Source organism: Equus asinus, unplaced genomic scaffold (assembly GCF_041296235.1).
Source record: "Equus asinus isolate D_3611 breed Donkey unplaced genomic scaffold, EquAss-T2T_v2 contig_617, whole genome shotgun sequence".
In the NCBI taxonomy this organism is placed as follows: domain Eukaryota; kingdom Metazoa; phylum Chordata; class Mammalia; order Perissodactyla; family Equidae; genus Equus; species Equus asinus.
The window spans coordinates 5141-293498 of record NW_027225313.1 but is presented as its reverse complement, the minus strand read 5'-3'; the positions used below and the strand labels follow the sequence as shown (position 1 = coordinate 293498).

General features: G+C 41.7%; 1 protein-coding gene, 4 long non-coding RNA genes and 1 pseudogene across 10 annotated transcripts; 3 read left to right on the top strand and 3 right to left on the bottom strand.

Moving 5' to 3' along the window:
• Positions 1–67043: 67043 nt before the first annotated feature.
• On the bottom strand, positions 67044–70491 carry LOC139044130 (uncharacterized). Of its 2 annotated transcripts, none has more exons than XR_011501174.1 (3): positions 70291–70491; positions 69548–69776; positions 67044–69252 (listed from the first exon to the last, which is right to left on the bottom strand). It is a non-coding gene; the product is annotated as an uncharacterized lncRNA (long non-coding RNA). The 2 variants fall into 2 exon arrangements; XR_011501175.1 differs by having other exon boundaries at positions 67044–69248.
• Positions 70492–120219: 49728 nt separating this feature from the next.
• Positions 120220–204698, top strand: LOC139044131 (centromere-associated protein E-like; annotated as a pseudogene).
• LOC139044132 (uncharacterized) lies at positions 156653–211387 on the bottom strand. The gene is made up of 4 exons (XR_011501177.1): positions 211132–211387; positions 158635–158790; positions 157829–158002; positions 156653–156790 (listed from the first exon to the last, which is right to left on the bottom strand). It is a non-coding gene; the product is annotated as an uncharacterized lncRNA (long non-coding RNA).
• A 96-nt stretch (positions 211388–211483) lies between these two features.
• On the top strand, positions 211484–219540 carry LOC139044133 (uncharacterized). 2 transcript variants are annotated; one of them, XR_011501178.1, is made up of 5 exons: positions 211484–211634; positions 214164–214255; positions 215118–215196; positions 216992–217089; positions 217206–219540. It is a non-coding gene; the product is annotated as an uncharacterized lncRNA (long non-coding RNA). The 2 variants fall into 2 exon arrangements; XR_011501179.1 differs by lacking the exons at positions 216992–217089; positions 217206–219540 and having other exon boundaries at positions 211539–211634; positions 215118–215241.
• Positions 219541–245572: 26032 nt separating this feature from the next.
• LOC139039787 (protein piccolo-like) lies at positions 245573–287799 on the top strand. Of its 4 annotated transcripts, XM_070503688.1 has the most exons (4): positions 246148–248465; positions 261801–261976; positions 285293–285453; positions 285712–287799. In XM_070503688.1, the coding sequence occupies exons 1-2, from the start codon at positions 248118–248120 to the stop codon at positions 261882–261884; spliced, it is 432 nt and encodes a 143-aa protein (XP_070359789.1). In that variant the 5' UTR covers positions 246148–248117; the 3' UTR covers positions 261885–261976; positions 285293–285453; positions 285712–287799. The 4 variants fall into 4 exon arrangements, with proteins under 4 accessions (XP_070359791.1, XP_070359789.1, XP_070359790.1 ...); XM_070503690.1 differs by lacking the exons at positions 285293–285453; positions 285712–287799 and adding an exon at positions 269444–277602 and having other exon boundaries at positions 245573–248465; positions 261807–261976; XM_070503689.1 differs by lacking the exons at positions 285293–285453; positions 285712–287799 and adding an exon at positions 267302–267517.
• On the bottom strand, positions 276610–285286 carry LOC123283914 (uncharacterized). Its single transcript, XR_011501176.1, has 2 exons — positions 280632–285286; positions 276610–278957 (listed from the first exon to the last, which is right to left on the bottom strand). It is a non-coding gene; the product is annotated as an uncharacterized lncRNA (long non-coding RNA).
• Positions 287800–288358: the final 559 nt, after the last annotated feature.

The following is a 288358-nucleotide window of genomic DNA, read 5'->3' as shown; positions in this document are numbered from 1 at the left end:
GTACTTTTGCGTCTATGTTCATCACTGATATTGGCCTGTAATTTTCCTTTTTTGTGTCATCCTTGTCTGGTTTTCATATCAGGATAATGTTTGCCTCAGAAAATGAATGCAGAAGTGTCCCATCCTCCCAATTTTTCAGACTAGTTTGAGAAGCATAGGAATTAAATCTTCTTTGAATGTTTGTTAGAATTCACCAGAGAAGCTGTATGGTCCTGGACTTTTTCTTTGGGAGGCTTTTGATAACAGTTTCAATCTCTGCTTGTGATTGGTGTATTCAGATTCTTTATTTCTTCATGATTCAGTTTTCAGAGGTCATATGGTTCTAAGAATTTATCCATTTCTTCCAGGCTATTCAGTCTGTTGACATATAGTGTTTCATAGTATTCTTCTGTAATCCAATGTGTTTCTGCAGTGTCCATTGTAGTTACTGCTCTGTAATTTCTGATTGTATTTATTCGAGTCTTCTCTCTTTTTTTCTGAATCTGGCTGAGATATTGTCAATTTTGTTTATCTTCTCAGAGAACCACTTCTTAGTTTCATTGATCCTTTCTATTGTTTTTCTACTTCCTGTTTCATTTATTTCTGCTCTGATTTCATTATTTCCTTCCTTTTCCTGATGTTGGGCTTTGTTTATTCTTTTTCTAGGTCTTCCAGGTATAGTGAGGCTGGTCTATTTGAGACCCCCCTGGCTTTCTGTTGGCTCCCATAGGCTTGGATGCTGCTGCCCCATCATGACCGGTGATGCTTGTCCTGGGTTGTCTGAAGGTGCTCACTGCACTGCTGCCAGGGGTGCTGGGTTCACAGGTGTCACTATCCCTGCCAGGGACCTGGAGAACTATATGTATCTCCTGCTGCTGCTGAGCTGGTGTTGGGGGGTGCCACCAGTGGGGGCTAGGTCACCAGATCTGCTGTGTTTCCTGAAGCCTCTGGTCACAGGTTCCACCTGCCACTGCTGGGGCAAAGGGGCTATTTCTTCTGCCCCCACCCCGTTTGCTCACAGTTGTGTGGGCCAGGCCACCTCCACTGTGCCAGCAGTCACACAGGCCAGGCTGGGCTGTCCTCACCACTTGTGCAAGCCACTGTGTGAGGATCCACAACCTGGATTGCTGCCACTCAGGGAGGGTGGTGGGGGCTTCTCCCCTAGTTCCACTGCTTACTGGGGGTTAAGTCCACCCACCTTCAGATGTATAGACGCATGGATCTCTTAGGCATCCTCTAGTGCTGTATAGGAAATCCTCTCTTGGTCAGTGCATGTCCATTTGGCTGTAACTTAGAGGGGAGTGACAAGGGGGAAAATTCCACCATGAGGCTGATGTCACTCATGTTGTCTCACCTTTTTTGAACTTTCCAAAAAACCAGTTTAAAAAAAATTATTGTGGTCTAACTAGTTTATAACATTGTGAAATTTCAGTTGTACATCAGTATTTATCAAACACCATATCGATATGCCACCTCACCCCTTGTACCCACTCTCCTGCTGCCACAGTAACCACTAAATTGTTCTCTTTGTCCATAAGTTTGTTTATATTCCACATATGAGTGAAATCATATGTTCTTTTCTCTCTCTGTGTGGCTTATTTCTCTCAACATAATGCCCTCAAGTTCCACCAATGTGGTTGTGAATGGGACGATTATGTGCTTTTTATGGTGGAGTAGTATTCCATTGTATATATATACCACATCATCTTTATCCAATCATCAGTCGTTGGGCACTTGGGTTGCTTCCACATCTTGGCTATTGTGAATAATGCTGCAATGAACTTAGAGGTGCATACATCTCTTATTGTTGATTTCAAGATCTTTGGATAAATACCCAGTAGTGGGATAGCCTGGTCATATGGTAATTCTATTTTTAACCTTTTGAGAAATCTCCATACTGTTTTCCAAAGTGGCTGCACAAGTTTGCGTTCCCACCACCAGTAGATGAGGGTTCCCTTTTCTGCACAACCTTTCCAACATTTGTTATTTTTTTGTCTTGGTGATTGTAACTGTTCTAACAGGCATAAGATGATATCTAACTGTAGCATTGATTTGTATCTCCCTCATGATTAGTGATGTTTAGCACCTTTTCATCTGCCTATTGACCATCTGTATATCTTCTTTGGAAAAATGTCTCTTCATATCCTCTGCCCACTTATTGATTGGGTCATTTATTCTTTCATAGTTCAGTTGCGTGAGCTCTTTATATATTGCAGAGATTAATCCCTTATCATATATATGATTTGCAAATATTTTCTCTCAGTTCCTGAGTTGTTTTCTCATTTAGATCTTGGTTTCTTCTGCCTTCCAGAAGCTCTTTAGTCTGAGGAAGTCCCGCTTGTTTATTGTTTCTTTTGTTTCCCTTGTCTGAGTGGACACTATGTTTGTAAAGATCCTTTTAAGGCTGATGACAAAGAGTGTACTGCCTATATTTTCTTCCAGAAGTTTTATAGTTTCTGGTCTTACATTCAAGTCTTTGATCCATTTTGGGTCTATTTTTGTCTATGGAGAAGGATAATGGTCTACTTTCATTATTTTAGATTTGGCTCTTTAGTTTTCTCAGCACCACTTATTGAAGTGGCTTTCCTTACTCCATTCTATGTTCTTGGTTCCTTTATTATTTATTTATTTATTTGTTTTTGAGGAAAATTAGCCCTGAGCTAATGTCTGCTGCCAATTCTCCTCTTTTTGCTGAGGAAGGCTGGCCCTGAGCTAACGTCTGTGCCCATCCTGCTCTACTTTATATGTGGGATGCCTACCACAGCATGGCTTGCCAAGTGGTGCCATGTGCACACCCAGGATCCAAACTGGCCAACCCTGGGCCACCAAAGAGGAATGTGCAAACTTAGCCACAGCACCACCAGGCCAGCCCCTCTTGCTTCCTTTATTGAGGATTAGCTGTCCATGTATGTGTGGTTTTATTTCAGGGCTTTCAGTTCTGTTTCACTGACCTGTGTGCCTGTTTTTGTACTGGTACCATGCTGTTCTGATTACTACAGTTCTGTAATATGTTTTGAAATCCGGGATTTCGATGCCATCAGTTTTCTTGTTTCTCAGGACTGCTTTGGCTATTCTGGGTTTTTTGTTGCCCCATACGAATTTTAAGATTCTTTGTTCTATTTCTGTGAAGATTGTCATTGGGATTCTGATTGTGATTGCATTGAATCTGTGGATTGCTTTAGGTAGTATGGCCATTTTAACTATGTTTATTTTTCCAATCCGTGTACATGGACTATCTTTCCATTTCTTTATGTCATTATCGATTTCTTTCAGTAATGTCCTATAGTTTTCCTTGTATAGGTTTTACACATCTTTGGTTAAATTTATTCCTAGATATTTTAATCTTTTTGTTGAAATTGTAAATTGGGTTGTATTCTTGAGTTCTTGCTCTATTAGTTCATTATTAGAGTAGAGAAATGCCACTGATTTTTGTACGTTGACTTTGTATGCTACAACTTTGCTGTAGTTGTTGATTATTTCTAAGAGTTTTCCAATGGATTCTTTAGAGTTTTCTATACATTTTATGTATAGAAATCATGTCGTCTGCAAAGAGTGAAAGTTTCACTTCTTCAGTGCCTATTTGGATTCTTTTTATTTCTTTTTCCTGCCTAATTGCTCTGGCCAAAACCTCTGGTACTATGTTGAATAAGAGTGGAGAGAGTGGGCATCCTTGTCTTGTTCCTGTTATCAGTGGGATGGCTTTCAGTTTCCCCCACTGAGTATGATGTTGGCTGTGGGTTTGTCATATATGACCTTTATTGTGTGGGGATATTTTCCTTCTATACCCATTTGATTGAGAATTTTTATCATGAATGGATGCTGGATCTTGTCAAATGCTTTCTCTGCTTCTACAGAGATGATCATGTGGTTTTTCTTCCTCCTTTTGTGTTTATATGTTATATCACATTTACTGATTTGTGGATGTTGAAACATCCCTGTGTCCCTGGTATGAATACTACTTAATCATGGTGTATGATCTTTTTAATGTATTACTGTATTCAGTTTGCCAATATTTTGTTGAGGATTTTTGCATCTATGTTCATCAGCGATATTGACCTGTAATTTTCCTTCTTTGTATTGTTCTTGTCTGGTGGTGGGATCAGGGTGATGTTAGCCTCATAGAATGTGTTAGGGGAATTTCCATCTTCCTCAACTTTTTGGAATAGTTTGAGAAGAATAGGTAATAAACTGTCTTTGAATGTTTGGCAGGATTCTCCTGAGAAGCCGTCTGGTCCTGGACTTTTATTTTTGGAGAGGTTTTTGATTACTGTTTCAATCTCTTTACTTGTGATTGGTCTATTCAGATTCTCTGTTTATTCTTGATTCGGTTTTGGGAGGTTGTAAGAGTCTAAGAATTTATCCATTTCTTCTAGGTTGTCCAGTGTGTTAGCATATAGTTTTTCATAGTATTCTCATAATCTTTTGTATTTCTGTGCTATCCATTGAAATTTCTGCTCTTTCATTTCTAATTTTATTTATTTGAGCCTTCTTTCTTTTTTTCTTAGTCTCACTAAGGGTTTGTCAATTTTGTTCATCCTCTCAAAGAACCAGCTCCTTGTTTCATTGATCCTTTCACAGTCTTTTTTGTTTCTATTTCATTTATTTCTGCACTTAATTTTTATTATTTCCCTGCTTCTCCTGAGCTTGGGCTTTGTTTCTTCTTCTTTTTCTAATTGTGTTAGGTGTAGATTAAGATAGTTTATTTGAGCTTTTTCTTGTTTGTTAACGTGGTGCTGTGTTGCTATAAACTTCCCTCTTAGGACTGCTTTTACTGCATCTCATAAGAGTCAACATGGTGTTTCCATTTTTGTTTGCCTCTGAATATCTTTTGATCTCTTCCTTTATTTTTTTGATGACCCTTTGGTTGTTCAGTAGCATGTTGTCTAGTCTCCACATTTTTGGTTCCTCTCCCAGCTTTTTTCTTGTAGTTGATTTCTAGTTTCACGGCATTATGGTCAGAAACGATAGTAGATATCATTTCAATCTACCTAAATTTATTAAGGTTTGCCTTGTTTCCCAATATTTGCTCTATCCCTGAGAATGTTCTATGCGTTCTTGAGAAGAATGTGTATTCTGCTGTTTTGGGATGGAGGACTCTATATATGTCTACTATGTTCATCTCATCTAGTTTTTCATTTAAGTCCAGTATCTGTTTGTTGGCTTTTTGTCTAGATGATCCATCCACTGATGTAAGTGGAGTATTGTGGTCCCCTACTATTATTGTGTTGTTGGTAATATCTCCTTTTAGCTTTGCTAATAGTTGCTTTATGTACTTTGGTGCTCCTGTTGGGTGCAGACATGTTTATAAGTGTTATGTCTTCTTGGTGGTGAGTCCCCTTTATTATTATACACTGCCCCTTTCTGTCTCTCTTTATCAGTTTTATCTTGAAGTCTACTTTGTCTGATATAAGTATGGCATCACCTGCTTTCTTTGGTTTGCCATCAACTTGAAGTATTGTCTTCTATCTCTTCACTCTGAGCCTATGTTTGTCTCTAGAGCTGAGATATGTTTCCTGGAGGCAGCATATTGTTGGCATTTGTTCTTTAATCCATCTTGCCACTCTGTATCTTTTGATTGGAGAATTCAATCCATTTACATTTAGAGAGACTATTGATATATAGGGCTTAACACTCCCATCTTCTCACACATTTCCTGGTTCTTCTGCATTTCCTTTGTTTCCTTCCTATGTATTTTGGACTACCAATTTGATTAGGTAGTTTTCTCTGTTGTTTTTCTTCTTTTCCTCCTCGTTTATTGTAAAGATGTCTGTTCTGATTATTTGTTATTGGTTACCCTTAAGTTCATATAAACAATCTCATAGTTGAGATAGTCCATTTTCTGACAGCCTCCTACTTCCTTAGACTATACTGATTCCATCCCTTTACTATTTCCCTTCTAAGTTATTTTGTCATATCTTTTTCCAACCTGTGTTGTGCATCTATGGATAAAAAGATGAGGTCATTTTTGTTTTGGTATTTTCTGTTTATATTATCCTTGACGTTAGAATTGTTTACTAACCTTATCTGATAGAGATCTGCCACTTCTTGATTATTGCCTGCCTATCATCTCCTTGCTCAGGGCTTTGTAGCGCCTTTCCTATTTCTTTTTTCAGATATGAGGGCCTGCTTGAGGATTTCTTGTAGGGGGGCACTTGTGGCAATGAACTCCCTTAGCTTTTGTTTATCTGGGAAAGTTTTTCTCTGTCATATCTGAAGGAGATTTTCATTGGATAGAGTATTCTTGGCTGGAAGTTTTGTCATTCAGGATTTTGAATAGATCATTCCACTCTCTCCTAGACTGTCAGGTTTCTGCTGAGAAATCCACTGAAAGCCTGATGGGGTTCCTTTGCAAGTTATTTTCTTCTGCCTTGCTGCCTTAGTATATTTTCTTTTCTTTTTTTTTTTTTTTGAGGAAGACTAGCCCTGAGCTAACTACTGCCAATCCTCCTCTTTTTGCTAAGGAAGACTTGCCCTGAGCTAACATCGGTGACCATCTTCCTCTACTTTATATGTGGGACACCTGCCACAGCATGGCTTGCCACGTGGTGCCAGATCCACACCTTGAATCCGAACCAGTGAAACCTGGGCCGCCAAAATGGAACATGCAAACTTAACCACTGCACCACCGGGCCAGCCCTGGTTGTCTTTTCATTTTGATCCTTGTTCCCTTTTCCTTGCAGAAGCTCTTTAGTCTGATGAAGTCCCAGTTATTTCTTTTTTTCCCTTGCCTGAAGAGACATGGTATTCAAAAAGATCTTTGTAAGACCCATGTCAAAGAGTCTACTGCCTATATTTTGTTCTAACAGTTTTATAGTTTCATGTCTTACCTTCAAGTAGTTGATCCATTTTGAGTTAATTTTTGTTTATGGTGAAAGATAATGGTCTACTTTCATTCTTTTGCATATGGTTGTCCAGTTTTCCCAATGTCATTTATTGAAGAGTCTTTCCTTTCTACATTGTATGTTCTTAGCCCCCTTGTCAAAGATTAGCTGTCTGTAGATGTGTGGTTTTATTTCTGGGCTTTCTCTTCTGTTCCACTGATCTGTGTGCCTGTTTTCTTACCAGTACCATGCTGTTTTGATTACTATATTTTTGTAGTATATTTTGAAGTCAGGGATTGTGATGCCTCCAGCTTTGTTTTTTTTTTTTTTTCCTCAGAATTGCTTTAGCTACTTGGGTTCTTTTGTTCCCCCATATGAATTTTAGGATTCTTTGTTCTATTTCCGTGAAGAATGTCATTGGGATTCTGATTGGGATTGCATTGAATCTGTAGCTCACTTTAGGTAGTATGGACATTCTAACTATGTTTATCCTTCCAATCCAAGTTCATGGAATATCTTTCCATTTCTTTATGTCATCATCAATTTCTTCCAGTAATGTCTTATAGTTTTCATTGTATAGGTCTTTTACCTCCTTGATTAAATTTACTGCTAGATATTTTATTCTTTTTGTTGCAATTGTAAATGGGATGGTATTCTTGAATTCTCTTAGTTCATTATTAGAGTATAGAAATGCAACTGATCTTTGTAAGTTGGTTTTGTACCCTGTATCTTTGCTGTAATTTTTTATTATTTCTAATAGACTTCCATCTCTGCTCTATTCTTGATCATTTCCTTCCTTCTGCTTGCTTTTGGTTTTGTTTGCTCCTCTTTTCTACCTTCAATTAGAACAATTAGGTATTTATTTAAAATAATTTTTTCTAATATAGGTGTTAAAGCTATAAATTTTCCTCTGCATCCTCGTTTACTTCTAATCTGTTGTGAGATGTTGTTTTTGTTTCATTCATTCAAATTATTTTTAGTTTCCATTGTGATTTCTTCTTTGACATATGGGCGGTTTAGAAGCATGTAGTTTAATTTCCAAACTTTGAGATTTTTCCCACATTTCTTTCTGTTGCTTTTTAATTCAATTATGTTGTGATAGGAGAACTTTACATTATTTCAGTTCTTTTAAATATATTGAGTCATTTTATAGCCTAGCATATGGTCTCTGCCTCTATTCTACACATGTGATGTCAATCAAATTGGCAGATAAGATTGTTCATATTCATTTTTTAATCTAGTTTTTCTCTCCATTATTGGGAATGCTGTGTGACAGTTAAAAAATTATTGACTCAGCTATAGTTTCATTCATTCTGGCTGCTCTGTAAATACATCTGTGCTCTTTAATCACACACTCATCCTTGGGTTATTTTATGGCAGAGTATCCCCTTGGCTCCTGTGTCACTCAGAGCATCTCCAGTGCCTGGTGCCAGCAGCTCACAGTAATCAGCAGTTTCCATGTGTGTCCTCCATTGCACAGGTTCGCACTTAAGTATCTCTGGTGAGATGCCCCACGGACAGCTTTACACAGCACACTAGGAGGTGGGCTTCTTGAAGATCCATTACCATGGCTTACTCGCAGAGTCCTTTCAGTAAGTAAAGGCCTTGCCCTCTCCCACAAGGTCTGGATCTCAGTCCTGTCAAGTGGATCTCCCATGGGCTCTCAATCTCACCCCTGTTTAGTGTTCCTTATATCTGTAGTCTTATACTCTGTAGCGTACTGTTTACTTACTTGCTAATCTCTCATTATTCTAATCCCCTTATGTAAGTATTAATTAATAGTTAGTCATTTATATTAACAGTTTCCTGTTCAAATTACTGTGAGGTTTCTCTTCCTTCATTGGACCCAGACTGAGAATGGCATATTAAAGACCCCAGCTATTGTTGACAATTTGTTTATATCTTCTTTAATTCTGCCAGACTTGCTTCATATATTTTGTTGCTCAGCTGTCAAATATGTTTATGTCTATAATTGTTAAATATTTATGTAAGTTTCCCTTTTCCTCCTTATAAAATATTCCTTTTTGTCTCTAGTGACATTTTTTGCATCAAACAGTATTTTGCCTGATATTGATATAGCCACTCCAGCTATTTTGTTACTATTTGCATGGTGTACTTTACTATGATTTACTTTGAACCTATTTGTCTATTTGAATTTAAAGTTTGTCTCTTGTAAACAGCATACAGTTGTATATTGTTTTGTTTTGAGACTGACAATCTTTGCTTTTTTTTTTTACCCCGAGGACGATTGGCCCTGAGCTAACATCTGTTGCCAATCTTCCTCTTTTTGCTTGAAGAAGATTGTTGCTGAGCTAACATCTGTGCCAATCTTGCTCTGCTTTAGTGGGAATGCTGCTGCAGTGTGGCCTGATGAGAGCTGATAGCTCCCACCTGAGATCAGAACCTGCAAACCTTGGGTGACCGAAGCAGAGCACATGAACTTAACCACTGTGCCACAGAGCTGGCCCCAACCATCTCAGCTTTCAATTGGAGTACTTCATACATTTCAAATTTAATTCAATTATTGATATTGTTAACTTTTTATCTCCCATTTTGCTGTTTCCTATGTCTTATGTGTTTTTGTGCCTTTTTTACTGCTTTTTCATATCAAATATATTTTTTTCTAGAGAAACATTTTACTGGTTGTCTTAATAGCCTGAATTATTTTCTTAGTAGTTACTCAAGGGAAGACAATATACATCTTAACATAATACTCTTCAGATTAATATTTACTTCCAGTAAGGTTTAGAAACTGTTTCGATATAGCTCCATTCTTCCCTGTCTTTGTGCAATTTTCATATATTACATATTTATATAGGTCCAATATTACAGTTTTTTCATCGTTTTGTGCAATCATCTTTACAATCAGTTGAAAGAAAGAGAAAAATGCATTTTCAATGTCATCTGGCCTGCATTGTTTCTGAAGAGAAGTCAGCTGTCAGTTGCTTGTGGTTCCCTTGTACATAATGAGTCCTCTTTCTCTTGCTTCTTGCAAGATTTTCTACTTGTCTTTGGCATTCAGTAGCTTGACTATGATGTGTTTATATGTGAATTTCCTTTTGTTTATCCTACTTGAAGTTTGTTGACCTTCTTGGATTTGTAGATTGGTTTTTCCTCATTTGGGGAAATGTGGGGCCATTATTTCTTCAAAGAACTCTTCTGTCCTTTTCTCTACTCTCCTTCAAAGTAACTATTATACTCCTGGAACTTCTGTCGTGTATGCTTGCTATGCTTGATTGTTTTCCCAGCAGGTTGTGACATTCTGTTAATTTTTATTCCTTTTATCTTTGTTTCTTCAGACTGGATAATCTCCATTGACCTATCAGCAGGTTCACAAAATCTTCCTTCTGACAACTCAATTTGCTGTTGAGCTTCTCTTTGGAACTTTTCATTTGAGATATTCAACACTTTATATCTTGAATTTCTATTATGTTTTTAAAAAGTAATCTCTCTTTATTGATTCTCTATTTGATGAGCCATTGTACACATTTAGTTCATCAAATATGGTTTCATTTCGATCTTTGAATATATTTGTAGTAGCTCCTTTTAAGTATTTTTTTCCTGAGTCCACTATCTTCACCTCCCCCAGAAACAGTTTCTGTTGACTTTTCCCCATGTATGGTTCACACTTTCCCATTTCTTTGCAGTTCCCATTTTTTATTGTTGACAACTGGACATGTTAGATAATATATTGCACCAACTCTGGATTTAGATCTACTACTCCTCCAGGAACTGATATTGTTTTTTGTGTACTGACTTGGCTAATTCTGTAATCTGTCTCCTTTGCAACGTGGAGATGCTGATGTCTCCAACCACTTTATTGTTATTTTTTAAATTCTTTTTTTCCTTTAAGCCTGGCTTCACAGCGTCACTTCTGGGTCAGCATAGCTTAGTGGTCAGCCAATGAATGCTCAGATGTTGTCCATAAGCCCCTTGATTAGGTGAGCCTTCTACCCCTTGGCAATGGCTCTGAGTGTTGGTTGGGAAACACATTAAAATCCCTGGCTTTTACCAGACAGAAAAAGACAAACACCATATGATTTCACTCATAAGTGGAAGATAAACTAACACACAAAGAGAACAGTTTAGTGTTACCAGAGGCGAAGGGTGTTGGGGGGTAGGGACAAGGGATGAAGGGGCACATTTATATAGTGACTGACAAACAATAATGTACAACTGACATTTCACAATGATATAAATTATTATGACCTCAATAAAATAAAACAAACAAATCCTTGGCTTTTTACTTTCTGCAGGGCCTTCTCCTGTCACCTCTTTGCATACTCAAGGCCTCATATTCAGCCAGAGATGAACAGATGGCTAGGGTTCTCACAACTTTATGCATAAACCAACCTTCCGGACCACCACGAATATGTCAAATCTTATTAAGAACTTCTCTGGCTTTCTCATTTCCAGAATTGTCTTAACCTCTGGTTAGTCTCATGATATTGCACCCTCAGACCGTCTGTGTTGGCTATCCATCCCCAGTTGTTTGCACTGAGGTTCACATTCCTTTTGCACAACACCTCCAGGCATGGGGTTTTTCCAGACTCCATTCCAACTCATGTCAGTCTCCAAGAGCTCAATGCTGCTGGTTTTCAGAGCTTGTTCAACTCTGGTAAAACAAAGCCAGAGGCAGATGGGAGCATCCCTAGGCTAAAACTCTGGACACTCCCATTGTCCCTTCCTGGAGTTCAGTAGTTTTGCTTGAATAAATGCTTCTTGATTCATTTATGTGTTTGCTCAATTTCCACAGAGTGAAAGTAATTGTTTTAATAACGTTATTCAGTTTCATCGTTGCTTTGTGGGGAAAATTGCCAAGCTCCTCATTACACCATTCTGAGGGTCCCACTCAGTTATCTTTTTACTAATTTAAAAAATAAGAAAGAAATATACTTACACACATTTTTATCATGTCTTGTGTAGATCTAAGTTTTCATCTGATTTTATTTTCTATCTGTCTGGGGGACTTTAACATTTTTATAGTGCAGGTATGCTGTTAAATCAATTCTTTCATTTCTTATGTCTGTGAGAAAATTGGACATACACTAATTTTTACTTTTTTACGAAAATATTTTACTTTACATAGAATTCAAGGAAATATTTTTCTTTTCAGCACTGCAGAAGGAGTTTGCTCAATTGCCTTCTACCTTCTTGTTTCCAAATAGAAATCTGATTTTATTCTTGTTTTTGTTCTTTATATAATGAGTCTCCTTTCTCTGCTGACTTCCTCTTTACTTCATCACTGTTTCAAAATCATGGGTTATGATCAGCCTTGGTTTATATTTCTACATTCCTATGATTACAGTTCACTGAGTTTTAATTTTAGATCTATAATTTTCATCAATTTTGGAAAATTGTTTACCATATTCTTCAAATAATTTTTCAGTCCCCTCCTCTTTCTTCATTCTTTGGGAGCTTTAATGACAATATTAGTTCACTTAAAGTTGTCTCACAGCTCACTGATAAGTTTACAGTCTTTTCATTCTGTTTCTTTTTGATTAGTATACCTTCAACCTCAATAATCTTTCCTCTGCAGTACCTAATCAGTTGTTAATTTCCCCAATGTAGTTTACATTTCAGGCATTGTAGTTTTCATTTCCATATGTTTAATTTGGGTTTTTAAAAATCTCCCATGACTCTCTTAACATGCTCATATTTTGCTCTACCTTTGTCACCATATGAAACATAGGTATAACTATTTTAATAACCTGTCTACTAATTCTATATCTGAGTCAGTTTTGAATATTGATTTTTCTCCTGATTGTGTATCACATTTTCCTGCTTCTTTGCAGGTGGTATAACTTGGAAAGTGTTTGATCCTTTCAAGGTGCATTTTGAAGCTTTGTTAGGCAAGACCAGAATAGCTTTTAAAAAGTTAAGGGCTTTTTTATGTCATAGGTCTAATTTTTCCTCTCTATTAAGCCAGTCTCCTTTTGCGTACTTTACCCAATATTCCATATATTATGGAGTTTTTCCACTGTGGCTATTGGTTCATTACGTTTGGAGAAATAATAGGGTTCACCTTGACTGTTTATGCAGTCAGGGATCTTAGTCTTGAGCAGTTGACTAATGTCTGAACACTGTCATTTCACACATATTTTTATATTTTTAAGTTGTTTGAGGTGAAAGAGTGCCTGCTATCCTTGTTACTCTATCATAGGGGAGGAAGGGTCTGAAACTATAACTTAACCCATCTCAATCACGTATTTGTAAGAAGGAAATAAAGGAAAGATATTTAGGGGCCTCCATCGCAAGGTCACCAACACCTAGGCCCTGACTGAGAAATATTTGGTTGATAAGCTAGATCCAAAACATTCACTTTTTGTGATTACACTTTGTGTGTGTGTGTCAGGCAAAAACATGGAAACTGCAGGAATTATCTAAAATCGTCCAGTTATCATAATCACAGGGGAAATACGGTAAGAAATGAGAATATGAGTAAGTATAAACATAAAAATGGTAATAACAAAATGTAAGTCAACATTTTTCCAACTTACTATTTTTAAACAATATTTTTGCATATTGTTTCTACTAGACAAGAATTAAGATGCTTTCAAATATCTGACAAAGATTTATGATTTTAACCATATGCTTTACAGTACTCAATTAATTTTGCAAATGATTAAATGTGTGGCAGTATTTAATTAGTTAAATCCATAAAATTCTCTTTATTTATGTAAAATGTAGGTATTCAGAATATTCCTATGTGATAGAAAGTTTTATGATGATAGAAAACTTCTTTATCTGTAAAGTCCGATACACATGGCTAGTGAACACTTTGTTATGGCTAGTACCCGTGAAGGATTCAATTTTTAATTTTATTTAATTTTAATCAATTAAATTTAAATAGCCACAAGTAGCTAGTGGCTATTGTATCTGACAGTGCAAATCTAGAGGGATGTTGATAGTTTAATGAAATGACAATTATTTGACAAATTATAACTTTAGGCATGATACATTAAACAAATAAAACCATTAGTGGATATTTCTCACCCTGCTTTAAAACCTTCACACATTAAAGAATCTGCACTATTGTTAAGTTTGCTGGTAAGTATCGAAACACGGCTAAGTAGCCACATGGCATTTTATACTCTCGTAGACTGGCCCTGAGCTCCAGCATACTATTGGCCAAGAACACATGATACCTGATTTTCACTGAGGGGCTCATTTAGAGATGCTCCTTTTATGTGGGACCCAGCGGTACTACCAGGATGAGAAGTGCTCAAAGGAATTGGGCTGGGGCAGGTACCCAGGTAATCTGTTGGCTTCAAACAAAGTAGAAATGGAAACACTAGTCTGTCAGATGAATTTGGGAAAGTGGTTAACACTCTAATATTAAAATCGCAAGAAAGGAAATGAAATGAAAAAACAGAGCCATATGGGTTTGCAATCAAGTTGAACGTTGATTTTTTTTTTATTTTTTGGTGAGGAAGATTGGCCCTGAGCTATCATCTGTTGCCAATCTTCCTCTTTCTGCTTGAGGAAGTTTGTTGCTGAGTGAATACCTGTGCCAATCTTCCTCTATTTTGTATGTGGGATGCTCACCACAGCATGCTGTGATGAGCAGTGTATAGGTCCATACCCAGGATCTGAACCTGTGAATTCTGGGCCACAAAAGTGGAGCATGCAAGCTTAACCACCAGGCCTGCACCTCTAACTTTTAATGGACATGTAATGGCGATAACAAAAATTTAAGACTATTAAATTCTTAATTTTGAGTATTAATGTATGAAATCAATATTAATACCAATTTTGAATATTTGTACAAAACTTATGAATAAAATATTCACAAGAAAAACTGAGCAGTTTTTCAAGAGAATAATATGCCATGGCCAAGCATGTTATACTCTGCCTCAAGTGTTATATGCGGTTTTATTCATTGTTATATGCGGTTTTATTGCACGGTCCTCCTCAGCTGTCTGGCTATTCGGTGTCTGGTTATTAAGGAATTCTTAATCCCCTAAATATGCCAGCTACCTTGTCACTAACGTATATTTAGGAAGACCAAAGCTGCTCTCTACTTTGTGTCCACTTGGTGAGTGAAAGCCAAGGGGGAGGGAAGAAGCCCAAGGCAGAGAGCCTCGAGCACCACCGCAGTGCATCCCCCTGAGTGACATTCATTCAGGAATTCCTCTACTGCCGTTAACTGAGGATCAGCAGTTTTTTTCATAAAGGGCCAGATAATAAATATTTTTGTAGTTACTCAGCTCTGCTGTTGTAGCTGGAAAGCAGCCATCGACAATATATAAACGAATGGGTGTGGCTGTATTCCAATCAAATTCTCTTACCCCTTGGTTTAAATTAATAGATAAAAAGCTCTCAGAGATCTCCTGAGTTTGTGTCTGCCAGGTGTAAGAATTTTGGAGGGGAAGTGGTGGAAGAATGAATTTTTAAAATTTCTTTAAAAAAGGACTAAATGCATAAAGCAAAAATAATAATGATGCATTGTATGATGTACATTATAGGCAGAAGTGAGCTTATGATGAAAATAATCCAAAGGATAGGCAGGCGAAAGGTAAATATACTGTTGACTTAGTGTGATCAGTTCTCAATATATACAAATATTGAATCAATATGTTGTACACCTGAAACTAATATAATGTGATGTTGCTGACGAAATGAAGAAAGTTGGGGCCCCAAAAAAGAGACGGACACCGGTGTCGACAGTGGAAGAAAAAAAGCCCCGTCTGGCACGGGCTGTTTATATTTATATCCCCCTAGACAAAGCCGGCAACTAGCCAAAGGCGGTGACTCATCATACATGCTTCTATGCAAGCACGCTCACGTGCTTACAATGCTGTGTTTGTTTCCCATCCCTAGGCTGAATTCCAGGATCTGAGAACACTCCTGTTTGCAGGCAATGTTCTCCCCGGAAGGGCCATAAGAGGAATGGGCAGAACATCCTGTTTGCAAGCCAGCTCAGCCGCAACTCAGCTCCATGAAATGTCCTGTATGCAAGCACATTCATGTTCTTAGGCCAGATCTCCTTCAATGTTATATGTCTATTATATCAAAATTTTAAATAAACGAATCCAAGTGTATACTTTAAATATGTGCTGTGTTCTATATCAATACAGATGTTATTAAAAACATGGTATTATAGTTTTATATAAAGATAGATGTAATATATATGACAGCTGCAATATAGAAGATGGGGCTATAAATTGCAAGGTTCTTACACTTGACGAGTAAGAGCAGAGTTCAATATTAACTCTAAGTAGATTCTGAATAGTTAAGAATATATATTATAATACAGACCGTGACCACTAAAAATGATCACAAAGTATAGCAAAGAAGCAAATTAACATGGAATTTTAAATAAATACTTAATTAACCCAAGAAGACAAAATAGAGCAATATGGGAACAAAAGCCAGATGGAAAAGACAGAAAATAATAAAATGGGTGACCTTAATCTAACTGTATCAATGATTACATTAAATGTAAATGGGCTAAACACTCCAAATGAAAGAAAGACATTGTCACAAGGGACAGAAAAATAAGAGGGTTTGATAAACTAAGGGATGTCTTCAATCCTCAAGTTCTTTATGTTAAATCCTATGCCACATAGTTTTCTTATTTTAACAAATATTTTGAATGGCTGCATAGCACTCAAACTTACAGTTATAACAGATGTAATCATCTCCAGATGACTAGGTTTCTATACACTAGGTTGGACAACATATCTAAGGTCTTTTCTGTTCTTCATCTCTGATAACTTAAACAGCTTATGTTTTTATTCTCTTTTATGGCCATTAACAATCCTTCACTGAACATTTTTGCGGTTCCTGATTTAGAGAATACTCGATGTATGATGATGCAGAATTATACCAAGGTCATTCAATTTCAGCACATCCTAGTCAATAATAAAATATTCATTGTACTCATCATTCAGAAATTCCTTACCAAGAACCATGATCCATATATTACAATCACTAATTCATATTGCTATTCAATTCCAAAAACCTCACAGAGCATTGGATCTCAGCCTCCAGAGACCGTTCATTGCTGGGCTTTATCACATGTATCTAGAAAACTCATGTCTGTGAGAATGTCAGTCTTTCCCTGCTTGGCCAAATGGGATCTCCATCTCTCATGCAACTACAGTCCTGACATGGGAAGCTCAAGTCATTTCTTTATAGGACTTAATTTCTTCCTTCCTCCATTATAGCTCTTAATATTACTAAGTTGAGCACATAGGAGAGAATAATCTGGTCAGTGAATACGTAAACACTGGCTAGAAGAGACTGGGCTAGAAGAGATACGAGTATCTTCAATACGCAGTTTTTGACAACCAAAACCAGAAACACAAAAATCTAACAGGGAACAGGTTAATTAATTTGGTCCTGCTATGTGATGGCATGTACAGGATTATTAATCACGATGATACTGGTCCCAGTGTAAAGTACGCACTCATAACTGGGGAAAGGTATCCAGTTGAAACTTAAGACATAGATTCTGTTCTCAGATTTTCTAAATGTAACTGCTCTTGGAGTTCATGACATTTTAGTGTCTTGGGTTTTTCATCAGTAGAGGCAGGAGTATGAAGATCACTTCTTAAGCATGAATATCTTAGAGAAATATAATCTACATAAAAACTTAATAATATGTTGTAATCCTGTATAAATATGTTAGCTATTTTTATTGAAGAACATTGCATGTCCCCTAACTGGGTATTATAAAAGAAACAATTTGCCTTTTTAGGATAAAATTGTGCTTATCAGCCCTGCTCTGATAATGCTCACAAAAAAAAGGGGGGGGAATCAGGACTTTTACTTGAGAATGCATTTTTAATTTATAAATCAAGAGTTTCTAGAAAAGAAGAAATTTCCCTCCCACCGAAATGGAGCAGAAACAAAGAGACATTTGTGAATCATAACCTGCTCAAAAAATCCGATGTGATCAAGCGTCTCATAAAGTGAGAACATTAGTAAGACTGACAGTGCCCTTAAGCAGCAACAAAAGGCATGTGGGTAAATAAAATGATTCCTTATTTTCTTCTATTTCATTTAGTATTTGGACATGTTTTTGGGAAGACAACTAAAAATCAGATATTATTGCTAAGTTTTGTTAAATTTTTCTTATATCAATAATTTAAAATCAATGATTTTATGAAAGAAAATCAACCATCCTCAATGTTGACTTTTGTGTGTAAAACAATTCTTTCCCCTCCCCAAGGTTCTTCTTTGGGGTATGGCAGGACTGAGGAGGAAGTCACGAGGCACCAGGCTTTTCTTGGGGCACAGAATAACTCCCTTACACGACACTCTCCAGGTCCACACCCGCCCTGCTCATACACATAAACAGATGGAAAAGACGACAGAGCCTGGACTACGGGTATAGGTTTACAGCACGTTCCTGGGGTCCGAGCTCTGGGAACCCCGAGGCTCTGAGACAGTAGCTGCCCCTCAGAGCTCCCAAGTAGAGAACTCCCCAGGCTTTCCCAAACTAACCTCGGTGCCCCCTGGCTGGAAATCTTCCTTTAGGGCTCAATGTCCTACTTCCCTCTTGCAGCCAAGCAGCTGTGAGGAGAAAAGAGGAGGAAGCGCCAGGGAACCCAGAGCCACCAGACAGTGACGCCACAGAGCCACAGCCATCACACCTGCACAGGTAAAGGACATGCAACCGAATCCCCGTCACCCCAGCACAGCCACGCACCTGTCACAGCCTCGCAGCCACACCCACGGCACGGAGGCGCATCCCACCGCTCACTCGCGTCTCTCACACACACCCCGCCACACGCTGCCCGTCTGTCCCCACAGACACACACCGTCCTCTGCCGTTCAGGCCCGAGAGTCCCGTGAGGACTGGTGTCCCTACTACGGGCCGCCACACTGTGAGCGCTTCCGCCGTCACCCCTCCTGGTTCACGTCGGGCTCTGAAGTGACTCGCTTCACAGGATTCTCGCATCCTGTGCTAATACATCCACAAATGAGCTCCACTCACCCTGCAAAGAGGGAGAAGCGCGCGAAAACGGAATGGAAGCCGAAGATCTGGCGTGACCGCTGCCCTCTGGGAAGTGTCGCTCCAACCTGAACATCCCTGGGCGCGGCGGCTTGTCAGAAAGGCCGCCGAAGCGCGGAAGTCCCGCGAGAACGGCAGCGCGAGAACCGCCCGGAGCCCGGCCCGAGCGCAGGTCTCTCCGCCAGGAGCGCGACGCGAGGGCGCGTGCGCGGGCACGGAGCCTGCGAGGAGGCCGCTGGTGCGCGTGCTCGGTCCAGAGGTGCCGCTGCGCCCAGGAGGACGAGCAGGGCAGCCCGGCGCCGCTCCGAGCGTCCGGCCTGTGCGCGCAGAGCCGCGGGGGAGGATCGGCGGGGCGGCCCCGGGGCGAGAGCGCACGGCGGGTGTGAGCTCTGAGGGCGGGGCCCCGGGCGAGTCCCCTCAGGCGGCTGCAGCCTGGGGACAGCATACGGGGCAAGCAACTCTTGATCCGTTTAAATGGTGTGTAGGAGTGAAGTAATACACATTTACTTAATTCTCTAGGCTAAGCTATAATAGTCAAAATGGAATGAATAATTAAATGTAAAAGCGATCTGGAGATACACCTGCATATGTTTTTGTAATATTAAGTTAGGGACAGATTTTCCAACCATAACTGAAGAGAGAAATGCTAAATAAATACTGAGATTTGACTTGATAATTATGTGTGAACATCCGAATCATCTAAATGACAATCAATCAATGAAATAAAAATTGATGCAAGACAAAAATTCAATAACTTGACTCATATAATGAACAGACAGATAATCTCAAGGCACTGTGTTTTTGTCGCTCAAAATAATGGTCACTAGTCTAAGAGGAGAGTAGCAATAACTATAGAAATATAAATTATATATGCAAATTATCAGCATTACATGATGATAGTTGAAAATACAAATTACCATTAGTAATAAACATTATCATCAAATACATCAGAATCAGAATTACTTGACCTTTTAGGAATTGATCCTGCTCTCCATAATGAGTAACTAAGAAAATATGGGTCATTTTTTTCCCTTAACTCTGTTTATGCTCCTGAATCTCCTGATGCATTTTATTGCTCCATCTTTTTCATAATTATTTTTTGTAGCTTCTTTCTCTTCAGCTGAGACATCTCCTACATTCTCTTTACACTATTCCATAAATGATCCCAATTTCTTCCTAGGCATCGTTGGTGAATTCCATGCTTTTGATGACAATGTAATGATAAATTATCGATGTGTTTTTTCTTCCAGTTTTGTCTATTCCTCAAGTGACTCTCCTGGATGTAGCAATAGGCCAGTAGCGATGCATGACATTTTGGTCAGGTCAGGCAGTGAGAAGGAAAGAAAATCTAAACTCTCTCTTTGAGATTTTCAATGCAAGATCTGAGTGGAAGCCGACAAATAATTTGGAAGTACCCAGATTAGTCAGTATGAGGATTTTATGCTCCCTCAAGAGTAATTGAGGTGGGGGGTCGGGATGGGGGGTGAAAGGGATGAAGAGGGTTGAATAACAAACTTCCAGCTATAAATAAATGTCTTGGGGATGTAACGCACTTGTTGACTCTATTTATATTTATATTAACTATAGTTAATAACGCTATATTGTATATTTGAAAGTGGCTGAGTAGATCTTAAAATTTCTCATCAGAAGAAAACAATATGTAATTATGTATAGTGGTGGATGTTAACTAGACTTATTGTGGTGACCATTTCACAATATACACAGATATTGAATCGCTATGTTGTACACCTGAAACTAATATAATGTGTCAATTATATCTTAATTATTGTTTTTAAAAAGAGTACTCGAGGTTGTTTTATCAGATGGACAAAAGAAGCTATTTCAAAGGGAAACAAGAAGACCTAATATTTAGAGTCTAATATTTAGACTCCGTGGGGTCCTTGAGAAATGACTCTGTGTCCTGGCCACACTACTGGACAGTGCACTTGAAATACCAAGTAAAGTAAAAGAAATAACTGATATCAGTGCCCCACAAACATTTTCACGTAGGATGATGTAGGAATCCCGGGTTCCCTCCTACCCTGTCCCCCACACACAAATCTTGACCAGGGACAGAATTACAGAAAAGAAAAGGCTGAGTAAATTTACACCACAGTCATCACCACACACCCACCAGAAGCCTCAAATTAAAATCTGGACAGTATTAAGTGTCAGCAAGAATGTGAAGATATGGGAATTACAGTGTGGGACTATCAATTGGTTTGTTGACTTTGAAGGAAAAAAAGACAATATCCCCAGTAAAACTGAAGATATGGTTACCCTATGATCCCTGCTTAATACCATAAGTAAATCCATGCGAATGGTAACCAGATATATATATATGTGTATATATATATATATACACACACACACACAGAAGAATCATCTCAGAAGCATCATTTGTAACTGCCAAAAGTGAACACAATCCAGACCTCCATCAACAATCGAAGGAATAAACAAAATGGTATATTAATAGGATTAACTTGCAACACTGAGTATGAATCTTAAATACTTAATATTGAATGAAAGAAATCAGATGCAACAGTATATATATATGTTACCCTAATTACACAAGGGAAAAAAAACAGGCAAAAATCAGACTATGATTTTGGCATAGAAATAGACATGATAAGAGTATAAAGAAAGACAAGGGAGGGTTATTATGCTAATTTGGATATTCGATATCCTGGGGGCAAGTGGAGTCTAGCAACAGTAGGGGGCATGCAGGAGACCTACTGGTGGTAGTAGTACTCTATTTCTTGACCTGGGTTGATGTCACACAGTTGTTTATTTAATAACCATCTATATGTATCCATTTTTTTTGTTAAGATTATGATAGTTTACAACCTTGTGAGATTTCAGTTGTACATTATTGTTGGTCATGTTGTGGGTACACCACTTCACCCTTTGTGGCCCTCTCCCCACCCCCCCTTTCCCCTGGTAACCAACGATCAGTTCTCCTTGTCTACTATGTATCCATTTTTGTGTTTGTATATTTCACCATGAAAATGAAATAGAAGAAAGGAAGGTGAAAAGAAAGAAATTTCTCTATTCATGAAGTTCTTAAAGTTATAATTTTGGTCAATCAGGTTCTTCTCCAAATTCAGATTCTAAAAAAGTGAAAGCACAAACACTGTTTTCAGGACAAGTGTAACTGTTCTTTGTAAATGTATTTCACCTCAATGACCAGCTCACACTGACCTCTGAGTCCGTAGGTTACAATCTGATTGCCTCAGTACTTAAAATAAGCTTAACTGGACATTTTCAAAGATTATTTTCACAGAGCTACAATTCACTCAGGCTCTTTTTTCTGTGGATCTCAAAACAGGAATCCTGCCTCAGCAAATCTAGTATTTATTTGTCAGTATGCTTTGGAGAAGAAAGAAGAAAATTCTTAATTTTGTCAACTTAATAATGGAAATTGAATGTGACTGTTGGGGGAGGCGAGCCTCCTTTCACAATTATGAAAGAACACAGGTTTATTAACCGTGGAGGATCCCAAAGTGAAACCTCTGGGTCTCTTCCTAGGTCTGAGTTGACTTGTGGTGTCTTCTTTTTGTCCTTTTCTTCATATTCTGATGATTCAGACCACTTAACCCTCCTTCATGCTGACAGATCACCATTGGAGCTGTGAGGTTCCTGTTACCCCAACCTGGTGGCATAGTCTCTCCAGTTCCCGCTTTCCTCATTGCCACTGGAACAATCCCCTAGGTTTCCTCAGTTTGAAGTTCTGCTTATTTCAAAATAGTTTCATTATCCCCGCTACTGCCAACATCTCGCCCTCTTGTTTCCAAGAACAATGTTTAATGAAAAGACCTCTTCTCAAACTAAAGATGAAATCCCATCATTCTACTTATTGTATGTAGGAAATCCACATCTACAGGACCCTTCAGAGAGGGACCCCTCTTGCCCTGGAGTAATCCTATTAAGCACCTTCATCTCACTGTTTCTAATTATAATAAGAAAGACAGAAGAAACTCAGTTTCTCCTATAATGAATTCATACAAGAATTTCTGCAAGTGACAAAACATTGGAGAGAATGACTTCAACATTCAACAGACTTATTTTGAAAGAAAGAATAGATCTGATTATTTCCTACAATGTGAACAGCCTTTGTGTGTCTCCTATGGTTTGACTGACTCCCAAAGTTGTCCTTTCTTTCCCTCCAATACCAGAAGTTGGAAGGAAACCTCTCCCAGCTACTGTAACGTATAAGCATGCAACTCATTGGCTAAACACTGTAATCGTGGAGGATATTAAAACTTGGCAAAGTGGAGAAGATTGTTCTGTGCCATGCATCATGAGGTCATGATCATCAACGAAGACTGTCAGAGCCCTCAGTGGCCAGATGGCCCGCGTGCATCAACTGGCGTGGTGTCACTGAGTTGGAGATCTCTCCTTGTGTTCCAGGAGTAAACACATGGAAGATGTCATAGACATACAGAAGGGAATGCTGTGTGAGGTCGTAGCGAGGACTCTCCTCTTCAGACCAGGGCAGGGAACCCAGCACACCAGAGGGATATGGCACCTGCATAACTGCTTCAGTGTTTTTGTTATTATTGTTGTTTTTTATCAAAATAAAGCATTGTTTGCTTTGATTCTCATTCAGAATTTTCTTGAAGATACATTCCATCCTTTGAATTATAGAAAATTCCTGTATTTCAATGAGGCAAGGACATATTCACAGGAAAATGGAGTTCCCTTATACGTATGAACCTTCTTGTGTCCATTAAGGAGACATGGCAAGACAAAGTTTTCCTCAGCACACTCCACAGACATCCACTGTTAACTCTTCCCTCTTCCAATGTCCTATTTCAACATGTCAGTTCTGACACTCCAAAAGTAAGTAATAGTTCTTCTAAGTGATCTAGGGTTAACAGAACAATTTCTCTGCTCAGGACGTTATCCCAATAGTGGAAGCCTAGGCTGAGAGACCCTGAAATCCAGCTTAATAAAGTTTCTCTCTGTTGTCATTCATTCTGCTGCAGTAGAGATTTTTAAAAAGTTCTGGAACCTACCCAATATCCCCTTTTGGTCTTGGGTCATTTTTTCCAAATCCAGCAGTCCCTGTGGCACTGGAGTCTCAGGGAAGGAGTAATTAAATCAGCTAGCTCAACATGATATTCGTGATCAAGTTGTTTAACACAGCCTGATCATATGTACCCCTCCCAGAAAAGAGAGACAAAGGATGCAGCGATCTGTGAACATCTTTGGGGAGGCCAATGGCTCCATCACTTGATGTTGGATCTTTCTTTTGTAAAAGGGGTAAAAAAGAAAATAAAATTCATATAAAATAAAAGAAGATCCAGGGACCAGCTCCATGGCCGAATGGTTAAGTTCGTGCACTCCGCTGTGGCGGCCCAGGGTTCGGATCCTGGGCGCGGACATGACACTGCTCGTCAGGCCACATTGAGGCGGTGTCCCACATCCCACAACTAGAAGGACGTGCAACTAAGATATACAACTATACAGGGGGGGTTTGGGGAGATAAAAGCAGAAAAAAAAAAGATTGGCAACAGTTGTTAGCCCAGGTGCCAATCCTTGGGAAAAATAAAAAAATAAAGAAAAGAAGATCGGGCTTCTCTTTGGCTTTAGGCAGAGTTCTTAAAATCTGTATAGGAAGGAAACTCAGAATTCCTGTCCTACAATGCCTACCTTTGTGATTGCATTCCAAGGCTCCCTTTCCAAAATTATTGTTTAAAGAAATACTAATCCCTTATGGTAACGCTGTTGAGGTAAGAAACTTTATGTAGTGCTGGTGGAAATATAAATTAGGAGCAATTAAAATTTTTCTCAGTTCATGCTCTCTTATACGTCTAGCGTAAGAAAATAAAAAATATACAGAATGTTTTAGTATGATTAATACCAGCATCATTTATAATCGCATATTATGGAAAACAACTAAATTTCCCAAAGATTGAGATGGTTAAGTAAGTAATGAAACACGCTCAATATAATTTTGTAGCTGTTAAAATGTTTAAGTGTTTATTTTTTTGTATGGGGAAATTATTTTGTTATGATACTGATAGCTGAAACTGGGTTATAATTGTATATTAAGTTTAATACTTTAAAATGCACACACACATGCAAAATTCTATAGCACACAAACAAATTTTCACATTTCTTTTTATTGTACAAGCATCTTATGGCCATTTGTCTCTCCTTTCCTGGCTTGTGTGATTTCCACATTTCCTCAGATAATATTATTAATTCTTATAATAGAATTATTAAAGAACAGCTATTTCATGTCACTTCCTTCTCTGTTCCTCTTTGAGGTTCCTGGACCCAGGACCCTGGACCAGCTGGCTGTCCTACAATGCAACTCAATTCACCCAAATTCTGACACTGTTTACCTGGAGACAGCATCAGATTCCACAGGTTGAGGGTTCAGTCCTACCAGACTGTTCCCCCCCAACCTCAGATTCCAATCCCAAGCCCCGGTTGTCACTTACACTTCTGACCGACAGGCTATAGATCAGACGTTCCCACAACCTCCTCCTTGGGTTCAATTTAATTTGCTACAGCAGCTCAAAGAACTCAGAGATATGTTTTACTTTTAAGATTACCAGTTTATCATAGAAGAATATAACTCTGAAACAACGAAATGGAAGAGATGCCTAGGGCAAGGCATGGGGAACCGGCACAGATCCATGCACTCTCCAGGCATGCTACTCTCCCAGCACCTCCACGTGTTCACCCAGAAACTCCCCAGACGCTGTACTGTTGGGGTTTTCTGGAGGCTTTCTCTCGTGGGCATGATCAATTATTAACTCCGTTTCTAGCCCCTCTCCCTCTCTGGAGGATGAAGGATGGGGCTCAAAATTCCAAACTTCTAGTCAAGACTTGGTCTTTCTGGTAACCCGCTCCCATCCTGGAGTCATCCGGGGGCCCACCAGAGTCACCTGTTGGGACAAAAGATGCTCCTACTGCTCTCACCACTTAGGTTTTTACAAGGGTTTGAGGAGCTCTGTGTCAGGAACCAGGGGAAGACATCAATATATATATTTCTTATTATTTCACAGTTCCCAACTCATGTTTACTCCTATTCCATGAGCTTTCAGTGTCCACAAAATGTAACTTTTTTTAAACAGTTAAACTCTTTATAGAGGTACTGGATCATGTTCTCAGCCTAGTTTTTATCCATTGTCAGAGATTGAAATACCCTAAGTGATCTTAGAAATATGTGTGTGAATGAGATTTTATTTTGCTGAACCTACAAAAAGAATAATATTGCAGTCTTCTCCTGTTTGTAGTACAGATGTGGCTAAAGTGACAAGTGTGGAATCCTCGCTGAGCCTTGACACAGAGGGAAAATGTCTCTTTGAATGATATTTGAGGTGAGGAGAAAGTAGAGCATTAGCGCAAGAAGAATGGAGAATCAGAGTAGGAACTGTGGGCTGGGGAAACAGACACTCACATTGCTGTGAAAACGCAAAATGGTACAGTCACCGTGAGAAATTTTTCAAGTGAAAAGACACTCAAGTGAAAATTCATCACAAGTGAAAATGCACACAGAAAATACACTTTTGAAAATTTAACTTACGTGTAAGCCTACATAGATGCAAACTGTAGTTTATGCAGGTTTAATAATTGGAGCGCTGCTTGTAAGAATACAGGGAAATCCTTAACGCGTGTTACTAGAAGACGGGTTATTTAGCCTAGGGTGCAGCCACACATACTGTGACCTAACTTGAAGCTGTGGGAAATGACGACACGTCTAATGTACTGATTTGGAACCACATGTGTGTGAAGAAATAGATAAATACTTAGAAATGCATATATGTATTTGAGATTGCATATTAACATAGTATAGACCTATATATTTATATACGCATATAGGTAGGTGTGTGTATTTTCAGCATCTGCCTATTTGTATATGAAAGTAACTTCTCTGCAAGGATACACACCAAAATTAAAGCTCTGTTCTCTCTGAAGTGAACTACTGTGTGTCTGAGCACTTGGAAGGAAAGTTTGCCTTTTGAACGGTTGTGCTATGTATGCAATACATACTTAAATATATAATAATGCTGATAACTAAAATGTGGGCCTCCTTTGAGGAGAACTTTACATTTCCCATTTGCTCCAGTTCCTCATGAATCTAACTACTGTAGTGGAGCAGAATTTGCTACCCCAAAATGTGTCTCTTTGGCTTGATCAATTTTAAGAGCCAAAGACTTTGACCTTCCCCATAACTGCCTAAAAGAATTCTAGATGGAAGGCCTGTTCCAGGAGGGAACTCTTACCATGGAAACTACAGTGTGATATGAACGAGGTGTGACAGACAGCGAGGAACCTAGAAAGGCCCGGTGGATCACAGTCCTCTCTGTATCCAAAGTCTCTGCCAGGTACGGCAAACAATTATTTACCAAACATTTGCTTTTCCATCTCCACATGAATTGCCCCTGGAAGTCCCAAACCCCCACCGCCAACATCCCCTATGTCTTCAGCTTGAGTTGGTAATTAAGGTGGTGGCTTCAGCCATTTTGGTGAGTTACTCAGTTTTCCTAGGTTTCTCCCATGCATACATGTTATTAAACTTTGTTTTCTTTTTCTCCTTTTTTCTGTCTTATGTCAATTTAACTCTTAGAACAGCCAGAAGAACCAAGAAGATTAGAGGGAAAATTCTTCCCCCCCATCCTATGTAGGGATTCAGCTTCTAATAGCCCCTTCTTTCCAGATTTTGAGCCTCTGGCTGCAGTTTATCCATGTCTGCATATGCCTGAGGGGCATAGCATTTGTAGTCAGATACTCATGAACAGGCATTACAGATTACGGACGCTTCCCCGTCTGCGGCCTCTGGGAGCAGTCAAGCCCACCCAGGCTTAATACAGCAGAGAAGGGTGCAAACATGTGCTGTATCGACAGTCAGTATCTGGAGACAGTAATGTGAAATGGAAAAAACGTTGTGAGCTAATAGGAAATATAGATAGGTCTCTGCCCACAGTTCCTGACAGCGCTCCTGGAACACTGGTAAATTCCTAAGTGCCAAGAGCAATAGAAGCTTCTTTTGTTCTAACTAGGCAACTCTGGGTGGGCTCCTGTGTGGCTTTTGGATGCAGGCTGGACACCAGAAAGACCAGGCTGTGATTAGAAGCTTGGGATTTCCATCCCCCCTTTCTCCTCCAACTTCTCCAGAGAGAGAGGAGGGGCTGGAAGTGGAGTTAATAATCGGTCATGCTTATGTGAGGGAGCCTCCATGAAATCCCAATACTATGGGCTTTGGGGTGCCTCCAGGTTGGTGAACGCATCTGCCTACAGTGGGGGTGATCCATCCCGACTCCACAGGGACAAATGCTCTCATGTTCGGGACCCTCCCCAACCTCACCCTGTGTGTCTCTTCATTAGGCTGTTCATCTGTATCGTTCATCATATCCTTCAATAAACTGGTAAACATATATAAATGTTTCCCTGAGTTCTGTGAACTGCTCTAGAAAATTAATCGAACCTGAGGAGGAAGTTGTGGTAACCTATGATTTGTAGCTAGATTGGACAGAAAATGTGGGTAACCTGGGGACCTACCACTTGCCATTGGCATCTGAAGTGGGGGCAGTGTCATGGGACTGAGCCCTCAACCAGTGGGATCTGACGCTATCTCCAGCTACAGAGTGTCAGAATTAGGTTAAACTGTAGAACGCCCAGCTGGTGTCCACGGAATTGCTTGGTGTGGGGAAAACCCACACAGATTTGGTGAAGTGAGGTGTTCCGTGTGAAAATTAAGATGAGACACTGCGTAAAGGAGAACTGTAAGGTTTTCTCCTAACACGAAGGCATTGCTTTTTGTTTTCTCTTCAAAGAACTCCTGCAATCAATGATCTTGAGAAAGCACTTGCATTTACTCTTCTCTTTTCTACAAGAAGTCATTAGAGGTTAAAAGGTCAGCTCTGAAGGAAGCTTGTCTGACCTGGTAACATGGCTTCAGCACTTAGTAAACGTGATAACTTCGTAGATGTTATGTAGTCTCTTCTGACCTCAGAATCTTCAGCACTAAAATAGAAATATAATAGTAAGCACCTCCAGTGTTGCAAGTGAACTGAACATTAGAGAGGGGATACTGCGCATGCTACATACACAAATATAAAAATGATTAGATTATGAACCCAATGTAGCCAAGAATACGGAAACTTCTCAGGAATGAAGTGTCCTCCAAGAGATAAAACAGATGTAGCTCCTCTCAGGGCTCTCTCTGGTGGCAAATGCAAAATGAAAATGCGTAATGGGAGAGGCATTGGCTGCCACTGACACTGCCGGGAGAGGCAATCCAGCGCCTGTGGTCTGTGGACCCTCACTGGGCCACTTAGGAAGGAGTCTTGGGTGGGGAACACTTCCTCACCAAGAGGTAAGGAGTCTGCACAGCCTGTGCTGGACTTGTCACCTCTTGTGGGACTATCTTTTCCCATTCCAGACTCAATGTGTTCTCCTTCGTTCTGCTTAAGCTTGGGCGTCACATGGCAGCTGGCCAACTCCACTGCTATACTTGTCCCTTGCAGAGGGGGTCAGGTTCTTTCTTCTACGGCATGAGAGGGGTGTGTGCAGGCCAGCTGCCCTGCCTCAGCTGCCAGGAGGAACCCGCTGGCCATGGGGGACCAATGCCTACCACTGAAGCTGATCTTGCTCTGTCTCCTCTATGTGAGTAAAGCATTGTTCCACCCAGTGCTTGGCTGCGTTGTGTTTTCCTTGGAGACTCCAATACTAAGACGCAGTGGCAGAAGTGTTTGGGTTTCTGCCTCTGGTGATAGGCAACACATGCCGCTTGCATGGCAGACACCATCCACTCAAGATAGACTCTCATCATCTCTGACACCGTCATCACCTGCTGTACAGCAACCTGTTTATACATAGGGCTTACGGCATCTTTCAGTGAAAACATATATAAAAACTCAAGCCTCAATAAGATATATGTGTGCACAACCAGATACTATGGAGTTTTCACTCAAAACTCAATGTTAGGTAGACCACAATTTATCGGACAGAGGGCATAGTCAGTGCCTAGTCAGCCCTGAAGATCATCTCTGCCTCCACCTTCCTGTCATCCCAGCCATCTCTTTTCCTGCAGTCCATTCTGTTTCTGCCCTTTCATACACAGATGGCAAATGAGCACACAGAAAGATGCTCAACATCCTTGCCATCAGGGAAATGCAAATTAGAAATAACAATCAGATGCAAGTACAGGCCTATTAGAACGGCCAAAACCCAGAACACTAACAACTGCAAATGCTGAGGTGGACATGGAGCAACAGGAAACTTCATCCATCGCTGTTGGGAATGCAAGACAGTGCGGCCACTTTGGAGGAGAGTTTGGAAGTGTCTTACAAAGCTAGACATTCTTGCCCTAAGATCCAGCAATTTCACTCCTTGGTACATACTTGAATGAATTGAAAACATATATCCACACAAAACCTACAGTTGAATGTTTATGTCAGCTTTATTCATTATTGGAAAAGATGGCAAATAAACAAGATGCCCTCCAAGAGGTAAATGGATAAACAAACTGTTGTCTATTCAAACAATGGAATATTATTCAGCAATAGAAAAGAAATGAATTATCAAGCCAAGAAAAAAACATGGAGGAATCTTAAATGCACATTTCTTAGTAAAAGAAGCCAATTGGAAAAGGCTGCACACTGTATGATTCCAATTATGTGCCATTTTGGAGAAGGCAAAACCAAGGAGATGGTAAAAACTTCAGTCGTTACTGGGACTTGGGCAGAGGGAGGGAGGAATGAATAGGAGGAGCACAGAGGAATTTTAGAGCAGAGAAATTATGGTGTATGATACTGTAACAGTGGATAGATGTCCTTATACATTCTTCAAAGCCCATTAAAGATAAAACACACAGAGTGAACCCTAATATAAGTTGTTTACTTTATATTGTATCAGTCACCAAATATAACCAATGTATCTCACAAATGCAAGATATTGATGACAAGGGAAAGTGTGTGTGAACTGGGGTATGAGGGAGAATATTGGAACTTGTGCTGTCTGCTGTATATATATATATATTTTGCTGGGGAAGATTGGCCCTGGGCTAACATGTATTGCTAATCTTCCTCTTTTTGCTTGAGGAAGACTGCTGCTGAGCTAACATCTGTGCCAATCTTCCTATATTTTGTATGTGGCACACCAGCACAGCATGGCTTCATCAGTGGTACATAGGTCTGCACCCGGGATCAACCCTGGGACACCCGGGCCACCAAACTGGAACATACAAACTTAACCACTATGCCACTGAGCCAGCCCCATGCTGAATTTTTCTGTAAACTTAAAATTATTCTAAAAAGTAAAGTCTATTAATAAGAAAATTAAATCCTAGAACAGGGAGTTATTTGTGTACTGATGGCTTTCTCCTTGCTAGAACCTAAGTTTGGTTTGGGTGTTTCCCATCTCATGGACTCAGGAAACATGACCTTTTCTTCTTACCTGAGAACAGTGGGGAAGGAATTGAATGCAATCCTGTCACTGCTCAAAGTGTCGCTTAGTGATGGGCTGGATTGCAACACTGACCCAGAAAGTTCCCTTGGGGCTTCTGGAAGGAAAGCCCTGTCTAGTGAAAAGGGGTATGACAGGGCATATTTTCTCTCACTGTCTTTGGACATTTGGGGCCAAGAATAGAATAGTCTTGTGACAATGGACAGAACACTCTCACTATGAGAGAAAATGAAAATCTACCACTCCTGGAGTAGTCATGAGGTTGTTGATAGAGCCCTTTCATCCTTGAGCCACAGGGGCTCTTGACATTCTGTTGTGGGAGCTAATGAACTCTGTATTGTTTTCTTAAATTAAGGTAAAATTCACGTCACGTAAAATTCACTGTGAAAAGGTGAATGACCCACAATTCAGTGGGGTTTAGGACATTCCCAGTGCTGTGCAATCATCACTGCTATCTGGACCACAAGATTTCATCATCCTAAAGGAAACCCCATACAAATTAAGCAGTCGCTCCCCATTCCACCCTACGCCCAGCCTCTGGCAACCAGGAAGGGACATTCTATCTATTGATCTGCCTTTTCTGGGCTTTTCGTATCTATAGAAACATAAAGATTTCTCCTTTTGTGTCTGCCTTCTTTCACTAGCATAATGTTTTTAAAGATTATACACACATCAGCAGTTCACTTCTTTCCATGGCTGATTCATATCCCATTGCATGGATGTCCCCATTTTTGTTTCTCCCTTCATCAGTTGATGGACCTTGCACCTTGGACTATTACGCACAGGGCTGATGTGAATATTCCTAGACAAATTGTTGGTTGTATACCTGTGTTCGATTTTAGGGGGTAAATATCTAGGAGTGGAAGGGTCAGGTCATATGGTTATTCTATGTTTAAATATTTTAAACAAACTTCAAATTCAGGTTGAAATTTGCTCCACAAAATTGAGTTTCAGCACCAAAAGTAACAGCCATATTTTCTGTACTATTGGTAGAAAAACCCAAAAACAATTGCTTTGGTAGGTTTTCCAGGTTTTGCTTGTAAAGCAAGATGAGACAGTAGATATAGTCATGGAGAAAGACAGAAGAGAATAGACAAATCAGGTGCTGGTATCCATGACCTCTGACTCTGTCTTACCCTGAAACAGAGCTGTTCAGCATCCCCGCGACAAGCTTATGAAGACATAGGCTCAGCACAGGAATGTGAATAGCAACAAGCAGACAAGATTTTCTGCAGTAACCCCTCAGTGCTTCCTCAAGGGCCCCTTCTAATCATGAAGTTTTCCTCTGTATGAGCCATCCTTCTTTGTCCCTTTGTATGCCCTGCAACTTCTTGCAGGAGACTGAGTATTTGGAATAGGATGATGTGACAATTGAGGATGTCAGGTTCTCCCCATCCCCAGCGTTTCTTGTTTCTGCTTATTACAATAGTCCTTGTTCATTTCTTTAGTGAATTTTCTGATCCACTCCTGCGAGTTCTGTATTCTTTGTCATGTGTGGTCCCTGAAGTCTTTGTCCCATTAGCCCAAGGGTCAGCTAGGGTTTCTGAGTCTACCGGGTCTTCAGATGTCCTCCTTGGGAAAGAGGGTGAGTGAATTCTCTATGTGAGAGGGAAAGCAATCATATCCTTTGGTGAAAAGAAAGAGAGTGTGGTGCCAGCATCCACTTTTGCTTTCACTCTCGCACACAGAAGACTATGTTTCCTAGACCTCTTGGTTTTGGAAAGGATGTGTGGCACCTTCCAACCAATGGCATCACTTTTAAGCCAGAGAATAAAAGAGGAGGTGTAAGACACTAGGTGTTCTTTCTGTCCTTTGGTGGCAACTGAAGAAGGCATCAGTTTCAGATGGTGTACCAACAAGATCGTGGGGCCTCCATCAGCCTTGCCCCACGTGACTTAGGAACCAGGGGTCCCTTCACCTCAACTATCAATGTATGATGTAAATCTGAGGAGAAATACATCTTTAGTCATGAATTTCTCAATTGTTGCATTTATTACCAGAGCATTACCTAAGTTATCCTGGAGATTACAATGACCTACCCTCTCAGATTGTCTAAGAGATCATTCTTCCAGAACAGTATTTGCCGAATCTCATGCAGCTGTGTTCAGCATTAATGTCTCCCGATTGCTGCCTGACACAGATGGGGCCCTGGAAAGAGACTGTGAGGGGGAGGATTCCATGTGGAAGGTTTAGGGAAGCGTTCTGGGGAGATATCCCTATGGGAAGTTAGCAAGGCGGGGATAGTTGAAGGAGAAGCTGAAGGCCAAGACAGTTGCCACTGAGTCTCTGCCAACTCTCAAGGATCTCTGGAGCTGGGACAGCCCTTTGGTGTTGTCCCAAATTGAGACCAGGCTTCTTATTCCCTTATCAGTCAGACATGGGCCTCTGGCTGTCCCTCGAGAGGGCTGTGTCCTAAGGTTAGGTGGTTCCCTATGCTGTGGGCATGTCCTGTGAGGGAAAGAGCTGTGAGCTGTCCTCAGCCAATGTTCCCAGGAGCAGTGTGGTGGATGCATTGGCCTTGAGCATGACCCTGGGCTGAGTCTCAATGTTTCCATGGCACTTCTCCTTCGCCATTATATTCCTTCCCAACCCAGTTAATAATCTGACAAACTGAGAAGTCCTTGGGATGACATACGTAGAGCTTCTGCCTTTCCCTATGATTGGATGAGAGAACTGATTGGTGAAGACCGGAATCTCTCTCTCCAGGATCCAGACCCCTTACCCAGGGGCTTTGGTAGATCTCCAGAAGTGTTCCAACCTTAGCTGCAAATGCTGAAGTTATTCCTAAAACAGTGGCCCCAGTTTTGCTCTAGTCTGGTGGTTGTAGTTAGAGAGAGTTCAATTCCCTAAGGAGACTCAGAGTGGTCTCCAAGGTCTTGTGGTCACTGGGACAGGCAGTGTACACATCAAAACCTAAGGGCAGGTTGAGGAGTCAAGAAGGGTTCTCATTGGTCTCCTCAATGGTGAAGGAAAGGCCAGTACATCTTGGTACCTCTTCCAGAGCCACCAAAACCGAGGGGGCAGCAGTCGGGTGAATGGGCCAATCATGTCATTCAAGGGAAAGGCAGTGTTTGAGAGTCAGATTTCCCATTCAGAGACCCTCCTGTCTTGGCAATTGGAGGTGGTATGAATATGGTTCCCAGGGTTCTGGAATACTCTGGCATGAATCCCTCACTGTGATGAGACAGATCACCAAGAGAGGCTTGCGGGGCACTGTGAGTGGGGTGAGGTGGAACTTAGCTGGATGGTATGGCTGTCAATGGGGCAGATTTTTTGTTAGCTCCTGTAAATGGAAGATGCTTCAATGAATGGACCACGTGGCAAGATACTCTTGAGGGACGTGAGTGAGGAGTACACCCATGTCTTACACCACTTTGGAAAGACTGAGTTCACTCCTAATGTGATCTTGTTTTCACTTACACTGGAAGACGAGATGCAAGCACCCATCCCCACCTTACACCAGCAACAGTTTAAACAGAACCCAGCTTTCCAGTTCCTCAAATATTCTGACAATTTCTCTCTGACACTATATGCACCTGAGGGATTTCAAGAGATTCACATTGTTATTTTCTCTTCCCTTTACTTAGCTCTGAGGAAGCCAGTTTTGGTAACTCATACTTTCCTTCAAAAATAAACCTGTCATCCAGATTTTCTAACTGCTTTACTCATGGACTTCAGCAAACAATCTCCAATTTGGAAACCCAAAGATGGGATAAATTGTCCCTTCTCTGTCACAGCTGTACCTACGTGACTTACTGAATGTTGCTACCTGCCGGGTAGGCTCTCAGGAGCATCCCAGTCCTGGAGGAGACACTCGTGGGACACCCGTGCCTTCATCCTGGCCCTGGACTAGCCCTGGGACCTGCCACGACTCTTTCTCCCTGGAGGGACAGCACAGCCTTCCCCACCTTCCTCTGGCAAGTCTCTTTCCTGGGTGGCTGTGCTGCATCAGCAAGGGCCTGTGCTGCCGGGAACCAGGATTTATCCTCAGCTTCTGGCTGTCTGGAGACGGCCTCCCTGGCAAAGTCCGGCCTGCAGAGTGTCTGAGTGACACTTGCAGTGATCAGGAAGGAGGGGATAACTCAGAAGTGACAAGCGATTCATCTAGTCCTTGTTTACATGGTGTTTCCTGGGGATGAGGCTCAAAAGGCCGGGTGGTCACCCTTTAGCTGTTGGTTCTCAGGCGGGTTCTCCGGTTGAGCCAGACCAGTATCTGTTGGACACCCACACGGGGAGCATTTCCACATTATACTTGGTGAGGCTGTGTCCATGCACATCCACAGAACATTAGTTTGGTGGCATTGCCCGCAGGACCCCTAACTCACACCCTTCTTAGGCCTCATCTTTCCAACTTCCCAACAGGAAAGTTTCACACCTTGATGACAGAACCACCGCACAAGACTGTGGAAAAGACCCCAGTCACCCCAGGGGCTATGTGCTTCATGGGCTTGGGCCCAGCTACCACTTTAGGAAAAGCCAGTCAAATTACACCAGAGTGTGTAAACTGGTGATTGTCCAAGACCATGGACCTGAGAACCACACAGGCCCAGAGGTCACCCTGGGCAGCAAGGAACACTGTGGGGTCATTCCTGGTCAGGATGATGGTCTGTTATCCTGGAAAACCAGAGCTCCCCTGGGATCCATCAGGTCCAGCCTGGAAGGAGTGGCCACGATGGACCTGACAGAAAGGCTAGGGGCATCTAGGGAATTTCTGCCCTAAGAAAGAATTGCATGCGGAAGTGCAGGGATGCTGAAAATCCTAGTTCACAGGGAGCACCAGGTTCGTGGAGGGAGACCCGGCAGTGGCGCTAAAAGCTGCCTCCCCAATCTTTCCCCTTGGAGAGAAAAGAAGCAGGAAGTGGGAATCAGAGTCAAGGACCCGAATCCCAGGAGGACCAAGCCCAGGTCAAAGGTGAACAGGGAGACCCTAGAGGGGCCCAGAGAGGGAAAGTCCTGCCTACCCTTAGTCCCTTTGCACAGGACCTTCCTCCAGCCTCACCCTCTCCACGTGCACATTTTGAGGTTTTACAGGATTTTCCCCACTTACAGTGGATGCAATTCCAGGGGCTGAATCAGAAAACAAGTTCCTCATTTGGGCAAGAGGAACTGGGAAAATGTTCCCTCGTCCTCCAAGTGCAGCAAGGCAGCCACGGTCCTGGGCAGGAATTGTGCTAGGCACAGGCCAGGGCAGCTTTTTGGCTGTTGAGGAAGGTTAGGTCTGAGCTAACATCTGCAGCCAATCCTCCTATTTTTGCTGAGGAAGACTGACCCTGAGCTAACATCCGTGCCCATCTTCCTCTACTTTATATGCAGGATACCTGCCACAGCGTGGCTGGACAAGGGATGCTTAGGTCTGCACTGGGGATCTGTACCAGCGTACCTCAAGCGGCCAAAGGGGACCATGGGAACTGAACCGCTGCGCCACTGGGCTGGCCCCAAGCAAGTGCTACTTTTAAGGACACCCCTGTTTCCGTGACTGTTGTTCTGCCAGAGAAAATCCCTCCAACGTCTCAGTCCCGGGAGATCGGAGAGGCCGCTTCTGCTCCAGGACCAGGTGAACCACACTGCAATGATCCTGTCCTCTGAGTGAGGGGAACACGGGACTGTCCTTCAGCAGCCAGGGACGACACTGGCACTTCTCTCTTCACCACATGCCCTGAGCTGAGGACTCTGCGAGGTTTCTGAATTCAAGGAGGAATGTGAGATTCTGGATATCATTTTCATGACCACAGAGAGCGAAAGAACCACATGTCCACTCCCAGGCTGAGAAAAAAACAGAAATTTAATAGAATACCCAAACTTAGCATTTATCATTGACAACAAAAACATGGCCCCTCCAAAGAGGGAAATAGGCGCTGGGGAAAATGTGTGAGGGAGATGGGGGTATCATCCACTCCCTTGTTGCCTTCAGGGACCCCAGGAAATGGATCACAAAGTTTTCATGCACATCAGCATCTGAGAGGTGGCCCCATGCACCTGAGTGTCCCCGCTGTGTCCCTGCTGTAGTTCAGCTGGTCTCAGGAGCGTCATCTGCCACCACGACTGGGCTCTTTTTTGGGGGCCTGGTGTCTGGATAGAGAGAGGAATTTCCTAGGGGGCCTCCCCCAGAAACGCAGCATACTCTCCCCCCTCCCCGCACCCACTGTACCCTGTGCCCCAGCCCCAGTGCTGAGTGCTCAGTCAGCCAACGCACCCCATCTGTCCCCGACACAGGGGCTGATATTTAGTGTCACCCACTTCACAGAGGAACAAACCAGTCCCAGAAATGCGAGGGGAATCGCCCGTGACAGGACTGCTCAGCGGTGGAGCTGGGGCCCCAGCACCACAGCTGTCCGACTCCCCTGGCCCAGACTTGGCCTGAATCTGTACTGAGCCCCTGGATTCAGCCACTGCCAGTCCAGACACTCACTCAGCCCTGGGCGGGAAGATGAGTGGCTCTTCTTGTCTTTGAAGAAGAGTCGAATCTTTCTGGTCCACTGGTATTGTGGCTCCAGCTGACAGGACAGGCTGTAGCTACAGGACAGAGTGGAGTTGTTGGCTCCCAGGAGCCACACCTGAGCTGTGCCTCCCAGAGCCTCTCAGCAGCTGGAGTCCCAGGGCCCCAGAGGTCACCATGCAGCCAGATCTGAGGCTGACCATGGAGCCACGGCCATGGACACTGGAGCTGGTCTGCAGAGAGAGTCTGCCCTGCCCTCACCCAACTCCTGCCCCGCCTCACCTCGCCTCCTCACTCAGGGGCTCCACGGCCTGGAACCAGGCCCCAAAGTGCTCATCGGGCTGCACAGTGTACAGATTTGCAGCCTTCTGGACCAGCTCGATGTCCTTGATGAATTTGAATTCCTGGGACAGAGGAAGGACAGGATGGAGACATGGCCTGGGTGGGGGACCCTGCAGGGGTCTTGGAGGGGGTGAGGAGGGGGACAAGGAGCCAGTGTGGGGCCTTTGCCAACTTGGGAACTCTCCTTCCCTGCAAATCCAGTCAGGACGTGCCTGTTCTCACAGTTGGCCTGAAATAGATCCTGTACCAGGAAGGGGTCATTGATGCCAGCCCTTCCCCTACCTGCCAACGCCATAGGACCCCAGCTCTGTATATCAAACTCTGCAAATAAATGTCCGACCCCAGGGATTGAGCTAGAGGGCTTGTTATGAAAGGGGGGCTCTCTGATTCCCACACACCCACACTCACCACAGTGAGGCCACAGCTCCTTACCTCATTCCGACAGCTGAGCACCTTCCCCTGGAAGACAGACAGCCGAAGTCCATCAGAAACAGCCCCCTTAGCCCAGAACTAGCCCCCATCCCACCCCTTCCAGTGTTGCACTGCTGCCTGTGGGCAGGCCCTTCCAGAGACCGGACTTGGACCTGGGCCAGGCTCTGGGCTCCAGACCTTGGGGCAGAGGAGCTGAGACCTTGTAATCTAACGCTCTCTGATGACACATGGGGAGACTGAGGCCTCAGGCAGGAAGGAACAGCTCAGCCACTGATGTGCTTCCTGACTGGGAGGGGCCCGACTTCTCTTCCCTCATGGGCAGGGCCAGAGGGAGACGCTGAGTCCAGCTCAGACACCACCTCCTGTGGCCACACAGCCAGGCAGCTCTGAGCCTCAGCAGCCCAGGGAGCCTGGATGGCGGCCTAGGCAGAGCCTCCCATCACTCATTGCTGAGATGGGCCTGATGCCCTGGCTTCCACAGGAGGCTGGGAGGCTCTGCAGAGGACCTTTCCAAGTGTGAGAGCTCAGGTCTCAAGCAGGACTCTCTCCTCCCAAACCCTCAGGAGCCTGATCCCAGGGCCCCACCTCCAGGCTCACTCACCTCCACATAATAATCCGTCTCATCATGCAGCAGCTCCAGGTAACTGAAGATCATCTCCAGGGAGGGGATGACACCCTGCTCCATCAAGGTGGGGATGGTGATGAGTTCCAGCACTCAGGTGCCCCCATGAACCCTCCCCTGAAACCCCTTACCCCAGCCACCTGCCCACCCCTGGCTCCCACATACAGTAGCCTAGGACCCTCAGGAGCACCCACCACACACAATGCCCTCCTCCCCTCCCCTCCAGGAACACCAAACTCCCCCAGTCACGTCCCAGGGCTGGCTGTGGGCCAATCCCAGGGGGTGTGGCCCCTTCCCCTCCCCACCCCAAAACCATCCTGCTCCCAGCCCTTCCAGGCCTCCTCCTGCTCACTGCCAGTGCAGGCACTTCAGGCTCGGCAGCCCCAGCAGATGCGCTGGAGGAGGAAGGCCCCTCTCCTGGGGCAGGCCTCTAGCTGGGAGGGGGAGCACCCTCGCCTCTGACTCCTGGGCACCTCCCCCCCAGGCACCCTCACCTGCTGCCGCCGCCTCTCCCGGGCTCTATGACGGCCCCTCTGTGCAGTGGCCAACACGGAGGTCGCCTCCTGTCAGTGCCAAGGACAGGGTCAGAGAGGCCCTGCTCCCTTCCACATGTCCCCCAAGGCCCCTGACCTCAGACCCTGGCCATCTGGCTCCAGTCCCCTGCTGCCCATGCTGTTCCCACCTCCAGGGTGCTCTGATTCTAGACCAGTCCTGGCTCCAGGACTCACTCTTGTGTGACCTTGGGCCTGCCCAGGCCTCCCTGAGACTCTTTCCTCATCAGGAAACAGTGGGGAGAACTCCACCTGCCTCCAGGGCTCTCCTGAGGACTCCCTGTCATCTGACTGTCATCACTGCTCTCCCCTCAGCTCTCGTGGAGGAGCCAGCACAAATCTCCTCCCATTCCTGTCCGCCCTTGGACGGTATCACCCCACCGTGAGGCCTGCACCACGTCATCTCCCTCCATTTCCCAGAGGAGGAGACCGAGGCCCACAGAGGGGCAGAGACTTGCTCAAGGACCCACTGAAGAGAGTCCACTCTCTGTCCCAGCCAGAGTCCCTGTCCCCGCTGCCTTCACCCCTCGCCCTGCCCCTCCACTGACCATGGTCCTGACCTCTGCACTCCCACAGTGTGTCCCAACAATAGCCAAACTGAGACATGGAGGGAGAGGGCAGAGGGTGTTGGTGGTGGCCGTGTGGCATCTCCTTCCTGCCCCACCGACAGGGGTCTCTGAACCCCAGGATGGCCTTACCATAGCCTCACTTCCTAGGATGCCCTCAGGATGTTCCCGGCCCCCTCGCCCACCCCTCCTCCCAGATCTCCAGCCCCAGGTTACCTTCAGGAACAGTCTCTTGCTCACGTGCTGCTGTCCCCTGCACCACTTCTTAAAGGTGTAGGATCTCTCCCTGGGGGAGTGGGGAAAGAAAGAAAGAAAGAAAGATTATGGGGTGGTTGAAGGGCAAATCCCATTTGTTTGAGATCCCAGAAGACCCAAACAGCCTGGGGCCTGGATGAGGGATTTCACTGGGTTGCTCTGAGCCCCAAGGTCCCCATGGGACTGGGGAGGGCCTCTCCTGTTGTCACCTGGGGCCTCCATTCCCATATCTACCACACAGATCTGTTTGGAACACTCTTGGTTTCAGTTGGATGGAGATTTCTGTTGCTGCAAAGGAAACACTTGAGAATCTCCAACTGGGCTCAAGTCAGGATCTGATATTGAAGGAAATGAGTTCCTGGGCAGAATCGCTGGCCTAAGGGCCCTGAGAGGCTCAGAGACCCAGGAACCAGATCAGTCCGTGTCCCAGGCATTCACTGTCTCCCAGGTGGTCTCAGCTGACTGCAGGGGCCATGGCCACCCAATGCCGGGTGCAGGGTCCACCCACCCTCGTGGTGCTTGGATGGAGAGCAGCCTACCCACCTGGACACTTGTCCCCAGGTGTCTTTGAGACGCTTAATGGCAGGGCTCTGCAGAGCAGAAAGGATCGTGTGGAAGGATGCGAAATTTCTGAGGCCTAGGCACCCCTAGGGAAGGGAAGAGATTGAGCTGTGAGTGGGGGCTGGAGCTCTCCAGCTCTGGATTCTGTCCCCTCATGGACTTCTCCTGTCCTGATGAGACAGATGCCCAGGAAACCCAGGGAAGGCACACCTGGGACCTGAGGAGTAACACTGCCAGGCACAAGGATTTTTAGCTGAACATAAGGAAGGAGCACAGGAAGGAAGTGAGCTTGCCACCACCAGGACCTCAAGTCAAGGTCAGTGTGGCCCTGGCAGGAGTGTCTAGGGCCAGTGCAGGGACTCAGACCACAGACTTCAATATCGACAGCTGAGAAACAAGAGGCAATTCCCATGACTCCAGACAGGGCCTCCATGGGACTCCCATGACTTACCTCGGCCACATGAATCCACAGCTCCACCATCCTGGCCCTGTCCTGCGCTGTCATGCCCAGGGCCCCGAGGCACGTAGCGATGACACTGTTGGCCAAGGTGTTCGTGTGTGCCACAGTGTCACGGATGGTGGGTGCCAGGTACTTGTGGTCCCTGCGGTCTCGCTGGGACCAGATGGAGCCCAGGCAGTGGGCAGGCACTAATTTCTTGAACAGCTCCTGAAGAAGATTCAGAGTGTAGCCAGCACTGCCTCACCCCAGGTCGGCTTCCATGGTCCTCCACAGTCCCAGGCGGGTTGAGGACAGAGCGGGAGCTCAGGAATCAGAGGATGTGATCTCTGAGGTGTGTGGGATTCCCTGGGTTTTATCTGTATCCACTGAAGGTGTCAGCACAAGATGACCTGGGACACAGTGCTGTGCAGAAGGGAGGGCATTTGCTCCCAGCCCCATCTCACTTCCTCCAGTCTCCGGAAAACAGCCCTCACCGGCCCACCCCAAGGGACATCTTCCACCCATCACAGTCCCCCTCGGGTCCCACTCCCCATTCCCATGCACATTCCCCCGAGGCAGGGAGAAGCACTGGCTTTGTGTGATTGTCTCCGCTGGAGTCAGTACACATCACATGCCTGATGTGTGCTGAGGATTTGAAGGCCCCCTGGGCACACGCGTGATCGGCCCAAGGACCTGGCAGCACTTCAGTGACCTCCCTCCTGCACCAAAGGCCCAACTTCCTCTCTGTTCCACCTCATTCATCGGCACAGCCACCCCGTGCAGCAGGTGCCCTTAGTGTCCGGCTCTGCTGTGCACATGGGGACAGCGAGCGCTTGGGGTTAAGAAAGTGCCCAAGTCGCAGTGTTGGTAACGGGGGAGCAGGAATGTGGACCCAGATCATCAGATTTTGGATCAGGGAATGGCAGGTGTGGGGCAGCTCATGGCACAGGAAGGCAGGGCCCCCCTGCCCTGCAAGCCCCGCTGCTCACCGCCTCCATCCTTGTCAGCTGCTCTGCCACCAGCCGGGGAGGGAAGTCCAAGATGTTCGGCTTCTCCTCCCCCAGCTGGTTTTCGGTGGTCACAGCCCAGGGTCTAGTGGGCTCTAGTTCAGGAGCTGGCACTGGGGCTGAAGTTAATGGTGCCCCTTCCTCCAGCCCTGTAGGGTCCGATGCAGGTAACGTTGGCTCCAGCTCTGCCACGGGTGGTGGGGCTGGAGCTGGAGCTGGCTCTAGCCCAGGGGCTGGTTCTGGCTCTGGCTCTGGATGTGGCAGGAGCTTTGGAGCTGGCTCTGCAGCAGGATAAGGAGAAAGTTTCACCCACACACCTGACAGTTTCTGTGCCTTTCTAAAGACAGGAAGGACTCCACTGCCTTTAAGGGAACTCTAGCCCATGAACCTCAATACAGACAGTCTTCTCAGACTCCAGTCCCCTCACCTTTCCGTTTGGCCTCAATGGCCTTGAGGTGCTCCAGGTGGCCTGGCAGAAGGTAGGCATGGCCCTCCACATGTGAGCCACCAAAGCTGACGTGCAGAGTGGCCAGCTGCAGGGTCCAGCATGGAAACTGTAGGGGCTCCCTGCAATCCTGCCCTTGGCCCAGCCAGGTTCCCAGCAGGAAATAGATAGCACTGCGGGGAGGCAGATGGGCCAGAGAGTCAGTGGCCCGGCCTTTCCTTAAACACTGCCCGCCCAAGGCACTCTTGTTAGCATCTGGGCCCCTGTGCCATCCCCTCCCCCTCCAGAGGAGGGGCCCATCCCAGCCCTGAGCCCCAGCTGACTGTCCTGGCAGTCGCAGGCCTGCTCATCCAGCAGGCTGAACACAGAGTCTGTGAGAGTCTCTTGTTCCCACCGACACTCTCCTCCCCAAGGGTCTGGACACAGCCCACCCCAGCCCTCCATGCAAATGGGCCACTGGAATGAAGACACCAGCACATCTGTGAGCAGCTTGCTCACACACCTCCTACCTGGTGGTGCCGCTCACAAGAGGTGGATGTGGAGAAAGGGAGGCAGAAGGAGCTGGGACTCTGCTGGGATTGGGTCTCTAGGAGGCAACTCAGCCCAGCCTCCCTTCCTGTTCTCAGGGGGCCTGGGCCCCATGCATAGCTCTCTTTGAGTCCAGCCCTGCTGGAATGGAAGCCACCAGAACTCAGCCCTCCCATGGGAATCACAAGATGGGTGAGATGCAGGGTTCTCCCAGGCCTGACCCGGCCACAGCCTCCGTCCTCTCCCCGCACTCTGTTTGCTAGAGACAGGAGGCCCTCGGTCTGCACCCAAAGACCACTCACTTTGGGAGGTGGTGCTGTCCTCCAGCATCCTGCACACAATGGGCCAAGCTGCCTCCATGTGTCCCAAAGGGGATGAGGGCATCGGCCGGGATGGAGGGTAGATGGGACCTGTGAATGATGTCAAGTGTGACTGACTGACTCTCAGATTAGAGGAGAGGCCCAGGGAGGCTGTCTGCTTCATTCACTGAGTGACACTTAGTGTGTCCAGATGCCCTGTGCACAGTACGCCCTTCATAGACATTGTTAAATGAACTCCAACCTGAACCACCCCAGGTGTCTGAGATCCCTAAATGGCTACACCAAAGACAAGCACCAGGACCAGCTGGATGGCATCTCAAACTCCTTGACAGGATGCTCTCCAGGTGTTTTTCCAAACTCAAAAAGCCACAAGCCAGTGAAGGGAGAGGAAGACTACTTTCCGTGGGGGACAGAGAAATAATCAACACCAGCAACCACAGCATGACCCACCACCCTCTCTGCAGAGCCAGGCACCAGGGCAGCACCTGGAGGTCTGATCCCATTCATCCCTGGGAGAAGCCTAGCAAGTTCATCCTCTGCCACCCCACATTTCAGAGGAGCCAACTCAGGCTCAGAGAGATGTGGTGACATTCCCAATACAAGACACAGCTGGCAGTGGGCAGAGTCACCACTGTGCTGAGAGGAGGTGGGCAGTCACCTGGGAAACAGCTGGTCCAGCACCTGGTGGGCTGTGCTGGAGCCTGAGTAGCTGCAGAGGGAGGTGATGACACTGCAGAGGACTCTGCTGGGGAAGGCTGGCAGCACAGACTCTGAGAGCCTCTGCATCGTGCCTGCCTGGAGGGCACGCATCCTGCACGCCTCAGTGACAGACAGAGTGGACTCATCTTCACTCTGGGTGGGACGAGGAGGGACACAGAGTCAGGGTCACCACTGCGAACCACCAGCATTATCGAGGTCTGCAGCTGACCCAGGAACTCCTAGCCCCTCCCAGACGTGTGCGACAGGAGACACAGGAGCTCCCACACTCAGCAAGGTTCTGGGCTCTCAAAGTACAATCTGACTTTGGTCCTGCGAAGGACTCCACATTGATCTCCCTCGAGGCCATTTGCTCGCTGAGGGACAACACACCTCCCTCTGTGCAGAGCACCAGCCCAGTGAATCCTCAACAGACATGCCCTCTCTAGAGAGGAGAACAGAGGCTTAGACATGCCAGGTGGCTTCTCTAGGTCCTGTGGGTCAGAACTGAGAACCGCCCAAACTGGCGGCTGAGGGCCAGCCCCTCTAACTGCCTGAGGCTTCATCGGACCCTGACCCGGAGGGAAATGTTATGTGGCCACCTCACCCCTCCCAGGTATGGAAACAGTGTACAGGGCAGTGACACACTCTGAGAATCCCTTTGACTTCCAAAACACGCTGATGGTTATCTCTCTTACATTAAAGGGAGTTTGGAGACCCTCATTATCAAGGTTCCATTTTCCAAAAAAGGCAAAATTCAAAGATACTCAGGGCCTATTGGGAAGTGACAACGACAGCAACGTTTTCTCTAATCTTCCTAGGGAAATGCAAAGAGTGCCCTCCTACCCTCCTATGCAGCTGGTGGGGAGAAGCGGAAGTCCAGATTCCTTTGGGAATGGGACTGTGGGACACTCATGGGGGACAGCCCTGTTCGGGTCCCAGGAGAACGGCAGTTTGAGGTTGGATTCTGGGCCGGCCCTGGTTATCTCAGGGTTCTGGGTGGGAAGACCCCTCTGTGCCCACTCTCACCTCAGAGCAGCCCTGGTTATTGATGATGGTGCGGTGCAGCTGGTCCCTGTCCAGGGAGATGGAGTACCCGAAGCCATCCGCCAGCTCTTCGACCACCTCCTGCGTGCAGCTCTGCAAAGACAGTGCCCGAGATCCCAGCCGGGAGGTCTCAGGGGCCTGCCTCGACTTGGCCACAGGAGGAAACCCCAGCACAGATCAGGTACCAAGCAGCATTTGCATAGACCTCCAGCCAGGGAGGGAATGAGATGACAACCGGATGGCTCGGGACTAACCTATGGGTAGAGGAGCTTGGTCCCCAGCACCCACTCTCCCATCCTGCTAGCCACCAACTAGGCTGGGAACATGACACACTGCCAGGCTTCCAACACTGAGCAAACGGCTCCTACCCAGGGTGGGTCCCCGCTCTGCCCCGCCGTCCCTCACTCACTCCCCTCAGACACACAAGTAGGCTCAAAGGGGTGTGCGGGTGGCATTCAGTTTTGGCCTAACCCGGATGGCCTGCCCTGTGTTACCTGAGTGCTCCTCCTGCCAATTGGACAGAGGCGGTGCAGGTGAGGGCCAAGCCAGTGTCTATAGTGAATGAAAAGGCTCTTTTTCTTGGCTTTCCTGAAGCCAGAGCCTCCACAACTCGGGAGACAGCAGGAGAACATCCTCTTGTCTTCAGTGTCGCCACTCAAGTGGGCTCGATAGGATGCTATGTCTAGAATGTGGGCGCCTGGAGACCAGTGTGCTAAGTTCTGTTGGGGTCTGTCTCCAAGGAAGTGAGGTCACTTCCTCAAGGTTCCCTTACCTGGGCCCCTTCCTTCAATCACACCCACCGAAAACCTCTCTGGGATCTTGGCTGCTCACCCTCCTTGCCCATGTCACCTCCAGAACTGTACACAAATAGCCAGCACAGATCCCAAAACAGGACCTTGAGATGGAACCAGGGTGCCAGCTTGAGGACATGCAGCTGAGTTCCGACCTCTTTTTTCCTACAAGCTCTGTGTCCTGGAAATGCCAATGGGCCTCCCAGGGCCTCCTCAATCACCCAACCTGCACAATGGGGACGAGGCCAGAAATATCTCCCTCCGGACGTCCTCAGGTGTAGAAGAGACAATAGCGACAACACCTGTGGTCTGGTTTGCATGTGTCTGATGCACACACTTAGAGATGAAAGAATGACAAGAGGGGGTGGGATGTAGTGTGGAGTACCCCTCAAAACAGGCCTGGGTTCCAGCTGTGTGACCTTGAGAAAGTCACTGCCCCTCTAGGCCTCGTTTCAAGGTCTGCACCTTTAAGAGGTGGAAATTAGCGGAAATTCAGATATTTCCATTCACTGGCATGAACCTTGCACGGTCTCCTGTTTGACTTAGAATCAGACCCAAGTGCCTCATGTCGGCCTATGTGGTGGGCAGCCTCCTCCATGGCTTCCAGTGCTCACTGCCTTCTGCTGTGCATGTCCTTGTGGAACCACAAGTGGTCAGGAACTGCCTTCTGAATAGAATGCAGCCAAGGTCATGGGATGGTCTGCAACCCAGGGTTAAGAACAAAAAGCCTGGCCCTTCCTTCTTACTCATTGGCTTTAGTCCCCTCCCTCTTTCCCCCCTTCTGTTTCCATCTCTCTCTCTCTCTGTCTGCATCATATATCTCTGGAACTGGGGGAGCAAGTGTGCATGTTTTCAGTTGCCCTATGTAGAGGCTCCATAGGAGAGAACGGAGGGAATGATCGGCCAACAGACAGGCAGGAACTCAGACTTTCAGTCCAAACAAACCCCGTCAGCATGCATGTGAGTGAACTTGGGAGCAAACCCTCCCCGTGTCGAGCCGCAATAGAGCCGCAGCCCCTGCTTCACAGAGACCTTGAGGCAGAGGCACCCAGCTAAGCTGTGCCCCATTCCTGGCACACACACTTTGTGAGATGTTAAGGATTTGTATTTTCTAGGTGCAATGTCTTAGAGCAGTGTCATCAGAGAGTGACGGGAAAAGCACAGTCTGCCAGTTCCTGCCTTCTGGCCCTGCCTGTCCCCATCTGCCCTCCTCTCTCTTCTCAGGCTCCTTCCAGCTACACCGCCATCTTTCTGACCTTGTCTGGTCAGACCCACTTCTTCCTGTGAGCCTCTGTGCCAGCGGTGCCTTCTCCCTGACACTCAAACTGTTCCCAGACACAGGCAGGCGTGCCTCTCATCTGGCACCCTGCTCACAGCAAATGTCACCCCTATGATGCCTTTCAGAGCCTCCCAGGCACAGGCTCCACTGTCACAGGTCTCCCACCTGCAAGGGCATCTCATGATGTCCTCCTTCTTGGTCTCATCTGGATAAAGTGAGTCCATGAAGGAGGGCTTTCTGCTTGGCGGACGAGGAGGCAGCTTCTTCCGGTTTCCTCAGGATCATGACTGTCTCTTCTGGGCTGAATGTTTCCCCTCCCAAGTCCATTGTGAAAGGAAATTCTCATTCCCTTGCTTTCAAGGGTCTGGTTTCCCCAAGAACACAGGGAGACTCCCCTCTCCCTGGAATGCAGCACCAGCCCCTACACCCAAAGCCTGAAAATTAGCACCCAGCTTGAAACACAACCAGATCCTGAAGTCACTTCCTGCTGAGGCCCCCCATCCATTTTGTAACCCCATTGTAACTCCTTTGCTCACCTTTCCCCTGAGACACAGCTCCCAGCCTGCCCTTGGCTTCTTACAGGAACAGTGGGATTTCCCAGAAGCACTCCCAGCCTGGGCAAGAAATGTTTTGAAATGTTCTCTATGTATTTTCCAGGACATGGGATATGGGGAGAAGTCATTTTGGTTGTGTATGTGCAACAGTTTTGATGCGAATAGCATCTTTTTCAGACAGAGATCAAAGAGTGCAGCTACCGGGTGTAACAAGAAAATGGATACACCGAGCTATCGTCTTCATGGTGTGAAGTCTTAGAGAGCAAAGAACATGCTTAAGAGCAGAGAATATGGAGCCAACATCTTATGTTCAAATTCCACCTCAATCACTTCCTAGATATTGGTAGAGGGCAAAGTACTTACCTCATTGGTGCCTCAGTTTCTTCATCTGTTGTTGGCAAGAAGGATAAGCGTACCTAATTTGTGAGGATATGGAGACTGCTAAAGGAGTTAATGTTTCAAAACACTTGCAACATCCAGCACATTGCATGCCCTGTACGCATACATTACAAATGAAATGCAAATGTTCTTCTGACGCTGTCTGTTTGCTCCAGAGGGGAGACTAGGGGCTGGAAGGATGTAGACAGCACTCCCTGAGACAGGATGAATCGATGAATGAACAACACTGTTGAAGGCATTACCAATGGCACATCCGCCTCCCTATGGACATTCCCAAGGACAATCACACCCAAGCATCCCTCCTCCGTCCTGCATCGTCTTCTGGGCTTCTATCCAGGAATCACGGGGGCTTCTTGAACCCTGGGACCCACACCCACCTCAGGTTCTCTTCTCTCTGACAGCAAACCCCAGGCCTTGTCCTAATGGCTGCAGCCCACAGGCTCTGAACTGACATCCTTTTCTTCACTTGAGGGAGACATGTCATTCCCAGAGCTGGGCACACAGAGTGTCAGCCTTGGAGGAAATGCCTCCCTGGCCAGTGGCAGGTGGAAGAGCGCCGTGATGGAGTAGGATTTGGGGAGAGTCCTCCAGGTGTGGTCAGAAGGGGCCCAGCCAGGGCATTTGTCAGCAAGGTCTGGTTGGTGGACCTTGGTGGCAAAAGAGTGGCGGGGGCAGCATGTTTTAGAGGTCCTGGCATGAGACAATCCACAGGATGGTCATGAAGTCAGAATCAGCCTAGTGAGGTCCAGCTCAATCCACTGTCATCTGTTCCCTGACTGGCTCACTAATCCAGGAGTGATTTACAAGGGCGATATTCGTCTTCTACCATCTTTTCGTTGATTGGCAGGAGCTAGTATTCTTTACAAAACTTGTGTATTTTTACATAGGAAACGATAGGTGAGTTCTGTAACAACCCTTCTTGCAAAGTTCTCACTAACGTATTGAGTCTCTAACAGAATCCACCGCTGGGAACTTCACCAAAGATCCTGACCTTTACTCTCTTCCTGATCTCTTTAGATCTTCCTGATTGGTAAATTTTCTTGACTCCTGGCTCCTTTCCTGAGGTTCGTCCACTTAGAACAATGTAGGACTGCAACCTCTTGCCACTTGAGAAGTAGTGGTTCAACTCTATGATGATGTTGGTCTTACTTTCTAAGTGTGTGTGTGTGTGTGTGTGTGTGTGTATGAGACTGTTGTCTGCATCTTGCCACGTGGGTCAGATTGACTCCTTTCCTTGGAAAAGTTGTCCCTAACCACTTTCTCTGGGCTTCATTTTCACGTCTTGAACAGTGCTGTCCAACAGTAGAATTTCACACTCTATCTAATGAAATTTAAACTTTTTTTAAATACTGACATTTAAAAAAGTAAAAATAAACAAGTGAAACTAATTTTTAATTATATTTAATTATATTTGTAAACCCATTATAACCAAGATATTACCATTTGTCCAGGCAATCTATATAAAAATTAATAGTGAGATAGTTCACATTTTTTTTTTATTGGGATCAACAAATCCATTTACATAGTCTCCATTTGTAAGTTGAAAGTTTTTACATACGCAGAACCTGGGCTGACGTGTTAGAGAGGAAATAAAGCAGAACAGGCATAAGTAACGATCACTATCAATCCAGCTCAGCACGAACACTCACCACTGACAAAAAGGCTGTCCCTGAGCAGGGAGTAGAGGCCCCTCGGGGTGACAGGGTGGATCAGCTGGTTCAGCACCCAGGAATGCTGCTCTCTGTCACATGGGGTCTCTGTCACACTCTCCATCATGAGCCATGGGGTCAGGGTGGTAGGTGCAGACAGCTTCCACGCTGGTGGCTGCCCCATCGTCTGCAGGCCTGGGGAGAGAGGAATGTGAGGACTCTAGAGAGATGTCCTGAATCCTCTGATAATGGGGGCCAGAGGGAGGGAGGAGCAAATTGGCAGTCAGTGGGAAGAGTGAAAACTGGGGTGGTCACCGAAAGTGTTCATGACTCTCAAATGCTCAGAAAAGGGACTTCCCTGAGGGAGATCAGTCTACAGCCCAAGACAAGGGGCCCAGGCTGCTCTTCTTGAACAAGGATCCAAGCTGGGGAGGAGGCAGGAGGACGACGAGCAGGAGAGACAGCAGGTGGAGAGTGGCTGGCTGGGACTCATCCAGCCAGGAGCTGCTGACACCAGGGTCTCATTAGGGGCTGCAGGCCTCTCTCAGTGGAGTTCAATGTGGCTGAGCTCTTGCTCATGTCTGTCAAATACTGGATGTTGGAGAGGGTGGAACTGAGTGTGAGGGCCTTCAGGTCGTGTCCCTTGGCTGCAAGAAGAGAGGGAGAGAGATGGCCATCACTGAGAGCTGAGCTGAGACCAGATCAGAGTCCTGAATTCAGTATCATCTGTTGCCTTTGCTCCCAGTGGAACCACCACCCAATGCTGTGCTCATCCAAGTCGAAGCCAGCATATCTCTCAGCTCCTCCTCCCTCACCTGCCAGTAACACCAATTGCACTTACAGATTGCTCCTCAATGCGTTCCTTCTGTTCATTCACATCCCAGGTAGGTCTTACCTTTTCTCACCGGAACCAACACCCTAACATGCTCACTGGATGCATTGTCTAAAGGATGTTCTCTGCCTTGAACATTAGAAGCATTTTTCTGAAGTGAAGATCTCACTAGAACACTCCTGCTCTAGCATCACCCATGGCTCCCTAAGGCCTTCAGGGTTAAGTTCAAGCTTCTTGACCTGGCACTCAAAGCCCTTGCACATCTGGCTCCTGCTGACTCTTCAGCCTTATTGATCCATTCACTCTGAGTTAGGCTTTGTGCTTCAGGCAAACCAAATTCCTGTCAATTCTCCCATACACTATGCTGTTTTTGCCTACAGGGCCATTGCTCATGCAATTTCCTCTGCCAGGAACACGCTCCACACCCTATTTCCCTATATAACTCCTACTCCTTCTTAAAGACCCCAATTGGGCAAAACTTCCTCCAGAGAGCCCTTCTCACCCAAAGGATGCCAGGTGCTTCTCCTCAAAACATCCCACCTTGTATTAGAATTTTCTGTGACTTTCACAAGACCAGGGGCTCTCTGAGGGCTGCATCAGATTGAAATATTGGTATAATCCTTGTGATCAGCATGCTTGCCCTCAAAGCAGAATTGCACACCTCGGCTTCCCAGCTGCCCAGTAATAATTGGGCAGTGGAGTTGTGGGGCTGGAGAGCTCCTCTGGGGAAGGAAGAGGGGCCCCCCTAGGCCTGTGGTGGCTTCTGGTTGCTCAAGCAATGAGGAAGTAGGCAGGAACATGCTGCCCGGCTCAGGAGCTGTGGAAAGGGCTGTCGTCCGGGAGAGACAGAGACCCCACACAGTGGGTGAAGCCACACAGGCTCATCTGCACTCCAGCAGTGGCTGTCCCAGGACAACCATTCACAGGTGAGCCATAAATGTGAGTGACAGAAGGAAGGATTGTGTGAGTAGAGGGATGTTCGAGCCTGTGAGTGAGATGAACCCAAGAGAGACAGTGTGCTTGAAGAAGAGAGAGACGCGACAAAGAGATAGGTAGAGGCACAGATAGAGGGGATACCTGGATGGACAGAGGAAGAGCGGACAAATGGAGGGTCACAGGGAAAGCAGGAAGAACAAAGACAAGGAAGAGAAGTTGAGACATGGGAGGAAAGAGGATGGAAGGAGAGAAGGAGAAACAGGCGAACAGGCAGGAGGACAGTTGGACAGATTGATACCTGGACAGATGCTCGGGTGGATAGATGGAAGGAAGGAAGGAAAGAATGGAGGGAGGGAGGGGGGAATGAAGGATAGAAGGAAGAGAGGAAGGAAGGAGTCTGAGAGGAGGGAGAACTGGGAAAATCACCTGCCCACGTTCAGAGGGTGCTTTAAAGGGAGGGTAAGGCTGAGAATACAGGACCCCTAACTCCCAGGCTTGTGTCCACCTGTCCCAATGCTGCCTGTTATTACTCGTAGAGACGGGCATATGGATGTAAACGAAACCTTGAGCCCTACCCTCACAATACACAAAACTCAATTCCTGGACACTTTGACCTAAAGGGGAAAGGTAAAATAATGAAACTTCTAGAAGACAACATAAGAAAACATCCTCGGGACCACAGGGTAGAAAAAACTTCTCAAAGAAGACACACACACACAGACACACTCTCCATAAAAGAAATATCGGTAAACTGGGATTCATTAAAATTTAGGCTTTCGGTTCATCATAAGACACATTACAAGAGGGAATTGGCGAGTCACAGGATGCGAAGAGATTGTCCCAGTTCCAATATTCAACAAAGGATTCACATGCAGAATACAGAAAATCTTCAGCATATTTATTAGATAAAATGCAGTGAAAGAGATACATATTAATGCTGGTTATTTTAATGAGCCACATTTATTTTACAAGGACAGTGAACAAAGCAATCTGAAAAGCAGGGGGTGAAAAATGAACAGGAGATAAACAGAATCCCAGGAGGGTTTGGAAAAAGCAATAGAAGCCCTTTACATAACAGTTCATTGGCCTTAGAAAAGGAAGGTACTACTGGATTGTGTTAGGAAGTCAGATTGAAATATCTAGTGGCTTCAGTGGAAAAATAAGATAGGAAAAAGTAACTATGATAGTTATTTGATTTTCCTCCAAATGACTTTATCCCTTAGAGAGCAAGGCACTTTCCTTTTCAATCATCAACACATCAAAGTTTAATTTCCCTCCATTTAGCCTTTTTCGTGGCCATAGGTTAGAAGCAGCAAAGGGGCTCAGCAGGCTGAACCAGTCTGCAGACATACTCTGTCCTGTTCCACACTGGCTCACACACGTGCAAAGTGGGCGCTTCTCACAGGGGAAAAACCTGCAGGGCTGAGGGGCAGACACCCCTTGGACCCTGTTTGTTTGTACCATTGGAAATTTCTCCTGAGTCCCTACTCAAAAAGGAAGTGGGTGCGGGGTAGAATAAGAAGGCCATATATTTGAAGGAAATAGGAGAAAATATTTCATTGTGAAAGTAATAAATGTTGCTTTTCAGAAGTCATGTGTATGTTGAAAGTCTATGTCTTAAGGTACCATAATGAAACAACGTACACCTCATCTTCTCCCTCTTTTATCTGAGCATAAGGTTAAAATCCATGAAATTCCTAAGATTAAAAAAACACACAAAAATCACAAGGAAAGTTTTGGAGGTCATGGATGTGTTCAGCACTTGGTTGTGGGGATGATATGATGGGTGTATGCATATGTCCAAACTAATCAATACACATATAGAAAACGTGTGCATTTTTTGTCTATTACTCATACCTCAACAGAGCTAAAAATTCAAATAAATTCCTAAGTTTACTTTTTGAGGGTGTATAAAAGTCAAAATTTCTAATAAAATTCAGATTGTTAATTTCTGAACATAAATAGCATTCCTGCTTTGATGGGTGACCCCACAACTCTCAAAAAAATCAAGAGCAGTTGCTACTGTCAATCTCAGTGGAAGTTATTTTCAACACCTCACCCCCTTCTTTACACCCCATTATTTAAAAACCAAGGAAATAGTCTTCAGCTTTTAAAATGAACGAGTAAATGAGTCAGCTTGACATTATACTTTATTCAAGATTTAATGTTAAGTAAAGGAAATAACTGAGCATGAGCAGAATCCCTTCCATAACTCATCTTTTCTCCTATGCTGATAATAAAAATGACACTCTACTTAAACGTAGTTTGCATGATATATTCTCAAGTAAATATACTTAACTGCTGGACATTTGATTTCATTTTTTTCTTTTTTTAATCAATAATTTACACAAAAAAATCAATTTAGGAGATAAAACGTATTGCTATTTAGAATTACTTCCTGATTGTAAATTACTAGAAGTGTAAACATGAAGTCAACGCTAAGGACGTTTTAAGTCCTTTAATACATTTTGCCAAATTTCTTTTTTAGAAAATAATGTTAATATAGGACTTTAAGTTTGAGAAACCTGTTTCATGACACCCTAATCTGTTGAAGGATAATTTTGAGATTCTTATTCAATTTCTTCATATTCATCTATAAAACTTATTTGGCGTCTTTCATCTTTTTAACATTTTCATCTTTTTAACTTTCAAAGGTTTAACTTTCCAAGAGACGATTTTTTAATGATGAGCTAACTGATGAATTTGTGCACCGACTGTTTTTTTGAGACTGAATATACAAATGGACAAAGGCCAGATCATATATGACAGTATAACTCTGACCCCCAACGTGGGAAGCAAACATCCCAAGAAGCCAAGTCACAGCCCCTGCAGCATTCAGCACAGAACAGTCAGCACTTGGTCAGTAACTGCCAGTTTCCAAAACTCTCGTTCTGCTTTCAACACAGGACCGCCAGAGAAAGCCACGTATGCTCCCTAAACCATCACATAGGATGCCTGCCTTCTACTTAGTGACCTCCAGCTTCCCCACGTCAACAACTTCCAATCAGGCCACCCCTCCCCCACTCCCCTGACCTCTGCCACCCTCTCCCCTCCCTTTCCCTTCTCTCCTCTTCTTGTGCATGCAACAATCCTCTCCTGTCAAATTACAGTCTCTGCAATATTTTTAACGTGTGATAGAACAGTTCCTCCCTCAGAGTTCTTCCTGGTCCATATTTTCCTAGCTTAGCTTATGCGTTTATTTTTTCCATGTAGGATCATTTATCTAACTCAACAGAAAAGCTCGTTAAAATTTTTATTGGCATTATATTCAATTTATAAAGTAATGGGACTGACCATTTAATGAAACTTCCTAACTTAGAACATAGACTGACTTTCCATTTGCCAACTATTTTTAATTGAAATTTATAGTGTGATCGTTGTAGATTCCACACTGCTGTAAGGAATAACTCCAAAAGTTCCAGTGTACACTTTACCCAGTTCCTTACAATGATAACATTCTGCAAAACTATAGGACGATACCACAGCCAGCTTGTTGGCATTGATACAATCCACTATCTTATTCAGATTTCTTCAGTTTTACTTGTACTAATTTGTTCCTGTGTATTTAGTTCTGTACAATTTTATCAGAAGTGCAAGTTTGTGTATCCATCACAGCTAAAATAATGACTAGTTTTATCACCACAAGGTATTCTTGTATTGCCTATTAAAAAATAAACAGATGTTACTTTTTAGAGCAGTTTTACATTTACAGCAAAATTTAATGAAATATACAGTGTTCTCATATAGTCCCTGCCCCCACATATGCATAACCTTTCTGTTGTCAATATCTCTCGTCAGAGTAGTATACTTCTCACAATTGATGAACATACATAGGCACACCATTATCACTCAAAGTCCATAATTTACATTAAGGTTCACTCTTGGTGTCAGAGATCACTAGGGTATAAATCTGTGGCCCATTTCTGGATTGTCTACTCTGTTCCATTGATTTATGTAGCTGTCCTACAATGAAAATGACGATGCTGTGATTACACTATCTACAAGGCAATACTAAATATTGTTAAAGTGTTTACTGCCACATTATTCTTCCTGTCACGATTGTTTTAGCTACTCTCAGCTATGTGCCTTTCTATATAAATTTTAGAAAAAGGTGTCTCTGTCTACAAACTGTGGTGGAATTTTTATTAGAATAATATTAGACCTATAGATCAATTTGGGGATAATTGAGACCTGTACTCTTTATTCTATCCAGTAGTATGGTGAGGACTGCAGAATTCTCAGCACATAACAACTCCTTCCAAACCCCCACACCAGGAGGAGACTCAACCAAACTCTGGCGTGGCTTCTAGCAGCATAAGGCTGTGTAACCGGAATGACTCCAGCCCACCATTAAAATGCCTTCCTGAGAGCTCAAAGCTAACAGAAAAATTTGCTATTTATTTTAGTCAACACCCAATTATAGGCCTCTGATCCCCCTCCTTAGAGTATTTACTAAAGAGGGCTTACAACTGTCGATATGTATCTCTCACAATTCTCTAAAGGACCTAAGAGCCACTCCTTTGAAATACGATCATTAAGACAGATAGAGACTCTTTCTCTCAACTTCTGAGTGAGGATAGAATCCTAACTTTGATAACTGCAAAGTAACGAACACAGTGGGTCTAATCACAGTTACACTGACCAACCTTTGTACTTTTTCACTTCTTTGACTCCACTGAGCCCCTGAACCCTGCTCCTTCATTCCCTTTAAAATTCTAAATTCACCTGCGTACAAATCTGAGCGCAGCTCAGCTTCTGTGAGCCGTTACTGAATAAAATCTGCTTTCACCACTTTAACTAATGTCTGTTGCATTTGTCTTTGACAATAGTAAGGCTCTCAATTTATTTGCATCTTCTTTAATTACCGTAATCGGTATTTTATAATTTTCAGCATCAGATCCTGTACACATGTTCCTGAATATATGCCTGAATGTTTCATGTTCTTCGGAGTGGTTTTAAATGATACAGCATTTTCAAGTTTATCATCTGCAGGTTCATCATTAGTTGTAGAAATAAAATGGTCTTTTGTGTGTTGATCTTGTACTTGGTGAACTTTTTGTACTCATGTATTAGTTCTGATTTTTTTTTTTTTGTAGATTCCCAGACTTTTTTACACAGACAACAATGAAACTAAGAATGGTTATATTTTTCCTTTCTAAACTCTATGGCTTTTATTTCCTTTACTTCTGTTATTGCCAGAAGCTTCAGTATTTTATTGAATAAGAATAGTGAAAGTGGTATTCCTTTCCTTGTTCCTTATTATGGGGAGAATCCTTTAGTCTTTCCCTGTTAAGCATGAAGTCAACTGTGCATTTTCTGTAGATGACCTTCAACAAGTGAAAGTAATTTCCATCTATTTCAAACTTGCTAGAAAATTTTATGACATACAGGAGTTCGATTTTATCAAATGTTTTCTCTACATCTCTGGCTTATTAACAAGTCTTGACCTTAAACAAATAGACAGCCAGTTATTTCTCTGGCGAAAATTGGTTTACCTGGGATTAGCAAAGAATAGCCATTTGGAGTGTGAAACCATGGCAAGCTATGCAGGAGCACCCAGCAAGAAAGAGAGGAGAAGCTCTTTTATCTCAGAGTGGGGAAAATTGGGGGGCTATTGGACACAGTCTTGAGGGCAGTGGCTTTTCATCGGCAGAGTTGTGACAGTCTCTCCTTGGCTTAGTTTCTGACTGGTCAGGAAGAGAAAGTCTTTATTCTTCCTGTTGCACTGCGCTTTTGACATAGGGCATGAGAACTCCCTCTATTAGCCTTCCAACACTATTTCAACTACGTTTCCGTTTATTAACTTTCACATGTCCCCATTTTGATTGTGATCTTTCTCTGAAAGCATTGTTGATCTGCAGTCAGATTTTTCCAGTTTCAGTAGCCTCTCGTCCCTCGAGGCCAGGAAGGACCTTCTCTGGGAGTCATGTCCCATGTTGGAGGAAAAACACACAGATTGGAAACCTATCGTGGCCACATTTGAGGAACACGGAGTGAGAGGAAGGAGAACTCTCTGGCACTTTTGACCTAAAGTTTGCGTGTTATCAAGATCATAGGCATTGGAGATGATCTGAAGTGTCATGTCATCATCAAAGGTTTGGCAGACAAACTTCCAACAGACCTGGTCCGGACACCTTGGAAACCTTCGCATCAGATACTGTCTGCTTCCATTTGGAGAAATCTTTATTTTTAAGTCACCAAATGATGTGCAGTCCCCCAGGGTTTTGTGCTTTCTTTAGGTGTGTCACATGAATCCAAGTCTTGAGTTTTGTGGCAAAAAGCTTGGCTGGCAGTGCCCGATCGAGGAAAATACTATCATCTTGGTTGAGTTTTGTTAGTTTGAAACTTTAGGTAAATTGTTCCTTGTTTTCAAGTTGTTAAATTTATGAGAATGGAGCTGTTTATATTATTTTCAATGGCTGAAGAACCTGCAGTGATCTATCCCTCTAGTGTGTCTCAGGCCTTTGAGGGTGAAGAGGCTTCCCCAAAGCATCTTGTGGCAGAACCTTGTTTGCTGTTGGCCCCTAACAGCTTGAGTGCATCTGGGTTGGGGAGGAGACAGAGACTTCCAAGAACAAGTTGTTTCTTCTTGAAGGAATGCTGAAGATGCCCAAAGTATGGTACTTTGACATACAAATTATTTGGAGCCAAAAGCAATCGAGAGCCAGCAGATGCAGGAAAAACTCTTGATCTCCACCTTGACTGCTTTAAATGAAGGATAGACTTCCTCTTTGGAAAGGAAATTTATGTTTCTAAAGGAAATTTCCATTAGTAAAAGCATCTGCACCAGAAAGAGAATGACTCTTAGAGAATTTTTTTTTGAGGAAGATTAGCCCTGAGCTAACATTCCCCACCAACCCTCCTCTTTTGCTTAAAAAGATTGGCCCTGAGCTAACATCCGTGCCCATCCTCCTCTACTTTATACGTGGGATGCCTGCCACAGCATGGCTCAATAAGTGTTGTGTAGGTCCGCACCTGGGATCTGAACTGGTGAACCCCAGGCCATCAAAGCAGAATGTGTGAATTTAACCCGTGTGCCACCAGGCCAGCCCCTAGAGAATTTTTTTTTTTTTGAGGAAGATTAGCCCTGAGCTAACTGCTGCCAATCCTCCTCTTTTTGCTGAGGATGACTGGCCCTGAGCTAGCATCCACGCCCATCTTCCTCTACTTTATATGTGGGACACCTGCCAGAGCATGGCGTGCCAAGTAGTGCCATGTCTGCACCAGGGATCAGAACCGGCGAACCCCAGGCCACCGAAGCAGAACGTGCGCACTTAACCAGTGAACCACCAGGCCAACCCCTAGAGAATTTTTTTAACTGAGAGATTTATCTGCATAACAAGGCAAGCTTTATTTATTATACATTTTTTCCCCTCCTCTTCCCATAATTTTTCTTCAGCCACTTCCTGCTGCTGCTCACCCAGATGGCTGCCTGCTTCCAAGCTCCCCCATGTGCACCCAGTGTGGACTGGACTTGCAACCTGCAGCTGGTGTGGAGCTGCCTGCTCGAGGGCTGCAGAGCACCATCCTAAGTCTCATCCCCAGCATGACCTACATCGCCAGCAATACTCAGGATCTGCCTCCACTGCACAGGATTGGGGCAGCTGCACTGATGGTTCAGATTGTGGGCAGTACCCAGCCCAATTCCCACCCACTTTTGTTGACCACACACCTGTGCTGTTTGCAGATGGTACAGATTTAAAAGAGAAGTCATATCCTGTCGTTAAAGCGGAACTGGTGGGCTGCCTTGAGGAATTTTTCAACACCTGTAAAACTAAAGAGAAACTAGGAGAATTATCAGAAGAGTTCTACAAAAATGAACTACTATTGATTGAAATGTTGAATATACATGTCCCTGCAGTTGCTAAATTGAGATGTCTTTTAGACAGTTCTCCTAGGGAAGATTTACTAGACATTCTGACATCACTTATCCAAACAAGCAACAGAAATGCTCCAAATTTTAGATACTGTGACTCTGGAGGAAACTGTCCAAGATGATGATACCACTGCTGGTGAAACAAATGCAAGAATTGAAATTGCTTTAAAAAAACAGAAAGCTTGGGGCCAGCCTGGTGGCACAGTGGTTAGGTTTGCATGTTCTCCTTCAGTGGCCTGGAGTTTGCCGGTTCAGATCCTGGGTGCAGACCTATGCACCACTCATCAAGCCATTTTGTGGCAGGAGTCCCACATATAAAGTAGAGGAAGATGGGCATGGATGTTAGCTCAGGGCCAGTCTTCCTCAGCAAAAAGAGGAGGATTGGTGGTAGATGTTAGTCAGGACTAATCTTCCTCAAAAAAAATGATAATAACAATAAAACAGAAAAAGCGAGAAAGATGATAATAAATGCATTATATGAATATGCCTCAATAGGATTTCACACATCCTAGGTACTTTATTTTCTGGCACATTGTTATGGGATATCATGCAGGTGATTTCGACATATCCTGTGTGTTTTCCATGCGTGTCCGACAGCTGATTCTGGCGCGTCCGGCAGGTAGTTTCAGTGAATCAGGCACCTGGTTCCGGCGTATCCAACAGGTGGTCCCGGCATGTCTGGTAGGCGATTCCAGCACATGTGACATGTGGTTCCGGTGTATCCGGCAGGGGATTTCGACGTGTCCGGCAGGTGGTTCCAGCATGTCCAGCACCTGGTTCTGGCATGTTTTGCAGGTGGTTCCGTCATGTCAGCACCTGGTTTTGGCATGTGTGACACCTGTGTCTGGTGTATCTGGCAGGTGGTACTCACAAGACTGGCAGGTGGTTCAGATGTGTCTGGAACCTGGTTTTTGGCATGTGCGACACCTGCATCTGGTGTATCCGGCAAGTGGTTCTCACAAGACTGACAGGTGGTTCAGGTGTGTCAAGCAGGTGGTTCTGGCATTTCAGGCACCTGGTTCTGGCCTCTGCTGTACCTGTTTCTGGTGTATCCATCACATGGTTCCAGCGTGGCTGGCACATGGTTCTGGCATATTCGGCAGGTGGCTTCAGCGTACTGGGTGCCTGGTTCCGGCGTATCTGACAGTGGGTTCCATGGTTTCTGGCAGGTGGTTCCTGCATGTCTGGCATGTGGTTCCGGTATGCTCTGAATGTGGTTCCAGCGTGTCCGTCAGGTGGCTACCATGTGTCCAGGACCTGATTCCGTCGTGTGCGGTTGGTACTTTCAGAGTGTCCAGGTGTTGGTTCCAGCATGTCTGGCCATTGGTTCCCGCATGTCCAGGGGTGATTCCGGTGTGTCCAGCAGGTTGTTCTGGCCTTTTCCAGAAATTGCTTCTGGCGTACCCAGGACCTGGTTCTGGTGTATCCGGCAGGTGATTTTGGTGTGTCCAGCAGGTTGTTCCGACGTGTTACGCTGGTGGTTCCGGCCTCTGTGGCACGTGTTTGTGGCATGTCTGGCACCTGACTCTGGCGTATACGGCAGGTGGTTTCAGAGTATCTGGTACCTGGTTGCGGCATATCCAACAGGTGGTTCCGAAGTGTCTGGCAGGTGGTTCCGGCGTGTCAGTGAGGTGGTTCCGGCATGTCCAGAAGGTGGCTCTGTCATGTCCAGTGGGTGACTCCGCCACTTCCCTCAGATGGTTCCGGTGTGTCTGGCAGGTGGTTCCTGTGTGACTGGCATGTGGTTCTGGTACGTTCAGAAGGTGGTTCCGGCGTGTCTGGTGGGTGCTTCCGGCATGTCCGGCAGTTGGTTCTGGCATGTCTGGCAGGTGGTTGCGGTGTGTCTGAGTGGTGGTTCCAGTGTGTCCGGCCGGTGGTTCATGCATGTCTGGCGGGTTTTTCCAGCATATAAGCTGCCTGTTTCCAGCGTTTCTGGCAGGTGATTTTGGCATGTCCAGCAGTGGTTCCGGCAAGTCAAGCAGGTGGTTGCAGCTTGTTCGGCACCTGATTCTGGTGTACTTGACAAGTGGTTCCGGCGTGCCCAGCATGTGGTTCTGGAGTTTCCATCAAGTGGTTCACGCGTATCTGGCAGGTGGTTCAGGGTGTCCAGCAGGTGGTTCAGGCATGGCCAGAATGTGGTTCCAGCATGTCCGGCGGGTAGTCTGACATTCTGAAGCACCATGCCAGGCACACTAAAACCAGATGTCCAACACGCCAGTACCACCTGCTGGACACGCCCGAACCACCTGCCAGACTTTTGTGAACCACCTGCCGGACACGTTGGAAGCACCTGCTGGATATGCCAGAAACAGTTGTGGCACACGCCGAAACCTGGTGCCGGACATGACTGAAGACCTGCCAGACACTATGGAGCCACATGCCTGATACACCATAAACAGGTGTCTCACACCTGAACCAGGTGCTGGACATGACTGAAACACCTGTTGGAGAAGCCTGAACCACCTGCTGGACGAGACTGAACCACCTGCCTGACACTCCTTAACCACCTTCAGGACACGCTGGAACCCTCTGGTGGACACGCCAGAACGACCAGCCGGACAAGCTAGAACCACTCGCCTGCCACGTTGGAGCAATGTGCGAGACACGCCGAAATCACCTGGTGGATATGCTGGAACCGGGTCCTGGATACGCCAGAACCAACTTCAGAACAACATGCCGGACATGCCAGAACCATCACCTGGAGATGCTGAAACCACCAACTAGACTCGATGAAATCAGGTCCCAGACATGCCGTAGCCACCTGCCAGACATGCTGGAATCACCCGCCAGACATGCGGGAACCAACTGCCAGACTCACCGGAAGCACCCAATGGACAGGTCAGAACCACCTTCCAGACATCCCAGAAGCTCATGCCAGACACACAGGAACCCCCTGCCTGACACGCCGGAACCATCTGAATGATAAGCCAGTAGCACCCACCGGATATGCCAGAACAACCTGCCAGACAAAACTGAACCACGTGTCAGGCAAGATTGAACCACCTGCCGGATATGCCTGAACCACTTGACAGACACTTCGGAACCACACGCCGGGTACGGCGGAACCACCTGTCAGATATGCCAGAACCAGGTGTCAGACACGCCGGAACCACCTTCCAGACAGGCCTGAACTACCTGCTGGACACACCTGAACCACCTGCCCGACAGTCTGGAACCAACTGCTTGACTCTCTGGAACCACCTGCCGGACAAGCCAAGATTCCCTGCTGGATATGACAGAACCAAGCTCCTTATACACCAGAACCACCCAGGACTCATGCTGGAATCACCCACCGGACACACTGGAACCACCATTAAGACACACCGGAACCACCCCCCACACACGTGGGAATCAGGTAGGGGACACAGTACAACCTGCTGCCGGATGGTCCGGAACCACCTGCCAGACACACTGGAACCAGGTGCCCGACACGCCAGAACCAACTGCTGGACACGCCAGAACCACCTGCCAGATTTGCGAGAACCACCTGCTGGATGCACTGGAATCACCGGACGGATACTCCAGAAACATGTGTCGCACACGCCAAAACCAGGGTCCAGACACGACTGGACCACCTGCAAGGCATGCTGGAACCACCTGCCAGACACGCCAGAACCACCTGTTGGATACGCCAGAACCAGGTGCCTGATTCGCAGAAACTACCTGCCGGACATGCCAGAACCAAGTGCCGGAAAAGGGAAAATAATACTGGGTGAACACTGGGTTTCACCCAGGGGTCAGTGATAGGGAGGGCAAGGAAAGAGACCTAGGAGTCCAGAAAAGCCAGACTGTGGACAAACAAGATTGATGTCGAGCATCCTCAACAAAAACCAATGACAAAAAAACAGACTCACCAACTCCAGAGGGGGCTTGACCGCATCTAAGGGGACCCCTCTCCGATCACAGACATAACACAAAGACAGACTCAGTGACTTCGGGTGGGAGCCTAAAAGCCCCACCTCATCATTCCAGAGGAGATTCATTCTCCAGAGGGATCCGGAACCCTAGACTAGTCAACAGGGATTGCTCCTGTTTCACCAGAGCCAAGCATCGTCCCATCCTGAGTAGCTGGGTCATGCAATCCTTCCATTCAGAGGGGACTCTCACTCCCCTGAGCCAGGCTACCCCCAGATGGGACTCAAACCCTGAAGCCAGACATTAACAGGAAGACTTTATGAGGCAACTTAAAGAAATAAATCTTATAGCCATGCTGTGCGGTTGGCGCCACTCACCTCCATTGAAAGATCCACAGAGCAAAGCGCTCAGTGCAGCTGCTGCTGGGTCTCCCGAGGGGGCGGAGACATCAAGCTGGCAACATGAGCACCACAAAGAGGCAAACCCGATATTGGGTGCCAATTTGTTACTGAAAGCAAAACGCGTTCCATCCTGGTGAGTTACATCAGACTCTCTACCAGAAGTAGTTGTCTCACAAAGTAAGCTATATTTGCAGCAAATAGGAGACCATGAGGAATCATTTCCAGAGTCATGGTGTCCCCAGACAAAGGGAAGGAGGGACATTTATTTCAGATGGGGAATGAATATTCAAAGGGGAGAGGTGAGTATCCTCTTGCACAGACTCAGATAGAAAGCATGCTTCCACACACACTGCAGGTGATGGTAACAAGGCCTACGCTCCTCCTGGAGAGAACTTAGCATTAAAAATAAGGCAAAGGTCATACATGTAGCTCTTGTGGGAAGGTCTGGTCTGGCACCAGGAGGTTGGTGATGGCATCTTCTTAACATAACAAAAGGAAAAAATTTGGAAAAAGTTAAATTCTTGTAAACCCACTCTTGAGTTCCTCAGGACAACTAGTCAGTGATAAGGGCAGGTCCCTGTCAGTTCTGACAGGGTCACTGTGAATTCAAGGGAGGACTCTGTGAGGTCAGAGGGGGTATATGTGAGGTCAGGGGAGGTATCTGTGAGGTCAGGGGCACTCCCCCTGAGTTCAGGGGTGGGTCTCTGTGAGGTAAGTGGGTGTCTCTGTGAGGTCAGGGCAGGTCTCTATGAGGTCAGATTTGGTCTCTGTGAGGTCAGAGGGGTTGCCTCTGATCACATGGGAGAGCCATGTGGCCAGGGAAGTTCTCTGTTAGGTCAGGGGAGGCCTCTGTGAGGTCAGAGGGAGTCTCTGTGAGGACAGATGTTGTCTCTGTTTGATCATGGGTGGTCTTTCATGTCAGGGGAGGTCTCTGGGTGGCCATGCAGGTCTCTGAGTTCAGGGTCATCTCTGTGAGGTCAGAGTTCTGCAGGGGAGGAAGACATTTCCTCCATCCACTCTGGGTCCTTCTGGCTGTACAATGAATTAAATTCACATGAGACAGAATAGCAGGAGAAAATTAAAGCTTTATAACATGTATACATGGGAGAGACCTCACCTTAAATACCATCTTCAGCTAAAGACAAAGGAGGATGTTGGGGGTGGAGGGAGTCAGTTATGGGAGATTGTCAGAAAAGCACAGTACACAAGAGTAAGGTTATATACAGATATAAGTCCTTGCCTTCTGCATTGATAAGAGTTTCTAGAGATAAGGTCATCCCCCTTCTTCCTGGTACAGAAAGGGAGATATCTTTACAGATGGAGATTTCCTTTACAAATGTAAATATCTCTTAACAGAGGGTAAGTAAATTCTACTTTTCAGAGTTTCTCTCATGTCTGCAGTTTTTTGAAAGATTTTTAAATTTTTTTTTATTTTTCCTTTTTCTCCCCAAAGCGCCCCTCTACACAGCTGTGTATTCTTAGTTGTTGGTCCTTCCAGTTGTGGCATGTGGGATGCTGCCTCAGCATGGCTTGATGAGCGGTGCCATGTTCACACCCAGGACTCAAACTAGCAAAACCCTGGGCCACTGAAGAGGAGCGCGCAAACTCACCACTTGGCCATCGGGCCAGCCCCCATGTCTGCAGTTTTTAAAATTAACCAGCCCAAAATAATCCTCATGCTAAAGAGACGTATCTTGGGATGGCCAATTCCAGTCCCCCACAGTTCTCTGTGTCTTCATGGGAGGTCTCTGTCAGGTCAGGGAGATCTCTGAAATCAAGGGAGTTCTCTGAGTTCAAAGGAGGCTTCTGCGAGGGGATGTGAGGTCTCCGAGGTCAGCAGAGGTCTGTGTGTTGTCAGAGGAATTCTCTGTGAGGTCAGAGGAGATATCTATGATATAAGGGGAGGTTTCTGTGAGATCAGGGTAGGTCTCTGTGATGTAAGGGGATGTCTCTCTGAGGTCAGGGTTGTCTCTCTGAGGTCAGAGAGGTCTCTTGATGTCAGCTGTGGCTTCTGTGAGGTCAGGGAGTACTCTGTGGGGTCAGAGGTGGTTTCTGTGGGGTCATGGGAGTTCTCGGTGAGGTCTTGGGAGGTCTCTGTGACATCAGAGTGTGTATCTGTGAGGCCAGGGGAGGTCTCAATGAGGTCAGAGGGGCTTTCTGTGAGTTAGGGGGAGGTCTCTTTGTGGCCAGATGGTGTGTCTATGAAGTCAAGTAAAGTCTCCGTGAGGTAGGAGAGGTCTCTGTGAAGTCAAGGATGTCTCTGTGAAGTAAGGGATATCTCTGTGAGGTCAGAGGGGCTGTCTCTCAGGTCAGGGTAGGTCTGTGAGGACAGAGATGTGTCTCTGATGGTAGGCGAGGTCTCTGTGAGAGAAGGGAGGCCTATCTGATGTCTGGGGAGATTTCTGTGAGATCTGGGTGTTTCTCAGATGGCAGAGATGTCTCTGTGAGGTCAGGAGAGACCTCTGTGATTTCAAGGAGGTCTCTGTGAGATCAGAGGTCTCTGTGAGATTAGATCTTGTCACAGTGAGGTCAGAGAGCATGTTGTGATGTCAGGGGAGGTCTCTGTGAAGTCAGACCAAGTTCTGTGTGGCAAGATCAGCTCTCTGTGAGGTCAGAGTGGGTATCTGTGAGGTCATGGGAGGTCTCTGAGATCAAGGAGATCTCTGTGAGTTCAGGCAGGCCTCTGTGAGTTCAGGGGAGGTCTATGTGACATCAAGGGAGGTCTCTATGAGATAAAAGTGGGTCTCTATAGGTCAGGGAAGGTCTCTGTGAGATCAGAGGGTGTCTTTCTGAGGTCAGGAGCGGTCCTCAAAGACAGGGAGGTATCTGTGATGTCAGGCAAGGTCTCTGTGAGACAGGGGAGGTCTATTCCAGGTCAGGGGAGGTTTCTGTGAGATCAGAGAATGTCTCAGAGGGCAGGGAGGTCTCTGTGTGTTCAGAGAATGCCTCTGTGAGGTTGGAGAGGTCTCTTTGAGGATAAAGATGGTCTCTTTGAGGTCACTGGAGGTCTCTGTGAGGTCACATGAGGTCTCTGTGACATCACTGGATGTCTCTGTGACCTCACACAGGTCTCTTTGATGTCAGGGAGGTGTCTTTGAGATCAGAGAGGTCTCTTTGTGCTCACTTGATGTCTCTGAGTTCAGTGGAGGTCTCTGATGCCACTGAGGTCTCTGAGGTCAGGGAGGTCTCTGTGAGCTCAGGGGAGGTATCTGTGCAGTCAGGGGAGGTCTTTTAGGTCAGGGAGTTCTCTTTTAGGTCAGGGGAGTTCTCTCTGAGGTCAAAGTGGTCTATCTGAGTTCGCAGGAGGTCTCTGCTAGCCCAGAGGACATCACTGTGAGGTGATGTGAGGTCTCTGTGTCATCTGAGGGAGTCTCTATGAGGTGTGGGGAGGTCTCTGTGAGGTCAAAGGGTTTCTCAGTGAGGTCACGGGAGGTCTTTGTGAGGGCACAGTTGGTCTCTGTGAGGTTAGGGAGGTCTCTTGATGTGAGATGGGGTCTCAGCAAGGTCATGGAGGTCTCTGTGAGATCAGGGGATGTCTCCGTGTGTCAGAGCGGGTCATCATCAGGGCAAGGGAGGTATGTGTATGGTCAGAGGGGCTATCTGCAAGGTCAGAGGAGGCCTCAGTGAAGTCAGAGGGCTCTCTGTGAGGTCAGGGGAGGTCTCTGTGTGGTCAGAGCAGACCTCTGTGAGATCAAGGAGGTCTCTGTGAGGTCAGGGGGGTCTCTGTTTGGTTAGAGGGGGTCACTGTGAGGTCAGGAAGGACTTTGTGATGTCAAAGGTGGTCCCTGTGATGTCAGAGAAGTCTCTGTGGGGTCTCTTTGAGGTCAGGGTGTGTCTTTATGAAACCAGAGGATGAGTTTGTGAGGTCAGATGGCATCTCTTTGAGAACAGAGGAGGTCTCTGTGAGGCCAAGTGGGGTCTCTGTGAAGTCAGGGGAGGTCCCTGTGAGGTCACAGTAGGTCTCTGAGGTCAGCTAACGTCTCTTTGATGTCAGAGGAAGTCTTTGTGATTTCAGAGGAGTTCTCTGTGTGGTCACAGGAGGTCCCTATGAGATCAGGGATGTCTCTGGGGTCAGGGAGGTCTTTGAGTTCAGGGGAGGAATCTATGATGTCAGGGGATGTTTCTGTGTCATCACCAGGGTTCTCTTTGAGGTCAGAGAAGGGGTCACTGTAGTCAGAGGTGGTCTCTGAGGTCACTTGACATCTCTATGAGATCAGATGGGGTGTCTGTGATGTTGGACATCTCTGTGAGGTCAGGGGGATGTCTCTGTGAGGTCAGAGGGGGTCTCTATGAGTTCAGCGGAGGATGTGACATCAGAGTAGGTCTCTTTGAGGTCATAGGAGGGCCCTTTGAGGACAGAAAGGGGTCTCTGTGAGGTCTTGGTAGGTCTCTGTGAGGTGAGAGGGTTTCTTTGTGAGGTCAGGGGAGATCCAGGTGAGGTCAGATGGGGTGTCTCTGAGGTCAGGCGAGGGCTCTGTGAGGTCAGGAGAGGTCTCTCTGAGTTCAGAGGGCATCTCTTAGATTAGGGGAGGTCTCTGTGAGGTACGAAGATCCCTCTCCCCACCACTGCCGAGACCATCAACCTCCCTTGGGACGCAGGGCATGGCTAGCAAGGACCCAGATGAAGCAGGCACTACCTCCCATGTCGGGCACATGACACACCCAGGGGCTCCCTCCCCCAGCAGGGCCAGTGACACCTCCCAGAAAACCTTCAGGACTCAGGGCCCTTTTCTCTGTCCTTGCCCCACTGACAGAGTCTTGGCCCAAATGAGTGGGACAGTCAGCCTCCTTTGGGTATATCAGGCAAGCCCTAGGGTGGTCTCCCTCCGCCCCTCCTCGGTGGACTCAGGGAGTGGGCCAGGAGAGGGCTTCTCTCAGCCCTTCTTGTCAGGTATCTCCCAAGGGGAGCACCCTAGGCGGAAGGAATGCGGGCTTTCCTCAGTCCAGAGTGGAGGATGGGAACCGCTGATAGGAGAGCATGCCTGTAGGTTTCCCCTTCGTTCCCTGGGTGGCATGCCTGTGCTGCCACACTCCTTTGGCAAGCCTTTCTCAGCCTTCTGACTTGACACAGCTTTCCCAACTCCTGGGGAAGAAAGGTTCATTTGTGATGAGAGGCTGTGTTTTTTCCAGCAATAAGTGAGGATGGGGATGAACCAGCTGGCACAGGGAGTCTTGCTGCCCTTCTGGGTCAGTTGGGAGCAAACAGGGCCAGAAAACCTCTTCCAAGGAGGAAAGCAGCTACCTGAACAGAGAGGGGAAAGGGTCATGAGAAGCCCTGAAGGAAGTGGGAACCCCAGCTCCCTGGCAGCTGCACGGGGCCTCCGCCAGAGGGCGCCCCCACCCCGCCAGATCCCCCCCACCCAGTGCGGGGCTCCCAGTGAGGCCAGAGGCCGGATTCCTCCCCCCACCCCTCCCTCCCACCCGTGCATGCACAGTGGGAGGAATGGTCCTCAGGCCAGGGAGCAGGGCTCCCACAGTCGTGAGAGTCAGTCAGAACCCTAGGTCAGGTCGGGGAGGTAGAGAGGCCATGGGTGCACCTGCCCTCCTCTCCTCAGGTCCCCAAGATTCTGGATGCCCACGTGGCAGCCCACGAAGCCAACGTCCAGCCGTCCCTACAGGTTTTTCTCCCACCGCTGCCCTACAAGGCGCAGGGAAGGCCAGACAGGGTGCTGAAAGGCAGTTTCCAGGCGTCATCCGTGGCCTCCAACCTGGATCTGGGTGCAGGAGGATAGCATCCGACGGGGAAGGCGGGGCGTGACACAATCCCTGCGAAAGATCCCCGAGGGCTGCTCCTGGTGAGGATGATGCTGGCCACCATCCATCTCGACCCTGAGGCGGCTCCCTCCCCTAGACTTGGCCAGAGGTGGCCCGTTCCATAAGGCCACCACCCAGGGATCTCTGACTCTCCCAGGGAAGCCCAGGCAACTGTGGAACGCCCCCATCACCGCAGGCATCCCTCAGGCCAAGGCCAAGACTAAGTCTGGCATCCTCCCTGGGGAGCCCAGGCAGGGCACTAAGGACCCGGGTGTGGCGGGCAGCAGCTCCCAGGTCGGGCACACCAGAATTCCAGCAGCTTCTACCTCTGATAGAGCTGATGACCCTTCACCGAAAACTTTCTGGACCCAGGGCTCTTTCCTTCCTAGCAGTCCCATGGACACCGTCTTGGCTCGAGGGGCTGCGTTGGCTGGCCCTCTTTGGGAAAGTCGGCAAGTTATAGGGTTCTCCTCTCCCTCTGCCCCAGAGTGGCATGTGGGTGGGTCCTCCCAGTGCAAGCACTTACCTGGGGGGATGCCCCATCCGTTACGTAGGTGGCCAGTCTGCTGTGCCGCTCTTCTTTGCAAGGAGCTCCAGGCCTTCTGACAGACTAGGCACAGTCTTCCCTCCTCCTGGGGTAGAAATGTTCAAAGGTGAACTAGGGTCCACCTTTCCTTCTCCTGTTTCTCACCTCCCCTTCTGACCTTCGGCTCAGGTGGCTGCTGGCCTTCTCACGGGGAGGCCTTCTGACCCTGTTTTCCAACAACGACTAGGGGAGGACACCCAGGCTGTCTCTCTGCCAGCTGGCTCATTCCAGGCCTCAGTGACTGGTAGAAAAATCACAGCCCCACATCACAAATGAACCCTTTGACTCCAGGAGGAGGAAAGGCCCTGTCTATTCAGAAGTCCCAGAATGCCTTGCTCAGTAGTGTGGCAAGGCAGACAGGCCACCTAGGGAGCAAACCAGGAGCCCTCCATGCAAGCTCTTCCCTCAGCAGGACTCACCCTCAGCTCCAGGAGTCAGACAAGCCTGATGTCCTGCTGCCTGGGGCACTACCCTTGCCAGAAATCCTAGAATAAGGGCGGAGAGACACCTTCTCCTGGCTCTTTCCCTGAGTGCACAGCCACAGGGCACAGGGGGAGGCGCACTCTGGCTTGCCTGCTTTCCTTCAGCTGTGTTTCACATCCCCTTCCCCCGTTCCGCTCAGGTCACTGCTGCCTCCTTGGAAGAGATTTTCCAGCCCTGTTTGCTCACATCTGACCCAGAAGGGCAGCAAGACTCTCCCTGTGCCAGCTGGTTCATCCCCATCCTCACTTATTGCTGGAAAAAACACAGCCTCTCATCACGAATGAACCTTTCTTCCCCAGGAGTTGGAAAGGCTGTGTCAAGTCAGAAGGCTGAGAAAGGCTTGCCAAAGGAGTGTGGCAGCACAGGCATGCCACCCAGGGAACGAAGGGGAAACCCACAGGCATGCTCTCCTATCAGCGGTTCCCACCCTCCACTCTGGACTGAGGAAAGCCTGCATTGCTGCTGCCTAGGGTGCTCCCCTTGGGAGATACCTGACAAGAAGGGCTGAGAGAAGCCCTCTCCTGGCCCACTCCCTGAGTCTACCGAGGAGGGGCGGAGGGAGACCACCCTAGGGCTTGCCTGATATACCCAAAGGAGGCTGACTGTCCCACTCATTTGGGCCAAGACTCTGTCAGTGGGGCAAGGACAGAGGAAAGGGCCCTGAGTCCTGAAGGTTTTCTGGAAGGTGTCATTGCCCCTGTTTTGGGAGGAAGCTCCTGTGCATGTCATGTGCCTGACATGGGAGGTAGCACCAGCTTCATCCGGGTCCTTGCCGACCATGTCCTTCCTCCTGAGGGAGGTTGATTGTCTCGGCAGTGGTGGGGAGAAGGATGTGAGTGGTGAGACAGGCCTTCCATCATTTCCTGTGTTGCCCTGGGAGGAGCTGGGTACCCCAGGTTTTGGGACCAGGGAACGGGCTGCCTCTGGCCTGGTCTTGGAAGGACTGTCTTGTGGTCCAGAGATTGTCAGTTGCCATGACCATACACTGGAATGGGACTCAGGGATCCTCACCACCCATGCCTCAGTGGATTTCATCCTGCCTCATGCCCCCCTTCCCCATGAAACCAGGTCTGGTTCAGAGGCCACAGATGTGACCTGGGGACCCAGCTTTCACCGCTCTATTGGGCCTATGCTGAGATATTATTGGCAGTGGTGAGAGAAAGGGTGGGGGAGGTGGCAGTGGCTGCTTTGGTGGGGTGTGGAGGTGGCTGTAATCCAGACACCTGGCATCTTGGGAATCTGAGGAGAGTGTCATGGACCACTCACACCATCCCCAAGTCCCTGACCTTTCCCAAAGTTCCTGCTGACTCTCACCCCTTTAGGAGCCCTCTTGCCTTTATTTAAGCCCATCACTCCAACTACACACGCCTTGTGACTGGTGCCTGTGGCCTCGCAGTGACCCTCACGATGGCTGAGTATCGGGTCAGCTGGGCTCTGATGGTGTGGGGCACACTCTTCCAGTGATCATTTGCCAGTGAAGGCAGTGGTCCCCATTTCCCTCAGCTGTGCCTCACATCCCCTTCTACTTTTCCAAGGGCCCATTTGCATTGTTTGGCAGTGGTGGTTTTCTCACCCTCTTTGCCTGCAACAGACCGCAGAGTCAGTCAAGCTGTCCCTCTGCCTCATGGTTCATTCCAGGCCTCATTTGTTCTTCTGACAGACACTGCCTCTCATCACAAATGAATCTTTTGACACCCAGAGAGGGAAAGACTTCGTCAAGTCACAAGGCCGAGAACAGCTTGCCAAAGGAGTGTGACCACACAAGGCAGACACCCTAGGGAACAGACAGGGAACTCATCAGGCATGCCCTTCCATCAGCAGGTACTGCCCTCAACTCTGGAGTCAGGAAAGCCATGCTCTCCTGTTCCCTAAGGCACTAACCTTGTGAGAAATCTGTGACTGTGAGCTGATACTGGCCCTCCCCTGGCCCTCTCCGTGAGTGCATACATGCGGGGCAGTAGGAGAGGAGCACCCTGCAGCTTGCCTGCTTTGTCCAAAGGAGGCCAGCTGTCCCAGCCACCTGGGTCAAGTGATAAATGTCAGTTATAAAACCCAGTGGGGGCTATGACAGATGCAGCTGTGGGATGGGGAGATAGTATTATCCTGTGGGCTTGAGGCTTGGTCATCAGCCATGCTGAAAGGTCAGAGGGGCCTGAGACTTTTTTGCGTGGTGAAACTGACATGTAAAGCAGAGGAAAGTTGCGGCTGATTTGGGGAAGTTGGTTGAGCACCCTTGAGGACCCCTGCGGTGGGAGAACCTGGGCATGGAAGACTGTGTAAATAGGCTGCACTGGGAAGCACTGTGATAAGAAGAGGTGTCTCTGATCACTGATCTGAGAGGTGACATTTCCAGGTAAAGCTAGAGTCTGGGGGCCACCCCTCAAGACCACCGGGTTTAGGAATTTGAGATTCAGAGACAGGCAGAGCTAAGTTTAAGTTCTGGCTCTGTCATTTTCTAGCCTCATGATTTTGTCATTTTAATCAAGCTTTCTGAACCTAGCTCATGTCACTTATAAAATGAATAACTTGTCTATAACTAGCAGGGTTATGGTAGAGGTTAAAGAAGCAAATACATGTAAATCCCCATCGCAGGGTTTCAATTAAAGCTACGAGAAATGTTTTCTCTTTTTGGGACCTCCAGGGTCAAAGTGTTTTAAGCCATCCTTGTTCCTGACACATTATCAGTATTTGACCTTGCAGTAGTTAATGATTAATATTGATTTAGGGCCAGCCCCGTGGCCAGGTGGTTAAGTTTGTGTGCTCCACTTCAGTGACCCAGGATTTCACCGGTTTGGATCCTGGACACGGAGATGGCACTGCTCATCAAGCCATGCTGAGGTGGCGTCCCACATAGCACAAGCAAAGGCACCCACCACTAGAACATACAACTACATACTGGGGGGCTTTGGGGAGAAGAAGAAGATTGGCAACAGATGTTAGCTCCAGTGCCAATCTTTTAAAAAAATATTGATTTAGGTGGTACTTTATAGTTTACAAATATATATGTATATACGTAAATTGTGAGGTGAAGAATGTTTCTGCCAATGCTAATGACTAAGACGGAACTCTAGCTAGCATTTCACTAAGATACCTGCAGGAGTCAACTCAATTCCCCCAAATTAAACTCCTGCACTCTCTGTTTGCTCCGCCTGTCTGCCCTGTGGGGACTGTGGGACACGACTAGACTTGTGATGTGTGCACTCCTCCTTCTTCCCTGGGTGAGAGGGGTTAGTGCCTGACTTGTGTAATGAGAGTCACTGACATGAGTCCTTAGATCGTTCCACTCACCACTAAAAAGATACTACAGGGGCCGGCCCGGTGGCGCAGAGGTTAAGTTCGCACATTCTGCTTTGACAGCCCAGGGTTTGCTGGTTTGGATCCCGGGTGCGGACAGGGCACTGCTTGGCAAGCCATGCTGTGGGAGGTGTCCCACATATTAACTAGATGAAGGTGGTCATGGATGTTAGCTCAGGGCCAGTCTTCCTCAGCAAAAAGAGGAGGATTGGCAGCAGATGTTAGCTCAGGGCTAATCTTCCTAAAAAAAAAAAAAAAAAAGAGATACCACAGGAGCCTGGCCACATGTCCGAGGCCATGTTAAGCAGAGCTAGGGCTGAATTTCTGATGTTATCTGAATCCCACATGTGGAGGAGCCAAGGGGACTGAAGGCAGGTGCATCCAGAGAGTGGTGGCAGGGCACAGCAGGGAGGGTGGGGGCTCTAAAGGGCTGGGGTGGTGTTGGAGAAGCAATCGGGTGCACCTAACCAAGAATTATTAACCCATAAATTCCAGAGTGGTGTGCTGCTGTGGAGACAAGAATCCCCATGTGACAATTGTGAGGGTTTCCTAGGATATGGTTTTAATCCTAGGAATTAAAAATTAAATAACAACTATGAACAGGAGGTCTAATTAAAGTCTAAAACTATTATTATTTGGCAAGGGCTGCCTTAACCAAATACTACAAACTGGGCTTAAATAACAGAAATGTATTTTCTCGCAATTCTGGAGGCTGAAAGTTGATCAAGATGTCAGCAGGGTTGGTTTCTCCAGAGACCTCTCTCCTTGGCTTGCAGACAGCTGCCTTCTCACCACGTCCTCACATGGTCTTTCCTCTGTGTGTCTTCCTCTTCTTACAAGGACACCAGTCTTATGGTTAGGGCCCCACCCAGAGGACCTCATTTAATGTTCATTAGCTCTTTAAAGACTCTGTCTCTAAATACAGACACAGTGGGGCTTGGCACTTCAACATGTGAGTTAGGGGGACACAGTCCAGCCCATAACACCCCCGATGCTCATTTTGTTATCTGTAAAATGGGGATATTGCTATCTTCCTATGTGCGAAGTCACCAAAGCCTTCTTACTTTTGACCCTGGGAGGGGAGAGGGTCTCCCTGCTGGTCTTCACTCACAGGGCATTCCTGTGGGTTGGGCTGGGTGGGGGCCACTCCCAGGTGAATGTTCAGGGGTTCGTGCCTGGTGTATCCAGCGATACTCCCTACCTATGTGGTCTCTCTTTTGTTTTAAAGACTGGATTCTCATGACTTCCTTCTTTTTCATCAGCTTTATCTGCTTAGTTTTCAAACTGTTCCTGGATGAGACACAGAGGAGGACGGGTGGCAGCTGAGCTCCTGACAATGACACAACAGGTGAGAAGGGACTTGCTCTCATTCCTGGATTGATCCCTCTTTTGCCAAGTGGTCGGGTTTCTCCTTCGGGCCTGGATCCTCTAAACACCCTGGGAAATATTGGTGTCCATTATGTTCACCACCCTGTTAGGCGTGCAGCAGGTGAGGGATGGGTGTGGAAATAATCTTCCCAGCATTCACACTCACTTGCTCTAGTCTCCATTGAGGCTGTGTCTTCACAGAAGAGATGGGAAAGTTTTTCTTCTCATCCAGTGGCTCAGTGGAGAAATAATTCCCTCACTTACCATGTTAGTAGCTGCAGTGGCCTTACATATGTGTGAACACAGGCAATAGAGATGAGTGAGGGCAGAAGCTCCTAGACCAGTGGGGAGGTAGGTGTTTCAGCAGGTGAGTCCAGTGTCACAAGAGCTGGAGTGGAGGCTGTGCAGCCTGGAGGTGGGGGAAGAGGATAGGACGAGAGAGAGCGATGAGGAACCACTTATTTATGTCCCTCAATTTTGAACATATTAAAGTTTTTATAAGCTATAGTGTACAGAGGAAAGACCATGTGAGGATGTGGTGAGAAGACCAACTCTTCATTTCACAGTTTACATATATAACAGCATTTGTAATCTGTAAAGTACCAACTAAATCAATATTTCTTTTTAAGATTGGCACCTGAGCTAACATCTGTTGCCAATCTTCTTTTTTTTCTTTTCTTTTCTCCCCAAAGCCCCCCAGTAAATAGTTGCAGCCTGGAGATGGGGGGAGAGGATAGGACCAGAGACAGCAATGAGGAACCACTTATGTATGTTTCTCAATTTTGAACATATTAAGGTTTTTATAGACTATACTTGAACATTTTGATAGTACCAAAAAAAGATAAAATTCTCTTAACAAAGACAACTCAATTTCCCTCTCTTACTAACCTTGGTTCAAGTTTGAAAGCCAAATGCAATATATGCATAATATTGTTTTCTTAATTATGATTGTGTGCTCTGGAGAAGGAGTGGAGTAGAAAGAATAAAATGCAATGGCAGATTAGGAAGCTCCAAGCTCTCAATTTGTGGTAACATCAAACAAACAAACAAACAAACTTGAATCAGCTGGGGGTGACAGCTTAGGGGACCAAGAAGTGGCAGCGATGGTCTCCTGAAATTTTTTTTACTACCACCACTGCCGGGCCCCAGCAGGAGGACCAACTGGCCCTTGGGGAGTGTGTGAGTGTATGTGTTGTGTGTGTCTTTCCCCTGCCTGCTGGGTAACCCTGGACCTAATGAGAGCTCATGCCTCCCATGAGAGCAGTGGATATCAGTAGGCCAGTGGGGCCTGAAGCATCAGTCATCTTGTTTCTCCAGAGTGGAGGGCACTCAAAGTTTGTAAGATGGGGTCCAGGTGCAAAGGGATGCTGCCCCCTTGGCTCATCCCTGCCATGTGACAGGAATATCCTTCCCTTGGGAAAGCAGCCTGAGTCTCCTGCAGAGCAGGACTGCACTGGCCCAGAGATCAGGACTGCCAGCCCCAGGTCTTGGAGGGTTGGGACAGCCCACTGAATCTCCAGGGGCTCTGGTATATGGAAGAGGCCAATGACCTAGAGGCTTGGGGTCCCACCCACCCTGGTTGGCCCCAGGTCAGGGTGGAGCAGCGAGACTGAGGGGCTGGGATACCAGCACCTGCCTGGCTCTGGGGCGGACAGGGGCAAAGAAGTGGGGATGGGCTCCTCCTTGTTTCTGAGGACACTCTGGTTTCTGCTCCTGATGCCAGAATCTTCTCCTTCTCTTTCTACCTCTCTGGATGCTCCTCCGCAGGAATGTTTGCCAGCAGAGCCTCATCTGCCTGGGTTTTAATAATTGAAGTGCTCCCATGCTCAACTCAGGGCCGTAATCTTTTATCTCTATGCTTTCATTGTTTTAAATAACCTCTGGGTGATCCAATCCATTCTGAAGGCATTCATTACCACCTTAGTGCTTATGCACCCCAGATTTATCTCCACCCAGAATCAGACATACAACTGCCTGGTTGATCTTCTGGCTTGGATGTTGCCTGAACATTACATTCCAAGAATGATCTGACACTAAAAGTTTGTTCAGCGTCATCTGGGCCGTGCCCCAGGCTTCCCCGCTGAGTGGACTGTATCCCTGTTCACCTAGTGACCTCACTCTTTCCAAACTCCAGAAGTGTGTCCTCATCCTGTATCTCCCCAAATCACACACAATCCATTGCCCGGTCCTGCCCAGTCCTCCTCTGGTATGTGTCTCCCAACACCTCTCTCCACTTCCACCCACTGTTCAACTAACCCCCAACCCTATGTTTAGCCATTTGCTCTTTGAAGGACATTGTGTGGTTTCCAGCTTGGAGCAGTGATGAACAGAGCTGCTGGCATCATTCATGTCTAGGATTTGGCATGAACATCAGTGTTGTGGGCCCAAGGGTGGGGTCCTCCAGATCACAGTCAGGTTTGATACTTCACCTCCTAGAAGGACTCGTGGGACTGCTCAAAGTTGGCTGACTTCCTGGAGGTTTCTTTGGTTTTCAGGTTCCTTTTGGAATCAGGGTTGGGAATACAGCAACTCTTTTGTCTTTAGATTCCTTCAGGGCTCAGGGCTAGGACTCCAGAGACTTTCTTGGGTTTTCAGAGGACATTTCGGAAATGGGATCCCAGTCATCTAAATGTTCTGAGGGAAATCCTCCTTCAGGGATGCCAGCCGGGTTATGTTTAAGAACTGTGGGCCTCTATATGTGCACTTTTAACTAAGTGGGATGAACTGACCAAAAGCAGTTCAGAATTGCAATGGCCATCATGGAGAACTTTCAATCTCCCCAAACTAGCTTTTCTTAAAATCATATTGGAAGACCATGGCTCTAAAATGAAGCAAAACAAATGGTAAGTGTATTTTCACTGGATACCCACAAAGCTCTAAAATTGCCTCACTACTAGACATCTTGTCTACATTCACCAAAACAACTAAAAAGCTGAGGGAAAACAAAAAGGTTTCTTAAGCCTCCTGCTCCCTTCCCCCTTTCTCTGTCTCAGGCACCATCTTGTCTTCCCAGACTCCTTTGTCTCAGGCTCCACCCCAGATGCCACCTTCCGCTCTTCCTCTCTGCAAAAACCTGCCCCTTTAAAATCAGACCTCTGAGGATTCAAAAGCTTAGCTCCTTATTGCTATTTCTAAGTTAACTGGAACAAATAAAAACTAGAAGGAAAAGTTTAAATATCAACTACCCTAGACTTTTGATGATAGACAAAATGACTCCAAAAGTAGCTCTAAAATGATGCAAATAAAAACCTTCAGTAAGAGACTTCAGCCGTCTCTGAACAGCTAAACTTCACCTTAGTCCATCTGCCAGAAATACAGCTTGGATCCGATTATTCTTTTGAGACATGTCTAAAGTTCTTTAAATGAAAGCTATGAGATCTTTCTTTGTGTCTGTCTATGTGTCTATGTATGCATGTTATAGAGATGTGATATTTTTCTACCTCCAAATGATGTTACTAGAATTGACTTGTAAAAAGCTCAATTTAATTGGCTTGAAATTAACTACTTATAAATTAAGTATTCCTAAATCTCAGAAATATAAAAGAAACTAACTCAAATGCTTTTCAAGTTTATGTGATCTAGAATTAATCTTTAGTAAATAAAAGCTGGCTGAAGGTTGTTGGTGTAAATAAAAAGTAGGCATATCTTCAGAGTCATTAGTTGGGTGTAATGCAAACGTGCAACTTTTCTCTCTGCCTGGGTTCACGAGTCATGTAGGCTCATGCTGTCTCTGTCTGCTACAAAATTTGTCAGCAAGAAAGTAACAAGATGACGGTTGGCTGTTTAATGTCTACTCCAAGCATGATTGCTAAAGCAAGTAATTAAAATAAAGGTAAATGAGATCAAAGTTTATACTAAGTTAAACTAAATAATGGCTACTCATCGAATCCCTAAATCATTTTCCAAACTAAACAAAATACCAAAACATTAATTACCGAAGATAAGTTTATCTCATTTTGGCTTCCTGTGGCAGAAAACTAAAGATATTTGAGTCTATTAGTGAACAAGTTCTATGCCATGCTGAGAAATTTTCCACAGAAAAAAGGGCAATGTTTCTAGAAATTTATAAAAGGTATTTTAGGTTTGCTAAGCCACAAAATGCTAATATAGTTCACAATTTCTTATTTCTTAATTTTTACCAGGAATTGGGGACTCTAAGGGTTAAGAATTCTAATATATGTAACTAAAGCTACAAGAAATAAAAAGGGAAACACCCCTGTATGCAAGGGAAGTAGCATGTGTTTTCGGTAAAAGAAGGTATAAGGATTGGAAATGCATTTTATTGAGCAAAAAGAAAGTAATTTTGTCTTAAAAAGAAGCTGGTTATTTTGGAATGGGAAAGAGGGAATCATAGGACAAAATCTAAATGTAAAAAGAAAGCTGTAGAAGGTTTATGGAAAAGAATCTTGTGAAAAGAATTTTAATGTGTGGTCAGGCTGGGTAAGATTAAAATGAATTTATTAAAATGAGCTTTAATACTAAAATAAGGTGATGCAAAATTAAAACTTGGCCTTCTTTTCTATGGAAAGGACAAGGTTTTCTTGGGCTATTGGTCTGCTCGTGATAACAGATTTGGAAAGCTTCTTTGCCTTTAAGTAATATGCCTACAAAACAGAGATTTTATGTTTTATCAAAATGATTTCTTGTGCTTTTTAAAATTAGGTCTCTACTTTCTTAGGAAAACTCAATCTTCTTAGGGTTGAAGTTGAGTTTTGCTTATCACCACGCGACTTTTTTATTTGCCTTTGAAACCTGTTCTGTTACTTTGGTCAAATAGATACTTAAATATTATTTTATACTGATGTGTGATCCTATTTGGTCAAGCGTCCAAACCTTTTGCTATTTTGACAAGCTTCCCAAAATATTCAAATTCTAAATGAAGTTTTTTTCAACCTGGATATAATTTTGGGATTTTCTGAGTGGCACCTCGGACATCTCAAAAGATTTATTCCCTCTCCTTATAAAAAGAGACATATTACACTAATTAGGCTTATTTGATATATCAAATTACATGAGAAACATGGCCAAATAAGCAATAATAAATCTTTTTAGGTTTATTGTATGGGTGAACGTTACTAATGTGTTGTAGAAATTGTATATAATTCCTAAAAATCTGATATGTCCTATTATAACGTTATTAACTGCATTTCTAGTTACTATCTAAAATGTACATCAAAAAATACCCAAATTTCCTTGTCAATTGTATTTGCCCATTGCCTTTTTGTAAGTCTTTTGTCAGTCACAGTCAGTTATTGTTTTACGCTGATGCTTCTACAAATATGTTCCATTTTCAAAGAGATTCTTGAAAAAAGACTGACAAGTACCCTGGAACACAGATTTTGACAACTTTAAAATCATAACTCTGAACTGGGTGGAAATTTCTGGAACTCGAGTGGAAGACTGATTGCTTTGACGTTTTGTTTTCCAGATGTAAACGACCCCTTTTTCTCCTCTACTTTAAGCAATCTATAACTTACAACATTTTGGTAAAGTGTATCTTTGCAACAAGGTTGAAACATTTTTTTTCTCTACCTGATCCCTCCAGAATTTAGGGACTTTTAAGTATTCTTTTTGTGATGATATATGTATTTGCACAGGCTCAGTGAAGATCTGTTCTCCTTGTAACAAAACACAATTAGAAACATTGGTTGCATTGCGCAAGCCAAAGCTTTGACTAGAAGGTTATATTTAAGAAAAATGTACATAGACTCAGACCTGACTGATGGCTTTAAGAAACTGCTTGAAAAATCAGCATAGTACCTTGCTTACAAGGTTCCAGAAAAGCAATCTTTAAAAAGAGCTTATATGGTCAATCACTATCCTTGTTTCATTTATATAAATAATCAGGCGGAGTTTAATACAAACAAATTAGTTTTACTTTGATTACCTTTAATAAAAGCCAAGCTAATTGTGGAGGAAAAAATTCTGTTTTCACCTGTATAGATATTAAATTCTAGCCCTATTAATTGCCTTTAAGGTTTTGTTATACCTGTAAGCTAAATTGGATCCTAAATTCTTCCTGTTTCCTTAAATGTCTGGATACAACACTCCAAAGTGATGTTCCCAATTTTACTGCCCTTGAGACTCTTAGAAGGGACTATACCAGGCCATCCTGACCACCAGAAGGCAGCCAAACTTCAGGGACTTGAGACTTGGGTGCACATCTCACAGCCGAAGAAGGCTCCACCTGACATCTGGTCCTGTACAAACCCTGGGGATCTCCGAATCAAAGTGGCTAGGAAGAGAAGCAGCTGACATCTGAGGCGGACAGGTTTCCCAAGATGACCGGACCACTCGTATATACCCGCATCCCACTGCTGTTTCTTATTTATTTTCTCCTTCCCTTTCCTGGAAGGACAATGCCCTTGTTCACGTTTCCCAATTCCTTTCAAAAGAGGGAAACTTCTCTGATTTTTGGGTTTACCATCAAAAACCTCTGTCTGTTCAAGACAGTAATGACCCCTTAGTTCACCCTATAAGTATTTTCACTGAGATTCCAGATGCTGCTGTTTGTCTAAATTGCTCTGCTGGTCCATTTTGCCAAGTCAGGATGCTATGCTCGCCTAAACTTGTCCTTGCTTTACTTTAATCCATCCTTGGGAGGAGAAAACAAGATGTTTTGAATATTTGTATGAAAAATTTTGTGGGACCATCAATGTAAGTTGAATCATTTGCATATTTCTTAACATGCCCATGTATTTAGGCAACCTTTCAGTATCTAACAACATACTATCTGAGCCTTGGTTATACAATGCTAATTCCTCTATGTTGGTGAATGAGTCTGTAGATGATATCATTTGTGCTGGGACCTTATTTACACTCCCTGATTTATGTTATCTGTGGAGGTTTCAGTAAAGGCCTTTATGCTTGGACAACTCGTTGCTTTGACAGCAGCTGGAGAATACAAGGACAGTGTGCCCTGGCCATATTCACTGTCCTGTTCTCTCTGCATAATGAATCAGAGGGCTCTCATTGGTCTCTCCCATTGAATCTCCATAGTTCCTTTAAATGAGAACTTCCAGGAGGTCTACATGACTCTGGGTTTGCCTCCGTGGGCAGAGCTTTCTTCCCATGGATCAGAGTGAGTGCCAGAGAAAAAATGACCAGAAATCTCTCCTTGACACTAGCAGAACTGGCTGATTCCACAGCCAAAGCAATTTCAGCTCAGCAAAGGTTGCTTAACTCATTGGCTGAGGTAGTTTTGGATAATCATATAGCCCTTGATTATCTACTTGCTAAGCAAGAAGATGTCTGTGCTGTGGTGAACACCTCCTGTTCACTTGGATAAATGCCTCTGGGGACGTAGAAACCCAATTACATAAGATTAGAGAGAAAGCACATTGGCTACCATTAATTTCACTTAGCCCATTGTCCTTTGATCTGTTCAGCTGACTGCCTTCCTGTTTGGGCTCTGGTTTAGAACTATCCTGAGAACTAGGCTTATAGTGTTGCTCTTCATCTTGCTCTGTAAACCTGTTGTGAAGTTCTGTACCCTTTGCCTGTCAAACCTCTGTAAAAATTACCTGCCCAATAAGGTGATGTTATCTCAGCACTTTGAGATGAACTCCAATACCTATGACCTTGGAGAAACATAGACTTCAGATGAGAAATGCCTCAGAGTTCCCCCTCCTAACCTTCCTTGGTACTCAAATGTGGCCTAAATAGTTTCCAACCACTAGGTACTTTACCTCCAACATGGGACACGACAACCAGCAATGGTTCTTCCTGGCACAGAGGGACATTCAGCTTGAAATAGTCCACATACCGGTGTGGCACATCTTGGAGCAGCCTGCCCTGAACCCTATCAATAGGAACCAATCATATAAAAGATCCAAGAAGAAGCTGAATGAGAAACATGTCAGATTTGTGGGAGAAAAAACTACGAAACAACAAAAAAGTGTATAAAATAGTACAAAATAAAATGAGTACTATTCCTAGGTAACTAGGAAGAGAATGTTATTGTGAGTGTGAATTGTTTCTAAATTAATGTTAGTTGAATGCAATTCCCAAAAAAAGCACTTTTCCTGACTCTTCACCAGCTAATACTAAACTACATATGGAAGAGTGAAAGAGCAAGGAGAACAAAGAATTCTTGGAGTGAACAAAAATAAGAGGGTCCTGCAATACAAGTTATGAAAAAATATTCTAAGATTATTATTGTATTGGTACAAGAATATGTGTGTTAAGATCTACAAGACATACTATTGAGTCAAAAAAAATAAGCTGCAGAGTAAGTTCTGTACACAAATGTTAATCACGCAATCAAAAGTCAAAAAAATTTTAAGGATATGCATGTGCTTATAAAACTGATCTGAAGGATCAGTGTTTGTGCTTGGGAGTGCATCTGGGAAAGAAACTAGTGGCACTTTCTGGCTCCTCTAAGCTTTGGAGTTACTCAGGGCTCTGACCTAGACCCCTTCTTTCTCTGTCTCCATACTTGGTCTAGCTCACCTCACCCAGTCAGACGGTTGGCTGTGTGCATTAGCTATGTGCTAATGATGTCCAAATCCACATCTCCAGCTTTGGAGCTGCAGACCCATCCAACTAACCATTTCATCGTCTCCAAGGAGGTCAAATATGTGTTTCCAATGTAATCTGAGAAAAACAACTCAAGATTCCTCCCATGCCCAACTTACTTCTCTCCGGTAATTTTCATCTCAGTAGATGGTACCACAATCCATGAAAATACAGATAGTATCCATGGTTCTTCTATCTCCCTCGTCCACCACATCTACTCAATATATCTCACCTACTAAATCTGCAAAATGACCACGTCCCTCTAATGCCAACACTGCCAGGCTAGTCCCAGGGACTGTCATATCTCCCTAAAAAACTGCAAAGACATCTTCTGACCTCTCTGCTTCCACTCTTGTACATCTACTGTCCTCAACGGGTGGCACAATTGTTTAAAAACATCAGTATAACTATTTCACCTACCCTTTTAAACTCATGCAAATGGACTTTTGTTTCTGGCAATAAGAGGGACTAGATTTCTTCTGAGATATTTCCTATTGTATTTTCCTAAGTGATGATACAGAAAAAAAATTAATTTACTACTCTGATGATACAAGCAAAGAAAATCCAGAGAAGCCAGAAATTAGGAGACAGTGTGAATCCAGAAATATATTTCAGAATTGACTCTGGGTCTTGGGAGCAATTCTGGTCTATGGAAGCTGAGAGGCAGGCATTTTGTGTGTGTGGTAAAATATACATAACATAAAATTCACCACATTTAAGTATACAGTTCAGTGGCATTATATACATTCACCTTGTTGTGCAATCATCACCACCATCCATCTCTAGAACTTTCACCCCTCAAACTGAAACTCTGTATCAATTAAACACTGACTCTCCATTCCCTCCTCCCCCAGCCTCTGGTAACTACTGTTCTACTTTCTGTCTCTGTGAATTTGACTATTCTAGGTACCTCATATTAATGGAATCAAGCAGTATTTGTCCTTTTGTGTCTGGCTTCTTTCACTTAACATAATGTCTTCAAGGTTCATCCATGTTTTAGCATGTATCAGAATTTCCTTTCTTTTTAAGACTGGATAATATTCCATTTTATGTACTGTTGATTTAAGAAAATAAAAAAGGCAGTTATTCAGGAATAGCAGAGGAATTACAATTCAGGACAAGCAAAAGCCATAGGCAAGTCCAGCACACAAAGGAGAGGAATGCTATTTTATAGAGAAAGAGGAGTGATTTGGGAGGGTTTGATTTGAACAAAAGTCCATTGGTGGAAAGCAAGAGTTCACAGTGATGATTTCTCAACTCATTGGCTGAGTTGCTGGGGTAGTCAATTTCTTGTTGGGAATGCAATGGACATCTTTTCCTGTTGGGGTCTGTAACTGATGATTCTTCTTGTAATTGATATCAAGTGGTAGCACATGAGGGCTGCCCCTTCTGGCCTCCCAATATCATTTCAAATGAGGTTTCCTTTATTCTGTTTCACAGTATATACAGTATTTTATTTATCCATTCATCCATCAATGAACACGGGTTGTTTTAATCTTTTGGCTATTGTGAATAATGGGGCTGTGAACATTGGTGTACAAAACTCTATTCGAGTCCCTGCTTTCAATTCTTTATATGTAGATAGATAGATAGAGAGAGAGATGGGATGGATCTCCAGAAGTGGGGTTGCCGGATCATATGAGAGTTCTATGTTTAACTTTTTGAGGAACCACTACATTGTTTTCCACAGTAGCTGCACCTTTTCGTATACCCACCAGCAGTGCGCAAGGGTTCCAATTTCTCCACAACCTTGCCAACACTTGTTTTCTGTTTTTTGCACAGTAGTCATCCTAAGGAAGTAGTAACTCATTGTGATTTTGATTTATATTCCCTTAAGGATTAGTAACTGTTGAACATCTTTTCATGTGCTTATTGGCCATTTGTATATCTTCTTTGGAGAAAAGCCTATTTAAGTTTTCTGCCAATTTTTAACCTTTTGTTGTTGCTGTTGGGTTTTAGTAGTTCTCTATATATTCTGGATATTAATTCCTTATCATATATGTGATTTACAAATATTTTCTCCTATTCTGTGGGTGAGAGGCAGGCATTTTACAGGCTGTGTCCACAAGGCAGGAAATAGACCAATGTGGAGAAAGGATCAGACCTTTCTTGCATGAAGTCAGGAACCCAGTGGATGAGCCAGAAAAATCTCGATCCAGAGAAGGAGGATAAGGAATTCTTCCTTTACCATTTTTATTCACCAAAAGGAACAAAATAAAACCCAACTGTCTCCCACTTCCCATATAACAAACTCACTCTAGTTTTAGGTTAGAATTAACACTACCTTTGTGGACTAAAAATGTTAGTTTACGTGTACCAAATTTGAAGATGTCTAACAGAAAACATATAAAATTTATTCTACAGGAATGTACTTTAAAACAAGTTTTTTCTATTGAAAAAACATTTAAGGAAACAATCCAAAGCCGGTCAATATGTTAATAAAAGATGAGAACAACAAAAGGAAAAACAAAGCAGATCCTCAAGATTGAAAATTGAAAATGACAAAATCTATATATTTACTGTCTCATTTTCAAAAGACTGTATTGACATCAAGATGAAAGATTACCAAAAAGGTACAATTGAAAAGAACCAAATGAAACTTGTAGAATTGACACATCACTGAAATTATAAACTCAGCTAGTGGGCTAAGCACATACAAAAGAATTAGTGAACTGGAAGCCAGATTTGAAGATATTATCAACTGTGCCGCAGGGATAAAAAGATGGAAAATGTTAGTGTAAAACTCTCCGTGGAATTTCAAAGCACTTATAAACTTGTGCTCACTTCCAAGGCCTATTGGGGTGGGAATCTTTCTTTTCTTCCTCACTGACCTCATTTGGTAGCATCTTCCCCATTCCTTATAAGCTTCATTCACTCTTGTGGAACATGTTGCAACAGTTAACTTTATGCGTCAACTTGATTGGGCCACAGGGTGCCCCATTTGGGTGAACATTATTCTGGGTGTGACTATGAGGATACTTTGGGATGAGATTAACATCTGAACTGGTATTGAGAAGAGTAGATTGCCCTCCCTAATGTGAGTGGGCCTCATCCAATCAATTGAAGATCAGAACAGAACAACAAGGCTGAGCAAGCGGGAAGTCCTTCTCTCTGTCCGGCTGTCTTCTCCTGTCTTGGTCACACATATGTGAGCCAATTTCTTATAGTCTCTATCTCTGACATCCTCTTCCTATGTATATTTCCTACTGGTTCTGTTTCTCAAGAGAACTCTGATTAATACACACGCAATGTCCCTATCCTGACTTAGTGCCATTGATTCAGTTCTTTCTCTACCTTGGGACATTTTTCCTGATCTTGGCCTGACTGATTATTCTTGCTATGAAGATTTCAGTTAGGGCACCTCAGAGAGGTCTAAAGTTACCATGTCACCAATTGCTGTCCCTTCACAGCTCAGCACAGCGGCTATCTGATCCATCCTTATTTGTGTATTGATCCCTTGCTTTGTCATGGTCTCCCTCCCTCAACTAGAATGTAAGCTCACATAGCAGGCCCTGGAGCTCTTATTCATTTCTCTCCATCATGGAACTGAACTGTTCCACATTGGAGTGAATGACATTTGTCCTTTTGGTTGTGTGTGCCCAAAATAAAGGAGGGTCCTTGACAACCCTGCTCTCTCACCCACACCTCTGCTCCCTCTCCATCACATCCCCTGTGATCTCCTCTGGAGAGCTGTGTTGTCTGGTCATGTCTTCAGGGAAGATTTTACCTGACCTCCAGAATAATTCTAATCCCTTTAGTTCATGCTTTCAGGACAGCAGTTTCTGTTCTGTATAAAAGGAGATGGGAGAAGCAAGTTTTAAAATGAGAGAATTCAATACTATATTAGAGCTACAAGTCACAAAGGGGTATTAGGCATTACATAGCCAGGATGAAAAGAGCAAATTTAACAATCAAATGGTGAGTGGGAGGGGGCAGAAAATACATCATGCCGTTCCTTTCTATCTTGTAAGCTTTCTGCTGAAAAGTCAGCTGATAACCTTATGGAGTTTCCTTTGTATGTCATTTGTTGCCTTTCTCTTGTGGCTTTTAGGATTCTCTCTGTCTCTTTAACTTTGGACATTTTAATTATGTGTCTTCGTGTGGGCCTGTTTGGGTTTATCTTGTTTGGTGATCTCTGTGCTTCCCATACATGGATGTCTGTTTCCTTCCTTAGGTTAGGAAAGTATTCAGCTATTGTTTCTTCAAATAGATTCTCTGTCCCTTTGTCTCTCTCTTCTCCTTCTGGGACACCTATAATATGGATGTTAGTGCACTTGATGTTGTCCCAGAGGTCCCTTAGACCGTTCTTGTTCTTTTTAATTCTTTTTTTCTGTCATCTGTTCAGCTTGGGTGATTTCCTCTATTCTTTTTTCTGTCATCTGTTCAGCTTGGGTGATTTCCTCTATTCTTTTTTCTGTCATCTGTTCAGCTTGGGTGATTTCCTCTATTCTTTTTTCTGTCATCTGTTCAGCTTGGGTGATTTCCTCTATTCTTTTTTCTGTCATCTGTTCAGCTTGGGTGATTTCCTCTATTCTTTGGTCCAGCTCGCTGATCCGTTCTTCTGTATCACCTACTCTACTATTGAGTTCCTCTACTGAATTTTTTGCTTCCAGTATTGTATTCTTCATTTCTGATTCATTCTTTTTATATATTTTCCAATTCTTTGTTGATATTCTCACTGTATTCATCCATTCTTCTCCCAAGATCAGTGAGCATCCTTATGACTTTTTGCTTAAAGTCTTTGTCAGGTAGATTGTTTATTTCTGTTTCATTTAGTACTTTTTCTAGGGTTTTGCCTTGTTCCCTTGATCAGAATGTACTCCTTTGCTTCCTCATTTTGCCTCTTTCTTAGCATATATAGCTAAGTATCAGGTGGGTCAGCTATGTCTCAAGATCTTGGAGAAGTGGCTTTATGTAGGAGACACATTTTCAGGCCCAGCAGTGTGCTTCCCTCTTGTCACCAGTTCCAAATGTTCCAGGTGTGAACCTTGTAGGCTACATGTGTATTTCTGTTGTGGTGGTAGAGTTGCTTTTGCTGCAGGTGCCCAGGGAGCCTAGCCTGTCCCCCTGGCCAGCTGGTTGTAATGCTTAGCTGCATGTGGCTGGTATGGACCCTTCAATCTGTTTACCAGGGTTGAGGAGCCCCCAGCACAGTTGGATGCAAGATGTAATAGCGCACTCCTGTTGCAGTTTTCTGTTAAGTGGGTAGATGCCCAGTGTGGCCAGTTGTGAGGCTCAGGTGTTTAAAACTGCTGCAGTCCTCTTGCTTGCAACGCTGATGTCAGCTCTGTCAGGATTGCAGCTGAGTGGGCCTGGCCCCAGGCACAGGACTACCCAATTGTTTCAGGCCTTGGAAGGTGGTGCCAATCCGCTATGTGGCTGTTTGAGAAGTACAGGTCTTCTATCTTGATAAGCCCCACAGCCCACATGTCCACACCCACTTTCAAGACAGTGCTGGCACATATACACATCCAGATCACCTGGAGCAGATCCAGTTTCCCCACTGCAGAGGCCCACACACACTCAACCAATGCCGCACACACTTCACCCACTCCTCATGCCCACCCTACCCTGCAGAGGTGGACCAACTCACATGACTGCAGAAGATCCAGGCACACAGTCTATGCAGGCCAAAATGTTCCTTTAGGGCTTGCGGTTGGGTGGGGCCAGTCTCTAGGGTGGGCTGTCTGCCCTGGCTGAGCTGGATTTATTCTACACTCTAGTGGGTGGGGCAGACTCTGGGCTAACAGGCCAGGGGAAGAACTCCACTGGCATCTGGAACATCTGTGTCAGCACACCTGTACTAGGTCATAATAATGGCTACTGTCAACGTCCCCGTCACTGGAGAGGTCTTACGTCTCACAGAGATGCACCCAGAGCCTATCAGGTGAGTCTCTTTTCACCAAAGGACTTTATACCTTTCTTTCTGAATTTAGGTTGCTTCCCAAAACAGGGAAGTTTGTGTGTGGGCCCTTTAAAAGCAGGCTTTTTTTGCCTCTTCTGTCCAGTAACTTTTCTAGTGGTATTCCCCGTTGTAGTTAATAGCCAGCAACATCAGATATTATGACACTATTTTCAGTTATGCTAAATGTAAAGGATGCTTTAGGGGTAACAATCCCCGTCAGGTCCCCCACTCCTCCAGGGAAGGCTGTACACCTTAGGACTGCTCCTAGCTAGCTGTGAAGCTCTGCAGCTCAGGAAGTTGGCTTTTTTTCTCTCAGACAGGAAATTCTGGCTCTTCTGGCTCAGTCAGGAAAGTCTCATGAAGCAGGGGTTCTTTTTATCCACTTTTCAGTTCAAGTTGTATCTTGGTTCTGTTCGTGGGAGGAGGAGAGTTCAAAGTCCCCCTACACCTCCAACATGACCTCTCAAGTTGTGGCTCTTCCAGATCATCTTTGTAAGTGACTTTTAATAGACAGCCATTCAGTCTACACACAGGCTCGGATCGCATGTGATGAAGGAAAACTATTGCTGAGCTCAGCTTGCAAGGAGCTGGAAGTGACATTTTCCCGGGAGAGCACTTAAGCATTTCACTACAGCTGGGAGAAAATAAGTATAACACGTTCAAGCAAAGTACATTGTGCAGCAAAGCTCTGGCTTCTGGCTGTTTCAGATCATCTAGGTAAGTGCCTCACGTATTGCAGTTCGTGGCCTTCACTCAGGATCTCTACGACATCATGAAAGCCTGTTCCTGCTGTACTCAGCTCCCCATAGCTGTGAAGGGACATCTTCCAAGGAGAGACTGAAAACCTTTCACTTTCTCTGGGACAGATCATCTGTAACATTCACCCAGTGCTAGCACACACATTGGAAAACGTTCTACTTTTGGCTCTTTCATTTTGTCTTCATAAGTGACTTTTAACTCAGTGCCAAGCAGTCTAGTCACAGGCTCTCATACCCATGTGAGGAAGGAAAACTATTGCTGAAACCACCTTGTCAGAAGCAGGATGTGACATTTCCCAGGAGAGCTTTAAGATTTTATTACAGCTGGGAGAGATTATCTATAACACACATTCAAGCAAAGTACACTGTGCAGAAAATCTCTGGCCTGTAGCTCTTTAGGATCATCCTGGAAAGTGCCTCTTCACAGCTTGCAGTTCACCGCCTTCACTCGGGCTCTCTCCTGTGTCATGAAAGCACCTTATTACTGAACTCAGTTGCCCATAGCTGTGAAGGGACTTCTTCCAGGAAGAGATTTATAAGTTTTCACTATACCTGGGACAGATTATCTGTAAGAAATATTCAATGAGGGTTCACAGAAAACCTCCTGCTTCTACCTCTTTAGTATCTTCTTGATAAGTGACTTTTAATACGCTCCAGTTCAGTCTACACACAGGCTCTGATCGCATGTGATGAAGGGAAACTATTGCTAAGCTCTGCTTGCCAGGTGCTTGTAGTCACATTTTCCTGGAAGAGCTCCTAAATTTTCACTACAGCTGGGAGAGAATATCTATAAAATCCATTCAAGGAAAGTACACTGTGCGGAAAATCTCTGGCCTGTAGCTGTTTAGCATGGTCCTAGTAAGGGCTCTTGCACACATTGCAGTTCACCGCCTTCCCTCAGGCTCTCTCCCAGGTCATGAAAGCATCTTCCTGCTGAACTCAGATGCCCATAGCTGTGAAGGGCTGCTTCGAAGGAGAGATTTAAAAGCTTTCACTTCAGCTGGGACAGATTATCTGTAACTTTCATTCAATGAGGTTACACTGTGTAGAAAAATCTCTGGCTTGTGGCTCTTTAGTATCGTCTTCATAATTGACTTTTCATACATGCCATTCAGTCTACACAGATTCTCTCACTCTCATGTGATGAAGGAAAACTATTGCTGAGCTCACCTTGACAGGAGCTGGAGGTGACCCTCTCCTAGGAGAGCTTTTTAACATTTTATTACAGCTGTGAGAGAGTATCTATAGCATCCATTCAAGGAAAGTACACTGTGCAGAAAATCTCTGGCTTGTAGCTGGTTAGGATCGTCCTTCTAAGTGCCTTCTCACACACTGCAGTCCTGAGCCTTCGCTCGGATTCTCTCTTCCATTGCATGAAACATGTTCCTGCTGAACTCAGCTGCCCATATTGTGAAGGGGTTTCTTCCATGGGGAGATTGAAAAGTCTTCACTACAGCCAGGACAGGTTATCTGTAACGTCATTCAAAGAGGGTATACAGTGAGGAAAAGGTCCTGCTTGTAGATCTTTTGGATCTTCTTGATAAGTGACTTTTAATACATTGCCATTCAGGCTACACACAGGCTCTCACGTGTGATGAAGGAAAATTCTTGCTGAGCTCTTCTTGCTCAGAGTCATATTGATATTTTCCTAAAAGGGCTTTTAAACATTTCTCTACAATTTGAAGAGAATATCTATAATATCAATTGAAAGAAAGTGCACTGTGCAGAAAAGCTCTCAACTCTAGCTCTTTAGGATCATCAGCAAGTGTCTTTTCCCACATTGCAGTTCAGGCCCTTCACTCAGGCTCTGTCTCACATGTATTGGAAGAATGCTCCTCCTGAACTCTGCTTCCTGGTAAGTGTGAAAGGTTTTGTGTCTAGAAGAGATTTAAGACTTCTCACTCTAGCTGTGCAATATCTATAACATCCATCGAGTAGAGTACGGTGGTGGGGAAAACTCTTGCTTCTCCCTCTTGAGAATCATCTTGACAGTTGCCTCTTCAATCTTTGCAGTTTTAGTCCTTCATTCAGGCTCTCTCTCACATTTATTGAAAGAGTGTTCCTGAGGAGAGTGGTGTCGAGATGGTGTTGTAGGTGGACTCTGAACTCACCTCTTCCCATGAGCACAACGAAGTTACAACTGTGTTTGAAGCAATTACCCCTAAGAAAGAACTGAAAACTGGGTAAAAGGAAGCCCCGCATCATGAGACATTCCTGACTGAGGCAGAAATTCCTGTCTGGAGAGAAAACAGCCAACTTTGTGAGCTGCAAAGCTTCACACTGGGTGGGAGGAGCCCTAAGGTGTGCAGTCTTCCCCAGAGGAGTGGGGTACCTGACCAGGGGAACACTGCCCCTATAAGCATCCTTCAGACTCAGTACAACTGAAATGAGTGTTATAATATCTGGCTTTGCTGACTATTAACTACAATGAGGAATATCCCTAGAAAGCTATTGGACAAAAGCAGAAAAAAGCCAGCTCTCAAAAGGCCCACACACAAACTTCCCTGTTTTGGAAAGCAACCTAAAATTACCAGAAAGAAAGGTGCAAGGTCCTTTGGTAAAAAGAGACTCACCTGATAGGCTCTGGGTGCATCTCAGTGAGATGTAAGACCTCTTCAGGGACTGAGACATTGGCAGCAGCCTTTATCGTGACCTAGTACAGGTGTGCTGACACAGATGCTGGCAGATGCCCTTGGAGTTCTTCCCCTGGCCTGTTAGCTCAGAGTCTGCCCCACCCACTAGAGTGTAGAATAAATCCAGCTCAGCCAGGGCAGACAGCCCACCCTAGAGACTGGCCTCACCCACAGCAAGCCCTCAAGCAACTTTTAAGCCTGCATAGACTCTGTAAATGCATCCTCTGCAGGCAGGCAAGTGGCCCTGCCTCTGTGGGGAAGGGCATGCATGAGAAGTGGGTGGAGAGTGTGGGGCACTGGTGGAGTGTGTGGGTGGCTCTAAAGTGGAATGACTGGGTCTGTTCCAGGGAGTTGGGAAGTGTCCACAGGGCCAGGACTGTGTTGAGGGTGGATGTGGACCTGTGGGCCATGGGGCTTATCAGAGGCAGAAGGCCTGTGCTTCTCAAACAGCCACATAGGGGATTGGCCCATCCTTCCAAAGCCTGGAACAACTGGATACCCCCATGCCTGGTGCCAGCCCCACACAGCTGCAATCCTGAGAGAGCTGACAACATTTTTGCAAGCCAAAGTCCTGCAGCAATTGTAAGCCCCTGAGCCTCATGATCAGCTCTGTTCTGGACCCACCCGCTTAACGGAAAACCTGCAACAGAAATGTGCTATTAGACCTTTTGTTCAACTCTACTGAGGCTCCCCAAAGCCAATAAACAGACTTAAGTGTCCATATCCGCCACACGCAGCAGAGCACTACAACCAGTCAGCCAGGGGCACAACCTAGACTCCCTGGGCACCTACGGCAAGAGCAATCCTGACACAACAGGAGGACACACATAGCCCACACAGCGGTCACTCCTGGAACATTCGGAACTGGTGACAAGAGGGAAGCACACTGCTGGGTCTCCAAAGATGCCTCCTACATAAGGCCACCTCTACAAGATCAAGACACGTAGTGGACCCACCTAATACACAGAGAAAGAGACAAAGTGAGGAGGCAAAGGAGTATATTCCAAGCAAGGAAACAGGACAAAACCCCAGAAAAAGAACTAAATGGAAAAGAAATAAACAATCTATCTAACAAAGAGTTCAAGTAAAAAGTCATAAGGATGCTCACTAATCTTGGGAGAAGAATAGATGAATACAGTGAGAATATCAACAAAGAATTGTAAAATATAAAAAATAACAAATCAGAAAAGAAGAATACAATACTGGAAATGAAAAATCACTAGAGGATTTAATAGCAGAGTAGATGATACAGAAAAACAGATCAGTAAGCTGGATGAAAGACTAGAGGAAATCACCCATGCTAATCAGATAAAAGAAAAAAGATTATAAAGAATGATAACAGTTTAAGGGAACTCTGGGACAACATGAAGTGCACTAACACTGATGACATTCATATTATAGGTGTCCCAGAAGGAGAAGAGAGAGACAAAGGGGCAGAGAATCTATTTGAAGAAATAATAGCTGAAAACTTTCCTAACTTAAGGAAGGAAACAGACACCCAAGTACAAGAGCACAGAGAGCCACAAACAATATACACCCAAAGAGGCCCACACCAAGACATATTAGAATTAAAATGTCCAAAGCTGAAGAGAAAGAGAGAATCCTAAAAGCCACAAGAAGGCAACAAGTGGCATACAAAGGAAACCCCATAAGGTTATCAGCCGACTTTTCAGCAGAAACCTTACAGGATGGAAGGGAGTGGCATGATATATCTATTTAAAGTGCTGAAAGGAAAAACTCTACAGCCAAGAATACTCTACCTGTCAAGGTTATCATTCAGAATGGAAGGAGAGATAGTTTCCCAGACAAGCAATATTAAAGGAGTTTATCATCAAGAAACCAGCTTCAGGAGAAATGATAAAGAGACTTATTTAAGTGGGAAAGAGAAGACCACCAATAGGAATTAGAAAATTATCAAAAGAAAAAAAGAGGCAATAAAATAACTGATAATGGCAAAAATAAAGTTAGAAGATACCACCTATGAAGAGAATATGAAGGTCTAAAGAAAAGGTGCTGGGGCTGCCCCGCGGCCGAGTGGTTAAGTTCTTGTGCTCCACTTCAGTGGCCCAGGGTTTCGCTGGTTCAAATCCTGGGTGCAGACATGGCAGCATGCATCAGGCCACGCTGAGGCAGTGGCCTACATAGCACAACCAGAGGCACTCACAACTAGAATATACAGCTGTGTACTGGCGGGCTTTGGGAAGAAAGGAAAAAGAAGATTGGCAACAGTTGTTAGCTCAGATGCCAATCTAAGAAAAAATGTGCTAAAATTCCCTGTTTCAATGATAGGAGGATAATGGATACATGCACACAAAATGAGAGGTTAGATATGATCAAAAACATAAAACGTGGGCAGAGAGGAATAAAAGAGAAGAGGTTTTATAAAGACGTCAAACTAAACAGACCATCAACTCAATATAGATTTCTATATACATAGATTATTATGTATGAACCTCATGGTAATCATAAACCAGAAAACTATAGTAAATACACACATAATTAAAACAAGGGAAACGAACATAATACTAAAGTCATCGAACCACAAGGGAAGGGAGTAAGAGAAGAAGAAAGGAACAGAGAAGAACCACTAAAACACCCATAAAAAAGTAACAAAATGGCAGTAAGTACATATCTATCAATAGCTATTTTAAGTGTCAGTGGACTAATGCTCCAATTAAAAGGCATAGGGTGGACAATTGGATAAAAAAGTAAGACCCACATATACGCCGCATACCAGAGACACACTTCAGACCTAAAGACATTCACAAACTGAAACTGAAGGGATAGAAAAAGATATTCCATGAAAATGGCAAAGAAAAGAAAACAGGGGTAGCAATACTTATATCAGACAAAATAGACTTTAAAACAAAAACTGTAACAAGAGACAAGGAAGGACACTACATAATGATAAAGGGAACAATCCAACAAGAAAATATAACACTTGTAAATATCTATGCACCCAACATAGGAGCACCTAAATATATAAAGCAATTATTAACAGACATAAAAGGAGAAATAGGCAGTAACACAATAAAGTAGGAGATTTTAACACTCCACTTACACCAATGGACAGATCAGCCAAACAGAAGATCAATAAGGAAACACTGGCTTTAAACCACACATTAAACCAGATGGACTTAGTAGATATAAACAGAACATTCCATCCAAAAACTGAAGACTACACATTCTTTTCACATCCACATGGAGCATTCTCCAGGATTGATTACATACTGGGCCACAGAACAAATATCAGTAAATTTAAGAAGCTTGAAATAATACCAAGCATCTTTTCTAACCACAACAGTATGAAACTAGAAATCAACTACAGGAAGAAAACCAGAAAAGTCACAAATAGGTGAGATTAAACAAAATCCTACTGATGAATGATTGAGTCAATGAAGAAATCAAAGGAGAAATCAAAAAATACGTGGAGACAAATGAAAATGAAAATAAAACATGCAAAAACCTGTGGGATACAGCAAAATTCGTTCTAAAAGGGAAGTTTATAGCAATACAGGTGAAACTCAACAAACAAGAAAAATATAAAATAAGCAATCTAACAGTGCACCTAAAGGATCTGGAAAAGAAGAACAAAAATATCCTAAATCAGTAGAAGGAAGGAAATAATAAAAATCAGAGCAGAAATAAACGAAATGGAGACTAAAAAATATCAATGAAACCAGGAGCCGGTTCTTTGAAAAGATAAACAAAATTGACAAACCTTAGCTAGACTCACCAAGAAAAATACAGAGAAGGCTCAAATAAATAAAATCAGAAATCTAGAGGAGAAATTTCAATGGACACCTGAGAAATACAAAAGATTATAAGAGAATACTATGAAAACCTATATGTCAATAAATCGGATAAAGTAGAAGAAATGGACAAATTCTTAGAATCATATAACCCTCCAAAACTGAATCGATAAGAAACAGAGAATTTAAGTAGACAAATCACTAGTAAGGAGATTGAAAGATTAATCAAAAACCTGCCATGGGGCCGGCCCGGTGGTGCAGTGGTTAAGTGTGCACGTTCCGCTTCTCAGCGGCCCAGGGCTCACCAGTTCAGATCCCAGGTGCGGACATGGCACCACTTAGCTAAAAGCCATGCTGTGGTAGGCGTCCCATGTATAAAGTAGAGGAAGATGGGCATGGATGTTAGCTCAGAGCCAGTCTTCCTCAGCGACAAGAGGAGAATTGGCAGTAGTTAGCTCAGGGCTGATCTGCCTCAAAAAAAAAAAAAAAAAGAAAAGAAAAACCTCCCAGGAAATAAAGGTCAAGGACTCCATGGCTTTCCTGGTGAATTCTACCAAACATTTAAAGAAGAACTAATACCTATCCTTCTCAAACTCTTCCAAAAATTGAAGAGGAGGGGAACCTTCTCAACTCATTCTAAGAAGCCAACATCACCCTGATACCAAAACCAGACAAGGACAACACAAAAAAAGAAAATTACAGGACACTATCACTGATGAGCATCGATGCAAAAATCCTCAACAAAATACTAGCAAATCAAATACAGCAATACATTAAAAAGATCATACACCATGATCAAGTGGGATTTAGTCCAGGGATGCAGGGATGGTTCAACATGTGCAAGTCAATGTGATACACCACGCTTAACAAAATGAATAAAAATCATGTGATCATCTCAATAGACGCAGAGAATGCATTTGACAAGTTACAACATCCATTTATGATAAAAACTTTGAATAAAATGGGTATAAAAGGAAACTACTTCAATATAATAAAGGCCATGTATGACCAGCCCACAGCTAATATCATTCTCAATAGAGAAAAGCTGAAATCTATCCCTCTAAGAACAGGAACCAGACAAGGATGTCCACTTTCACCCTCTTACTTAACATCATATTGGAAGACTTACCTAAGGCAATCAGGCAAGAAAAAGAAATCAAAGGGATCCACATTGGAAAGGAAGAAGTAAAACTGTCACTATTTGTTGGTGACATGATTTTATATATAGAAAACCCTAAAGCACTCACTAAAAAACTTTCAGAAATAATAAATGAATATAATTTACAGGATATAAAATCAACAAAGAAAAATCGGTTGCAATTCTATACACTAACCATAAAGTAGCAGAAAGAGAAATTAAGAATATAATCCCATTTACAATTATGACAAGAAGAATTAAATATCTAGGAACAAATTTAAGAAAAAGGGGAATGATCTGTACACTGAAAACTAGAAAACATTGTTGAAAGAAGTTGAAGAAGACACAAAGAAACGGAAAGATATTCCATGCTCTTGAATTGGAAGAATTAATATAGTTAAAATGTCCATACTTCCTAAAGCAATCTACTGATTCAATACAATCCCTATCAAAGTTCCAGCAACATTTTTCATAGAAATAGATCAAAGAATCCTAAAAGTTATATGGAACAACAAAAGACCCCAAAGCAATTGGAATCCTGAGAAAAAAAAGAACGAAGCTGGAAATATCACACTCCCTGATTTCAAAGTATACTCCAAAGCTCTAGTAACCAAAACAGCGTGGTACTGGCACAAACAGACACACAGATCAATGGAACAGAATCAGGAGATCATAAATATACCCAGACATCTATGGATTATATCAGCTAATTTTCAACAAGGGAGACAAGAACCTACAATGGAGAAAGGAAAGTCTAATAAACGATGTTGGGAAAACATGCAAAAGAATGAAACTAGACCACTATCTTAAACCATACACAGAAATCAACTCAAAATGGACTAAAGACTTGAACATAAGACCTGGAAATATTAAAATTCTGGAAAAAAACAGTCAGTATGCTCTTCAACATGGGTCTTAGAAGCATATTTTCAAGTATCATGCATGATCAGGCAAGGGAAACAATAGAAAAAATGAACAAATGGGACTACATCAAACTAAAAAGCTTCTGCAAAGCAAAGAAGACCATCACCAAACAAAAAGACAACCTAACAACTGGGAGAAGATATTTGCAAACCATATATCTGATAAGGGGTTAATATCCAAAAAATATAAAGAATTCGTACATCTGAACAACAAAAAAACTATCAACCCAATTAAAAACTGGGCAAAAGATCTGAACAGACATTTCTCCAAAGAAAATATACAGATGGGCAACAGGCACATGAAAAGATGTTCAATATCATTAGCTATCAGGGAAATGCAAATCAAAACTACAAGATATCACCTTACTCCTGTCAGAATGGCTATAATTAACAAGACAGGAAACAAGTGTTGAAGAAGATATGGAGAGAAGGGGACCCTCATACACTGCTGGTGGGAGTGCAAACTGGTGCAGCCACTATGGAAAACAGTATGGAGATGCCTCAAAAAATTAAAACTATATCTACTATATGATCCAGCTATTCCACTGCTGGATATTTATCCAAAAACTTGAAAATACAAAGGCATAAAGATACACACACCCCTACGTTCATCACAGAATTATACACAACAGACAAGATTTGGAAGAAACCTAGTTGCCCATCAAGGGACGAATGGATAAAGAAGAGGTGGTATATATACAGAATGGAATACTACTCAGCCATAAGAAATGATGAAGTCCGGCCATTTGTGACAACATGGATGGACCTTGAGGGCATTATGCTGAGTGAAATATCAGAGGGAGAAATTCAAATACCATGTGATCTCACTTATAAGTACAAGATTTTAAAAAACGACAGACAAAAGCATAGAGACAGAGATTGGATTGGTGGTTACCAGAGGGAAAGTGGGGAAGGAGAAAGGCAAGTGGGGTCATTAGACACATGTGTGTGGTGATGAATTGTAATTACTCTTTGGGTGGTGAACATGATGTAATCTACACAGAAATAAAAATATATAACAACGTACACCTGAAATATGTATGATGCTATAAACCACTGTTACCACAATAAAATAAATAAATAAATAAAAAATAAAAAAAAGAGAAGAATGTTCCTGCTGAACTCTGATTCCTGGTAGGTGTTAAAGGTTTTGTTTCTAGAAGAGATTTAAAATTTTCTTTTAAAATTGCCACTACAGCTGGGACACATTATCTGTAACATCCAGTACAGTGCTGAGAAAAAACTCCTGCTTATAGTTCTTTAGGATGATCTCATAGTGACTTTTGATAAGTTCCTGTTCAAGTTTACACACAGGCTCTCATTTTTATGTGAGGAAGAAAGACTATTGCTGAACTCAGCCTGCCAGGAGCAGGAAGTGAAATTTCCCAGGAGAGTTTTTTCTTTTTAAAGATTGGCACCTGAGCTAACAGCTGTTGTGTTGACAAAAATAATCCATAACCAATCTATAAGTAAAAATTTGACACAGTGTATTCTGAGCTGAAATCTGAGGACCATGGCCCGGGGCCTTTCTTCCCGAAGGAAGAAAGGGCACCAAAGAAGTGGGGTGCCCAGAGTGGTTATATACCCCCAGAGAGGATGTTTCACATAGGATTGAAATGTCCCTTTTACAGTAGTCGCGAGACTGCTCTGTCCGCACAGCGATTGATGGAAACAGCAGGTAGGTCTGCTGTCTCAGTGAACGCAGCAGGGTGGCAGTCTGTTGTCTGCAGCTGGGTTGTCACAGGTGAGCTGGGTGGTCCAAGGTGAGTGCAGCAATCAGTTCCTAGCCTAAGGAAAGATGCTTATCCCTAAGGAAATGCCAATGTGGGGGGAAGTTGCACCTTTATCTCAAGGGCCTTTGTTCTTGCCACAGGAAATGTCTAAGCAGATATGCAATGCGTGCTCAACAGCCACAGTCAGGCCCTTTTGGAAAAAACAAGGTCAGGCCGAATTAGGTTTATACCAAATGGCTTGCTCATATACTCCAATATATCCTAATGCTTGCCATTTTTATTTGTCAGTTGCCAATCTTTTCTTTTTCTTCTGCTTTTTCTCCCCAAATCCTCCCAGTAAATAGCTGTATGTTTTAGTTGTGGGTCCTTCTAGTTGTGGCACATGGGACGCCGCCTCAATGTGGCCTGATTAGCAGTGCCATGTCTGCGTCCAGGATCCGAACCAACAAAACCCTGGGCCACCGTAGCAGAGCACGTGAACTTAACCACTCGGCCGCGGGGTTGGCGCTCCCAGGAGAGTTTTTAACCATTTCTCTACAGCTGGGAGAGAATATCTATAAGCTCCATTAGAGGAAAGTGCACTCTGCAGAATCGCCATGGCTTCTAGCTGCTTCAGATCGCCTAGGTAAGGCTCACACAGTGCAGTTCACCGCTTTCACTCAGGCTCTCCCATGTCATGGAAGCATCTCCCTGCTGATCTCAGTTGCCTGTAGCTGTGAGGGGACTTCTTCCAAGGAGAGATTTAAAAGCACTCACTGCCCCTGGGACAGATGAACTGTCTGTTCATTCAATGAGGGTACATGGTGGAGAAAATCTCCTGCTTGTGGCTCCTTAACATCTATTGAAAAGTGACTTCTAACACATTGCAGTTCAGTCTACGCACAGGCTGTCACTTGTATGTAGTGAAGGAAAACTGTTGAGAAGCTCAGCTTGCCAGGAGCTGGGATTGACATGTTCCTAGGAGAGCTACCAAAAGTTTCACTACAGCTGGGAGAGAATAGCTATCATATCCATTCAAGGAAAGGACACTGTGCAGAAAATCTCTGGCCTGTAGCTTTTTTGGATCACCTGGTTAAGTGCCTTCTCACACATGGAAGGACAGGGGCTTCACTCAGGCTCCCTATCCTCTGTCATGAAAGCACGCTCCTGGTGAACTCAGCTTTCTGTAGCTGTGAAAAGTCTACTCCCAAGGAGAGGTTTAAAACCATTCACTACAGCTGAGACAGATTATCTGTATATTCATTCTATGAGGTCACATGGTCAAGGAACTCTCCTGCTTGTGGCTCTTTAGGATTTTCTTGATAAGTGACTTTTAATTCAGTGCCAAGCAGTTTACACCCAGGCTCAAGGACATGTGATGAATGAAAACTATTGCTGAGCTCAGCTTGCCAGGAGCTGGAAGGGACACTTTACTAGGAGAGCTTTTAAACATTTCACCAGAGGTGGGAGTGAATACCTATAACATCCATTCAAGGAAAGCACAGTGTGCAGAAACGCTCTGACCCGTAGCTGTTTAGGATCATCCTGGTACGCTCCTTTACACACATTGCACTTCACGGCCTTCACCCAGCCTGCCTCTCCCCTGTCACGAAATCATATACTGGCTGAACTCAGCAGCCATGTAGCTGTGAAGGGACTTCCAAGCAGATATACAATGCGTGCTCAACAGCCACAGTCAGGCCCTTTTGGAAAAAACAAAGTCAGGCCGAATTAGGTTTATACCAAACGGCTTCCTCGTTTACTCCAATATACCCTATTGCTTGCCATTTTTATTTGTCAACATTTTATCAATACAATGAAACACTACGTAGCCAGTAAAAAGAGTGATATAGCTCCTATGTGTACTTTAGAAAAGCATCCCAGATGTTTTATTAGCTGAAAGAAACCCAAGGTGCAGAATTGTATGCACGGTAGGGTCGTATTTGATATTTTCAAAGGACATTTATATGTCTTGATAAGCATACATGATTTCTGGAAAGATACACATAATATGCCTAGTTACTTTGGAGAGTTCGATAATGGATCAATCTTTTATTGTATAGCAGTCTCCCCTTATCCGTGGTTTTGCTGTCTGTGATTTCAGTTACTTAAGGTCTCTCACGATCTGAAAATATTAAATGGAAAATTCCAGAAATAAACAATTAATGAGTCTTAAATTGTATGCCATGCTGAGTGTTGTGATGAAATCTCACGCCATCCTGCTCTGTCCCTCCCCCCGAAAATGAGCCATCCCTTTGTCTAGCGGGTCCACACTGTACCCACCACCTGCCCACTAGTCACATTAGCAATCTTGGTTATCAGATCAGCTGTCAGTATTGCAGTGCTTGTGTTCAAGTAACCCTTATTTTGCTTAATAATAGCAAAAAAGTGCAAGAGTAATGATGCTGGCAATTTGGAAATGCCAAAGAGAAGCCATAAATTGTTTCCTTTAAGTGGAAAGGTGAAAGTTCTTTACTTAATAAGAAAAAAAGTCATATGCTGAGGTTGCTAAGGTCAATAGTAACTTTCATTACAATATGTTGTTATCATTATTCTATTTTATTATTAATTATTGTTGTTAATTTCTTACTGTGCCTAACTTGTAAATTAAACTTTATCATAGGTATGTATGTATGGGAAAAATCATAGTATATTTAGGGTTTGGTACCATCCGTGATTTCAGGCATCCACTGGAGGTATTGGAATGTGTCCCCTGCAGATAAGGAGGGACTACAGTATACTATTTTATAATGATTAATATTTTAACTATGCAAATATTAAGTAGTTTCATTCAACTTAAAGAAACTAGTTAATAGAAAAAAACAATAAATATAAACGAGTTTGCTTGTTCAAGAAGTGTTTTGGTTAACAAACTGTGAGCTAGTATGGACTACAATTTTAGTTGCTAAACTGTGAAAATATTTGGCTATGTCTAATAGAATATAAGGTTAAAAAAAGTGTGTTTTAACTGGTTTTTTAAAAATAGTGGGAAAACTTTGCACATACTTAGCTGAAAGGAAGCAGCCTGAGAAGAGGAGGAAGGGATGTGCAGTTAATGAAAGAAAGTCTCTGATGACCCGAAAGGAATCTGTTCAAGAGCACAGAGGAGGATCAGCCTTCCACAACTGTGCTCATGGTTGTTGACATGGTTGTCTATGTTGTCATTGTAGCCACTCACGTTTACTGAAGATTTACTATGTGCCAGGCACTCTGTTATATGCTCTACATATGTTTTTTCACTTAATTTTCCAATTATGTTCATCAAGAAATATTTAATGAGCACGTACTATGTGCCAGATGTGATTTTAGGCTCAGGAGGCACCTGGTCAATAGAATAGAAAAGCACCTGCTCTCATAGAACTATGATTCTCTGAGGGCGATGGATAGTGCACAAATCTCTCTCTCTAGTCCTATCTCTATCTCTGTCTCTATCAGGTGGTGGTGAGAAGAGGAAAAGCCAGATCAGAGGAGAGAGAGAGTGATAAGGTGGAGGTGGGGTGAGGGTGATAGTTTCTTATGAAACACATTCTTGTGGGAAGAAGCAGACAATACAGAATAAACATGTAAGTAAAATAACATGATGAGAAGAGAGGCCACTTTAGATGGGGTATTCAAGAAAGGCTGAGGGAGGGGACCTTTGAGGTGAGACCTATATGATAAGAATTAGCCAAACTTAGCAGGTGGGAGAGAGGGCTTACCAGACAGAGGGACAAGTAAGTCAAAGAACCCAAGCTTGTAAGTTTGCCATGTGTCTGAGGCACTGAAGGAAGAAGGCCCCCATAGCTGGAACATTTTGGGCAGTGGAGAGAGGTAGATGGCGCCAGGTCCTGTGGGGCCTTGTGGGCCATGATGAAATGTTTGTATGTTATTCTATTGGTGAAGGGAAGCCTATGGAAGATTTTAAGCAAGGGAGTGAAAATGGATTCACTAATTCCTTCCAACAAGATTTTCCTTTCTATTTCACTATGAAAGTAGAAGCAGCCAGAAGAAACTTTGCACTGACTCCTGTCAGCCTGTCTACCCACCCACTTGTCTGTGCCCATTTCCCTCATCTTCTAGCTTGCAATAAGTTGAACAGCCGTCTTCCACTCTGACAGTCTCCCCACCGGTGCACTGGATCCTACCCCTTCCTGCATACTCTTCTCTCTCTTGCATCATCATTTCCCCTGTTCAAATAAACCAGTCACATCAGCAAATAGGTCTTAATTTCTCCCTTCTTGGATACCTAATAGATACTGCGAACTAAAAATGTCTGATACTAAATTCATGATCTTCCCCTCAAATCCACAGTTTTCCCCTGCTCAATCCACAGTTCTCTACATCTTAATTGATGGCAAGTCCAACCTTCTGGTTACCCAGGCCACAAACGATGGAGTCCTGTTGCTTAACTTCTTTCTCTCCAAGTTCACCTTCAAAGCACCTGAGAATTCTGTTGTGGCTACCTTGAGAATATTCCAGAATATGACCAGTTATCACAACTTCTGCTATCCATCTGATCTCAAACAGCATCATCTCTCTCTGAACTCACCTCCATGTTTCCATCTTTGCCCACCCCCACTGCCAGTCTATTCTCACCACACCAGTTTGAATGATCCTTTAACAATGAAAGTTAGGTCATGTTAATCCTCTCTCAAGATGCCCAGGACCACCCATCCCAATTTTTCTCAGAATAAACCCACAGTCTCACTGTCGCCCGAGCCTCACCATAACCCTGCCCCTTGTTACCCCCTGGCCTTACCTCCACTCTCCCTTTTGTTCTCTCCACTCCAGCCACATCAGGTCTCTTGGCACTTTCTTGAATACTAGTCAGTCTCCTTCTCTTTTTGCTGAGGAAGATTCACCCTGAACTAACATCTGTTGCCAATCTTCCTCTTTTTTTATATGAGCCACCACCAAACATGGCCACTGACAGATGACTGGTGTGGTTCCACACGTAGGAACCGAACCCAGGCTGCTGAAGTGGAGCATGCTGAACTTTAACCACTAGGCCATCAGGGCTGGCCCGACAGGCTCCCTCTTAATTAAAGGATTTGCACTGACTATTCTCTGCCTGTTAGGCCCTTACCTGAGATAGCCATAATTTTTTTCTTCCATTTAATTCTGGTATCTACTCAGATGTCACCTTCTCAGAACTCAGTACAAAATAGCAACTCTCTTGTCTGCCACTTCTGTTTTTTTACTCTTCTTTTTCTTTTAAAAAATTATAACTTTCAGACATAATATCTATGTATTTATTTGTGTATATATTATCTGTCTCCTCCCACTAGAGTGTCACCTGTATGAGGTTAAAGACATAGTTTTTGTTTACTCCTTATTCCATGCACTTAGAAAGACTCTTGGGGTATGGTAAACATTCAATTAAAAATTTTGCTTATTCAATCACTCAATAAATTTGTATTGATGTAATTTCTGGAAAGATACATAGAATACACCTAGTTTCCTTTGGAGAGGAGGACTGAGTTAGAAAATAGACCTACCCTTGGTGGTGGCACCTGTGACCCCAGCCCACTTGAAGTGGCGATGATGCCTGCAAACCCAGAACCCCCAGTAGTGGTGGTGCCAGCACCCCTAGAAAACCCAGGAACAGCAGTAGAGGCAGCACGAGTGACTCCAGCCCCCCTAGTCACAGTGGCACATGAATCTGCAAAGAGCCAGGTAGAAATGGCAGTGGAGCCTGTGACTCCAGTCCCCTCCAGCTAGAGCAGTGCCTGAACCCTGGCCCCTCACCTGTGGCAGTAGCACCTCTGGACCCAACAACTTCAGATGTGGCAGAAGTGGTCCCCAGCTCCTGCCTCATTCTCTCCCTGCCCCCATTGCAGGGGAGAACCCACAAACCAGGTAACACTGGAAGCAGCAGAGGGACACGCCAGCCTGGACCTTGGTGGTGATGCCTGCTACTGCTAAGACACCAGCAGCAACAAGCCACCAGCAACATCGGAGGCACAAGCAGCACAACAAGGGCACCAAGGACACTGCTAACAGAGGCAGTGGAGGGTGAAAGTACCGGTTCTCAAATACAACCAGAAGCAGCTCAGAATCAAAGTGAACAAAGCATTACCTGAATAAGCAAGATACTCACTATTACAAATGCACCAGCAGAGGAAAAACTCCTCAAGCACCATGAAAAATTATGGTGACATGTTATTACAAAAAGAAAATGACAATTCTCCAGAAAGCAAACTTGAAGTTATGGAAGATTGTAATTTAACCAACAGAGAATTCTGAATAGCTGTCATAAAGAAATTCAATGAACTAGAAGAAAACTCAGAAAGACAGTTCAATGAACTCAGAAATAAAATTAATAAACAGAAGGAGTACTTCATCAAAGAGATTGAAATTCTAAAAAAGAACCAAGCAGAAATTCTGGAGTGGAAGAACTCAAAAAATGAGATGAAAAAGACAGTAGACAACACTGGAAATAGAGCAGACCATGTGGAAGGGAAAATTAGAGACGTTGAAAATAGAACTTAGAAATGATGCAGGTAGAAGAGGAGAGAGAACTAAGATTTTTTAAAAGTGAAGAAATTCTATGAGAAATATCCAACTCTATTAGAAAAAGCAACATAAGGATAAGGGGTATCCCAGAAGGAGAAGAGAGGGAGAAGGGAGCAGAAAGCCTACTTAAAGAAATAATAGCTGAAGGGCCAGCCCCATGGCTGAGTGGTTGTGTTCACGCACTCTGCTTCAGCAACCTGGGGTTTCGCTGGTTCGGATCCTGGGCACGGACATTGTGCCACTCATTGGGCCACGCTGGGGCGACATCCCACATGCCACAGCTGGAAGGACCTACAACTAGAAATACACAACTATGTACCACGTGGCTTTGGAGAGAAAAAGGAAAAAAGTAAAACCTTTGGAAAAAAAAAAGAAGTAATAGCTGAGAACTTCCCAAACCTAGGGAAAGAACTGGATATATAAGTATGTGAAGCTAATAGAACACTTAAATATCTCAACACAAAAGGACTGTCTCCAAGACATGTTATATTAAAACTATCAAAAGACAGGGACAAAGAAAGAATTTTAAAGACAGCCAAGGAAAAGACAGTAACCTACAGAGGAACCCCCATTAGGCTATCAGATTTCTCAGCAGAAACTCTACAGGCCAAGAAAGAGTGGAACAATATATTCAAAATATTGAAAGATAAAAACTGTCAGCTAAGAATACTCTATCCAGAAAAATTATCCTTCAGGTATAAAGAAGAAATAAAGACTTTTCCAGACAAATGAAAGCTGAAAGAGTTCACCACCACTAGACCTGCCTTACAAGAACTGTTGAAAGGAGCTTTACTACCAGAAATGAAAAGGCAAAGGTAAAACTTTGAGTAAGGTGATAAATAGAGAGAACCAGGTAATTTCAAAGCTATTACAGAATAGGGTGTTAAACACTTAATTGTAGCATAAAAGTTAAAGGAGAAAAAACCATTAAAAATAACTAAAGCTACTTCAATATGGTAATGAACTCACAACATAAAAAGAGATAATTTGAGACAACAAAAACATAAAAGGGGAGGAGGAAAACCTGTATAGGCAAATCAAGATATGATGTTATCAACAGATAAAAGACTATTTTATCTCTGAGACATTGTATACAACCTCATGGTAACCACAAAACAAAAATCTAGAGCAGACACACAAATACAAACAAAAGGAGAAACTGAGAAACACATCACAAAAAAACCACCAAACTAAAATGGCAAGCAGAAACATAAGGGAAAAGAAACAATGGAAATATAGAACAACCAGAACACAAAAGATAAAATAGCAGTAGTAAGTCCTCATATAGCAATAATCACCCTAAATGTAAATAGATTGAATTCACAATCAAAAGGCAAAGAGTGGCTAGATGGATTAAAAAACAAGACCCAACAATATGCTGCCTCCAGGAGACCCATCTCAGCTCTAAAGACAAGCATAAACTCAAAATGAAGGAATGGAAGAAGATACTCCAAGCAAATTGCAACCAAAAGAAAGCAGGTGTAGCCATACTTATTTCAGACAAAATAGACTTGAAGCTAAAAAAGGTAACAAGAGACAAAGATGGACATTACATAGTGATAAAGGAGACTCCTTCAAGAAGATATAACGTTAATTAATATTTATGCACTCAATGGGAGAGCACCAAAATATATAAAACAACTATTGACAGAACTAAAGGGAGAAATTGAAAGCAATATAATAGTAGGGTTCTTTAATACCCCACTAGCATCAATGGATAGGTCATCCAGGTAGCGAGTCAACAAGGAAACATTGGCCTTAAATGACACATTGGACCAGATAGACTTAATAAATATATACAGAACATTGCATCCAAAAGGAACAGAATATGCATCCTTCTCAAGTGCACATGGAAAATTCTCAAGGATAAAACATATGTTGGGAGACAAAACAAGTCTCAATAAATTTTAAAAGATTGAAATAATACCAAGCCACAGTTTTTCTGACCACAACAGTATGAAACTAGAAATCAACTACAAGAAGAAAACTGAAAAAAATCACAAAAATGAGGAGACCAAACATCCTACTGAACAACTATTGGGTCAATGATGAAATCAAAGGAGAAATAAAAAAATACAGAGAGACAAGTGAAAATGAAAATAAGACATACCAAATTTATGGGATGCAGCAAAAGCAGTACTAAGAGGGTAGGTTACAGCAAAAAGGGACCTACCTCAAGAAACATGAAAAATCTCAAATAAACAGTCTAACCTTACACCTAAAGGAAGTAGAAAAAGAAGAACAAGTCAAGTCCAAAATCAGCAGAAGGAAGGAAATAATAACAATCACAGGGGAAATAAATGAAATAGAGACTAAAAAAATCAGTGAAATTAAGAGTTGGTTCTCTGAAAATATAAACTAAACTGACAAACTTTTAGCTAGACTCACTAAGAAGAAAAGAAGACTCAAATACATAAAAACAGAAATAAGAGAAGCCGTAACTGATACCACAGAAATAGAAGTGATCATAAGAGACTACTACAAATGGCTATACACCAACAAATTAGAAAATCTAGAAGAAATGGATAAATTCTTGGACCATACAACCTTCTGTGACTGAACTATGAAAAAAATAGAAAATCTGAATAAACAGAACACCAGTAAGGAAACTGAAACGGTAATGAAAAACTTCACAAAAAATAAAAGTCCAGGACCAGATGGCTTCACTGGTAAATTCTACCAAACATTCATGGAAGATTTAATGCTTATCCTTCTCAAACTCTTCCAAAAAATTGAGGAGGAGGGAATGCTTCCTAACTCATTTTAAAGGCCAACATTACCCTGAAACCAAAACCAGACAGGGACACCACCAAAAAAGAATATTACAGGCCAGTATCTCTGATGAACATACATGCAAAAATTCTTACCAAAATATTAGCAAACTGAATACAACAATACATTAAAAGGATCATACAGCTCAATCAAGTGGGATTTATTCCAGGAATGCAGGGATGGTTCAAAATCTGCAGATCAATCAACATGAAAGACCACATTAATAAATTAAGGGATAAAAGTCCTTGATCATCTCAACAGATGCAGAGAAAACATTTGACAAGATTCAGCATCCATTTATGATAAAAAAAAATTCTGAATAAAATGGGTACAGAAGGAAGTACCTCAACATAATAAAGACCATATATGACAAACCCACAGCTAACATCATACCCAATGGTGAAAACTGAAAGATATCCTTTTAAGAAAAGGAACAAGACAAGGATGCCCACTCTCACCACTTTTATTCTTTTTTATTGCGATAACATTGGTTTATAACATTGTATAGGTTTCAGGTGTACAACATAATAATTTCACATCTGTATATACTACAGCGTGCTCACCACCAAAAGTGTAGTTTCCATTCATCACCATATAATTGACCCCCTTTGCCCATTTTGCCCCCACATCCTTCCCCTCTGATAATCACTAATCTGTTGTCTGCTTCTAAGAGTTTGTTTCTGTGTCGTTTGTTTTGTTTTGGTTAATCAGCTGTGGGCTAATATAGACAAATTTTTCATAGCTAAATTGCGAAGATACTATGCTGTATCTAATGAGATAATACAGAGTTCAGGAAGCTATACTTTAATTTAAATTGAGTGGTCAGGGAAGGCAAAGATATTTGTTAAAAGATAAACTGAGGCACATTAACATTTTTTAGTTTATTTGAGCAAAAATTGATTTGAATCAAGCATCATCTAATTTAGACTGGATTGCAATATCTTCAAGAGTTAAGGAGAGCTTCCTGAACATAGCCTCATTTGCACTTACTCCTAGCCAGGGGAGTAGAGATCTGCTGAAGGAAGTGAACTTTTTAAATCATGGATGCCTCCTGGCAATTCCAATTTTTGTCTGTGGCTCAGGACTAGAAAGTTGACAGCCATGGAGGTGAGTAAAACTTAAGGGACTGTAGACTGCATGGGTGGTTTTATTCTGGTTGCCTTTATCTTGTGTCCCTTTCTTTGTACAGAGCCTAGAAGCAAGGTCCCCTGGGTTTGGAGCTGTTAACCAGAAGCGGGTAAATGGACCCCCAGGTTTGGAGAGTCTGGCATGATAGAGAAAGGAGTCAGATTGTCCCGAGAAATGGAGGCATTGGAAATCAGGGAGAAGTTTGTGAGGGCAGGGTCAACACCACTGTGGCAAATCCAACAGCCATGTTGAGGTGGGAGTACCCTCCTCTGCAGTGGCCTGAGATGTGTGAACAATGATATTATCTTTCCAGGCCAGAGCAAGACAAAACGTGAACAACCGCAACAACAAAAATAAAGACATTCATGGTGTAAAAATTAGGAAAAGGAAGGTCAGAGAGGGGAGGAGGACTGGAAAGAGACGTTCTCGATCTGACATCTTGGGAGGAAGCATCTACCTCGATGTTGGCCACTGCTCTTCCTACTTAATTTGATTTCGATGTCTCCAGCATTTGCACAGGACCAGATGTCAGGTGGAGCTTTCTTCGGTTGTGAAATGTGCACCCAAGTTTTGACACTTTGTAATTTGGCAGCAGAGTCATGGTCCAAGAGTACTTGGTAGGGTCCTTTCCATGAATCTTCCTTTTGCAAAAGCATTAGAGTAAAATAATATCTGTTTGGAAATGACAAAAGACTTAAAAATCCCCATGGTTAAAGATCTGATCAGAGTTCATTATAATGGAATTGACAAGGAAATTTTGTTATGTCTGTGACCTACGACATTTTAAGACAATTAGTGGAATTACAACTGATAACATTATACCAGGACATATCAGATTTTTAGGAATTTCATATGGCTTCTAGAACACATATTAATAACATGTGTCATACGAATATAATCTAAGAGTGTTTATCATCAGTTATTTGACAATGCTTCTGCTGTAATTTTTTTTTTTAAAGATTTTATTATTTCCTTTTTCTCCCCAAAGCCCCCCGGTACATAGTTGTATATTCTTCGTTGTGGGTTCTTCTAGTTGTGGCATGTGGGACGCTGCCTCAGCGTGGTCTGATGAGCAGTGCCATGTCCGCGCCCAGGATTCGAACCAACGAAACACTGGGCTGCCTGCAGCAGAGCGCGCGAACTTAACCACTCGGCCACGGGGCCAGCCCCTCTTCTGCTGTAATTTAACATACCAAATAAGCCTATTAGTTTAATATCTCTCTTTTACAAAGTGAAAGACAAATCTTTTGAGATTTTTCCAGGGGCCATCTGAGAAATTTTAAAGTTATGTTGCATTCAAAAAGATTCCACTTAGAGTCTGATTTGGGGAAGTTGTCAAAACATCTAAAAGTTTGAACCATTGACTTGGGATCACAAACCATTATGAAATAACACTTCATTATCCATTTAACCAAAGTGACAATAGAAAAATTTAAAGTCTAATACAGAAGGTTACATAGTTGTAAACAAAACTTAGCTTTTTTAATATTGAGAAGATTGGGTTTTCTTAAGTAATCAAAAACCTAATAAAGACAATGTGAAGCACAGTAAATCATTTTGGTAAGACACAAAATCTTTGCTTTCAAGCTTTCCAGTTAGATTTAACCAAAAGGTAAAACAAACAAACAAACAAAAAAACCCCAAAAAACAAAAACTTTCACAACCTCTTATCAAGGGCAGACCATAGTCTAAGAAAACTTTGTTCTCTTAACAGAGTGAAACCAAATTCTAGTTTTGCACCAGTGCACTTTTGATATTAAAATTCATTGTTAAAAAACTTAAATAAATCCATGCCGAACACATAAAATTTCTTTCCCAAGATTCCTTTTTCTACAAACCTATAGCTTTTGATATCCATTCAGATTTTATCCTATGCTGTTTCCTCTTTCTCGTTCTGGAACAATCAGTCATTTTGCTTTCCTTACCTACTTTTCATATGCATTGTTTTCTTCCACTCTTGTTATTTCTAAATAGTTTTAATTAAATGTATTTATTAGAATTCTTGGCCCTTAGAATCCTTTATTCCTAGTGATAACTAAGAAGTAAGCAATTGTGGACTATTACACAAGCATTCTGTGAGTCGGCAAATTTGTAAACACATTTCATAATTTCTGGAAGTTTATCTTCCTCACAATGAATTTTTCAATGTGGCACAAAACATTGTGACACATTCCTTGCTAATAGACCACAATATCTTTAGTTACTTTGTAAAAGGAAGCCAAAAGTGGATAAACCTATGTTCAGTAATTAATGTTTCAGTATTTTATTTCATTTGGAAATGATCTAGACGTTCAATTAATACCCATTATTTAACATATTTCAGTATAACTTTAAGGTTTCAAGTTACCAAAAAAGATTTTGGAAACTATTTTTAAATAGATATACTATAAAGAATAATTATTGTTGAAAAGTTCACTTATAAACTTTTATCTATTACATTTATTTAATTCATTTGCTTCCTAAAAATTATGCTTAGATTAGTCATTAAAACATCACAAGATATTACACAGCTAATCATCATCTTAAGTTATCTTTCTTGCTGACAAATTCTGTAACAGAGAGAACATGAGCTTATTTGACTTTTGCTAAACCTAGGTAGAATAAAAGTTTTATATTTAATGCTGATAACTCTCAAGACATGCCTGTTTTAATTAAACCAAAAAACTTAAACTAGCTTTTATTTACTGAAGATTATTCTAGATCACATGAAATTGAAAAACATTTGGGTTAGTTTCTATATTTTTGAGAGTACACTTGATTTATATAAACTCTTGTTTGCCTTTAAGCCAACTAAATAGAGCTCTTTACAAATTAATTTTGGCAATACCGATGCGGGGTTGGTGAGCCGAGGAGTCGAAAGAAAGATTTCTTGGATTCTCAAGGTCTGGCAGTAGTGTTCTTTTATTTAGAGAATAGTGTGGAATAGCATGGGGACAGGATCCATGGGCAGTCAGAGCTGCTGTGTGGGGACAGGACCCATGGGCAAGAGGAGCTGCTGCTGCCACTTCTGCTACAAACATGGGTGGAGAGTAAGGCTAAATTTAAGGCATAGGTATGTGAGCCATCTCTTTACAAGACAAAGGAAAGAACATGTAAAAAAGTTAAAATGTTATCAGTGCAGGTGGGGTCTGGCCATTGGGTGGTCCCACAACTTTTAGATAAGAATCAAATCGGATTCAGTAAAGGCCAGAAGCCACCACCCTAAATCAGTTACATGAGGTTGCCAAACAGTAACCAACTTAAGTCCTTGCCTTCCCCATTAAGAGTTCCCAGAGATAAGGCCATCCTGCCTTCTTCCTGACACAGAGAGGAGGCATCTTTACAGATGGAGGTTTCCCTTACAAATGTAAATGTTTCCCAACAAAGAGCAAGCAAACTCCTCTCCTGCTCCTCGGAGCCTGCTTCTCATCTTCAGTTTTAAAATTAACCAGCCTAAAACCCTCATTAATACCATCTGGAGGTAGAAAAAATACAGATTTATAACATACATACATAGACAAACATAAACACGCAAACAGATCAAACAAAGATCTCCTAGCTTTTATTTTAAAATTTTAGCTGAGAGACAGGTATGGTAATGCAAGACTCACTAGTTTATAAAAAATCAGTTTCATCCAAGTTGTGTTTCTGGCAGAGGGAGTAAATTAACTGCTCAGATGGCTAAAGCTTTTTACTATTATTTGTGGAAGAGATTTTCAATAAGCCTAGTTTTCAAAATTGCCTTTTCTTTTTCTTTCTTCTGATATGAATGACCTTGGTTCCTAGAGAAGACCAGGTAGAATATTTACATTTCAAAAGGCACAGAGAAAGAATACAAGTTCCACTTAGAAGGACTTTTGTTTCTGAAGCCCAGATCCTTTAGAATATCTGCAAGTCTTCTGAGATGAATATCGGAGGTTTTGGATTGGTAAAAAAGAGAGATGGGCTTTGAATTGTTTCTAGATCCACATTTCTGTTCTTGTAAAGACTCAATTTGTAAGACAAGTATGGTTGTTTTTAATTTCTCAGAGAATGGGATTGCAACCAGATTAATATCAAGGAGGGACCCCATCTACCAAGCACATTATCCTCAGTTTGCTTCTTTATATCAGGGAGAAGATCATCAACTAAGATGGAAAACAAAAGATCCCTATGTTCTAGAGTTAGAGCTGTGTGCCTTTGGAATATTTTAGTAAATTCTTCCACAAAGATTTCAGAATGTTCTTCTTTCCCTCTGGGTATATAGTTTCATTCTAGCTTAGGGGAGAAGGCCTAAAAAATTGTTTTCTATCAGGCTCTAAATATCAGCTTCTTATTGGGCCAACTTTTGACCATAGAGATACTTAAAAAAATCCTTTTGAATATCTTGTCAGATTTCAGCCAGGGCAAATAGTGAATATTCCTGGCAGTACTGAACAACTCCATGGACACAAGAGGTGTCCTCAAAGAGGAAAAAAAGATACTACCTTCTCAGGATCCAGAGCCACTCTCCAAGATAATCAAAGCAAGAAAGAAATAATTCCCCTGAGAGCTGGCAACAGTGGGTAGAATCCCAGCTGCAAGTGGAGTGCAACCCACATTTCTGTCCAGCCATGTCCAGCTGCAGATGGGGTGCAACCCACATTTCTGTCCAGCCATATCTAGCTGCAGATGGGGTGCAACCCATATTTCTATCCAGCCATATCTAGCTGCAGATGGAGTGCAACCTACATTTCTGTCTTGCCTTATTGTAGGGGTCCACAACCCGATGATTGCCAGGCCAATTTCTTTGGCCACTAAAGGAGACAAACAATAAGGCAATAGTTATCCCTAGGAGGGAAAGGATCAACAACCAATGGGTACCTGAAAGCAGATTCATACTTTCAGTCAAGATCTAATTCTTACAAATGTTTTGTCCTGCCAATCTGAGTTTGGAATAGAAGGAATAATGTGAAATTTTACCTTCCTCTCTCAACCAGGCACCACAGATAGAGATCTGGAGGGTGACTTTGGTAAGAATTCTCACCCTTTGGCAGCTTCTACCAGTTTTCCTGGATCCTGTCTGCAGGCTCTGGAGCGAGTGGGGTGTCCCAGCAGGCTTCATCCTGGTACCAGACACAGTAGAGGAGGAAAAATAATTTTCCCTCTTCGTGTTTTGTGTTTGGCTGAGACCCCTTTTTCACCAGGGCATCTTCTAAATGGATAATCTTAGCTAGGTTAAAAGTTCTCCACCATGGCCACTATAATTCAAGACTGTCTTTGGTAAGGTTAACTTACTTGCCCATCCTTGAAAGAAAATTTTATCCACTCAAGGCCTCACACTGGACCCAGTCCAGCTTAAGTCACGTCCAGTCCAGACCCAGACCCAGCCCAGGTTTTTTTTTTTTTAGATTTTATTTTCCCTTTTTCTTCCCAAAGCCCCCCGGTACATACTTTATACCTTCAGCTGCAGGTCCCCCCAGCTGTGGCATGTGGGACGCCGCCTCAGCATGGCCCTACCAGCAGTGCCACCGCCGTGCCCAGGATCAGAACCGAGAAACCCTGGGCTGCCAAAGCGGAGGCGTGAACCCAACCACTGGACAACAGGGCCAGCCACCCCCTCCCCCGCCCCTGTACCGCCCAGCTTGTAAGTCGGACCCAATCTGACTCCCGTCAGTTTCCAGACCCAGTCTGGAAAAAGAAATGTTCAAATAAAGTTTGAAAACTCATAAAGCAAGAGCTGCAGAGCTAGGATCCCAGAAGGACTTAACAACCACCTCCAGAGGCAGCGAGAAAGCAGTGAGCTCAAGGGGCTCCACACACACCCACCTGGTTGCTCATTTCTCGGGGGCAGGCACCTTCAGGGTCTCCCTCAGTTCCCTCATTTAACACCAGGACTGTCAACAGGTACAGAACTGTTAAAAGACAAACTTAGGGATACTTAAAAATTTTAAGAGTTTATTTGAGCAAAAATCAATTTGAATTGGGCAGCATCCAATGTAGCACGTAGAAAGGAGCCCCGAGGGGCTGTACAAGATGAAAAACCTTTATAGGCTGAAGGGAGTGGGGACAAGGAAGTTATACTAGGCAAGCAAATTAGTTATTGAAAAGTCACTTTCCTTTAGAGGATGGAAGGGGCCTATCAGGCAGATTACCTAACTAGTGCTGGTGGGGTGATTCCTGGTTGACTGGTGTAAAGTTCCTTCTCTGGGAAAGCTGAACCTGTAATTAAGTTAAGTCTTGGTTTGATGACGTGGGGCTTAGTATAAGTGACTCCATTTTGGGCCTGTTGTCTTGTTTTGAACAGATTAAAGAACTTCAGTTATGGAACTTCTGGAGAGGGAGGCTTGAAATTTGGATGCAAGCTATTGCTCTAAGTGGTAATTAAAATTTTTGTTGATTAACTTTTTTCTTGCCTGAAAGATTAATACATGCATATGATAAAAAATTTAAGTAGTACAAGAAGAAGCACAGTGAAAAGTAAATATTCCCACATCTGATCCCTGAGTGCCAGTTTGTCTCGCCAAAGGCAACTGTGCCATTTCCTAGAGTGTTACCCTCAAATTAATCTGTAGATATGGACCTATATGTATCTTTTTCTGTATTGCATATCTTTTTATATAAATAGGTACCTGCTATACAGGCTGTAGTATACTTTGCTTAAAATATGATCTTTACATAAATATCTTCATTCAATTCAAGAAGGTAAAGTGAATTTCTGAGGCATGTTAATTGCACATACTTGCATGTTGGTGTTCTCATTATTTTTTCCCCCAAACTGTATTCATTTCTGCTAAAGCTGCAGAGGGCACCGTGGTCCTTCCAGAGGGAGGCATGGCCTCACATAGTGTTTGGCAGTTCTTGATTATGGTGCAAATTTTAGGGGTCAGAGAGCTCCTGGTATTACAAATATACATGAATTTGAAATACTTACCTGTGCTCACTTACTTTATGAATTTCATATAAAATTAATTGCAATGTATATTTATATCATTCCATCCCCTTCAACAGGAGTAATTTTTGTTTAATAGATAAACAGTGTTTAATTTCAAAAGCACAAGTCTTTAATCTTGCAACAATTATCTGCAATGATTACAGACATAGTGTCCCTTTCCTTTTAGTCATGGTTACACAGGAGTTCAGTGGCAGATGGAAACTGTACTGGCTTGGGTCAGTCCAACTCCACCATTTATAAGCTATGCCACACTAGAAAATCATTTATCTTGTAATTCACCATTGTCCCATCCACAAAATGAGAAAATTGTATGAGAATATTTCTAAGGTTCCTTTCAGCTTCAATAAGTCTATGACATCTTCATAAAAAAAGAAACTTGCTAAAATTGAGTATGGATGAGTGTCAAATAGAATACAGATGTATGAGAGGAAGGGAAAAGCAACCTAGGTTACAGAGAAAATCTAAGGTAGTCAGAGTGTTGCAGAGGCTGATGGCAGTCCACCAAAATCCACTCTCCTCTTTCCAACCAGAAAGCGAGACTACATTCCCAGCTTGTGTTTGACAAATAAAAATGGCAAGCAATAGGATATATTGGAGTATATGAGCAAGCCATTTGGTATAAACCTAATTCGGCCTGACCTTGTTTTTTCCAAAAGGGCCTGACTGTGGCTGTTGAGCACGCATTGCATATCTGCTTAGACATTTCCTGTGGCAAGAACAAAGGCCCTCGAGATAAAGGTGCAACTTCCCCCCACATTGGCATTTCCTTAGGGATAAGCATCTTTCCTTAGGCTAGGAACTGATTGCTGCACTCACCTTTGACCACCCAGCTCACCTGTGACCACTCAGCTGGAGACAACAGACTGCCACCCTGCTGCGTTCACTGAGACAGAAGACCTACCTGCTGTTTCCATCAATCGCTGTGCGGACAGAGCAGTCTCGCGACTACGGTAAAAGGGACATTTCAATCCTATGTGAAACATCCTCTCTGGGGGTATATAACCACTCTGTGCACCCCACTTCTTTGGTGCCCTTTCTTCCTTTGGGAAGAAAGGCCCTGGGTTATAATCCTCAGATTTAAGCTCAGAATAAACTCACCCAAATTTTCATTTATAGATTGATTATGGATTATTTTCCTTGACAATGTCAACCACTTAACATATTTATTGGCATTTAATGTGTTTTCAGTCATTTGCTACTGTCAACAATGCCGCAACTGATAGCCTGATATACATGTCCTTGCACAGTCATTCAAATATATGTATACATTCTTAAAAGCAGAATTGCTCGCATAAAGGGTACATGCGCCTTCCATTTTTTGATATTGCCGAATTACCTTCCAAAATAGTTTTATTAAATCAATAGTGTTTTCTACTCCTAAACAACGAACAATTATTAGCAACTGCAGGTCATGTTTTTGGTGAGAGAAAGGAGATAATTCTTGATGCTTCTTAAATCAACTAAGAAAAGGACTGAAAGGAAATGAAATTGCCTAAAGAAAATGTTAATACTTTACTGGGATACATATTTAAAACAAAGGAAAACCAAGCACTATTTCTGGGAAAGAATTCAGAATCACTTTTCCACTTTCGCTAATAAAAGTTTGAGCTCATTACTAAGTGAGTTTTTCCACTCTTCAATAATTCTTTTCCTAAGTCAACCTTTTAGGAACTTACAGCCAATGGGAACAGGAGTTCAAACAAAAAGAAAGAGGAAAAACCTAAAACTCACAGTTTCTAAGGAGCACAAGATTCTTTTGTTTCTGGGCTGGGTAGTAACTTTCAACTCTTGTCGTTTTAAAGGTTTTTAGATTAAAACAGGAAAAAGTATGACTGTTTAAAGGTGGTAATTCTCTTTTGATTGTGGAAAAAAATTTCTCTGCCGTGTTTTCCCACCGATTGCGAAGTCTTCAAGGGTGGGCGAAGGACGGCGTTCGTACCAGCTGCCCGCCCTCCAGAGGCTTCCAGCAGACGGCCGTCGTCTCCGCTGCCGCCAGGACAGCCGCCCTCCGCGCCCCGTGGCCGCCTCTGCTCCAGACGCTGGAAACGCGCCTCCCCCGCGGCGAGCGTCCGGGGACGCAGGGGACGACGCGTGACGCCACGGGGCCGCCGCCCAATCAGACGCGGCGTCGCGGAAATTTTGACCTTTAAGGCGGCGCGGGCGTCTAGCCGGCCGGCGCTCGGCGGGATGGCGGAGGAGGCGGCGGTGGCCGTGTGCGTGCGCCTGCGGCCGCTCAACAGCAGGTAGGCCGTCGGCAGCTCGGCCGCTCGCCCTTGGTGCGCGGTCCCGGCCCGGGCGAGAGACGGGCCGGCCGGGGCTTCTCTCGACGCTGCGCAGCCGGCTCCCTGCGCTCTGGCCGCTGGCCCGGCCGCCCGGTGTCCCGGGGCGCGAGGCCCAGGCTGCTCGCTGCGCCCAGGCTTCGCTCCGGCGGCGGCTGGCTCAGCGTTCAGGACGCTGCGAGCCTGATATTCGCCCATTTGGAATTCTTTCCTTTTGGTACAGTGTAGACACTACCGTCGTTGCTCCGTGGATCTTACATTCTAGAGGAGGAGACACAGAGGTCATGAACCCTATAGAGAGAGCAGGAAGGGCAAGAAATGATGTCTGTTTGCTTCTCTAGTCTCTGCTCCTCCCTCAGAATACTAACACATTTTTGCATTTGAGAAATATGTGTTAAATGTTACTGTGTTAAATAAAGGGGAATATCAAGACGAGGACTTCCCTCTTGTCTAGGAGCTCATTATCTAATGCGTTAGAAGACAGCTCCGGAACAAAACCATCACGACACTGTGACAGGTGCTGTGACGGGCAGGTGGGGAGTGTGCCGGAGGGGTCATTAGCCCCACAGCGAGATGACGGCGTGGGAGACGGGCAGGGCTGGTGTCAGGAAAGTCCTGACACTTTTCAGGGAGAAAGAATAGTTACGTTACTTGATGGAAACGGAAGTCGGGGTATTCCAGGCACAGAGGGATTAAATCTCTTCTCTTGGGGGAACCTTCAGATAGTTGATTTGTCTTGAGTTAGGGTGTATATAGGAAGTCAGAGGAAGCAAAGGTTGAAGAGAGAAATAAACATGATCGAAGTCTCACGTGCCGTGTGTTGAGGATTTCGGATGGTTTTGAAAGATGTTAAGCAAGAAGGATAATCGGAGTTGCGTTTGAATGTATCTTTTCAGCATACAGTGCTGGGTGGGGGAAGGGCGTGAAGACCTTCCCAGGGACGCTCCGGTGAGAGGGCAGGAGGTCAGGGAAGCCCCATTGAAAAGTGGTGACCCCTTAAAGGTGGACTTTCCACATTTCTCCCAATTATAGTATAGGTCATTACCATCCTTTAAAATATTCTTCAGAAGACGAAATCTTTTAAATTATCTTTCATATAACAGACTTCAAAACTAGTTATAAAATGCACTGTTTTTATTCTTTTAGAGAAGAAGCTCTTGGAGAAGATACGCAAGTTTACTGGAAAACTGACAATAATGCTATTTATCAAGTTGATGGAAGTAAATCCTTCAATTTTGGTAAGCTTATAATAGCATCAAAAGTAAACATATTATCCTTTTCCTTTTAAGAGTACAAAAGGCTTATCCAGAATACTGGATTTGACATTAAAGATAAGACTAAGCCGTCTGTAAACTGCTTCAGTGGAAGATTTGAAAAATTGCTCATCCATCCTTTATGATAAGTAAGATAATGAATTGATGTTTAAAACACAGTTATAGTCATAATGCCTTATGACTGAAACTAACATTTTTCCTCTTATTCATTAGTGTATTTGTGGCCTAAGACTCCGTAAGCCCAAAATATGTTGCTTAATGTCAAGTCATCTTTAAGATCTTTCAGTTAGGTATATTCTTTCCACAATTATTTTCAAGAAAACTCTTTAAAGAATAAATAGTGAAGATATTCCTTCTTGGCTAGAATACAGCGGGTACCTACTGCCCCTTTTGTGGAGCTTGTCATATGGTGGGAAGAAAGACTTTAGACTACTAATTACACTTATGATGACATGGCTTTGTGGGAGTTTCTAGCAGGGGATCTAACTAGCTTAGGTACCCGGCACCTGTAGGATGAGCGAGAGCTAGCTAGGGCAAAAGGACTTGGAGGCCCTCAAGGTTGGCCAGGCTGATTTGTGTATTGATTTAGCACATTCTGTATAGTGCTGACCATGTGCCGGACACTGTTCTAAGCACCTCATATATATTAACTCATTTAATCCTCCTAACAAGCCCATGTGATAGGTACCTTCCCATTTTAATGAGGAACTGAAACGCAAATCACACAGCCAGCAAATGGAGGAGTCAGATCTGTGTTCCAGCCACACTGCCATGCTGCCACGTAGGCACCACAAAGCACAGTAAGGTCCCCTCAACAACCTTAGGAGTGAGAGTGATTAGGTTGTTGACTTAGTGTTATGCTAGAAAGCCAATATCTAAGCCTTTAGAGTAAAGATGTATAGAATAGAAAATGATTCCTGGTAAAGGACTATTTGATAGTATCAACATAAATTTTTAAAAGGTAGAACAGTATGTTCCAGAGATGATAAAACCAAGAACAAGGGATACACAGGCATTCTGACTCAAGTGCTGCAGGTTCTCAGTAGCTGTGTATGCTCACAAGGGGTTTGGACTCACCTACCTGTCTAAAGCAGCTGGTATTAAGATTTGAATCATCCTGCCATCTCTCCTTGCCCTGAACTCCTGACCCCTGGCAGCATTCAGATGGCACTTTGGTTTTCCATAGGGTTCTACCTGCAAGTGCAGATGTTGGTCATGGTGCAAGCCGTGTGAGCACTGAATTTCTCAAGACAGTTGATACATTTCCCTCCTGACTGACAAATCCATTTCTTGGGGGCTTTCTAATGTGAGCCCACCACTGAGAGAGTGGTCCATTTTTGATGCACCAACAAAGGAGAGACCACATCCTGGACTGGTGGATTCATCATGGCAAATGCTACCTACCCCCAGCCCTCAGCAGCCAGCCAACCAGCTGTTCTCTGTAACACTTCAGCTTGGCTCGGTGCTTTTCTTCCAATTGTCTGTGTTTCTTGGTTTAGTTTGAGCCAGGCCTTCTTGCTAGATATGTTATAAACACTAAAATTTCTCAAAGAATAGTAATAGTTTGCATTTCCTAAGTATTAACCATATGTTCACAGTAATTCTCTTAAGGAAGATAATATATATTCACTTTACAGGTTAGGGAAGTGAGGCACAGAGACATCATCCACGTTGCCCGAGGTCACATACCTTGTAAGTGACAGAACCAGGATTTGCAGGCAGTCTGATTCCAGATCCCCAGGTTCAGCCACTATGCCTCACTGCCTCTTGAAAGCACATAAGATAGCTGACTTGTGTTTTTTTGTGTGAGAACCAGCACATTTTACTTTATAGAGAAGTGTATTTTCAGAGGACCAATAAGTTGAAGAAAATATTGTGAGTTAAATATTTTATCATACCATATCCTGACAATTTTATTTCTTTGGGCAGCTACTAATTCAAAGTGAAAACACAGTTGATTTGTTTAGTTTAACTTGTGTGGTTTTTTTTTTAGATCGTGTCTTTGACAGTGATGAATCTACTAAAAATGTGTATGAGGAAATCACAGTACCAATCATAGATTCTGCCATACAAGGCTACAATGGTTTGTATCCACTGCAGAAACGTTTTATTTAGTCTTGGGTGTGTGTTCAACGGTATTGATAGTTTTACATACTCTCGATGCTTTTTCAATCTTTGTGTGTGTGTGTTTTTGTGTCCCCAGGTACTGTATTTGCCTATGGGCAGACTGCTTCAGGAAAAACATATACCATGATGGGTTCAAAAGATTATTTGGGAGTAATACCCAGGGCAATTCATGACATTTTCCAAAAAATTAAGAAGGTAAATAGCCAAATTTCCGGTACATACGGGTAAAAGCAGTCACCTCTTGTCATGGTGGAAGGAAGCAGGTTTACAGTTCTCTTTCGATTATCCACGGGGAAGGAAGAAAGGCATAGCGTACATTTGCTTTCCCCACAGCCTTGCTTTAGAGCTTAGAGTCCTTTCATTCTTTCCCTTGAATCCTGAAGCAGTGCTGCTCCTGTCACAAAGCAGGCATTGAGGAACAAGAAATCTTAACCCTGCCTTTGAGGAGCTGTCCGTGATCGTTCAGGAGCAGGAGAGGGTAGATGTGGTGAGAAGACCAGGATAGGCAACCTAATCAGTTAAGGCGGGTTTTCAATTTGTTTTTTCCTTACTGTTTTAATGATTTTTAATGTTCTTATTTGAACATCTGTTTGTAGGGTTTTATTTTAAGCTTAGAGAGTTGGACTGGGCACCCTCTTCTTCGAATTTTATGATGCCATACTTTTCATTATTTCTGAAACAATGCTTTTATATTTCTTTTTTTTTTTTTAAAGATTTTATTTTTTCCTTTTTCTCCCCAAAGCCCCCCGGTACATAGTTGTGTATTCTTCGTTGTGGGTTCTTCTAGTTGTGGCATGTGGGATGCTGCCTCAGCGTGGTCTGATGAGCAGTGCCATGTCTGCGCCCAGGATTCGAACTAACGAAACACTGGGCCGCCTGCAGCGGAGCACGCGAACTTAACCACTCGGCCACGGGGCCAGCCCCAATGCTTTTATATTTTTGTGTTTACTTTTGTCAATATAGAACCATAGGATTTTTTTTGTTTGTTTTACAAAGATAACTTCTCAAAGAATATTTTAATGTTTATTATGAGCACATCAACATTCAGTATTAGGTTTTCATAACTGGGTGATCTCTGATGTTTTTACATATGTTTTCCCCTAGTTTCCTGATAGGGAATTTCTCTTACGTGTGTCTTACATGGAGATATACAATGAAACCATTACAGACTTACTCTGTGACACTCAAAAAATGAAGCCTTTGATAATTCGGGAAGACTTCAATGTGAGTAACAGTGGCTCAAACAATACAGTTACTTATTGGGATTATAGTTCATGAACATTAACCTTTACTTTCCATTATTTTTTAAAATGTCTCCTGTTTCTGTGATTTGTTTTTTGTTTTCTTTCTTAAATGTTTATGAGATCATCTTTTAAGTGATGTGTATCATTTTGAAATATTGACAGTTGTAATATTTTTGTGTAAGGGCCTCAAAAGAACAAGATGGAAGTATCAGGTTAGAATTTGGTGTGCTTTGGTATAGGATATAAATTGTAAATATCATAGATTTACTTCTTATTTTTATACAGAGTAATATTCTCCATTTTCTACTTTTAACTTCTACAAATTAATTCTGTAATAGTTTGCACCTTCTCTTGAGATGCACACTTTTAAGTGACTTCTATTTCTCTACTCTTCCCATCATTAACCTTGTTTCAGAGGAATGTATATGTGGCTGATCTCACAGAAGAAGTTGTTTATACACCAGAAATGGCTTTGAAGTGGATCACAAAGGGAGAAAGTAAGACTTTATGCTGTATTTCCTCAAAACACTTGTAGAATAGTAAAAACTATTCACTTGAATGTATTTAGGCTTCAAATCACACTTTTCACTTTTAAGCTACAGTAAAAGTTAATGTTTTTCTTTGGATTTTAATATATGCCGCTGAAATATGACTCATTTTTACAGAGAACAGACACTATGGAATCACAAAGATGAATCAAAGGAGCAGTCGTTCTCATACCATTTTTAGGATGGTGGGTAATTCTCTCTCTACTTGGTCTTTCCAATTAAGAAGACACTAATTTTTCTACAAGTTGCCTTTTCTGTCTAGATTTTGGAAAGTAGAGAGAAAGGTGAACCCTCTAATTGTGAAGGATCTGTCAAGGTGTCCCATTTGGTGAGTATTGGTAAACCCTGCTAATGTACTCTATGGGCCAAAGCAAAATTTAATTCAGCTGCTGGATGTTTGGTTTCATAAGAACTGTTAACTAAATAGGGAAAAACATCTATAAATTGGTAGTTTATTCTTATCGGTAGCATGAGATAACTAGTTAAAATATAGGAAAAATTCGGGGGTCTTTCTTCCTGTTATGTTATGGCTGCCATCTCCTAAAATTTAGATGTAATGGTTGTAGGAGTTGAGGCCTTTCCTAACCAGTAACGAAAGAGGATTTGGGGTTTTTTTTCCAATCTACATTTAAAACTTAAAGTAATCTTGGAATTTGGTGATTTTTTTTTAACTTAGTCTCAGCCAGTAGAATTGAGACTTGTGAGATCAACAGAAACCTAGATGGGATGGTTAAAAAATAAATCACATATTCAAGTTCGTTCTTAAGTACAATAAAAAAATACGTTTTATATTATGAGCACAATGTTTTATGGTTTTTATTTTTTTTAATGAAAAAAAATTACATTTATTTAACCGATGGAAATGTTGCCACTGTTGACGATGTATTCAAAGTATGCATTCTGTAGATGGCACTCTCTTTGGTTTACAGCACAGGCCTTCCCATGCATCCTCCAAGTTGTGTTGGATCATATGCTGATTCACCCAGAGTTTCTTTTTGTTTTCAAATGGAGTGTTTCTTCCAATAAACTTTATTTTTCCCCCAAGGTAGTTTCTTTCTTTCTTTTTCTTTTTTCTTACTGTTCTGTTGGACATGCGTGTCAGTGAAAGCAAATTAAAATGAATTGAGGGGGTTTGCGGCATTCTACAGATCTGAAGAATTTATTGCAACAGGAGAAACCATTGTGGTCTTTATTATCATTTAATTTTAACAGTCCGTAGATACTGGGACTTTTTGTTCCCCCTTAATTGCAATTTTTCTCCCAAATGGTGGGTTGAATTTATTTATTTATTTTTTATTGAGTTAATGATAGGTTACAATCTTGTGAAATTTCAGTTGTACATTACTGTTTGTCATTCGTGTTGTAGGTGCACCACTTCACCCTTTGTGCCCACCCCCCACCCCCCCTTTCCCCTGGTGGCCACTAATCTGGTCTCTTTGTCTACATTTTTAAATTCCTCATGTGAGTGGAGTGAATCAGAGATTATCCTTCTCTAACTGGCTTATTTCACTTAACATAATTCCCTCAAGGTCCATCCATGTTGTTGCAAATGGGATGATTTTGTTCTGTTTTGCATCTGAGTAGTATTCCATTGTATATATATATACCACATCTTCTTTATCCATTCATCTGTTGATGGGCACTTAGGTTGCTTCCATATCTTGGCTATTGTAAATAATGCTGCAGTGAACATTGGGGTGCATAGGACTTTTGGAATTGCTGACTTCAAGCTCTTTGGATAGATATCCAGTAGTGGAATGGCTGGATCGTATGGTAGTTCCATTTTTAATTTTTTGAGGAATCTCCATACTGTTTTCCATAGTGGCTGCCCTAGTTTGCATTCCCACCAGCAGTGTATGAGGGTTCCATTCTCTCCACAACCTCTCCAACATTTGTTAATATTAGATTTAGATATTTTTGTCATTCTAATGGGTGTAAGGTGATATCTTAGTGTAGTTTTGATTTGCATTTCCCTGATGATCAGTGATGATGAGCATCTTTTCATGTGCCTATTGGCCATCCGTATATCTTCTTTGGAGAAATGTCTGTTCATGTCTCCAGCCCATTTTTTGATCGGGTTGTTTGATTTTTTGTTGTTGAGTTGTGAGAGTTCTTTATATATTATGGATATTAAGCCTTTGTCAGGTATATGACTTGCAAATATTTTTTCCCAGTTAGTGGGTTGTTTTTTTGTTTCAATCCTGTTTTCATTTGCCTTGAAGAAGCTCTTTAGTCTAATGAAGTCCCATTTGTTTATTCTTTCTATTGTTTCCCTTCTCTGAGTAGACATGGTGTCCGAAAAGATCCTTTTAATACTGATGTCAAAGAGCGTACTGCCTACGTTTTCTTCCAGAAGCCTTCTGGTTTCAGGTGTCACCTTTAGGTCTTTGATCCATTTTGAGTTTATTTTGGTGAATGGTGAAAAAGAATGGTCAATTTTCATTCTTCTACATATGGCTTTCCAGTTTTCCCAGCACCATTTGTTGAAAAGACTTTCTTTTCTCCATTGTATGCACTCTGCTCCTTTGTCGAAGATAAGCTGTCCATAGGTGTATGGTTTTATTTCTGGGCTTTCAATTCTGTTCCATTGATCTGTGCACCTGTTTTTGTACCAGTACCATGCTGTTTTGATTACTGTAGCTTTGTGGTAAGTTTTGAAGTCAGGGATTGTAATGCCTCCCGTTTTGTTCTTTTTTCTCAGGATTGCTTGAGCAATTTGGGGTCTTTTGTTGCCCCATATAAATTTTAGGATTCTTTGTTCTAATTCTGTAAAGAATGTCATTGGGATTCTGATTGGGATGGTGTTGAATCTGTAGATTGCTTTAGGTAGAACGGACATTCTAACTATGTTTATTCTTCCAATCCATGTACATGGAATGTCTTTCCATCTCCTTATGTCGTCATCCAATTCTCTCAAAAAGGCCTTGTAATTTTCATTATATAGGTCCTTCACTTCCTTAGTTAAATTTACCCTAAGGTATTTTATTCTTTTTGTTGCTTTTGTGAATGGTATTGTGTTCTTGAGTTCTTTTTCTGTTAGTTCGTTGTTAGAATATGGAAATGCTACTGATTTATGCAAATTGGTTTTATACCCTGCAACTTTGCTGTAGTTGTTGATTACTTCTAAGAGTTTTCCAATGGATTCTTTGGGGTTTTCTATATATAAGATCATGTCATCTGCAAACAGCGAGAGTTTCACTTCTTCCCTCCCTATTTGGATTCCTTTTATTCCTTTGTCTTGCCTGATTGCTCTGGCCAGGACTTCCAGTACTGTGTTAAATAAGTGTGTACAGTACTGTGTTAAATAAGTGATGATACATGTCTCGTCCTGTTTTCATGGGGATGGTGCTCAGTTTTTGCCCATTGAGTATGATGTTGGCTGTGGGTTTGTCATATATGGCCTTTATTATGTTGAGATAGTTCCCTTCTATGCCCATTTTGTTCAGAGTTTTTATCATAAATGGCTGTTGGATCTTGTCAAATGCCTTCTCTGCATCTATTGAGATGATCATGTGGTTTTTATTCCTCAGTTTGTTGATGTGGTATATCACGTTGATTGATTTGCGGATGTTGAACCATCCCTGTGTCCCTGGTATGAATCCCACCTGATCATGATGTATGATCCTTTTGATGAATTGCTGAATTCGGGTTGCCAAAATTTTGTTTAGAATTTTTGCATCTATGTTCATCAGTGATATTGGCCTGCAGTTCTCTTTTTTCATGGTGTCCTTGTCAGGCTTTGGTATCAGCGTGATATTGGCCTCATAGAATGTGTTAGGAAGTGTTCCATCCTCCCTAATTTTTTGGAATAGCTTGAAAAGGATAGGTATTAAATCCTCTCTGAAAGTTTGGTAGAATTCCCCAGGAAAGCCATCTGGTCCTGGGGTTTTATTCTTTGGGATGTTTTTGATTGCTGTTTCAATCTCTTGCCTTGTGATTGGTCTGTTCAAATTGCCTGCCTCTTCTTGAGTGAGCTTTGGGAGATTGTAGGAGTCTAAGAATTTATCCATTTCCTCTAGGTTATCCATTCTGTTAGCATAGAGTTTTTCATAGTATTCTCTTATAATCCGTTGTATTTCTGCAGAGTCTGTTGTTATTTCTCCTCTTTCATTTCTGCTTTTGTTTATTTGAGCTTTCTCCCGTTTTTTATTTGTAAGTCTGGCTAGGGGTTTGTCAATTTTATTTATCTTCTCAAAGAACCAACTCTTTGTTTCGTTGATCCTTTCTACTGCCTTTTTTGTTTCAATAGTATTTATTTCTGCTCTGATTTTTATTATTTCTCTCCTTCTGCTGACTTTGGGCTTTGTTTGTTCTTCTTTCTCTAGTTCAGTTAGGTGTAGTTTAAGATTGCTTATTTGGGATTTTTCTTGTTTGTTAAGATGTGCCTGTATTGCAGTGAATTTTCCTCTTAACACAGCTTTTGCTGTATCCCATATGAGTTTGTATGGCATGTTATCATTTTCATTTGTTTCTAGGTATTTTTTCTTCTTTAATTTCTTCAACGATCCATTGCTTGTTCAGTAGTGTATTGTTTAGGCTCCACATCTTTGTGCCTTTCTCAGCTTTTTTCTTCTAATTAATTTCTAGCCTTATAGCATTATGATCGGAGAAGATGCTTGTTATTATTTCAATTTTTTTAAAATTTGTAGAGGCTTGCCTTGTTTGGCAACATATGGTCTATCCTTGAGAATATTCCATTTGCACTTGAGAAGAATGTGTATTCTGCTGTTTTAGGATGAAGTGATCTATATATGTCTATTAAGCCCAATTGTTTTTTCATTTAGCTCCACTATTTCCTTGTTGATTTTCTGTCTGGATGATCTGTCCATTGATGTGAGTGGGGTGTTGAGGTCCCCTACTATTTTTGTGTTGTTTTTAACATCTTCCTTTAGGTCTGTTAATAGTTGCTTTATGAATCTTGGTGCTCCTGTGTTGGGTGCATAGATATTTATAAGTGTTATTTCTTCTTCATGAAGTGTCCCTTTGATCATTATATATTGTCCCTCTGTGTCTCTCTTTACCTGTCTTATTTTGAAATCTGCTTTGTCTGATATAGGAATTGCAACACCTGGTTTTTTTTTGCTTGCTATTAGCTTGAAGTATTGTCCTCCACCCTTTCACTCTGAACCTGTGTTTGTCCTTGAGGCTGAGGTGTGTTTCCTGGAGGCAACAAATTGTTGGATCTTGTTCTTTAATCCATTTTGCCACTCTGTGTCTTTTTATTGGAGAGTTCAGTCCATTTACATTGAGAGTGATTATTGATTCATGTGGACTTAATGCTGTCAATCTGTTGCTCGTTATCTGGTTTTCCTGTGTTTGTCTTCCTGTGTGCTTTAGCCTACCCATTTAATACTGCACTTTCTTATGCTGGGTTTCTTAGCTTTTTCCTTATTTATGTTTTGTGGCTTTGTTGTGTTTTTTAGTTTAGTGTCTACCCTGAAGTTTGTATTTTGAATCTCGTGTATAATATAGTCTATTCTCTGGTGGGCTCTTACTTACTTGGCCTAGACTAATTTAGTCCCTTTGCTCTTCCCCTCCTAAATTATTATTTTCATTTCTTTTTTTTTTAAGATTTTATTTTTTTCCTTTTTCTCCCCAAAGCCCCCCAGTACATAGTTGTATATTCTTCGTTGTGGGTCCTTCTAGTTGTGGCATGTGGGACGCTGCCTCAGCGTGATTTGATGAGCAGTGCCATGTCTGCGCCCAGAATTTGAACCAACAAAACACTGGGCTGCCTGCAGCAGAGCGCGTGAACTTAACCACTTGGCCATAGGGCCAGCCCCGTTATTTTCATTTCTTATTCCAACTCGTGTTATGAGTTTGTAGTTAGAGTGATAAGATCCACTTTGCTTTGGTAGTTTCCTTACCTTTGTCCTAATGCTATAGGTGAATATTTGCTATCCTATTCTGGTTCTATTTATCTGTCTCCCTACTCTGTGGATTGTGTCCCCTTTCTCCCTTTTTTCTTTTTTCAGGTATGAGAGCCTTCTTGAGGATTTCTTGTAGTGGAGGACTTTTGGTTACAAATTCCCTTAACTTTTGTTTGTCTGGAAAAGATTTAATTTCTCCCTCACATCTGAAGGATATTCTTGCTGGATAGAGTATTCTTGGCTAAAGATTTTTATCTTTTAAAGTTTTGAATATGTCACTCCATTCTCTCCTAGCTTGTAAAGTTTCTGCAGAGAAATCTGCTGAAAGTCTGATAGGAGTTCCTTTGTAGGTTATTTACTTCTGTCTTGCTGCCCTGAGTATTCTTTCTTTGTCTTTCATTTTTGCCATTTGTACTACTATATGCCTTGCAGTAGGTCTTTTCACATTGACAAATCTAGGAGATCTGAAAGCTTCCTCTACACACATTTCTCCCTCAATCCCTAGATTTGGGTAGTTCTCTTCTATAATTTCATTAAGAACACTCTCTGCTCCATTTTCCTTTTCCACGTTCTTGGGAATTCCTATTATCCATAAATTCTTTCTTCTCATTGAATCCGCTATCTCTCAGAGATTTTCCTCATTTTTTTTAACTCTTAGTTCTCTTTCTTCCTCTGTCTGGAGCCATTCGGCCTGTATATCTTCAATTATGCTAATTTGCTCCTCTCTGGTGTCTACACAGGCATTCAGGGAGTCCGTATTCTGTTTTATCTGGTCCATTGTGTTTTTCATCTCTAGTTATTCTGTTTGATTCTTCTTTATAATTTCAATCTCTTTTGTGAAGTAACTCCAGAACTCGTTGGCTTGTTTCTCTATCTTTCTCTCTATCTCATTGGGTTTTTTGATTATAGCTGCTCTGAACTCATTTTCACTTAGTTTACCTATTTCTAAGTTCTCAGGACTTAATTCTGTGTTTTTATTGTTTTCCTTCTGGTCTGGAGCTTTTATAAATTGCTGGATGGTAGAGGAGCGGTTTTTTCACATGGTGGTAGAATTGAGTTGCAGTTACAGCCTGTTGCCACTATATGGGGGTTGAGAGCCACGTGTTTTGAGCTCTCTGCCTTCGGACAAGATGGCAGCACCCAGCATTGTTTGCCAGGGGGAGGGGCTGTTTTTCTGGCTCGCCGATCTGGATTTGGATCAGTTCTGTTTTCTGGTCTCCTGAGGCCCTGGGTTTATGGGGTCCCCACACACGGAAGCTTTCCCCCATCAGCGGGTTTCCACTATACCGGCGGCAGGAGTCCTGGGCAATCCCCCGGTCACGTGGCCCCTCCCCCACTCCTTCCCTCACCTGCGGCAGTGATCCCAGACTCTAGGGGAGGGAGCGAAGTTCTCTCCTACCCTGTTCCAGCTCCTCTGAGGCCAGCAGCAGGGTCTCTGTCCTCCGTCTTTTTGATACTCTAGGTCTCTGATCTCCTGGCATTAGGTTTATTAGCTGAAATTCAGTTTTTTTTCAGTCCTTTGTTGTAGTTTGGAGGGGAGAGAGTCCCAGGTCACCTCACCCCGCCATTTTGCTCCACCCACCCCGTCCATGAGCACAATGTTTTAGACTGTAAATCACTTGAAGGGAAGAGTAATGTCTAATTCATCTTTATAGCCCCAACACATCGTATGTAGTTTATATTCAATACCTGTTTGTTGAATGAGTGAACATAAGCATTATGCAAACACTCCTTACCACATAAGTAAACCTCCCATTTCCTTCTTGCTGCGCTGTATCAATTCTCTGTGTTTTTGTGCTTCCTTCCTATTCCTTACCATTATTACTTTATTCTCTGTCTTCAGGACCTAAATTCTTTAGCTTGATGTGGGATACGATTTAAGATTATTCTGTTTGGGAGCTGGCCCCGTGGCCAAGAGGTTGAGTTCTCATGCTGCTTTGGAGGCCTGGGGTTTCGCCACTTTGGATCCTGGGTGCGGACCCAGCACCGCTCATCAGGCCACGCTGAGGTGGTGTCCCACATAGCACAGCCAGAAGGACCTACTACAACTAGAATATACAACTGTGTGCTGGGGGGCTTTGGGGAAAAGAAGAAGTCGGGGGGAAGATTGGTAACAGATGTTAGCTCAGATGCCAATCTTTAAAAAATAAAGATTATTTTATTTGAAAACTTCAGGGAAAAAACGAGTAAATCTATAATATGTTTATTCGCTTTGAGATTTTGAAAAATCACTCAAGTATCTAATTCTAGTTCACCCCAGTTATTTTACTACACAGTATAATGTCTATTATAATAGCCTATTCTTTCTTCAGTTTAGCAATAAAAAACCCCACAAAACCTAACTTCTGTTTTGTTTTCCAAACCTGGCCTGTGATATTTCACTGCAATTTTTAACTTTTCTCTTAATAATGTAGCTTTAATACTCTTGACATATTCAGTGATCCATTTGGTGACTTTTCTTGTGTTCTTTGATGTTCTATTATCTGGCGACCTTAGATATCATCAAGTCCAGCCCTCCAGCCTCCCGCTCACTCTAAGTATCTTCTTGGAAAGAAGTCTTCCCCAGAGTCATTTTCTGGCTCTTTGGAGGGAGTCTCTGAGTGTCTCCTGGCCTTTCTGGGAGAATAATGTCCAGGTTCTCTTAGCTCTGCTCCGTCTCTATTCCCTTCTGTGGCTTCTTTTCCCTACCTTTCTAACAAAAACTCAGGCATGTTCTGTGGCCTTTCTTACTTCCCCGTTGCCCTCTGACATTTGGTTCACATTTGTCTTTTGATGACAGCCATATATTTATTTTGTCTAGAGCTCTGAGTTCTAATTCATATCTTCCTAAAGATTGTTATAATGGTGTGTCTCACTGATATCTCAAATTTTAGTATGTCTAAAACCAAGTTATTTCTTCCTACCATGGTGAATATTCCTTTTTTCCAGTATTATCAGTGTTATCCTGGTCACCTAGGCTGGAAACCCAAGTCAGTTTCACCTCATCTTTTTCTGCCTTCTCTTTTGTCCCGTCATCCCCGTTTTTTATTGATGCTACCCTTTAGCATTCCATGGGTGTCATACTCAAGTCCTCATCTCTTGATATACTGTATCATTCCCCTGGACCTGGCCCCCATGACCTGGTTTTGCTTCTTCAGTCTGTTATGCAGATTTCTGATGTCACTAAGCTTGTGTCGTGTCACTTCCTTGGACAAGATCTGGCCACTCTTAACCAGTCTAACTTGACGTCCTTCTGCTCCATGTGCGCTCCTCTCTTAAGGATAGGTTGGGCCACTTGGTATCTTTGAACACTAATGCTTATTCCCATCTTTATACCTAAGTTCATGCTGCCTTCACCACCACTTTACCCCTTTATTATGTATCTAGGCCATCTGTGGTAGATACTACACAGGAAAGGTGAGACTTCTTTGAATGTTTTAAAGAAAGAAGTATCTGAGACAGGACTCCAAAGCAGAAGTGTGTAATCACCTGCTCATCACTGGAGGTCTCCACAGAGACAAATAATTTAAATCTTTGACTTTCTTTTAATGCATTAAGAATATTTGCGGAGGCTTTACAGTGTTCTGAGCCCAGGACTGGGCTCTGAGATTAAAAGAGTAAAGAAGACATCCCTCCATACTTACTGTCTCCATGGCAACCTCCCTAGTCCAGGCCACCTTGTCTCCATTCACATTCCTGCCCCAGCCTCCTAACTGGGCTCCTGGCTACGGTCTTGCCCCTCTCCAATCTGTTTGCCCCCCAGGGGCCCAGGTGACCCTTGAGGAAGTTCAGTCAAGCATGTCACTCTTGTCAAAGCCGTCCAATGGCTTCCCATTGCATCCGAAAAACCCGCTTCTGTACCCTATCTTGTCCCATCTCTCCTTCACCAACTCTGCCACACTGCCCTTTCCATTTCTTGAACACACCAAGCTCATTTCTGCTTTGTGACTGGTGTGCTGGTTGTTCTTTAATCTGGAGTATGGTTCCCTTGGTCTTTGCAGGGCTGGCTCCCTCTTCTCCGTCCTTCCAGATCTTAGCTGAATTGGGGGACTTCCCCTGCCATCCTGCCCAAAGAGCCTGTCCTGTCCTTTCCTCTTCCCACTTCTAACACTCTGTTTAAATTGTCTGTATTACGCTTAACATGCTATGTTTCTTATTTGTTTGTCTTTTTCTCTCCTCTCACTAACTTCCTCCTCCCCGAGTCCCACCCTGTGCAGAACATAAGCTGAGAGCAGGGTCCTCATTTGTCTGTTGCGCTGCCATATCCCTAGCACCTAACGTGCTGCCTGCAGCACGACAGGCAGTCAGTTTTTTCCAACAATATTTGTGAAATGGAAGAGAGGCCCATGGTTTTAAAGATGCTACAGTGTGGTCAGAGACGCAAATAACTAGCTCAACACAGTAAGTGCTATAATAACCAGTCATATCTATAAAGACCTCTGGGTACACCGTTGAAAGGTCAATTCATTCACGGTATAGGGAAGGAAGGATAAAGTTGACAAAGCTACACTGGGAAGGTGGCAGTTGCCTTTGGTCGTGAAGGAAGAGTAGGGGCAGACTAGAACATCAGAATCAGCGAAACACAGGGAATGGCAAAGGGTAGCTGTGCATGGTGTGGAGGGCATAGTCCGTAGTTCAGCCAGAGTTAAGAGTAACTGATGGACAGAAATGAGGCTAGAGCAACACAAGTGCCGGATTATAAAGAATCGTATTCACCATGGTAAGATTTCGAACTTTGTGTAGGAAAGTGAACCTATTATGGCAGCATCATGGAGGAGGTATTATAAAGAAGGAACAAGATGTTGAGCTCAGTTTGACTCAGACAAGGGAAGGCTTAAATAGTGAGGTGAGAAACAAGGAAACAGATGGGGTGTTCAGATAAACCATGGGTTAAAAATGTTCTTCCAGTACTTTGGATTTTATTATTTCAAGTTACACTTCCTAAAGGTTTATTTTCATCTCTTGCAGAATTTGGTTGATCTTGCAGGCAGTGAAAGAGCTGCTCAAACAGGTGCTGAAGGTAATGAAAACTCATGAAATATTTTGGTCTGAACGTCCTCCTGTTCTTTAACAGAGTAAAAGTGCCACCATGCATTTTAGAGACTAATAAAGTAATGATAATTTTGTGATAAAAGTCTTTAACAGAAAAAGCAGCTTCCTTATCTGGCTTATTATCTGCTTTGTGCTGCTGTAGCGTTAGTTAAAAAGATGAAACTCTGTCGTTGACAGGATTTATAGTTGGAAAGCTCCTGAGAGTCCCATGAACACCATAATCAGTAAGGAAATTCAGAAAAGTGGCAGGATACAAAATTAATCTATAGACATGAGCACCTCCTAACACAACAGCCGGTTGGAATATGTAATGTACGAAAAGACCCCCTTTGCAATAATGACTTAAAAGGCATAATACCTAGGAAGAAACTCAACAAAAATTGTATAAGACCAAAATAAGGAAAACATTAAAACAGACCTGAAAGAGGTAACCAAACACTGAGACAAATGAAAACGCATACTTAGATGGGAAGTTTCAGAACCATAAAGATGTCAGGCCTCTCTCTGTTTTAGTTTCCTGCAGCCTGACATAGAGACACTCAGCTGAGTGTGGCCTGTACCCACCACACCAGTGGATCCTCAGACCTGTGAACAAGAAATAAATGCCTGTTGCTTTAAGCTGGCTTGTTAAACAGCAGTATTCCAGCAATAGCTGAATAACGCACCTGTGCAATAACTGCTGTTCAGAAGGATTTGTTGCAGTATTTTTTTGTGTACATGGCAGATTGAACACCTGCATGTCCCTCAGCAGGGTGCTAGGTAAATAAATTCTGATACATCCATACAATGGAATTCTATGCTGTAAAAAAGAGTGAAAAAGACCAATGTTTACCAATAAGATAGATGATATATTGCCAAGTGAAAAAAGCAAAGTGCAAAATAGTGTGTATAGTATGTTACTATTTATGTAAAGAAGAAAGGGGAAAAATTAATACGTATGAACTTGTATTTCTAAAAATCTCTAGAAGAATAAACTAATAATAGTTCTTGGTTAGAGCGATAGGAACTGGTTGAAAGGAGAATAAAGTGAGAGAAACCTTTTTCAGTAGACTTCCGTTTAAGACATGTGAGCATATTAACAGTTTAAAAATAAGGACTTTTGGTTGTGAACCTCTAGGAACTAACTTGGTTGCACGTCATTAGTTGCCTGTATTGGAGGTTTGGAAAAATAGATTTGAATTGAGGAGTTCGAGGAGCTCTTTTAGGACGTGGTGCAGACATGGGCTTTCCTGCATTCTTATTCTTTTCTTAGTCGTCTTTTTCGAGCTGTTTCTCTTGGGTGAGAGCCTTTCTGCTTCACGTGATGGGTGGGAGGAAGGGAAGGGCGCCTGTCAGCAGTGGGAGGAAAGGTGGGCGCAGATCTAATTTGAAGCACAGACTGTAGCATCTGACCCTGCAATTTCTAATTTCTCCCATAAATTACTGATAAATAAGTTCATCATCTAGTACAGGGGCCAATTTGTTTTCTTATTTATTTAATAAATGCAGGTGTGCGACTCAAGGAAGGCTGTAATATAAATCGTAGCTTATTTATTTTGGGACAAGTGATCAAGAAACTTAGTGATGGACAAGTTGGGTAAGTTTGTCCCATTGTACATTTACCTATTAATGCTTACGTTTTTCATTAGGTTGAAAATTATGATATTTCAGTGACACTCAAATAAATGTACTGATACCCCTGTATGTTCAAAAGCTTCTGTGATTCTATGAGCATGCGTTGCTTCTTATATGTATGACCGTGACCTACTAAATTTACTTTATATTTTAAATATTTTCTAGTTAGTAGTTTTGCTCTGCCTCAAGTAACCAGTAAAGAATGAATTTTTTAAACTGTAGCAAATTTAAGGTTCTGCGTTAAAAATAAACCACTTTTGTTATATAAAAAGTTTTACTCTTTTTCTCCCCAAACTCATCTCTCACTAAGTGGTTTCATAAATTATCGAGATAGCAAATTAACACGAATTCTCCAGAATTCCTTGGGAGGAAATGCAAAAACACGCATTATCTGCACAATTACTCCAGTGTCTTTGGATGAAACCCTGACTACTCTCCAGGTGAGTTTGATTTTTATCTCGAATCAATATGGGGGAAATCATCTTTCAGAAGGAAAAATTAGCTACTAAAATTAGGTGTAATTTTTTGTAATTGACATAACATACCTGTTAAAATAAAATTGGTGTGTCTACTAAATAGCATTCCTTAATCTTCCCAAACTTCAATCATTCATATCCTGCCTCCCCAATTTTTGCCACATCCAACAATATTTTATTGAAATTGACTTGATTTTTTCTTAAATAACTCACTTTTTAAATTTATCTTATTATAAAAGGAAACTTTCTATCAGTCCCATAAATGAAAAACTGGTTATCACTTGGAACAAACAGAAGGTGACCCAAAAAATGGGTGTGTGTGTTTATAACAAAATAATTCTTAAGTTCCTGCTAACAAATTGTTGCCTGCCTTTGCTCTGAGCCTAAGGCCTGTATTTTCTGTTTTCAAAAGAAAAGAAGAATGAGAACTGTCAGTAGAATAGCTGTCTCAATGAAGGGTTCAGTGTTATTTAATGGGCACCCTCACGTACCCAGTTAAAGTTACTTTTGACACTCGTGCTCTAAGAAACATCACTTTAAGTAGCTATTGAGCGCTGGATCAAGGTTCTGTCAGAGAAACAAAGGTAGGAGATAGCGTTCCTGGCTTCACAGAATTTATAGTCTTATAGTGAAGATAAGACCTGTCTTCCAGCGTGATTTCCTTGGATTAAAAGTTAAGTGGCTAATAAGTAGGACAGAGTTCAAAGGAAGGAGAGGTGCTTTTGACTGGAAGTGAAGCTTCAGCGCAGAGGGAGCATTTGCCCTGGACTTTGAGGAGTAGATGGATTCCAGTGAGCCAGGGTGTGTAGGCTCTCTGTTGGCATCTGTCTTCAAGATATTTCTCTGACCCTCCTGAAGACTAGTGGCAAAGGTAAGTTATGGACATTGTTACAGGGACGTAGAATGCTGTGTGTTCAGAAGCTGTAAGCCACCTGGGAAGCTTTTACTGATGTTTCTTTACAAAAGAAAATTACAAGAAACCTAAATATTAATTAAACTAATCTTTTGGTGTCAACGTTTAACACTCTTGTATTTTTTCCCAGTTTGCCAGCACTGCTAAATATATGAAGAATACTCCTTATGTCAATGAGGTGTCTAGTGATGAAGCTCTCCTGAAAAGATATAGAAAAGAAATAATGGATCTTAAAAAACAATTAGAGGAGGTATGTATGAACTGTGTATTTCAGTAAAGAATAGAGATGGATTTAGAATTGAGATCTGCCTACATGCCCAGAGACTCTTAAATCCTCAATATCTGAGTTCTACAATCTAAATTTAAAACAAGTAGTTTTTAACTAAGGAGAAATCAACCCGTAAAAACTTTACTATAAACTGCAAGATTTGGTTTCTTGAAATTATTTTAGATTTTGTTTTTCATTTCCAAAGGGCAAAATTTGAGATTTTCAAATGGGCCAAGTAGAGATACGTTTTTTTAAGAGATAAAAACTGTCACAAATACAGAGAATTAGGTTAAAAAGAGAGACGATGAATAGTGTTTAAAACTACTTTGTTTCATTTTACATTATCTTGAATTCCTCTTCTAGCCCTAAGATAGCAATCTAATAAGATAGCATAATTGCTTGTCATTACCATTTGTTTGTTTAAACCATCATGGTCCCCAGTCTGTAAAAAACTTACATTTTACTGATCTTTTTAAAAATGACCTAAAATGTCAAATGGCGGTCTTAGAAGGATCTCTCTTCCTTTGCTATAGGTATTCAAGTCTCTGCTTTATGATTTCTCTGCCTATTTATATATTTTTAGTCAATTAATAGAATTGCTTTAACAGCATTGATATAATCTTATACATGGCATATAGAATAGTGACATGAGGAGAAATGTATATTTTACCCTATTATAAGTTTGAGAAATTATTGATTATGGTAACTGCATATTGGTGTTCTGCAGGTAGGGCATATTTTATTTCAATAAAATTCTCAGGCCAGCCCTGTGGCCTAGTGGTTAAGTTTGTTGCACTCCACTTTGGCAGCCCGGGTTCAGTTGCCGTCCGCAGACCTACACCACTTGGCGGCCATGCTGTCCTGTTGTCCCATGTACAAAATGGAGGAAGATAGGCACAGATGTTAGCTCAGGGCAAATCCCTTTCAAGCAGAAAGAGAAAGATAGGTACAGATGTTAGCTCAAGGTGAATCTTCCTCAGCAAAAAAAAAAAGAAAAATTCTCAAAACTCACATACAAATTTATATTTTTTTAAACTATACTTTCAAGGTTTTAAAACCTACCTACATTTATTAACGTAACCCAATATTACATTCTTTAGGTTTCTTTAGAGACTCGGGCCCAGGCAATGGAAAAAGACCAATTGGCCCAACTTTTGGAAGAAAAAGATTTGCTTCAAAAAGTGCAGATTGAGAAAATTCAAAACTTAACACGAATGCTAGTGACCTCTTCTTCCCTCACATCACAACAGGAATTAAAGGTAAAATTTAAAAGACAACAGCTTCTTTTCTTCTTCTATTATTGTTTTTTTTAATTGCAGTAACTTTGGTTTATAACAGTATATAAATTTCAGGTGTATATCGTTATATTTCAATTCCTATGTAGATTATATCATGCTGACCACCAAAAGACTAATTACCATCCATCACCACACATGTGCCTAATCATGCCTTTCAACCTCTTCTCTCCCCCTTTCCCCTCTGGTAACCACCAATCCAATCTCTGTTGCTATGGGATTGTCTTTTGTTGTTTTTATCTTCTATTTGTGAGTGAGATCATACAATGTTTGACTTTCTCCCTCTGACTTTTTACTCTCAGCAGCAATACCCTCAAGGTCCATCCTTGTTGTCACAATTAGCCAGATTTCATCCTTTTTTATGGCTGAGTAGTATTCCCTTGTGTATATATACCACATCTTCTTCATCCATTCATCCCTTGACGGGCACCTAAGTTGCTTCCAAGTCTTGGCTATTGTGAATAAGCCTACAGTGAACATAGGAGTGCATGTATCTTTACGCATTCACGTTTTGACGTTCTTTGGATAAATACCCAAGAGTGGAATAGCTGGATCATATGGTAGGTCTAGTCTTAATTTTTTGAGCCATCTCCATACTGTTTTCCATAGTGACTGCACCAGTTTGCACTCCCACCAGCAGTGTATGAGGGTTCCCTTCTCTCTACATCCTCTCCAACACTTATTGTTTCCAGTCTTGTTAATTATAGCCATTCTGACAAGAGTGAGGTGATATCTCATTATAGCTTTGATTTGCATTTCTCTGATAGTGATGTTGAGCATCTTTTCATGTGCCTGTTGGCCATCCGTATATCTTCTTTGGAGAAATCTCCATTCAGATCTTTTGCACATTTTTGAACTGGGTTTTTGGTTTTTTTGTTGTTGAGATGTATGAGTTCTTTGTATATTTTGGATATTCACCCCTTTTTTGATATATGGTTTACAAACATCTTCTCCCAATTGTTAGGCTGTCTTTTCCTTTTCTTGATGGCTTCCTTTGCTGTGCAGAAGCTTTTTAGTTTGATGTAGTCCCATTTGTTTATTTTTTATATTGTTTCTCTTGCCCAGTCAGGCATGGTATTTGAAAATATGCTGCTAAGACCAATGTCAAAGAGTGTACTGCCTATGTTTTCTACTAGAAGTTTCGTGGTTTCAGGTCTTACATTCAAGTCTTAAATCCATTTTGAGTTGATTTTTGTGCATGGTGTAAGGTAATGGTCTACTTTCATTCTTGGGCATGTGGCTGTCCAGGTTTCCCAACACCATTTATTGAAGAGACTCTACTTTCTCCATTGTATGCTCTTGGCTCCCCTGTCAAAAATTAGCTGTCCATAGATGTGTGGGTTGATTTCTGGACTCCTGATTCTGTTCCATTGATCTGTGTGTCTGTTTTTATGCCATACCATGCTGTTTTGGTTACTATAGCTTTGTAGTATATTTTGAAATCAGGGAGTGTGACGCCTCCAGCTTTGTTCTTTTTTCTCAGGGTTCCTTTGGCTATTCTGCGTCTTTTGTTGTTCCATGTAAATTGTAGGATTCTTTGTTCTATTTCTGTGAAAAATGTTGTTGGAAATTTGATTGGGATTGCACTGAATCTGCTTTATTATGTTGAGGTACTTTCCTTCTATACCCAATTTATTTAGAGTTTTTATCATAAATGGATGCTATATCTTGTCAAACGCTGTCTCTGCATCTATTGAGATGATCATGGCATTTGTATTTTTCATTTTTGTTAATGTGGTGTATCACGTTAATAGATTTGCAGATGTTGAACCATCCCTGCATCCCTGGAATAAATCCCACTTGATCATGGTGTATGAAATTTTTAATGTATTGTTGTAGTTGATTTGCTAGTATTTTGTTGAGGATTTTTGCATCGATGTTCATCAGTGATATGAGCCTGTAATTTTCTTCTTTTGTGTTGTCCTTGTCTGCTTTTGGTATCAGGATGATGTTGACTTCGTAAAATGAATTTGGAAGCTTCCTCTCTTCTTCAATTTTTTGGAAGAGTTTGAGAAGGATAGGATTAAGTCTTTGAATGTTTGGTATAATTCACCAGGGAAGCCGTCTGGTCCTGGACTTTTATCTTTTGGGAGGTTTTTGATAACTGTTTCAATCTCCTTACTGGTGATCGGTCTATTCACATTCTCTACTTCTTCTTGATTCAGTTTTGGAAGGTTGTATTAGTCTAAGAATTTATCCATTTCTTCTAGATTATCCAGTTTGTTAGCGTATAGCTTTTCATAGTATTCTTTTATAATCTTTTGTATTTCTGAGGTATCTGTTGTAATTTCTCCTCTTTGATTTCTGATTTTATTTATCTGAGCCTTCTCTTTTTTTCTTGGTGAGTCTAGCTAAAGGTTCGTCGATGTTGTTTATCTTTTCAAAGAATCAGCGCTGAGTTTCATTGATTTTTTTTCCTGTTTTTTTTTAGTCTCTATTTCATTTATTTCTGCTCTGATTTTTATTACTTCCTTCCTTCTACTGATTTTGGGCTTTGTTCTTCTTTTTCCAGTTCCTTTAGGTGCACTGTTAGACTGTTTATTTGGGATTTTTCTTCTTTGTTGAGGTAGGCCTGTATTGATATAAACTTCCCTCTTAAAACCGCTTTTGCTGTATCACATAGACTTTGGCCTGTCGTAGTTTCATTTTCATTTGTCTCCAGATATTCTTGATTTCTCATTTGATTTCTTCTTTGACTCAATTGTTGTTCAATAGCATTTTGTTTAAGCTCCATCCATTTGTGGCTTTTCTGATTTTCTTCCTGTAGTTGATTTCTAGTTTCATACCATTGTGGTCAGAAAAGATGCTGGGTATTATTTCAGTCTTCTTAAATTTATTGAGACTTGTTTTGTGGTCTAATATGTGATCTGTCCTGGAGAATGTTCCATGTCCGTTTGAAAAGAATGTGTATTCTGCAGGTTTGGGATGGAATGTTCTATACATGTGTACTAAGTCCATCTGGTCTAATATGTCATTTACGCCATTTCCTTATTGATCTTTTGTTTTGATGATCTCTCCTTTGGTGTAAGTGGATTGTTAAAGTCCTCTACTATTATTGTGTTGCTATTTCTCCTTTTATGTCTGTTAATAATTGCTTTATATGTCGAGGTGCTGTTATGTTGGGTGCATAGATATTTGTAAATGTTAAATATTCTTGTTGGATCATTCCCTTTATCATTATGTAGTGCCCTTTGTCTGTTGTTACAGTTTTTATTTTAAAGTCTATGTTTTCTGATATGAATATTGCTACCTCAGCTTTCTTTTCATTGCCATTTTCATGGAGTATCTTTTTCCATTCCTTCTCTTTCAGTTTGTGAGTGTCTTGAAGTCTGAAATGCATCTCTTGTATGCAGCACATATATGGGTCTTATTTTTTTTATGAAAGATGACAGCTTAAACTTGATATATAGGGAATAGAATTGGTATTCTTATATGCTTATTATATAGCTATGTGTTTCTTATCCTTTGATACAGTATATTTTAGGAAAGAACCTTTTGTGTATTTGCCTATACCTCAACAACACCTAGAACGTTCATTAAAAATACTTAACCCTGATTCCCATATGAAGAGATCCTAATTCAGAAAGTCTGGGATGTAGTCAAGGAATCTATTTGCACTATACTTCTTATGAAATTCTAATGAAATTGATTAGGTGATTGGAAACCACAGGTGTCTAGAGTATGTGGTAATATTTTCTATTTAATGAAACAGAAATAGTAATCTCAGGAAAATTTATCTAGACTATAAATCAACATAGTAATCAAAATTCTGGCTTCCAGTCTGTGTGCTTTTGTTTTTACCAGAGTAGGGGTTTATTTATCCAGCAGATGTTTTGGGGAGTGATAGTGTCATGGTTAAGAGAATGGCCTCTGGAGCTGGACTTTCTGGATTTGAATCCCAGTTCTGTCAATTCCTAACTCTCGACCTTGGGCCCTTTCTTAAATACTTTTTGCTGCAGTTTCCTTATCTGTGAGAAAGCTTGATCCCCACCTCATAGGACTGATGTGACAATTAAGTGAAGTGATATATAGAATGTGCTTAACACTATACTCTCCATACAGCAAATCCTCAATAAGTGTATGCTGTTAAGATTATTATTAATAGACGCTACCTTTAAGTCCACCATACCAGGTAAATGGAAGGCATCAAAACCATCTGTTGGCTCAGCCATGAGTAGGAAACAGCCCAAGGAAAGGGGTAGGGAAAAGTATGCCGGTTAGACATCTACATGTACAAAAGCTTGGAGTCGTGAGAAAACATATTTCTTGGACTTAAAATATTCTGGTGGCAGGGGCATTTAAACCACATTGTAGGATTCGAACATTGCATTATGCTAAGGATATGGGAAAGCCTTGTAGGTAACATGATTGGAATTGCTGTTTAGAAAGATGTGGCTACTGTGTACCTACAATTGATTGGGCCTCCACAAGGCTTGTGGCTCTGGAGATGGAAAAAACATGGGTAAATTGGAGAGCTATTTGGGAGACAGACTCGACAGAACTTTGTGATTGTTTCAACATGGGGACATGGAAAGGGAGAAGGAAGCATCTAGAATGACATGCACACATTACTGGGCTTGCTGGATAGCTGGTAGCAGTATTTGTTGAGTTAAGGAACATTGAGTGAAGAGCAGTGGAGCTGTCCAGTGTTTTATTTGGGTCAGCTCTAGTTTAAGGTGTCAGGCAGTTGAAAATGCAAATATATGAAAATCAAGTGAAAGATCTGGGATGGAGATATCAATTTGGGCATTAACTACTGCAAATCCAAATTAAAGTCGTGAGAATGGATGAGCTTGCTCTGGGAGCATGTTGAGAATGAAAAGAACAGAGGGCCAAAGATAAGATCCTCCCAAACAACTTTTTAGGTAAAAGCAAAAAAGAGGAATGCCTAAAGGAGCCCAGGTTTAGCTCTAGAGTTAAGAAAGAAACCAGGTGAACGTGGTAAACTAAAAGAAGAGAATGTTGCATAGAGAGGTCACATTCTATGTCAGTGATGTCACGTTCTGCTGAGAAGTTAAATAAGACAAATATAGACTAAAACTTTTTGGATTTAGAAACAAGAAGCTCCTTCGCAAAAACAATTTGAGTTATGTATTGGGAATGAAAGCCACCTTGCAGTAGGCTGAGATGGCCAGTAGAAGGGTCTGGCCTTAGATAGAAGGAGAAACACTCCTTCATTATAACAAGGACAGAGGAAAAGGGTAGGAATCAATGCAAGTAATGCTTTTGTAAGTTTAGGCTTGTATTTTCTTTGTGAAATAGGAGGTTTAATTTTTCTTCTGTGGTGGCTGGAGATGGTAGAGACACAGTTTGTAGACCTGCTAAGGGTTTGAAATAGTCTCGCCTTTGTAGGGAATGGAAAAGAAAGCCAACGAGGGGGCAAGGAGTCTTGCCAGGCAGCCTTAAGGGCCCAGGTGATGTTGGTAGCCAGTCTTCTGGCTGTCCACACAGTGTTCAGGAGGCTAATAAAAGCTCAGATGGCAGTGTAATTCATCTGAGTGTACATTGTGATAGGATAAGTGTGGGGAACACAGAATGGGTCTAATAGTTTGAGACCATTGACCCAAAAATGTGATTGAACTGGTGATCTATAGAATCTAAGATGATGGGATGAGAGCCCAAAGGTAGCTGGCAGAAAGAAAACAGTGGATCAAGAGACTAGATGTCCCTCTTAAGCTAACTAGCTATAATGGGATTAACTGAATCACTGGGGTGGAAGGAGTTCTAGGTTTATGAGTTTCAGATGACAGGGTCCAGTGGCTTTGGGAGCGAATGGAGTTGAGCTGAAGGTCATGGGAATCAAGGATTTATATATGAATGTGCTTTTGCAGAGCAGGCTGTGGAAAGGGCTGGCCATTTCAAGCAGAAGCCATATATTCTGGGGACAACAGATAATCTTGACAGGCAACGCAGTGGAATGGGTGGTGGATAAGGTCTGAAGTTACAAGCATGGGCTCAGCCACCAATTGGCTGTATGACTGTACACAACTCATGCAAACTTTTTGGACACTCAGGCATCTATAAAGTGGATGTAGTAAGAGAGGATTGTTGAGAGGATCAAAAAAGATGAGATAATGCTTGTTCTAGTAAAGGGACAAGAGAGGAATATACCTGTAAAATATGGAAAAACACTTAGGCGGTGGTCAGAGAAAGAGAAAGCAGTAAAGCCAAGTGAGTGATGAGGACAGCTAGCTGGGTGGGACAAGAACCAGGAGACAGAGGTATCCCAGGAGGGATGAGGAAGAAGTAGAGAGACGAGGAAGAAGAGAACATAGAAACTAAAAGAAAATGTTGGCTAGAGAGAAGGAAGGAGTGAAGGGTTTGTTTTTGAAAAAATCAAAAGCAGAAAACAGAGGCTTGAGCATTCTTAAAGCCCAGTGGAAGAAGGTAGTGAAGACGACAGATGAACAGATACCTGAGGGAACAGAGTCCCAAGGGAGAACGGAAGGAACAAGATTAGGAGCGCTGGTTGGATCGTGAGCTTTATAAACTGGCAAAGAATTGGCATGGGAATGGCCCTGTGGAAGATTTACTTGCTGAGGGAAGTTCAAATGGGCTGCCTGTCTGTTCCTTCCCAGTTAAGGCTGGGTTCCCAGAAGTGCTTTTGGTCACTATGTTGGTGGCTGTGCTGTCTTCTGTAACACCAGATTACTTGAAGGATTGATACTTAACTAATTCCTTTCAGTAAATTTGCAGAAATTCTTGTAAGTAAGCCTTCAAATACAAAATGAAATTTAAATAATAGTTTCATCAAATTTATTATGAAGTTAACACTAATTTGAAAAGTTTGAATATGTTTTCTTATCTCAGGATGTCCTTAGACTGATAAGATATTAAACTAGGCTGAATAAGAATTCTACCAAGTCAATGGTTGTTAAAAATGGAAACTAGTTCCCTTGTTTTATGATGTTTGAGCCAGATCTGTGTGAGGTAATTTTGATTTCTTCTTCTTTAGGCTAAAGAAAAACGAAGAGTCACTTGGTGTGTTGGCAAAATTAACAAAATGAAGGATTCAAACTATGTAAATGAGTTTAATGTACCAGAGAATGTAACAACAAAGACACATAAGTCTGCTCTAACTTTAGGAGGAGAAATTGATGAATGTGAGTTCTTCTTCAACTACTTTTAATTATAAAAGTATCCCTATAAAGAGAGACTTTATTTATAACTCAGTTAATGTGATAAACACAGTTAAATAAAATGTATGTATTTTAGATGTGATTACGATGATAAAAATAAGTAATTTTAAGAAAGTGAACATTCATGAAGTTCTCTATTTTTTCCATATCTCTTAAGAATGATGTGCTGTAGTTGAAACATTTGAGACAGATATTTTTATTTTTTGTTTTTGTTTTAATCACTGCTCATTAAGTTAGTACCCATATAATGTCTGGCTTAAACTTTGCTAATCTTGAAAGGGTAGCATTTACACAGGAATCTGTTGCAAAGTTTGTCTCTAACATTATAAGTATTTTTTAGGGGCATTTAAAAATCTGCTTACAATGATTAAATCTCAAATTTAGAATTTGTCCTTTTAACCTATACAGTCGCACGTTGATTAATGATGGGACGTGTTCTGAGAAGTGCATCTTTAGGCAATTTTGTTGTGTGAACATCACAGAGTGCACTTACACAAACCTAGGTGGTACAGCCTGCTACACACCTGGGCTCTGTGGTACTAATCTTGTGGGACGCCTGTTGTATATGCAGTCCGTCCTTGACTGAAACGTCCTTATGCCGTGCATGAATGTGTTGTACTAAGGATCCTACATTTTATCACTAATTCTAACCAGTGATCTTAATTCACACGAGAATATAAATGATCACATCTGTTTATATATTCTTGGCATTCATACTGTGAGCACATATTAACTAATTTGAGCTTATTACCTCAGATCAGAATTTTTTTAATCTTTAATTTGAGTTTTAGGAAACTTAATAACATGTTTATGGATAAATTTCTTTTCCCCCTAATTATAGCTCTCTATTCAGAGTCTGATATTTTCAGTAACACTCTTGATACATTAACTGAGACAGAGTGGAATCCAGCAACAAAACTACTAAGTCAGGTAACTTAAATGTATTTTACAGAACATTATCCTTTTACTCTTCTTTAAATTCATTTGTTATTGATGTTTGCTGTTGTGGCACATTTCTAGCTCTGACTGTTTCAGTAGTAGTTGAGGTTCTTATTAAGGCTTCCCCAACTTGTTACACTCCTCGTTGGTAACTGTGGCATACAGAGAGAGGCTAAACATTTCCTAAAGTATGGTAATAGGTAAACCTTTGCTTCTAGTTTTTACCAGCAGATCTTGGTATCTATGATTTTTTGGTAAGTTTCTGTTTTGCCTTGGGCCATCCCTTGAAGGTAAAAAGGGCTGATTTTAAAAGTATCAAAATTCTCAGGCATAAAGTAGAATGGTGTATCAGGGAAGGGTAATATTGCCAAATAATGCTGAAAAATGAAAGTAAATAAAATTATATAGTCTTATGAAAACTTTAAGAAATAAGGAATACTGTAGTGAATACTTTAGTAAGTTTAGATTCCATGTTTGCTTTCTAGGCTGCTAATATTCAAAGAAATATAACATAGTCATATAAATGTATTTGTTAAAGAAAATTTCATTTTAATTTTGAAATAAAATTGCAGTGATTCTTGGGAATTGTTATTATCATTAGCTAACCATTATAATTAGTTGTAATGGTTCTTATAATTAATTATTATGGGGAATTATATGCTTTTGTGTCCCTAAAACACTCTGGAAGGTTTGTTGTTTTTTTCAAATCCCTAGTGTTGGTTTAGTTTCTTTTAACTCATGGCTTACTCTTCCTCATGATGGAACAGAAAGCAGAAACAGGCCTCTGCTCAGCACGGTGAGGCCTGGCAGCCGTTGGAGTTTTAGAGGTCAATAAATAATGGCTCCGTGTCACTTCCTAAATTCAGAGCTGTCTGAGAAATTAAACAGGAGTCAAGCAGGTGGAGAATTACATTATTAGCTTTATTACCAAGGAGCTTAAGGATCTGTGGTCAGATGACTTCCCATTATGTGCCCTACTCCTACTCCCGACTGAATTTTAACAGTCAGGCACAGGCAGAGCATTTGTTTATATGATCTTTCTTTCTTTCTTTCTTTCTTTTTTAATTCTATCTCTTTGAAAATAGTCTTCCTCTATTCTATGTTAGCTAGTTTACCAAAAGGCAGACCTTCTGTTATGCTGTGGATCAAGCTAGACCATTGGGAAGATATTGGAGAATGGCCCAAACTACCAAATGATTCAAGGTTAAATGAATTATTTGACTAATCCAGATTTTAGTTAACAAAACAAAGAACTTGAATCCTCTCTGACTTGAAAATCTGGTTTTGTTTATAATAGGAAAACTTAGAAAGTGAGTTGAATTCACTTCGTGCTAACTATGATAGTCTGGTACTAGACTATGAACAACTAAGAAGAGAAAATGAAGAAATGGAATCGAAATTAAAAGAAAAGAATGGTTTGCATGAATTTGAGGCTCTAGAAAGAAAAGCGGAAAAAGATCAAGAGGTAAAAGATGAAAAGATGTGGAAACACAAAACTAAACTAAAACTACACTTTGTGTGTGTGTGAGGAAGATTGGCCCTGAGCTAACATCTGCTGCTAATCTTCCTCTTTTTTTTGCTTGAGGAAGATTGTCCCTGAGCTAACATCTGTGCTGGTCTCCCTCTATTTTGTATGTGGGACACCATCACAGCATGGCTTGATGAGTGCTATGTAGGTCTGCACCTGGCATCCAAACCCATGGAGTGCACAAACTTAACCACTACACCACCAGGCTGGACCCTAAAACCACACTTTTAAAAGTATCATTTTCTTAAAGATGTTTATTTCTAAGGTTGATATATTGAAAACCCAACCATTTTCCATTTGTACACACAATTTAGAGAATTTAAGAAATAATCAGTTCATTTATATTGCTTTAAAAATAGTTAAATCATAATTGTTTCACTTGTGCTTGTGTGCAAGAAGAGGAAGGAATCAAAAACATCTTTGAGCAGGTTTGGTGAATCTGCCTATTGATGAATTAATCTTGAAGAAATTATTTCCTGATAATTTGTATGTTATCAATAATTTATTGAGTATACCAGAATTGCTGCCTAGAGCATAGCTGTTTCCTTCTGAGACCAATATGAATTTTAATATCTAGTGAATGTTTTATGTATGGATACTACATATTAATGGACTTCATTTTCTTTAGAAAGTATGTACCTAAGTAGTTAGAACATTATTAGAATAGCTGGGAAAGCTGATTTTGCATGTTTCTTTTCCCATAAGAGAGTTATTGTAAAAATTAGTATAACTAATATGAAGTAGTTTTAATGGAATTTTTAGAAATGAAACAGATTAGTTAAATTATCTCAGTGTATAATGTTAGGCTACATGTTAAGAGAACCTAATCCCCAAATCATCAGACTTTGGAGACAGAAATTGTCCAAAAGATTCAAGAGATTTCTTAGTGCAGAGAGTCGTTAACTTAGAGTTTATAGACACGATGAAATTATTTTGCAGAAGTTTTGAACTCACTCATTTTTTGGGAACGAGAATCCATAGCTGTTATCATACTTGTGAAGTGATCTGTGATTCCCTCCAAAATTAAGAGCCAGTGTTTGGTGTGGTTAAAGTATGAGTTAATTTGCAGCTGCTTCTCAGATTTCTGTATGAATAGCCCAAAGGGACACAATCATTTTTCCTCTGTGTCATTGTTTAGTTTCTCACCCTCTTTTCCTTTTTAAAAGGAAAAAAGAATCCTGTGCCAAATATGTTATTTCCATTCTACCTACAAATTAGTTAATCCTACATTTCATAGGTATTATATCCTAAGACGCAAAAGTTTGTAAGTTCTCCAGAGTTTCATTTTACCTTTTTTAATATTCTCATATTGACAAAATGCAAAATGTCATGAAAAAAACAGTGGACTTCAGTCAGTAAAACTGGATTTTATTGAGAGGAGGTGGTCTGGCGTCGTGGTTAAGAACAGGTTCTCTGGGGCCAGACTCCATGGATTTAAGCCCCAGTTTTGCTGCTCCCGACCTCACTGCGGATTCAAGCCTGGCACGCATTATTGACAAGGCCTTAAGCAAGCACCGAATTTCATAGGGCTTCCTTCCTGCGCGTCTCCACCCCTGAGGTTAGATCAGGTGCTTGCCAAGGCCCCTTCGAACTCCAAAATTTCATCTAAGTTTTTGTGTATTTCTTATTATAAATAATATGACGTAAAATTAACTTCGGGCATAAGTGTAGCAGTAATTTCTCTAATTTTTTATTACGTCATTTATATGTTCAATTAGTAAAAACTGAAGCTCACTGAATTGTCACACTCAAAAAGATTACAAAATAACAGAATGTATGACTTGAATCTCACATCTGGATTTTTTTTTCTTTTTTAACCACAGTCAAAGGGGAAAATAATCCTATTCTCTTCAGTTTTTCTTGGACATAAATTGAAATTCTAGGTTCTGTAAGGTAACATAAAAGATTAAGTAATAAAAACTTATTCTTTTCAAAGACAGTTTTACAATATCCATTCCATTTTAAACTGAAAATATTGTAAGTTTATGTGTATGCAGTAAAATATGTTCCAAAACATATATTTTGGGGAAAAGTTTAACCAAAAAAGAGTAAAAGTCAAATTATGGCTTTAGGACCTATGTCATTGCTCTGGTTTGCCAAAGGGTTTCACCAAAAATCACCAAAGCTGTGGATAATTCTCAAGTGGGAATATCATAATATAGGATGTTTAAATAGTGATTTTAGAGGGAGAAATAAGGTCAGTATCATCAAGCTCAGGGAACAAGAGAAATTTCAGTCCTGCTGCTTAAGAAAACAATGCAGATTTCAGCTCTAAGTTTCAGCAGGTGAAATGAAATACTTAAGTTCTTAAGACAAAAACTTGATTTATTTAATTTTATAATTTTCACAACTTGGAGATTTTTGTCTTAAGAACTTAAGTATTTCATTTCACCTGCGGAAAATTACAGCTGAAATCTACATTGTTTTCTTAAGCAGCAACAGATTAACTTTTGATCGTATTGTACACTTTATGCTCAGCATCTTAAACAATATGTTATTGGAAGGTTACACTCAGATCTTTACAAAAGTTGCTTCATCTTTTTCTGTTTATGAGAACCAATACTTCAAATGAAGTGCTATTTCAAATGAGAAGTGGGAGAATTTTTCCTTCTAAATCTTTATTTTCTAAATATTTTCCAAAATTAAGAATGATCATTTAGTTCTTTCTTTTTGGTAAATGTGCTTTTCTTGCACAAAAATTAGAAATAGGCAGCTTTCTTGCACGAAAGTTAGAAACAGAGAAGAAGAGGTAAAAGATGAAGCCAGTTTAAATTACAACCTATACAAATGTCTAAAACTTTGCCAAACAATTGGGCAGCCACTCACCACATGTGGCAGCTGGGCACTTGAATTGGGGCCAGTCTGAATTGACTTCAGTATGAAAAAAGAATGTAAAATATTTCATTTTTTTTATATTGATTACATGAAGAAATGACAATATTTTGGATATATTAGGTTAAATAAAATGTATTATTAAAATTAATTCTACCTGTTTTATTTTTTAATGTGGCTACTAGTAAATTTTAAATTACAAATTTGGCTCACATTATATTTCTGTTGGATGATACTGCCCTAAAATAAGAACGTCAACACTAGTCTGAAATCTGAAACTAGTTTAGGATGGAAACAGCCAGTCGCTTGCATTCTACTAGAATTTGCTTTTACTCTTTAAGGACTCATCTGATTATTAAGATTAAATAATTCTAAGGAAAAATATGTTTATCTTAGGAAATTGTAGTTTACTTGTTTTGAACACAAAAGTTTATGGTACTGAGATAGTTAATGCTATAGCTATTTTGATAGAAAGGAAACTTTAATAGAAATACTTATATCTTTAAGTATTCTTTATACTTTTAGACAGTTGGACAATGTAAAGCGATAACATCATCTTTCCAATATTCCCTGTGGAATAAACCAACAGGGTAGATAGTTGGTAATGCTGTGCATACCTCTGTAGCTTTGGTGAGCACCACATGGAACCAGCCTAATCCAAACCTGCATTCCAGATCACAACGCATTAACAAGCACGCCAGTGTAAAGCTAAATGGCTAATTCATGGGAAGAAAAAATCTTACGGGGTAAATACATTTATGCATTTAACTTACCCAAAACAAAAATCTATTCAGAGAATGTTTTTTAAAAGTTTGATTACAGTTCATCTCCTCCAAGTGATGCCTACTAATGTACTTTTGATGTTATTGTAACTTTATTAACAGATGATGTAACTGTTATTTGGGTTATGCTGAGGTTTTCTTCTTTGTTTTGTGGGGTTTTGGGATTTTTCGTTTGGTTAGTTGGGTTTGGTCTTTTGGGAGAGTTTTTGTATTTTTAAATAATGAGGTGCTCTGCTGCAGTAGCTTGAACAGTTATCTCTCAGCCCTTCTTACTGTGTTAGGTGATTCTGAAGCAGTGAATGAATGCTGTCTTTTTTTTTTTTTTGCTCTGTTTAACTATTGGTTTGCTCTGTTGCCTGTTCACATGCTCTTACAGATGCAACTAATTCATGAAATTTCCAACTTAAATAAAGAATTTAGTTAAGCATGCAGAAGTGTATAATCAAGATCTTGAGGTGAGCTTTTATGTTGATATTTCTGTTGATAAGGGACTAGAGCTATAAAATATACATCATATGTAATTGAACATGATTTCAGAAAAGAGAAGGAATTATATTTAAGTATCAACTTTTAAATTTTACTGTCTAAACTATTAAATGTAAATTCTTTTTAATCCCTTAGAATTTAGATCCAATTAAATTGTGTTTCACTCTCCTTTGATTCTTTTAGAATGAACTAAGTTCAAAAGTAGAGCTGCTTAGAGAAAAGGAAGACCAGATTAAAAAGCTACAGAAATACATAGACACTCAAAAATCAGAAAATGTGAACATGGACTTGTCATACTCATCGGTAAAAATCAGGTTTATTTTGTTGTGTAATCATGTTGGCATTTATAGTGTACCATCACCATCATCATAGCAAATGCTTACGTTGAGCCTACTGTGTGCCGAGCATTGTTGTAGTTGTTTTACATTTAGTATTTTATTTAATCCTATCAGTAACCCTATGGGAAAGGGACTGTTGGTATCATTGCCATTCTACAGATAAAGAATCGCTCAGAGAGTTGAGGACATCATTCTTTGAGTGCATGTAAGTAAGTTAGGAGTGAGCTTCCATTAAAAACCAGTAATTCAAAAAACATTTTAATTTTTTTCAATTGTTTTATACAAATGCATGAAGAAGTATGTAGTTGATCTCAGCCAAGATATCAGATCTTGGCATTAAGTAACATTTGAATCTCATGGTGAAATTGTTAAATTTTTTTATTTGCTTTCAATCCACCTGATTACTTCAAGAAAGTATCTGTTTGATTCTAGTTTTTAACACCCTTTTTTAAAAGGCAACAGTTTCTAGCTAGAATTTTTTTCTTTTTTTAAAGATTGGCACTTGAGCTCACATCTGTTGCCACTCGTCGTCATCATTTTTTTTTTCTTCTTCTTCTCCCCAAAGCCCCCCAGTACATAGTTGTATGTTCTAGTTGTGGGTCCTTCTGTCTGTGGCATGTGTGATGCTGCCTCAGCATGGCCTGATGAGTGATGCCATGTCCGCACCCAGGGTCCGAACCAGCAAAACCCCGGGCCACTGAAGTGGAGCTCGTGAACTTAACCACTCGGCCACGGGGCTGTCCACTAGCTAGAATTTTTTTAATCTTAGTTTCTGTTGTTCTTTTGTTTTCATTTGAACTTGTCAGAGTACTTTTTGTTACCTTCTATTAATCACAAATGATTCTTTTTAAAAGTGTTGTTACTGTTTGGAGGCCCTGGGAAGAAAGGTACTTTCATATAATCTTCGAGTGTCTACTGACAGAGTGGCAAGCAGAATTGCCCACTTTTTAAAAGTTGTTCTTTATTTCTTTCTCTTTATTCATTCATTCATTCATTCATGCATTAATGTTTTCCCAAGGACATATGGTTGAATTCATGTCAGCTAAAGTCATGTTAAAATGCTACTTCTCTTTAAAAATGACACAGTGGATCTTTTTATGTATTTATCAGTTATATTTTCTCTTCTGTGAGTTGCCTGTTCGTATCTTTTCTCTCTTTTTCTTTTGGATTGTTTGTCTTTTTTTTTTCAGTTTGTGATTTAATATTCTTAATTTTAACTATTAATTGCTCACCTGTCATGTTTTGGAGAGAATAATTTAAAAATACGTAGGAAACTTTAACAGGCTAGCTGAGCAACAATTGTGTTAATCTTTTTTAAACAATAACAGATTTCTTAAATTACAGTACTTCTATATATATAGTGCTTTTATAATTTGGAAAAAGATAACCAGAATTTTTAAAAATATTTTTATTTTCGAAAATGTCATTTCTTTTCATCTATCCTAAAAAAAATTTGGTGATTAACGTATTTTCACCATTTTTGATTTGTTAGGAATGACATCTGTGTGTGTGTTCTCTAAAGTCTTTTCCAACTCTAAGAAAGTTAGCTTTCAGGAAATCCTTTTTGTTGTGTGTATAGGAAAACATTCAAGACCTCAAACAGATGAAACAGACTCTGTTCGATGCTGAGGCTGTAGCCCTCGATGCCAAGAGAGAAGCAGCCTGTCTCAGGAGTGAAAATCTGGAGCTGAAAGAGAAAATGGTAAGTGATTTTTGTTATATTTATAATAAAGCAGTTGTAATGATCACTACATTTTTGTGAATTTGTATTGTTTCTCTCATAGAAAGAACTTGCAAGTGCATGCAAGCAAATGGAAAATGATATTCAGTTATATCAAAGGCAGTTGGAGGCAAAGAAGAAAATGCAAGTTGATCTGGAGAAAGAATTACAATCTTCTTTTAATGAAATAGCAAAACTCACCTGCCTTATAGATGGAAAAGTTCCAAAAGGTATTTTATAATTTCAGACTTACCTCTTTGCAAATCCAACTGCCTAAAGGATTTTGCACCTCCATTCCAATGATTAAAAGTCCATTGTTCTCTGATGTTTGTAAGTAGCCTAATATTAAATTTCAATATCATTTGGTGTCAGTATTTATAAGTGTTTCCATGGACTTCAAATTATAAAGGTTTAAGAATTATTTTTCAAATGAATTGGACCCGATCTTGAAAAAGGCGATTCAAGAACTTTTAACAATTGGATTACCTGTTGACCAACACTGGTTCTTTCTTTAATAAATTTTATATAATCTGATTAAGTAATCTAAGTTTGTATGTAATTTAAATTGTCCCAATAACTGCAAACTGTTTAATTTACCAAAAATATCCTAGATTTGCTCTGTAATTTGGAATCAGGAAGAAAGATTACTGATCTCCAGAAAGAACTGAATAAAGAAGTTGAAGAAAATGAAGCTTTGCATAAAGAAGTTAATTTGCTCTCAGAGTTGAAATCTTTACCCTCAGAAGTAGAAATGCTAAGGAAAGAGGTAAATATGTTTTTAAGCAAATAACTCTTACTTTGAAATAAAAACCCTTGCAATATTGCCTTAAATATTTTGCCATAGTTTGTTTTAAAGTAACAGTGAAGAGACTGTAAACATTTGACCCTGCTTGTTAGGAACATTTTCAAAGAATATGTAACAGTATACTTAGTAATGAGATCCATGTAGGGGCCATTTCTATAGTCCTCAGATGTAGTGCTTTTCAACAGAGATTGATGGCCCACCCTTAGTCTTTATCTTTTTTGGTGCTGTTGCTGTGGTCATATCACTATGTTGAATAAAGGAGAGTAAGGAGGTAAAGAGGGTGGCATTGATGAAGTTTTAGAGGTTGACGTAAATATTGCAGCCTAGTGAGCAATTCCGGAAACCTTCTGCCAGCCTTTCCTTTTTCTGCCTTTCTGAAAGAAATAAAAAGGACAAGAATTTGAGTACTTACTACATGGTGAGCATCATGCTAAACAACTTTAGCAACGTTATTTAGTCATCCTAAAAACTCTTTAAAGTACATGCTGTTTTTTAGCCCAACACATAGTTATGGATCTAAAAGCTGAGTTACACAGACCTGCCTCCTACCCTGAGCCTGTGGTTACAAGAGCTCTACTGTCTCGCTCCCTCTCCTTTGTCTCAACTTTGGCTCTCCTCTCTTTTTCCCACTTCCTTCTCCTTTATCTTTCACAATGATTAAACTATTTATAAGCTGGATATTGTTGGTTTAAATTAATTACTTAAATAATAGTTTAAATTTAAGTTATTTAAAATTTAAATTATTCATGGATTAAGTTTTTGGAAATCTGAGCTGCATTCAAAGCCTTTAGAAAGAAAATAATAAGTCAAATTCTAAGAAAAACCATAAGATGCCTGAAACACCATAAAGTTAGAAAACACTTTAGAATGATAGATAAGGAAATAAAGACATCCTAATTAAGTGTTTCTTCTCCACTCAATCCTTACTAGAACCCAAACAAAACTTTGATGGTAAAGTTAAGCAGGATAATATATTGTTATAAAGATGTGACAATAAAAATATTACCTTTCCTCAGTCAAATCTGTGCTTAATTTCAATGTCTTTTTTCTTTTTTGCAGATAAAGCTTTTCTTTTCCTGATAACTGCTGTAGTGGATCTTATATTGCTAACATAGCTAAATTTTATTTCTTTTCCGTAGATAAATGACAAATCTGAAGAGCTCTATAAAATAACATCAGAAAAAGACAAATTGTTTTCTGAAGTAGTTCATAAAGAGAGTAGAATTCAAGATTTACTTGAAGAAGTTGGGAAAACTAAAAGTGACCTAGCAGCTAGCCAGTTGAATTATAAAAGAACTGATCAAGAATTCCAAGATTTTAAAAATCAACATGTTGAAACTGAGCAAAAGTATAAGATGGTCCTTGAGGAGAATGCAAGAATGAGTCAGAACATAGGAAATCTCTCTAAAGAAGCTCAAACACTTGGTTTAAGCTTGGATGCTTTGAACATGGAGGTTGGTACAACACACCCTCTATGGAAATGGTCTTTAGTTTTCTGGGGTTTGGCTTCTATATAGATGCCACAGAATGCTCTGCTTCTCACAGTAACTTTTTCTTATTTTAAAGCTTTCTTACAAAACCCAGGAACTTCAGCAGAAAACAGCTGAGAGTCAAGAAAGGTTAAATGAAGTGAAAGAGCTGAAGCAACAATTAGAAAGTAGAGATTCTAGGCTGCAAACTGTCGAAAGGGAGAAAGCACTGATTACTGAGAAACTTCAACAAACCTTAGCAGAAGTAAGAACCTTAACCCAAGAAAAAGATGGCCTGAAACAGCTCCAAGAGAGCCTGCAGATTGAGAGGGACCAGCTCAGAAGTGACATTCAGGACACCGTGACCATGGTGAGGCTTTGACAGAGTAAACTGAAAACTCAGAGCCTCTTCAAGACGTTCAGGAGCCATCAGTTATTATTTATGATCAAGCAGTAACTATAAAGTTATTTTCATTGTTTCACATTATTCTAATTGAAATTGTGTTCCCTTTCTCTGACAAAGAACATAGATACCCAAGAACAATTACGAAATGCTCTTGAGTCTTTAAAACAACACCAAGAAACAGTTAACACACTGAAAATGAAAATTTCTGAGGAAACTTCCAGGAATTTGCGTATAGAGGAAAACATAGGAGAAAATTCGGATGAATTTCAGGAAAAGGTAAAGGGTATTTCTGTTCGAGTTTTCATATACTATATGTGAGCTTTCTCCTTAACTTCAGACACTTAAGTACATAATGGTGACCTCAATCTTATTGATTATTCACAGTGAATAACTAACAACAGTTTACAAGATTAGCCCTAGTGTCTTTGAAATAACTTCAGATATAACTGCTTACAATCAGTTGGAAAAGGAAAAGGCAAAAATGTTAGTTCAAACTTTGAGCTGATATTTTCCGAGGCCTGGTGTATTTTAAACATCTTTAAAAGCCCCTCTGAATTCTAAGAATGTAAGAAAGATTGAGTGCTTATTATTACTTATGGGTAAAATATTTGTTTTATATCAGATTTTGTGTACTAGTTGAGAGTTCACTATCGATGTGTGTGTCGTGTTCATGTCTGTTTCTAGAGCTGTGCTGTGCTTAAATCTCAGCTTATTCTAGGCAGCATGGTTCGTTTTGTCCTGAAACCTGGGGAGAAGAGCTGCTTTGTTATTTAATTATATACAAGAAAGGCTAGGATGCTAATGATGATTTTTTAAAAGGGAGGTATATTAGTCTGCCATCACAAAATATCATAGACTAAGTAGCTTAAACAACAGAAATTTACTTTTTCCCAGTTGTAGAAGCTAGAGGTCCAAGGTTAAGGAGCTAGAAAATTCAGTTTCTTGTGAGCCCTCTTCCTATCATGCAGATGGCACCTCTCCTCACATGGCCCTTCTGTGTGTGAGCCGAGAGAGCTCTGGTTCTCTTCTGCTTCTGGAGTGGACACCAGTTCTATGGGGTTAGGGCCCCAGCCATATGATCTCATTTAACCCTAATTACTCTCCTTAAAGGCCCTCTCTCCAAATACAGTCATTTTGGGGCTTAGAGCTTCAACATGTGGATTTTGGGAGGACATAATTCAGTCCATAACGGGATTGCCTGTAATTTTATATAACTGATTTATTTACAATGCATTTCTACTTTTCAAAAATGCCTTTTATATGTCAGAATTTTTTATACTATTTTTCATTGTTATTATACTTAATACTATTTAATCCAGAATAATTACTACTGGGAATTTAAAACGTTCACCAATAGGAGAATGGTGAAATAATCTTTCATACATCCATAGCTTGGAGTAGTAGTCATTCATATATATATATATATATATATATATATATATATATGTATAAATTTATTTTTGTTTGTTTTGTATCTTTAATTGTGGTAAAATATACATAGCATAAAATTTACCATCTTTATCATTTTTAAGCAAACAGTTCAGTAGTGTTAGGTACGTTCACGTTGTTGTGCCACCAATCTCCAGAATTCTTTTTATCTTGTGAAGCTGAAACTCTATACCCACTAAACAATTCCTCATTCCCTCCCTCCTCTAGCCCCTAGCAACCACTTTTCCACTTTCTATCTCTCTTAATTTGGCTACTCTAGGTACCTCACATAAGCGGAATCATGCAGTATGTTGTCTTTTTTTGACTGGCTTATTTCATTTAGCATAGCGTCCTCAAGGTTCCTCTATGTTGCAGCATACATCAGAAATTCCTTCCTTTTTAGGGCTGAATAATATTCCATTGTATGTATATACTACATTTTGTTTAACCATTCACCCATTAATGGGCACTGAAGATTGCTTTCACCTTTTTGCTGTTGGGAATAATGCTGCTATGAACATGGTGTACAAATATCTCTCTGAGTCCCTGCTTTCAATTCTTTTGGATGTCAGATTTACTGGATCATGTTTTTTATCTTTTGAGGAACTGTCATACTGTTTTCCATCATGGCTGTACCATTTTACATTCCCACCAGCAGTGCATAAGGGTTCCAATTTCTCCAAGTTCTCACCAACACGTATTATTTTCTCCTTTTTTCACAGTAGCTATCCTAATAAGTGTGAGATGATATCTCATTGTGGTTTTTATTTGCATTTCCCTAATGACTAGTAATGTTGAGCATCTTTTCATGTGCTTGTAGGCTATTTGTATATCTTTACAGAAATGTCTGTTCAAGTCTTTACTCATTTTTAAATTGGATTGTTTGGTTTTTGTTGTTGAATTTTAGACATTCTTTATATAGTCTGGATATTAACCCTTTATCAATTGTGTGACTTGCATATATTTTCTCCCATTCCTAGGTTGCCTTTTCACTCTGTTGATTGTGTCCTTTGGTGCACAGAAATTTGTAGTTTTTATGTAGTCCAGTTTATCTCTTTTTGCTTTTGTTGTCTGTGCTTTTGGTGTCATATCCAAGAAATCATTGGCAAGATCCACTTTATGAAGTTTTTCTCCCATGTTTTCTTCTAAGCATCTTACAGTTTTAGTTCTTATGGTTAGGTCTTTGATCTACTTTGAGTTAACTTTTTTATATGATGTAAAGTAAGGGCCCAACTTCTTTCTTCTGCATGAGATATCCAGTTTTCCCAACACCATTTGTTGAAGATACCATCCTTTATGATTGAATGGTCTTGACATCCTTGTTAAAGATCATTTGACCATATGCAAAGGTTTATTTCTGGGCTCTGTTTTCTATTTCATTGGTCTATATATCTGTCTTTATGCCAGTACTGAGCTGTTTTGATTACTATAACTTTGTAGTAAGTTTTGAAATCAGGGTGTGTGAGACCCTCAGCTCTGTTCTTTTTTCAAGATTGTTTTGCCTGTTTGGAGTCCCTTGAGATTCCATATGAATTTCAGGGTGGATTTTTCTATTTCTGCAAAACACTATTAGGATTTTATAGGGATTGCATTAAATTTGTAGATCGCTTTGGGTAGCATTGACTTCTTAACAATATTAAGTCTTCCAATCTGTGAACATGAGACGTCTTTCCATTTATTTGTGTCTTTAATGTATTTCAGATACATTTTGTAGTTTTCATTGTACAAGCCTTTGCCATCTTGGTTAAGTTTATTCCTTAATATTTTATTCTTTTTGATGCTTTTGTAAATGGATTGTTTTCTCTATTTCCTTTTTTAATTGTTTATTGTTAATGTATAGAAATGTAATAGAGTTTTGTATAGTCATGGAATTTCTTTAAAGTAGACATCATCTACAATTGGAAAATTTCCAGGATACATTATTAAATAAAAACAGATACATACTAAAGAACAATTCAGTAAGATCCAACTTATGTAAAGAAACCTCTATATACCTTTATATACTATTACTCTATATAATGAGCTTCTTTTTTCCCATTTACTCTGGGGTACAATATTCCTGCCTTGGAAAAGGAGCTTTCTCTTCCTCTCTCCCTATGCTTCAGTCATTCTTTCCTAGAAAGCATTTTCACTTGCTCTGTATCTTGTATTCTCAGTTTATCTATATTTTGGGTCAACTATGGGCCAAAGGCACTTGACCTTGATTTAAAATTTATGACTTCCACTTTTATAAGGGGAAAGGTTTTTCAATAGTTTTTTGAAAATAAATGCACAGTCAGTAGCCGCTTTTAAACAAATGCAAAATGCAGTCACAGGGCCCCATGAGAAGGAGCAGTAGAGGCGGAGTGAGGGAAAAGGAGAGTTACACTCACCGGACCAGCCAGTCTGTGGTATTAAGTTCATGCTGGAATCATCTGTGTTGATAAAAGGGTCTAACTGGAAATTCTCCTGGGCCATTCTGTTCATCAGGGTTTCTGAAATCTGGGATGCAATGCTGAGGTGAGCTTGGTCTTGTGAAATCGTGTTCATGCTGGAATCACCCATGAGGATAAAGCAGTGGGTCTAGGGATTTCCAGATAAATCTGTTTATCAGAGCACCAGAGGGCAGCCTATGATAGCCTAGTAGGTCTATCATGAAGCCTCTAGGAGTGCCCGTTTTCAATCCTGCTTGATGTGTCTCTCTCTGGAAATGAGTTTCTCTAGTGTGTCTCAACAGAAATTTTAAACTTTGTGATTAGTAGGCTTATTCTCATATAAAGGACACAATTTTTTCCTTATTTAATAATTAGACCTATTAGATTTGCTCATAACCATGGTAGCTGGAATACTTTCTAGGCTGAGTTCAGTTTTGCACTTTGTCTCAATCTGCTTTGTTTTGTGTACATTTCCATATTTAGGAGTAAAGATGCAAGATTCTGAATTATAGTAGCTGACTGACTAATCCCAAAGACTCTGTGTTCCTGCCTTAATTTCTCCTGTAGTTGTAGTTAGCTCTCTGCTCATCCTTGTAGAAGCTCATGCAGATTGCCAAAAAGAAGGGGCTAACCAAATGAAATATGGTTTGTCTGTATCCACTCTAGAGAATTGAGCAACTGCTAAAAATTATAATTTGGAGATTATGTAACAGCATGGGAAAATGCATATCATCTAATCTAAGTGGGAAAGAAAAACTAAAAAGGATCTTATATGTAAAGTAGTCATAATTGCAATGTTAAAAAAATTCTTTTAATAGAAGAAACTCTGGAAGGAAATATTCCCAAATTCTAATAGTGGTTGTGTGAAGTTGGTGTCATTGGATGATTTTTTTTCTTGTTCTTTTTTTTCTAATTAAATATAGATTATTACAAAAACTTTTTAAACATCTGTGACCAATATTCAGCTGAGTGTTTTTACTGGGCTAGTATAGGATTATATGGTGATACCCTAATTTCATACTGGTAACATCAATCTTTGTCTCCTTTTACCAAGGAGTCCATGTATCAGGTTACCTTTGGTTAAGACTTATTTATGGATAAATGGATTTATATAACATGCTTTTCTTAAGCAGTATATGAAAAATATGAAAAGGTGAATTATGCTACTATAATATGAAATATGTTTCTAACAAAACTCTTTTGCCCTCTTATCTATAATAAAACTCTGAAAATAAAGATTTGTTAGTAGTAGGGCATAAGTTATGGTTTCCAGCTTTTGAAGGAAAGAAATAAAGAGGGAGAGTTTAAGCTGGCTTACTCCTTCATAAAGTCAGGTTAACCCATCGTACATGAAGATAGTTGTGAATTATCTATAGCTGTCCACATAGCTCTTACCAGTGAACAGGCACAAGAGCACGAGCTCTGGAACCAGACCACTTGGATTCAAAGCCTGATAACTTCTCTGAGTGACCTTGGGCAAGTGACCTACCCTCTCTGGGATTCAGTTTCCTTGCCTGTCAAACGGAGATAGTAATAGTGCCTACCTTGTAAGGTTATGGGGAAGATTAAATGTGTCACTGTGTGAAAATAGTGCCTGGTACATAATAAGTAATAGAAGTTTGGCTATTTTTATTATTAAAACTGTTACTAAGAAATTCTTCTCTAATGTATTAATATTTTAGATGGTTGGCATAGATAAAAAGCAGAGTTTGGAAGCCAAAAAAACCCAAGTGCTAATTGCAGATGTTGATAATGAGCTAACTGAACAACAGAGAAAGATATTTTCTTTAATACAGGAGAAAACAGCACTGCGACAAATGTTAGAGAGGGTTACTGCAGAAAAGGAGCAACTGAAGACTGACCTGAGGGACAGTATTGGAATGGTGAGGTTCAGCAATGTGTTTTTGTCTTTGTATGTTTTAGATTTTTACAACTTTATTGAGGTATAATTTACATGCAATAAATGTATCTGATGTGAGTGTCCAGTGTGATGACTTTTGACAAATGTCTCTACTTGTGTTCTCTCCACCCCAGCAAGTTCCCTCCCACCTCCACCCAGGCAATCCTGATCTCATCCTCTGCCCCACATAGTCACTGTCCTGATGTTTTCCACCTCAGCTCACTGTCTCTTCTAGAACTTCACACAAATAGAATCACACTGCATGTGCTCTTTTGTCTCACTTCTTTCTACACTCCTTTTTACTGCTTGGTAGTCTTCCAGTGTATGAATAGGCCACAATTTGTTTAGTCTTTCTCCTATATTGATGGAAATTTGAGTTATCTCTACTATTTGGGTATTTTGAATAAAGCTGCTATAAACATTCTCATACAAATGTTTTTATGAACATATATTTTTTATTTCTCTAGAGTATGGATCTAAGTGAAATAGCTGGGTCATAGGGAGATGTATGTTTAGCTTGGTAAGAATTTACTAGGCTGATTTCCAAAGTATAGTTGCACCGTTTTACATTCTCATCAGCACATTAAGAGAATTCTGATGGCTCCACATCCCCACCAACACTTCATATTATTGGTGTTTTTAATTTTAGCCATTTCTATTGGGTGTAACCTTGTTTTGATTTGCCTTTCCCTAATGACTAAAGATGTTGAGCATCTTTTTATGTGCTTATTGTGTATCTTTCTATAAACTGTTCTCTCAGTGATGTGTTGTATAGATTTCAATGTACAGATCTTGGACATATTTTGTTAATTGGTTCCTAAGTGTTTCTATTTTATTTATGCTGTTGTAATTTTTCTTAAATTTCATGTTTAATTGTTGTTAATGTTTGCCAATATTTTCAAACCTACTTTAGTTTTTGTTTCTATATGTGGGGGCAATCTAATGTGTAATAGATTGAAATTAATATTTTCAGAAGTTTGCTATGGATCACAGTAGACCCTGACCTTTTGTGTAATTTTCCATGTTTCTTAGGATTGTCTGTTTGGTCAAAGAGCTGAATGTAAATAAGAGTACAGACAAAAGTTGTATTTTCTTCTCGGTATCTGTCTTGTAATGTTTTTTGGTCTTGATACTTGAGAATGTCACTCTTTAAGCATAATAACTAAGATTAGTCCAATTCATGCTAGCAAAGGATGGCTGCTGTTTTGAGCTTGCTCAAAATCAAAGCCATCCCAGCATATGAAAAGCCTATAACCTGCAGTCTCATCGCCTATCGATGAAAGCTTAGAAACAGTCTCTTTTGGCTTCAGGGTAGAAAACAAGCAAACCTCTTATGATGGAATACTAAATCCAGTTCTAATTCTCGTGGTAGGAATGTAAGTTGAGCAATAAAGAAACAGCATAAGAAAGCAGATTCTTGGCATTTACATGATCAAAATAGACTCACTTTCTTTTTAAGTTAGTCTTTTCCAATATAGTTTGCCATGATTTCTCCATTTTCAGGCTGAGGTAAATGCTGATTTTTACCTGATTTCCTAAATGTAAGCTAGTGTCATTTAATCTCAACTTTTTAAAAATTCTAGACCATTGAAAACCAGGAAGAATTAAGAATTCTTAGAGGTGAACTTAAAAAGCAACAAGAGATAGTTGCACAAGAAAAGAACTGTACCATAAAGAAAGAGAAAGAGCTTTCTAGGACCTGTGAGAAACTGGCAGAAGTTGAAGAAAAGCTAAAGGAAAAGGTGAATTTTTAAAGTTATCTTCCTGGCCATATTTCCTGACTAAACTTTTTTTTTTTGGTGATAAATTTTGGTTCTAATAGACCTAAATTCCAGAAATAGAATGTACCTCCCAAATGAACAGCTCTCAATGCTAATATTTTGGACAGTTTGAACTCACACTAGGATCTTAGCTAACCTCTTTTGTGTGTATTATATTATCCTAGAGTCTTTCAATGAGAGGGGGCCTTGGTTCATCTAAACTACTCATGATGTATTCATTCATTCATCAAATATTTATTGAGCATTACCGTGGGCCAGGCACTGTTCTGGGCACTTGATATACATTAGTCAGTAAAACAAAGCTCCTGCCCTTATATAGAGCTATATTAGTCATTCTCTAAACTCTAAGATTTGTCACTATTACCATCTCTTAGATGTTTGCAAGTTCCTGAATTATTTCTTTTTTAGAAGTAAGGTGCTGTTGTAATATAATTGTGTAAGAGCTAAGACTGTTAGAACAATTGTACTGCTCTAGTAATTCTAAAATGGACCCACTGATATCTTTCTGTTTATCCTAAGAACAGTGCTACATGCATTATAAATAGCGTAGTGTTTCCATTGTGCTTCTGTGGAATGTTTTTTTCCTAATATATGTTCTCTTAATTCTCATCCCTTTCACTATAACCTAATTGAATTTACTAAAACCTCCTGTCTATTTCATACTCCTCCCAAAGAGGTGATATCAATAGGCTTATGTAAAAGTTAATGCCTCAGTGTTTGTGTGGGCCATCCCCTAAAGACCTTATTGGAACTAAAAATAAATTATCCAAAAAGGTTTTAAGAGATGAGGAATTACAGTTTATTTGCCAGGTACATCTATATATTTAGTCAGTCTCTTTTCTTTTTAAATTTTTCGCATTTTTACTTTGCCTCCTTGATTAACCAAGTGACACTATGTTAGTTTCTTAGGACTTCTGTGTCAAATTATCATAAACTTGCTGGCATAAAAATAATGGAAATTTATTCTGTCACATTTCTAGATTCTCGAATTCCAAAATCATGGTGTCGGAGGACCATGCTTCTTCTGAAGGCTCTAGAGAAGAGTCCTTCCTTGCCTCGTGCTATCCTTGGCTCCCTCTGTCCTCGATAGTCCTTGTTCTGTAGCTGCATCACTTCAATCTCTGTCTCCATCTTCACAGGATCTTCTCTGTGTCTCTGTGCGTCCTTTCCCGTCTCTTATGAGGACATTCTCATTGGATTTAGGGCCCAACCCTAGTCCAGTAGGGTATCTTCTCAATCCTTAACTAATTACATCTGCAAAAACCCTCTTTCCAAATCGGATCACATTGAGGTTCTGGGTAGACTTAAATTTTGGGTGGGACCCTCTTCAGCCCAGTACAGACACTATGCCTAGAAGCTGCTTTACTTTCAGTGCTGCTTGTCTGTTTCCACTAGGGTAGTGTGCAGAGCTGTGATAATGATTCTCTCAGTTTGGCAAAGTACATTTTACATAAGAATTTTAAGATAATATGGCAAAATGGTAATAATAAAAACTTTATTTCTTAAGAGCCAACAACTCCAAGAAAAACAGCAACAACTTCTTAGTGTACAAGAAGAGATGAGTAAGATGCAGGAAAAGATGAATGACGTGGAGAATATAAAGAATGAATTAAGGAACCGAGAATTAACGTTGGAAAGTATGAAAATGGAGAGGCTAGAGTTGGCTCAGAAACTCCGTGAAAATTATGAGGACATAAAATCCATAACCAAAGAAAGAAATGATCTACAGAAATTACAAGAGTCCTTTGAAGTAGAGAGAGAGAAACTTAAAGAATACATAAGAAGAATTGAAGTTAAGGTCAGTTAGACCCTTTTCTTCATCTGTTGTGTTTCCTTAAAACTGAGCCAATTGGGAAGGGGGGCAGTGTTGAGATGATGTTGTTAAAATATTCTTTAAACTTCACATGCTAATAAAGGGTCTGGAAACAAAAGAAGAACTAAAAATTGCTCACATGCATCTAAAAGAACACCAAGAAACTATTGATGAACTAAGAAGAAATGTTTCTGAGAAGACAGCTCAAATAATAAATATTCAGAAGAACCTGGAAAAATCCAGTACTGAATTAGAAGAAGAGGTTTGTCTTTTCTTCCTTTCTTTCTCCTTTGAAGGAAAGATAAGCAGTAAGTAGTGACTGAAGTCTGGTTCATTGATTTACTGGATATTATTTGTTGAGTATCTGCTGTGGCAGACACATCCCTGGGTTATACAAGTAAAATGGCAACAAGGTGGACAAAATCTCTGTGATCATGGAGCTTACTCTGTAGTGGAAAGAGGTAACTGATAAATAAGCAACCAACTGAATGAGATCACTTGAGATGATGACAAATACTATGGAGAAAATGAAACACTGGGATAACTGGACCAACCTGTTAAAAGCCTATGTGCCAGGCATTGAGACTATGGCTCTGAATAAGACATTGTTCTTTCTCCCCTAGTAAAAAAAATCCTTCAATTTCAGTATGTTAAATGCAGAAATATGACATGCAAACTTATGTGGTATCACTAATGATCATGGGAAAGGGGAACCAATCTATGCATAAAAAAATTGAGAAGTAGCATTGGAGCTCATTTGAGAATGAGAACCAGTCATTTATTGGTATATAATCTGTTCAACTATGACTTTTTTTCTCCTGTAGCATTTGGAAACTAGTATAGAAAAATGGAGAAGCATGGAACTGACCGAATTAACAATTTGTTGGGAAAGTGCAAGGATTAGTTCACTTTGGATGTAAGCTGGAGAAAAAGAAAACTATGACAATATGACTGGCAGAACAGTCATGAGTAGCTTTAGTAGGAATCAAAGGAAAATGAATAAATAGGAGTTTGTAATTGTAATAGGCCATGAGGGTTCAAGATCACTTTCATTGCTCTGGAAAGAAAAGTTATGATAATACTCTCCAGATAATAACTTTGGTATTTTATGAATCTCAAAAGATCCCAGTGCTTCATGAGGAACAGGAGCTACTTCTTAATGTGGAAGAAGTCAGTGATACTCAGGAAACGATGGATGAACTGGAGCTAGTGAAAGATGAGTCCAAAACCAAGGATTCAACAACACTGGCAAGCACGGAAACGGAAAGGCTCAGGCTGACTGAGAAACTCGTCAAAAGTCCTGAAGAAATAAAATCTCTAACTGAGGAAAGAGATAACCTTAAAATGGTAAAAGAAGCTCTTCAAGTTGAACAGGAACAGCTGAAAGAAGACTTTAGAGAAGCTTTGGCTAAAGTAAGTTTCATCCTTTCCTCCTATTTAAGTGTTTTATAAGAATCAAGTCTTTGGGAAAGGGGGCATTTGTGTTATAGTTATGTTACTACCAATTTTGTTTAAATGTCTCTTAATTATGAAGTGATTGGAAACAAAGCAACTAAAAATTGCTCATAAATGCTAAGAAACTATTGAAACTGAGAGAAAATGTTTCAGAGAAGACAGCTATTTTCTTAAATATTCAAAAATTTTTTGGAAAAAGCAAGGCTAAATTATAGGAAAGGATAAAGCGAACAAAGCTATTTTCAACCCTTCTTTAAATCTATTCCTCCACATCTCGTAAAGCGCTACCTTCTTCCTCAAGGCTTCAGTCAGAAGTCTGGCTGTCATCCCTACTAGTGTCCGTTCCTCCTTGCTCACTCTCTAATCCAAGACCAAACCTTGTTGATTTTAAGGTGTGTTTGTGTGAAATCCTCTTTCCTCTCCACATGGCCAACACCCGAATCTGAGCCACTATTCTTTCTTTCCCTGGCTTTCTGCAATCTCCTCCTAACTGGTTCCCCACATTCATTCTTATTCTTCTCCAATTCATTCCCCATTCGGAACCCAAGTGATCTTTTCTTCTTAAAGCCGTTTAATAGCTTATTGTTACTCTTGAAACGAAGACCAGAATCCCTCATATGGCCTGTGAGGCCCTGGATCACAGACCTGGCTGGTCTCTGGCCTTATTTCAGCTCCCTCTCCTCCTGCTCAGATTCCTGCAACTCCAGTCTACTGCTCTTCCTCATCTCATGGCTTTCACATGTTCTGGTCTCCCTACGTGCAGTATTTCCATACCCTCCTTTGCCTAACCATGGCTCTCATCCTTCAGATCTCAGCTGAAGATTTCCATCCCCTAGGAAGTCCTTCCTCACCACTCACAGTGGGTTAGGTTTGTTCTTAATACCCTGGGAGAACCCAGCACATCTGTTTGGTAAGATTTGGCATAATGTCTTTCTCCCTAAAGTATAAGTCTCAAAAAAGCAGAGATCGTATAAGTCTCATTTACTATTTTATCTCCAGCCTCTAGTAGGGTACTGATAACACAGTGAGCCCTCAATAAATAAATGTTAAATATCTGAATGATGGAAGAGTAGAAAGATTGCTCTATAAATGAGCCATTGAATCCTGACTTAATTGTTTTAGAAAATATCCTGATTTCTTTTCCTCTAAAATAAAATAAAGTATCTTTGGATATCAATTGTGTTGTGATTCTCTTAAGATCCAAGAGGCTCAAGACAAACAAGAAGAGTCCTGCAATATGAAAGAAGAAGACAATGAGACTAAGAAAATAGTGAGTGAGATGGAGCAATTGAAGGAGCAACTCCAAGCCCGAGAGTCAGCACTACTAAGAACAGAGGTGGAAAAGCTCAGGTGGTCTGAGAGACTTCAGGACAGTCGCGATGACATGAACTCTGTAGCCAAGGAGAGAGATGACCAACAGAGGCTGCAAGAAGTTATTCTGTCAGAAAGTGACCAACTCAAAGGAAACAGAGAAATAATGGCTAAAGTAAGTCTCACCCTTTTCCCCATGTGTGTGGTTTTTAAATAGTTTGGGAGCAAATATTTTCCTAAAAACTAAACCTTTGGAAAAAGGAGTTAAAATGTCGTGGTTATAGTGTTTCTATACATTTCTTACAATTTCCTTTAATAATAAAGCACCTAGAAAGTGAAGAGGAACTTGGATTTGCTCGTGGTCACCTGAAAGAACAGGAGGAAACTATTGCTAAGCTGAGAGAGAATCTTTCAGAGAGAGGAACCGAACTGTCGACCTCTCAAAAGGAATTAGAAACAACCAATGAAGAATTACAGAAAAAGGTAAATTGGGGGTGAAGGAACAGTGGGAGAAAACCTGAGGAAGGTACCTAACTGAATTGCACAGGTTACTGTGTACATTCTCAATTGTTGTGGAAAGCATCCTGGGTTTTTTCCTTTAAAAAAAATATATATATATATGCATACAGAGGCCAGCCTGGTGGTTCAGCGGTTATGTTCTGTGGCATGTGTCCCACATATAAAGTAGAGGAAGATGGGCATGGATGTTAGCTCAGGGCCAGTGTTCCTCAGCAAAAAGAGGAGGATTGGTGGCAGATGTTAGCTCAGGGCTAATCTACCCCCCAAAAAAAATATATATATTATATACACACAGACACACACACACACACACACACACACACATAAACACACATGTTTTATGTATGTGTGTATTTTGGCTACTTAACTTATTTTATCATTATTTTAAGATCCAAGAGTTTCATGAGGAACAGGAACAGTTTATTAGCATCGAAGAAAACAGTGAGACTCAGGAAAAAATGAGTGAACTGGAACAATTAAAGGAGCAACTCAAAGCTGAAGAGTTGTCCCTACGAAGTATAGAAGGCGAGAGGCTTGAGTTGACTGAGAGACTTCAGGAAAGTCAAGAAGAAATAAAAGTTATAATGAAGGAAAGGGATGAACTGAAAAGGGTACAAGAGGCCCTTCAAATGGAGAGAGACCAACTCAAAGAAAACATTAAAGAAATTGTAGCTGAAGTAAGTTTCCTTCTTCTAACGTTTTTTGGATATAAAAATGGGGTTAAGGTGCTGACAAAGATGTTCACTATTAAGTTTTACTAATTTTCTTCTGATGATAAAGGGACAAAAAATGAAAGAGGAACTGAAAATTACTTATGTTCTTCTGAAGGAGTACCAAGAAACCATTAGTACAAGGAATATTTCAGAGAAGACAGATCAAGGAGCAAATATTCAGAGAGATTTAGAAAATTCAGATGCTGAATTACAGGAAAAGGTAGGTCTTGTTTTGTTAAGTTGGGGAATGATGTCTGATTGTAGTGTACCTCAGATCCCTGTGGAAGAAAACAGTACATACAGTGGACTAAAATGTAAAAGTGATTACCTTTTTTTTTTTTTTCTTAAAGATTGGCACCTGAGCTAACATCTATTGTCAATCTTCTTTCCTTTTTTTTTCCCTCCTCCTTCTCCCCAAAGCCCCCCAGTACACCGTTGTATATTCTAGTTGTAGTAGGTCCTTCTGGTTGTGCTCTGTGGGACGCCACCTCAGCATGGCTTGGTGAGTGGTGCCATGTCTGGGCCCAGGATCCCAACTGCTGCAACCCTGGGCTGCCGAAGCAGAGCATGCAAACTTACCCACTCAGCCATGGGGGCGGCCTCAAAAGTGATTACCTTAATGTAGTAACAATTGTCTTTTTCCTAAAGATCTCTGCCTGTGTCCTAACTTGTTTTATGATTTTCTCAGATTCAAGAACTTCAGGAAGAAGAATATCAGCTTCTTAAGATGAAAGTTGTCAGTGAGATTCAGGAAAAAATGTGTGAAATGGAATACTTGAAGAAGCAATCTGAGGCTCAAAAGTCAACTCTGGAAAATATAGAAATGGAGAACGTAAGGTTAACTCAGAGACTCCAAGAAAACCTTGAAGAAATGAGATGTGTTACAAAAGAAAGAGATGACCTTAGGAGTGTGGAGGAGACCCTCAAAGTAGAGAGAGACCAGCTCAAGGAAAACCTCAGAGAGACCATAACCAGAGTGAGTTACCATCTTTCCCCATATAGTAAATAGGACATTTTGTCCTACAAGAGCCGTGGGCAGTAGGGTTGGTGGGAGTGTAAAATTGGTCCAACGTTGGGGAAAGCTGGAGGGGGCACATTTGGTAATATCTTCCAAATATTTCTGTGAGTTTATTCGTTGACCCAAAAAGTACAGTTGTAGCTATTTATCCTGCACACATTAGCACAATTGTCAAGGATATTTGTAGAAGGATAGTCATGGCAGCAAGTTGCAATAACAAAATAAAGCTAACAAAAAAATAGGAAAAATTCTAACTGTGCATTAGTAGCAACCTAATTAAATAGTGCAGCACATTTGGACCGTAGAATCCGGGAACAGATAGAGGGTGCGGTGCAGCACGGCACTGATCTGGCAGCATCCTGTTGGGGACAAGGGTGAGTTGTAGAGTGGTGTATTTAGCATGTATTGACTCCTAAAAGTAACTTAGAGGATAAGGACTGGGAGGAGTAGGGAGGGAGGGTAATCTTCTTACCCTGTAGCTTTCTACATACTGTTTGAATTGTATTACTCTGAATGTACTGTTTTTCTGTCTCTAAAATAAAGGACCTGGAAAAACAAGAAGAACTCAAAATTGCTCACATGCATCTGAAAGAACACCAAGAAACTATTGATAAACTCAGAGAAGTTGTTTCAGAGAAGACAGATGAAATATTAAATATGCAAATACATTTAGAAAACACAAATACTGCCTTAAAAGCACAGGTATTTTTTTAAAGTTGTTATCTGAGTAGCTGAGAGTTTGAATCAGGTCTTTTGTGTAAAGAAACAAGATATGAGTTAGCCTAAAATTGGAGACAAGTAAAGATTTGCCTATTAATTTAGAAACTATTATTTAGCTTTTTATCAAATCTATCTATATCATAATTTATTGTATGCTTATCTCAAGATCCAAGAACTTCAGGAGAAAGAACATCAACTTCTTAAGGCAAAAAATGATCTCAAGGAAAATATGCATCAAACAGAGCAATTGAAGAAGCAATTAGAGGCCCAGAATTCAACTCTGGAAACTATAGAAACAGAGAAGTTCAAATTGACTCAGAAACATCTTGAGAACCTTGAAGAAATAAAACTTGTTGCTAAGGAAAGAGATGGCCTCAGAAGAGTGGAGGAAACCCTCAGAATGGAGCGAGAGCAGCTCAGGGAAAGCCTGCGAGAGACGGAAGCTACAGTAAGCAATACTCCTTCCCTCCCTCGTGAGGAAGCGTGGGCTTTGCTGACAGCAGTGAGCCCTGCTTTCACATGATGGTGCTGCTGGTGTGAGTGAACTGATAGAAACTTTTAGGCACGTAACTTGGTATTGTTCTTGAAAATTGTAAATTCTGTAAGCAATATTTTCTTCATAGACTTTATCCTACATGTATACTTAATCAATTGTTAAGATAAAGAAATATATATATATACATACACATATATACACCACAGTGTTGTTCATTGTAGCAATTTGTAATAAAAAATGGGATACAATCTGAATGTCCATCAGAAGGAAACTGGGTAAACAAGAGCAATATGTCAGAATACTATGCAACACCTAATAAAAAAATGGAATAGATTTGACCGTCCTAATATGGAAAGCCCAGAATGACTCTTAGGAGGAAAAGCAAGCTGTAGAATAGTGCACATATAACATGTTTGCCTCTGGAAAGTGGGAGCAGGCTGTGGGAGGTGGGGACAGGGAGGAAAAGCTTATCACTTTCTAACAACAAAAATACAGAGTAAGAAGTAATAGTTTTATTATTTTTACTAAGAAAATATGTTATTTTCATTAAAAAAATACTAACATTTTAACATTAAGATATGTCACTGTTCTCAAAATTTCTCTAATGATGAAGAATCTGGAAAAACAAGAGGAACTAAGAATTGCTCACATGCATCTGAAGGAGCACCAGGAAATTATTGATAAACTCAGAGGGATTGTTTCTGAGAAGACAGATGAAATATCAAATATGCAGATGGATTTAGAAAATTCAAACACTAAATTACAAGAAAAGGTATGGGGGGAGGGGAGGGTTATTTGATTGGCTGTCTGACTTATTTGTGCCTATAATCCTCTGGGGATATGAAATAGTTTAGCCACATTGGAAGACACGTTGGCAGTGTTTACTGACACTGAACATGTACATGCCTGTGGCCCAGCGATTATAGGTATGTACCTGAGAGAAAAGAACGCATACTTCCACATAAAGATATGTACAAGAATGTTCATAGCAGCTCTAATCATAATAGTGAAAAACTGAAAACAACTCAGATGCCTTTCACTGGGAGAATGGATTTACACCTTGTGGTTTATAAGTTCAAAAATAGGCAAAGTCACCTAAGATGACCAAGGTCATGATAGTGGTTGGCTGTAGTAAGGGGGCACACAGGAACTTTTTGGGGTGCTAGAAATGTTCTATATTTTAATCTGGGTTGTTATTACATAGATGTAAACATATGTCAAGAATAATTGAGCTATACACTTAAGATTAGTGCACTTATGTGTATATGTACATGAGTGCATCTATATACATGTGTATATATGCACAAGTATATATATGTATCTATATGTACACTTGTGTGTATATGTACATATGTACACACTTGTGTGTATATATATATACACTTACGTATATAATCTCAAAAGAAAATAAATTCTGTGTGGAATTATGCAGAATATTAATGAGTGACATTAGAAGCCTATTGTCTTAATCAATTTAGAAACTATTCTTTATACTTGTCTTAAAAACCATCTGTATCCTGACATGTTATTTTATGATTATCTTGATAAGATCCAAGAACTTAAGGCAAATGAACATCAGCTTTTTAAGTTAAAAGAAGATGTCAGTGAGACACAGAAAAAAAATGTCCGAGATAGAGCGATTGAAGAAACAATTCAAGGCCCAAAGTTTAACTCTGGATAAAATAGAAACGGAAAACTTAAACTTGGCTCAGAAACTTCATGAAAATCTTGAAGAAATGAAATCTGTAATGAAAGAAAGAGATAATCTAAGAAAAGTGGAAGAGGCACTCAAACTGGAGAGAGACCAACTGAAGGCAAACCTACAAGAAACCATAGCTAGAGTGAGTTATACTCTTTCTTCCTGTCCAGCACACATATTTTTAATACAAGAAGCTTCCTTCTCTTTTAAATAAATGATACTGTTGGTGAAAAAGTAAATGTTAGAGCCTTTTAGGGAGACAGTTTGACAATATCTTATTAAAAATTTATCAGCATATACGTTTGTTACAGCAATTCCATTCCTAGGAATTTATCCAACCAATATATTCACACATTTGGGCAGAAATACAACAGCATTCACTGCAGCATTGTTTGTGGTAAACAAAAGCTAAAAGCAATCCAAGTGTCCGCCATAAGGCACTGGCTAAGTGGGGTTTGTCTGTATAAGGGAACACTAAGCATAAGAATGGGACACTTTTTCTGTGACGTTGATCTAGAAGGGTGTCCAAGGGGTCTGAAAGGAGAAGAGCAAGCAGCCAGTTCAACAAGGAGCAGGACTAGGATGGGCGAGGTGAGGGACAGGGTCTGTACTCTCTATCCTTCCATACTGTTCTGATTTGGGGGTGGTGTGTTGGTGGTTTTTAACTGTGAGAATGCATTTTTTTACTTTAACTAGTTCATCATTAAGAAAAGATAATGTGCCTTTATATTATCATATTTCTCAATTTCTTCTAATAATAAAGGATCTGGAAACACAACAAGAACTGAAAATTGCTCGTATGCATTTGAAAGAACACCAGGAAACTATTGATAAATTCAGAGAGAGAGTTTCAGAAAAGACAACCCAGATTTCAAATATTCAAAAGGATTTAAATAAGGCAAAAGATGAATTACAGGAAAAGGTATTGTTGTTTTATTCTTTTGGGAGTAGTTGTGTCCAAAATTATTTGTAGACTCAGCAAGGAGATAGAAATAGATATATAGACATAGATATGTGCTTGTATGTAACAAATAGACTATTTTCCGTCCTTGAAGGAGTTCTGTTTGCATTCTAACTTGTTTTATAATTATCTCAAGATCCGAGAACTTCAGAAAAAAGAGCTTCAACTTCTTAAAGTGAAAGAAGATGTCAGTAAAACTCATTAAAAAATGAATGAAACGGAAGGATTGAAGAAGCAGTTTGAGGCCCAAAATTTATCTATGCAAAATGGGGAAATGGATAACTTACACTTGACTAAGAAACTTTATGAAAGCCTTGAAGAAATAAGAATTGTAGCTAAGGAGAGAGATGAGCTAAGGAGCATAAAAGTCTCTCAAAAATGGAAAGAGACCAATTCAGAGAAACCTTAAGAGAAATGATAGCTAGAGCGAGTTCAGAATCTACCCCTATCTAGTAACTATTTATAAGAAACAAGCTTTTTTGAAAAGGGTAGCAATGTTTTTACTTTTTTCTTCCGGGAAATTTCTACAAACGGAGGATAATGGGAAAACTATTACTATAACTTTTCACACAAACAGGCAAGTACAGTTTTAAAAGAAGCTAAAATCTATTTCAGAAAATACCATTTTAATTCTTTATTTTTAAGAAAAAATTTGTTCAATAAGCAGACTATTTTCTTTAATGAAATTTTAAAAGAGTTTTTAAACCAAGAAATAGCATTATTCTCAATGGAGAAATAGTTGAAGGATTCGATTTACAAAAGATTAAATAGCCCATCTCTCTATCTCTACCTGATAGGGTTAGACGTGGGCTCTTGTTAGTGACATTAGAAGGGAAGAAGGCAAGATGAATACAAAAAAAGAAATTGAACTGAATCCTCTAAAAAGTAATGTAAACTTCAGATCAATAAGAAAGTTTATGAAATCTATAAAAATCTTTTTCATTCTCATATTTCAATAGTGAAGAAAGAATAAAGTGGAAAACAGTATCATTTGCAATCTCAATAGAAACATCAGACACTTGGGAATCATATTTATGTGGACCCTAACTAAATTTATAAAGTGATTTAATTCATTCAACCAATAATCATTGAACAATTAGTCTTCTGGGTACTGCAGTAAATAAGATAAACAAATGGGAGAAAATGTTTTGTTTTGTACTTGTAGTCAGAAATACAAAATGTAGGCAGGGTATGAATTTTCTGGTCCAAGGTGCTGGGAAGAATATATGAATGGAGCTTGGAGCACCATGGACAGTACAGACAGTCGTGCTAGCATGTTTAGTTGGCAATAATTATTCTAATGCAGAGATCTGGAAGAGTAGGAACCAGAGATAAATCTAAAACCTAATTTGCAGCTATGAAGGTTACAGGAACAGATTCTGTCTCCAAAAAATATGTGGTTCTCCCACTTTTTTCCCCAATGAGTTGAGGTTACTCACTAAAAGACTTCATGATACTATTATTCATTTTCTGACCATTTTTAACATTTTTTTGTGTTACAAGTATAATATTTGATTCCATTATTGAAATAATGTACAATGTGTAATTGAAAAAGTAAATGATTAGACATTATATATGAATGGAGTTATAGCTGAAGCCTTGTTTATTTCTTTCCATCCAAGCAGGACCAACAGAACATCAAAGAGGTATTAAAATATGAAAAAATGTTGCTATGTGATGGAAAACAGCACCTTACAGAAAGCCTGAGAGAAAAGTGCTTTAGGATAAAAGTAAGTGCCCCTGTTCAAATTACAAATAAATATTGGGGCCCTTCCAAAGGCCTGAGGAGTCACAGGCACCTCTATGGAATGAATAGATAATGCTCAGTATTCTTCTAAACTTCATAATCTAGTACAGATATGTGTGTGCATACATGCATACATACACAAACAAAACAGTGGGGTTTGGGGCCGGCCCTGGGGCCAAGTGGTTAAGTTTGTGCTCCCGCTTCGGCAGCCCAGGGTTTCCCCAGTTCAGATCCTGGGCACAGACATGGCACCGCTTGTCAGGCCACGCTGAGGCAGCATCCCACATAGCACAACCAGAGGCACTCACAACTAGAATATACAATTATGTACTGGGGAGGCTTTGGGGAGAAGAAGAAAAAAGATTGGCAACAGATGTTAGCTCAGGTGCCAATCTTTGAAAAAAAACAGTAGGGTTTATGATTTTGAGGCTTCACTGGAAAGGTGGTATTTCAGCAGATACCTGAAAGGAGTCAATGGTTGAGACATACAGGTATCTGGTGGAGAGCAGAACAGGCAGGGAGAACAGCAAGGACAGAGCTCCTGAAGCAGAAGCTGCCTAGTGGGCTCCAGCAACATCAACAAGGGGGAAAGCTAATGAGAAACGAGGTCAGAGTTAACAGGAGGAAGCAGGCTGTGGGGCTTTTAAAAGACTTTGGGTTTTACTCTGAACGAGATGTGGATCCACTGGAGAGTTTTGACCACGAGAGAGACATGGTCTGACTTACATTTTAAAGGGATAGCTCTGATTGTTGTGTTGAAAATTAAGTGATAGCAGGAAGACTATTTGAAAGACTAATTTCAGTAATCATGCGAAGATGGTGATGGCTTGGCCCAGAGAGGTAGTAGTGGAAGCAGTGAGAAGTGTGTGGATTCTGAACATGTAGTGAGGGTAAAGCCAACAGGATTTACTGTCACCCCTATTAGAACACAAGATCCCTAAAGACTTCTGTGTGTTTATGGCTGCATCACTTAGCACAGTCCTGACAGAAGTCAGCCTTCAATATGTATTTATTAAAAGTACAAATGAATGACTAGACAGTGCTGCTCCAACCATAAGGTGATTCCTCCTAAGACCAAAGGCAAGAATCCCCTCTCCAACATCCCAGATTAGTGAACATCTATCTAGGTTTTCCTTAAATTATTAAAAGGAGAGCTCATTATTGTCAGAAGCCCCTTACTCTATTGTTTAGCACCCTGAACTAAATATGTTAATACCCGATTGAATGTAAAGTGTTCTTCCACCTGTGCCCTGACCAGCTTGTCACCTGTCTGGTCTCTAGAAAGTTGAGCTGCTGGGCCTAGGCCTAATGGGTGTCTGCCATACATAAGGCACTAGACTGGGTGCTTTACCTCATGAGACAGAGTTTATTGTTCCATTTATAAACAAAGAAATTGAGGCCCAGGAGGAAGTTCAGTCATTGCCCAAGGTCACACAGCTGGTAAATTGGTAAAATTAGGATTTGAAACCAAGTCTAAGTTTAAAACTTGGGTATAGAAGCATTTCTACAAATATAATTTTATTTCCTTTAATTTATAGTGTCTATATGTATTTTATAGGTTATATATAGATATTATCTAACATTTTACTTAATTCCCTAGAAAACTTTGTGGAAATTATTGTAGTCTTCATTTTGTAGTTGGGAGAATGGCTCAAGGATTTCCCCAGTCAGGAAGTGACAGGGCTAGAACCTGAACTCTAACTCTGATAAAAGGTGAGAAATCTCAGATTCTAGGCAGATAATAGAACGTAGGTCATGTGATTTGTTGTCACTCGTTTTGATGCTGGCTCAGTGAGCTGAGGAGTCGAAAGAAACATTTCTTGGACTCTCAAGGTCTGGCAGTAGTGCTCTTTTATTCAGGAAGTAGCATGGAGTAGCATGGGGACAGGACCTATGGGCAGTGAAGAGCTGCAAACATGGGTTGAGGGTAGGGCTAAATTTATAAGGCATAAGTATGTGAGTTGCTTCTTTACAAGACAAAGGAAAAATTAGGTAAAAAAAGTATCAGTGCAGGTGGAGTCTGGTTATCAGGTGGTCTTATAACTTTGGGTAAGAATCAGATTGAATGAGGTCAGGATGTCCCATGCTTCTGTGAGGATGATATAGATTGGTATGTAGGCCAGGAAGCCTTGGGCTTTTCTCCCTGAGGCATCCTTGATCCTCATCAGTTTTATCTGCTCACTCACACCACCTATTGTCAACAGAAGCTAGCATTCAGCCTTGACCTACAATACATACTAGATTGAATTCATGCAAATTTCTCTTCCAACTTTGTAAATGTTCATTCAAATCATGGATGTTTAGAAGACTAAAAGAAAATGTATCAAAATGATAACAATGATTGTTTCTGGTTTTCTTTGTTATAGCTGTTTTATAGAGGATTAGAATTGGCCACCCCAAGATATATCTCTTTGGCATGAAGATTATTTTGGGCTGGTTACTTTCAAAAACTGCAGACATGAGAGAAACTCTGAAAAGTAGAAGTTACCCTTTGTAAGAGACATTTCCATTTGTAAGGGAAATCTCCATCTGTAAAGATGTCTCCCTCTCTGTACCAGGAAGAAGGGGGATGACCTTACCTCTAGAAACTCTTATCAATGCGGAAGGCAAGGACTTAAATCTGCATAATAACCTTACTCTTGTTTACTGTACTTGTCTGGTAACCTCCCATACTGACTCCCCCTACCCACAACATCCTCCTTTGTCTTTAGCTGAAGATGATATTTAAGGTGAGAGCTTCCGCCATTTTGGTGAGTTGCTCAGTTTTCCTGGGTCTCTCCCATGTATACATGTTATAAAGCTTTGTTTAATTTTCTCCTGTTATTCTGTCTCATGTGAATTTAATTCGCTGTCCAGCCAGAAGGACTTAGAGCGTGTAGAGGAAATATCTTCCTCCCCTACAGTTTAAACTTCTTAAATTTCCACAATGATTATAATTATTTCTATAATCCAAAATCGACAATAACATTTTCTTTTTGTTTTTTATACACAAAAGTCTCAATTTATTTCTGCCCTATAGAAAGTGTTAAAGCATAAATTTTGTTACAATTCCAGAGCTAGGACTACTTATTGTTAAAGTAGAATGAATTATTAAATTGAATGAATTCTCACTGCCTTTAGGAGCTTCTGAAGAGATACACAGAGATGGATAGTCATTATGAGTGCTTAAATGGACTCTGCCTTGACTTGGAGAGGGAAATTGAAACCCAAAGAGAGCTTTCAATTAGAGTAAAAGCAAACCTCTCACTTCCACATCCACAAACCAGACAGATTCAGAAACTTCTCACTGCCAACCAGAGATGTTCCATGGAGTTCCACAGAGTCATGAAGAAACTCAAGGTACCACCTGTTTTAGTAATATCTTTGTAAATATTGCCATTAATTTCAGTTACAAACCAGTATATTTAAGTCCTGCTTTGGGAGTTGGTGTATTTGCTAATTAGTACATTTGCTACTGAATTAAAGATGGCATGGGTCTGAGAATAGCATGTGCAGGATCCTCAGTGCATCTAGGACCTGCTCATTCAACAAAACCTGAGCTCTGCCTTTGGCCTTAACAATGTGTCAGGGTGCTGGGGAGACAGAGATGAGCAACCGCTAAATCTCTCCTAGTCCAGTGGGTGAGGCAGACATTTGAACAGGTGAGAAGTGCAGTAGTGGACAATGTCCTGGAGAACAAGTTGAAGACAAGACTGGACTGGAAGCTGGGCTCAAGCAGTAAAGCTTAGAGTTCATTTTAGAGATGAGGAGGGGTCACTGGACAGTTATTTTAAGTGGTGGCAGTAATGTGATCGGGTTGCCATTGTAGAGACTTCACTACAGACAAAGAAGAAATGAGTCTGCAGGGGATGATAAGCCTGGTGGCAGAGAGAAGAGACAAGAGGCAGTTACAATTGTCCTGATGAGATGTGATGGGTGACAGTACTATGGGGGAAGGATTCATAGGGATGGAAAGGATGAAAGAAGTTAAAGAAATATTTGGCAGTTTACAATAGTAGGTCCATGTGCTTGACAGTGGAGGGAGGGGAGGGAAGTTCAGACTGAGCCCCAGGATTTGGGCTTAGCCGGGTTTGTGGATAGTGGTGCCATTAACTGATAGAAAGAAAAAACGAAAGGGAGAAGGCAGGTGAGGCAGGAGGAGAGATCTGGTGTTTAATTTGAGATGTTTTGAGATAGAAATACCTATAATGGAACATCCAGGAAGAGAAACCAAGTAGGCTTTTAGTTGTGAATCTGAGGTTTGTCAGGAGAAAAATCAGGACCACAGATAAAGATGTGGGATCCATCAGCATTTGGTGATAGATAGTACAACAGGTGTGAATGAGGCCACCCAGAAGCATAATAGAGTGAAGATAAAAGAGAACTCTGGAAAAGATCAGTTCTCAAGAGGCAGTAGCAGAAAAGAGAGCAACACATGAGTTTGAGGTTGGAAAAGTCAGAGAGATAAGAGAGAACTGAGCAAAAGTGCCATTGGTCAAGTCAGTGGAGGAGAGTGTGTCAAAGATGAAGTGGTCAAGAGTGGCAGATGCTTCAGACAGCCAGAACATGAATGAAGAGATCCCCTCAATTGTTGACAATAGAGCTTACTGGTGACCTTTGTCAGAGCAGTTTTAGTTGAGTGGTTAGGAAAGAGGCCAGATTGTAAATTGTTAAGGAATGGTGGAAGTTGAGGAAGTAGGAAGCGGTATCTTCCCTACCTAGGTAGATTGCCCCTCAGGCTCTAATAGTCTTCAAAAGCCTAACAATCAGATATCCAGAACTTATTCATGAGGTCCATAGAACCAGGGCATTCGAATTCTTGTCCCCTTTAAGCCACACTTGACAGGTAAGTCCTGAGGCAGGGCACACTCACGTTGGCCACCCAGCTGACATAGGCAGGAGAGGATGTTGAAATGAATCTCACTGGGAAAACTGCGTGATATAATTAACCAAAAGGAGGCAATAGAAAAAGGTGGGTTTATAGGGAAAGGCATCATGTTACATTGTAAACATATTGAATCTGAGGTAACTGTAGGACATCCCTGAGGTAGCTCCAGAAGGAAGTCAGAAATAAGAAACTAGAGGTCTGGAAGTCACTCTCCGAAGACGCTGAGAGTAGAAACTTGGGAATAGAGAGAGGTTCTTCCCTTCTTCCTCACTCCTCAGAGGATAGAGACAAACAAGACAAGCCGCCCCACCTCTTAGTCTTGAGAGTTTAGAACTTCCTCTAAACGTGATAAAAGTTTCATTTCCCAATTTGTTTCATGTTTTCCTGCAAGTATGTGTTAAGCCATGTTACAAAGATAAAGGAAGAACAACATGAATCCATCAGTAAACTTGAAATGGTTTTTATTGATGAAGTGGAAAAGCAAAATGAACTGCTAAGTAAAATGCAGCATCTTCAACAAGATGATGATGTACCATCCAGAGAATTAGGGGACCTCCAGTTGAGCCAGAAAATGGATCTACATATTGAGGTATGATTTATTTAAAATGGATTTAATTAGATTTTAAGTCTTTTTATCAAATAGAAAGGTAACTCTTCATGTGCTTAGAGTCATTCTCATTTATGAAATTAAAAACAGCTTGCAGAGGGGCCAGCCTGGTGGCGTAGCAAGTGGGTTCCTGTGCTCTGCTTTGGCAGCCTGGGGTTCACTGATTCAGATCCTAGGCGTGGACCTGGCACTGCTCGTCAGGCCATGCTGTGGCAGTGTCCCACAGAGAAGAACCAGAAGGACCTAGAACTAGGATATACAACTATGTACTACTGGGGCTTTGGGGAGAGAAAAAATAGGTTGCAGGATGACAGCTGGCCAGATGTAAAGAGTGCCAAGTCATAGACTAGCCTCCTTTCAGAACTACACAGATATAGAAAAGTAGACTTAATATCAGCAAGTAGGATTTCTTGGAAGCCCAGAATAAGTTTCCAAATGCCTTCTAAAACTTCCCAGATCTGTGACTGGGAGTCACAGACATTTGTATTGTAGCAACCCCACATGGAGTGTCCTGCTCTCACCCAGCAGTGTGAGGCCCCTGCAGTTCCCAGTATGCATGCAAGGCCTGCTGTATGCACAGAAAAGCTGCATCCAGAAACACTTCAGACACTGTCACAGATTCATAGTTTTGAACAGGTTTTAAAAATGCCAAAAGGCAGAATTTGTAGATGTGCCTCTGTTACATAGCCTATACTGCCAAAATTTTATTATTTAAATTAGAATTATATTTCTAATATAATGAGGATAAATTAGAATTATGTTTACTTCAAAATATTAGAAGTGAAAGTTCAGTAAGGTTATTTTCCCCTTTTTATGATATTTGTCTGATATTTAGATAAAAACTTTCCTAAGATTCAGGAGATTCAATGCTTATTTTTCACACAGGAAATTCTCAAAGATTTTTCGGAATGTGACTTCCACAGCGTAAAGATGGAATTTCAACAAGTACTGAGTAATAGGAAAGAAATGACCCAGTTTTTGGAAGAGTGGTTGAATACTCATTTTGATATAGAAAAGCTTAAAAATGGCATCCAGAAAGAAAATGATAGGATTTGTGAAGTGAATATCTTTTATAATAAAAAGATAATTGTAAGTAGTACTTTTTTTGTGCTCATTCTTTTTTTTTGTTTGCTTTAATTTTTCTGCCTCATTCTTAAAAAGACTTAGAGCAACTTAATTTTAAGTATATTTTCTTTCATTTATTTGTATATGCTTCTTTATTTTTTTATTTGAAAAAGAGTGACTGTAAATGTGTTCTTCCTCTAACACATTTTGCTTCCTTAAGGTAATTAAATATATCAACTTGTAAAGAAGATAATAAAATGTTGCAGTATAACAATCCATTTCCACTGGTGAAACCTCAAATCTTGCCATTTTCCTCTGTCCTTTCTCGCTTCCGTAGGACCTGAGCCTTTTCCCCCAAGTATCCTCAAACAAGGTGAGATGCTAGCCTGTTTCAGGGCTGTGGGCAGCACCTGTGGTCAAGCCAAAGACAGCTCTAGTCCACTAATTAGTGAGGCCTTGTGCTTCTCACCTCGGTGCTGTTGCTATCATACGTGCTGATCCTTCAACTGTGAGGTTCAAACATGTGGTTTGTATCATTGTTCCCAAGGTGACCAGCCCTTGTGGACAGATTCATATGAACCAAGATTGCTTGAGATCAGTTTTATTAATTTGTTTTACTTTCCACTGATGAGAAGATTCATTCGGCTTTCTGAAGTAATCTCTACCTCATACACCTGGTAAAATTGTCATTAATCAGAAAGTTGCTTGTTATATAGGCAGTTGGAGCAAAGGGAGCTAGATTAATATTATAGCTCCTAAGATTGGTTTTATATTTCATTTGTTTGGGTAGTTCTTTCCTGACACTTTAATTTCATCTGGAAACTATACTTAAATCACATTGAAATGTAGATAACATTTTTAAAAAAGGTTTTCCTGTGGATAGTGAATCCCATTTGTTGAATACCCCAAGCTAGCAAAACAGTAAATGAGCTTTTAAAATAAAAAAAAATGGTCCACAATCAATGAAGAAAAGCATAAAACCAGTGTTTGGGATAAGATAATTTCCATATAATTCAGTGTTTTTCTGATAATATTGAGGGCTCACTTGTGGTTAGAAAGTAGAGATTTCTGCTCTGTGGATCAGCATGGATATGTGGCTTCTTCCACCATCTGAGCATAGCAATTGATAACTTGGTGTGGTGTGGGGTCAGTAGTCCAGAACCAAGGAGAGTCCAGGGTGCCAGCAAGAACAACTAATTTAGGATCCGCATCTCACAGAACTACCATAAAGCCACAAAGAAAGATACAGGTAAGGCCAAGAAGGCATTCATGATGAGAGCAAAAAGTACATCCCATAGGAATAGGAAGTAAAAAGATGATAGAAGCAATTTCAGAGTGAGTCAGCCTTTGATGTAACGAGGGTATGGATTGGCTGTTACTCCCTGCACGGAAATAGAAGATTTTCAGATTACGAAAAGTCAGTAAATTTTTTTCCTTATAAACACTGAGGTTTGAAATGAAAGAGGAAAATAGATTGTTATTAAGTTTACTGGGTATGCTCTGCTATTAGATGTCAGTTAATGTTTATATATGACATTATATATGTCATAACATACATAATGATTTTAACCTGACCAGTTCTTCAGATTCCTCTTCATATGTCAGTGCTGATCTAATAGAATGAGATTATCATCTTGCAGATCAATATGAATCCTCTCTAGTCCTTATTCTTCTTTTATTCTCATAATCAATATCCAGCGTCTTCTGAAATGTCAGGAACTGGTGCAAGCCACAAAGAATGTTCACATTCTTTTAAAGTACTATTCTAGAATGTTCTGAATAATGAATTTCAACATATGCCTTGTCCTAGAACTCTAGTATTTTCCATAGTGGTTTTTTTAATACGTAATTCATTTTAGAAGCTATAGTGTTGTCTTTACTACTCAATAGGCTATAATGAATGAATCAACAGAGTTTGAGGAAAGAAATGTGACCATCACCAAAGAATGGGAACATGACCTGAAATCAGTGAAAGAGAAAAATGAAAAACTGTTGAAAAACTATCAAACTTTGAAGATCTCTCGAACATCTGGTGCCCTTGTTAATCCTACTACACAAGGCGATAAGAATCTTCATGTCACATCAAGAGCTACACAACTAACCACAGAGGTATGAGATTTCTTATAAGATGTTTTTCAATTTGCAGCTTCATTGTAGAGTTAAAGATGTATCATATGTAACATTTCAGAGCAAAATCACAGTATTGAAGGTATTAGGGAACATGCATGATGGACTTGTTTTTTAAATATAGTTCTATTGGGGAGCTCACTCAACTAATTATAAAGCTACATGTTACATAAGATCTTACCTTTGAATTATAAAATAGAAGTAACTCATGCCTTAATTTGATTAATAGGTATGTATACCACTTAAGGTGTTATTACCATACATTATAAGTTTTCTAAATCATGTGACTTTCTATTAAATTATAATCTATGTCTATAGTACCAAACTAGTTTAGAGAGAAAGAGCAATTTAGCTTTTCTCTAATTATCATCAGTGTCTTTAATATTGGTTAATGTGATCAAAACGAAAATGGAAGAGGCTAAAAGTATAATAAATTTCTTATACAGATTAACCTGTGCCCAAGAATCAGTACATTATTTGAATAATCCAATAACTGTATTAACTGCCCTTACTTGGGAATCTGTACAGCAAACACGCTGTTTTATTTTGTTAGCACACACGTCTTAGTGGGGAACCCGAGTGAATTACAACTTAGCATTTTTACCAAAATAAATATTTATAATAAAACATCAACTGCCAGTTTAATAATTATTACTAGTGGAAACTAGAAGATCACTAATATAGAGTTTATTGATTTGCTGATCACTACAGACCTCAGTCAGCTGTAGAGGTAAAAATAGTGGAAATATGAAACCCATCTTCCAAAGCAATAAGATAAACAAGCACAAGGAAATCCCATTTTCAATGACCCCAGGAAATACCCCATCAGATAATAAATCGTATGTTATTAGTTTGATAATTAGGCCAAATCAGAGTAGCACAGAGCAGGTCAGTGATGTGGAGGTAGAGCAGTGGGGCAGGCAGAGAGTTGGGCAGTCCACCCAAACAAGTAGGAGAATTCAGTGCATGACAGTAGGAGCAGTCAACTCAGGGGGGAAAGATAGTCTGCTTAATGTTTGAATCAGAACAACCAACTAGCCATCTTAGAAGAATAAGTCTGGACTCCTACCTCATTCATTAAACAAAAGTAAATTCCAGGTGGACCAAAAAGAAACGTTTTCCAGGAAAACCTGCATGTGTGTATATGTGAACAGTCTTATATTATGAACAAATTAAGGTATTTTTGTACTTATAAAAAACTGGAAATAACCTAAATGTTCATTAGTAGGTGACAGGTTAACTAGTTTATAGTACCTCCATGAAATAGGATATATTTACCCATGAAAACAAAAATGCGAGAGATCTATGTGTTGATAATGAAAAGATCTGGAAAATATATTATCAAGTGAAAATAAAATTTTTAATTTTTTAAAAAGCAGGAGGCCAGCCCCATGGCATAGTGGTTAAGTTTGCATGCTCTACTTCGGCGGCCCAGTTCATGGTTCAGATCCCAGGCACGGACCTACACCACTCATTGGCAGCCATGATGTGGCAGCAATCCACATATAAAATGGAGGAAGATTGACATAGATATTAGCTCAGGGCTAATCTTCCTCAAGCAAAAAAAGAGGAAGTTAGCTCAGGGCTCATCTTCCTCAGCAATAAAAACCCACAAAAAACCAGAAGTATATATTTATTGTTGTTATGTGCTGTAGAGTCAGCTCTGATTCCTGGCAACTCTATGAATGAGTGATGTCCAATATCCTGTCCTCAAGAGCCCTACTCAGCTCCTGTAGACTCACGCCTATGGCTTCCTTTCTGGAATTACGCCATCTCGTATTTCGTCTTCCTCTTTTCCTGCTGCCTTTTACTTTTCATCATGTCCCCAAGGTAGGATAGTCTCAGTTTTACAATTTTTGCCTCCAGAGATAGGTCAGGCTTAATTTGCTCTTGGACCCACTTGTTCATTTTTCTGGCAGTCCAGGGTATCTGTAGAGCTCTCCTCCAACACCATATCTCAAATGAGTCCATTTTTTCCTGTCAGCCTTCTTCACTGTCCAGCTTTCGCACCCACACATAGTAATTGGGAATGCGAGGGTGTCGATAATCTTGGCCTTGGTCTCTAATGATACTCCCTTACTGTTGATGATCTTTCCTGATTCTTCCATCGCTGCCCTTCTGAGTCACAGTCTTCTCTTGATTTCTTGGCTGCGGTCTCCATTTAAACTGATGACTGAACCAAGGGAAACAAAACCTTTAACAATTTCAGTGTCTTCATGGTCTACATTAAAGTTGTATAGTTCTTCTGTAGTCATATCTGTCTTCTTCATGTTCGAATGCAGTCCTGCTTTGGCTCTTTCTTCTTTCACGCTATTCTGTGTGAACTTTCTTCTTACACACTATTGTGTGTGTGACTTACTGTTTTTGTAAACTGTATATTCACATGCGTAGATACATATAGAAAATTTCTAGAAGGATACACTTGAAAGAGTTTAGTAGTCGTCGCTTTAGAGTCAGTGGGGGTTCTGAGATGGGGGAACTTAATCTTAATTATATGCCTTTGGATTTTTCCACATACTTGTATTTTTCAGCATAAAAACTAGGTAATAAAAATAAAGGGAAAGATATGTTACATGTATTCCTCTAAAGTGTCAATTAACAAATATACTTTCTGTAAGTAGTGTTAATTTAAAATGTAAGTGCCTATTTAATATGCTTAGCACCATGCTAACTAGTAAATAAAATAAGTACTAACCTTATATAAAATCTGGGCCTCTTTTAGTCCTAAATGATCAGCTTCTAAATGAAAAAAATAATACATGTATAAATTGAGTGACATTTGGAGTCTCCATCTATCCTATGTTGATGCAATCTGAAAGATTAATACCTATATATGATCTTTGTTTCATATAAACTGTGATTCTGTCTTCAAGGCACACCTTATATATGTGTGTTTTTTTTAATAGAAGATTCAAGAGCTGGAAACTTCACTACGTGAAGCTAAAGAAACTGCCATGCAAAAGGAAGACAAGATTATAAAGATGCAGAAAGAGCTTGAGATGACTAATGCTATAATAGCAAAACTTCAATCACAAGTTAATGAATCAAATAAATGCCTTGAAAAAACAAAAGAAATGATCCAAGTACTTCAGGTAACTTAAAACTCATTTTATAAATAAAGGCATAATTTTATAAATTATGCATAATAAATATAAATAAATGCATACGTTTATTTTCATGCCAAATAATGATTGTTTTCATCTTCCTGTAAAAATTATTTTTAAAAAACATAAATATTCTTGACAGTTTAAAATATATCTTATTTTTTTAATTTTTTTTAATTTTTTTACTTTTCAAAGTAAGGAAATTTTTTATTTTCACTTTAATTTCTGAATGCCAAAAATGTAGAGGATGTATGTTTGTATATCTCTAGTAGTATATTGCAACATTTTTTCATAAATATGTTTTTTTTTAAATTTTTTATTATTGCAGTAACATTGGATTATAACATTATATAACTTTCAGGTGTACATCATAATATATTTCGAATTCTGTGTAGATTACATCATGTTCACCCCACAAAGACCAATTATCCATCACCACACGTGTGTCTAATCACCCCTTTTGCCCTTCCCCCTCCTCCCTTCCCTTCTGGTAACCACCAATCCAGTCTCTCTTGCTCTGTGTTTGTTTGTCATTTTTATCTTCTACTTATGAGTGAGATCATATGGTATTTGACTTTCTCCCTCTGACTTATTTCACTTAGCATAATACCCTCAAGGTCCATCTATGTTGTCACAAATGGCCAGATTTCATCTTTTCTTATGGCTGAGTAGTATTCCATTGTGTATATATACCACATCTTCCATTCGTCCCTTGATGGGCACCTAGGTTGTTTACAAGCCTTGGCTATTGTGAATAATGATGTGATGAACATAGGGGTGCATATATCTTTTATGCCTTTGTGTTTTCAAGTTCTTTGGATAAATACCCAGCAGTGGGATAGCTGGATCATATGGTAGATCTATTCTTAATTTTCTGAGGCGTCTCCATACTGTTTTCCATAGTGGCTTCACCACTTTGCACTCCCACCAGCAATGTTTGAGGGTTCCTTTCTCTCCACATCCTCTCCAACACTTGTTGTTTCCTGTCTTGTTAATTATAGCCATTCTGACCAGAGTGAGGTGATATCTCCTTGTAGTTTTGATTTGCATTTCCCTGATAGCTAATGATGTTGAACATCTTTTCATGAGCCTGTTGGCCACCCATATATCTTCTTTGCAGAAATCTCTGTTCAGATCTTTTGCCCACTTTTTAATTGAGTTGTTGGTTTTTTTCTTGTTGAGACTTTCTTTTTATTTTTCAAAAAAATATGCTTCTTATCTAAATATTTAATACTCTGTTAGATAAGTACATTTTAAAATTATATTTTTTTCTACTTAATCCCCTGTTATTGAGTCCCACCTGGTAGCCTATGGGCTTAATCTAACCTGTTTTCTCTAGAAAGAGCAGAGTTGAAATGTTTTTGAGCTTGAATGCCGTTACACAAGTCGCACCCTCCTTCATCACAGCCTTCCTTCCTCGTCTGAGCCACAGCTACTTCTCACTCTTCTGCTACTTGGGTCGGATCCTAATAGGCATTTTGTTCACTGTTCCTGCTCCAGTGTCTCTTCTCTTCATTCCAAAATTAGAAACAAGCCAAGAATGCCTACTCTTTTCATTATTTAACATTGTTCTAAAAATTCTGGTTCTTTCAATGAGACATGAAACAGAGAGGCAAGAGAAAATAATCTTAATTTTGTTTTTAGAAATTGTTAGTATAGCTAAAAACCAAGAAAATCAACTGTAAAGCTTTAAAATCTTTGAGAGTAATTTTTTAATACTTCAAATAACTAAATGATCACATTTTTATTCATTCAACAAGTATTTGTTGAATACCTACTATGTGTTGGTCATTGTTCTAGATGCCATGTGTACTGCAATGGAAAAAAAATAAAGCCTCCTTGAAGAGGCTTACATTCTGCTTCATGAAGTCAGAAAATAAACAAGTATATATGTTTGTTAAACGGTGAGAAGTGCAATGGAAAAATATTAAGCCAGACAGAGGTATATAGGTGCAGGGTGAGAGTGGGTGTGAGTAGGAGTGTGATTTTGTAAGGGGAGTTGAGGAGAGCCGCACAATTAAGATGACGAAGTGATGGTGTGAGCTGTCTGGTAGGGAAGGGCCTTCTAGGCAAAAGAAGTAGCAAATGCGAAGGCCGCAACACAGAAGTAGTTGAGATGTATTCAAGGAAACAGCAAGAAAGCCAGCGTCTCCTGAGCAGCGTGGGCAAGGATAGAAAGGGAAATAGGTGAGAAGTAGCAGAGAGCCAAATCATAAAGCATCTTGAAAGCTATTTGTAAGCACTTTGGGTTTTATTCTGGATGAGATGGGAAGTCATCAGAGGATTTTGGCAAAATGATATAGTCTGACTTAAATGTTTAAAGGCTGCCCTTTGAAAATAGAATCCAGGAAGGCGTGTTTGTTAGTGACGTGCCAGCTCCTACAACAAAGGGAACCACAAAATGCAATGGCTCAAACAAAACAGAAGCTTATTTCACACGTAAAAGTGTGGGTTCCAGCTTGGCAAGTGGCTCCTTTCCACATGGTCATTCAGAGGCCCCCGTTTCTCCCATCTTGTTTCTCCAGCACTTCCTTGGTGCTGTTTTCATCTGCATGGTTAAAGCCCAGTTGTAAGCTGTCCGTGCTCAGGCTCACAGAAAAGGGACAAGATGGAGAAGCTAAAAATTGTCTTAAAATCTGTACTCATAAAGGCTCTGGCCCAGAAGTGGCACATGTCTCTTCCTCTCATATTTCCTTTCTTTTGCAAAATATTTAGATTCAATTTATCAAAGAGAAAGCCAAACACGTACCTCTCGTATTTCTTGGAGTCAGAGATGATTCCAAAGTTTTTGGCCTGAGCAGCCAAGAAGATAGAGTTGCTACATACGGAAATGGGAAAGACTGCCAGAAGAGGAAGTTTGAAACCAGGAAAGTTCAGTTTTGGACATGCTGAATTGGAAATGCCCCCTGGGGACACCCAAGTTGAGATATGACTTAGGCAATTGAATATCTGAGTCTGAGCAAGATATAGGCGAGAGGTTTAAGTTTGGGGAATCATCAGCATATAAAAATCATGAGACTGGACGAGGGCATAAGCATAATGGAGAGGAGATGTGGAGTAACCAAATGATACTAAGATGGAGCAGCCAGTGAGTGAAAAAGAAAAGGGGGTCTGGGCAACAGAGTGGTTCCAGTTTCTTCATATAAGTGAAGCTAGTGTTTCAAGAAAGAGGGAGTAAGCGACAAATTTCTCCACACTCAGTATAGATTGGTACAGGTGTCTATGGAGAGAGGAATATCTTTCCTGCATACTAAAAGTAACCATTTAGATAATATAATAGAGTATGCCATTGTACAGCATCCATGAGGAAAGAAAGCAAAGTATAGGGTATCCATAAAATCTTTATACAGTTTGAATTTTTAAGAATCTGTTTCTGTATTTTATATAAATATTCTATAAAATGCAACAGTATATTTAACTCGAGATTTGGCATAGTAAAATGCAAAGATATTAACTTTTAACCTATTCACCACTATTTTAATTCACCTGGATATAGCTGTCCAATATAATGTAGGGTTTATTAAGTGAATATAGAAGAAAGTAATTTGAACAAATGACTCATTAACAGTTTTGTTTAAATCTTGATACATTTCCTCTGTTGTATCTTTACAAATTATTTATATCAAGTAGCAGTAAATTTGTTAAAAATTCAAACTGTGCTAGTACTTTAGGGACATCCTGCACAGTGGGAAAAAAAGATCTTATTTATAACTGGCACAAAATATAAAATGCTCAAGTGACTAACCTTAACAAAAAATGAGGCAACATATATGAAAAGAACAACAAAACTCTAAAAGGAAATATAGGAGAGCATGTGGTTTAAAATAAGAACTATGCCATTTCCTAGGTTGTAACCTAAATACTGTACAACCATCAGTTTTTCCCAAATTAATTTCTAAAGTTAATGTAATTCAAATCAGAATCTCAAAGGAATTCTTTTTCTGGTAGAGCAAAGAAAGTTTCTCAGCAGACTCCATCTAAAATAGGATGAGCAGGTGCTGTTCACTGAGAACACAGGCGCTCAGACTCCTCAGGCGGCTAGAGGATGTTTAAGGCTGTCAGCGCTTCTGAGTGCAGCTTGGGCACACGTCGTGTGTTTGAAATAAGGAATTCTCACTGTCTTTCATTTCTAAGAGAGTATTTCCAATTTCAATTTCTTTTACTCAAGAATTGTTTTAAAACTGTTATATATGACTAATTTATTTCATTATATTGTGGCAAAAAAATTACTGCAATTTCTCCATTTTTAGAATATATTGAAATTTTCTTTTAGGTGTCATAAATGAATAAATATTTTTAGAGTTCTTTGAACTTTTAAATCAAAATGTATACAAATAGATCAATGGAACAAAATAGAGAGCCCAGAAATATATACACACAAATATAGTCAGTTCATCTTTGACAAAAGAGCAAAGGCAATTCAATGGAAAAGGGTAGTCTTATCAACTAGCGGTGCTGAACAACTGGACACCTTTCACAAAAATTAACTCAATTGATTGTAACCTAAATCTAAAACACAAAACTAGAAAATGCCTAGAAGATAACGTAGGAGAAAATCGAGGTGACCTTGGGTTTGGCATTGACTTTTTTTACATACAACACCAAAAGCATAATCTATGAAGGAAAAAAATTGATAAACTGGACTTCATTTAAATTAAAAATGTTTGCCCTATGAAAGACAAGCCACAGACTGGAAGAAAATCTTTGCAAAACACATATCTTTCAAGAACTGTTATCCAAAATATACAAAGAACTCTTAAAACTCAATAATTAGAAAGCAAACAGCCTGATTTAAAAATAGGCAATGGATCTGAACAGACACTTCACCAGAGAAGATACACACATGGCAAATAAGCATATGAAAAGATGCTCCACATCATATGTCATTAGAAAATTGCAAATTAAAAAACAATGAGATACCACTGTACATCCACTGTATCTCAAAATATAATGGCCAAAATCCGGAACACTGACTACACTAAATGCTGGCAAGGAGTGGGGCCAGGAGCTCTTGCTCACTGCTGGTGGGAATGCAAGTGGTACAGTAGCCACTTTAGAAGAGAGTTTGGCAGTTTCTTACAAAACTGACACCACTCCAGCCAGTCATATGCTCAAGGAGTCCCTGATATCAGCATCTGGTCCAGAAAGCCAGGGTATTTTACTGGTGCCATGACTGAGCAAATACTGGGCTCCTCCCAGAATGGGCTTATCTGACCTAGTCAGCAACCCTCTTAAGCTGAGCATCTCAGCTTTGGAAGCTTGCATCTTTTTAGTCTTTGCTAACTACGTGTGTGTGCAAATGTTTTTATAGGCACTGGGGGTAACGCCTAGAGGAATGAAGAGCTCTCTGGGTCCCTATTTAGATGGGTTTATTTTTGTATTCAATATATAATAGTAATCCATAGTATGGCTGTGGTAACAGCAATAAAAGAAATGAATGATTTATTCAGCAATAATAAGAAATGAGCCATCAAGCCACAAAAGACATGGAGGAACCTTAAATGCACATTGCTAATTTTAAAAAGCCCATCTAAAAACACTGCATACTGTATGACATTCTGGAAGAGGCAAAACTAGGCGAACAGGAAAAGATCAATGATTACTAAGGGTTCTGGGGGAGGGTGGAGGGATGGATAAGTGGAGCACAGGAGATTTTTAGGGCAGTGAAACTATTCTGCATGATACAGTGATGATGAACACGTGTCATACATTTGTCAAAACCCATGGACTATACAATGCAAACAATAGACTCTAATGTAAACTGTGAACGTCAGTTAATAATGTATCGATATTGGCTCATCATTTGTAACAATCATACCACACTAAGATGTTAATAATAGGAGAAACTAGGGGAGGACACGGGTATTACCGGGACTCTATGTACTCTGCTCAATTTGTCTATAAACCTAAAATTGCTCTAAAAAGTTAAACCTATTTATTAAAAAAGATTTTTGTATATGTTTGTATGTATATATGACTGATTTTTTTTCTGAGTCGAAGTAGATGTATGGCTAGATTGAACCAACCTTGAGTACAGAATATCCCCAATAATGTTATATAATATTTTGTGCCTTGAATTCAGTTCTACTTTGATATTTATATTACTGTTCATCTCTTGTCTTATTTTCCTGATTTACCTTTATCTACCCATTTCATTCGTTTCAACTTTTCTGTTTCATTTTGTTTAAGTATATTGTTTTTTAATTGGGAAAAATATTTGTTTTAAGAAATAGAAGTCATAGGTTTTCTAATTACACATTAGCTTCCAATAGCTTCACATGTACTTCACATCAAATATCTATTTGTTACTCATTTTAGGGTTAAAATTTGTGCCTTTCCTCCTTTTCATATGTTTGGAGTTTGCTGTTTTAAAATGTTCCTACTATATTAGGTAGTTAACAAGTCTTTGAAACTGCTCTAAAATTACTTTATTTCTCTTTTCTCTAAAACCTTTAGGACAAAGTTGCTTTAGGAGCTAAGCCCTATAAAGAAGAAATTGAAGAGCTCAAAACAAAGCTGGTGAAAACAGACCTAGAGAAGATGAGAAATGCCAAGGAGTTTGAAAAGGAGTATGTCTTTGTCTTAATTGAATATGACTTTAGTAGCTTAAACTTCCTTTCTAAACTGTATAAATTTAAAATATATTAAGATATTGTTATTGCTTTTTATAAAATAAATACAAACATCTACAGATTTTAAAGTTATTAAATTCTCATTATGTATGCAAAGGTTTTGAAAACAAGCACAATTCTGATCAATTACTGACATACTATGTCGTTGGATACTTCTTGTTCAATCATATAGGAACAGCTTAAAAATGGCCTTTTTTGTTTGAAAGTGAATATTAAGAACGTGTGTGTGTTTTTAGCAGTTTGTCTAAGGTTTCTGTTGGTTCTCTTAATTTCATTTGTTCTTCCTATTGTATTTTTGTGTAAGGTTTTATTTCCTTTTAAATTGTAGTACTTAGTGCCCAAGAGCATATTCCCTTTTTATTGATTTATTTATGTATAGTACCATATACAATAGCATGCCTAAAGTTCTTTGTGGTATAGCATAATGAAAAGAACATTAAACAGAGAGTCAAGGAAACTGAATTAGAAATATAATGTTGCCACTTATTAATATGTCACCTCTGACTCCTCACACTTTTTATTCTTCCTGTAAATGTTTAATAAATGTTTAATGATGATATCTAATTTTGCCCAAAAAGTCGCACTCTGAATCTACATGCATTCTAACCAGCCTTCTATTGATAGGACTGTTGGTTTTAGTGGAGCATCATTAAAAAGGCAATTTTAGTGGCCAGCCCAGTGGCACGGTGGTTAAGTTTGCACATTCCGCTTCGGTGGCCCAGGGTTCACCATCCTAGGTGTGGACCTACACATCACCTGTCAAGCCATGCTGTGGTAGGCATCCCACATATAAAGTAGAGGAAGATGGGCACCGATGTTAGCTCAGGGCCAGTCCTCCTCAGCAAAAAGAGGATTGGTGGCAGATGTTAGCTCAGGGCTAGCTAATCTTCCTCAAAAGAAAAAAATTTTTTTAAATAAATGCAAAGCAATTTTATATAGAATAGAATCAGCAGATACTTTCAGTCTCTAAGAAAGGCAGAAAGTCTCATAATTTAGCATTGCCAATTAACACTCAAGCAAATAATTAACAGAATGTCTTTTTCTCCTGGGTGCAATGAGCAGACTGTGACCTCTGACTGTGTCACCTCAGATCAGAGCTGCAGTCGAGTGTGCTTTCCTTACAGTGTATACAGAAGGTGCTTTTGGTTTTACGCTTTGGTAATTGTTGTACCTTCAAGAGGTTTCTAGGACCTCATGATAACAACCCAATTATTTGTTTTATGGTGCCCCTGAATGTAATTTTGCTCAATATCCAGTTAATGATACCTATTGGGCTTTCAGAAATTTTAAAAGAATTGGTTTCTCAATGTTAAAAAAAAATTGCCCCTGCAGCCAAACAGAACACTTCCAATTTGATGGTGTTATTTATGGCTATAAAGTGCATGATACCAGGGGGTATCGTGAGGGCTTACCTACTGCTGCTTATGCATATCATATCAATGTGATGTATCTTATCAGAAAATTCTTGACAGCAGTTCTGTTTATTCTTCCATTAAAAATTAGTTGCTGGCCTTTTACATATTTCTGTTGTTATTCTTAATAGAATTACTTGTACAAAAGCCACTGTAGAACATCAAAAAGAAGTTATAAGGCTATTGAGAGAAAATCTTAGACGAAATCAGCAGGCCCAAGATACTTCAAGTAAGTAGAAAATGCTGATATTTCCAGATCTTTTTCCATCTTACTTCTCAGTATACTTACACATTTTGAAGACTGCTACTATATATATGACAGTCAAGAATAAACCTGTTAATCACTAATTTATAAAGAACTATTTTTAAAATGAATTCATTGAGATCATATTTATCCTGTGATACCTCCTTAAGTTTCCTGTAACCTCAACTATTTATCCATTATAGATTCTTAAAAACTATGAATGTAACCTGTGCGCTATCAGATCTTTACATATCAGTGAAGATACCTTCAGTAGTATACAAGAATGACTTACCTGTCAAGGTAGACGTACCCTTCCCAATAAAACACAAGCATATCTTAATAGATTTTAACCATGTGCACTGTAAAAACATAGTCAGTATACAGTAAATATTATCCTACTTGTTGTTGGTACTGAAAATACAGACTTGATGCTTACTGGCAAACTCTTTGAAACTTATCTTAGATACAGTTTTCAAATCTAATCATCAAATTTCTGCATATACATTCCTCAAACTGTATCTTTTCCCATATTTCTGTCTCTTATGTTTCATTTGAAAAGAGAGAATGCTGAACAGTACTTGGGGCAGCTTTGTGTAGTGGGTCCAGCATCGAAATAACGTCACGAACAGTTCTCTAAGCTGACTGCCCTCACTTAACAGCCTGTGAAATCATGAGGAGAACGCCTGACCTTCTAGATTGGATATAGACTTGTAAGGATCAGGCTAAAAGTTGTGTGTGAAAGCACACTGAAAATTCTAAATGTCAGGCAAATGCAAGATGATGTTTGTGTGTATTATTGTCCACGCATTGTCTGGTGCTTGTTTAGTTTGAACTGCCCTAGTGTCCATTGCAGGATAATTGCAGCTCCTACCTGGAAAACTTCAAGGGGTAAAAATAGAACTTTTGTTGTTAGAGAAGGGTCAGGATGATTCCTTCTAATTTGTGACTTTCAGGTACGTGTTATACCTGAATTCAGAATAATTGAAAAGGAAATGGACATTGAGTGTCTTCCCCACACTCATCTTGCCCCTCCCTTGTAAACAGTCAGTGACCCAGTGGATCATTCCACTTTCTAAGCACCTCACACTTTTATGCAATTTTACCTAAAATTTACAAAACAGTTCTTTACATTACTTGTACACATATGGTGTAAAATACTGAATAGTATATTCTTTAATAGCAGTCTAAGGTTTATTTAGTTAACAAATACGTGTTGAGTATTGGGAGCACATTGACTGCCTTGGGGTGGACCCCACACACGCTGTGTGGTGGAAGCAGCCCTCCAGGGGACCCCACTGGCGTCGAGAGTAGACAGTGAAGGGCAGCTCCGACTGCTGCCGTCACCGTGAGTGATCCTAGCAGGTGGTGGTGGTGGAGGTAGTGGGTGGAGAGAAGCAGGGGTTCCACAGATACTTAGAATCCATGATGGAATTGGCATAGGAGGTGAGGGAAGAGGAGGAAGTCAAGGATGACGTTCAGGGAGATGGTGCTGAGATGTTTTGTTTTTTATAGTGATTTATTGAACTTACTAATGTTTCCTTTATTGTGAACTTTGGAGATAATTAAAATTATCACCTGTCTGTGTGTTTGCCTCCCACAGTGATATCAGAACATACTGATTCTCAGCCTTCAAGGAAACCCTTAACCTGTGGGGGTGGCAGCGGCATTGTACAAAGCACAAGAGCTCTTATTTTGAAAAGTGAATATATACGGCTAGAAAAGGAAATTTCTAAGTTAAAGCAGCAAAATGAACAGTTAACAAAGCAAAGGAATGAAATGTTAAGGTAAGATCTGCTTACCTGATACAGGAATTATGCTTATGGTGGTACGTGTGGGAGAGGATGATGCCTACACATGCATATATATTTTTTGCATTGGGCAACCCCTCACACATATAGGGGAAGTAATTTTTAGAGCTCATGTAATGTGTCTTTTTTAAAAGGAATGAGAATATGGTAGCACCATTCCAGAGGTTTGCTATCCATCAACTGACCTTTTTTTTTTTCCTGAGGAAGATTCCCCTGAGCTAACATGCCAATCTTCCTCTATTTTTAGTATGTGGGCTGCCAGCACAGCATGGCCACTAACAGAGTGATGTGGGTCCACACTCGAGAACCAAACCCAGGCTGCCAAAGTGGAGTGCCCGGAACTTAACCACTAGGCCACAGGGCTGGCCCATCAACTGATTTTAGCTAAGCCTGTTTTTAACTAAGCCAAGAACCAAAAAGTAAACCAAGATCTTTGAGGGGAGCTTAAATATGCCACAAATATGCCCAAGTCAGTGAGGCTTTACTCAAAGGAGAATCCCTGAGGTCCATTATTGTAGCCCATTAACCTTTATAAACAGTTGTAAAAAATTTGATTAATTGGCTTCTACCAAAGATTAGAATCTTGTGCTAATCTTTACTAATGATGCAATAGAAGAAAAATAGGCATTAAATAAATATGCAAATAGCTACTGTTCTGTGTGAGGCTATTAAACAACAAAAAAAGCAAACAGGACATTATGAAAGGGTCCAACAGAGGGATCAGACCTTATCTAGATGTGGGGAGGGGCGGTGATCAAGAAACTAATATGTAAGAGTAGATCTGAAAATGAGTAGCAGTTAGGCTTGATGACAGTAGAGATGGCTAAGCCTTCTAGGCTGAGGGAACAGCATGTGCACAGGCTTTGAGTCAAAGAGGAAAGTGGAACAGAAAGACATGCAGTGTGGCCAGAGCATACAGAATGAGGCAGAGTAAGTGCAAGATGCGATGCCAGAGGCCACTGGTCCAGATTACACATTGCAGGTCATTCTGAGGCAGCTGGGGTGGTCTCCTAAATGTAACGGGAGGATTACCACCACTGGAGGATTTTAAGCTGGGGCCTAATGAGCTCATACGGCGTCTCTAGCTGCTAGAGCAGAATGGGGGGGAACCCAAAAGTGTGAGGTTGTATCAACACACTTGGCTGACTGATCAAAGAAAGGAGAGCAGGGCCTAGGATTGCTTCCCAGGCTTCTCTGAAGGAGTGAATAAATGCAGGCAGCATTTCCTGTGGGAAGCAACACTATAAGTAATCCAGAAAAGCACAGTGTAATATATCTTTTAAAATAACAAAGGTACATTAAAGATTCATCCATCCAGAAGACTAACTTATCAAATTATTGCCACAGAGTATCAGTAGATAAACCATGCTGGACGACATCACTGATTCATTTGAAACCTAATATCATACTTTTCAAGATTCTGTGATCACGGAGATTTAGTACAATTTTTCAATTTATATTGACCTGATTTCATTTTCTGAACTGTGGAAATAATCCAAACCTAGGAAGCATTAGCTTGAAATTAAAATGTAAATATGATAAAATGGTAAATTATATGTCACATATATTTTACCACAATTAAGAAAAAAAATTTTATGTAAATATGAATATATTTCTGGAATTGAGCAGTCTTACAGTCTCTTTTATTTTTCCCCACATTTAAGCAATAATCATCATCTTTCCAATGAGGTCAAAATGTGGAAGGAGAGAACTCTTAAAAGAGAAGCTCACAAAGAAGTGACTTGTGAGAATTCTCCAAAGTCTCCTAAAGTGACCGGACCAGCTTCTCAAGAGAGACAGCATACGCCTTCTCAATGCAAGGAACAGAATTTACAAGATCCTGTGCCAAAGGACTCACCGAAATCTTGGTTTTTTGATGGCCGATCAAAGTCTTTCCCAGCACCTCACCCAGTTCGCTATTTTGATAACTCAAGTCTAGGCCTCCGCCCAGGTGGGTAAATATACTGGTTACTTGGGGATCGGGGATAACGGTTGGAACTCATTTGTCACCTGTGGCCCCAAAGGGCAAGTTTAGACAAGAGAAGATGTCATGGAGAAGCTGCACTGCAGAGATGTCATTTGCTGTCTCTGTGAGAAGTTTCTCCAAAGCACAGCACTGAAGTGAAATCACTTTTTACCCCGAGGGAAGTCTTATTCTGCCTCCTGAACCTTCAACTTTTCCCTCAGATAGACAAGCAGCTCTCGAGGACACAGAGAGACACCATCCTACAAACATAACTACTTTTACTGCAAAAGACCTTCTTATCAATTCAATGGGCCAGTATTTCCAGTAGCATTATATTCATTTTACACAAGCCAGATCATAGACTTATATCATTTACATATTCATTCAATGAACAGAAATTTTTGGTCTCCACCTATGTGTCACATATTGCACCCTGATGGTACATTGATAACCAAACCAGATATGGCCCCTGCCTTCCTGGAGTTCACAGTCTAGTGGGTATAGATGGTGATCAAGTAGTCAAAAAAGGAGGTACAGTTCTAGAGTTCAAAAGCCTATGAGTTTTTAATAGGTTGTTTTAGGAACATAAGGAAGTCTTCTTTGAAGAAGGGGACTGAGATCTAACAGGTTAAGGTGAGTTAGCTTAACAAAGAGGGGAGGGGAAGGCGATTCAGGCAGAGGGAACAGGGTCGGCCCAGCTGGGAGAGACCGTAACCAGGGGAAGGGTTGGAAAACCACGTGTGGCCAGAGCGCAGTGCACACAGGTTCCTCTGGGTGAAGTTGGTGAAGCCAGAGAGAGAAGAGCCAGATGCGCAGGACTTTGTGGGTTGTGGAGAGGAATTTTTACTTCATCCTGGGAGCATGCTAGAGGAAGCCGTTGAAAGATGTTAAAGAACAGCAGGAGAACATAATGGGTTATCAATTTGAAAACATTACCTCAGCTGTAAGGTAAACTGTATATAAGCTGTATGTTGTGTTGCAACCAAACGTGTTTTTTAATAAGATGACTTTTGCTTTCCATTTTTTTCTCAGAAGAACAAACTGCTGGAGCAGAGAGTGTGGATCCTCAGCCAGGCCCTTGGCACGCCTCCTCAGGACAAGCTGTGCCCGAGTGCAAGACTCAGTAAACTCTGCTGTCACTTTTCTAGGGGCCTAGTGTTCCTTATTTAGAAATGACTGTATTTGTTACTTTATTTTTCTATCCCTGGCAATGATGTCACAGTCCAACTTAATTTCAATTCAGTTTGCACTTTGCCATTAGAAATTGAGGCATTCCAGTCATTTAGAATGGTGATAGACTGCCTTCTTCCTGAATGTGGTAATACTTTAGAAGTTGAATTGTTTTATTTATTTATATATTTTGTGAAGAATAAAGTTATTGAAGGAAATTTCCAGTCTTTCCGTGTATACATAAAATGTATACATTTTCATTAATCTCGTTATCCACATGTGACTTAGATAATACATAAATTAAAGCATCATTTAATTAACAAAATTCCTAAACCTGGGCTCCCCGCAACACATAAAGCATCTATGGATGGGCTTCACACAATCTGTAAAACCTCTGAAATTTTATCTTTTGTGTGTGGATTCAGTTTTCTAGGATACTAGGGTCCCTACTTTCTTATAACATACTCTCTGAGAGGTCTGTTACTCTATAAGAGGTTAAGAACTGTGGTTTTAGAGAGTATCTGATAGTACTTTTATATCATATGACTTTGAAAAACCATATAAAACAGCAAGTTGCCTAATGTTTAGAACAGAGTTAGTGATTTCAAGGCATTCTTGGCTCTTTGGTAAGAAGACTTATTCAAAGGGAGAGATTATTAATTGTATCATAGCCATCACTGTTAAAGTCTATGAATTGGTTATTTCCCTTACCTTAACACACTGTCACAGGTTCACTAGGGTGAAGTGAAACTGTGCCTTCCTATAACGCTGTCCCTCAGGCCTGTCCCTTGGGAGTTTGGTTTCTCCTCTGCACCCAAACCAGACATGATTACAGAGCTGCAGGTTGATTCTCTACGATGTTCACTCCTCCACTGAATAAGAGTATTGCAAAGTAGTAGGTATGTTCACCTGGGTAATAAAACGACTCTAAGGCCATTAAAAATATAATCAGTCTTAAAAATAGATGATGACATAAAGAGATGGAAAGAGATTCCACGCACATGGATTGGAAGAATAAACACGGTTAAAATGTCCATACTACCCAAAGCAATCTACAGATGTAATGCAATCCCAATCAGAATCCCAATGACATTCTTCATGGAAACAGAACAGAGAATCCTAAAATTCATATGGGGCAACCAAAGACGCCAAATTGCTAAAGCAATCCTGAGAAAAAAGAACAAAGCTGGAGGTACCACCATCCCTGACTTCAAAGTGTACTACAAAGCCATAGTGATCAAAATGACATGGTACTGGTACAAAAACAGACACACAGATCAGTGGAACAGAACTGAAAGCCCAGAAGGAAAACCACACATCTATGGACAGCTAATCTTTGACAAAGGAGCTGGGAACATACAATGGAGAAAGGAAAGTATTTTCAACAAATGGTGTTGGGAAAACTGGACAGCCACATGCAAAAGAATGAAAGTAGACCATTATCTCATGCCATACACAAAAATAAAATGGATCAAAGACTTGAAGATAAGTCCTGAAACCATAAAACTCCTAGAAGAAAATATAGGTAGTAGACTCACTGACATCAAACTTAAAAGGATCTTTTTGAATACCAGGTCTTCTCAGACAAGGGAAACAGAAGAAAAAAATAAGTGGGACTTCATCAGACTAAAGAGCTTCTGCAAGGCAAAAGAAACTAGGATCAAAACAAAAAGACAGCCCACCAAGTGGGAGAAAATATTTGCAAATCATATATCTGACAAGGAGTTAATCTCCATAATATATAAGGAATTCACACAACTGAACAACAAAAAGACAGCACAATCAAAAAATGATCAGGGGATAAGAACATTTTTCCAAAGAAGATATACAGATGGCCAAGAAACACATGAAAAGATGTTCAACATCACTAATCATCAGGGAAATGCAAATCAAAACTACACTAAGATACCACCTTACACCTGTTTAAATGGCTATAATCACTAAGACTAAAAATAACAAAAGTTGGAGAGGGTGTGGAGAAAAGGGAACCCTCATACACTGCTGGTGGGACTGCAAACTGGTATAGCCACTATGGAAAACAAGATGGAGGTTCCTCAGAAAACTAAAAATAGAAATACCATATCCAGTTATTCCATTACTGGGTATCTACCTAAACAACTTGCAATCAATAATCCAAAGAACATATGCACCCCTGTGTTGATAGCAGCACTATCCACAATAGCCAAGACCTGGAAGCAACCCAAGTGCCCATTGACCAATGATTGGATAAAGATGATGTGGTATATATACAATGGAATACTACTCAGCCATTAAAAGAAGACGGATCCATCCCATTTGCAACAACATGGAAGGACCTGGAGGGAATTATGCTAAGGGAAGTAAGACTGAAAAAGACAAACACCAGATGATTTCACTCACATGTGCAATATAAACAAACACATGGACAAAGAAAACAGTTCAGTGGTTACCAGGGGAAGGGGGGTGAGGGGTGGGCATAGGGGGTGAAGGAGAACACTTACGTGGTGACAGACAAGAAACAATGTACAACTGAAATTTCACAATGATGTCAACTCTTATGAACTCAATAGAAATTATATATATATATATAAGATCAGTCTTCAGATATCTAGTCTAGTAGAATGTTGCTTAACTCTTGAATTTGGATATCTTTCATTCCTCAGATTTGGGAAGTTTTTGGCCATTATTTCCTCAAATAAATCTTTTGTCCCTTTCTCTTTCCTTCTGGAAGTTCCATGATGCATATATTGGTCCACTTGCTGATGTCCCATAAGTACCTTAGGCTCTCTTCACTTTTCTTTATTCTTTTTTCTTTTTTCTTCTCTAACTGAGTAATTTCATATGACCTGGTTTCAACTTATTGATTCTTCTGCTTGATCAAGTCTGCTATTGAACCCCTCTGTGAATTTTTCATTTTAGTTATTTGTATTCTTCAGCTCCAGAATTTCTGTTTGGTCCTTTTTTATAGTTTCCATCTCTTTAATATTCTCATTTTGTTTGTGCATCATTTTCCTGATTTCATTTAGCTGTCTATTGGTGTTCTCTTGTAGATCATTGAGCTTCCTTAAAACTATTATTTTCAAGTGTTTGTCAGGTATTTGTTCATAGGTCACCATTTCTTTGGAGTTGGTTTCTGGAGATTTAGTTTGTTTCTTTGATTGCATCGTGTTTCTCTGTTTCTTTGTGTGCCTTTTGATTTTTTTGCTGACTTTTATGCATTTGAAAAATAGCCACCTCTTCCAGTCTTTGTGGGCTGCTTCATACAGGGGAAGACCTTCATCAGTCAGCCCAGTTATAGACTGTGGGCCCTCTGAAAGCTTTTGGGCAGATGTGACTCTCTAGGCTTGTGTATGTGATTTGCCAATTAGAGAGGTTTGCCAGTTTCTTTTTCAGGAGCTCATAATCTCTTGCTCCCTCTAATATCTGTCTGTAGTACTGCAGCTTCTTTGGTGCTGCAGCAGGAAGCCACCCCACTCTCCTTTGTTCTCATTGGCCCCCAGGCATCCAAATTACGTCAGCTCCCATCAGCACCCCAAATCAGGTGAGATAGAAACCAGTCCCAATGGCAGCCCTCCAAAACGCTGGCACATAAGACACACGCTCTGCTCTCCTCCCTCCCTCCCGAGGATGAAGCTTCGAGTTGGGCACCTACTCCTGATGGTGCTGAGCCACGCTAGGCTCTGTCTGGTGCCAGACCATGCCAGTTCCATCAGCAGTTCGGGTCAAGTGAGACAGAAACCAGTCCTTCAGGCAGCTCTCCAAAAAGACGGAACTGTGAATGAATTTTCCTCTCTTTTCTTTCCCCTGCTCCTCACGATGGAGGAGCTGTAAGCAGGGGTGAGCTGTGCTGGCTTGGGGGAGAGGTGGTCGCAGGGAAAATGAAAGGGCTCTTCTGCCTAGTTTCAGGGTGGAAGTTGTTAGCTTTGCCCTTACCCAGGGGACTGCAACTTCTTACCTGGCTTCTGAAGTTCTCACAAAGATACTTTGGTCCATGTATTGCTGTTACGACAGTGTCTCTGTCAGGGAAAAAGAGCCGGGACTTTGTATTCCTCCATCTTGCTGATGTCTCCCTCAGAATGTTGCTTAACTCTTATGACCTGAGTTTCAGTGTCATGATGAAAGATTGTGAAGGAACAATGATGAAAGTTAGCAATGGAAACTTGCGAGAATGTTAAAAAGCAATAAGATGGTCAGACAACACTAAAATCTGAAAAGTCAAGTCAGGACCAGAGAAGACAAAATACAGTATTGTTCATAGGAAACATTTTCTTGAGAGCCTAGCAGAATCATGTTCAGGAAACTTATTGAGAGCCTGCCATTCATACTCAAATATTTAACTACCTTCTACTGTGTGCTGATTACTGGTCTAGGCACCGAAAGGCACTGCCTTTGTGGGACTCATGTTGTAGCTGGAAAACAAATAACTCATACTTTTAATATGAGCTGATCACAATGTAAGGGTGAAAAAGATATGGTCCCTAACCTTAAACAAATTTAGTCCACTGACTATACAAAGGGGTAAGCAAATATCTGCAATACCATGTGACTTAGGCGGTCGTAGAGTAAGCATAATTGTTGAAGATCTGTGAATAAAGGGAGGCTGAAGACAGCTGCATCGAGAAAGAGGTACCTGAGTTGGCCTTGATTAGGGAACTCTCATATTCATAAAAAGTCTATTCCAAAATCCTCAAAAGTCAAAGGAAAGGTATTGGCGCTGGCCCCATGGCCAAGTGGTTAAGTTCGCATGTTCTGCTTTGGTGGCGTGGGGTTCACTGGTTCAGATCCTGAGCGTGGACCTACCACGGCTCATCAAGCCATGCTGTAGCAGTGTCTCACATAGAAGAGCTAGAATGACCTACAACTAAGCTATACACCTATGTACTGAAGCTTTGGGGAGAAAAAAAAAAAGAGGAAGATTGGTAACATGTTAACTCAGGGCCAGTCTTCCTCACCAAAAAAAAAGCATAAAAAAAAAGAAAGGAAAGATGTTGTTAGGAACACAAGGAGCACAGCTGCGTGTGATTACAGTCATTAGACCCAGTGTTAGAAGCTACAGTGGGGCAATGAGAGACAGTTTTACCAAAGACCTTATGTGAACACAAGCAGAAACTAGGGCAGGGTTTTAAAAAATCTTTAAGGGTAATTTTTACCATCCATTATAATTGGATTTCTAATAATCATTCACATTTTTAAGTACAAATGTAACAAATATTGTACATGCCAAGTCCTTCCTCCTCACAACATCCCTCAGGTAGGTGCTATGCCTACCTTCATTTTACAGACGTGAAACAGGTTTGGTCAGCTGTGTAACTTATTCACTTAGCTGGTGAGGGAAAGATGTGGGACTTACCTGCATCTTTCTGACTCCACAGTCTGTTCTTAACCACTGTGACTGTTACGGATACACTTAGCTCCAAGAACGAAAAACCTGAAAAGTGACTAAAGTTTATTTTTCTCACATAAGAAGTCCAGAGGAGTTAGTTTAGGGATTTTGTCTTAAGCCTGTCTTCAAGGAACTAGGTTCCTTTTCTTCCCTATTGTCCTTAGTGTGTGCCTCTGACCTCAGACCAAGTCACAAAATGGCTGCTAGGTCCCAAGGCACCATATCCACGTTCCAGGACCGCCCCCCCCAAAAAGGAAGGAGCAAAAGCCAAAGGCCTTTCTATCCAAGAAGAAAGGCCTCCTCAGAAACTCCAGCCCACATTTCATTGGCCAACCCTAGCAGCAAAGGAAGCTGGCAATTTGAGAGTTTTGTTTTCAGCCCCTTGACACAAATAATCCACATCAATCTACAAATCAAAATTGGGGTGAATTTATTATGAGTCAGGTCTGAGGACTAGCCTGGGGCCTTCCTCCCCCAAGGAAGGAAGGGCACCAAAGAAGTGGGGTGTACCGAGTGGTTATACACAGTCTTGGAACAAAGAGCATCCATCATATATGGCAGGAATATCCCTTTTACAATTATCGCGAGATGCTTTGCTGGCCCAGCAGGTCAGAGGTCAGTAGGTCAGTGGTCACAAGGTGGGTGGTCACACGGTGAGCACAGCAGGTCCATAATTAATCCTTAGTTTAGGGAGAGATGCATATTAAAGGAAATGCCGATGTCGGGGGAAGCTACCTCCTTATCTTTAAGGGCATTGTTCTTATCTTTGGGACATTGTAAGCGTTTAAAGCAGATGTACAATGCATGCTCAACAGACCTTTCTGGAAAAACAAGGTCAGGTCAAATTAGTTTCAAACCAAATGGCTTCCTCATATCCTCCAATATAGCCTACTGCTTGTCATTTATTTATCACCCTTACAATGTAGGAGGCAGGTGAAAGTGAGTTGGGTGGGTGCTGAGTGAAGCCACTTAAACAGCACGTGCACAAACAACCTACACACTCACTCTGCTCAGTTACCTGCCTGAGAAAGTTGGAGTTACGAAGCCTAGTGTAGAGGGCTCACGTGACCCAGTCCTTTCTTTTCCTTCTTGTGTATCTGTTCTCTTCAGCCAGACTTGGCTTTTTGCTCTTACCCAGCATGTTCTTTCCTTGAAGCCTCCACACTCCCACTGAGGCTCAACCTGCTCCCTGACGCCACCGCCAGTGCAGTCAGGACGCCTGCATTCCGCCACTAAGCGTGTATTAGTGTTAGAAGAGACGGCGCGTCACAAGAGAACCACAACCATACCTTCAACGCGAGAGAACGTGTGCTGCCCTCTCAGCAATCATGTCAAGGGCCAGGAGAGAAGGCTCTAGTATCTTCAGTGACCTGGGCTCCTTCTGTTTCGCGGCTCTGCCGTCTTCCACATGCGACTTCTGCCTCATTCCATCTTGAACACCGCAGAACGGCACGTAGTAGACACAAACGACAGGGACTGAGAGGGGTCAAAGCCAAGGGAGTGGTTTCCAGTCCTGAGCATGCTGCGGGGGCTTTTTCCGCTTTTCACCATTTACTCGGAGTTAGCAGTTCGACCTGAGCTCCACTAGACGGCAGCACGTACACACATTGAGTATACCAATGTGCGATTCCTTAAAAACTCAAGGAAACAGAACCAGCAAACTCGGAAGAAACCTGAACTACACATCCCAGCATTCATCATTAAGCGCCTGACTTGTCTGCACGAAGGTCGGTCTCCGTTTGCCGCTCGCGCAGTGACCTGGAGGACGCCATCCACCTGCTGCTACTCTAAAGTAAGATTTCCTGGTATTTTTTCAATGAAACTTTAAATGGACTGGGAAAAGGAGATGTTTAATTTTTAGATGTTGCTTTGCTCTGCACGTTACTTATTTCAGGAAATCTTAGCAGTTAGATCAGGATAAGGATGCATTTGGAAGTCTGGTATCTTAAGTTTTTCAAAATAACCAAAGAAGAGAGGATTTTTCAGTGTTTTAAGTGAACATTTTTCTTCCGGGCTCACGAAGACAGAATTCCTGAAAATGCTCTGTCTCTGATAATGAAAAATTAACACTTTGATTCCAGTGTTTACAGTAAGAAAGCCATCAAGTTTGCTTTTCATATTGGATTTTACCATTTCAGTCTATGTTTGCAACTCATTTTCCCAAAAACTCTGTTTTAGCGTGGCAGTGCAGTTGACCTAACAGTAAACCTTCGGCTCCAAACTCCGGGCCCAGAAAGGCGGGGAGGCCGCCCGGAGCCCGGCGCCCAGAGCCGCGGGGCGCACGGTCTCAAGTCACAGCGTTTGATCCGCACGCTCAGGACTGGGGGTGGGTAAAGGTTCCTGGAGTCTCTCATTCCTAAAGTACATACTGAAAATATCTCAACTCTCCCCAAGTTTAAAGTGAGTATGAACCTCTCGTGTAAGAAGGGGGAAAACCAGTGAAAATTTCGTTGCCTCAGAGTGGCTGGGCTTATTGGTGGCTGGCGAGGGCGGCCGCGGTCGGAGCGCCTCGGGCAGCGGCGAGCTGGTCCCGGAGTCGGGCGCCGGCAGCTCGGGGCAGCGCTGGGAGCAGAGGGAGCGAGCGCCCGGGCAGGGGCGGGGACGGCGGGGCACCCCCTGGAACGCCCGCCGCCTGTCCGCGCGTGGACGCCGAGGGCCCCGGGCGGCCGAGGGCTGGACGGCAGGCGTCCGGGCGACACGAGGCCCGCTGGGCCGGCTGGTGGGAGGCCCGGGTGCGACGCCGGCTGGGACGCGGGAAGGAGCGCGCGGGACCCAGCTGCACCTCGGGCCTTCGCCCCGCGCCCCGCCTCCCCCGGCGCGCCCGCCCCCGCCTGCCTGACGCCCCCCGCCCCGCCCCCCTGGCGCGCCCGCCCCCGCCTGCCTGACACCCCCCCCGGCGCGTCCGCCCACGCCTTCCTGACGCCCCCCCCCCGCCCCCGGCCCTCCCGCCCCCGCATGCCTGACGCCTGCTCGCGTGAGCGCCCCCGGCGGGCGGAGCCGCGCGTGGCTGAGGAGGACGGAGTGGGGCTCGGGAGGAAAGGGCTTCGGGGCCCAGGCCGGAGAAGCCGCCTGCGCCTTCTCGGGCGTGGTGTGTGTGCGCGCGTGCTGCTTGAGTGCATTCGCTCAACGCCCTCCCAGCTCGCTTCCCTGCCTTTCCCATCCTGAGGGGAGAAGACGGCGCCCCCACACGCCGGCCCCCGCGGCTGCTAGGGCTGGCGGGTGAAACGTGGGCCGGGGTTCTGAGCAGGCCTTCCTTCTTGGGTAGAAAGACCTTTGGCTTTTGCTCCTTCCCTTGGTGTTTTTTGACGCGGATGCGGATATGGTGCCTTGGGACATAGCAGCCATGTTGTGACTTGGCGCGAGGTCAGAGGCACACGTTGAGAACAGCAGGATGGGGGAGAGAGCCTGGCTCCTTGAAGACCACCTCATTTGATCATCGTTTGACTCCTCGCCACCCCGACCTCAGCACTAGCCGTTCCGCGCGCCCTGCAGTCGGCACTGGTCAGACCTGATGCACGCCACCTTTCCCCCGGTCACAGTGTCTCAGTCCTGCCTGTCAGAAGTGACTGACTGTGGCTGTTAAAGCGTTAACTCCCGCCGGCTTAAGCTTGAGAAGAGGATCGGCAGCGTTATGGGGAGGCCTGCGTTTCGTCTGTCTCTCTCACCTGGACCAGGCCACATCAGTTTCCTCATCTGTAAAATGGGGGTATTGGACATGATTTGATTTTCCGGTTCTTTTGTTCAGTGACTTTCTGAGGCCGATGGTGAAATCTTTCCAAGGGACAAGGAAAAACCACAGATGAGAGCCAGCCCTGATGGCTTAGTGGTTAAAGTTTGGTGCACTCCACTTCAGCCTCCTGGTTCAATGTTAGCTTAGGGCGAATCTTCCCCTGCAAAAATAAGAATATAAATAAACAAACTAGAAATGATTGATGGTGCAAACCCAACGGAAGTTTACAGGACAGAAAGCAGGAAGGACATGCCCAGTGGCATAGCAGTGCGTGCGGGCACAGCGGGCAGGATGGGCAGGGGAGGACTCCACCCCTTCTGGATCAGCATTGGGTTCTCAAAAAACCGAAAGGTGGGTCAAGTCCAATGTCTGTCTCTTACTGAGTATCAGTTGAGTGGGCTGTGCCAAATGGTTTTGATGTACAAAGCTAGGTATCTAGAGTGGGCGCTCTTGGAGAATTCTCATGGTGGGAATATTTGTGCTGAGGTGCCATCTTCAGGTTCTTAAAGGAGTACATTGAACCATTCATTCTAGATGTTACTGCATAGGACCATGTCTACAGTGCATGCCATTAAATACACGTGTCTGTAGATTAAACCGCAGGTTCCGTTATGGGTCGACTTGATGGGAAGGTCATCGTCCTGACAGCTGCTGCTCAGGGGATCGGCCGGGCCACTGCCATAGTAAGTTACTATCTCTGTTTGCTTCCTGCCTTTGGAGGTGTTGAATCACGTGGACAGATCCCATGGCTGTTTAATTCTGCTCTACTTCTTTTTTTTATTGGCTTTTGTGCTTCTGTTGTCTTAAGTTACAAAAATAAAAGTTGCTACTCTTGATCCCAGGCAGATGAAGCAAGGCTTACCTCACATATTTATTATGTGATGTCTCATAACTTTTGACGCTGAGAACTTATTTCTTTGCCTCAGTTTCTCTGCACTGTAATAAATTTGTTACAGCGGGCCTAAAGGAGTACATAGCCCTCTGAAATCACCTCAGTTCAGACATAGGACTCCAGAGTTCTAAGACTATCAGGTTACCTTTACCTTGTAATTTATAGCAGCTTCTTGCACATTATAGTCCTCACTTGAGCTAATAATGCAGCTTAACTGTAACGGTAGGATTAGTTTGATATTTGTGAAAACACTAGTATACTCTTAGGAGGAAAAGTGTTGAAATAACCCATTTTTCTCATTATTTTGGGTTTAGTCACCTGCTCAGAAATGGAATAAAGGCTGTCAAATCACAGAATAGTAGTATTTTGAGAGGTGTTAATAACAGAATCCTAGTTTTTTAAAAACACGATTGTATTTGATGTTACTAAAAGGGACAAAGTCAGATGACAAGCACAATGTATGTCATGTTGTACTAGTTAATGATAAAAATAACAATGGGAAGGGCTAAGTGAGACTAGATAGTTTGAAATTCCACCCATGTATAAGGAAAACAATGAAAATAAGATAAAGGGAGAAAAGGCTAAAGGATTTTCTATTCATGAGAGCAGCTTAACCAAGTAAACAAAGGATTCATTTGTGTGTTGTCTTCCAGGCTTTTGCAAGAGAAGGTGCCCAAGTCATAGCCACAGATATCAATGAGTCCAAACTTCAAGAACTGGAAAAGTACCCGGGTAAGCAACTCAGCAGCTTGAACTTGGGATTCAGAGTCCATAAGGTATTATAAAAAACAGTACTCGTCTGCTGAAAGAAAATTACTTGGCTGGTCAGCTCCACCGGCCTTCTTCTTAGAGCCTGATTCTTTGATATCAAATCTATATTCTGTGAACCTACAGACAAAAATCTGTATACTTAAATATATAAAAGTTGTATACTTAAAATTTTTTTTATCCAGCATGTTGAAGGATTCAGTACCTAATTACAAAGTTGTATGTGAAATTTAACAGTTGTTGCGTTAACTTTTAATGACAACTTTCACTTCTGTGCCCTACTCAGCACAGTGCTGTCCAGTAGGAAAATGATGTGAACCACGTGTGTGATTTAAATTTCCTGTGGCTACATTTAAAAAGTAAAAAGAAACAGATGAAAATTAATTTTAGTAATGTATTTTATTTAACTAAATATATCTAAAATACCATTTTAACATACTCAATATAAAAAAAATTTATGGAATATTTTACATTCTTTTTTCATACTAAATCTTTTAAATTCACGTGTGTTGTACACTTACAGCGCATTTCAGTTCTGACTAGCTGCATTTCAAGTGCTTAGTAGCCACATGTGCCTGGTGGCTACCATATTGGAGACAGCTCAGCCCTAAAGTCACATATGATCAGAAACCCTAAGAGATTATGCAAATTATTTCGCTGTGTATCACCCCTTACTGCACCACACTGAACTCAACTCCAGCATCAAAGGACTTCAACTAGAGTTCCTCTGAAAGAAATCAGAACAGACAGCTCATTTGAAAGTTAATTCTTCCAGCAAAATAGAACAGGTTATATAATCAAATGCAAATTAGCACATTGAATTCATGAACGGAATTAGACTATGCTATTTTAATTATTGGATTGTTTATTTATTATTGGAAAATTATTTAATTTTAATAATAGGGAATTTTAACTCCAAGTCAGAAAAACGCTGTTGTACTGAAAAAATATTGAAAAAGTACTAAGGGAAGAAAGTCCTCCCAAAACTTTCTCCCCTTTCTCTCCTTTTCTATGTTTATAATCTTTTCTTTCTATATCTATAAAAGAATAATAAACCATATTTTTTTTAAAAACATTAAAATAGTGACTTTCTTTTATTAGAGAATGTTTGGGGTTTTTTAGTAACTATTACAGTGTGTCTCTGAGATCCAATGCTGGATCTCTCATGTCTAGCTTTCAAGTGTTTCATCCCTTCTCCTGGCCCCTCATTTCTTCTCCTTGCAATTTAGTGCAGAAATAAGTGATTATACCCTTGACTGACAAAGTTGTTTCCAATAAATAATGGAATTGACATGAAGGTAAAGTGCACAAATGGAAACAGTCTCCTGTCTCACTGCCCTGCCCTTCCCTACCCCTCACTCAGATAGGATTCAGTGTTCCTGGGGCAGTGACTCACCTCTGGGGAAAGAGCAAGCCTGCGCTCTGTTATTACTGCTGGCTCACTGAGAAGCATCTAATATAGATCATTCATACTTCACTGTAAAGTCTTTTCTCAGAAAAGGCCTTTAGTATTCAATTTAGAGAGTGAAGAGAAAGGGAGGGAAAGAGAGGTGTGTTATTGGGAGTTCAGGATGGGGAGGATTTTAAGATTTTTATTAATGAGATTCTTAAGATTCTTAAGACCCTACCAATGGTCAACAATCCTATGAAGGCAAAATGGACAGATACTGTAATCTTTGTACTTCAAAGCAGCTACATCTACAAGACTAAACATTTTTTATGGGTATAAGTAAATAGTTTCCCTTGTTTTATGTTTCAGGTATTCAGACTCGAGTCCTGGATGTCACAAAAAAAAAAACAAATTGATGAGTTTGCCAATGAAATTGAGAGAGTTGACATTCTCTTTAATGTTGCTGGGTAATTCATAACTTTTTAATTTCATTCTCCTCACAGAAAGTTTTCTATGTCTTTTATTAAAAGAAATTTGATAATATGGCCAAATTATTCTTTGTGAACCCTAATATATTCCTTAGGAAATAAAGCTGGATTTTGGACAGAATTTTTGTTACAAGTAAGATTCAGCAAGTAAAACAGCCATAGAAGTTGACATGTGCTTGGGGCCTAAAGGCACTTAAGGATACTCAAGACAACTGCTACCAATCCAACGCTGTTGATCTACCTAAGGCTGGGGACAGGCTCACACCAGTGGACTTGTCACTGATGTTCCACTAAGACTTATAAAATAAAATTAAAAACTGTTTTCCAGGAGTGTCTTTAAGGCAAAGTATATCTGCCAAAAACTGAGTACTCAGTTTATTGAAATGCGAATGTTCCCCATTTGTTGGCACAACATTCTGGCAAGTTCTTTCTACCTCCCAAGCGCAGCATTTCTTATTAGGACAATTAATCCCAGCAAAAGAAGTTTCACTCTGTTGCTTTATATACAGCACAAAGAGAATGGCTTAATTGAACTTGATAGAGTAGTACCAAACTTGCTGAACCATGCTTGAAGGATGAGAGACTGGAGCTGGAGCAGCCCCATGTGGAGCAGCTAGTGCTTGTGCTCACTCTCCCTTTTCAGGCATGACAGTAGAGATGAGGACAGTTGAGGCTTACGCAGGACTAAGTAGATAGAGTCTGATGTTCCACTTTTCTTGTGTGGTGTTAACGTTTATACTGTGGCATTGATAGAAAAATCCTAGAGCCTTCTTATGTATTTTTATGATTCTTCCTAATCATGTTTCAGTATGAAAAAAGTCTGTCTATTCATAGTTTATCATGTGTTACAATGTATGGAAATTAAAGCAACAATTTATGATTATCTATTTTATAAATAATCTGCTCATCTTTCATAGAAGAATATATTCTGAACCATGAAAAAATCAACTAGCAAAATTATTTTTTGAGCATCTATTAAATTTTCAGCAAAGTAAGGGATATAGAAATATAGCATGTGGTTCTTGCTGTCATTTGATTGAACTGGAAGTACAGTGGTACATGGGAATCACAACTGACAATATTTTATAAGTAATTGCATAATTTTGGTCCAGGGGACAGTGAAATCAATTAGGACCCCATTGTTATAAAGCTTCCTTGAGGAAATGTGACTTGGAAAATAGCAAAGGCTATTTTGAGGGTTTTCTTTTGTTCTGCTTTGTTTACTCAGTATGTCAGAACTGTACAGTAGCGATATTACTTTGCTGCCCTGAGATGGTGAGATACTTGTTTTCCCTGCAACTTTGATTTCCCTTGAGAATGATAAGTTCTTGCCACCTGAGGGCACTGCTGCTCTTGAAATCAGAGTCCACTGGGGCAAGTGTCCTCAGTTGTTTATAATGGCGTTGATATTTCCTGTGCATTTGGTATAGAGCTTCTTATGTTTGGGGGCTCCAGACACTTGCCGCCTTCTTTTAAAAGAAGGATCTTGTTTTCAAATAACGAATTTTTTACCTTAAGTTGTTGAGACACTTACTTACCTAATGTACCAAGTGATACTATGTTTGAATTGTTAAAAGTCTTGGTTAGGGAAGGGACAATGGTCTAAGTCAATAAATGAAAATAAAAATGAAAAGGAAGTGGAATAGAAATCGTTTTTAATGATAATTTTTCCCCATTGTTTAATTACTCTTCCAGTTTTGTTCATCATGGAACCTGGTGACTTTTATTGTGATATTATTTCACACTTACGTAAGCATTACAAGACTAGTACAAAGAACTCCTGTTTACCCTTTATCTAGAGTTCCATTGTTAACATTTTGTCCCAACTACTTAATTAGTTGCATTTTCTCTTCTTATATTCATTTTTTTTCTGAACCATTTGAGAGTGAGTTGCAGACATCATGCTCCCTTTCCCCTGAATTCTTCAGTATTTTGGAAGGACAAGAATATTCTTTTATGCAAATAACAAATCAGAAACTTTAAATATGTATAATACTCTTATCTAATGCAAAATCCATATTCAGAGTTTCCACTTGCCCTGATGTCTTTTAATTTGGAACAGTTCTTCTGCCTCTCATTGTCTTTCTTAACTTTGATATTTTTGAGGAGCACAGGCCAGTTATGTTTTTATAAGGTCCCTCAGTTTGGGTCTGTGTGATGCCTCCTTATGATTAGATTAAGGTTATGCATTTTTGGTAGAAATACAACAGAAGTGATACTGTGTTCTTTTTAGTGCATCTTGATAGGAGACACATGATGTCAATTGATCCCAAGACTAGTGATGATAATTTCGATCGCTTGGTTAAAGTGGTATCCACCAGATTTTTCTATGTAAAGTTAATTATTCCCCATTTTTAACCACTAAATAATTTGTGGGGAGATACTGAGACTGTGTAAATATCTTATTCCTTAATAAACTTTCACTTACTAGTTTTAGCATTAATTTATTACTATGACTTTTAAAAAATGTGGTGATTGATTTCATTTATTTTACGCTTACTGGCATTTACAAAGATGCATTTGAAGAACAACATTTTTAAAAGTTATTTTATCGTGGAGAAACGATGGTGTAAAACAGTAATAGGTCTCAAATTTGAAAATAAATTGCTATGATGAAACAAATGAGAATGTGGAGTCATAAAATATAATAGAAAATAGGGGTGCATGGGATTCTTGGGATTGCTGATTTCAGGTTCTTAGGATAGATACCCAGTAGTGGCATAGCTGGGTCATAGGGTATTTCTATTTTTAACTTTTTGAGAAATCTCCATACTGTTTTCCATAGTGGCTGCACTAGTTTGCATTCTCACCAACAGTGTATGAGGGTTCCCTTTTCTCCACAACCTCTCCAACATTTGTCACTTTTTGTGGTTTTGGATCAGCAATCCTAAGAATCCCATGCACCCCTATGTTCATCGCAGCATTATTTACAATAGCCAAGACATGGAACCAACCTAAATGCCCAGAAACTGACGACTGGATAAAGAAGATATGGTATATATACACAATGGAATACTACTCAGCCATAAAAAAGGACCAAATTGTTCCATTCGCATCAACATGGATGGACCTTGAGGGTATTATGGTAAGCAAAATAAGCCAGACAGAGAAAGACGAACTCTATATGACCCCACTTATAGGTGGAAGTTAACATATAGACAAGGAAAACTGATCGGTGGTTACCAGGGAAAAGGGGGGGTGGGGGGAGGGCACACAGGGTGAAGTGGTGTACTCACATCATTACTAACGATAATGTACAACTGAAATCTCACAAGGTTGTAATCTATCATAATCTTAATAAGAAAAATCATAGAAAAAATATAATAGAAAATAATACAAAGCCAACATATGGATAGGTCTATGGAAATTGTGTTAAAAGCCTGCCAATTCCAGATTTGTTCTATTTCTTGTAATTTGTTTAAGAACAGTTTGCAGAAAAATAACCCATGTGTAACAATTTGCTGCTTTTCCCATTTTTGACCTTTGGTTCCCGACCTTTCTCTAGAATAAAAAATACGGATTGTGGGGGAGATTTGTAGGGGAAAGAAAAAGAGACCCAACTGCTGAGCCTTTAATGAATTTTTATTTACCCTGCAGTCGTTAAAAACAATAGAGACACATTAAATAAAAGAGAACTCTCCAAAAATCTTGTTAAAGCAGGATTTCTCAGCAGGATCACTGTTGATGTATTGGGCCAGATGATTGTTTGTCGTGGGGGCACTCTTGGGTGCGTCGTAAGATGTTTAGCAGTATCCTTCGCCCCTTCCCCACTATATGCCAGTGATGACCCCATCCGCTGTTGTGATCTCCAAAATAGTCTCCAGACATTGTCACATGTACCCTGGGGGCAAAATTGCCCCCGGAGAGAGCTGCTGTCCTCCAGCGGTGTTTTGCTCCAGCTCCCGTGGTGCTTTAAAATTCCTTGGACATGTGCGTGTATAATGTTCACATAGTTAGAAATAGTTTTGATTAAATTTGAGAATCAGTATTTTCACTTAAAAATGTAGTTTACGTAGTTATTTTTTCCATCTTTTTTATTGTGGTAAAAATATACGTAGCATAAAATTTACCATTTTAACCATTTTTAAGTGTACAGTTCAGTGTCTTTAAGTAAATTCATAGTATTGTGTAACCATCGCCACAGTCTATTTGCAGAACTTTTTCATCATCCCAAAGAGAACCTGTGTATCCATTAAACAGTAATTCCCCGTTCCTGCTCTCTCTATCCTCTGTTAATTTCTGTTCTGATTTCTGTTTCTTTCAGTTGTTTTTAATCCATTTAGCTCTAGCGTAATTTACTCTATTATTCTCTGTGACAATGGCTTCATTCATTCTTATAAGGCGTTTTAAAAGGTTATTTCTTTAGTTTATATTCCTAAGAGAGGGATTAGTGAATCAAAGGTTATGACGTTTATGATTCTTCTGTAATTTACCAATTGCTTTCTAAAGGGTTTATACTTATTTACACTGTTAGCATAATGTGTGAGAGTACCCATTTCACTGTACCTTCATTGGGCATTATATTTTCAGTTGTTGGGTGTAAAATGGTACCTTGCTATAAAGAGGTTAAAGGTAGTTCAACACATTTTACTAATTGCATCTTTTGTGAGAATTGTTCTATTCTTTGTCCTTGATGTCCTTGTCTATTCCTTTGATGACAAAATTTTTTAAAATGTATTTGATATCTTAATAGAAATAGATGTTAGTTTTTCATCATATTTCTGGGGGTATTTTTCTTGGCTTGTTTTCCTTTTTATTTAAATTGTTACGGTCTTGAAACTTACAAATATAACTTGGCTTGGCTTAGGTCTTTCACCATAACAGATTATAGTTGGCAGGGATGGGGAATAGCATTCTGTGAAAATCAGAAGTAATTTTTATGTGACTGGAAATGTTCTTTTAACATGTTCATAGTCATGTCTAAGAATATACTGTTTATACTGTTTTACCTTTTTTTTTTTGAGGAAGATTAGCCCTGAGCTAACATCTGCTGCCAGTCGTCCTCTTTTTGCTGAGGAAGACTGGCCCTGAGCTCACATCCGTGCCCTTCTTCCTCTACTTTATATGTGGGACGCCTGCCACAGCATGGCTTGACAAGCGGTGCCATGTCTGCAGCCAGGATCTGAACCCGTGAACCCCGGGCCCCCAAAGAGGAACGTGCAAACGTAACTGCTGCACCACCGGTCTGGCTCCTGTTTGCTTTATCTTTAATAATTTAAGTGGATTTTTCTAACTTTTGTTTTATTTCTAGTGTTGTATTTGAATTTGCTATTCCTTTCTCTAAAAGAGAGCTCTGCAAGTTTTTATGTAATAACGATTTTAGAAGTGAAATTTTCATGGTTTTGAATCTTGTAATGGTATGGCTAGTCTTTTGCTTTCTAAGAACTGGCTAAGACCATATGCGTAGATACATTTATTTCCTCTTATTTACTGTATTTCTGTTTTTCAAGAAAAGTACCTGAGGACAGGATTTTTCCTCCATGTGGACGCTAGACATATTTAATGATATCCTTCTAAGGAAGCAAGGGTATGGTTCATATTTCCTTAGTTTTGAGTAGTGTGGCCTAGTTGTGATCCAGTTATAAAAGAGTGAGGAGTTCAAAACATTTCCTTTTATTCATAAATTTGTTTCATCAAAGTTATTGTTAAAGCCAACATTTATTTGTGTAACGATAGATAATAAATCTTTGTTATTTGTTGCATGTGCTTTTCTAAAAATTAGGAAACATGGTAGGGGGAGGAAGTCTGTCTTTACTCTTGGGCCAGATCTCTGTGAGGATTATTGAGTCTCTTGCTTTTGAAAAGATAATTAGTTAACAATGATAAACAGTGGAATGATGGGCAAAGTAGATTTATTATATGACACAGCTCCCGTTCAGCGATGATAGCTAGCTTGATTTACACTTAGACTTAAATAGTTGGTGAAGGAATGAAATAACTTTGAAACTTTGGGTGATATAAAGTAAGTCAAGGTATTATCAGGTTATGGGTAGTGTTTTTAATAGAATGAAATATTGAAAAAGCACTGGAGTAATACCATGCTTTCTGTAACTTAGTTCTGGGTCTTCTATTACTTGTGTGTCCCTAGGTCTCAATTCTTTCTTTCTTTCTTTTTTATTTGTGTGAGGAAGATTGGCCCTGAGCTGACATCTGTTGCCAATCTTCCTCCTTTTGCTTGAGGAAGATTGTTGCTGAGCTAACATCTGTTCCAACCTTCCTCTATGTTATGTGGGATGCTGCCACAATGTGGCTTGATGAGCAGTGTGTAGGTCTACACCCAGGATCCAAACTGGGGAAACCCGTGCTGCCAAAGCGAGTGTGTGAACTTAACCACTTGGAAAGTCAAATATAAAGTTGGATTGATGATCCCTTTCAGAAGCAAATTTAATAGCTGGGACGTTATCTTAACAGTCATCTAGTAAAGTTCTCTCATTTTACAAGTGAGGAAATTGAGCTCTACTGAGGTTGCAGTTTGCTTAAGGTCATAACTCTAAGTAGTAATTAGGACTAGAACCAAGATTATTTGACTCCCAGATCAGGGTTCTTGGTGCAGTACTATGCTTTTAATAGCCCATTAGGATTTTTTGTATGTATTTTATAACAATGAAGAATGTAGAATATTTTTCTGTAAGTCATGTCAGAACTCTTGTTCAAGAAACCAAAGGACACTTGTTATGTCTTAAAGTAATTTTTACAGTTTTGTGTCATTGCTACAGTCTCAAGGAAGTAAATTAGCTACAATTCTATTGTTGTGACAGTGGATTATTTAGAATCTTCTTGATTCCTTGTGTTTTTGTTCATATGCTTCAGAGTTGTTTCCTTACTATTTAAATTAAGATAAGGTGATTATTTACTGAAATCACTACAACATAACTCAGAAGCTAAGGGAACTTTCTAGGAGTGTGCAATTAGTGACATAGTTGTTTTCGATCAGAAAAGTTTCCTTTTCTAATCTCAAAGTAGTTTGTATGTGTTCTTTGTTCTGATGTACAGTTTCTACTTTGGATTTGCATGCTCCATAGTTTTGACTCTGTTTTAAGTTCCATAACCAGTTTAACAGTATGACCTTTAGAGGTCAGAATAAATTCCATTTGCTAGGTAGAAAGGTCTTGATGCCTACCTATAGCAGGAGGAAGTCTGGAATAGGAGAAAAAAAGTGAGAGTAAACCAATTCTAGTCTTCTATAAAATTTGAGTAATTTAAACTAATCTTTCTGCTGTGAAAAAATATTCCTTATTTGACCTTTCCATCGTATGTCTTATATTAGAACTTGGAATTCCATTTCTTTATTACCTATGTGATTTTATTATGGTGAAAAATGTGGAATAAGTTAGAAGTTGGCCAAAGAACAGTTACCCTTCCCTTACATTCTTTGATCAGAGTGGGGAAAGTCCAGAAGCTTGGATCAGATTTATGGAACTCATGTCAAGTCCTGGTAACTCTCTTACTACTTTCCTAAATGCACACTATAATAATAGATCAAGAAATATGGAGGTACCCAGAAGATTTAGAACTTAATTGTCCATAAAAACAAGGATCAGTATCTTTCTACAAGATTATCGTTTAATGGGGAGCCAGGATTAGTTACACCTTTAATACTATAAATAGTTGAAACAGCTTATTTTATCTGCAAAGTAAAAAACATCCAACTATACAAATAAGATAAGGATTGTTTTAACCATTCAGCTTATTCAGCAAATACTTATTAAATGGCTGTTTATTTACTAGGGGATACAGTCGTGACGTCCATACTATCCTGTGGCTCTAGAGAGCTGTTTCTTTCTAGTGTCATATGTATTTGTGGAATTTTTATGTAATCAAGTAGAATATGTTTAATTATAGCTGTGTTTGATTTGCTGTAAATTCAGGACATTGGACTCACTTGTTTAAAGCCCCCATCTAATTAAAACATTGCTAAGAATTGTTTTTCCTGAGTACTTTCTTTTTTTTCTTTTTTTCCTGAGTACTTTAAAAATCTCTCCCCATTTTTTACTTGCTATATTAAATGAAAGCAAACCTCTACTTCTTAAGTACTTTGTAATTCAGATCTGGCTAAGGTATGATTTGGGAGTTATCAACTACATTTAGATTCTGGCTCCACAATTTATTTACATTGTGACTTCGGGCAAGTTACCTAACCTCCCTGTGCCTCAGTTTTCTCATCCGTACAATGGAGATAATAATAGTACCTATCTTATAGGGTAGTTCTGAGGATTACCTGAGATAATGCGTGTTAAGCACTTAGAACAGTACTTAACCCAGTAAATGTTACCTATGGCGGTTGAATCTTCTCTAGGAACACCCAGTGAGGTGTAAGGGCAGGGGACGCTTGAAATGAATGACTTGTATGTTTTTATGTCATGAATTCACAAATAAGCATTAATCCATGTTTAACTGAATATAATCAGAAGTGTGTGAGTTTAAATTCTAGATTTCCTTACTTATATAAATGCTTATCTATACAAATTTGAGTACCTACTGTTTATAGGCCACTTATTCTAGGGTATAGAACACTGAGCTAGGTGTTAAAATAATATTCTTTATATATTTAACTTTCTTATTCTGGAAAATCACAAGTGTATTCAAAAAGAAGAAAATAGAACCCTGCCAAGTACCTGTCACCAAGCTTCAACAATTACCATCTCATGGTTAGTTGAATTTCATATATACCCACCCAGGTCCCCCCTCACTGGATTATTTGGAAACAAATTCCAGACATCATATTATTATATTGAATTTTTTTGTTTTTTAAAAAAACTGTGCCGTAGAGGGTTTGCCTAAAATGAACTATTTGCAAAAAGACAAGTTGATTTTTTTTTATTTTCTTTTGGTGCCAATACAAGAAACAGGTAGCATTCTTGATTTCCTTTAAGTGGTAGTATCTTTGGTGTTTGGCGTCCATCATAATTGTAGTTTAGAGGTTATTATACTCTTCATGTTATTTTTTTAAAGATTTTTTATTTTTTTCCTTTTTCTTCCCAAAGCCCCCCAGTACAGAGTTGTACGTTCTTCGTTGTGAGTCCTTCTAGTTGTGGCATGTGGGATGCTGCCTCAGCGTGGTCTGATGAGCAGTGCCATGTCTGTGCCCAGGATTCGAACCAACGAAACACTGGGCCGCCTGCAGTGGAGCGCGCAAACTTAACCACTCGGCCATGGGGCCAGCCCCTACTCTCATATTATTGAAGTATAAATATTTCAACATTTTATTATGAAAAATTTTCAAACTTACAGCTAGATTGAAAAAATTTTACATATACTTACTGGAGTCTACCTTTAGTATTTTACTGTACTTATTTCATCACATATTTATCTATCTATCCAACTCTCCATTGATGTAACAATCCATCTTGTTTTCTTATTCATTTCAAAGTAAATTGAAGAGATCAGGATAATTGAAGTTTAATTTTTAAAGTTGCCTTTTCAACTAGATTTTATCAGATTTCTTGTTCTGCATAAAATTTGTTGTTGTGAATGATGGTTTATATCTGAAGTTCTGAGTTGTGACAACTCATTCTCTGTGGTTTCAGTGCTTCTCATTTTGAACTTTGCTTTCATACACTGGGAACCTTTCTTAGAGTATTTAGCTTATGTCCCAGTAATTCATATTTAGCCAACACTAAATAGAATGAATAATGAGGGTTTTGCATGTGTGTTTTCACTGGTCTTTTAAAAAACACTATTCTAGGAAGTCCTTGTGTGTCCCAGGGTGATACAGCAAACTAATATGCTATTTTAGGAATCTCCTTTAAATTTTTCCATTTAACGATTATTTTGAGGGCCAAAAGTCGCTGTTTTGGTGTGTAGCTCTTTTTCTTGGATCTTGGTATTCTGTAAAGTGCCTAAATATACTTTGATCTCCACATGACTGTGTAACTTGTGACAGAAAAAGCTGTTCTCCACACCATGAGCTTCTTGAATGCTAATGATAGCCATGTAGTAAATGCTTATTGAGTAAATAAGTAAGGCAAATGTATCAATTCTTATCTTTATTTTGTTTTTTGAAGTTTTCGTTTCCCTTAAAACTTACATGAAGGAAAGAAGGCTACTTTTATTCTCTGTAGAACAAAGTGAAGTAAGTTGTTTATATTCTAAATATTTCGTTAGCATATTTTCAGACTTAAGTTATTGTAAGGTAGAGGTAATGAGAGTTCTAGAACATGCACACTCTGAATTTATTTAATTGTGAAATATTCCAGACAAGAACACAATATAAATACCTTTCCACCTACTACCCAGCCTTATGAAATCTTATGTCACATTTGCTTCAGATTTCTTTTAGAGAAGTAAAACATTACAGGTAGACATGAGGTCTCATGGATTTTAAAATATTGTCTACATATATGAACATATAATGGACACGTTTTTACGTAGTCATAAACATTATTTAGAATTCTTTTGGTTTCCTAAGTTTAAGTTGCACCCTACAGTACATATTATTTTACAGCTTGCTTTTTTGTTTAGTGTTGTTTTGGGGAGTATGAAGTAGCCTCAGATCAGCACTATCCAAAACAATAGCCACTATCTCTGGCTATTGAGTATTTGAAATGTAGCTAGTGTGAATTGAGATGTGCTGGAAGTGTATTTGCACAATGGGTTAAGACAAAATGAAAAAATTATGTAAAATCTCATTACGAATTCCTTTATATTGTATATTGAAGTGATAATTTGGATATATTGGGTTAAATAAGATATTAAAATTAATTTCACCTGCCTTTTCAATTTCCTTAACTTGGCTTCTAGAAAATTTTACATTATATTTGTGGCTCATGTTTGTGGCTTACATTACATTTCTTTTGGACAACACTAATCTAGATTGCTCACTTTTCATTCCTGTTTAGTATTAAGTTGTATGAGTAAACTGTAATTTATCTACCCTTGGTGGATTTTTGAATCTTTTTCTAATTTGGTGCTATTAAATGTGGTTCCATAAACACTCTTCATCATGTCTCCTTTGAACATATGCTAGCGTTTCTTCAGGAGATCAATTTTACTTAGGTCATAATAGTTTATAACATTGTGAAATTCCAGTTGTACATTATTATTTGTCACTCACCATATATATGTGCCCCTTTAGCCCTTATCCCCACCCCCGAACCTCCTACCCTTAGGTAACCACTAATCTGTTCTCTGTCCATGTATTTATCTTCCACATGAGTGAAATCATACGGTGTTCATCTTTTTCTGTCTGGCTTATTTAGCTTAACATAATATCCTCAAGTTCCATCCATGTTGTTGCAAATGGGAAGGTTTTGTCTTTTGTTATGGCTGAGTAGTATTTCATTGTATATAACTACCACATCATCTTTATTCAATCATCAGTCGATGGGCACTTGAGTTGCTTCCACATCTTGACTATTGTGAATAATGCTGCAAAGAACATAGGGGTTCATGGGTCTATTTAAATTGTTGATTTCAAGTTCTTTGGATAAATACCCAGCAGTGGCATAGCTGGATCATATGGTAGTTTTATTTTTAATTTCTTGAGAAATCTCCATGCTGTTTTCCATAGTGACTGCACCAATTTGCATTCCCACCAGCAGTGTATGAGGGTTCCCTTTTCTCCACACCCTCTCCAACATTTGTTCTTTTTTGTCTTGGTGATTATAGCCATTCTGACAGGTGTAAGGTGATACTTAGTGTAGTTTTGATTTGCATTCTCCTGATGATTAGTGATGTTGAACATCTTTTCGTGTGCCTGTTGGCCATCTGCTTTGGAGAAATGTCTGTTCATATCCTCTGCCCTTTTTTTTTTTTTTTTTGGGTGGCTCAAACAGCAGAAGTTTATTTTCTCATAAGGAGGCTGTAAGTCAGAGATGAAGGTGCCACCAGAATTGGCTTCTGGTGAGACCTCTCTTCTTACCTTGTGGACAGCCACCTTTCCCTGTGTCCTCACATTCCTCTGCCCATTTTTTGATTGGGTTGTTTGTTTTTTTGTTGTTGAATTGTATGAGTTCTTTATATAGTATGGAGATTAACCCCTTGTTGGATATATGACTTGCAAATATTTTCTCCCAGTTGGTGGGTGGGTTGTCTTTTTGTTATGTTCTTGGTTTCCTTGGCCTTGCAGAAGCTCCTTAATCTGATGAAGTCCCATTTGCTTATTTTTTCTTTTGTTTCCCTTGCGAGAGTAGACATGGTATTTGAAAAGGTACTGCTAAGACCGATGTCAAAGAGTATACTGCCTATATTTTCATCTAGGAGTTTTATAGTTTCACGTCTTATCTGCAGGTCTTTAATCTCTTTTGAGTTGATTTTTGTGTATGGCGAGAAAGATAATGGTCTACTTTCATTCTTGTGCATGTAGCTGCCCAGTTTCCCCAGCACCATTTATTGAAGAGACTTTGCTTTCTCCATCGTATGTTCTTAGCTCCTTTGTCGAGGATTAGCTGTCCATAGATGTGTGGTTTTCTTTCTGGCTTTCAGTTCTGTTCCATTGATCTATGTGTCTGTTTGTGTACCAGTACCATGCTGTTTTGATTACCATAGCTTTGTAGTATATTTTGAAGTCAGGGATTGTGATGCCTCCAGCTTCATTCTTTTTTCTCAGGATTGGTTTCACTGTTTGGGGTCTTTGGTTGCCCCATATGAATTTTAGCCTTCTTTGTTCTCTTTCCCTGAAGAATATCATTGGGATTCTGATTGGGATTACATTGGATCTGTAGATTTCTTTAGGTAGTATGGACATTTTAACTATGTTTATCTTCCCAATCCATATGCCTGGAATATTTTTCCGTTTTATAATGTCATTATTGATTTCTTTCAATAATGTCTTATAATTTTCATTGTATAGGTCTTACCTCCTTGGTCAAATTTATTCCTAGATATTTTATTCTTTTTGTTGCACTTGTAAATGGGATTGTATTCTTGAGTTCTCTTTCTGTTAGTTCATTATTAGAGTATAGAAATGCAACTGATTTTTATAAGTTGATTTTGTACCCTGCAGCTTTGCTGTAGTTCTTCATTATTTCTAGTAGTTTTCCAGTGGATTCTTTAGGATTTTCTATATATAAAATCATGTCATCTGTAAACACTGAGAGTTTCACTTCTTCATTGCCAGCTTGGATTGCTTTTATTTCTTTTTCTTGCTTAATTGCTCTTGCCAAAATATCCACTACTGCATTGAATATTAGTGGAGATTGTCTTCTTCCTGTTTGTCTTAGAGGGATGGTTTTCAGTTTTTCCTTGTTGAGTATGATGTTGGCTGTCAGTTTGTCATATATGGCCTTTATTATGTTGAGGCACTTTACTTCTGTACCCATTTTGTTGAGAGTTTTTATCATAAATGGCTGTTGGATCTTGTCAAATGCTTTCTCTGTGTCTGTTGAGATGATCATATAGTTTTTATTCCTCATGTTGTTAATGTGGTTTATCACATTGATTGATTCGCAGATGCTGAAGCATCCGTGCATCCCTGTATAAATCCCATTTGATCATGGTGTATGATGCTTTTAATGTATTGCTGCATTCAGGTTGCCACTGTTTTGTCGAGGACTTTTGCATGTATGTTCATCAGTGATACTGGCCTCTAATTTTCCTTCTTTGTGTTTTCCTCATCTGGCTTTGGGATCAGGGTGACAGTGGCCTTGTAGAATGTGTTAGGAAGTGTTCCATCTTCTTGAATTTTTTGGAAAAGTTTGAGAAGGATAGGCACTGACTCTTCTTTGAATGTTTCCTAGAATTCTCCAGAGCAGCCATTTGGTCCTGGACTTTTGTTTTCTGGGAGGCTTTTGATTACTGTTTTAGTCTCTTTGCTTGTGATTGGTCTATTCAGATCCTCTGTTTCTTCTTGACTTAGTTTTGGGAGGTTGTATGAGTCTAAGAATTTATCCATTTCTTCTAGATTGTCCCATTTGTTGACATACTGTTTTTCACAGTCTTCTCTTATAATCCTTTGCATTTCTGTGGTATTCGTTGTAATTTCTCTTGTTTCATTTCTAATTATATTTACTTGAGCCTTTTTCCTTTTTTCCTTAGTGAGTCTGGCTAAGGGTTTGTGAATTTTGCTTATCTTCTCAAAGAACCAGCTGTTAGTTTCATTGATCTTTTCTACTGTTTATTTGATTTGTTTCATTTTTTTCTGAACTTAGTTTTTATTATTTTCTTCTTTCTGCTGACTTTGGATTTTGTTCTTCATTTTCTCTGTTAGGCATAGTTTAAGATTGCTTATTGGAGATTTTTCTTGTTTCCATGGTGGACCTGGATTGCTGTGAATTTCCCTCTCAGGACCTCTTTTGCTGCATCCCATATGACTTTGTATGATGTGTTTTCATTTTCATTTGTCTCCAGATATTTTTTGATTTTTCCTTTGATTTCTTCAGTGATCCATTGGTTGTTCAGTAGCATGTTGTTTAGTGTCCACATATTCATGACTTGCCCAGCTTTTTTCTTGTAGTTGACTTCTAGTTTCATAGAATACAGTTGAAAAAGATGCTTGATATGATTTCAGTCTTAAGTTCTTGAGGCTTGCCTTGTTTCCCAACATATGGTCCGTCTTTGAGAATGTTCCACGTGTACTTGGGAACAATGTGTATTCTGCAGTTTTTGGATGGAATGTTCTATACATATCTGTTAAGTCCCTCTGCTCTAGTTTTTCATTTATATCCCATGTTTCCTTGGTGACTTTCTGTATGATCTATCCATTGATGTAAGTGGGGTGTTAAGGGCCCCTACTATTATTGTTTTGCTGTTAATATCTCTGTTTAGGTCAGTCAGTAGTTACTTTGTGTACTTTGGTGCTCCTGTGTTAGGTGCATATACTTAAAAGTGTTATATCCTCTTGGTGTAGTGTCCCTTTTATTATTATATACTGCCTGTGTTGTCTCTCATTGCCTTTTTTATCTTGAAGTCTACTTTGTCTGATACAGGTATGGCAAGACCTGCTTTCTTTTGTTTTCCCTTAACTTGGAGTATTGTCTTCCATCCCTTCTAAGCCCGTATTTGTGTTTAGAGCTGAGATGTTTCCTGGAGGCAGCATATTGTTGGGTCTTGTTTTTTTAATCCATCCAGCCACTCTGTGTTTTTTGATTGGAGAATTCACTCCACTTACATTTATAATGATTATTGACATATGAGGGCTTAATGCTGCCATTTTATCACTTGTTTTCTGGTTGTTCTGTATTTCCCTTGTTTCTCAATCCGGTGTATTTCTGACTGTGAATTAAGTTTGGCGACTCTCTATGAGGGTTTTCTCAGTTTTGTCTTTATTTATCATTTGTGTCTCTGTTCTGAGTTTTTGTTCAGTAGTTATCGTGAGGTTTGTATAAAAGATCTTGTAGATGAAATAGTCCATTTTCTGATAGCCTCTTATTTTCTTAGTCTGAGGAGGTTCCAACTCTTCCTTCTTCCCTGAGTTATTGTTGTCACAACTTAATCCGTTTTGTGAGTTTTGGTTAAAATGAAGTGATTATAGTTATTTTTGATGTTTTCCTTCCCTTTTTCTTTAACGTTATAATTGTTTGCTAACCTGTTGTGATAGAGAGTTGTAATATTCTGTTTTTGTCTATCTCCTCGCTCAAGGCTTGGCTAACCCTTTTTTTTGAGGTATGAGGGCCTTCGTGATCATTTCTTTTATGGGAGGTTTTGTGGCAGTGAACTCCTTTAGCTTTTATTCATCTGGAAAAGTTTTTATTTCTCCAGCATATCTGAAGGATATTTTTGCTGGGTAGAGTATTCTCGGCTGAAAGTTTTTGTCTTTCAGAATTTTGAATATATCATTCTGCTCTCTCCTAGCCTCTAAGGTTTCTGCTGAGAAATCTGAAAGCCTGATAGGGGTTCTGTTGTAGGTTATTTTCTTCTGCCTTGCTGCCCTTAATACTTTTGGTCTTTGATTTTTGCCAGTTTTACTAATACATGCCTTGGAGAAGGTCTTTTTATGTTGATGTAATTAAGAGTTCTATTGACTTCATTTACTTGTAATTCCAGCTCCTTCCCTGGCTTTGGGAAGTTCTCAGCTATTATTTCTTTGAACAAGCTCTCTGCTCCTTTCTCCCTCTGGAATACCGATTATCCTTATGTTACATTTTGTAATTGAGTTGGATATTTTTTCATTTGTTTGTAGTCTTACTTCTATCTCCTCATCCTTCTGAAGCATTTGCATATTTCTTTCTTCTAAATTGCTAATTTTGTCCTCCATAATATCACCTCTGTTTAAAGACTCCAAATTTTTCTTTATCTTATTCATTGTGTTTTTCATTGCCAGCATTTCTGATTTTTTTTCTATATCTCATTGAGTTTTTTTGTGATAGTTATTTTGAATTGTCCGTCAGTTAGATTGTAATTTTCTGTGGCTTCAGGATTCATTTCTGGGTCATTTACTTTCTGGTCTGTAGTGTTAATATATATCTCTTCATACTATTTGATGGGGTGGATTTGTGGCTGCCTCTTCCCACCACTGGAGGGCCGGGCAGAACCTGTGTATTCTGAGCCCACTGCAATCCCTGGCAGGTGTGCTTGTCCTTTGGAAGTTGTGCTGACAGGGCCCATCTGCATTTGCCCACTGGCCACCGCTGCTTTACACACATAGGTGTGCAGGCGCTCTGGTGAGAGTCCCTTGCTCTGGATGAGCTGATGTGCCAGGCAGGGGAAGGCCGCTTTCTTTTGCTGCGTGATCCTGGGGGTGCTCCTGCTCTGTACTCACTCTCTGCCCTTCTGGGCTGCTCAGCTTGGGGAAGACGCCCCCGTGATTGCTAAGCCTCCTCTGTGTGGAGTGTTGCCACAGGCTGGGAGACAACTCTGAGATTGAATGCGTTCCCCTGGAGGGCTGCCCTTTCCCCCTCTCTTCTCTCAGAGCCATGCATGGTGTTATGCTCTAGATTGCTGCCGTTCGAGGGGCGACAGGAGATCCCCTTACCTCCTTCCGCTGCCTCCTGTGTGGTCCAGCACCTTCATCTTCAGACATATGGCTGTGTGGATCTCTCAGACATCTCTTGTATTGTGTCAGTTTCCTCTGTTGGTTTATGAGTGTCCTTTTCATTGTATCTTAGGGGGGGAGAGTGTAAGGCAAGACCTCACTCTGCCATGATGCTGATGTCACTCCTTTGTTTCTTATTAGAATTGCCAAATTGCTCTCCATAATGACTTTATTAATTTACACTTCCACTGGCAGTTTGAGAATTTTCTTGTTCTGCAGTTCTTTATTGTGGCCAGTGTGTTTTTGTAGACACCTATAACTTACCACTGAAGTTTTTAACAGCGCAGACAAGCATTGGTAATTCTTTAAGTGAAGATAAAATAAGTGTCACCATATTTTTCTCAGCGAATCTTTTGTAATAGTTAATACACGTAGCCCTTTTTTTGTGGTACTTATGATCTGAATAAATAAAAATTGATTTTAAAATTTACCAGCTGTGCTATATATCCTATTAGTATGCAGCTGCAATTCTTACAATGAAAGCATATCCCTCTTTAAGTGCTGTTAGCTGGAAAAAAATCTTATGGCATCTTTACATGATGGAATACTATGCTGCCACTAAAAATTATGTTTTAGAAGAATATTTAATGATGCAGGAAAATATTTACAGTATATTAATGGACAGGAAAGGTTACAAACCAGTAGAGTAACCATTCAGTTTTGTTAAAACCAAATGTGTGTTAACATTTTCCCCTACGATTATCTCTGGATGGTGGGATTTTAGATGACATTCTATTTTGTACTTCACACTTTTCTTTATATTTTACTTTCAGTAGTGGATTTATCATCAGGGAAGAAGGATGTGGAGGAGAGTCCTTAGTAACCATATGCTAAAACTTCCACACCTGGACTATTGTTATAGAAAAGATAAGTGAGTAAATGAGCTGTAATTGTTTTCATTTTCAAAGACGAATTAGTGCTTTTCTTTTATTAAATATCAGGCTTTCCTTAAGATGCAAATGGAACCAAGCTATATTATTGTTTACCGGTTGTTTTTCCATTATTAGAGGAATATTTCAAAGAATATCTCATAAATTATTGAGGGATTGTCATTTAACTTAAGTAAGAGGTCTATTTGCATTTGGTATTTTCTCTTCTCGGGGAAAGGAAGTAGAGGAAAATCGATTAATCTCCAATCCTTTGGAATACAATTCAAATAGTTTGAGCTCTACTCTCAACTTGCTTTCATTTGGAATTACATGATATAGCGATAGATTTGGGTTCAAATCCAATTCTCTTGCTTTGTAACTTTGGGTGACTTTGGAAAGTTGGTTTTTCATCTGTGCAATGGAAACAATAACACCTAAATGAAAATCTTTATAAGATGTTTAGCATAGTGTAAGCTCTTAACAAAATTGACTAGCTTTCTTTTCTTTTTTTTGAGGAAGATTAGCCCTGAGCTAACATCCGTGCCCATCTTCCTCTACTTTGTATGTGGGACGTCTACCACAGCATGTCTTGCCAAACAGTGCCATGTCTACACCTGGGATCCGAATCGGTGAACCCCAGGCCTCTGAAGCAGAATGTGCACACTCAACTGCTGTGCCAATGGGCCACCCCCCCCTTTTCTTTTTCTTAAGATTTTATTTTTCCTTTTTCTCCCCAAAGCTCCCTGGTACATAGTTGTGTATTTTTACTTGTGGGTCCTTCTAGTCGTGGCATGTGGGATGCCGCCTCAGCATGGCTTGATGAGCAGTGTGCCATGTCTGTGCCCAAGATTCGAACCAGTAAAACCCTGGGCCACCAAAGCAGAGCCCGTGAACTTAACCATTAGGCCACGGGGCCAGCCCCTTGACTTTCCTTTTTTGCTCCTTTTCTATTTTTTGGAGTGGATTTACTTAATAGTTGGAGAGAGAATTGATTAGGTATGAATTCTATGAAAAGAGCTATGAATAGCTGTGATGTACATATCCCAAAGTATGGAAGTTACCATATAAGTTGATTCTGATTTTTCATACCTTCCTTCTCAGGTGTCTATCACCTGGAGTATCGAGTTCACTACATTCTAAAGATGAGCTAAACACTGTTTTTTCGAAGATGATCTAATGTGTTTATATATCTTTTGCCTCTGGCATGATGGTTTTATTGCTTGTGTAAAAAACTTAATATTATTTCAGAGCTTAATTAATATTTTTCAAAACTCTGTTTAGTTAGCCACTTGTGTTGCAGATTTTATCTGATTCAGTGTTTATTGATTAGGGAAATAAGCTTTGTTTTTATCTGGAGAGATTTGCTTTTTAGCACTCTCTCAAAATTGAGTAGTAGTCCACAAATTAAATGGTTACCATAGTAGCTTGTGGATGGGCTTAGTTATGACACTAAATATTTAGCTATAGAATAGGAACGTGACTTTTGTTTTCTCTCAGGAAATCTAGATTTTGGTTTTCTCCACTTTCTTCTTTACCAAAAGAGAAATAAGGCTTTTATTTAAACTGGGTTTAAGTACTCTTTGTATGACAATATATAGGGATATAAATTCACTCTGAATCAAGTTCTAGAGGAAAATAGATTTTGTTACAATGAGTAGAAGTAAAATTGTATTTCTGCTTCATTTGAGGGTAGTTTGTCTTTTAACTTACTTAAATCTAAATTCATTCCCTTTGAGCTAAAATAAACTTCATCCTGTTAAAAACCTCCTAAAGGTTTCCTTTTTTGAAAGAATTTAGCATGCTTTTGTAGAAAATAAAGGCAGTAATACTTGTTTACTTTTTGTGTTAAAGTGAATAGAATGTATTGAATTTGGGTAGATTTGCCTTGAATGGAATGGTAAATCTAAGCTTTGCAAATATTTACCACCTTCAAGTGATCTACGTTTTCCCTTGACTTTATGTTAAACCATTACACCTTTCTCTTTTAATACAGGAAACATTTGTGGTTCAGTGTTTGCTTTTCCAAGGTATTCTTTCAGGAAATTCCTGACCCTCTAGCAAATTTTGGTTCTTAAAATGGAGGTTAGCAGTTGTTGGAAATAAGGTAAAGAGTTTTAACCCTAAAGGAAGCTGTATAAAAATTAGGTGTAGTCAAAGATTTAAAAAGCATTAGGTAATTCATAGTTATAGGGATGGACCCCCTTTCTTCCCTAGATTACTCCTGGGCTACTTAACAGCCTTTTTTCACTATTAGATTGTGAGTTCCTTGAGGTGAGGTCTTAATATATTTTTTATTCCAATACCAAGTGTCCAGAATAGATTCAGCATTTGGTAAATATTGTAAAATGACTAAGTGAATCTAACTCCTCATGAATAAGACGTGAAATCTGACTGGTTAACTGGGTTTAAAACCCTTATCAATTCGGGAAGAGTTTAAATGGAAGTTTTCCAGGCAACAGATATTTGTGAAGGTGACCTGAATTGCCTTTGCTTTGTAATTTTAATGCTACACGGTTACTTTAAAGGATTTTCAAAAAAGCATCAACCATTAGAAAGTTATATCTATTAGTCTTGTTTCCTTATTATATTGTTACTCCTAGATTATGACTCATCTTTCCCCTGAGGCATCAGCCTGCTAAAACAGACCCATATGACTTTTTCATGTGTTAAACCAGACTGGAAAATTCGAAACTCAGGATCTTTGGCCATTTCTGAATCTCTTTTATTAATCATAATGGAATTATAAGAAAACCATTTAATAGTTAAAGAAGATAGGCTATTTGCATTCTGGGAGTGGTATTAATTTTAGTTTTCTGAGATCGGTGCCATCAGCTGAAAAGAAATGAATGAGGAAGTTTAACCAGAGTGACAAGGAATGAGTTGTAGTTTTGGGTGGTAAGACGAGAATTAGGTTTTACGTACAGGGCAAGATGCTCAACTATCAGAATGAGTACACACAGACTAGGAACTCTAGTTGTCTTGAGGTAGGAGGATTAGAGCTGATGTTGGACAGGTTTGTTGGGTTGTATTCTACTCCTCATCTATCAGAATTGCAGAACTTACTGATTTTCTCTTGTTTCTTCTTAGTTGAGTCCTCTCTTTATGCTAATCTTCATGTAACTTTAATGGTTAGGCACGGCGTACAGAATTAGTTTGCTTCTGATCAACTCCTTATGAATTCTTCCGTTTACTTCTGCAAAGTCTTAAGATGGCTTCTACAAAATGTAGAACCGCTATTCTGAGTTTTTACTCAAATGAGTTAGATCCAAGGTTTTGTGAAAAAAAGGATCGCCTCCTTTTTGTTTTTAGAGAAATCTTCAGTGGTATTCAAGAGATTTTCCGTGGCTCTTTGTATGCAGGATACTTATTTATGAAGGACTACCTTTTAATGTATCTTGTGTGAGGACTCAAAGAGAAGGTCTTACGTTTCAGTAATGCCATGTTGGTTGTGGTAAACTTTGGACGCTGTCTTTAGAAAAATAAAATTAATCTTCTAAGATGACTATTCTGTGTTACCCATGCTGGTGTGACCTGTTGTCTCATATACTTAATTTTTATATCCTTAGATGGCTGGGAGGCCTGAATGATTTTTTGAGATGATGTAGAATAGACACCAGTCTTGTTTATTTCTTGTTTCAGTATTTTCTCTTCCCCTCCTTTTTTTTCTTTTTGAAAAGGAACAAAAGTTTGTTATATTCCCAGAAATTTTTGAAGTTTAAGATGTTAATATTTCTCAAGGGTCAAGAGAAGCACGTGGGTTTAAAAAGTCTAGGTCTTTTAGAGGATCTCTAGAGAGATCTCTGAAGAATTAAAAAGGGAAGATACCATTTGACTTCCCTTACTTGTGGCACAAGCTTCCTGCCAGACTGTCTGGTACTTTGGTCCTTTCTGTGTCCCAGTACAAAATTAATATTAAGCAATTAATGTTAAATAGAAAGTAATACAATAATAAGATTCAAGTAGAGTTGAAGGCCAAAAAATCTTATTATAGAGAACAGAAATTGTAAAATCACATTGTAAAAACCTTGTGCCCTTGATGAACATAAAGTGTGGACACTTGGTTTTTTTCTTAATACTGAATGTGGAATTTTTCAGAAAGCAGAGCTTCATTAAAGAGTTGATATCCTAGGGTGAGATCCTTGGTGGAAGGAACTTGTGCTGCTTCTGCTCATTTTTAATATAGTCAATCAATGTTCACTACTGCTTGGCCTCAAAAGGCAACAAAATAATTGTCTTGACAGATAAGTTAAAAAATATGTATATTTATAACAGATTATTTTAATTTCTATTTCCATTCCATAATTTTATAATCTCTGCTGAAGCAAAAAATTCAAGCAATTACAGATTGATTACTTCCTATTTATTCCTTTTAAAGCTCAGGATTCAAATAATATTTTCAGATCATGTTAAATCTTTTAGTTTGAGTTAGGTTTTTCCTCCCTCGTTCTTCTTTGGGCTAGAAATTGTATTAAAGGACAAAATTCCAGTGCAATTACTGTCAAAAGATCTATCAGCAATTCAGTTAATGTGCGTCATTTTTTTAAAATAACAGCTTTATTAAAATAAATCACATTCCACACAGTTTACCCATTTAAAGAGTACATTTCAGTGGTTTTAGTATAGTCACCACAATATTTATCACTCCAACAAGAATCCCCATACCAATTAGTGGGCATGCCTCATTGCCCCTCACAACTTCTACCCTGGATCCTAACAACCACTCTTTTACTTTCTATCTCTATGTATTTGTGTATTCTGAATATTTTATATAAAAGGAATCATACAACATGTGGTCTTTTGTGACCAGCTACATTCATTTTAACATAATGTTTTCAAGGTACATCCACGTTGTAGCATGACTTAAAACTTCATTTCTTTTTATTGTTGAATAATATCCCATTCATCATTTGACAGATATTTGGTTTGTTTCTACTTTTTGGTTATTATGAATCGAATTATGAGTGTGTATAAATTTTTGTCTGGGCATATATTTTCTCTTCTCTTTGGTATATACTTAGGAGTGGAATTGCTGGGTCATGTGGTAACTCTGTTTATCTTTTTGAGGAACTTTCAGAACTGTTTTTCAAAGTGACGATACTATTTGACATTCATATCAGCATTGTATCATGGTTCCAATTTTTCCACATCCTTACCAACACATCCTATTGTCCATCTTTTTTTATTATACCCATTCTAGTGGATGTGAAGTAGTATCTCACATTTATTTTTATTGTGGTAAAATATATCTAACACAATATTTATAATTTTAGCCATTTGTAAATGTGCAATTCAGTGACATTAAATGCATTCACAGTATGTAACAATCACCACCATCTATACTCAGAGCTCTTTTATCATCCCTGACAAAAACTGTATACCTTTCTTGATAGTCTCTTCAGTGAATGGTGCTGGGTCAACTGGATATCCACATGCAAAAGAATGAAGATTGGATCCTTACCTTATACTTTATACCACAACTCACAATGGATCAAATACCTAAATTAAAGACCTAAAACTATAAAACTCTCAGGAGAAATCATAGGGGCTAATCTTCATGACCTTGGATTTGCCAGTGGTGTCTTAAATAAGATGCACAAAACACAAACAACAAAAGAAAAAATAGTTTGGATTTCCTTAAAATTAAAACCTTTTTTCACATCAAAGGGCACTGTTAAGAGAGTGTAAAGATAATCTACAGAATGGGAAAAAATATTTGCAAATCATATATCTGATAAGGGTTTACTATCTAGAATATATAAAAAACTCTTACAACTCAGTGACAAAAAGACAAACAACTCAATTAAAAAATGGCAAAGGACTTGAATATACATCCCTTTACTTTTTAAAAAAATATTGTGGTGAACTACCCATACATAACATAATATTTACCATTTTAACCTTTTGTTGTTGTTGTTGTTGTTGAGGTAGATTCACCCTGGCAACATCTGTTGCCAATCTTCCTCTTTTTGTATGTGCGCCACCACCACAGCGTGACCACTGACAGAGGTCTGTGCCTGGTAACTGAACCCGGGCTGCCGAAGTGGAGCGTGCCAAACTTAACCACTGGGCCACCTGGGCTGGCCCCCATTTTAACCTTTAAATGTACATTTCAATAGTGTTAAGTACATTTACATTGTTGTGCAACCAATCTTCAGGACTTTCTCTTCTTGCAAAACTGAAACTTTATACCCATTAAACAACAAGTCCCCATTTCCCCCATCATCCCTTTACTTAAAATCACTATGGTTATGTTTATTTTTATTTACTTATTTATTCATTTATTTATTTATTGAGGAAGATTAGCTCTGAGGTAACTGCTGCCAATCCTCCTCTTTTTGCTGAGGAAGACTGGCCCTGAGCTAACATCCATGCCCATCTTCCTCTACTTTATATGTGGGACGCCTACCACAGCATGGCTTGCCAAGCGGTGCCGTGTCTGCACCTGGGATCCAAACTGGCGAACCCTGGGCCACCAAAACGGAACATGCGAACTTAACTGCTGGCCAGCCCCAATATTGTTATGTTTCAAGTGGGTTTCTTGTAGAGAACATATAATTGAGTCTTGTTTTTTAATTCATTCTGACACCTGATTGTATCCACACTGACACTCTGACACATTCTGACTCTTAGTTGATGTATTTAGATCATTTACATTTAAAGTTAATTTTTATATATTTGGATTAATATCTGCCATGTTTGTAGCTGTTGTTTATTCATTGCACTTGTTCTTTGTTTTCTTTTTTCTTTTTATCTTCCCCATTTTGCCTTTGGTTTTAAACATTTTATATGATTTCATTTTCTTTCCTCTTTTAACTTATAAATTATACTTCTTTAAAACAATTTTTATTGGTTGTCTTACAGTTTGCAATATACATTTATAACTAGTCTGAGTCTACTTTCAAATAAAACCATACCATTCACAAATAGTGTAGGTACCTGATAATAGAGCGTTCCCAATTCTTCCTCTTATCTGTAAGGGGATCACACTCACCCGATACATTTTTGCTATTAGGTAAGTTAAGAATAAGAAACATAAAAGATGTTATTTTCCCTTCATTTATTCCTTCTCTAATGCTCTTCCTTTCTTTATCAGATGTGTGTTTCTGACCTATATAATTTTCTTTCTCTTTGAAAAACTTCTTTTAACATTTCTTGCAAGGCAAGTCTCCTGGCAACAGATTCTTTAAGTTTTCATTTGTTTGAGAAAGCCTTTATTTTTCTTTCGCTTTCAAAGGATCATTTTGCTGGATACATTGTTCCTGCTTGGTGGTTTTTTTATTTCCTTTAAACACTTTAAATATTTTATTCCGTGCTCCTCCTGCTTGCATGGTTTCTGACCACATGTCAGATGGAATGCTTATCCTTGTTTCTCTTTAGATAAGGTGTCTTTCTTCTGCCTTCTTAAAATTCTTCTCTGTCTTTGTTTTTTTGCCTGTTTGCATATGATATAGCTCGGTGTAGATATTTGGTATTTATCTTGCTTGATATTCTCTGTGCTTCCTGCGTCTGTGGTATCTATCATTAATTCTGGAAGATTTTCCACCCACCATTATTTCAAACATTTCTTCTGCTCTTTTCTCTCTCTTTCTTATTCCATTATGTGTATGTTACAACTTTTGTAATTGTCCTATAGTTACTAGTTTTTCTGTTTTCTTTTTTTTCTCTCTTTTCTCTTTTGCATTTCAGTTTGGAAAATTTCTGTTGACGTATCATCAACCTGACTGGTTCTTTCCTCTTCGAGCTCATTGATTCTTTCCTTGCCTGTGTCCAGTCTATTGATGAGCCCATCAAAAGCATCTTTATTTCTTTTACAGTGTTTTAGATTTATAGCATTTCCTTTTGTTTTATTTAATAGAGTTTCCATCTCTCTGCTTATATTACCCATCTATTCTTGCACGTTACCTGCTTTTTTTTATTGGAGACCTTATCATACTAGTCACAGTTATTTTTAATTCCCCTGTCTTATAATTCCAAAAACCTGTGTCTTATCTGAGTCTGGTTCTAATGCAGTCTTTGTCTCTTAAGATTGTGTTTTTTCTTGCCTTTTAGCATGACTTGCAATTTTTTTTGAAAGCCAAATATGATATTTCTGGTGATAGGAACTGAGGTAATCAGGCTTTTAGTGTGAGCTTTTATGTTAATCTCACTAGGAACTGGGTTGTGTTTAATATTTGCTGTACCCGTAGGTGACAGAGGCTTCATTTTCTTCTAGTTTCCTTGTTTTAATTTTTTTCTTCCTGTTTTCTTTGGATTTCCCTAAGTAAAAACTCCTTCTTAAACAGAGTCTGTTATCTTGCTGTATTCTCACTTGTAATTCACTGTTGTTATGGTGGATCCCTGTTGATGGGGTGATAAGCAGTTGGGGAGGGAAAGTGTTCTGTAATCTTACGATTAAATCTCATTTTTTTCTAGTGGTCCTGAGTCCCTGGACTGTGACCTTCAAAAGTGTCTTTTAGCCCTCCCTCCCTCCCCCAGCTTCGGTGAGACAAGAAGGCTGGTGGAGGCTGAGGTTGCCTAATTGCTCTTCCTCCAGGTAGATGATGCTCTGCTAAAGTACTTTATCTTCAGGGTGTGACTTTGTTAAGAAGAGAATGTTCTGGGCATATTTCAGTATGGTTACTTTCCCCTTCTCCTGCTCAAAGCAGAAGAGGATTTTCCTCAGATCTTCATTGTGAAAACCTGAAAACCTCCTAGGGTTCCTGGACGTAAAACCCAGGAAAGTGTGGGCCCCCCCCCAAAACTGGGACCCCAAGATATTTTAACTCTCAGGCTGATCCATACTTGGTCTCCTACAGTTTGTCAGTTACTGTTGAAGTGTTCCCACTCCAGATAAGCTGTGATTCTCTGTATCTGCCTGTCTCCAGTGTTTTCAGTGGTGATTTGCCCTGTGACCTCAGTTTTCTAAGATGTTATTGATTTACAGTTTCCTTTATCTTTTTTCTTGTTGTGAGCATAGGAGTGAGGACTTATAAGCTCCTTATGGGCTGTAGCTGACTGGTTAGTGTTTTTTGTTTTTTTTTTAAATGGTCCTATGTGAAATGCCATAGCTGTCTGTGGCTTTAGTTTTCGTACTGTCCTTTGCTTGAAATACTTTTGTAACGCCTGTCAAGTCTTGGTCTTTGTGAGGATCGGTTCCAGTTTTAGTTGGAAGTTTTAGGAATTGATTTTAAAATGATTTACTTTTCTTATTGTTAGTGATTTATCTTTAGTTGCTGCTATGTCCAAGTGAAAATAGTGTGGTAAGCACAGTGGCTTAAGCATGAGCAGTAAAGCCAGAGAACTCGGGTAATTTCATGTGTCCATAAAGTGTCTTATTAAAAAAGTAAATTAAATCAATGAGCGTATATAAAACAATAAAGATAGCAATGAACAAAGATGAAAAACTTTGGAAAAGTATGCTCTAGTAACTGAAAGCACTTTCATGGACGTCTTAGTTTGTCCATAGTCCTTTTAAGTACAGACGGTTCCCAACTTAATGGTGGTTCAACTTAACGATTTTTTGACTTTACAATGGTGCAAAAGCGATACACATTCAGTAGAAACTGTACTTCAGATTTTGAGTTTTTTGAGGATTATCTTTTAGGGTAACTACTTTTTCTATTCATTAAATTATATTTGTCACTGTGCCTGGAGTTCCCCTAAGGGGTGCAGTATAGCGTAGGCTTTGGTTGGAGATAGAATTCCTAATTTTCCACTTAGTAGCTGTAAGTGCAAATTATTTAACTCCCTTATTGCATTCAGCAAATAAGTGCCTTTCTGAGCCTCAGGTTCCTGTAATAAAGTTCTCATGAGGTTTAAATCAGGTCAGTGTGCATAAAATGCACATGTTAAAATTTGGTAAGTTTTTGTAAGGAAACCCAAGACACGTGGACCCACTGAGAAAAATTCCACCATTTACCCTAACAACCGGAAGCAGTGGTTAAGTATTCAGCAGCGTAGTGGAAACCTGTATGGGCCTGTATCACATTTGCGACTAAAATCAAGGCATAAAAAGTTTATAGACAATTAGACTTTATTTTATATGCTTATGTAATTAATACTTGGAAGATTTTGATAGAATTTCTTATAATTTTACTTGAATAAGGACATAAGATTTCTAACACTAAAGCAAGGAGTAAACTTGTAAATAAAGGAGGTGTGAAAAGCTAACTATCAAATACTGTTTGATTTATAACTGAAGTTATTATGGATACTAACAAATAAATGAGCTGTATATTTTATAATGCATTGTAAATAGATACTATAATTTTAAAACTAAAAACACATGCACATATGAGTAATTTCTTGAATGGGAGTGGATTACCTTGCAAAATCTTAGGAAAATTAAGTTTTCAACTTTTAAGTTTAGTTTACCTCATACATCTCCAATCTTCATTTATGAACTATAAAAGAAAATTACATGAATTAAAAAAGAAAACAGAACTTTTACAGCATAAAAGCGATAAATTTATAATATGAAAAGGTAGAAAAAGATCACCTATAATATTATCATCTAGATAACACCTACTATTAATATTTCTGACAGTATTTTACTGTAATAGTTTTATTTTATTTTATTTTATTTCCTTTTTTTTTGGTGTGTGTGAGCAAGATTGGCCCTAGCTAACATCTGTTGCCAATCTTCCTCTTTTTGCTTGAGGAAGATTGTTGCTGAGCTAACATCTGTGTCAATCTTCGTCTATTTTATGTGAGATGCCGCCACAGCGTGGTTTGACAGTGGTGCTAGGTCTGTGCTCAGGATCTGAACCTGTGAACCCCAGGCTGCTGCCAACTTAACGACACTATGCCACCAGGCTGGCCCCCTATTGTATTTTTTTTTGTTGAGGAAGATTGGCCCTGAGTTAACATCTGTTGCTTATCTTCTTTTTGCTTGAGGAAGATTGTTGCTGAGCTAACGTCTGTGCCAGTCTTCCTCTATTTTGTATGTGGAACACCGCCACAGCATGGCTTGATAAGTGGTGTGTAGGTCTGAGACTGGGATCTGAACCCATGAACCCCGGGCCGCTAAAGTGGAGCACGTGAACTTAACCACTATCCCACAGGGCTTACCTCATGTGCTTTTAAACATAGTTGTGATCATATTTTGTCTACAACTTATAGCCTGCTATTTTTGGTTAGCATTGTAGTGTGAACTATTTTCCATATTATAATTGAACTTTTTTGAATTATTTTTAATGGATGGTATGATATTGTATGACTTTTATGCATACCTGTTTATTTAGCCATTATTATACATTTTAATTATTTACAGTGTTTTCGCTGTTGTAAATAACTCATAGATCAGTATCTTTTGTGAGTAAAGTTATTTATTAAGAATTATTTTCTTTGTATAGATAAAAAGAAGCAGAATTACTCAAGAGATCAAAGGCTTATTGCCAAGTTGTTTTCTAAATCCTTTTATTACCACTGTCCATATGTGAGAGTGTCTACTTCAGAGTAAGTTGTCCTACAATGGGTAGTCTTTTTTTCCCTTAAGTATTTGATAAGTAAAAAAAGATATACATTTAACACTTTTTTATGGAGTTAATGATAGGTTACAATCTTGTGAAATTTCAGTTGTACATTAATGTTTGTCAGTCGTGTTGTAGGTGCACCACTTCACCCTTTGTGCCCACCCCCCACCCCACCTTTCCCCTGGTATCTGCTAAACTGTTCTTAGTCCATAATTTTAAATTCCTCATATGAGTGGGGTCATACACAGATTATCCTTCTCTTGCTGGCTTATTTCACTTAACATAATTCCCTCAAGGTCCATCCATGTTATTGCAAATGGAATGATTTTGTTCTGTTTTACAGCTGAGTAGTATTCCATTGTATATATGTACCACATCTTCTTTATCCATTCATCTGTTGCTGGGCACTTAGGTTGCTTCCACATCTTGGCTATTGTAAATAGTGCTGCAATAAACATTGGGGTGCATAGGACTTTTGGGATTGCTGACTTCAAGCTCTTTGGATAAATACCCAGTAGTGGGATGGCTGGATTGTATGGTAGTTCTATTTTTAATTTTTTGAGGAATCTCCATACTGTTTTCCATAGTGGCTGCACCAGTTTGCCTTCCCACCAGCAGTGTATGAGGGTTCCTTTTTCTCCACAACCTCTCCAACATTTGTTAGTATTAGTTTTAGATATTTTTGTCATTCTAACGGGTGTAAGGTGATATGTTAGTGTAGTTTTGATTTGCATTTCCCTGATGATCAGCGATGATAAGCATCTGTTCCTGTGCCTATTGGCCATCAGTATATCTTCTTTGGAGAAATGTCTGTTCATGTCTCCAGCCCATTTTTTGATTGGGTTGTTTGATGTTTTGTTGTTGAGTTGCGTGGGCCCAGGCGACTCGGCCCCCACTGCAGCCTTGGTCCTTCCTGCGGGAGCGGGCGGAGGTGCCGGGTGTCCGTGTGTCCGCTGGCCGCATCCTCAGTGCACCTGCTGTCTGCTGCCCTGTTGACGTTTATGTGACTGGCTCCTACCTTATGGTGTGCGTTAGCGCTACATCCTGCGTTGTGGTTACGTTCTGCCCTGTTGGTACTTTGTGCACTGTCGTTATTTTGGACGTTCTGGTTACTTGGTACTTTGTCGTGACGTTCCACACTGTCGTTCCATATTGTTACCTTGTATGTTGTGGTACTTTCTGCCCTGTCCTGACATTCTACGTTTTGTCGTGTGGAACCGGCACCAAGACTACAGAAGCCAGAATACTCACCCCCTCACCCGATTTTTGAAGAGAAAACTTTCCGGTGTCCTCTGCAGCTTCAGTATGTTTTCTCAGCCTCTAACGAGCAGGGGAAGCTGGGGCGGGCAGACCCCTTTGTTCCCAGTGCGTTTTCAGGGAGGGAACAGCTGCTTGGCTGCATCTGGGTCCCAGGCTGGGGCCTCAGCGTAGAACCCGCTCCTCCGCGAGGAGCCTGTGGCAGGTCCCCTTTAGTCGTGGGCGGGCAGGCAGGCTTTGCTTCTGGGGAGAGCGCCACCTCCCCGCTGTGCGAGCGCTGGCAGGCGGCCCCAGATCTGCCCCAGATCGGCTGTCCTTGCTGACCTGTTTGTGCCCTGTGCGTCCACACTGAGCCACAGCCGGGGTCCCTGCAGACACCGCCCCCTGCAAGGCCTCCCGCACCCTCAGCAGCCTCGCAGAGAGCTGCTCCGTCAGGGCGCGCCAGCTGTCCCCTCCCACCTGCACAGCCGCCGGCCCGCCCGCCCGCGGGAGGGGTGGCCTGCCACCCCTCCTCCAGCCATGTGCCCTCCTCAGCCTGTGGAACGCGCGCCGCCTGGGCCGGCCCCCACAGCGCCTGGCCAGCGACGCACGGAGTGCGCTGAGCCCAGCCACCCCAACCGTCCTGCCGGGCGCAGCTGCCGCCCCGAGCCCAGCGGCCCCAGCCAGGCCCAGCCCCGAGAGCAAGAGCCAGAGCGAGGTGCCTGGCCCGGGCCCTGGCGGCCCACGCGAGCCGACATGCGGCTCCACGAGCCGTCGCTGTGCCAGGACCCCAGCCTGAGGCAGGAGCTGGCCTCACTGGCCCGCGGCTGCGACTTCGTGCTGCCCTCCCGCTTCAAGAAGAGGCTCAAGGCCTTCCAGCAGGTCCAGGTCTGCCGCATGTCACCCCCCCGGCCCACCCGGGTCCCTCCCGAGTCCCTCCCTGGTGTGGGGGGGGCGGGGGCTGCTCGCACCCACCCGTGCAGGGAGCGTGGGTCCCGCGTGAAGTCGCTGGGAGAGCTCCTAAGAGCTCGCCCGTTGCTGGAGTTTTGGCGGCAGGTGCCGCGGTGTGGCCAGGATGCAAGCCCCCAGCGCGTGGACAGGTTCTGGCTCGGGTGGGGACCTGACCCTGTGGTCCCGGTGGGAAGCCTGGCCCATGGTCACGGCCATCTCCGTGATGACACGGCCCTGTGGGACGCCTGGCCTTCTCGGCCACATGGTGTTTACTGGGCTGTGGGGATCTGCACACATGGGCCGGGCAAGTGGATGGCTCGGTGCTGATAGTGAGTAGTTGGCGTGTAGACACCCTCTCCATGGTTGTGTGTGCTCGGAGGAGTAAGACCTGCTGTGTCTACACCTTGGACGTGTTACGAGTTAGTTTGAGGGACCCAGTCGTTTGGAAGCATCAGACAGCCCGTGATCCCCAGAGTCTGTCTGTGACTCGAGGGGTCTCCGTGGCATATCTTGTCCTCGCCTCAGCTCTGGGCCGGTGCTGGGGGCAGGGCCACAGGGCTTGGGGCCGGGGCTCCTGCTCCTGAACGCCTCACCTCTTGCAGTTAGACACCCGCACTTTTTCTGTAGGCCAGGACTTAACGTCCTGTTGTGGCCAAAAAAAATGACATCCAATCAGACCGGGCCATCTGGGGGAAAAAAAGACCTGCCTTCTGCTGATATTTTAATGGGAGTTTTTCTGGGATCATATCTCAGCTTTTACACAGCTTGGGAATTTTTCCTGTCTTGTGTCTTCCAACTTCTGAAGTTTTGTCTGCAGCTGGGGAAGGTGTGAGTCTGTCCCTAGATTTTAAGGAAAGTGCCTGCATTTGGAGACCCAGGAGTGGAATCTGCCCCACGCGGGTCCTGCTTTGACGATAGGAAAACAGATGTGGGGCAGTTAGGGTTTCTCCTGATGGTCCACTGGGCTGTGTGGGAGACCCGGAAATCCCTCCAGCCTCGCCCAGGATGGTCGTGCCTGGGGGCCCGGCTCCCCACAGAGCCCATGCAGGAAAGTCTGCATTGCTTTAGGGCTGCTGCTTATCAAATGAAAATCACTTTTTGGGAATCAAACTTTATGAATTCATTTCATGGGAAGTTGTTTCTTGTCACAGAAAACATGTCTCAACCTTGCTTCTCAGCCGTGACGATGTGCATTGCGTAACGTGAGTGCTCCCTGGGCTGCAGGCGGTGGACCAGTGGGTCTTTCTCATGGGGGTTGTGGGAGGAGCAGAAGGAGAGTTCTCCTGGCTCCTTTCATCCCAAGATGTTGGAGGGCGGATTCGGGACACAGCCTTGGGGGGGTCAGCAAACATCTTTGGGAGAGGCTGGGGGTAGAGGGAGAGGCTGGGGGTGGAGGGAGGGAGGTGGTGCTTCAGCCTGACGGCCACGCCACCCGCTCAGTGGGCCCCCCTGGCCCGGAGCAGAGGACCCTGGGGCACGGCTGTGCCGTCCACAGTGGAGCCATCCCTGCTCCCGCCTCCCATGTCCACCCGCCCACCCTGCCCAGGGATTCTCGGGCCTTCTGGGCGCCGAGCAGCGCCAACTCCCGGTGGTCACTGCAGGCTCTCTCAGGCCCAGGACATGCTCGGCTCACCCCGCTGGAAGGGGTCCTGAGCGTCCTGTACCCCGGGGGTCCCATCACCCACTCTCCACAAACAGGCTCAGGCACAGTTGACGGGCGCCTCTGCTCCTCCACTCTGTCACCTTGCTGTGGGCCCGGACACGCTGTCCAGCCTCCCTGCAGGGTCCTTCAGGGCACACAGACCCCGCTGAGCGTCATTCCAGACCCCAGTGTGGCCACCCCCTGGGGACAGTCCTGGACTCTGAGCTGACCTTCCCTCCCTGGGGTGACAGCGTGGCCTCCCAGCTCTGCCTGTCCCAGATGGCAAGTGGGCCACAGTCTGGGGTCCTAGTCTGGGTGGGGTCACAGTACCCTGCAGGAAGGGTCATGAATACCCCCTTTGATCCACATTCCCAGGACCCTGGCAGCTGGAAGCGGCCCCTCTGTCCACTCGGCTGTGGATGCAGGTTCCCCTCACAGGCCACTCCAGAGCCGCACACACGCCCCCTTGGGAGCCCGTCCTGTGGGGCAGGTGCAGAGCCAGGCTGACAGTGTCCAGGCCGGGGACCCCGCTCAGCCGGGCTCCCCCATCTGTGTCAGTGTTGGGAACACAGCTCTGCTCCCTCCTGTGAACGCGGCTGGCCCAGCAGCCTCCACAGTGAGCCCGGCCCCTCCTGTGCTGGAGGGAGATCCTTCGCACGAACCCGTGTGCAGGGCCTGGCTCCCCCGTTGTTGTCTTTGGCTCCCCTGTGTTAAACTTTGACCTCTGGCTCCCATCTGTCAGCGTGGAGTGTCGTTCACGCGTTTAGTTGGCGCACCTCCTGCCAGCTGGTGTGGAGGGTCCACGGGAGCCGAGGAGAAAGCTCGCGGCCCACAGGGGCCTCCTGTTGGGTGCAGCATCTTTGGGGCCTGGGCTCACCTGGAATCCACAGGCTGTCCCCCTGAGCTCCCTGGCCCCGTCCAGGGCCCCGTCCCGGCCTTGCTGCTGCATCCGGTCTCAGACGGGGCCGCCCAGGACGCTGCTGGGCTTGGCCGCTCCGGCCCAGCGTCCCTGCCTGGCCTGCTCTCATTCTGCCACCTGTGCCCTGTCCTGGCCCGTTGGAGTCGGAGGGACCCATCTGATGTCCCAGCACGTGCCGTCTGACCCCTCTGGGACCTGACCGTCCGAGGCTGGTGTTGGGAGGTGTGACCCCAGAGACACAGCTGGACGGATTTCTGCTGGGCTCCCCCACACCCTTCTGCGGGAGAAGAGATGCCTTTGCTTTATCCCAGGGCTTGGATTTTGGTCGTGGGGGCACCGCTCCGCCGCACTGTGTGTTCTGGGAGGCCCATGGGCGAGTCTGAGGTCCCAGGAGTGGGGTCGAGTCAGGGAGCAGGCGGCTGGGGCCCTCTACAGAGGTAGCTCTCCGTGAGGCCGTGCCCCTTGATCGGGGCTGCAGGGGGCCTGCGTGGGGCGGGGCGGGTGGGAGCCCAGGCAAGAGGCTTGGGGACCCGAATGCCCCTTGGTCGGCTGGTTGTCATTTTTTAAGAGGCCTGAGCCGTACTTTAGGACTCTCCTTTCACACACACACGTGTGTGTTTTTGCCACTTTTGTTCATTCCAGTCATCTGGCCGCGTCCCCTGGAGGTCGGGGAATGCGCCCCACGGTCCCTGCAGGACCTGCTGAGACCTGTTTTGCGGCCCAGGAGGTGGCCAGCCCCCAACGGCGTCCTGTGTGTTGGAAAAGAATGTGAGAGCTGCAGCTGTGCTGGGGCCGCATCTATTTCTGTCCCGGAGATTAAACTTGTAAATCTCCCGTGTCTGCAGCAGGCTGTTTGTTTCTCGTTGTCCAGTCAGCTCCGTCATCGCTCCGGGGAGCTGGGCCCGGCCTCCCTGGGGGCTGGACCTCTGCTTTTCCCTGCAGCGTCTGCCGTGTCCGTGTGGGGCTCCTGGGGCCGGCATCAGCCAGCTCTGAGGCATGTCGTTTCCCCTGGTCGCCTGCCCTGACGCGGTCCCTGTCTCTCTCTAGTACTGTCCACACCTCCACCTCTTGTGTGCACGTCAGTCCAGCCACCCCACGGCCCCTCTACCCTTTTCCGTCTTTTGAGAAGATGTTCACCCTCTGCACCCTTACGTCTTATGTGTGTCTCTTGTGAATAGACACGATTCTCTTTTTCCTTCTGATCTTCATCTTTTAACTGTGCCGTTTGTCTGTTTCCACGTGTTATGACTGTTCGTCCATCTTGGTTTATTTTCGTCCTGTCCTTTCTTGCCTCCTCTTTCTCTTTTCCTCTCCTACTTTGGAGTATTCCCTTGCTCCTAGCTGACTGCTCATCCTAGAAATGGCCACTACTGGATTTTTCCAGGTGAAAAATTAATACCTTTGCCTTCCAGCTCAAAACACTCAGATGGGGGCTGGCCCAGTGGCGCAGCAGTTAAGTGAGCATGTTCTGCTTCAGCGGCCCGGGGTTCACCAGTTCGGATCCCAGGTGCAGACATGGCACCACTTGGCAAGCCATGCTGTGGTAGGCGTCCCACATATAAAGTAGAGGAAGATGGGCACGGATGTTAGCTCAGGCCCAGTCTTCCTCAGCAAAAAGAGGAGGATCGGCAGATGCTCAGGGCTAATCTTCTTCAACAAAAAAAAACAAAACTCTCAGACACTTCCATTCCATGACCCCATTCATTTTATACTGCTGTTGTTGCCTTCGGAGGGTTTTTAAAAAGAAATAAAATCGCCGCCTTATGATGATTCACACAGTCAGCGTGTTGAGATTTGCCCCCCATACGCCCCTTTCCTGCATCTCCGACCTGCGTCAGGAGCACTTGGCTTCTGCCTGACGCACGGTCCCCCGCACATCCTGGACCAGCGTCTGCTGACAGTGGCCGGCTCGCTTTTGCTTTTCTTCCGTTTTGGTCTCAAACTGTCTCCATGTTGGTTTTGTGTGGCAGACACCTCCCGGGAGGTGGCGTTTGGGCGAAAGGGCAGCCGCTCTCCTCCAGCTCTGGCCCCTGCATTTCTGTCGAGAAGCTGGCTGCAGGGCTCCTGGGTCGCTCCTTTGGAGACGGTCCCCTTTTCTGTTCCGTTCCGTCTCCTTGTGGCAGGTTCTGAGGATCTGCCGCTGTCTTGGGTGTTGTCCAGTCTCGTCGTCCGGTGTGCAGTGTGGGTCGCTCCAAGGACTCCTGCTTGGGGTTCCTTGGGCCTCGGGTCTCAGGATGTGTCTCCAGCTCTGCAGCTGCAGGCTCAGCACCTGCGTCTCCTCCCTCCCGGGGCACGAGTCCCTCCCAGCTGTGCTGCTCTGCTCTCCAACCCAGAAAGCAAGTGTGTTTCCTGTTCTTCTGGACGTTTTATTTGGGGCTGTCTTAAGTCTCCTCACTCTTGCATCTTCAAGCCTCTCCCTGTCTTGATATATGAAGCGTGTCGGCTCTCATTCTCAACAACGTCAGAGTCCGGAGTCTTTGCCAGCCCAGCTGCTCCCTGCTTGCCGGCTCTCCCCCATGGTGCCTTCCTTTCATGTGTGTTTGTGCATTTTGATCATGAACGCCTCACTTTCCTTGGAACTTGGGGCGTTTTCTGAGTCCCGAGTTGAGGATGGTTCACCTCAGCACATCTTGCTGCTTCCGGGCACTGCTGATCTGTGGCAGCCTGACGTCGTCGGCTGGAGGGTTTGGGGACCAGGCACAGGATGTACATTTGGTTTGCACACTTGACTGGGAGTCTGCTGTGAGCTCTCGGGAGCTTCGCCACCACCCCTGCCCGCAGCCCCTTGATGCAGCACCAGCTTTCAGGCCTATGATTGTCCTTTCCTTCCTGGGGTCAGAGGTTGGTGGGGATTTATTTCCACTTCATTCTTCTCGCTGCAGGGGCAGCCCCCAGGATCCCGCTCAGGGGGCAGACTCCGTCGAGGATGCTGGATGTTGCCTCCTCTCCCCGAGCTCTGCAACACTGTGAGGTGACGGTCACTTCACCCCCTTGAGTGCACTCCCTGAAGGCAGCGCCTGTCCAGCCTCTCCTGGCCTCGCTGGGTGCCCCTTCCCAGCGTCCGTGCCCTGAGAGTCCTTCCTCTCTTGCCAGTCCGTGAGGCACTCAGGAAGATGTTTGTCAAGTGCTCTCCCCAGCATTTCCAGCTGCCTTCCTCAGAAGGGCTGGTCCGGGTACCTGGGTCTTGACAGGGCCACAGAAAGAGCACACATGTTAGCATTTACTTCTCCCTGAGTCGATCCTGCAAGTCCAGCACCAGAACTGGGTCATCCAGTGTTGCGCTGTGCCTCAGGGAGTGAGTTGGTGGGAGACGCTTGCTTCCCCATGAGTGTGAGAGACATGGAAGGTTCCAGGCTGGGAGAGACTCACTGTGGACAGAGGGAAACAGAGTCATGTGGCCAAGTTCTCTGAGGTAGCAGCTTTCCGAACACAGCGAAAGGTGTTTTCCTTTCAGGGGAGCTCTTTGGGATGTGCGTTCCATCACTGCATATTGCTGGGGGCCTGCTCTGTGCCAGGCACTGGAGGGTAGCTGCACCTTCTAGTTGGGATGACAGAAAAGCCTACAGAGCCTGACTGGGATGACAGTACCTGTGAAGGGGCGGCAGGTGGGGTGGGATGTGTGTTCTGTCAGGGATGACCTTGTGACCCGGGGTGATGGTTCCTGTGAGGGGGCAACAGATGGGGTGGGATGTGTGTTCTGTCAGGGATGACCTTGTAACCTGGGATGATGGTTCCTGTGAGGGGGCAGCAGGTGGGGTGGGATGAGTGTTCTGTCAGGGATGACCTCGTGACCTGGGGTAACGGTTACTATGAGGGGGCGGCAGGTGGGGTGGGATGTGTGTTCTGTCAGGGATGACCTTGTGACCTGGGGTGAGGTTCCTGTGAAGGGGCGGCAGGTGGGGTGGGATGTGTGTTCTGTCAGGGATGACCTCGTGACCTGGGGTGATTGTTCCTATGAGGGGGCTGCAGGTGAGGTGGGATGTGTGGTGTGTAGGATGACCTTGTGACCTGGGGTGATGGCTCCTGTGAAGGGGCAGCAGGTAGGGTGGGATGTTTGTCCTGTCAGGGATGACCTTGTGACCTGGGGTAACGGTTACTATGAGGGGGCGGCAGGTGGGGTGGGATGTGTGGTGTGTCAGGGATGACCTTGTGACCTGGGGTGATGGTTGGTGTGAGGGGACGGCAGGTGGGAGTGGGCTCAGGCGGGGGGTGTTGTGTTGTCTATTGATGACATGCTAGTGGCAGGTGGGATCTGATCATGGTCTTAGATGAGGTAAGGCAGTGTTTGTGGGGCGCCTGGGAACAGTAGGCACAAAGGCCCTGAGGTGGGCAGTGACAGGGGCAGTCATTAGCGCCTCCACACACCCGCTGTGCCCCAGGGAGCTGTGGTGCAGTGGTTCTCAAACTCCTGACCCAGGGGACCGTCCTCCTGTACCAGCGTGTTGGTGGAAGGGACGTGTGGCACCCTCAAGGGAAGCCCTCCTGCTGGCAGCAGCCAGTGTGGCCATGCGGGGTGTCTGCAGGGCGCTGTCAAGAGCACCAAAGACCTGTGGTTGTGTCTTTGCCCCTAAGTTTGTAGCTGTCTCCCTTCCTCCCTCCCTCCATCTGCCAAATTCCCCCCAAATTCCCCCCGTCCGCATGGCTCTGACCACAGGGGCCGTCTTTCACTGCGCAGCCCATGTGGGCGTCCTCCCTCCACCATGGTCAAGCTCCCCAGGCAGTAAGCTCGCTCGTGTCCCACTCTGCTCGTCCTGTGCCGCTGTCCAGAAGGTCATGTCTCATGGAGCTATGCGTGTGTCCTCGGGGCCAGGCCTCAGGGCCTGGAGCAGAGGAAGACAGGAGCTCTGCTGTGTTCCAGGGTCAGAAGGACCCGGGCTGCCGCACGAGGCGAGGGGTTCCTGGAGATCAGCGAGCTGTGTGTCCACCCCCAGGAACAGACACACGAGCTGAGGCAGAGACAGGCCCTCGCGTGGCAGCCCTGGGCGTGGAGGCCTCATGCGTGTGTGTGCGTCTGTGTGTGTGTCTCCATCGCGACCAGCAGGCCCTTCCCCGCCAGTCCTGACTGGGAGGCCCATTTGGCTGTTGGGCCCCATCCCCTTCCTGTTCCTGCCCCTGGAGACAAGCGGACCAGCAGACGGTGGGGGATGGAGAAGGAGGAACAGGTGACTGAGACGGTGCCATCGCTGTCGTGGGAATCTCTGCGCCATGTGCTCAGGAAGCGGGTAGAAACCGTCAGATGTGGTTCATCCCGTGCAGTGTGAATACTGCCTCCTAGAGTGCTCAGTCTTTGCAGCTTCGGAAGACACGTTGGCGCGTCTCCACCCACAGAGGTTTGGTGAACTTGCTCCTGACGCGTGGTTTCTGCCCCTTGCGAGGCCCACACAGGACCTGGGGCTCCCCGTGCCCTTGGCCCAGGCTGGCCCCTCTGCCCGGGTGGCCCATCAGCTTCTCCCTCTCGGACTGCGGCCGAGCCTGCATCACGGGGGCCCGGTGTCCATCCTCCTTGGAACTGGCCCCCCATGTCCTTCTCTATACCTCTGGCCTCTCCTGTTGTCCGAGGCCTCCCCGCCCAGCAGGGCCATGGGAGGGTCGATGGGCCACTGTACAGACCTCAGACGTTGTCCCCGTGGTGCCGGTCGTTCTGAGTTCGTGAGCACAGGGCACGTGCTCAGATGTCATAAAGTAGCTCCCAGTGCTGCCTTGGACCATCTGTTAGACCAACGAGAGAATGAAGCCGACTACAAACGTGATCTAAAAACTCCCGTGTGGTGACAGACGTCACAAAGTAAATAAAAAGACGTGGGGCCTGGGGACGGAGGACAAAACTCACAAAGCCGAAGACACGTGCCGCCCTGGGAATGGTCAGAGGAGGAACAGAAATGACGGCACAGCGTGGAGTAGAGAAGGGGCAGGGAAGATGGTGTCCTTGCCTTTTAGACAAATGAGGAGATGCTCCACCTGGTTCAGAGTACGGTGGGGGTGGAGCATGATGCCTGTGTGGTGTCTTAGTTCCCCCAGACGGCGGAACCTCAGTTTGACAGCGCCCTCTGCTGACGGGGCAGGAGGGAATGCGGTGTCGGAGATGGTGGTGGCCCCCGGAGCTCCTCCCGCAGGAGCACGTGGACGAGCCACACTCTTGCGGTGCTGAGGCCGTGCCGGCTGCCTCCCTGTGCTCCCATTCAGATTGGGGCCTTTGTAAGCTTCTTGCACTCGCTCACCTTTAAACAACGCAGGACAGGCGCCTAGCCCGTGGTGGGGACCGCCCACCTTTAGGACTGTGGTGTGTGCAGACACCAGCACCAGGGACACCAGGCCCCCAAAGCCCCCTCAGGAGGTGCTCGCATGTATCCTCACGCCTAGGACAGGAGCCACGAGCACTCGCTGCTGCTGCTGCTGCTCCACAAAGGGGCATGCTGGCCTCCCGCCCTCCCCTCACGTGTGGTGGCGGCCGGGTCACCGCGAGGTCACCAGGGCACAAAGGCCACGTTACTTCCCCAGGCAGAGCCGCCAGGACCCCAGGGCAAAGCCTTGCTCGCGGATCCCAGCCTGGATTCGCATCTGCGTAGACTGCGGATTCATGAGGAGGTCTGGTCGCCACGCGTGACTTGTGCAGATGAAGACAGACTTCCTCGTGAGTGTCCAGCGAGGTTCCAGAGCTGTCGCTTGGCAGCCCTTGGGCAGGAAATGTCCCTATGTCTCCACAGGAGGGGGGCACAGATAGTGGGCGTGAGCGACACAGGGCCTGACACCACATGTCCAGGACGCCCCAGTGAGCCCACCCCGCTGCTTTCAGGGCTTCGTGTGGTGGAGTCAGCATCACGCCGTCGCCAGCTGGAGTGTGCCTGTGGCCATCCAGGGGGAGGAGGGCACCCATGGGGACGCTCGGGCCAGCCAGGGGGGCGAGGGTGAGCCTCGTGGTGGATTGCTGTGCACTGACAGCCGCAGGAAGATTTGATTTAAGTTCTTTGTCACGTTCTGTCCATTTTGTCAAAGTCCATTTCTCAGGACCGGCCTGAGTATTAACTGTGTAACGGGTCTGGCAGAAGCCGGCTGACACGGTGACAGCAACCTCGTTTTCAGGAATCACACCTGGTCGTAGGCGAGAGGCCGAGCAGTGTGTCTGCATGGAGGCGTAGCAGCGCTGTCATCCCTCTTCCTTGTCCTTTCCCAGGTGACCAGGTGCGCGGCCTCCTAGCGCTGACCAGCAGCGAACGACGTCCCTGTGACTTAGCAGCCCAGGGGTCTGTGTCAGCCCAGCCATGGACTGGGGAGAAGGCACATGGTTGACAACGGCTCCAGAACCAGCCCAGGGGCAGCCACCCCACAGTGTAGGTGCCCTGCCCTCTGCCTGGAGCGCCAGACTCCTTGTGCCTCAGTTTTCCCACCGTGAATACAGGATGCTGGTGGCACGTCAGTCACAGATTGTCCTGAACGCGGCAGTTGAGTGAGATGGCTCATGGGAAGATGTGGTCGGTGCTCAGGAAACACCAACACCGTATTGCACAAAGGTACAAGGGCAGCGACTGTGGCCGACAGCTCAGGGCATTGGGCTCGCAATTCATTCCGCCTCGCGGGAGAGAAGAAAAGAGAAAGACGGGAAAACGGAACCACCGCCACAAGGCAAGGAAACAGGCACTCAGGGGCCTGCCCCGGGGGCACAGCAGTTAAGTTTACAGGCTCCGCTTCGGTGGCCTGGGGTTCGCGGGTTCGGATCCCAGGCGCAGACCTAGCACCGCTCGTCAAGTCACGCTGAGGCGGCCTCCTTCATATGAAGTAGTAGACGATTGGGACAGATGTTAGCTCAGTAACAGTCTTCCTCACAAAAAATTAAAAAAATGAAAAATGGCCCTCAGTCTTTGTTCCAGAAATCGAGGGGAAAAGTTATCTTCCTCAAAGCGAATCGTGGGCACCCCCAGCAGATCTGTTGAACCGAACCCTCTCCTTCCAAGGAGGCAGCTCTGGGTGTGGCTTCCCCTCCCGCCTGTCCCTGGGCCACGGTGGGTGTGGTTTTGGCTCAGTGCTGCTGTGCAGGGCTGTCACATCAGGACTCAGTGATTCTGACACTGTAACCCAATCCCCGTGGAACAGGACATCCCGGGCTGGGAGGAGGGGGATCAGCCTGTGTCCCTGGGTGCTGACTCGGGCCGAGTCTCGTGAAGGGTGGGCCCGAGGTCATCGTCCAGCCTTTGCTCTGCTCTGAGGCTTAGTCCACAGTGTGGTCCTCGTGCTTCCCACCGTCCATGGCAGATCCACCTCGCTCAGCACAGCCGGCCTGCAATAGGTGCCGGAACCTCAGGGCCGCCCTTTGCAGCCTCTCCTTTCTGATCACCGTGCCGTCCACATCTGCCTCTCGGCTCTCAGCACTGAGGTGACCCTGCGTCAAACCCCTGACTGTTTTATTTGCCCTGTTGTGATCACAGGGCTCATTGTCGTGCGTCTGCAGGCTCTCCCCATAGCCCCCCAGTACAGCAGACTCAGGACAGCAACACCTCTGGACGTGTTGCTGTCGTCTGTGGGTCACGTCAGTGGGGCAGGACAGAAAGCGTTTACAAGTGACTCCTCCTCCTAGTGCTGGAGGGAAAACAGACAGGTGACACAGGGCGTCCCGGGACATGACTGAGGGGACGCGAGGCCGTCCCGAGATGTGACTGAAGGGGACATGGGGCCATGCTGAGACGTGACTGAGGGGATGCGGGGCCACCCTGAGACATGACTGAGGGGGACATGGGCCCCTCCCGAGACGTGAGTGAGGGGGACGAGGGACCGTCCCGGGACGTGAGTGAGGGGATGCAGGGCCGTTCTGAGACGTGACTGAGGGGATGCAGGGCCGTCCCGAGACGTGACTGAGGGGGACGTGGGGCCATCCTGAGACGTGACTGAGGGGACGTGGGGGGCCATCCCAAGACATGAGTGAGGGGGACGTGGGGCCATCCCGAGACGTGACTGAGAGAACATGGGCCGTCCCTGAGATGGACTGATGGACTGAGGAGGACACTAGCCGGTCCCAGAGGCTGCAGCTGGGTGGTGAAGAGGCCCCCGTTGCAGGACGAGATGTGTAGGACACCCGCAGGTTTCAGTGGGGAGCCGTGTTGACTGTGTATCCTGGTGGCAAATTGGTAGTGCTGTTGGTGTCTGGTGTTCCAGCCCCTGGTCCCTGTGGCATGAGGCGGTGGCTGCATGAGCTGTGCTCTGTCACTCGGCCTTGGGGAGGGTGGCTGACATGTGAGTGCCCCGTGGCGCATGGAGGGGACCCCCCACCTGGGCGTTCGGGCCTGCTGGCGGTGCCATTCCTCTGGGTAAGAACCACGATGTGCCCGGTCACTGGGCCGGCCCTGAACCCTCTGTGGTGTTTCCTCGGCCTGCTGTGTTGTGTGTGTGTCTCCTGCACGCTCAGGGTCTGCAGGTCCTATGTGGTCCCGTGGTGTCCCGTGTGCATTGGGTTCCCCAGACCTTGTTGAGTTGGGGACCCTCACAGTGCACTCTCCTGACCATCTGCCCACTCCCGGCCCCATCAGCCCCCGTGGCCTCAGGCATTGGGTTTTTGCTGCTCAGTCCAGTCCTTCTCCAGTAGGACGCTGGGCTGTTCCTGCCTCCTGAGACTGTGGCCTCGTGTCCCCAGCCCTAGAGAATGTAGGGTGTAGACCGGAGATGCGTCCATGGGCCAGACTGTGCCTCCCCGTCACTGCCCGTCGAGGCCGACCGGGTGCCTGGTCCTCGGCGGCCGTCTACGACCCGGCTCCCAGGAGCTGTTTCTGGCCCCAGAAGGCCTCTCCTGAGTCAGCAGGGAGATGCTGCTGAGTCCTGCTGGGCGACCGTGCCCACCGTAGTGGGAACAGCGAGCCTCATGGGCTCGGCCTCAGAGGAGATTCAGAGCCTCTCCCCCCTCGGTGCTGCAGACCCGGCCTGGGGCCAACTTTCGGCAGTCATTCCTTAACCGGGTCCACTGAACAGCTCTTTCTGCTTGGGGGCATTTTAAACAACCGTGTTTTATATACAGAGTCCCCCCTTCCGCCTGTAACGACAGCCCCACAGCAGGTCAGCTCCCTGAATCCCCGAGGGCACGTCCCGACACCACTGTGTCTTGGAAAGCATGTCAGGAGGTCAAACTTCTCCGAAGTAGTTGCTGCTGAAGGTGCTGGCTTCACTTGGGGTGGCTCAGCTGCCGTTCTGCCTTCTGGCGAGAAAGAGGCTGCAGGGCCAGATCCTTTCCCGGAGGGCCATCCCAGGTCAGGTGACAGACGTACGTCCCATTCTCCGGGAGGCACACGTGGGAACCAGCGACTGCAGGTGTGGGCCCCAAAGAGAGGCCACACCTGTCCTGGCTGTGAGCGAGCGCCATTGACGGCCCGCCTGGAGGACCCTGACCCCAGGAGGACTGCGGGGCAGGCTCCCCACAAGGACCTGTGCCAGCCTCCCTGGCAGCCTGGGCCGTCAGCTGTCACTGTTGCGGGGTCACACTGAGGCAGGGCTGGGGGAGGCTCAGCAGTGTGGATCAGTGGTATGTGACGCTCTCTTGTGGTGTGTGACCTTTCGGATGCGGGTGGCCTCATGGCTGGAGTTGGCCCCCAGGATTGTCTGGCGTTCTGTGCACATTGGGGTTCCGTGGCCCCGTGCGCTCACTTTGAGAACGGTGCCGCCCCTGTCTGTTACGGGTTCATGTGAGGACGATGTTTCCTGTTCCCAAGTCCTCACCACCTGTCTCATTTCTCAGGTCCAGACAAAGGAGGAGCCCCTGCCACCAGCCAGAGCATCCCCACCTTCTACTTCCCCCGAGGCCGTCCGCAGGGGACAGTGAACGTCGATGCCGTCATCGCCAAGATTGAGCGGACCTTCGCCCAGTTTCCGCACGAGAGAGCCACCATGGAGGACATGGGCAAGGTGGCCAAGGTGGGTGCCCTGCGTGCTGCCTCTGGGCAGCACCACGTTCACGGGTTGGTGCTTGTGTTCTGTTTTCAGGATCTGAAACACAGTGGAGACTCTGTATTAACGGTTGTGCCAAATATTGAAGACAGACATGCCTGTGCGTTGTTGCCCTCCCAGATGGAGCAGCGTTCACCTTTGCATTTTTTAAGCAACTGATCCCCTGAGGTCCAGCCTGGCCCTTCCTCTGCGCCCTCCTGCCCCCTGTCTCTCCCTGTGTAGGGTGGGTGCTAGTGGACCCACAGTCCATGCGCAGCAACATGTCGATTTTGAACTTAGCCTAACACATGATCCCCCGTGCATTGTCTCACCATTTGGTTTTGAAATTCGGTGGCATGTCTCCAGGCCATCCATGTTGACATGTGTAGACACATGTAGACGAGCACAATCGTGGTTTCCCACATCGCCTCAGCCGCGTGGGAAGGCTCCCGTGTAGCCGGCAGCTGGCACGGCCCCTCCTGGGTGCTGGCGTTGACGCGTCCCGCTCCCCCATGGATCGGGCTGCCTTGGGCTGTGCTCCTGAGCTCCGCCTTCAGGCCGCATTGGGGTGCTTGTGCTTCCCCTTTGCCCCTGTGCTTCCGGGGTGCTTTCTCTCTCTTCATCCCCACCCTCCCCTCTGGAATGTCTCTTCCTATTCTGGATGCTGACCCTCCGTCCATGTGTGTTGTGAGCAGGTTCTGTTCCACCTGCTGAATGGTTCACGTGCTTCCTTTTGCTTGCAGTTTTTAGGGCTTGTCCTCTTTTCTTGTTGGAACTGCTTTATTGAGATATAACTCTCGGACCACAGTTCACCCATTTAAAACGTACAACTCAGCACAATGCAGTGTATGCCCGGAGTTGTGCAGCCATAATCGTAGTCAACTGGAGGACATTTTTGTCACCCCTAAAAGAAACCCTGTACCCTTTAGCTGTCATCCCCCCTCCCCCACCCCCAACTAATCCACTTCCTGTCTCTGTAGGTTCGAGTATCCTGGACATCTTATGTAAACAGATCCATACCATGTGTGGCTTTTTGTGTCTGCCTTCTTTCCCTCAGCACACAGCCAGACCCGGGCGACACTGGGGGCTCGGCTCCAGGCCCCCACAACAAAGTGAATGTCACCATAAAGCAAGTCACACGAATTGTTTGGTTTCCGAGTGCAGATAAAAGTTAGGTTTATGCTATGCTGTAGTCTAAGTGGGTGATAGCATTATGACTAAAGAAAAGTGCATACCCTAATTAAAAAATACCATATTGCTAAAAAATGCTAACCAGCACCTGAGCCTTCAGCAAGTCATCTTCTCTTTGCTGGTGGAGCATCTGGTGAAAAACGCAATAAAGCAAAGCGCGGTAAAGCGAGGAGCAATAAAGGAAGTGCTTTATTGCAAAATAAAGCAAAAATACAAGTGAGCCTGTGTTTTCAAGGTTCGTCTGTATTGGGGCGTGTGTCAGTGGCACGTCCTTTCAGCGTCCCGTTGTGCATTTATCCATTCATCAACTGATGGACGTCTGGGTTGGCCCACCTTTGGGCTGTGGTGCACAGGGCTGCTGGAACACGCGTGTGCGAGTCTTGGTGTGCAGGTGTAGGGTTCTCTCAGATATACACACCTAGGAGTGGAATTGCTGGGACACATGGCGACACCATGTTTAACGCTTTGAGGAGCCACAAGACCATTTCCCAAAGCAGCTGCCCCATTTTGCATTCCCACCGGCAGCGTAGGAGGGTTCCGATCTCTCACACCCTCGCCAGCACTTGTGTCTTGCTGATTGTAGACAGCGTGTCCTAGGGGGCACGAAGTGTCTCCTGGTGGTTTTGACTCGCATTTCCCTGAAGACTGTCATGTTGAGCAGCTTTTCATCTGCTTATTGGCTATTTGTGCATCTTCTTTGTAGAAATGTTTGTTTAGATCCTGTGCCCGTTCTTTAACTGGATTGTCACTTTATTGTCCAATTGTAAGAGTTCTTCATATATTCTAGATTCAAGTCCCTTATCCAATACTTGGTGTGCATTTTTTCCCATTCTCTGAGTTGTTTTTTCTTTTTTTTAATTATATGTACTCAGCACCTGAAAAACTGAGAATTGACCTGAGTCTTTTTTAACCTTTTCTTTTTTGCTGAGGAAGACTGGACCTGAGCTAACATCTGTGCCAGTCTTCCTCTATTTTGGATGTGGGCTGCTGCAACAGCATGGCTTGTTGAGCGGTGTGTAAGTCTGTGCCCAGGATCTGAACCCACCAACACTGGGCCACTGAAGCAGAGTGTGCAAACTTAACTACTGTACCACCAGGCTGACCCCTTTTTTCAGTTTTTGATAGTCTTCCATGATGCCAAAAAGTTTTTGTTTGTTTGATAAAGTTCACTTTATCTGTTTTTTCATTTGTTGCCCGTACTTTTGCCGTCATATCCAAGAAATCATTGCCAGATGCAAGGTCATGAAGATTTGCTTTTGTTTTTTCCTGAGAGTTTCTAGTTTCGGCCTTTACGTCTAGGTCTTTGATCCATTTTGAGTTAATTTTTGAATATAGTGATGCAGCGGTCAAACTCCATTTTTTACGTCTGGAAATCCAGTTGTCTCAGCACCAAGGCTGAAGAGACCATTCTTTCCCCGTCCAGCGGCCCTGGCCCCCTTGTTGAAAATCAGTTCCCCATAAATATGAGGGTTTAGTACTGGATTCTGATTCTAGCCCTTGACCTGTCCTTGTGTCTTTATGCCAGTTCCACCCTGTCTTGATTACTGCTGCTTTGTAGTCGGTTTTGAAATGGGACGTGTGAGTCCCTTCTCAAGCTTGTTTTGGCTCTCCGTGGACCCTTGCAACTCCTTATGGATTTTAGGGTCAGCTTGTCAGTTTCTGCAGAGACGCCAGCTGGGGTTCTGCTGGGCTCGCGTTGACTCTGTAGATCGGTGTGGGGAGTATGGCCGTCTTACTACTGTCTTCTCATCCGTGTACATAGGACGTCTTCCACTCATTTAGGTCTTAGTTTCTTTCGAAGATGTTTTGTAGTTTTCAAGTATAAGTTTTGCACATCTTCTGTTAAATTTGTTCTGAAGCATTTTATTCTTTTTGATGCTATTATAACTGGAATGCTTCTCTGAATTTTATTTTCAGCTTGTTCATTGCAAGTGTATAAAAATGCAATTAATTCCTGTGTACTGATCTTGTATCCTGCAGTCCTCTGAACTCATTTATTCGTTCTAATAGTGTTTTAGCGTATTCCTTAGGATTTTGTGTGTACATGATCATGTTACCTGCGGCTAGAAATAGTTTCGCTTCTTCCTTCCCGGTGTGGATCTGTTATTTCCTCGTCGCTCCCGACTGCTCTGGGAAGAACCTGTAGCGTGGTGTGGTGTTGATGTCCGAGAGTGGAGGTTCTTGATCCTGCCCTTGGGAAAAGCATCCAGTCCTTCACCGCTAAGCATGCTGTGAGCGTGGGTTTTCACAGATACCCTTTATCGGGTTGGGGACCTTCCTTTCCATTCCTGGTTTGGTCAGCGTTTTTATCAAGAAAAGATGTTAGCTTGGTCGGATGCTTTTCCTGTGTCTGTTGAGAGGCCCGTGTGGTTTGGTTCTTTATTCTATGGATGAGGTGCATTACGTGAGTTGGTTTTTCCAATGTTAAACCAACCTTGCGTTCTGGAGCAAATCCCACTTGGCCATCGTGTGTGGTCCTTTTTCTGCGTGGCTGGATTTCACTGGCTGGTATTCTGTGGATGGTTTTTGTGTCCGTATCCAGAAGAGATACTGGCTGGCAGTTTTCCTGTGATTCCTGTGTCTGGTTTTGGTATTAGGGTAACACTGGTCCAAGAGGAAGATCGGAAGTGTCCCCTTCTCTTCTGTTAGAGATCGCCTTTTTAAAGTATGTTTTTAAATTTTGTTTTATAAGTATGTAAAAACGTACATGGTTCCAAGGTCAAAACTCACAAACCAGATATATTCCCATAAGTCCAGAGTCTACCCCTGTCTGTTCAACTCTGCTCTCTTCCTCCCCCATAAGTAACAGTTTTCATAAATTTGGCTTATCCTTTATTTTTTAATATGAGCAAATACCTACAAATATACATCTGTGTATGTACACACATATTTAATTTCTTCCCTTTCTTGGATGAGAAGTAGCACGCTGTTCTATGCTTGGGTGTGTTCTCTCTGAACATTATGGGTGGCGATCACTCCCCATTGGCGAGGTGGCCCTCGCTTTGCATGTTCGTGTGGGAGCATGAAAGTGACCCCACGAGCTGAAACCTGTGTAGCTTTTCTACTTCTTTGGCGGCTTTCTCCGGGCACGGTTGCTGGGCGAGAAGCAGTGGGTGTCTGCTGTGGACAGTTTGGTGAGTTCCAGTGGGCCTGTCAAGCCGTCAGCACAGTCAGCATGATGAGCGTCTCCACTGGCCCCTAAACTCTGCTTCATTCTCATCCCTCCCGCCCCCAGCCCCAGGCTCCCTGTGGTCACTATTGATTAGGGATTTCTAGAATTGTACATAAACTAAATCATACTGCAGATACTTTCATTCTTTTTATGGTGGTAAAATTCACATAAAGTTCCACCAGCATTTTAACCATTTTAAGATGTACAATTCAGGGGCCTTTATTTCATAGACAGTGTTGCACAACCATTACCACTGTCTGGTTCCCGAACATTCACATCCCCCTACAAGGGAATCCCGGGTTCTGTAGCAGTCACTCCCCATTCCCCACGCCCAGCCCCTGGCAACCATGAGTCCCCTTTCTGTCTGTGGATTGGCCTGTTGTGTTTCAAAAAGATCTGGGCAAAAGTTTTGATACAAATGAAAATAAAACCAAACCCACCTTCCCTAAGCGTCATTTTTTAAGAACAGCCAGAGAAGTGTGATGGTTTGGTGCCTAAGCTTCCTTTCCTGCTGAAATTCTCATCCAGCCTGGCACCAACCTGAAGGAAATCACCTCACTCCTCATGCTCATCGCCCTTCCCTCTTGGGACCTGGGACCTTCCTCCCAGGACCTTGGGGTTAGGGGCTAATAATGGAAGTGAAGTCACTTAGAAAACACAGAAAAGCAACTTTAGGAGATATGTCACTTCAGGTAATCTAATCCCATCCATCAAACAAAATCTGCAAGTGTTTGGTGGTGAGGATGTGGTCTATTTTCCAGAAATCACAGACAGCTTATATTGCTTCCTGTGAAAACTTTTTCACCTCCTGTACAAGCTCCCATCCAACCCAAGTACGTTTCTTAAGTAGTCTCAACAGAAAAACTAACCTGAGAATGATTTAACGGGACTTTCAATTCTAAAAGATCCAGTGTCAAACGCTTTATGATCAACTTCCTTTGGCACCGCAGAGCCCACGGCCTCAGCACGCTCTCCCGGCTGCATCCTCTCTCTCATTGCCTTCTTCACAGCAGCGAGGCGACCCCCATCTGCGATCCCAGCATCATCATGTTTTGGTTCACTCGCTATACCCGAGACAACTTTTTCCTACAAAGAGAAATTATGACATTTACTAAAGCAACTCATTACCATCTTATAAGAAAAATGAATAAAGCATGCCTAAAATATTTCACACATCCATCTTATGCTTATCAAGTTCCTAGTATGTGCTAAACATGCTGGGGGTCAAAGGTAAAGGACAAAGTTCCTGCCCTCAAGGAGTTAGTTGTGGTTGTCGTTTAATGTAAACAAAGATAGGACCCTTCAACATGTCTAAAAACTGATGGAAAAGAGAGAACAAGGCTAAGTGATGGGATGAGAGGTCAATGACTAAGAGATCTGGGGGAATGGTTCCAAAGTACAGATAAAAGATTAGTTTGATTTTAACTGTTCAGTAGTCTTAACGGTGGCCTATAAAATAATGTAGGAGAGAAACACTGGTGGTAAGGGGCAGAATTACAAGGCTCCGACATAATGCTGTCTTGACACAGCCGTTATCTGCGTCACTGATGGTGTTATGTCCCCAGGACTAAGCACCCGATAAGAAATCGCACGGCAGGTCCAAATGTCCCAGCATCCTTCCTGTTTAACAGACTTGAAATTCATTCAATCAATCTCGTCACTGTCCTCAGGGCCTTTGTCATTAGTAAGACATTACTAACGTCTTACTAAGACATTACTTCATTAGTAAAATAAGGAGACTTCATTAGTAAAACAATCCTACAATAATCCTTTAATACTCTAACATCTTAAACTCCTAAGACAGAATTCAAAACAGAGTTTTTATTTGGATTACACAGCATAATAAAGTACCAGTTTAGAAACCTGATTTTACAACCAGAGGCATTTTTCTAAAATCTAAAAGAAAAAGTGGCAGGGCTCCAAGCTGGCTTGAGAAGTAGCAATTCTGAACCAAAAGCTTGGAGTTAAAATATTTTGGGAAAAAAATTAGTACTAATAGATAAGAATGGAATCTATCATGTCAACAAAGCCAATTTTACAGAGAAAATAGGAAATTTTACATGATAAAATTTGGGAAGAAGAGAGAGAGTCTAAGAGTCATTGTTCCTCTTTTCTACTTAAAAAGTTCTTTCATTTTGAAATATATCACGCACAAGAGTATAGAAAGCAGAGATGGCATAACCTGTGGGTTAAGAACATGGGTTCTGGAATGAGAAACCCAGCTCCACCCTGGGCACGTGCTCGAGTCTTCCTGGCCTCAGATTCCCCACCCGGGGATAACGGCACCCACCTCACAGGACTGTTGTGAGGATTAACTGAGTCAATGTGTGTGAGGGCCTGGGAAGCATAGTTGGCACATTATATAAATTATGTACTACTGCTATTATTACTGCAAAACAATGTATAGGTACAGTTTAAAGAATAAAACACACTGGTACATACCGTTACTTAGCAACTCAGAAGCTCTCAGGAGGACCAAATCCAATCTCAGCCCCACCTCCCCCGCCAGAAATAACCATCCTGAATTTTGTGTTGACCTTTCCTCACTCTTTCAAGACAATCAGGACATTGTAATAGATGACACGTTTTGTGAAATGAAAAACCTGAAGCTAAATGTTTCTAAAGCTTAAATTCATTAAAGTAAAAGTCTATATTAGAAATCCACAAATTTACCTGAAACACATCTTTGCTCGTATTGCTGGCTTTCTCCCATCCACACTCCTCAAGTATGGTCAGATTGTTGAATTTCTGGCGTAGATCCTGTATCTGTTAATAAATGAAGCACAAGTTTATCAGATTAATGCTAACCATATTAAATTTACAAATTAATGCATAAAAGCTTCAAACAAATTGACAACGACTTGGACTGGTGACATAAAATTAGACTGTCATTGTCAATTTTGTATTCAAATGAATTCTTATGGTAAAATTGTTCATTGTTATTTTATGTTAAAAATCTACATAAAGGATGTCATATGTGAATAACTCCCAAACTATTTTGATGACTAAAATGGTAGGAGAGATATCCTAAATTATACAGTGTGAACACAATCTCTCCGTTTTTTTTTTGTTTTTTTGTTTTTTTTTTACAGTTTATTTATCCCTTCTCCTACTGAGGAGCATATCCATTGCTTCCAAGTCTTGGCAATTATGAACAATGCTGCTATAAACATCTGTGCACATGTTTGTCTGGACACAGGTTTTCAGCTCATTTGGGCAAACACCAAGGAGCGTGACTGCAGCATCGTATGGTAAGACTCTGTTTAGTTTTGTAAGAAACTGCCAAACTGTCTTCCAAAGTGGCTGCACCATTTTGCACCCCCACCAGCTATGAATGAGTGCTCCTGTTGCTCCACATCCTCACCAACATCCGGTGCTGTCAGCGGTTTGGATCTTTGCCATTCTAATAAGTGTGTACTAGTGTCTCATTTTACTTTTAACTGGCAATTCTCTAAGGGCATATGATGTTGAGCATCTTATCTTTTCATACACTTACTTGCCATCCATCTGTCTTCTTTGATCAAGTGTCTGTCTGTTCAGTTCTTTTGTCCATTTTTAAATCAGGTTGCTTGTTTTATCATTGTTGAGTTTTAAGAGTTCTTTGTATATTTTAGAAAACAGTCCTTTATCAGATAGGTCTTTTGCAAAAGTTTCCCCTAGTCTGTAGCTTGCCTTCTCTTTCTCTTGACATAATCTCATTTTATTTTCATTTTTATTGTTTTGGTGAGGAAGATCGGCCCTAACATCTGTTACCAATCCTCTTCTTTTTTCGCTTGAGGAAGACTGGCCCTGAGCTAACATCTGTGCCAGTCTTCCTCTATTTTGTACGTGGGTCACCACCACAACATGGCTTGATGAGTGGTGTAGGTCCATGCCTGGGATCAGAACCCGCAAACCCTGGGGCAATGAAGTGGAGTGTGCCAAATTTAACCACTATACCACTGGGCTGACCCTGGCACAATCTCATTTTAAAGGATTCAAATAATATACATACTAGCAGGATGGGAATGTATGATCCCATCCTTCTGGTATTTCCAATCTCCTCAAAGTGGTAACCACTGTCAACAGTTGGGTAAATATGCTTTGAGTCTCCGTTTATACAAATAGGTACTCTATTTGCATTTATACAAATAGGTACTCTATTTGCATTTATACAAATAGGTACTCTCAATCTCCCTTTCTCAAAAAAATTTAAATGTCAAAAAGACTCAGGATTACACTTATGACCAATTGATTTTCAACAAAAGTGCCAATGCAATTCAGTGAGGAAAAGATAGTTTTTTCCAACAAACAGGACTGAGAAAAGTGGATATCTGCAAGAAAAAATATGAATTTGGGCTCTTTCCTACACCATACACAAAAATGAACTCCAGAGCCAGCCCTGATAACCTAGTGGTCAAAGTTCAGTATGCTGTGCTTTGACAGCCCAAGTTCAGTTCCTGGGTGTGGAACCACATGACTTGTCTAGCAGTAGCCATGCTGTGGTGGCAGCTCACACAGAAGAACTAGTAGGACTTACAACTAGAATACACAATTATGTACCAGGGCTTTGGGGAGGAAAAAAAAGAGAGGAAGACTGGCAACAGATTTGCTCAGGGCAAATCTTTCCTAGCAAAAAATAATTAATCACAACTTAATTTTTTTAAAAAATGAACTCCAATTGTTCACAGACCTAAGTGAAAGAGATAAAGCTTTTAGAAGTAAACATAAGATAAAATCTTTGTGACCTATGGTTAGGCAAAAAGAGTTCTTGGAAATAATGCCAAAATCACAACATTAAAAAAATTGATAAACTGAACTTCATCAAAATTAAAAACAGCTGTGTTCCAAAAGATACCATTAAGAAAATTAAAGAACAAGCCACAAACTGGGAGGAAATATTTGCAAATATTTCTGATAAAGGACTTGTATCCAGAATATACAAAGAACACTTACAACTCAATAATAAAAAGACAGACCCAATTAAAAATGGGCAAAAAGATTTGAATAGATATTTCACCGAAGACGACATACAAATGTCTAATAATAAGCACATGAAAAGATGCTGATCATCATTACTCATTAGGGAAATGCAAATCAAATCTACAATATGACAGTTCACACCCCACAGGATGGCCGATACTAAGAGAGACAGGAGCAAGCACTGGTGAGGATGCGGAGCAACAGGAGCTCTCACACACTGCTGGCGGGCACGTGAAAGGGTGTAATCAATTTGGAAAGCAGTTTGGCAGTTTCTTAAATAGTTAAACAGAAATTTACCACATGATCCAGCCATATCTACCCAAGTGAAAGAAAACATGCCCACATGAAGATTTGTAAGTGAATATTCATAGATTATTCGTAATCGTCAAATAGTGGAAATGTCCATCAACTGGACGATACAGACTGATGTCTCCATGAACCGCTACTCAGCCATGAAAGGAACAAAGTACAGGCATGTGCTGCAACATGGAGGAACCCCAGAGACACCACGCCGAGGGAAAGAAGCCACATACAAAAGACCACATATTGGGTGATTCTTAGAATGAAACGTTCAGAAAAAGCAAATCTACAGAGACAGTAAGGAGACTCGTGGTTGCTTGGGACTGGGAGTGGCAATGGGAACTGACTGAAAACAGGCAAGAGGCATCTTTCTGTGGTGAGGAAAACGTTCTAAGTTTGGATTGCAGCGACGGTTGCACAACTCTGTAAATTTACTAAACATCATTGACTTTTACACTTAGAATGGGCAGATTTTATCATATGTAGATTGTTTATCCTCAGTATAGCTCTTTAAAATAAATAAAAGCCCCAGGAGCCAACTTGAAGAGGCTCCCACTGGCCAAAACTGGGAAATGAGCATCACTAAAGATAATGACTGTAAAAGATGCCAACACAAATACTTTTAAATCCATAAAATAATTATGATACTAAGAAAGACAAAATTAATTGGTCACCATTGAAGGATGCTAGTGAACCAACTCATTATTATGTCAACTGGTCATAAAGTGACTCCATAAACACTATTCACTTCTGCGCCATATAATTACCAGAATATTGTGTTTCTTCACATTTTTCTCTAGACTTCATCATTGCTTTGCTTTTTGTTTGCTTAGTTTTTTAATGTATCTATCATCAATTTGCCTCTAAAGTCTGCACAGTATGTATAAATTCCCTCTTAATACAACTAGAAAAGCAAACCACTCGGGTATTCTGTTCCGTTCAGCCTCAGAGACAGTATCTCGCCGAGCCCCAGCCTCCTGCTCCAGTCTGAACAGCTGCTTCCTAAGCCTGCTGCTCACCCTCTTTACTCACCTCAGCCACAATTCCCTTAGACTTTTTGGGGATCTGTCCCAGCTCCTTCCCCTTTCTTGGCTTACTCCCTCATTTTTGTGAGGGCCGTTCTCAGTTTCCTGAGAAAGGGTGCCTGGGAGGTAAAATTTCAGACTGTGTGTGTCTGAAACATGCCTTTCCACCCTCAAGCGTGACTGGCTGGGTATACAACACCAGGCTGAGTGTTATTTTCCCCGAGAAGTTCGAGGGCCTTGTTCTCCCAGCTTTCGATGTCGCTGTTGAGAAATCTAGGGATATTCTGATTTTTGACCTTTTGTATGAAACTTGTTTTTGCTCTCTGGAAGTTTCTAGATGTTTCTCCTCATCCCAAGAGTTGTACAATTATATTTCATTGTGCATTGGTGTGTGTCTACACTGACATACAGTGCTAGGCACTCAATGGGCTCCTTCAATCTGGAATTCAGGTCCTCCAGTTCCAGGAAAATGTCAAACTATTTCATTGATCATTTCCTCTCCACTATTTTTTCTGTTCTCTTTTTCTGGAATCCCTGTTATTTGGATATTATACTTCCTAGACTGGTCCCCTTAATATTCTTATCTAGTCTCTCCTCTTTTATCTCTCTCTTTTTGCTCTAATTTATGGGAGATCTCAGCTTCATATTCCATCTTTCTAGTGAATCTTACATTTCTGCTCATATAGTTTTTAACTTCAAAGAGCTCTTGTTGTCGTTCTCTGAATGTTCTTTTTTGCATAGCTGTTCTCATTTGGCAGAAAAAATGCCTGGTCTCTTTGAGCATATTAACACTTGCTTTTAAAGTTCTTTCTCCTGGATCAGCCCATGGCCTCATCCAGACAGCTTCCTTCCTGTGCTGCTGCGGCCCCTTCTTCCAGGTTTCGGGCTGTCTGCAAATGTCTCATGGTTCTTGGCCACTGGTTCTTGAATTAGTATTTTATATGCTTATTTCTAAAATAAGCTCAAAAAGCTAGAAATTGTCATCTCCCTACCTTCACTGATTTTCCTAGTAACGGCCTCTATCAGCGCTTTCTACACCAGATTGGTATGAGGGCTATGTCTGACTCTGATAAAACTATAAACTCCTCTGGGGTAGAGAATGTGCCTATTTGTCAGCTCCTCATACAACGCCTGACACACAGCAGGGACAATAACTGCTCGATGGACCCAGCTACTGAAGACTCGTCCTCATTTTCGCACACATGGAATCATCACAGACTAGGCAACAGCTGAATAGAATCTCAATTTCCAACCCATATAGAAATTACCCTGACAGTATGCAGGAGGAGGGGACAGCAGCCATAAAATTTAGACAGTGCTTTACAGTTTGTAAAGGGGCTAATATCTCCTTTAATATTACAGATACCTAAGCAGCCTCTACTACTCCCATTTTACTACTGTTACCTCACTTCCAAAAACATGCGACTCGAAAGTTAAGCCATTCCAAATCCTGGCCACATACCTGAAGGCTGGCCATGTTCCAGAACCCATCCAGGTCTGCACAGGTGGTATCCTTTTTGCCTCATTTGTATTCCAAATTGTCCACCAGTTCTTCAAACCGTTTGAATATTTCTGCCTTAAGGAGTCTTTTTTGACCAACTGCGAGGGGAATAAGATCTTCTGCTAAGGAAAAGATGAGATTTTTAAAAGCTAGAGAACAAAACAGGACCTTGATTGCAAGTCAGCCAGCTGATAAGACGACCTCACCCCAAATATCCTGGGGCTTCCAGAATCAAACTCTTACCTTAAAGCAAAACAAAAAAACATCGACTACAAAACTTTGTCATACAAATACTGAGCATTAACTGTCTGCTTCTGTTCCCACTAAAACGTAGCAATATTCATTCTCATATATGTTGCTACATAGTAAACAGCATTCTGCTCACCTTGTATTTTACAAGAATTCAACCTCAAACAACTCACTGTACATCAGCATCTAAGGACTTCACACAGCACACAAATGATTTTTTCTAAAAAGCTTCTCCAAATAAGATTAAGGAAATATCAGAAAATTTGTTCCATATTTATTTAGGTCATTTTCATTCAGAAAATATTTTGCATAATTAAACAATACTAGATATAGATGTCACTCAAAAAGTCATAAAAAATCTAACAATAAATAGGCAAACGTTTAACTCCCAGGAATGATTGCTAACATTCTAATTACTTACACCTTATAAGTCATCTACCATTTTAGCACAGAGATACTAGTGAACGTATGTTGAGAAATGAAAAGTCTTGCTATTTTGATTAACAAAACTATAAAGTTCGGCAACACTAGATTTTTGTTTCAGATAAATGTAGACATATTAAAATAAACAATGCAGAGCCACCCTGGTGGCCAAGTGGTTGGGTCCATGCACTCACCTTCAGCAGCCCAGGGTTCACTGGTTCAGATCCTGGGCCCAGACCTACACACCGCTCATCAGGCCATGCTGTGCTGGCATCCCACGCAGAAGAACTAGAATGACCTACAACTAGGATATACAGCTATATGTCAGGGCTTTGGGGAGAGGGAAAAAAAGGAGGAAGACTGGCAACAGATGTTAGCTCAGGGCCGATCTTCCTAAAAAGAATAAATACATAAATAAAATAAAATAAACAAAGCTAAGACAAAAAACATAAATGTTCCCTCCCCTTTGTTTGGAATCTATACTTCAAGCTTCCTTTCCCACTCAAGGCAGTCGGTCAATATTAATTCCTCTCTTTCATATCAGAGAATCTTTCTAAAATTATGACATGTTTCAGCTTTACAAATGTTTCTCATACTAATATCTAAGTATTAGCAATATGACACTTATACAATAGCGATTTTCCAGAGCTGATGCTTATTTTATGAACTGTGATATATTAAAATCCATAAATACAAGTTGATATCCTATACATGTCCATCTTTCTACACCTAAAACTTACGTGGATGGTTAATGCCAAGAGCAACTTTCCAAGCTAATATTTCTAGTTCTTTCCGTTCTCATTTATCAGAGATGAAACAGAAAGAACCAGACATGCCTGAGTTCTGTCTTTACTTCTGGTATTGCCCATGGAACTGAGACCAACCCAACTGCCCAGAGTAAGTTGAAGCTAAACCCTGTAAGACTGGAATTACAGTGTCAGGGCCTCACAGATTCTAATTAGTAGGCTTTGCTTGTCCAAGGGCGGTAGTTCTCAACACTGGTCAATTTTGCCCCCCAGGGGACATCTGGCAGTGTCTAGAGCACCTTTGTCACAAACCAGAGGAGTGCTACTGGTCTGGGACGTTACACAACATCCTGCGATGCAGAGGACGGCCCCACAACAAGAATTATCCAATCTGAAATGTCAGTAGTGCAAGTTGAGAAACCCCGGCCCAAGATAAATTGAATCTGTCTCTTTATAAAAAGCATCTTAGCAGGAGAAACTGAGGATAGTTTTTTTTCTTAGAAGAAAAAATTAGCTGTTTATATCTAATGAAAACTTAATTAATGAGAAAGGAGACTTGTCTTAGATCCGACATTATTTAGTTGGGTAAATTGCTTATTATCTCAATGTCTCAGTCCAACAACACGGTGGACTAGCTCATCTCTAAAATCCCTTACAATCATAAAACCTTACGTTCTACAAACAGCTGAAGTGGCTCTGAAATATACTCATTCATAATAGAACAAATGAGTATTAAAAGTATAGGAAGATAATATTTCTCCTCTATTTGATTGTCAAAGCCCAAAAAAGTGGTTAGTACTGTATTGGAAAAGATGTGAGAATCTCCTTGCTACATTCACTCAAGAACATAGTATGTCATCATTTCCTGTGTGATGTGGAGCGTTGGGGCCTTTCTCCAGATGCAGTCCTCTGATCTGTGTCCAAGGCATTTAGGTGACATGGCTTTTAGGTTCCCAAACAGGAACTCTAATTTTCAGTCTTCATAGTTGGAGAAACATAATCCTATCTTATGATTTAGTGGGCCAAGGAGCCTACCATCATCTCCCTCTATCCTTCTTTTGTAAAATAAACATTAACTTAGTTTCTTTGTTTGAAAAAAAAGGTATGATAAAATAGGAACTCCCATATTTTGCTGAGGGAATGTAAATTGAGGTCTTTATTTATTTGCACAGGAGAGGATTGAAAAGCATCCAGGCTTGTTTTTTGCAGGCTTGACAGTAATACTACCAGACTGAACTCAATGGAAACAACCAGCAACAGGGACCTACTAAGTAAATCGTGGTGTAGCCATACAATTGGATACCATGCGGCCATTAAAACACACACAAAAACAGCATGAGAAAGTTCTTAAAGGACTAAAATGGAATATCTCCTACATTTAACATTAAATGAAAACAGAATAGTATGCTACTGTTTACATTTAAAAAAAGTTTATCTACATATGCATTATGTATCTCTGGAAGAATTCACAAGAAATGAATAACACTTGCCTCTGTGGAAGGTTCGAACTGTAGGGTTGGGAGCAGAGTTGGAAAAAAGGCTTCTCACTTGTACCTCTTTCTATCTTTTAAGTTAGCAACCACATGAATATACTAGCCATTGAAAAAGATTTTTAATTTAAAAGATAAATAAAAATCACTCAAGGTCAGTTTCCTCCTAATTCATCTACGTATTATATTAAGGTTAAAATAGTTTAATTTTGGTTTTAAATGTCTAGACATTAATACAAAATGCTTACACTGGGAACAAACGCACAGACCTGAAATGCAGCACATGTCGCTGCTGAGATGTCTGATCCTCCTTTATTTCAAGTGATGGGACTTCTTTTATTGGAAAGCCATGTAAATTTTCAGTAGTAGTTTCATTTTTATTTAAGACACGATCTATAGATTAAAGAAAACATTACATATACATTTCAAAGCAGCAACTCCTATAACGACATCCCCCACAAGACAAATTTCTTAAATCCTTCAATTTTTTCAACATTGAAATTTAAAATTGTAAATAAATTTAAAATTTAAATAAAATTTTATTTCTGCCTCAAAGATTTCATTCATCAGATCTCCTTTTACAGTGTCTCTCAATGTTCTTCATCTCTTGAAATTTACATTTCGGTCCCCCTCTCAGTCTGCAGTCCTCATTCCAGCTCTGTTTCCAGATAGCCCTCCCCATGCTTTTCCGTCTCTTCTGACCCTGAGATCACACCCTGAGCTACATGGTGAGACACATGGTGGAAAAGACTCTAAACGATCTCTGATAAACCATAACCCAGAGAAACAAGTAAAAAATTCATGAAAATACCATACCTGTGCTCCCAACTGTCAGAGAACTCAAAGGACGGCGTAATTCGTCGGAATCTTGATGTACTGAAGTTTCACTTTTGTGTGCCAACATTTCTTTTGTTACTTCTGGAGCCTCATCACTAAGCAAGAGCAAAAATACACTTCGTAAAACATGAACCCATACATCTCACTGAAGGATTTCAAAATTATGTTGTTTTTTAAAAACATGGGATAAAATAGAAATATGTTTCTGTTTTTTAAAACATGTCTAATCTAGAGGGAAAAACCGTAAACACCTCCAGCGGGAAGGCCCGTCTCTGCCCCCTGTGATGAGATCCACAGATGCAAAGCCCTCTCAACCGGACATACACACTTAGGAGTCTCAGATGCCGCAGAGCAGTTCTCGGTCAATCTGCCGCCAGCCAGCCTTTGGAAAGCAACCTTGCCATTTCTTGTAAAGATTCAAACTGATTTTTTCTCCCCACTTTACAAGTTAATCATTTTGTCTTTTGAGATAGCTTTTATAAAGTAGTACTCAGTAAAAAAAACACAAACAAAAAAATCCAAACCATGTCTGAGCTGCAGTATAGCAATTTCTTCTTTCTAAAAATTTATTTCTAAGTGTTGCAATTAAGTCACTTCTTAAAAGCAAAAAAAAGCAAATTGAATCGTGAAAATAATAATGCACACAAAATATCAAATCTGACAAATACATTATTGTATCCTTCTGAAAAATTTTTTGGAAAGGTCAAATTTTCATGATTTATAATGAACATAGTTTACTAACTAAATAACTTAAAAAGCACAGGCCAAATTTAAGAAAGGCATTCGTTCTCCATGTCAGCAAGGAATTCATTCATAACATCTCATTCTGTCACTGGCTGTCAAAGTAGCGGTGCTTGTTGGAGTCTAGGTGTTACGTCATAGCTCTTCAGACCATCTGGTGGCCGAAACAGAAAATCTACTGGTGCGAAGGATGGCCTCCCTTTCACTTCTGCAGGATTTGTCTCAGGTAACTTTTCCACTTTGGATAAGACTCCATCTGGATCCCTTCCGTTTGTCACACTGGTTTGTGATTCCAAAGTATTTACTTCGCTATCAACTTTAAAAGACATGACCTGGATGTGAATAAACAGAATAGAGTGAGAGTCTCTCTTCTTGGGATATATTCCACCAATTTTTTAGGCCCGAAAATGTGAAAGTTAAGAGATATGTCCCACGTACATAATTTAAGAAACAAAAACAAATACAATTAAATGTTTACATGGAGTCAGAAGACCAGCTACATAAACCATTGCTATGGTCCAGAAAGAGGGAGAACCAATCCATATTAAAAAAACTATATAATAGGTTTTAGGTATTACCAAAAATTAAAATATATGAAAACTAAGGTGGAAAAATTCTCTCACCTAACAAATACGTATCTTTTTACTTAAATTATGTTGATAATTACAAAGGTTTGAGAATCAGAAATCCAATGTTTATTGGATTACCAGTATTGTCAAGGACAAAATCTTTAATAACTTTGGATTATTATAAATAAGTTTATCATATGAGCAAAACTATTTTTCAATGTGGCACAGTAAGATTAACCATATAAAATGTGAAGCGTATTTTCTTTTTCAAGTCAATTTGTTATTTGGTAGTTTTTTTTACTGTAATATAATTGGCATACAACATTACATTAGTTTCAGGTATACAACATGATTCAATATTTGTATATTGTGCAATGATCACCCCAGTTAGTCTAGTTAACATCCATCACCATGCACAGTTACAAATTTTGTTTTCTTGTGATGAGAACTTTTAAGATCTACTCTTAGCAACTTTCAAATATACAATATTATTAACTGTAGTCACCATGCAGTACATTACATTCTCTACTTACTTATTTTATAACTGGAAGTTTGTACCTTTCAACCACCTTTGCCAATTTAATCCACTCATTTCAACATAATTTTTAGAGGTTTCTACGTTTCTGAGTTTTAATGAGATACGTATTTCTACCCGGACTAGAGTTTAAGGGTAACACTGTGCTTGAGGCCTGTGTGGCTGCAAAGGTAGACACTAGCGATAATCCTTAAGGAGAAAACCAACCTTGAGGGAGGAGCTGTGAGGTCCAGCTGCTCGCCTGTGAAGATCACCCTGTACTGCCTTCCTTGGAGGATCTATGTCTGATTTTTGGTAAGAACCTAGCCAGGTTTCTTACACTTTGGCATAACTTTGTTTTTTTTTTTTAAGGCTAAGGAATTATAGCATGGATTATAAATTAAGGGATTGGGTCCTCGAAATGGTGGCTCTTTTTGAAGACTCTACCAGGCACTATGCTAGATGCTGTCAGAAACGTCAGGTGATTTCATTCTTGAAACTACTCTGTGTAGATATTACATGTTACAGCTGGGAGAACAAACTCATAGCTTCCCCAAGATTATATAGCCAATTGGAAGCGAGACAATAGGCAAACTCAGGCCTAGCTGAATCCAGAGTCAACGCATTTCACCCACTGCACCCATCTCCTAGCCGATGCTCACATGAAGGTTTCCGTCAGCTGTGTTTTTATTTTCTCTCTTCTGTTAACCAAACTACACATTCTCTACCTATAAGGTTTTAAAGATGAGACACCTCACAAACCATAACAGTAAACCCTCTTGACGCTTCCTTGTGCTTCAAGAGGTTTTCACACACGTGGAGGTTAACCTCTTGAAGCAGTTTTGTAAGCTTAATTTCAGCTTCATGAAAATAAAAATGAGATTTTCCAAATGTCTAGAAATAAACAGATACTTATACTCTACCTTGCCTGGTTCTTCTTCGATCTTTTTGGCAGGCCTTCCTTGATCTGGTACTTTTCTTTCTGTTATATTATCTAAAATAAAAATGACATAACAGATCCATTTTGACTAGATAGAAAATTCTGCATTAAAAATGCTAGGTAAGGAGCCGGTCCAGTGGCATAGCAGCTGAGTTCATACACTCCACTTTGGTGGCCCGGGGTTTGCTGGTTCAGATCCTGGGCATGGACCTATGCACTGCTTATCAAGCCATGCTGTGGCAGCTGTCCCACATATAAACTAGAAGAAGATGGGCACAGATGTTAGCTCAAGGCCAATCTTCCTCGAAAAAAATTAAAAAGTACTAGGTAATTTGGGAAAGAAAAAAAGGCAACAATATGAATCTATGCCTTAATGGATTTTGTGATTAAAAGTCATTTTAAAATATCCTATTTAAAATACCCTATTTAAATACGATAAATACAGATAAAACTTCCTGCCAAGTATAGGATATCTGTTTACAAAACCAAAGGTGCTAAAGTATTTTACCTTTTGCCTCTGACTATCAAATGCATATTTATTATAGAAAATCAGGAAAAGCAAAGCACAAAAACAATGCAAAAAACATCACCCCAGAGGGGCTGGCCCCGCTGCGCAGCAGGTAAGTTCACGCTTCTGCTTTGGCAGCCCAGGTGCTCAGATCCCGGGTGCGGACCCACCCACTGCCTGTCGAAACCATGCTGTGGTGGGTGTCCCACATATAAAGCAGAGGAAGATGGGCACGGATGTTAGCTCCGAGCCACTCTTCCTCAGCAAGAAAGAGGAGGATTAGCGGCAGATGTTAGCTCAGGGCTAATCTTCCTCAAAAAATAAATAAATAAAAATCACTCAAGATGACCTTACTCAGAAATCATCACTGCTGACAATTCAGGGTATGCTTTTCCAGTTTTTTTCCTATGTTCACATATTCACATACATATTTTAGAATTGTGATCACACTGTTCAGAATTGGACCTGTTTTCTTTGCCCACTTAATACATCCTGGACCATGTCATGAAGTGTCTTTCACAGGATCGTTCTTAAACGCTACACTGTATTCCACCAAACAAATGGGCTGTAATTTACTGGGGCCATTAATCTTCACTTTGTGGCGCTGCCCACCGATGCACACGCTTCACCGCTTGAGCGCCCACTGTGTGCTAACTGGATGGTGGGGCACTGAACCTGTCTTGGGGACCTGGAATCTCCCGTTTCCTCCTCGCCTACTCAAAGAAGTACACGATGACTTTAAAAACTGAACACGAAAAACCTCAGGGACCAGAGCATTCTACTTCAGCCACTGATGAAGGAACAGTTCTCACCACGTGCCGCTCGCGTGGCCGGCACAGCCAAGGCTGCTCCCGCAGAGGCTGCACTGGCGGTGCCTGCCCCCGAGGTCTGCTTCGCTCTTTGAGTCATCGACCGAGTGGTTCTCACGCACGTGGGCATTGCAGGCTGCCCTGCTGCGGGAACCATGAAATTAAATGCTTTCGGTAATTACTAAAGCATTGTTGCGGCAACGTCAGAGCTTACAATAATAAGCTACCTTTTTCTCGTTGGACACTTTCTTTTCAGAAGTTTGTCTTTGACCAGATCGTGTTGCTCGAACATCACTCCTATTAATGATCTATTGAAAAGATTAGGTGGTATGTGATTTAATTGCTTGATGAATCAAATTACCACATTTTCAATCGGTATTTTGACCCCTCATCTGAAATCTATTGTAAATGACCCAGCAAAAAATCCACCACCCCAAATAAGATGAGATGAAAAAAGTTTTCCATTATATAGATTTCCTTACAAACTTTTTGTAGAATCCTAGAATTTTGAAAATGCTAATAGCCTAAGCTATTCTAAATAGCTGACTATAATCTTCTGAGAGTCCTTAAACATACCAGCATGTTTTCGCTTCAAAACTTTTGAATTTTGTCTGGAAAAATCTTCTCCTGGATAGAAAACTCTTCCCACAGTGCACTCTGCAACTTCCTTGGAGACTGCATTCAAAGCGCCACCGTCTCAGTGAGGCCCCATCGGAAGCTCACCCTGTACCAGCTTCAATACTCCCCATCTGCCTTCTTTTTTTTTTTTTATTTCCCGCATAATACTTAGGACCATCACATACTATATATTTTTCTTTTCATTGCCTATCTCACATGTAAGCTCCATGAAAACAGGGAATGTTGCTTTATTCATTACTATATCCTAGAGCCTAGAGGAACATGGCAGTGACTCAATTTATTGAATACGTGAAACGGAGCCTTCTCACCTGATAAAGAGACATGCTATTTACCTCCTTGCCCACTTCACTTTATTTTAGTAATCGTCCTATTAACTTTGTCCATAATGGTGTTCTGAAGACCCGTAAGTTTATCCCCCACCCTACGTGCTTTATATCCCTATCTGCATTTTATAGTGACATGGATGCATAATAGAGCCCAGTAAACAAACAGAGTGACACACAGAGTTGGTATAGATCTCATAAGGGATGTTTGGCAATGAATATTTCAAGTGAGTACTTCCTTAGCATCTAGCCAAAACTGCTCTATGTCACCATGCCAATAACAGGGAGTTTGGTACTGTTAACTCTAGTAAAATAATCACTCTGATTGAAGCTGATAATAGATTTAAAATGAATTTACTTACTCTGAGAAAAGGAGCACGATTCATCATTTTAGTAACAATTATCTACTATCAACTTCACCCTAGTCAGCTCCATTTGGGCTTTGGCCTTTGACCTGGCAATCCATACAAGATGGAACAGCATTAAAACAATCAAAAGCAGACAAAGTTAAAAAAAATGAACTGCCATAATTTACTTCCATGTCTCATTACAAAATAAAGTCTCCATTTTAAAGTTAAATTTTACCCTTAGTCATCCAACCCTTAATCATTTATGGCAAAAAGATACTTGCTAACTTAAATTACTCTCTTTTCTGGTTCTGGTTTGATTTAAATTATGCTTAAAAGCCTCAAAACTTACTCATATTTCTCAGTGAGCACAAAGGAGAAATTTCATACTATATTTTCCAGGTATTAGAATCCTTGTTAATATGATGAACTGGAAATATTTGGAAGGGGTCAATGAAGAAACTAGAGTATTAAGATCTCTTCTCTCCTGTTTATGAAAAGATACTGCACAGCTTACTTTCTTAGCTTTGACAGTTTGCCTTCAAATCCAATGATTGTGCACTTGTCCTCTGTCCATAAGAAAATGGAGACCTGATCACAAAGCAAGGAAGAAATCCAGCAAGAGAAGGATTGATTAAAAGTGATAAGTTATTTATCAACTCTAAAATTCCTGAAGAAGCACAATCAGACTTCTTCTGTAGATTAGAAGCCACTTGCTTCTCCAAATCTCAGGGAAGATCTAGTGCTGAAGAAACGAGGCACAAAGTAAACAATATTCAGCGATGGCTATTGTCTAAGTAGAATAAAAAACTACTGGTGAATCGTATTATTTAACACAACAATGTGTGTCTTTTTCCCCCTACATATAACACTTTGTAAATAGCTGTTTACAGTTTAGACCAATGACTGGTGCCTTACATACTCTTGAGAAGCCAGATTAAATTCAGCCCCTTCCAAGAGGTCTTCTCTGATGTTCCTCCAAACAGAAACAATCTCGCCCTCCTCGAACACATACACACCATATTTTTCTGTATCTTTCCACCTTGAGCTACATTCTACTAATTTTGGTCACTTCCACCTTATCCTAAGGTCACATGCAGAGTAATCAAAGGTCTCTCAAATCAATGACATTCCTGAAGCAAACAAAAACAGGCGATATCTTGAGCTTTTATATTATTCAATTCTTATTTAAATCAGGAATGAATACACAGCCAACAAGAGACGACCTTGAAAAGAGCAAATCACCAGTGACTACCTAATTTACAAATCCAGCTGCCTGTGTTCAAACTTCATCCCCCTTAACTCATGGATCATTCTCTTCTTTAGATCACCCCTCCTCCAGCTTCTGTCCTGTTTTAGCTCTCCTGACAATCTGACCTATCACTGGTACCTGACTTCTGCCCACTTGAAGGTGCTCTCTAGTCCTCACTCTTTCACAATGTGTATATCTTTACTGGAGTGGTCTCATTTAGCCCTACAGCTTAAACCCCCATCCATACTCCCAATATCATATCCTAAATCCACCACTCAGCATGGATCTCCGTCCTGATTTTCAAATTTTTATTCCCAACTGCCTGTTATCCAGATGGCCCAAATGAGCTGCAGAAAAAGCAGGAAAAGCATTATCAATATGCACCCACTTAGGCATGTTCCTTTTCCTGCCTTCCACCCCTCTTTTAGCAGCAGCACAATTTATATGGTTGCTCAAACTAATTTATCTTCAGAATCATCTTATCTCCGACTCTTCAATTTCCTTCACCCCTCACCATCTGCTTGGTCCCCGTCAAATTTATCTCCTGAGATGTCTCACACCTGTTTCTTCCTTTAAGCCCACTGCCCCAGTCCCCTTATCCTGTCTCATCTATTCCATCACGACAGTCTCACTACAGTCTTCCTACCTATAAGTTCTTCCCCTTCCAGACTACGATCTTCCAGCCTAGGGTAATCTTCCTGAATTATTAATCTGATCATGGTACAAGCTCATGTATAAGCCTCTCTTGACTCTCCGCATCCGACAGGGTGGACGCCAGATCCTTCGCCCGGCCTTGCCCGTCCAGCCTGGCTCTGACTGCTTTGCTAGTTTTATCCCGTGTCAACCTACCTATGGCTGCACCAAGAGACCTCATCTCCATCTTCTGAACTATTAGGATGTCACTCCCAGCTCCTGCCAACTAGCTAAGTGAGTAAAGGGACTACAGGGAAAGGGTTGTTTTAGTCATTTAAACTCTCAAATAATCGCTTCTTGGCCTCTTGGCTAAGATCAAGTATAATCTCTTAAAGAAAAGTCTGGTTAAGAACTATTCCTGAATATCAAGTTATGATACTAAATTTACCTTTTTTGGTTGGTGTGCTGGTATTCATTAAAGAAAAATAGTCTTATCATGTCTATAAACACCCACTATAAATGGTCATCGCTGAAGGTTTCTCAATTTTTCAGTCGCTTTTCCTCTAGGTATTTCTGGAACATTTGTCTTCGTTGATCACTTAGAAGAGACTTTGCTGATCCTAAGCAGGGGGGAAAATAGCATATAAAACATTCAAATAAAAAGTTATCCAAATGTCTAAAATACCATTATCTAACTTCAACAGCTGCTAAGCAATACTTTCAGTAACTTCGTATTGATTCCTTAGCACGCTAACCACACAAGTCATTTCAACCCCTGTTCTTTCAAAATTTCTCTCCCTTTTGCCTTCTCTTGTTCACAAATTAACTGCTTGCCATCCCCTAGGCATCCATTACTTCACTTTTAAATTAATTAACTTCTATGATCACCCACCTCCAAGCTGACCTCCAACAATTCTCACCTCCTGGTAGTCATGCCCTTGTGTTGTCCCCTCCACACAGAATAGGGCTGAGCTGTGTCACCAAGAAAAGTGTGGGAATGATGGAGTGTGGCTTCCAAGACTGTATCATTAAAGACAGTGCAGCTTGGCCCTGCTCTCTCTCAGATCACTTGCGCTGTGGAAGTCAGTGGCCATGTGGAGCCTTAAGGAGATTCAGGCAGCCCTATGGAGACACCACATGACGAAGAACTAAGGCCTCCTGCCAAAAGCCAGCATCGACTTGCCAGTCATGTGAGTGAGTCATCTTGGAAACAGCTCCTCCAGCCTCAGTCAAGCTTCAGAGGCATCCCTGGATGACACCTTGACCTGTCAGATTCCTTATCTCCCACCTGTGATTCTCAACTCAGGTTTCTACTATGTATTTTCATGTTTATTTAAACTTGTTTGAAAAATGTGAGTGGCTACTATGTACCAGACATTTTTAGGAAGTAAGAATAAGAGAATTTCTGCCCCTGAAGGGCTCACAGTATCGTGGGGGAGATGAGCACAGTTTCAATTTGGTTTAGCATGGAATGAAGACTACGAGAATGCACAATCGAGAATCAGTATAAACCTGTCTGGGGAGGTCAGGAAAGGCTTGTCAGAAGAGAGAATACCCGAGAAGGTTTCTGAAGAATGAGAGTGCGTTTGCCCACTGGGTGAGGGTTTAAAATAATCCAGGGAGATGACTGCACAACTCAGTAAATTTACTAAACAAAAGGCATTTACTTAAATGGGTGAATTTTATGGTATGCAAATTCTACCTCAATAAAGTTGTTTAAAAGAAATAATCCAGGCAGAGAACAGAAGATGCGAAAGCTCAGATGATGAAGTGGTTAATCATCGATGAAACCCCTATATCCTCAACTTCCCTGAAGTTCCTCTTCCCTTCATCTCTTGATCTAACCGTAACCTGGCTCTCCCCTGAAGACAACGCTCCCCTAGTTGTCCTCTCAAGTGGTTGACTGTTTTCTTCTCCCACAAAGGTCATATCACTGGGCCTGAAGCGGGCCGGGGTGGGGGGTGGTCCCTCATTGCTGTTTCTCAATTATTTCTTCCTCTTCACTAAAACAGCCCAGCTTTATATTTCACATCATCAGACCATACTAGACAGCACCCTGACTTGCCATCTATAGATGGCAAGTTCTTCTCTCAGTATTTTACAACTTAGTAAATGGCCACTCCATTTTTTTAGTTGCTCAGGCCAAAACCCTTAGAACCATCCTGACTTTTCTTTATCAACCTACATCCACTCTATTAGGAAATCCTATTGGTTCAAACTTCAAAATGTAACCAGAATGAAACCACCCAGGGTTGCCGTTCCCACTGTGGTCAACCATGAGCTAAATTATTGCAGTTATCTCCCAGCTGGTCTTCTGGAGGCCATGCTGGTCACCCTACCATCCGTAAGTGATGCTTTAAAACATAAAGCAGATTATAAACACACTAATCCAATAATGGCTTCTCATGTCACTCAGAGTAAAGCTGGTCTCCCTGTAAAGAAGGCCCTTGGGCTGCATATTTCACTGGTCCTGGAAAATGACAAAATTGAAGCAGTGAACATTTAAACAACTTGAGACCTGATTTAGCTACAAAACTTCTATTTTAATGTCCCTTATCAATTAATCTTGTCAACACTTATCTTATTCAAACTCCAGAAGTCAGAACTTACAACACTCCACAAGCGAATGGAACTTTCACAGCCTTTACCTTAAATAGGAAGTATTTAGTCATAGAAAATATCAAGTTATTTAGAATGGTATTTCAAAACTCCATTCTTCTGGTAAGTTTTTTTTTTTTTTTGATGTGGAAGATTGTCCCTGAGGTAACATCTGTTGCCAAAGCTTCCTCTATTTTGTTTGCTGGATGCTGCCACAGGCTTGAGGAGCAGTATGTAGGTCCACGCCCAGGATCCGAACCCACAAACCTCGGGCCGCAGAAGCAGAGTATGTGAACCTAACCACCACACCACCCAGCTGGCCCCTGGTCAAGGATTTTTTAACCTCAGGTATTAAACCAACTTTTTCCCCTCTTCAAAGCAGTTAAAATTACAATAGCTCTTTACTTACTTTGCCTCACACTCATCTCTTCTGGAATAGGCTCTTGAGATGTCTCCTCTAATTCAAGATTTCTACCTTCCAAGGTTGGAAGGTTGACATCCGTCAAACCAGAGTGTCTTTTTCGTTCATATTTATCATATCTGTCTGCTTTCTGAGAGAGAAAACTCTCCTCAGCAATTTTAGTTCTAATCATCTCAATAC

Excerpts from the sequence above, each read along its gene's own strand:
- LOC139039787 (XM_070503688.1), top strand. The coding sequence starts at position 248,118 with ATGTGCCCTCCTCAGCCTGTGGAACGCGCGCCGCCTGGGCCGGCCCCC. Across the intron at positions 248,466-261,800 it reads AGGCCTTCCAGCAGGTCCAG|GTCCAGACAAAGGAGGAGCC; the intron begins GTCTGCCGCATG and ends CTCATTTCTCAG.